Source organism: Patagioenas fasciata, chromosome 11 (assembly GCF_037038585.1).
Source record: "Patagioenas fasciata isolate bPatFas1 chromosome 11, bPatFas1.hap1, whole genome shotgun sequence".
NCBI lineage: Eukaryota > Metazoa > Chordata > Aves > Columbiformes > Columbidae > Patagioenas > Patagioenas fasciata.
In genome coordinates, this window is record NC_092530.1 from 17350765 (window position 1) to 17638063 (window position 287299).

The 287299-nt window shown below is 43.6% G+C and overlaps 5 protein-coding genes and 1 long non-coding RNA gene across 10 annotated transcripts; 5 read left to right on the plus strand and 1 right to left on the minus strand.

Moving 5' to 3' along the window:
- Positions 1-10165: 10165 nt before the first annotated feature.
- Positions 10166-50682, plus strand: MTM1 (myotubularin 1). 3 transcript variants are annotated; one of them, XM_065846435.2, is made up of 16 exons: positions 10166-10248; positions 12279-12433; positions 22155-22226; positions 23192-23264; positions 24767-24861; positions 25844-25954; positions 26859-26960; positions 33913-33996; positions 35234-35383; positions 37144-37332; positions 41391-41576; positions 42597-42803; positions 43559-43651; positions 44468-44581; positions 44936-45112; positions 47505-50682. In XM_065846435.2, exons 3-16 carry the CDS (start codon positions 22164-22166, stop codon positions 47670-47672), a joined length of 1812 nt encoding a protein of 603 aa, XP_065702507.1. In that variant the 5' UTR covers positions 10166-10248; positions 12279-12433; positions 22155-22163; the 3' UTR covers positions 47673-50682. The 3 variants fall into 3 exon arrangements, with proteins under 3 accessions (XP_065702507.1, XP_065702508.1, XP_065702509.1); XM_065846436.2 differs by having other exon boundaries at positions 47508-50682; XM_065846437.2 differs by lacking the exons at positions 10166-10248; positions 12279-12433 and having other exon boundaries at positions 22208-22226; positions 24747-24861.
- Positions 50683-50859: 177 nt separating this feature from the next.
- Positions 50860-88286, plus strand: MTMR1 (myotubularin related protein 1). Of its 3 annotated transcripts, none has more exons than XM_065846327.2 (16): positions 50860-51106; positions 53880-53985; positions 56551-56574; positions 59913-59988; positions 60872-60966; positions 61194-61301; positions 61700-61801; positions 62513-62596; positions 63207-63356; positions 64118-64306; positions 64763-64948; positions 67944-68150; positions 68971-69063; positions 74687-74800; positions 75962-76138; positions 87016-88286. In XM_065846327.2, the coding sequence occupies exons 1-16, from the start codon at positions 50979-50981 to the stop codon at positions 87178-87180; spliced, it is 2004 nt and encodes a 667-aa protein (XP_065702399.1). In that variant the 5' UTR covers positions 50860-50978; the 3' UTR covers positions 87181-88286. The 3 variants fall into 3 exon arrangements, with proteins under 3 accessions (XP_065702399.1, XP_065702398.1, XP_065702400.1); XM_065846326.2 differs by lacking the exon at positions 56551-56574 and adding an exon at positions 58491-58541; XM_065846328.2 differs by lacking the exon at positions 56551-56574.
- A 3759-nt stretch (positions 88287-92045) lies between these two features.
- On the minus strand, positions 92046-124046 carry CD99L2 (CD99 molecule like 2). Its single transcript, XM_065846171.2, has 11 exons — positions 123781-124046; positions 107269-107334; positions 105290-105328; positions 103753-103848; positions 103345-103425; positions 102287-102379; positions 100195-100260; positions 99119-99154; positions 98921-99040; positions 96283-96348; positions 92046-95841 (listed from the first exon to the last, which is right to left on the minus strand). The coding sequence occupies exons 1-11, from the start codon at positions 123836-123838 to the stop codon at positions 95777-95779; spliced, it is 786 nt and encodes a 261-aa protein (XP_065702243.1). The 5' UTR covers positions 123839-124046; the 3' UTR covers positions 92046-95776.
- Positions 124047-143049: 19003 nt separating this feature from the next.
- On the plus strand, positions 143050-159475 carry LOC139828895 (uncharacterized). Its single transcript, XR_011740952.1, has 4 exons — positions 143050-143080; positions 144863-144945; positions 158017-158331; positions 158762-159475. It is a non-coding gene; the product is annotated as an uncharacterized lncRNA (long non-coding RNA).
- A 2384-nt stretch (positions 159476-161859) lies between these two features.
- Positions 161860-168346, plus strand: HMGB3 (high mobility group box 3). Its single transcript, XM_065846444.2, has 5 exons — positions 161860-162008; positions 164754-164910; positions 165432-165571; positions 166121-166295; positions 166854-168346. Exons 1-5 carry the CDS (start codon positions 161860-161862, stop codon positions 166995-166997), a joined length of 765 nt encoding a protein of 254 aa, XP_065702516.1. The 3' UTR covers positions 166998-168346.
- A 24657-nt stretch (positions 168347-193003) lies between these two features.
- On the plus strand, positions 193004-237985 carry GPR50 (G protein-coupled receptor 50). The gene is given in 4 exon segments (XM_065846494.2): positions 193004-193067; positions 193070-193163; positions 193165-193511; positions 233359-237985. Coding segments are annotated over 4 exon segments (1371 nt in total). The 3' UTR covers positions 234225-237985.
- The last annotated feature ends 49314 nt before the right edge of the window (positions 237986-287299 follow it).

A 287299-nucleotide genomic window follows, 5' to 3' on the forward strand; every position in this document is an offset into this window, starting at 1 on the left:
CCTGTGTTCCTTTCCTCTTCTCAGCCCGTAAATTATTATTCTCTTTCACCTGTTCTCTGGCTACACTATTTGCCTAAGTGGTTCCCATTAAGACACCCCCCCCCCGCCCCCTTTGAGCCTCACAATCTTTAATAAATATATGTATTTTCCTGTGCCCTTTCAGGATAGTTGATGATGTCCGTTAGCAGTGGGGGACTGTGAGGCACAAAAGGCTCAGGGCTTGAATCCCAAAGATATTTAAGCACCTAATGAGGCAGGCAGACACCAGTCAGATATTTCAAATGTAGTTAAGCAGGACTGGCAGCCATGTCTCACAGGCAGTGTATTGTATTACTGTCAGTTGCTGTGCACAAGTTTGGACTTTGTTTCACAGATCTGGGAGGATAAGCTGGTTGTTTCTGTATGGCCTGTTGTGGGCAGAATGGGACAATGAGTCAGGCCCTTTGGTGTCTTAATTTTCCAACCTCAAGAGCCAGTTGGCTCATCCTAGCCAGGGAGAGCATGCAGCCAGGCAGGTAGGCAGAGGAGGATGAGCCATGGATTTCACCTGTCTTCTGGGCAAGGTCTTTACTTTACTCAGCACCTTGTTCCCAGCTCTGGGACATGGCACACCTCGCCCTGACAGAGGGGCTGGGGTCATGGTGAAAACCTGAGTGGGTCACTATTCTAGACCAATATCCCTCCCAACAAACTCTTTGAAAGTGCCACTGGTGCATCATGAAGAGCAGGTGCAGTCCTGCTTCTGCTTCAAACCTTCAGATGTCTACTCTGTGAAGGTGTTCTGACTTATAACCTGTGTTTGAAATCAGGTAGTAGCATCCCATGGTGAACCACGCTAATGCAGCGAGTACCCAGACAGCTAGCAGGGGAGAGAGGACCTGTGGGGATCGGGCAGCAGAAAAGGGGCAGATCTGAGTTCTGATCCATCTCCAGAGGAAGTAGGATGATGGACACACATTCAGATGGGGAGCAGTCTGTGTGGGCTGGGGAGCGGTGCTGCTCTGGGTAGCACAGTGCAGCATCACCGAGGTAATACCAGGCTGGATGCAGTTGTGATGCCAAAGCAGGACTGCTATGAATGCAGCATCACCTGGGGCCAACCTGGAATGAAGGATGGAGGGAGAGGAAGGAAGAGAGGGTGGACAAATGCACTGGAGATAGATTTTACAGCTAGGAATTCACTTGTGGCCTTAAACGACCCCTCTGCACAGCGATGACCTTTCCTCAAATCCTGTCGCATGGTCACCTCCCTGAGAGCCTGTGCTCAGGTCAGAACACACAGAAATATAATGATGACTCCTTGTTAGGGAGAGCTGGGAGCATGGTTGGTGGGTCTGCACAGCCGATTTGCCATAGGATACTCCTTTGCTGCCTTGCAGAGCCCTTTCCTTCTTCTGCTGAGGGTTCTAGCCCAGTGGTGTGCTCATCACTGAAAATCAGAGGCTGCTAGTGTCCCAGCCGAGTTCTGCACCTCAGCTTACCTACCCATAAAACTGAAATAGCCCCTCTTCCACAGAGATAGTTTGAGGGGCAATTGGTTAACACTGATAAAGTGCTTTGAGCAGCTAGGACTGTCAAAGTGCCAAGTAGTATTATTAGTCCCATGTCTCTGCTTTACTGTGTCAACGAGATCCAAGAGTGTCCTGGAACCGTAGCAGCCGCCTGCAGCACCCACTCCCCATGCAGCACGGGCCCCACAAAGCAGATGAGCCTACAGCTGCCCTTGCCAGGCCAGAAGCAGCAGTTCCCGCTGCCTGTGGCCAGTGACAGAGTATCCAAAGAAAAATTTAAACTAAATACTTGTAAATGCTTAGCTGCAACAGGCTGAGGTTTGCTGCTTGAGTGACTGAGAACCCAGTCCCTTGCTGAAAAGGGAAGTGAGTTTTTACACTGATGAATTTCAGGGCATGCTCTGAACCTACCTGGAAAATTAGTGTTTTGTTGGTGTCTCACAGTTTGTGTGCATTTGTAGTTATTTGCAGACACTCGGAGACCGAGTTCGTGCTGTTCAGCTACACAAGCACTCCAGGAGGATATCCGCTCTTGGATTCCAATTCAGCTTCAATGTGCTACTTAACCAGTTTTGCCCCCGAACAGTGGAAACAATTTCTTATAGATCTGGTATTTATAGTCATTCTGACTTTTTAACTAAGGTATGCTTTTTTGGGGTTTGTTTGTTGGTTGTTTTTTTCCATTTTTTTTTTAATATATCTCCTCACACAATTGTACATTTCCTTTATTTTCTTCGCACAGTCCTGCATACACATGATGACAATCTGTGGACTGCCATGTCTGGCTGTAAAGAATGGATGATGGGAATCTGAGGTTTTAAGAGGTGAACTGGTGAGTATTTGGATACTCACCCCTTTCTCTCTGGCTGTTTACTCTGTCCAAGTTAATTATCTTAAGACCGCAAGTGTATTTTGCGTTTGGTACTGTTAACCAGCAGTTCAAAATCATCTAGTTGGGGGGTGCCCAGGTACAGACAGAAATGACTGCATCAGACTCATTCTCATAGGAAACTTCCTAGAAGTGAGTTGTGATATAAATACATCATTCAACATAGAGGAGCGCAACATTATTTACTAGAGATAGCAAAGAAAGGCCATTGAATCTCGGAATGGTTACCAGTGTGTCAGCTAGAAAACATACCCACATTTCCAGCTGCTATGCCAAAAGCACGTTAAGCCATGTGTACATCTACCATCACAGATGCACGCTTTTCCAGTACTCTCTAACCCACAGGGATATGCAACTGCTTCACCATCTTACCCGCAGTTTCATCTTGCAGACATCTCCATGACTGACTGGCTTAGAAGCTCAAATGCCTGACACCTCTTGAGCTTCTTATGGATGGTTAATGTACCCAAGACTGTAGCAAGACATCATCTGCAACTGTGCTTGGCCTGGCGTGAAATCAGGCAGGGAAGCTCTTTTCATCGTCTTGCACCTTGAGGTATGATTCCAGAATAATGTTTTCATTTTAATTGTCTGTCAGTAGGTAATTTTATTCCTGGTGTCAGCATTCACAATAAGCATGAAAAGAGTTTTGCCTCTGGCTGTGGCAGTAATGATAGCTGTAGTACGTCTTGTCCACATCCTCGAACTTAAACTGTGAGCTATTCTAGAGAGTAAACATATTCTTTGTGCATTTTATGCAGTGCCCAACACAATGAGGCCCTGGTCTCTAGACGCTACCATAATACTACTAATAAATAATAACTCAACACTGAGATTAACACTGCCACACAGAGACTTTCTGATTTGGTACATTAACTTCTTATTCTTTTCATGCTGTGAATGTAAGCTGTAGCTGGAGATACAAAGTACTGTGAAGATTACTGTAAGTACTCTGATCTTCTGAACCCTGAACGGAGGTCGCTGTTGTATAATAAATTGCATTAAAATATAAATGAAAAGAAATCATGTACAATTTTTCCAGCAAGAATTATTCACAAGAAGCTTCATGGAAGAAATTACTACATTAGCTCCAATAAAAGCCATTATTTCTTTCAGGTGGCTGCTTGAAGCTTTGCTAATTATCTGAAGAAACCTGTATCAGCATCTGATATGATATTCAGGGCTTCCAAGGACCCCACTTGTCTCAGCGATCTTGCAGAGCTGATAGGGGTTTTATTTCACTCATTAGATCAACTGAAGAAATTCTGCTTCATAATGAAATTATTTTCTCCTAGTCACCAGAGTGCAAAGATGAGCCAGGCTAGTTAATCCACAGCAGCATGGCTCTTTCAGTTGCACAGGAACGATCCTGGGTCCCCTGGAGTTAAGAGGAAAACCTTCACTGGCTGCTGCAGCAAAGACTCCTGCTAACACCATGAATGCCAATTGTTTTTAACCATCTAAGCCAATAAATGGCTATTTTCTGAACAGTGTTAAAGAAAACTGCATCTGAAACCAAGTTTTTCTTCTCCCCACCATGACATATGTAGGCAAATTGGCTACGGTGGTATGTTTTCTTTTTTGTTATAAAGAATAACAAGATTAGATCCATTATCCCGACAAAAAATAGTCAGGGGAAATTTGAATAAAACCAAAATCAAAAGAAACCCAAAAGAAACCATATTCTCAACTTGTCTAGCTATGCACTGGCAGCCTCTGCTGACACATGCTTGAATCCAGCCTGAACTTCATCACCAGCACCTGGGAATTCAGACTTTCTTCTGAACTAATGGATCAGCTGGGCTTTAGAGAGAGAATTCAGAAAAGCTCTGGTGGGTAGCAGTGCCCAGAACAGTTTGCCAAAACTCACTGGTTTCCTATCCTGTGTAAGTAGTCACTTCTGTTGACAATATGACACCAAATACTATCATGGAAATCAAGCAAAAATTTGTTTCTAAAGAGGAAAGAGGAAGGGCTTTCCCAGTGCTGATCTTTCTGCAGGCTCTCTGGCTGGTTCTGGGACCTCGGGATTCTTCAGTGTTCAGCAGCTACAGTCTGCTGCCTGAAGCTTGTCTGAATTTTAAAACTACCTCCTCTTTGTTGGGGGAATGACAGCTGAGAGGGGCTATGCTGTGTTTGCTGTGCTTTCAAAAAACACAAATATTCCACTATGAGTAGTAAATGCTGGTGAAAATGTTTCCCTTCCTGCCCCATCAGCTGCCCTGACTCTTGCACTGTAAAACAAAGCATATTTCTGAATAAGGCATGTGTTAAATCTGTTCTGTCAGCCCATCTCTGTTGCACTTATTGGCATGATTAAAATAACTCCTGCATGCTGAATTTTAAGTGATTCAGACACTACTGTAGTTTAAGTTGTGCATGTGTGGACCTTGACAATAGAAGGAGGGTGTTGGGGGGTCCATCTCATACAGTTTTTTTTATGTGGATAAAACTGTTTGATGCCAACATGCTATGCTTTTACGAGGTATTTTAACTTTAACCACTTCCCTACCACTGCCCTGTGACACTAGAGTTCTTTCAGGATTTGAATGAAAATTGAACCCTTCAGAGAACTTCAGAGCACAGAGCAAAAGCAAAACACTTAATAGGTGTTCATTTTTAAGGTCCTTCTATTTTATGAGCTGTATTTACACATTTAACAGGTAACTTTCTATTGCAATTTACATGTAAGTGTACTAGAAGCTTATTCCTTTGTGTGCTATTTAATTTAAGAGGATTTTCTTCTATTTCTCTTAGTATGGGGTATTGTTCTGATGGTACTAAAAATTATTCCACTAACAGTTCTGGTAATTCAGTGGATATTACCAGCTTCCATTTGTTTGTTTCTTTTCATCCAAATTAACTCCAGTTCTCTTGAAACCTTTTCCATACTATGCAAATTAGGTACAGTACATGTGAGAATGAGTCTGCCTTCCTGTGAAATGCAGCTATTTCTCAAATAAAACATACTAACTACTTCTAAAATTTGCATGGAGAATATAATGGATTTTTTTCATATCTAACTACAGAATCAGCAAGTACCTGATATTAATTTTCTCTGTCTTTTAAGACAAAGAATCAGCATCTAATAGGAGGTGTCTGTCTACTACTCACAGCAGATGTGTGTGTGTGTATATATACACGTATACATATATGTATATATGTATACGTATGTTTCATTTGCCATGTGCCAGGTTTTGGTGACAGCAGTGCTATGCATGCAAAACCTAGGTATTTGAAAGGTAGCATCTGTCTGATTTCACAGCAACAAGTATGTACATTCAGTCAGTGTTTCTGAAAATTGTTCCCAAAATACAGTTGCCATTTCCAGCCCTTGGGAGCTGCAGGATCCAAAAATACAACAAGCCTCTTGTATAACTCACCTTATTGCTATTGCGAGTCAAGCAGCAAGGGGCAGATTCTTTTTTAGGGTGCTCTAGGTGTTTTATTTGGTAACATGTTACTTGATAAAGAAATGATTGGGCTAATTGAGGGAAAAGCTAGATAGAAATAGGTTAAAGAGGTCTTAAAGTACAGCTTAACGAATTAAATCTGGCAGTCTCTATTTAGCAGAGACAAAAATAAACATCAAGTTAGCAAACAAAGGACAATAACAGGAAACAAAGGGTGTAAGTGGCACAGTGCTAGAAAAGCAAGAATCACTGATGTACCATATCTTTTCTAATATCTGACTCATTAAAGTAAAAAAAAAAAAGTCCACAAGTGAAAATACAGACATACCTATGTATGTATGATATGTTTAACACCACATTGTCTTTCCATTTGTCACAACAGCAACTATAACCAAGTGAAAATTGTTGCACAGTCTATGGACATAAATCACCTTTAACTTGACCTATGGCCTTGATTTAAAGATACAGACTCCCCACCTCCACTTAGTTTTGCCTCCCATACTCTCCAGAATAGCAGGAAAACAAGTTATTATTGTTATCAGGTATGGTTATGTTCCCAAAATGCGCTTTGTTGTCTTCAATCTCATAATACTTAGGTTCCCCCTGGCATCTTGGTTCCACGTGTGTATTTATTATTTGCATTACTGTAGTGCTACAAGACCCCATCATGGATCAGGACCAACATGAAGGATAGTCCTGCCTTGAGGACTTTACAAAGTATGAAATGAGAGAACTGAGGAATACTGGCAGGAGAGGCAGCATAAAGAAAAGTGACACTGTATTATAGACATTGCAGGAAAGAAAAGTTTTGAGGAGAGTTTTAAAGAAAAATAATCTGTAACTTCTGGACTGTTTATAGAATCCTTGGAAATAAAAGGCTGCCAAAAGCATGCACAAAAGAAGCTGTTTAAATGTATTACAAGTGGGCTAAGAAAGCTGGTGTTGCGAGCTGTCTGAAGCTGCAATTAGATCTCGGTGGTGAATGGAAATGGCAAGTGAGGTGGAGACAGGCTATGGAGGCCTTTCAAAGTAAAGACCTATAGGTAAGGATCGACATGATAGAGCAGGCTGAGCCAGCACAGGGATGAAAAGAGAGATATAACATGGTGAAAATGACAGATTGAGAAAAATGGTCTTCGTAGAAGCTTTCTCAATAAATATGAGCAAGGCAAGGTTATATTTTCCAAGGCCAGAGGGAAGGATGTTGCAGTAATTGAGATTTGAGAAGATGGGAGTTTTAGTGATATGGACAGACTTAGATACGGTCTGAACATAAAGGAATAAGGAAAGGTCTGACTCAAAGATAATTACACAGAGGCAGATAATAGTGTAATAGATAAAGTAGAGAGTACTTGTGGGAGAAGAGACGCTATTTTAACTACACTGAGCTTAAAATGACATTAGGCTTGTCAATTAACCAGTTTCTATCCAGATGGTCCAGGGATTGGAGGCTGGAGTGTTTGTGTACTGTCTGGGATGATTACGACCCAGGCACCATATGCTGCAATACCAAAGAACAAGGACCAGGCTCAGAAATACCGAAACAGCCTAAACATCCCAGAGCCCCACTCGTACATACAACTTTAATAACATATGCTCTTGCAGATCCAAATAGCCATCAGGTGAATCATCGGTCAGGTGAATCAAAGCACACTTCTTCCAGTTCACATCATCTTCAGGCATCTGACCATGCAGGGGTGGGACTGGCGGGGCAGGAGGAGGTAAAGTCCCACTGAACAGTCGAAAGAAGGTAACAGAGACACAAGCTGAGAGCTTAGTTAGGAACACATGCCAGTCTGCAGTGAAAAATCTGTGCAGAAATCATTGTTTGAACTCTGGCTGTAGCACACTCGGTCCGAGGATAAAATGTAGAGTGACTAGACGAGTGATCCTAGGTTAATATCTGCTGGAAGGTGGAAGGCATGTAAGAAGTCCCTCAAAAATGTGCCAGTAGGTGGGTTAGAAACGTAGGAGGAAAAAAAGGCAGAGGACAGAGTCACCAAAGGGTGGAGAGTATTTCATGTGACACGTGAGGGTGGAATAGTAGTTGTGATCATTAAAGGTCATATGAGCAAGAGGCTGTTTGAGAATTTGTCTTTTTAAAGAAATGCAAGGGGCATAAGCCAGGTTGGAAAAGATCTAGGACAAAATTGATGGAAAGAAATTTGTGAGAGCATTTTTAGTGATCTGAGACATGAAGTGTCAGAAATTAGTAACGCAAAAAAAAAAATCTTTCTAGTTTTCATTATGTCAGAGAAAAGCTTTAAAATGTGATCTGAATCAAACCTTGAATGAATGATCAGATAAAAAGGATCCTCTGTGTGTAAACACACACATCGATGTAGAACAATAAATGTATACCTGTAGGTATAAATAGGTATATAAACCAATATATTGATTTATGATTTACAGTTGGATGTACCACACTGAATCAAGAAAACCAAGTCTCCAAAATCTCATCAGTGATTTTTCTAACTAGTTTTTACTGAAAGGATGAAGTCAGAAGCAAAGGCATATTGTTCTGGAAGACAGACAAGTTTGCCCGCACGATGGAGGTGAACTAACATTTCGTCTCCCCTTGCTCACTGCTTGCTTCTGCTGCTTATTAATGTAAAACACGCAGTTTCATCATGCTTATTGTAGAAAAATATTTTTTTCTCCAGATGCAATTTTCCCATCATAAGAGGCACCAGCCCAATTCCCTTGCATCTTTTGGTTTTGATTTTCCAAAGTTTTTGGAATTCTGAGTGTAAACCATTGATAGTGAAGGAGTCACTTAAAAGTAATGAATAAAATTAATTTTAAAATTATTATCTTGTGGCCCCTTCTGAAAGCAGATGTTGTCTGGTACAAACGCATGGTTCATCTCAAAGCACCTTTAGCTCAGTCAGCTCTTCAGAAGGTGTAACTATTTGTTCATACACAATGAACAACTGGCAAAATCAAACTGGAGAAAGACTTTTTGAGGAAGATATGAAACAGCAGAGGCGATGGTTCTCAGTTTGATACTTGCAAACTGACAGGTGATGATCTTCCTCCCAAAGGAGATGGTGCCGGCACTGCACCGGTGTGAGGTGGGCACTGCTGGAGCTGCGAGATCTGAGTTAGACAAAATATGAAGTTCCTAATTGCTTGGGATCATGAAAGAACCCAAGGTTACTTTTATTTTTTATTATTTTCTTTATTGGTTTTTCTTTGATCAGCTCCTCTGTGGCATCCAGTCCTGAGAGCAGGGACAGGCACCACTGACAGGGAACAAGTCAGGGCCATCCGCACCACCAGAGAAGCTGGACGCAGTTGTTCTAGAACTCAAAATACATTTTATAACATCAAAAATGTTTTATAATACACAAATCCTCTTTTCCTGAGTGCATATAGAATCAGACAGCAAAGAGTTTTTTCCGAATCACCACCTTGCCCTCAAGATGTACACAGCTGCTCTTGGTGTGGCAGAAACGCGCCATTTTATAAAGCTGTTACAGTTGTTATTTTGTTTGGTTTTGTTTGTTGGGTTTTGTGTGTGTGTGTTTTGGTGTTTCTGTTGGGTTTGTTTTGGTTGTTGTTGTTTTTTTTTTTTAAACTTACATTAATAATCCTCCTGGCATCTGCATTGCCAATGATTTTATTTACTAGGTTTTTTTGTAGTCAATAAGCACCCGGAAGGTTTGGGCTGCTGGCATATCACAGAATCCCAGAATGTCAGGGACTGGAAGGGACCTCGAAAGCTCATCCAGTCCAATCCCCCTGCCAGAGCAGGAACGCCCAGCTGAGGTTCCACAGGAAGGTGTCCAGGCGGGTTTGAATGTCTGCAGAGAAGGAGACTCCACAACCTCCCTGGGCAGCCTGGGCCTGGCTCTGGCACCCTCACTGAGAAGAAGTTTCTTCTCAAATTTAAGTGGAACCTCTTGTGTTCCAGTTTGAAGCCATTACCCCCTCTCCTACCACTGGTTGTCACCGAGAAGAGCCTCGCTCCATCCTCCTGACACTCACCCTTTATATATTGATAAACATTCATAAGGTCACCCCTTAGTCTCTTCTTCTCCAAGCTAAAGAGCCCCAGCTCCCTCAGCCTTTCCTCGTAAGGGAGATGCTCCACTCCCTTAATCGTATTTCTAATCATTAATGGCCACTGATTGATCATTGCTGTGCTTTAGACTGGACGCATGTCCCGCGTTTTCTTCCCCTTCTCCTCCTTTTTCCCGGCTGTTTCATTTAGGAAGGCTCAGGCTGCCCCGGGAAGGTGCCGGACTACAGCTCCCGGCGTGCCCCGCGGACTACAGCTCCCGGCGTGCCCGGCGGACTACAGCTCCCGGCGTGCTCCGGGGAGCGCTCCCGCGGGGCGGGGCGGGCGCCGGCGGGTCACGTGATCGGGCGCGGTGGGCCCGCGCGGGCGGGGAGCGCTCGGCGCCGCATTCGGGCCCGCGGCGGCGTCGCGGTGAGTGTCGGTGGGGCCGGGCTGGGCAGCGGGGCTACCCTGGCGGGCTCCACTCCTGTCCTCGCACCTCCGGCCTCTCCCCACCCCAGGGATCCTTTCCTCCCGTCCACCCCCTGCCCGCTGTGCCCAGGCAGGGGCTACTGCCGGCCCGGGCCTTCCCTCCGGCCCAGCCCCTCAGGGCACGGCCGCTCTCGCGTCTCCCGTCGCTGCCTCTTCACCTCCCGGGTAGTCCAGGGGTTCTGCTGTGAGGACCCCTCCTGCTGCTGTGGGAGCCCCATGCCGGAGTCACCCGTGGCCGCAAGCGGCTGTGGGACTCACTGCCCGGGCCGTTTGTTGCTGTTCGGCCCCGGCTTCCCCGGGCTCCGGCCCCGGTGTGCTGGATCAGCCTGAAAGCGGCACGGCCCAGCGTCACGGCTTAGCAAAGACACCTCTGAGCTGTGACTTTCACCTTTCCTGAGAAAATAAATTCTCTCCGGTGATATGAAAATATTCGGAGTGCTCTTTATTCGCTTTCAGATTTTTAAACCCTTTCTGACTGGCTTAAATTTTGTTCTGAAGCGTGTGGCTTGTTTCAATGTTCACGGCTGAAAAGCTGAAACCTTCCATTTCGGAGTAAATGTTTTTAGTTGATTTAGAACAAGAAGTGACTCTTGAAGATGATAGATTGTTTCTGCTTGATGTTCTTTGTGCTATGGCAGTCGAAAAGTATAACTGCTACTTTGTTTGAGCCATAGTTTGTTTTCTGCTGTACGTGTAATTAAAAGCATAAGAAGGGTGTTAGCTTTTTTGCTTTTCACAGAAAGCACCGTTTTTCTTGATACTATTGAAAGCGTCATAGGCAAAATCAGTTTTAAAACTGTGAAGGTACAAGTGTTTTGCAGTTGGCCTGTAGATTTACTTGTCGTGGTAGGTACTAACCAAAACTATATATGTTTAAAAAGTGTCCTGACTCTAGTGCATAATACCCGTTTTGGTGCAGTATTGTGCTCATTGCGCCCTATTAGTCGTATATTTGTTTATCATTAACCAGATTTGGAGCACAGGTATCTCATGGTAAAGGATTAGCAATGTGCAAAACCAGAACCTCTTTCCTGCTATAGTTTCTTTTTAATGTTAATTTGTAGTTTGAGTGGTTAAAAAAGTTAGGTTGTACAGTTATTAACAAAGCTGGTAAGTGCAATGAACCTTAACACACAGAACTTTGCAGGCTGTATGTAGCTTAATTTGTAGCAAGTGTCACAAGAGATGCAATATAGAGGAGTTTTCAATAAAATGCAGAATTTCCCCTTTTTGCAATGTTTATTCTTCTATGCTTGGTCAGAAGGAAACTTCCAAATGAAGCACTTGCCAAATAGATGAGTGTGTAGCATCGCTGAGCTTGAACAAACTCTAATGTGTTCCTGATATGTAGAGTCACAGTGTTAACTAACAACAGTTAATTTAGAATGCAGGACTAATTTAATCAGAAGTAGCTGAAAATCTTTAATATTGTGTGTGTTCTTTTAAAGGAGACAACATACTAATTTTTCTAAGAACTTGAATTGGGTTAAAATAAGTTTTGCTTCGTGGTCTATTCCTTCTGACTTCGCCAAGTTACATAGCAGCTTTCATATAAAAGTCATTCCTAAATTTATGTGGGAAAAGAAGCTAATTGCAGTATTTTTTGGGAAGGGATGAGAGAGGAAGTGCTCAACTTGTGCAGAAAGATGCCCAAGTATGTGTGGGGACCATAAGCATGGTTAAAAGTCTGTGTAAGGTCATTAGAAACATTTCAAAACTGTATCTTAAAGTTTTAGAAGAGAAAGTTCTTCTTAGTTCCAACTACTTGATGCCGAACCTTCTGACACAAGATAAAACATAAAAAGAACTAGTACTCATTGTTTCCTTTCTCTAGAATGTTTTTACTAGCAACTGTTCTGGGGTTTTACTTCCTTTCTGAAGTTGTTTGTGGTTTTTTTTTCCTAAGTAATGTGAATTGAAATGTTCTGGCAGTGCTAACAATGTCTTCCTACCTGTTCCATTCTTGTCAGGAGCCAGCTACAGCACAAAAGTAAAATCTTGTTTGAACATTGAAGGAATGAACACAGTTGTCCTCTCATCTCACACTGAAGTGGGGTGTCTCTATATTTTCTACAACTGAAATGACTTATTAAACCTGGAGGCTTCTGAGCAAGAGAAAACAAAAGTAAGTGTTTTCAAGTAGACGGGGTTATGCTTTGGTGTAAGATGGGATGTGTGTTTTTCAGCAAAAATTGAAATAGTTGGTGTACAACCTCTTTACTGGGTTGTTGCATATAATGAATGAAAAGGCTGTGTGCCAGAGATTCTGTGTGGTGTGACTGGACCCGTTAATGCATAACATACATAGGCAGATGTGGAATGCAGAAGTAACTTTCTGTGCCCAGCAAAGTACTTGCCTGTTACTTGAAGCAGAGCACACCCAAAATTATGATGCTGCCTCATGACTGACTTAGGCAGGATAGTCCCGATCTCCCTCTTCTTACAGATTGAAGCAAAGAATGATTTGTGAATGACTTCTTCGTAGTCCCTAGTCTACTTCTTTTTAAACAGAGAAAAACTCAGAATGGTACTTTCTCCATGGTATTATGTGTATTCAAGGAAGCAACCCATGTAGTGGAAGAAGGAACTAAACACAGCGGATGAAAGAGGTCTGATGCATCAGTTGTACATGTTCTCAAAGGGACGTTGGAGGAAAGCCTGAGTAGAGGATGTTATTTTAGCTGTTACAGTGTCTTTTTTTTTAAAATATATGGTATATCATTATGTAACAGATGGGATTTCCATTTCTCTTGTGGAATCATCAGCTAAATCTTTAGCAATAGAACTGCAGTGGCCTAAGGGGATATCTTTCGAGAAGAATGAACAGAGAGCAACTGAAGGCTTTCTTAATAGAAAACTTGGAAGCTGTATTTGCTATCCCATAGGCTTTCCTGTCAACCGCATCAGCTTTTGACAATGTGGGAGGTATACGTTCCCTGAAGGGGATGCAGAGTGGAGAAAATAGACTGGGTGGGTTTAGAAAGCCACAGATCAGCCTTCAGGCATAGGTTTCCTACAGATGTAATGCTGATTCTAAAGGTAATGTGACAAATGGTTCCTAAAAAACCCCACTCACTTCTGTCATACCACCTAATCTGGCTAAATTTATCAACTACTTGCTGTACAGGGCTACATGCATAGAGGGAAACCTAGTACTTTCTTTGATGCACTTGCATGACTGAACTTGCACTTTGGAACTCAGTTACCAGAGCAAATATTAAGAAAAAGTCAGGAAAAAATAAAACATCACAAGAGAAAGATATTATGCATAGAATAAACACAAGGAGAGGCAATAAGTGAATACAAGTAGTCAGAAATAATTGTCAGCATAAGTTACAAGGAACAGACCTCTGACAATTGCTAGAAAACAGGCCTTAGCAAATAATTGCTTTTGTTAACACTGAAGTAGGGCTACTTTTCCTTGTTACTGTGACATAAAGCACAAGAAATATTTAACTAACAGATCAGAATTCATCAGCAGATAAGTTTCTTAGTAGGACATGTACCATCACAGATGCTGTATAATCTCTCTTTGTGAGAGAGCTTGCAATTCTCTTACAAGAAAGCTTGGCAGGATAAAAGCTAGGGGATATCACCCTAAGCTACATTTTCAATGTAATTTGAGAGGAAAAAGCAATTGGGTTGATAATTAGAAAAAGCAATGTTACAAACTTCAGGTCTTGTTGGAAGTTGTGATTTACTTTGAAAATAGGATGAATAGGATGGGAGTCAAATTCTATGAGAAGACAGTAAAAAAAAAAGAAATAAAACAACCTTCAAATGGAGACAGGAGAAATATCAATTAAGTCAGAACTGAAGTTTTTTTACTGCCTCTAGCTATTATTTACCCAGTCCATGGCTTCCATGCAAAGCTACAAGATTTTTTGTTTTTTAATAAAAATATACACAGAAGTGCATAGGATCTGATGGCACTGAGAAGATATTTGCCATACTTTCTGCCAGGCTGTTGCTACTTCTTACCATTTGTAGGACTTAGGTGTCAGGCTACTATTTTTTGTTAGTGTAAGGTCTTCCTTCAGATGTCTTCAAAACTACCTGACATAGGGAACCTATGAAATAGGAGCAGGCAGGCAGCTGGTGCACTTCTAATTTGTTTGCTGAATTAGCAGTCACTTCACTGTTGTGAACTTTTGTTCATTTGCGCTTGTTCATATTGAGTCCTTTGGGGACAGTGACTTGCTCTTTCAAATACAGGGCACATCAGGGAATAAGAGAATACTTTTTCTAGGGAAGGAAGCATTTCTGAATCTTCACAATCAAATTCAGCAGTCTGTGTTGAGTTGTACAGATTGCTGTTCACAGCAGAGAACTTGCAACATGAGGGATTCTGGAGTGCAATTTTCTTAAAGACAGGGAGCCTGGGGGAGAATTGACGTTTAGCAAACAGGTAGCTTTTTTTAATGCATTACTGAAGAATTTGATTGACTTAGAAACTTCAATGCAGAAGGGCAAGTCCTAGCATGCATTCTGCATGCACAGTGTCCCATTGAGGCTTGCACTGCTGGCATGCTTTTAGTGTTCCCTTTATAGCTTGAATTGAGAAGGCTTTTAAAGAGACTTGAAAACTCATATGATTTCCCTGGAAAATGTAGGTTTAGTAAGTACATGCCAATGGGGAATATGATTTAGACATTAAAGGAGAAGACCCACTAGTGGCATTATCCAGTCTCAGACCAGTAGAATCATGAGGATCCACTTGAGGAAACATAAGGGCTGCAGACTCCAGTACGAAGAGGTTACACTTGGAAGGATTTTACACCCTGTGACTGTGATGGTAAAGACGAAATAGGAGATTCCATGATCTAGCAGTCCATGTTGACTCCAAAGATCCACTCTGGAATAAGTACAGGTAGAAGCTTATGACTTGATACACAAAGGTGGTTTGTTGGTGTACATCGTAGTTATGATTTGCCCTTGAATGCTCATGGTAAGAAATCATAAATGCTCTCTTAAGTGGTTTAGCTGAGCCTCTTCCAGTTTAAATGATACTTAAGTCTCACAGGTAGGTCAGTTTTCGTTTCTTTCTGTTTGCCATCAGCTGCATAACAAGGGACATGTAATTTCTACTGGCCACAAGTAAATACATGTGACTGTGATATCTGAGTTGGCATTGCTCTAACTGTGTTTTTATGTTAGTACTGTATGACTCTTGAATGTTAAAATCTGTTTTTTAGTTAAGTAGTCTAAATATATCAGGTCAGTGAGCATGGACAACATGATTAAAAACCAAACAACAAACCCTGCATTGGTATCTTTCACTGTTGCACAAAGTGTTTTTGAGGTTTTTTTTTAATTTCCTTTGGAAATAAATATAAGCAAGTACTTTGATGGTCTGGATTTTCTCTGTGTTTTATTTTTTTAACTTTCCGTTGCAAACTGGAATGTTCTGCCTTATGCTACTTAGTTTTTGTAGCTTTGTTAAACTTTGTAGAGTTCTGCTACCTCATTTTGTTTCCATTATTAAGCATAGTTCCTTTGTGATAAAATATAACTGATTAAATGAATGAAAGAGATGTAATTATTTCTATCTTGATTGATTGGTTGTGACACTTTGGCCTCACCATGTTTCCTTTTGTTTGATTGGTGCTATTTGGTTAGGGACAACTGGTGACTGGAAAACTGCCTTCATTGCTATAGCTCTTTCTCGTGACTTGTTTTGGGTCTCTGTATATGTTTTATTAACCTTAATGAGGTGAATGACTACTCTTGACTTGATTAGATTAAATCCTCATTTACTAGTGTTAAAGATGCTGATGATTATTTTGGTGACTCTCTGATAACTTAGGTGCTGTTGTTGGCTTGCCTGCTGCTTTTCATATTTTTTCCTAAGGATTTATGTTCCTTTCTTCTTAATACTTAGAATGAAATATTTTTTTTCTTCTCCCTTCCTGGTTGTTGTAGCTTAACTTTTTAACTGTCTTAGTGAGAAATTCCCAGAGTTCTGCTCTATTCCGTATGTGGTTTCTGAAACCCTGTATATTATGTGTTTTCTGTGCAGTTGTGCTGCTGACAGATGTGGTTTTGTTTTTAGGACTTTGTATTTTATGCTTTTAATTTTATTATGGAAAACAGAAGGCAGTGTATTCATACTGGCTCTGTAGGTATTTATTGTACCAAATAAAACTCTACAATCTTTGTGTAACCTTGTCGTTATAAATCTGCTTTTTCATTTTTTGCATCTTCTGTGTAAATGAGGATGCAAGTAGCTTTTTCTGTATACCTGCAGTAACTCACATTTATCTCTCAAGCACAGTGAAAAATTGTTTACTAACATAATGCTATTTTTCTCCTCTTTGAAATAATTCCTTAAGTGGTATCAGGTCTAACTATGAAAATAACTTCATTTTCATCTAGACTGGCAGATGCCTTGCAGATTTAAATGACTTACCCAATGCCCTGACTGCTTTCAAGTGTCATATAATTGTCCAATTGTAACTGTAACTCTTCTTAGAAGTGCTCTAACTGTTTTCTGTATTACTATGACAGCAAGTGAAGTGACTTAGTCAGTTTTGTAACTATATTTTTAGAAGAGGCCTTGGAGATGCACAGAGTTTTGTATTTTTGTACAAATCATTATCTGGAGCAGGACTATGAGAACTTTAGTGTTATCCTGTGCCACGGTTATTGATGTGTGACAAAAATCAGAATGCTGCTAGAAAATGTTCAGTTGAACTTGTAGTTGCTTGTTTTTAGTATATGGATAAATCTGATTCTGGTAAAAGCAAATAATTCTCATGCTTAACCAGTTGCCCTTGTATTATTTTATGTGTGTACACACAGGCGCACCCCCCAGAACTGTGTCAACTGTAATAATATGTCACTAATGTCTTTGCATCGTGTTTGCCTCGTACTCAGTATATTCTGCGAATGTCTTCTGTGTATGGTAATTTAACAGTTTAATTTGCTCGCTCTTTCCAGATTAACATATTGAACATTAGAGACTATACATAGTTAAAAACTTTATTTTATATTAAGTTGTTGTCAAAATTGCTCTTGCTCCGAATGATTGATATAGGGATGAATTTGAAAGTGTTGTTTGTTTGTTTGTTTTTTTCTTCCAAAAGTTTTATTCCGGTGATGGAGGGTCAAAAATATTTAAAACCTGTAAAGAGGTGCTCACAACTTGCTTGATGCAGTTGACTTGATCTCAGATGTTTGTGGTAGTAATCCTCTGACACATGCAGATTACCTTGTGTTTGGGCACAAACTAGTTCTTTATATGTGTAAAGATTTTAGCTCGATACAAGCATGACTCACACACTAGTTACAAATTATTTGATGTGATTCTGGTATGAAGATGAAGCCCTAAAAGGACCAGCAAGATGTTGAATGAGCTTTAACTTGTTCTTGGATCATAAAAGATGAAAATTAGATTCACCAGGCAGTTGTCAATCTAAATGTGGCTTATGAGTCTTGGTGGCCTTTCCAAGCTGCGGTGCATGCAGACTTTAGCCTGTTGGGCAGTGAAAAACCTTGAGGAAGGAGTAACTGGTCATTTCAGGTTTCTTAATCTTCAAAAGCTTATTTACATGTTTTAAAGTTTATTTACACTTTCTGTGTGGGTATATGCTTGTGTTTGTCAAGGTGTATTCATAAAAAGCAGATAGAATCCTTGAATTGACTTCTAAAACTTGGCTTTCTGTGCCTACCCTTTCAAATGTTTTTGTGCCTCCATTCCCATGAATCCTAGGAAGCACAAGTATAAATATAATCTTCAATGAAAATACAGATCCCAAGTAGTTTAATTGTTATTGTAAGATCTTTGGAGCCTACGTTTCTTGGTAGTGTTACTATATTAAGTTCTGGTAACTTTAACAAAGCTTTGTTTATTAGTTCAAGTTAAATCCAGTAAAATTGCTTTGTCTTCTTCCTATTCTAGATTCGGGGAAGAATGTTCAACTGTTTGTAACTGCAGAATATCATAAACAAAGTTGTCTGATTTGTTTTAAATTTGCAGAGTAATTGTACTTTTGTTCAGCTGCTGACAAGGGTGAGGTTTGTATGGTTTTCAATTTTTGTGCAAGTCTAGAAGTATATTTGAGATATTGGGGAATAAAATGTGTGTGCAGTGGAAAATTACTTGCAAGGTTTTTTTCCCTGTGTGGAAGGACTACTGCTGCTCCATGATAATGAGAAAGTTGTTGCTATTTTAAGACTATGATGAAGTATGCTTTTGAATTGTTCATGGCAATATTATTTTGGGAGGCTGCCAGAAGCTGCTTCTACAATTTGACAGAAAAAGAAATTATTTTATAAAATTAAATATTTCATGTTCATTTAAAATGTTTTTAAAAACTTGTTTGCTCTTTTGATGTAGAGGAATCCAGTTCTTTAAGGGTGTGTCTGTGTTCGGTGGGTACTTTTAAATGAGAACTTAATCTTGTCTGTTGCCTGAAATCACAGATGCATAGAGTAAATTGGGTTAGAAGGGACTTCAGGAGGTCTCTAATTCAACCCCTTGCTCAAAGCTTTATTTAGTTGGCTCTTAAAAACCTCTGAGATGGAGACTGCAACCTCGCTGGGCCCTGTTTTCACTGCCTGAGTGCCCTTATGGTGCAGGAGCACCCAGGTGTTGGGTTTTTTTCCTTAAATCTTGATGAAATCAAGTTCATTTCAGTTTCTGTTGCATCTTGTCTTCTCACTGCTTTGAGGACCCTGGTTTCAGTAACCACCTCGGAGGTGCTGGTGGCCCTGCTGAAGCTGTCTCTTCTCCAGGCTGAATGATTCGAGCTCCTTCAGCCTCATGTTACAGGGCAGGTGCTCCAGGTCCTGGTCCTCTGGTGTGACTCTCTGCTGAACTCACAGCAGTTGATCAATGCCTGCCTTGTACTGACGTTCAAAAGTGGAAGCTGTTCTGAATGATGTCTAATGGGTGTTCTATAATGTGAAGTTTAATTACCTGACTGTAGCTTACCTGCAGAAATCAGGGAAATGGGGGGGATTATAAATGTGCTTATTAATATTTGTGTGTTTAAAGTATGATTTGATTTCAAAGCAAAGTTTAGATAGCATTAAAAGAATTCTTCTGCTTATATACTGATGAAATAACTTGCATTCATTTTAGTTAAAATATTTGATGGATTTAAAAAAATCTGATGGATAATGCCTTACCTTCCATACATATTTATTCAACTTAATTATCTCTGAATAAGAATAATATGCACCGTTAATGTGCTGGAAATAAAACAGAGTAGTTGGTTGTAATTCTATAATGAAATATTGTATAGAAATAAAATCAGTGAGTGAAGTGATTCTCACTGTAAAATATGTTTAAAGAAATCAGTCTCATGGAGAGTTGGGGGAATTTTACACAAAGTAAACTTACATCCACAGAAACACATACGCACAGACATCTCCTTTGGCTGGAGTGTCCTGGTGGGGTGGCAGCGTGGAGGGGAGGTTTATAATAACTCACCTTATGTGGTACTGTAGTTCAGCCGAAACTCAGCGAATGTGCAGTAAGGGAAGAAAGAATACAGAAAGCAGAGGAGGAAATGAAAGGCTTTAAAAACTCTTCGTACTGCTCCTTGTATGAGCAGCAGAAGGACGTTTGCTACAGTTGGAGGTGGCACCGACAGGCGTGAGGAACCTCTGAAGTAGCTTTTACTCTGCTGGGCGTAGGCAGTGGGAGCAATGCCGGGATGAGCACCTGGGACCCTGCGCAGGCTCTGCTGGCTTCTGCTGACGCTTGTCCTGGGGCAGGTGGTGGAGTAGCTGTGGTTGCAAGATCTGCGGCTGACTTGGGTGTGCCTTTGCCTGCTGCAGGCAGAAGTTCCACTTTGCAGTGCAGATCCATTCAGGGTTGTCACATCTTTTACGAGTCGCTTGTCTGGGGCTTGTTTATGCTCACTTGTCTCTCTCACGGTTGGTGCAGCCTTAATTTAAATTTATGTGAGCTCTAGTTGAAACCACTTTCTATGCCAGCATAGGAAAACTGGGGCTGTTGTGCCTTTGTCTCTTTGTTTCACATGGTATTTCTCACTTAAAATACGAACAAAAATAATTTCATATGGAAAACATTTTAAAACAAGCTTCTGAGTCAGTATACCTTTTACCTTTATAAATATCTCTCTATTAGAAAAATTAAGCTTCTGTAAATTGAAGGAAGTCACCTGAATGAATATTAGATGTTCACAAGTTAGCATAGCAATATAGAAAAACTTAAATCTACCTTAAGTTTTATATTACATAAGATATTACAAGGAAGGGAAAACTGTGAAAATATCTTAATCTTCTACATTTTATAGACAAAAATGAGTCTCTAGTGTTGCAACAGTTTTTTTGTGGAAGACAGTTTGAAAGAACAGTGATTTAATGTTGATTGCTAATAGCTTTTCATTTAAATTGTTGGAGTTGCACTAAAATTAGTTCAGGACCCCTCTGTTTCAGTGTTTGGAGAAAACTGAGACTGCTGGAGACTGAGAAAGGAAGCGATACCTCCCTGGGACAGGGTTACATGAGGCATTTTTCATTTTTCAACTGAAAGTGGGTTCCTATATATATATATGTGTTGTTTTTTTTTTTTTTCCTGGAAGGGTGTGATTCTTATATTGATAAACTGTATCACTGAATATTGCTATTTTAAACAGTGTCAGCTTCCCTGTGGTTTTTTTATGAGATACAGAAGACCTGGGCACCATGAGGCAGTAATAAACCTGTAAAACTGAAGGCTGTGGTTTTCCACCTTCTTCCTGTACAGACAAAGTCCTGTATTGTTATAGTAACTTCAGAGCTTTTTGGATCTCGCAGTTAATTCTGTCACTGTCATGTGTGAGGTGTCACCGTGAGCCCACTGTCACGCAGGGGCCAAGTTCTCGCGGTGCAGAGATTTGTGCAGGCATTTTCAGCATTGAGAAGGGAAAGTGTGTATGTAAGGCTACAATGTTTGATTTATGGGATAGAAACAACCACTGTGTGGTCTGTAATCACTTCCCCCTGCCCCAAACAAACAAACAAAACCTCTCCAAGACTGCAGTAGGATGTCAAAGCAGCTTGATGAGGGGCGGGTGAGTAGGGAAAGGGAAGTAGAATTTGTTACAAAGTTACTGTTTGCAGTAGCTTCAAGTATGAGCATTTTCCCAGTATTTGTTCTGGAGATCTCTTGTGTGATGTCAGGAAATACTAAGAAGGTGAATCGTGTATCATGTGATTCTGTCTTCAATCAGTACCATTTAAAAGCAAATACAACCATTTTCTTTTAAACATGTCAAGGCTATTGAGACCAGAAGGCTGGACACTCCCCCTTCTGGTGTGCTCACTGAAGTTTCATTTTAAGAAATGGGGGGTTGTTTTTAAATGCAGAAGTACTGTGGAACTCCTGCTTTTTCCCTCTCTCCTTTTTAAAATTCTTTTTTAAACTTCTTGAAACACATGAGTGTATTGACATGCTTGTGATTTCAAGAGCCTGCAATCATTTTACAGTTTGTTCCTGTTTTCCTAAATGAAGTCTTATGCAAATGCTCCAAGCAGGTTGCGTGTCATAGTATGTGTATCCTGTCACTTAAAACAAGCACTCTAATGTTTGTTTGCTGAACTAATAATAGTATTCAAACAACTGGATTCCAAAACGCAGCTTGAGTCAGAGTATTCCTTATAATAAGAACCAATCCCAGAGGTAGTAATGAATTTCTTGGTAGATTTGGATGCTTTTAAATAGTACCTTCAATTACAAGGCATTATGTAATTTTTAAAATTAATGGTACCTTGCAAAACATTCTTGGAAGGTCTTGGTGTCTACCTGTGGACTTCCAAAGTCTAAATCTCTCCTGTAAATAGGATGTAGTCCAGGAGGAAGTGTAAGTCTCCAATTTGTGCTTTCTCATCAGATACCCGGTATGGCTTCATCATCAGCACCTAAATATAATTCAAACTACTTGGACAGTTCCCCAGGTAAAAGGGTGAGTGTAACTTTTTTCATGTTTTTTACGTCAGAGGTCCCAGAGATCATTATCTTCCATATTTGGGTAGAAAAAGGAGTATTTTTATCAATTTTTTCTTGCATGTATATACTGAGTTGATTTCAATATCTTTCAGAGTGAACAGGTGAAATATTCTCTGTACCACAAGTTATAAGAGCCTCATCCAAATCAGTTCTAATACACTTATTCTTGTCCTTGCTTTCTACATCACAATAATCTGTGGCATTCTTGAAGATTTTTGGCCCTTTGATGCTGCAGAAAGATTCTGTGCTGCGGTTGATAAGTTATATCTACTTACGTGTGGTTTGCCCAGTTTTAAAATGTTCATGTGTTGTGGGCAATACATTGAAGCAATCTAAAAAGCTCTGCTTTTTTGATGCTGTGTGCCTGAGGAAAATGTAACCTGTGCGCAAGAAAAGAGAAACTAAGGTTTTATTCAGCTTTTTAAACAGTTCTTCAAAACCAGTGATTATTTTCTATTAATCATTCTTAAAAACTACTGAAAGTGGGTAAGTCACAAATTAGTATATTATGTGTAATAGTTGTGAGCACATTAAGTGATTTCATCTGATTTGTTCTTCCAAGCCCAGTAGAGCTGGAAAATTAAATGCACACATTTTTCAGAGAGCTTACAGTATAGAAATTTATTTCCAATTTAATGCAAATATAGTTAACTGTTTTATTTAGAAGGAGAAAGACTTAAACATACTTATGTTTCAAGTCTGTTCAACCTTTAAATGTTGAAGAGCGGGAGTTTAGGATAGGGGAGTGTGCTCCTGGTTTGGTTCAGTCTGACAATTTCTACTGTGGAAAAACCTGTTCTTTCCCATGAAGTAATTACCTTTAAGATTTTGGTTGTTTTGTTGTTTTTTTTTTTTTTTAATCTGGAACTTGAAGTAATTGTAAATAAAATGTGATGTGCTGTTGTACTTATCATTCTTTAGACTCTAAAAGATGGAACTAACTGGGAACAAAATGAAGAAATACCTCGTCTGCCAGGAGAAACTAGAGTTACAGGTATGGAGCTGTATAGCTGCCTAATGTAGTGTATGTTTAGGAATCTGGCATATACATGTATCTTGCTGGATTGTTTAACAATTTGGATCGGTTTGGACTGGGGGCAGGGTAGGTCATGCTGAAATGTCAATTTTTCATGTAATGGTGATAGGGACTTTTTATCACTTAGCACTAATAACTTTTTAAGTCTTTAAAATCTTGGTTTCCACACATGGTAGATCCTCCAATACAAAGAATTGCAAGTGAAGATGTGTCATAATTGTATTTACAGACTAAGTAGCATGTGTCTAGTAACCAGAGCCCCTCCAAGCTTTCCAAAGCCAAGAGAATTCTACATGCAATCCACTAGGTATTGATACCTTGTGCAGCAGTGTGGAACCTTAGCCCCAGCTGTGACTACCCTAACTACGATCTTACGCTTCCTTGACACAACACGGCATGCACGTAGCCACTATGCACTACTATGCCTTTACATACAGGAGTGCTGTAGCATAAGAAAGACAAATGTGTTGTGTACAGTGCTTTCTTACTTGATGGAAGCTCTTTCCGCTCATGGAAGTTTGTGTTGAGGTATCAGAATGAACTTCATTTGTGAAGCTTCTCCTGCCCCTCTGCCTGAGGGTTTATTAGGTGGGTTTGTTTTGAGGTTGGCTGAGGTGAAACCAAAATGGTGATGCAGAGGAAGCACGCATCTTTTTAATGAGTAAAGTTGTGGGGAAGGCATGACGGAGAGGGTGTGGGACTAAGATGAATGTTTGATATGATTGTTATGAAAATTGCCTGTGCTTTGAGGCAGCAGGCTGGAAGGCAGGTGCTTGTTGTGGAAGGCAGATAAATAGAATGAGGGAAAGAAATGAGTGGAAAGGGAGAAACAGGTGATTTATAGTGCTTCACTTAAGTCTTCAATGGCATTGCTTCAGTTAAACCTCTCTCTTTTGAGTAGTGCGTGTTAGTACTAGTTTTGCAACTGTCCTTGCTGAAACAGTGCTGATGGGCCTGCTGTATTTGATTGCCTTAAATTGAAATGCAATGTTTGTCTTTGGGATGGTGAGTTCCCTGAACACTTTACAACTTGAACTATGTACTTCAGTGCAGTATTGGTTACAGAGCATCAAAAGATGTAATGGTATCAACAGAAGGAATGTATTTGTTCTGGGACAGTGAATAGACTGGTTCAGTAATCACAGAGGACTTAAATCTACTTGCTGTTGTATGTCCTGCCCTCTTCCACATAGTGCCAAGAAAGAGAAGAACACAAATTAATTAGGAAGGCTACTGAAATCTGCTTATTTAATTTGAGCAAGTTTAATATATGAAACTTTCACATTTTCTTAACAATTCAGGTGGACAAAATTCAAATGTATTACTTTTCAAATTATTTCATCTCTTATGCTGGCTCTTATGAGTGCAGCTCTCTTTATTTTACTGCTACTTAACTATGCTGTCCTTAGCTCTGATTTTTTTCTTTTTGCAATCTTTAAGAAATGCTGCATTTCTTACAGACAAGGATGTTATTTATATGTGTCCATTTAATGGCCCTGTTAAAGGAAGAGTGTACATCACAAACTACAGGCTGTACCTAAGAAGTGTGGAAAATGTGAGTAATATGCCACAATTACTTCCGTGGGATGAGTTGGCTTTAAACTCCTTTCCCTTCACCCCCATGGTCTTTGATTTATTTTGTGGACAGTTCATTTGTTTTAGTTTTGACACATGTACACTTGTGGAATTGCATGGGAGGCTTTTTACTTGAAATGATCTGTAATATTTGCAAGAGCCATATCTTAGTTGTGTAATGACTAAATAGTAATTGCCTTTGTGCTACGAGAAATCTGTATAAAAATGTAAGTTCTTTAAAGTCTTGTAGAAGTGTCATTTTTGTCAGTTAAATGTACAGTTTAATCACACTGAACTGATGCTTTTATCTTATGTCTCTTGAAATTTTTTTGATAGTTGCTCTCTTTACACGTATTCTGTGATAGATCAAGGGCAGCAGCTAATGATGTGCAATAGTTCTTAAAATGGCTATCAGTAAAGCAAGATTTTTGTTTGACCTTGCAGTTGGAAAAGAAAAATACTTAGATCACTGGAACTTCACATGGGTGGGGAGAGTAGTAGTGTGTTTGATAAACAGCAACATGAAATGTGCTTGTTATCTGTTTTATAAATAATTTTTAAATAAGGTTTTAGGACTGCTGAACTGAGGTTTTTCTGATTGCAACTAACTCTACTAGTAATCTCTTATTCATTTTATTCTACTTTATTCTGCATGTCACTAAAGCAGTGTTGGCAAGCAGAGAGAATCGGAAGTGTGTAGCTGAAGGTGTTGCCACCTTTTTTTGCCTGCATACTGTATTAGGGATGAGGTATTTTTGTTGCATGTTAAATTGGATGTTGTTTAAGACTGTAGAGTAGAGACTTCATAACGTGTTGGGAAGGGAGACTCAATCAAACACAGAAACACACTTTTGCTTCCTGTATGTATTTCATGTCTGCTCTATATTCTAGAATGTATAGGAATGTTTTGCTTGAGTCTTCTTTTTGGATCAATCCTTTCCTTACTGAAACTTTCCTTGCAGGATCCAGTTGTGATATTGAATGTTCCGTTGGGTGTAATTTCAAGGATTGAAAAAATGGGAGGAGCTTCAAGCAGAGGAGAGAACTCTTATGGATTAGATATAACCTGTAAAGTAAGACTTTCCAGTAATTCAATAGGAAATGAAATCTAGAGGTTCCTTTTCTCAGTGCTTACCTATTTATAGGAATGAAAAAGCACGTGTTCCTCAGAGAGGAATTTAAAAAGAAGTTTTTGGAACTAGACAAGGAGGCACTTTTTGTATAAAGGGCTATTTATCTGTCTTCTCTGCATGTGAGGAGAAGGATTGGTCTTCCTTTCTGAATCACTAATTGACAGGAGGTCTTGCACAGTAGTCCTGGTTTAGGGCATTATTCCTGCTTTGCTTCATTATATCATTCATTCTAAAAGTAATTGTTTATAATCCTAAACTCTTTGAAGAACACTTCAAACGGGTTTTGTAAGCTGTAAAGGCAGTGAAAAGCTTATGCAACAGCTATCCCTATTTCCTTAGTCTCACCAAAAAATTATGTTGCCATGAAAAAATATGGTCATAGGGGAGTTCCCAGTGGATAATTCAGGATCCTTTATTTGACTCATTAATGAAGTATTCTTAGTAGTTAATGCACAATTTGCTTATTGTTGAGGTTGGTGATAGCTGGGGACAATATAGTCTAGACAGATGACTGGCAAATTTTCATTTTGAAAACATAGATCAACTCCTGCAAAGATTCAATAGTAACCCATGAGACTTTTTAGTGAATCAGATACAGTCATTTTTGATGGCATAATGCCAAAGCAGTGTTTGCACCACACAGAATGTGATACTGCTTTAGTTGTAGAATTCTTATGCTCTGTTCTATTTTATGGGATAAAAAATAAAACTGAACATTCAGAATGGTTTGAGGTATGTTGCAAGCAGATTCTGAATCATGTTTAGTGGATAATATAGCATTTGTACATCAAATAAAAGTATCTTACAACTTTGGTTCTCTTAAAAGATAATACCTTTGTTTTAGGATATGAGAAATTTACGGTTTGCATTAAAACAAGAAGGGCACAGTAGAAGAGATATATTTGAAGTCCTCACGAAATATGCTTTTCCCCAGTCACATAACTTGGTAAGTTACACAATTTTTACTATTGAGTCATCTTAATGCAGAATTCTTACCAATTAACTTCAACTGTTGGACCTACTAATGGACTTCCATGGCTTTTTAAAAAGAATAACCACAGAATCCGTTAACTAAAGAGAATTAATGTTTTTATTTTGTACTTTTTCAACACTTATATCTATGTATCTGTAAAATTGTGAATGCTATATGCTATATTGAGGTAAACTACTGAGCACGTCTGATCCATACAGATTCCGTTGTTTAAAGACTGCAAGTTATCTTCCTTAATTAGGAAATACAGCAGTATGTTCCTTACTTGATTTCTTGAAAATGTTAAACTATCGGGCAGTCTCCAAGGCAATGATAATATGAATCACCAGGAGTTTTACTTTGGGAAAAGAAGACAACACTTGTTTTATTGATGAAACTGATGACAAATATAACATCTAGTACAGTAATTAATTTACACACATTTATTTCAAGTTAAAAAAACATCTTATGGAAGGAGTTGAGTGACAATGATGTTAACTAACATTATCTTCTGTTTCTTTGCCAAAATCTGTGTACTGTGATCATTTTGACATATCTTCAGTAAATGCTTTATTTTGTCTTTTGTAAAATTCAATTTATGTTTTGTCGGGGTGTTTTAATTTAGGCTGATTGTATCGCAAGTTGTGGGAGGGTTCTGCTGTGAATTTTTAAGAACTTTATTCAGGCAATTCTTGAGTATAAGAGGCTGCAGCAAGAATTTTATTTCCTTCTCTGATACATGTCAATCAATCTGTAAACATTTAATTCTTCAAAACTTTTTTGCAGAAATTTTGCATTCTGTATGCAAACAGTAATGGAATGAAAGCATAAGGAAAAATAAATGCTTTTGCTTAGAATATTTTGTGGTGTTGATGAATAGGTCTTAAGAAATGAAACTGAGATTTCTACATTTGGGTGAGTGTGAGGAGTTTTACAAAGAAAACTTGTAGAAGAAAATGTATCTCTAACTCTACTGCTGGCATTTTATGCACCTTACAATAGAGAATGATTGAAAGCATAACAGTAAATATGGGCTTCAGATGGGATTTTGAAAGGATGATGGAAAAGAGAGAGAAAACTCCATATAGAAATATTGAATTATAGAGAACTTTAGGTCAAAAGGGTCTTCTGGATATCATCTGGTCCAGGCTTCTGTTGCAAATAGGCCTTTAGGTTATCCAGGGCATGTTCAAGCCTAGTCTTGAATATTTCCTGCAAGGTAGATTCTATTGTGTCTCTGCGCAATCTCCTCCAGTATTTAATCATCTTCATGATGATATTTTTTTTCCTTACATTGAGGACTTGTGTAGATTTGCACGTAGTGAATGTTGACAAATTAAGCACAAACTGACTTAGGAGAGTCCATTGTGAGATTTTTGTTTGTTTGTTTTTGTGGTGTCCAATCCTACTACAGGGTTTGGGATGGCACATGATGGGATATGGACTTGTATTACATTTTGCCATTCAAAAAGACCTGGTGTTCTTGTCTAGTGATGGCAGTGAGTGATGTGTGGAGTCATGCACTTCCTGCTCTATTCATTGCACCTGTTGAAGCCAGTAAAGCCCATCATTACATGACCTGACCTATTTTTGAATGTAGCTTGCCAGTAAAAGTTACACTCAATACCAAAAGGTTCAGCCAAGGCAGAGGTAATTTTGCCTTCAGATTCAGTAAAGCACAAAACTGGACAATATAGTGACGATATGGAGAATGGCCATACTTTCTGTCTCTTAGCTGTGTCTGGTGCAGGGTGTAACCATTAGACGTTGTGGTTACTTTTGAGGGAAACATAGTGAGCTTGTTACATCAGGAAATTACACCTGTCCTTATTTTCTCATGTCGCAATGTGGATGAGCCCTTACCTTTAAAATGACCTCAGCAAGCGTGTGGTATTTTTGGTGTGCTTTCACGGTATTTCAGCAAGCAGTTTAAATGGATCCTGCCAAAGGTGGGTGTTTCTGCCTGGTTGTTCATTCCTGCCTTGGTTTTCCCTGCATGAGTTTGAGGCTGATGATGAACCAGATAGGGAACTGAAAGGGACTTTAGCTAAGCACAGAGGAAAAACAAAAGCCTTACCCTGACTAATTTCCTCAGTCTTGTTAGCCCAGTGTGAGGATGGACTTGGGGTGTCTATGGGTGGATGTGCTTGAGGAGGAATGACGGGACTGCCGCTTTCCGTGGCTGGTTTAGAACAAGGTTTCACTGTCTGAATATCACAGTGTGCGCAGGCTGTGCACGCATGCCTGCTGCTTCGGACACAAGCTAATGCTCTGGTCATGCAGCCAGCTCAATCAGGGAGATCTTTCATAACGAATGTGCTGTGTCTTCACGTGGCAGCTGGGTGAAGATGTCAGTCCTCTGCTACTCAGATGCTGAATGCTTGCTTTTCTCTGGTCTCTTCCTCTCTACTTTCCAGCTATGTGGCTGATTATTCCTCTTATTCCAAACATACAGTGATATAATCACCATGTAAGACAAAGCACCTCACTTATCTAGCACAAAATATTCTGTTTTCTGAGTTAGTCTTGTGCAACTTCTAACAATTTGAGAAGACCTGGTTTGAAATCAGTGTGCACCAGAACTAGTGCAGGAGAGGGCATGTGAGTGGAACAGCGAGCAAGTAGGAGATAAAAGGGAGGGATATCCTATTTTTAGCAGTGTTAAACTGGTAATTTTGCTCAGACCACCTTGTGGAACTGCATCCCTGATCTTCAGCTGGTTCAGCAGCGCTGATGCTTGTGCAGCTCTGCAGTGGAAAGAAGGCATCATCAGGACAATAAAGGTCTAAACTTTTACCGTCCTGATTTTTATCTGTGTTTTTATATTTCGTGTCAGATTTTTATCTGTAGTGGAACCATATCCTTAGAGCTGATCCTAAGCAAGAACTTTTGGAGATGCCATGTTGCCATTTCCTTCATGCTATACCATTCTTGGACAAATGGACAGTAAATACAGTCCAAAACATTATTTCTGAGTGAAGCGTACTTACTGTTTTCAAGCTTTTTCTCAATCACCATGCCAAGAGCAGTGTTCGAGAGCCTCTAATAAATCACAGGTCTGTTTGCAATTGTTCAGCAGTGTCTCAGCATTGTACTGTGTGCTTGCTTCCAGAAGCTAATTCCTGTCTCTCTCCAGTTTGAGCATAGGTTGGGTTCACATCTCCTTGAATCAATACATTATGTAATGTAAATCTGGTAGCTCACCTGACTGACAGCTTGGTTGATACGGAACAAACAGCTGCTATCCATAGGCCTCTCTTGTGTTTGGAAATTTGTGCTAATTGAAAGAAAATAATTGCTGAAAGTGTTTTTTTTTTAAAGTTAAAAAAAGTCAAAGAACCCCTCCAAACACCTCAAAACCAAACCAAACAACAACAACAAAAAAACAACAGACCCACAAAATTAAATGTTTGAAAGTGCCTCACAAAAGATGAAATGTATTTAGTCTCTGTAGCTTAGTTTCTGCATAGCGGCTGCTTCACTTCCTGCTCTTATCTTGAAACTACACATCATTTCACATAATTTTAATAAGATTATTTGCCCACATAATACCTGCATGATACACATTTATTTCTAACCATGATAGCTCTGTTGGAACGCCAGTTTTGATGAGAGACACTGGTAGTCATGCTGTCTGACTTTGATCTCTTCCACTCCTGACGTAGCTGCTTATTCTGGTGGTAATTTAAAATATGAGACTCGGATTATGCTATTGGATCTACAAAGATTATTTTAGATGGCAGCGAGGTCTGGCATAGGTGCTGGTTCATGGCACACTCGAATTTGCAAAAATATCTTGACTTGAGGCTTTTTTTCTGAATGACTTAACATCAGTCTCAGTGCAATAATGGCATAAGGTTACCATATTTGCAACTTATCAGAAGTGAATTGTGTTAATACTACAATGACTGATAGGTTTTAGATGAATGGCTAAGACATAACTGGCTCTGTAGTAATGGCGTATTAAAGGCGAGGATAATGACATCTTTATTTTTGAACACACTGAGAAACTGCCAGCCTTTTCACTGAGTAAAAGCTTAGTGATTTACGATGTATGAAAAGCACAAACCAGGAAGTTAGAAATAGAGAAAACAATTGACTTTCTTTGCATATGTTTAACACTTTTTTGTTTTAGTTTTGCTACTTTCTTATTTTGTAATGCATGAAGATTGGCTGAGTATTTAGTGATTAGTATACATGTTATATACTTATGTGCAAGTAGAACATGTACTTTTGTACTATGATTCCATAAATAGAGTAAATATATAACTGTAAACAGACTGCTTGCCGAACGGTATTGTCAGATTGCAGCTGCTCTCTCCTCTGTCTTGCAGAACTACATTGTTTTGTGAGCAACCAGTGTATCACCTTTTTGTGAGCAAAATGGTAATGATAAATTGAATGTTGAAGGCAAGCACTTAATCTGTAGGAGGACTGAAAAAGAGACTCTATGTGTTGAAATTGTCGGTTAGCACCTGCAAGGAAGTAAACAGAATTAAGCTGGGTTATTTAGGATGAAAGTGGAAATATGTGGGTCCTTAGAGCAGATGTGAAACTTGCCTAAGTTATAACAAACCCTTCTGGGGTCTACGTACATATTTATTGCATTGATTTGTTGACTATAATAGGGTTTGTTAATTAGGAGCATCAGAACAATCCAAGTTCCAGTTTGACAAAAAATGTTATTCAATAGAAATTACTTCACATTGCTCATTATCACATCTTATTTCTAATAAACAAAAGTAATGTACAAATGTGTGCTAAATATGGCTTGTACTGACACAAGCAAGAAAATACAATTGTATCCAAACATATCTCTTATGTTTGCTTAGGTATGTGATTCTTAGTATTAATATGATTCTAAATGGGAGTTGCTTGTTACACTGAAGTTAAACTGTAATTTAAAATTAAATAGAGCTGTATGAAATGAGCTTAAATGGATGCAGAGTGTTTTAAATGCACATTCTCCTACTCTGACTCTTCTGCTGTGTTATGCTGGAAATTGTGGGGGGATACAAATTCTACTTTCATCTGATGAGCTGTTTAAGTGGAGGTGAATGTACAAAAATCTTAAAGTGAGAAATTACTTTAAACTGTATATTGTTGAATGGAACTGTGCTACAGTTGTCAGAGTGGAAAAGGAAGCATTTTTACTCTTTGAAACTGCTGTATATATTGCTTTGTATATTTTGTTGTGAGAGATGGGCATAAAGTAGGGTGGGGGTGTTGCTGTATTTCAGACTCTAGCACTTAACCTGGGCTAAAGTTCAGGCCACCTTCACAAAATAGTTCAAGACTTGGTCTTTCTGGTCTCAAGTGAAAGACCTTTGGGGGTGATGGGGAGGGGGATTCAGATCTTTAATCTCTTTTGTACAATAAGCAAGACTTTCAGTGGTAACCAGATTAGCTGCACAGTCTGTACACAATGTCCTCATATAAGTGTGTGTATATAAACTTTTGTTATAATTTACTCAACTTCGCAGAAGAAAAATAGTTTTTAGGACTTGCTCTAAAACACTGATTTAATTTTAAATTTCAGTTTCTAAATTAGTGGGATAAAGTATCTTGTGAAAGCAGTAACGTCCTTTTAAAATATTTGTTGATTTGAAATACGTGAGGAAAAAACTCCTCCTTTTGGAGGGATTCAGTTTTGTGTTTTGATTGTAGATGTTTACTGTTTAAACCATTGTAACATTAGACTGAACAGAATTGTCTTGATCGGTTCGGATCTGCCCTCCTAAGATGTCGAGCAGCCTGCACATCACCTCACCTCTGTACACGTAACCACGGCACCTTAGAACCACGTCTATTTTTTTTCTTGCTTCTGAGGTTTTCTGCATTTCTGGTTCATTCAGGTCTACACCTGTGCAAATGATGTAGATTTGGGATGTTCAGTTTAGCATTCAAGTTCTTCTTTGAATAGCTGTGAGACTTTCAACTTTGTTACAAATGAGCGATGATGGGCTCTGGAATGCTTTCTGCTCTGGCTGCTGCTGCTGCTCAGCTCACTTGGGACAACACATTCTCTTGCCTTTTTTTTTTTTTAAACAATTTAGTTTCATGCTCTAGTTGGCATCTGAAGAATTTGTAAGCCACCAAAATAAATTTTCTCAATGAAGGAGATAGTTAAAATAAACTTTACTTTTACTTTCATCCTAAACTGTAAAAACAGACCAAGAAAAAAAGGGTTCAGTTAGGTAACACAGCCCTCTTGGAGTTGGTTGAAAAGAGAAGGAAAAACAAGCTAAAAGGTACGAAGAAGTTGTCAGGATCCTGGGTGAGGATGTTGTATAAATGAGTCTTGAGAGTGAGCAACAAAGCAAGAGAAAAGTAGATAGTGTAACTGACTAGCAACATTTTGTTTCATTTTCAGTGGCAACTTTTAAATTTTGATGGAGTTTTACAGTAAACTGGGTTTCTGTTAGTAAGGATCAACTGGGGAGGGCTTGCAGAAAGAAGGCTGCTTCCTAATGGCAATTAATAGTAATTGAAGTCTTTCTACATTTTCAATTTTTAGCGTGTAACATTTTATGTAGTAATCACCTATGAAAGACATTTTGGTAAGAAGACAGTAGTTTATTTGGTGAGGATGTGAAATATGGGCAATAATACTGATATAAACTATTTTAAAACATTTCAACCTCCTGACAGTTTAAAAAAAGTTTAAGCTTTGTAATTTTTATTATTTTGACACTTTTTAAACTATTTTCACATTTTCATTATTTCATTAGCAGATCTATATTGTTTGATACTTCTTGCTATTTGCTTTGCAGTCTTGTAAATATGAAATTTAAATGGAAAGAATGGGCTGGCATGGAAAAGTCAGTCCGATTTTGTGGTGGGAATTAGAGTGTAACTGATGATGAGCCCTCATACTTACCGCTTTCAGTCAGAGTTCAGTATAATAAGCTGCTTTTACATCCTACAGCTTTTTTTTGCGTTTGCAAATGAAGAAAAGTTTTCTGAAAATGGATGGATGGTGTACAACCCCATGTCGGAATACAGGAGACAAGTGAGTTATTGAAGCTGCAGTTGCCTGGTGCTTTCGTATCTGACAGCTTACATGGAAGAATTATTGTTTGTGCATTTCTGTTACCAGCTCTTTTGTGGAGGGAGCTGAGAATGGGAGAAGGTGCAAACAGAACTTGGAAAAAAAGTAGAGAAATAAAACACTGGAATCTTAGAAAAAAAAAAAAGGAGTGTCACAGGAAGGTAGCCTTTGCTCTTTGAAGGAAGTTATTGATACCTCTCACAATGTGCCACTCAAGTGAGGAAGGGGTGGGGACAACGTGCCAAATATGTAACTACAGCACCCTAAATATAGATTTGATTTAGTCTACTTTTTCCTGAAGTGAAGGGAAAAACAAAACAAAACATTCTAGAAACAATGTTGCTTCATAGAAGATACTTATATGTCTGTCAATATTCTGCCTTGGTCTTAGGTGATTTTGGAAAAATGTCAATGAAAGAGGATGTTATATTTAATTTTAAAATGTGTTTTAGACGATTTTTTTTTACTTTAAATATGACTTTTAAAAAAAAGAAAGGCAAACAATAGGGACTTCCTTGGATTTTTTTTTTCCTCTCTTTAGTTTTTTGGTTAAAGGTTTAGAGGCCTAAGACCCAAAAAAGGTGAAATAGAAACACCTACACAAACGTCGCTGTGCATGTGCAGAGGGCTTATCAGTCTTTCTGAATTTCCTGCTGCTATTTATGAAATGCCTTACTAAGCAGACTACAACTAAAAGTTGTTGTTTCTCAATAAGAAAGCTGCTTTGAATCTTATTTTTAACCTGAAGGTAGTACTGGCTACAGAGAAGAAAGGTTGGAATGAGCTTCCCCTCTCACCCCCCATCTTCTCAGCACGATAGTCTCTTTTCAGCAGGCAAAATGGAAAGGCAGAGCTTTGAGGGAGGAGAGAAGGCAATTTTCTTTCCTCAATCCCACAGTTAAAGCAATACATATACTACTTTCAATCATTCCTTTGAAACTCATTGTAAAAATAGAATTGTGTATGTAAGAATATATGAGACAGCTATGCACTTGTTTGAGGCTGTGAATCCATCAGCAACGAGCTGTGTTCTATGGCCTTGTAATCTTTTTTTTCTTCTATTGTTTTGAAACAGTACTGTAGTTAGATTAAATTGGTAGGTTGTTGCCACCATGTGGCCGTAATATAATGTAAAATTCAATAGCAGAATTATTTGTACAGCTGAAAATAGATTGAAAAACTTTGTGTTACGTTTTAGGGACTGCCTAATGAACGGTGGCGAGTAACCTTTATTAATGAACATTATGGACTGTGTGACACATATCCATCGCTCTTAGTAGTACCATATAATGCAACAGATGATGATCTCAAGAAAGTTGCTGCCTTTAGGTCCCGAAATAGAATCCCGGTGAGTATTATGTGATGAAAGTTACCATATTGTGTAGCTAGTTTTAAGTATGCATACAAACAACTTTTTGCTGAACACAGAGGCTGCTTTTTCTGGAAATGGTTACAGCAAGACAGATTTGATTGGCTGGGGGCTATTGCTGCTTGGAACCAGTGTCTTGGCCAAGCCACGTTTCCGTTTTCCCCCCACAATCATCACCCGTTCCAACTTTGTTGGTTTTAACTTGACTTTTCTGGTAACAACTGCCAGCATTGCAGATTCCCTTTTCTTAACGAAGAATGAGCCTTAGCCTACCATCTGTACTAGTGTGTTGACTATTGTTGGATGTACGCAAAAAGCGATCGCAAATGTTATCCTCCTGTATGCAAACTGCATGGCATTTAAGCATAGTTCCAATGGTCCTTTTTAGTACTTTCATTTGGGCTGAAGAATTTAAGATAAATCGCTTTGACTTTTGGGGTATATTTCTGTAACTAAAATTCTTTGAGGTAAGAGAATTTTTATGTATCAGCTCTTTACAGCACTATAGAAAATATTAATTTATATCACAATACAATCTGTTTTAACTAATATTTCAATTTGGAAAACTTGGAAGATGTGCTAGATTCTCAGCCAGTATCAGAAAGCTGCCTTGAATCTCAGTTAATTTCAAACAGATGTGAAATCAATATGATAAATATTTATTAGATAAAGTATTTACTGACAGGCTAGGCCTATAATTATTGATGTAGTCTATATATGCACATGTATATGTATAATATATAATGTGTATGATATATATGTTAAATATATAGTGTGCATATAATTCTTATAACCCCGCAGTTTTTTCTCTGTCATATCAAAATTCATGACAGCGCTTTTGTATGCCTGCGCAGTCATTTCCTTGTTAATAGTAATTTTGTTCTTGTCAGGAAACAACTAATCATACTTACCCCCACACACACTGTCAGGTCTTGTTTCTATATACACAACTAAGGGTTGTGTTTCAGGAGTGAATACTTCCTGAGGATTATTTTTTTAAACTCCGATGTTGTTTTGCTCTGTAGCTCATAACTTTCAGACTGGGTGAGAATACTGTTTCGTAATATTCTTCAATGATGAAGGTGGAGTTTTTGCCTGCTTCTCGGGATACTTATCTTTAATCTCTTGCACTGCACTCTGTTCCCTGGGCAGCTCTGTATCTCTTGTTTGTGACAAGTCCCCTCTGGCTCGGAAGAGGAACAAAGGCAGCGTGCACTCTGCTCCAGTGCCGCCTCTTTGTAAAGAGGGCTGAGGAACAAAATGTACTTTAAAGAGAATGGGAAGCATTCAGGGTACTGCAGAACGGTGCAATTTCCCTTCCTTATCCGAAAAAAGGAAAAAGTTGTTCTTGTAGAATTGGAGCATCTTAATCACTGTTTCTACAATGAATTCATTCTTCTGAATTGTTTCTTAGTTTCAACTTGAATTGCAATGTTTGTGTCCAGTTTGCTTTTCAGAATTATTTGTGCAACCTAAGACTTGTAGGAAGATACTAAAATATATTGTATTATATAGGTAAGTATAATTTCAGTAAGAGTTAAATATGTAAGAGAATGAACTCTTTTTAAATATTATTACTACTAAATTTTATGAGACTAAAGTGGAAGCAGTTGAGATGTCTGGGAATTTTATTTTGAAGAAATAAAATTAAAAGTGTTGATTTTCATACGATCTACTTTAAAGAACTTTAAAATTTTTAATAATGTGTTTCTTCTGATATGTTTTTGACATGTGACTAGGTTCTGTCATGGATTCATCCAGAGACTCAAGCTGTTATTATGCGCTGCAGTCAACCCCTCGTTGGAATGAGTGGCAAGCGGAATAAAGATGATGAAAGATATCTTGATATCATCAGGGAGGCTAATGGGCAAATCTCAAAACTGACCATCTATGATGCTAGGCCCAGTGTCAATGCAGTTGCAAACAAGGTAAACAGATGCTTAATAATCTTATTTATGAAGGGGGAAGGGGAGGAGACTTAGTTTGAATTTTTCTCTGAGCAGGTTTTTGAGAACAGCAGTAATATCAATGTAGATAAATTTACATAAACAAATACTGAGTCTTAAGGCCATGAAGGCACTTGAGTGCCTAAAGTAGGTCATAAGCAGGGTTTCAGGACCATATGTGAATTTCCAGACACGTTCTACCCTGTCTGTTATCAGTGAAGCACAGAACTTAGAGTGGGACTGAAATCAGATATGACTACACTCTCCACTGGGAGGTAGATGTGGGTTGAGCTGTGGAACACGCCTTCTGTTGGAATGATGTGCCGCTTCTGTGCAAGCTACAGCTCTGCTTTGTATCCTCTGGAAAAATTCTGTCCTGGAAAGGCTGTGTGCATAAAGCCAAGCCCATTGATCAGCATCCTTTGGTTCTTCCTAACTAACCATTATGTGAACCACTTCAGACCTATCCAGGCATCCAGCAAATAAAGAGAAAATGACAACAGAGTGCAACCCCCCAAATTAACTTATTAGAGCAGTATGGGTATGATCTTGGATACCTAGATATCTGTTCTTCCCTAGGTGCCTGTAGGTGGTAAGTGCAGTAACTGAGGTAACGTTTCCATCTGACAAACTGACCATTTCTTTGCTAATCTGCAATTAAAGCTGAAATGGGATCAGATCATAGAACAGCCCAGGTTGGAAGGGATCTCAAAAGATCATCTGGTCCAACCTTCCAAGAAGAAAAGGTGTCCCTGTACCTTGATTTCCCCTCTGCCACCCCCTCAACTCTGGTGGCAATCAGGTTTTTCAGGTGTCCACATTTGTATGAAAAGCCTGGTTAAGCAGAAGCAGCGAAGGACACAAGTTTAATGCATTCTTCAAAGTAGTATGTACCAAGCTGAGTCCCTCAGTGTCTGGGATAGTCCCTTGGCCTCTGAACTTAAAGCGCAGATGAAGTGAAGTGGGTGCTCTTCAGTACTTACATTCCCAGCAAAGAGCATGATACAGGAGCTCAAGAGCGTTTGAGATCTTAATGAAACGATGAGTGTGCTTATCTGCCAGAGGAGGAATTCTAGCTTCTGAATAGTGTTTTGGCGCGAAAATGAACACTAATTTACTGGAATGAGTCCTCTTCGATGTTTGTGCTGAAAGGAATACAAAATGATAAAACTTGTTTGTCTCTACGAGGTTTATGTGTAACAACTGTTAAGTTGTTTCAGAGTTTGAGAGGGACAATAATGTTAGTGTTTTGCTCTGTGCAATTTAAATGCACACATCTGTACCTTTAAAACCTTCTTCTTTCTAATAGAGAGTATTTATTAAGCAAGAAATGAGGCTTTTTAAAAAATTTTGTATAGCACACATTCTTTCAGAGACTGAAAGGGCTATTTGGCTAAGTTTTAATCTGATGGTTTGTATTTTGAGAGTGTGTCTCAATTGCTTGCATTTTATTCTATAAATTGCGTTATCTTTTGAACACTGAATTTTTACAGGTGAACAGAACATGTAATCTTTCTGTTTGCTTTGTGGAAGGAATGTCAATTCATACATTAACTTAAATTTTTCCCCAGTTTTTGGACGAACTCAGTCCTTTAGCCCATTTGTTTCAAAGATGTATTATGGCCAAACTTTATACACACATAATTCTTACTGAAGTATGAAGCACAGTTTTCAGCTTTTTAAAATGGTTGAGAGAGGTTCTCCTCCCCCTCTACTCTGCCCTGGTGAGACCACATCCGGAATAGTGTCCGGTTCTGGGCCCCTCAGTTCCAGAAGGACAGGGAACTGCTGGAGAGGGTCCAGCACAGAGCAGTGAAGATGATGGAGTGGAGCATCTCCCGTATGAGGAAAGGCTGAGGGAGCTGGAGCTCTTTAACTTGGAGGAGACTGAGGGGTGACCTCATTAATGTTTATAAATATGTAAAGGGCAAGTGTCACAAGGATGGAGCCAGGCTCTTCTCAGTGACAACCAGTTAGAAGACAAGGGGCAGTTGGTACAAGCTGGAACACAAGAGGTTCCACTTAAATGTGAGAAAAAACTTATTCCCAGTGAGGGTGACAGAACACTGGAACAGCCTGCTTAGGGGGATTGTGGAGTCTCCTTCCTGTGTAACCTCATCTGGGTGTTCCTGCTCCAGCAGGGGGATTGGACTGGATGGTCTTTTGAGGTCCCTTCCAATCCCTAACATCCTGTGATTCTGTGATTTCACACATGTTTTAATTAACACCTGCTGTGTCTGAATATGAAATACTCAATCATAGCAGCAAAAGCAGTAGGGCGCATTTCTGGGTCTGAGGAACAGTGACGTACAGAGTACAGGCCAGTGTTGATCAGCAGTGAAAAAAACTTTCTTGAACAACTGAAGATTAGTATAAGCAAAATCTCGGGCTACACTATTTGTGCATTCCTGTGTTCTTTGTGCGTAGGTCAAGACCACATAGTCAGTAGGAGTTGCAGCAGCCTGATGCTAAAATTACAATCATTCCTCACCAAGACTTCGTAACACTCAAAGGAAAGAAAAAAATGCAGTTGTTATTTCTTTCAGTTTCAGAGCCTGGCAGCTCTGAGAATACCCTCACATCCGAAGAAGACGACAGAGCATAGAATAGGGAAGCTGTGCTACTGTACAGACATGTAGGTGGTACCAGTGGGGAAAGGCTGTCCTGTACTTCAGGTTGGAGTCTGAAATGTAGGTGGTGGCTGTAAGGGCCTATAGAGGCATCCCTTCCAACTTGGGACATTCTATGATTTATTTATCGCAATTCATGGCATGGCATGTTTTTGCTGTCTGCAGGAAATGCCGTGATTTTGCAGCTGTCTTTGGGAAACCTCATCAGTGGTACTGTGTCCTAAAATAAGTGTGGTTTTTCTGCTTCCTTTTGTGACCAGGCACATCCTCTGCTGTGGTGGAGATTAAATGTTTTGAGAGAGCAGCAGTAGCATAGACTTTCTACTTATGTGCCTCTTTAATTTCTTAGTGATCTAAATACGTTTAGCCTTCAGCAACTAGTTTACTACTTAGAGACAGAATCTAAGATCCTTGAACTTAGTTCTTAAATGAAACATAGCTAGTTCTTAATCGTACTCTTATATTTAATTTTACTTGGCCAAACATTTTATAGTTTTTATCTACTTCAATAGTAGTTCAATTTTAGTAGTAAAAAACCAGGCAATTTAAACACAGGCAATTTTTTTTTTTTTGGTAGCCAGTTTACACTGATAAACCTGAGATTTGCTCTCTTTGGAATCAGTGGTATAAAGAAACAGGCAAATCCTTTTGACTGAATTTCTTTCTAATCAGTACCGAAATGATGAGTTGACCAGTTTTATTCCCTGGAAGCGGTGATCTAATATGTTATGAGTAATTATTCTTATGTATGATGTACTTTACATTTGAATTTATCCTTACTAATTTGTCTGGGAAGTAAGTTGATTTCTTTTGTATTCAAAATCATGAGTTTGTTGCATTCTTGGTGGGAAAAATGAACATAAATGGAGTAAAAAATATTGACATTGTAATGTCGGTTGGTCAAGGAAAAGCTGTTTCACCATGAATCTCAAAAGTAATGAGGAAAGTACAGACGTCTTTTTCGTCTCAAAGCAGTCTGAGTCCTGACTGACGTGCTGCTGTCCCTTACCTGGCTAGTTCAATCCTATTTGAAGGTCTCCAGGCCCAACAGTACAAACAACCTTTCAGTGTTCATCTAAAATGAGTAATTTTCCCTTTTAGGGTTGCTCCCTTGGAGGTTTGAAAGGAACTAGGCTAGCTGGAGCAACTTGAATGTCTTTCTGGCCATGAGCTACATGCTTAACACACTTTGTCCTTCTGGACAAAGGAAAGCCCCCGAGTATTCCCCTCCAGCATTTGCCCCTCCAAAGCCTGTATCTGAGACTGATGTTTGAAACAAGCATCTGAAATTATGCATTGCCCATCTACAAAATAGAGTATAAATGACATTCAGTCCCTTCTTGCTCTGCTGAAAAGATACTGCAACAATGTGTATGTGACTAAAGTTAATTTTAGATCTCTTGTCTGTAGGCAACAGGGGGAGGATATGAAAGTGAAGATGCGTATCCCAATGCAGAACTTTTCTTCTTGGATATTCATAATATTCATGTCATGCGGGAATCTTTGAAGAAGTTGAAGGACATAGTTTATCCTAATGTGGAAGAATCACACTGGTTGTCAAGTCTGGAATCAACCCATTGGTTAGAACATATAAAGGTAACCTTTTGCTCTTTGAAAACAACGTATGTCCAAATCTGTTGTATCAGACTTGCTTTCTTTGCTGAACTTTGAGATAGTCCTGATAGGGAACACACGGAACTGCTTGGACTACAAAACCACCATCACAGAGTGTTTGTTTTCTGCCAGCTAGACTTAGAGTCTGTTATGAGATACCATTATTAAGCAACAGTAGGTGAAATTCAGCATTTATTGTCTGCATAGAGTCAAATGTCAGTCTTTAATAGAGGAATGTATTGTTAGTCTGATTTTCTTTACATGTGTGAGAACAGATTTATTTTGGTTCCTAGCAATACAGAACTACAGATAACTGTCCTTGTGAAGGACTGGTAATAACTTGTCAGTATGTATGTGACTGGTTTGTGAATGATGGTTTTGTAAATAAATCTTGTAAACTTATTTGTAAATTTTGTAATTTTCATCTTGCACCACAAATAAAACGTATAAAATAGAAATTCACTAGTTTTCTTACTAGTTGACCTTTGAACGTTTTGCCTCAAGTACAGCTGTGCAAAAGTATTTAGAGTATTATATAATGAGATCCTGCTTAATAAATTTTCATTTGAAGTTAATATTTGCAAAATAAGCATATTAGAACGGTACAAGTTCCTTTTTTTCAACAACTGAGATCTTTCAGCAGTTTAGTTCAAAGAAAGGAGCCAAATGAAATACAGAATTTTTAGAGGGTAAATCCTCTCTTTCTTTAAAAAAGAAGCTTACATTCTTCGATTTATCCAGGTTACTGTTCTCTACCCCATTTTTTAAGAATTTGTTGTGAGATGAATTAGATCTTACTAAGGGATTAGGGAACCAATCTGTTTCTCTATTTTTATACAAGAAAACAGAAAATTCTATTCCAATTAACTACACGGTGCTCTTCAGGTCTTTTAATGGAAACAGTATCAATTCAGATACTGTGTAGATACAAGGAAGTCAATTTCTTTTTGTTAGAACGGTAAGACTAATCTTCTGTGTTTGGTGTCTGTTCCTCTTTGCTAGCTTGTCTTGACAGGAGCTATTCAGGTGGCAGACAAGGTGTCGTCAGGAAGGAGCTCGGTGGTGGTTCACTGCAGCGATGGCTGGGACCGCACGGCGCAGCTGACGTCGCTGGCCATGCTGATGCTCGACAGCTACTACAGAACTGTTGAAGGCTTTGAAGTTCTGGTGCAAAAAGAGTGGATAAGCTTTGGCCACAAATTTGCATCGGTAAGAATTAGAAGATAATCACAAGGACCGTGCAAGCTTAACATTCTAAAAAGCTTCCACGGTTTGAGGATTATTTTGAAATTCTGATTTTTAAACATTTCCAGGTAAATCTGAGTAGAGCTTTTGTTTTCAGACCTGTTTGGTCAATATGTGTTGTGTTGTTCTTTCTCTGAGAACTCATTTTGTCCTTTACACCCTTTTAAAAACACATAGTTACTAGGGTTACTGTTGTTATTGAACAAAGAAAGTGAGAAGGCAGAAAAATCATGTCCTCCCAAACTTTTCAGAAGATCAAATAAGACTGGGACATGAGACGACTCCTCCAATCTCTCTTTGGACTATTTTGAATGTCATGAGAGACAGATGAGTGAGTCCAGCCAGTGTCTTTTAAGTGGCTTCCCACATGTTCTAAACTTGTCATGACATCTCTCGAGAGGCTCTCACTGGTACTGCTGACTCTAGTTCTGTTCAGTTGTCTTTTGGGTACTTAGAAGATTAGATAGAAATTGTCTATCACAAGTCCTTAATATACTGCTGTGTATAATGCAAAGTCAAGGGTGTTTGTGTTAGGAAAGTTCTCAGAGTCTTGGTGGAACATCTCTTAAATTTGACAGCTAATCACTAATTTTTAAATCATAAGGACAGGTTGCTCTATTACAGAAGCATTAGTATTCTAGTGCAAAATAAGAAACAACATCTATTGGCCATAAAAGAGACAGTTTTGGTTAACAGGAGGCTGTATTGCTTCATTTCAGAGAATAGGCCACGGTGATAAAAATCATGCTGATGCAGACAGATCGCCCATCTTTCTCCAGTTTATTGACTGTGTGTGGCAGATGTCTAAACAGGTATGATATATCATTCTTTTGAAGCTAATGTTGTAAAGTGATTCTGAATTAAAAAAACTAGATTTAAAAAAGAAAAAGTATTTGAAGAGGTCAGCTTCCACTTCTGCTCTGACACTGTTTTTATTTAAACCATACCATCTATCTGCCCTGTTTCTGAAAGTGCTGCACAAGCTGGAGTTATGTTGTTCAGTGTGATGTTGGCTGAGCGTGCAGGGCAGGTGTGTCTCAGGTATGAGCTTCTCAGAAGCAGAGTGAGATAGGTGACCCAGCAGAATGTATTTGCACAATTGCATCCATCTTAACAGGGTCGTTTCACCATTTCTGTGAAGCTGTCCCTTGATTTTTGTCAAAGCCTGAAAAAAAGGAAGCTTGGGAACTGTTGAGTGCTGTGATTCAAATGCTGTATTTTCAATAAGTATGAAACTAAGCAGCAAACTTAGTCTGTTTAGGGCCAAGGATTAAGGGCTAAACCCTTATTTTTCTGTGTGGTGCTGCACTATAAAAAGTACACAATGGATACTTAATTCTGTCTTGCTAGCAAAAATGTAACTGTAACCATTCTGTATCTTATTCTTCTTTTTATAAACTAAAGGCAGTTAGGACAGTTTGAGAAGAGTTCAGTGACTAGTTTGAGGAAGCTGAGCACCTCATCATCTGAATACTTACTCTGCTGTAAAGTATATGAAAGTATTAGCTTAAAAATAATCGTAGGTGTACTCAGGCTTCTAAATGCTGCCTTTAGACTCTTAACCAGGGCATGTTCATCCCTCCCTGCTTTTATGATGTAAAGAACAAATTTGTCTTTTCTGTTGTTAGTTTCCTACGGCCTTTGAATTCAATGAGCAGTTCTTGATTACAATCCTGGATCACTTGTACAGCTGCCGGTTTGGTACATTCTTGTACAACAGTGAGTTTCTTAGAGAAAAAGAGGTTAGTCAAATCACTGGTGGGTTGATTGTATTGCTGTCTTGACTATAGATGATTACAGAAAGTTTTGGTTGTATTGTATTTATTTATATTTCTTGTATGACAGTGGTTTTGAACTGGCTTTGTTCTCATTATAAAATAGTTGTATCGTAAATTCCTTGGGTTTTGTAGCTTAAAGACTATGCAGTCATTAAAATACTTGTCAAGCACTGGTTTTAGAATATTTCTAATGCAGTAACTTATTATACTTCCAAGAAAACCAGAAGTATATTAATAGTAGAATCCAACCTTAGCTTCTCTGATGGATTTCCTAATTTTGTGCAAATATTTACTGTTCTTATTTCAATTTCATTTTAGAAAGTGACTGAGAAAACATTGTCTTTGTGGTCTTTGATAAACAGTGAAAAATCTAAATACACCAATCCTTTTTATACTAAAGAGCTAAATCGAGCGCTCTATCCAGTAGCCAGCATGCGCCATTTAGAGCTCTGGGTCAATTACTACATCAGGTGGAACCCAAGAATTCGGCAACAAGTAAGTGAATTCTCTATACTGTACAAAATGCTTTTAGACTTCAGAAATAGGATTTTGTGTCATAACTGACTTGTAGAATAGTATCTGTAATCTGTTCAGGTTTTTAATATATTTGTAAAGATGGAGAAAAAAGGTAAAAAGGAAAATTTTGGTTTCTTTTTTTTTTTTCCCTATTCTTTTTTTTTTTTTTCTCAGCTCTTCTCAGCACTCTGAACTTATTTCCCTGCTTAGCATCAAGTCATCCTCAAGCTCTTGCTAGCCTCTCTTCCTGGATACCGGATGGGGGAAGCATTTTTAAGGGGCTTTGATGCTACTAAGGGGTGCATGACAATGCTTAGAAATAGGGCTTAGTGATCCCTGAAGAGTTAAGACATTAGCATCACAAACACCCTTAGTTGCATTTGCTCAGTCTTTCTCCTTTTTCTTAGAGGGTGTATTAAGTCTTTTACAAATTAAAACGACCTATTTGGTCTTTTCTCTTTCAAAACTGCTATCTGTATTGATGGTTTATGGTAAGAATTTTTTTAATGTAACTTTGATGACCCAACGTTGTTTACACTGTATGACCATTAGATGAAAGGTGTGATTGAAAAGTATACATGTGGATGAGATTGAAAATCCAGAAAAGCTTTCATCAAATTACACATAGTTTAGTTCTGTGCTTTTAATGTTTAATATATGGAACCTCAGTGCTTGTTACAATCTTGCTAGAAATCTCAGCGATGTGGCATGTAAAGATAGTGTGCAGAGACTTATTTGTCCTTCTTACCAAGCTGTGGAGTTTTGAACAGGGAAAGGCAGAGGTGCAATTTCTTTGACAGAAGCAGTTTTCACAATCCAGCCCCTGGAATGAATCGGGCATTTTCAAGCAATGCGCTTCCTTTCCCACAGCTGTGCTCCTGTATTATTTACAATACCAGAGAGGCTGAAACCAGACAGTTTGCTATATTTTCTTACAAGTTTGTTGCCAGTTTTTACTTGAAGTTCTAGTTTTAGAGTTTTTGTTGCATCCTGTGAAAGATGAGGGCATTTTGCAAAAGGTGAATCCGAAGATTTCTTTTAGAAAGGATTACAGGGCATGCAAATTAGCTGTAAATGTACTTAAAATGCGCTTTGCCGTTATTCAGGAAAGGCTTTTGGCAGGAGTTTATTATTAGAAATGCAAACCAATGTGATAATCTTCTATGCTGCTGCTACTGGTCCCTCATTTTCACCATTTTTCCATTAAAAAAAAAAAGCAACTTTTTTTACTACACATGAAATTAAGCTTCATCTTGACTTTAGCAGCTGAATAGTGGACATATGTATGGCCCGAACCAGTTTTTTGGTGACCTTTCTGAGTGCCATTACTCAGAAGCATGTTCCACATCAGACTTCAGTCTAGTGAAAAGTCTGGCCTGTCACTTGCAACATCATTAACCCTACACCTCTAATCATCGTAGTAACTACACTCAGTCATTGATCAAACTTCCACAGCTGCTTCAACATTCATCACTATCCTCATCTGGGGTGTGTAGTGGGTGGTGCACATAAGAGTGCTGGTTCAGCTGGTTTTAAACGCCTCACCAGTTCATATTTGTTCCTGAAACTGTACTAGTAGCTTTTAATTACAGGCAGTTAACTGTGAAGCAGCAGCAGCAACTTTTTGACAAGTAAACACAGCTGAAGGGAACTTTAGATTCTGTATCTGCCTTGGATACTTGTAATACTCCTTTTCTATTTGTTTTATTACTCTGTCTGAAAAAGGAAGCTAAGCTTAAAATGGAAACAATTAAGATGCTCTTTCTGTGAAAAGCTAGGGCAATTGATTTGAAATGCATTCAAGTTTACTTACAGAATTCGCTAATAACATTTTGCATTTATTTCACTTGTTTATTTACACAGAATTACAAATTTACTATTAAAAACTGAAGTAAATATAATCACTAAGGGAAGTTATTTAATCTGAAGGCATGTATTTCATCTTAATCTGAATGGTGTGGCTAGAATAGTCAGTCTGGCTATACACTGTTTTTAGGGAAGATGAGACATCTGACCTCTGAAGTCTGTCCGAAGCTTTTATCTTATTGATTTATTATAAGATTTTAAAGTATTCACACCTATATTCCACACAATATTAGACAATAAGAAAATAAAATCCATATGCTTCAGGGAGTGCTGGCTGATTTTATTGAGATAGGAGGAACTGTTTTGTATAAAGATTTTCCTTGGATGAGAAAAAGTGGAGGGCAGAAGGCTCTTGCATTATGGAAGTAAATATTTCTGTGTAGCTACAACTTGTTACGTATGTTGGAAACTACAAATACTGAGTAATGCCAGGAAAACACAAATATAGCAGCCTGTGTAAAGTAGTTGGACTGAAGTGATAAGACTAATATAGATCTCTTTCTAGCAGCCAAATCCAGTGGAGCAGCGTTACATGGAGCTCCTTGCACTACGTGATGATTACATGAGGAGACTTGAAGAGCTGCAGATCACAAATAATTCTAAGATATCAAATTCATCAACCTCATCAGCATCTCCCTCACAAATGATGTCCCACGTACAAACACATTTTTGAAGAAAATGTTGGCTTCATTCTATGCTGTGACAGCAAGCGGTGCTTAACATAGATCTATAGTATAGAGACAAATATTTTAATGCCTTACATTAGACTGTCCTAACACAAATTATTTTAGGTTTTCTTCATCTGAGGAGGACTTCAAAAGAAACAAAACCAACTCTTCAATTACGTGCCTTTCGGAACCTGTGGACTGGGAACATTATTAATCAACTTCTAGTTATGGAGGGCTCTAAGAGGTATTTTGGAAAGTGTGGTACAATTGAAATTAAATCAATTTATTGTTTTCATAGGAATGCTTTAATTTATTACATTCTAGGACATGTTCCTGTAAGCAAATTTGTGCTCAGTCTTACATGTCTTGAATAAACACATGAATGGCAACAGGAATATTCACGTTCTGTAAAATTAGGTATGTGTATATTCCTGCTAGGAATATATTTATGGAGTTCATGAGATAAAAATAAATTCTATTGTAAGATTTCAGAGAGAAGTGTTGAAATTTTCTGGTTACATGAGAATTACGGATTTTACTTTTTTGAAATACAAATATGGAAGGGATTTCATAAATATGTTTCTAATTAAAAAATTCAAATTGCTCAGTAGGTATCAAAATAAAAGATTTTTTTTTGTAAATCGATTTTTTTTAAACAAGTAAGAATTGTACTGGATTCTGAGAAGTCCTGTTTTGACTAACTGTCTAGCACTAAAGTATATTACAAATTATCACTGTTGGCAGTATTGGTTCTTTGGATTAATACAGAATAAAATGGTTCTAAACAAGATTTATATAATTAAAAACAAACTCACAGAGACATTGCTTAAATATCCAGCAATAGCCATAGTATTAAAGCTTGTGTTTGTCTTCTAAAAGTTAATGTGCCTATTTAAAGGAGCTTTTATACCAAAGTAGGCAAAAATTTTCAGTTACGAATACTGTTGAAAACTTGTACATTTATAGCTTACTGTTTAATTTAACTTTTGTTCAACAAATTTATTGTAAGTATTTAAGGGACTTCAGTATACAAGATTTGCATATAGTGTGTGCACTTGGAGTAAACCTCACAATGAATTCTAGTTTCAAGCCTTCATTTCAGAGGCTTCTTGTAAACCTTCAATTTGTTCCTTTCAGGTGTTTTTTAAATAGCTGCAAGCACTTCTTAGGACAACACAAAACTTGCTACTTGATATTTAATTACAATTTTGCATTTTCTCAGAAGTTCAATGATATTCGGGCAATCCAGGAGATACTGCAATTCAGATCTGTAGAGGGCTGTAATATTATTTTAAGTGAGATGTTTTCATGCTTGAGGCTTCTGTCATTGTAAATTATTGTACATGTGATGAGTTTTGAGCTGCAAGATATAATAGGATTATATATAAATTAAGTTTTGTGTACGTATATATAATATAGTTTATTAGAAATTCCACAAGTTTATAAAGTGTAAATATTTTGCATATGAAAACTAAAGCTATAGTTCCATAAAGTCAAATTTTAGAGGACATCTGAATATTTTGAGAACAGTATTTTTTTGAAGGAATAAAAGTGTACCACCTCTTGTTTTAATTCAGTATATACACTGAATTGCACTATTTTTTTCCAGGGAAGCTCAGAGCCTACGGTATATATGTTCTAAATACATATGATTTTTATTACTTATTTTTGTCCTCTAGATTTCATTTCCACGTCAATGTTGTTCAGTGTATGTTTCCAAAATAACAACATTGTCCCAAAATATTGACTTGCTAAGGTAAATAAGATGCATTACATCAGATAAATGAAGAAGGATACTTGATTCTCATGGTATACTTTATGTTTTGACAGCTATGCACACTCTGGTTCATTTGCCTTCTACTTATTTGTCGTTTATAAAAAAAGCTATTTTTATTAGAGTATTTAAAGTTTCTGTATTTGAGTTGAACATGTTGGTGACATCTCTGAGCAGTGTAGAGAAGTTCAGAAATTGTAATAGTTTTTACTGTGTAAACACTACATGATAACCTGTTGCATTTGAGAAAGTGTAATAGAGTGAGAAGGACCTTTTTGCACTTCATTACATATATAATACCATTCTTTGTATTACTGGTTCAGTCGGATTTCAGTCTTTGAAGCTCTCTAACATAGCTCTGTGTGGGCTTGGATTTTTTTTCAAGTTAACAGATTAGATACTTGTTTTAATTCTATTTTTACATGACAATATTAGGCAAACGTAGAGCTGTTCTTAATCCAGTGATTTCTGGAAAATACTACTTTAAAATTGTTGTGCGGGTAAGCATACAAACTGATCAATGTTAACAAAACGTTTCTCCTTTCGCCTTCACTGTGTTGATGCCTCTTGTGCTCTGGGCAGGTGCAGCAGCTGCCCTGGTCACCCTGGTGTGTGACCTCTTGTACCTGTCATGGCCAAGAACCAGCCTGGGGAAGCTTTTGAGGTGGTGAAGGGGAGAGTCCCAGGTGCCGAGTGCCTTTTTCAGGAGCGGTGGAACAGTAGGGCTGGGATCTGAACACCAACAGCGCTAAGCGCCCTATATCCCATACAAAATATCCATAATTTCCACTATTTTAGTTTTTTTCCTTTCTGTATTCTTACTTTTACGGACCCCGGAAGATAACCTGGTTCTTGTGCTGGGCTTCAATTACTTATTTAGAAAGTTTATTTGTTGAATGCCTTCTTTATTTGCTTATGCCTTATCCGCCCCAGCATCACTGTTATGGGTATACTTTAGAGATGATGTGTGTTCTACCTCCTTTTGATGTGTCCTTAAACTCTGCCTTGAGTTCAGTTTTTCTGTCTCGCAGTGAGCATTCAGTGTCATGCTTGAGAGAGTGGGTTTTTGTAACTGACCAGCGCTCTCGGGTTATCACAGCTTCGGCCCCGCTCTTTAGGTAACGCAGAGTGGAGCGGGGCGTTATTTGCCAAGCGACTTCGGGGTGGGGGAGGGAGAGCTTAACATCCGTCTGCCGTGTATTTATGTGAAGGGGGAAAATAATAAAGATGTCAGTTTTAAACTCTTTGCCTCTGACAGCCGTTTCCGCGGCCGGTCGCTCTCTCCCAGCCGCGGGGCTGGCCCGGGCCGGGGGTGCGGGGGTGTCTGAGGCCCCGCGGCCGCTGTCCCCTCGGCGCGGGGCGGTGGCGGCCGGGCCTTCCCCCGCCGCGCGGGGCCGCTGCCCGCCCTCCCGGCGGCGCGGAGGCCTGTGGGTAAGCCCCGCCGCCAGGTGACAGCTCTCGGCCGTTGCCGGGGCCCGGGCCCGGCCGGGGAGACGCCGCGGAGGGGCGGGAGTCCGCCATCCCGGCGGCCGGAAACATGGAGCGGGCGGCGGCGGCCGGGCCGGCGGTGGAGGGCGGCGGCGTGGGCCGGCGAGCCGTGCGGGCGGGGGGCGCCGCGGCGGCGGGGGCAGGGTCGCGGCAGGCCAGCACCGAGACGCTGGACAGGTGAGCGGAGCCCGCGGCGGGAGATGGGGCCGCGCTTCCCGCGCTTGGGGCGGGCGCCGCGGCCTGCGCTGCCCGCGGGGCCGGGAGGCGGTGGCGGGCGAGCCGCGGAGCGCGGAACCCGGCCTGGGGCGGCCTCCCCGCCCGGTGCCCCGAAACCGGCTGGGGAACGGAAGCGGTGCGGCCGGCGGGAGGCGCGGAGCCCGGCCAGCCCCGGGGACTGCGAGCCGGGCTCTGCTTTTGTGTCACCGCGGAGATTGTCCCCGGCCGGGGAACTGCCCGTTGTCAAAGTTTCCTGCCCGCGGTTGTGTGTTTATCGTCATTCGCGTCACCCTCTGTGCGCAGGCTGAGGCTGCCGGCAGGATTTTGGCCGGGTTTTTCTTTGGCGGGGGGGGGGGGCACAGTGCATAGTTTCTGATCTTTGCAAACTCCGCTGAGGCCGTTACCAGATTTTAAATCTTTATTCCCTATTTATTTTTTTCGTGCGAGTGTGTTTCATCCGCAGAGGTGTCACAGTCCCCAAGCAGCGCGGTGTCCCCCCGGTGTCAGTTGGTCTCCAGGTGTGTGCGGTGCCTTCATGTCTGGTGGCAGGTGCTGGGCTGGCTGCAGGTTAGCGGGCGTCACCGGGGCCAGGTGTCACCACACCGAGTTCAGCAGGTGCTGGCAGAGCGATTCCTTCCTTTACAAGTTTCCAGCTGCAGGCAGCCTGCAGGGTTGATTTTGAAAAACCTTAAACAAGGAATAGGAACTAACTTAAATCCCACCCAAATGAAAACAAACAAACAAAACCCCAACACCTTAAAAAAGACTTTTTAAAGATTGGTGCCAGGTTCCCGTCCCCTTGTTCTCTTTTCTGTTAGGAGAAACGCAGAGTTTTGCATCGTTCTAGCGCAGGTGGAAATCAAATATCCTCCTTCTGTCACCGAAACTTACATCTTAGTGCACTTTCTTATCTTAGTTTTCATCTCTCTTCACCTGGTCTTGTTCTACTCTGGAAAACTTATAATGTCTGTTTGTCAGTTATAATGTCTGTTGTACCAGGCTACGCTAATGTGCCTGGCCTCAGATGAGACTGAATGAAAAGGCGCGTACTGGGATGTGTCCCACTTGGCTGGCGGTGATAAGTCGTGTCGGTATGGTCAGCGTCCTGTGGTGCCATCCTGAGACACTGCCTGCAGGAGGTGGACCTGCTTCCACATGCATTTTCCTGCTGCTCTTAACTTTGTTGATGTGATTCCTGGTGAAGATAAACCATAGAAAAATAAATCATTTTCTTAATTAACAAGTAAATGCTTATTCTGAGGAAAACAGAAAAAAAAAAAAGAAAAAAAGATCAAAAAAAGAACAAAAAACCAAAAACATAGGCAAAGGCTAAAGGGATGCACTAGAAATTAAGAGATGTGAGAGAAGGAGAAATATACGAGATCAGAAGGGCATTATTGTGGGGTTTAGCTCTTGCACTCCTTTGCACAACTTAAGTGACAAGTTTGAGTGAATCTGGACTCGAGGTCTGCACTAACCTGAGGATTATCTTCGTTGTTTAAGCAGAAATATAACAGATGTGCATTAGTTGCAAAACAACATTTTGCGATGTAGTGCTGTGTAGAATTTTGAAGGTGGGGAGGAAGCTACTAAAATTTATTGGAGAAGTTCTGAAAGAGCTTTCATTTCAGGTATGAAGTTGTTGCATGCAGCTTCACCTTGTATCTACTTATCCTAGCAGTCTTAATGTAAGAAAAGACCTCTAGTTAAGTAGCAATTGGTCACCTAATGCCATTGTCCCACCCTCTTAATGTCCGGGTGTGGTGCACTGGTTGGTACAGGGTACGCGTATGCAGTTAGCCACTTCAGTGTCACGGAATACACACAGAATCTAAAGCTAGTTTATGAATGACTACTAAAAAATGAATTAATATTTTCTTTCTGTGTTTGGCTTCTGAATAAGCATTAAATCTGTAGAACAGCCCAACTAAACTGTTTGAAGAACTGACATTTATCTAAGGAATCAACTGAGGTGCCCAGGGAACGGTTCCCTCTGGCATTCCCTGTTTTTCTTCAGATACTGGTGTGTTTTGAGGCAGACCCAGTGCACCTCAAAGCCGGTCATTGCTTCTCACTCCCAACACCGTGTTATTTGTGAGCAGCACTAGTTCAGGTGAAAATGCTACATCTGGGATTTAGTGCGATTCTGCTGTTCAGATGCTTGTTTTTTAGGGTTCCTATGAACACCTTACCCTGCAGAATTCCTAACTGTGGTGTGGGAAGGACCATCTTGAAGATTACTCAGAGATTATTTTACGAATAAGAAAAAAAAAATCAGCTAAGTAGAAGTTACCATTTAGAAAACATGTACTTTCTATGTTTAATATCAATATAAAATACAATACTAGTGGAGTTTAAATTTTAAATACTAGCATAGAGTAATTCAGTTTTGAGGATTTACTGAATAATCAGGAAATAATAATAAGGAGAGTGTAAGGAGTTTCCTGTTACTTGACCAAATTCATTCCATGGCTGCTTTCAGGAAAAAAAGGGCCCTAGGGCCCTAACTGACTTTTAACCTACTGATAGCTCTACATCTCTGATAAGATCTAGTAAAATTATTTTCCCTAATTTGATCAACGAAATAGTTGTCTTCTACTCACAAAGCAAGCTGATTTTTATGATGTTACTGATCGTATATGGTCTTGTTTTTTGGATGTGCTCAGCTGCTCTGCTATCCTCAATGTACATTGTGAATCACTGCTAAATAATTTGAAATGTTCTGGTTTTGTAGCCCAACTGGATCCCATGTGGAATGGTGTAAACAGCTGATAGCTGCAACCATTTCTAGCCAGATTTCAGGGTCTGTCCCATCAGAAGGTGTGTCCAGAGACTACAGGGTAAGTGCCTTGAAAAATGCATTGATTTGTTTAAGATGATAAAAGAGTGAATGATCAGGGAAGTCCTTGCTACCTTGATTATCAGGTGGTAAGTACTTAAGTGATAGCTGAATGTTTCAGAACTGGAAATATCTCATCATGCGTAGGAGTCTTTTGAATCTGCTTTGTGTTTTCCTCTATGTTTGGAATAGTGACATTGAAGTCTAGTGAATAAAAATTAAGAGAGAGGTGAAAGAAAAATGAAAAGTCAATGTTTTGAATAACATGCCAAAAGTGAGTTATCTTTTCTTTATATTATCACATCAAAAAAATTGCAAAGTAGATTAATAGTTACATGTTGGAATTTTTTCTAGTGTGTGTCATTCGGAGTACAAAATTTGGGCTCCCCAGATTTCACAAAAAATAGATGTGTATGTCTTTGTTACCATGCAAAGAACATAAATGACTATCATTTTTCATGGGGTTTCATCAGAGATAGAGAATTTGATATAAAACAAACAATCACCTTTTTCATTCCCTTCCAGCAACGTTTTTGTTACTAAAGTAGTGCTTGCACATTATGGTTTACCTAATGGGTTCCAATATGCTTTTATACCCCTGTTCTTTCATGCTTATTTGCGATTTCCTATATGCAGCCAGCCAACTGAGCTATCAAGAGCGGAGCAGGTTTCCTTCTCTTACAAACTGACACAAATCACTTGGGTTTCACGTCCCTTTAAGGAACACAGGCAGCTGCTCTCTAGATCCATTTTTCTTCCTAGATTTAAAACAGCTTCATGGTCTTCATGCAAAGTGACCACATGAAATTTTGTCTTTTTTTGGTTCTAACTAGATTTTAAATTATTTCCTGACATGCTCTGTGATTAAAAGGTTTGTTTTCCAGAAACAGCGTATTTTAGATTTTGTGACAGCAGATCAGGTTCAGCCCAAGTCTGAAGATGAATCCACAAAATGTTTTTGACGGTACTCTGCTTAAAAATTCACCTCACAGGGTTCCCGAGTTCCACACTATTGGCACAGTCAGCAGCTTATACTCATAAAAAAGTGTTGCTCTTCCACACTATGGCAGGAGAATTGCAAATGCTTACTTCAGGTCAAGGCTAACATCTTTGATAAAACATTGTGGGAAGCCTTGCATTACAGCTGTCGATGTTCTATTTGCCCTGTAGATCAAGGACTTAATTTTAGTGAAATTCAAGCTTGTAAGCTTGGTGTTCTGTTTATCTCTGAGGTAGAATGCATTCCTCTGGAATAAAGAGCACTTTTTAATTCTAAATAACCTCCTTCTCTACTCCGAACTCATCTTGGATATTAATTAACAGAAATAAGTCTTTTTAAGGCCCATTTAAAATTCTACATAATTCTCTGTTTCTTAAAAATGAAAGAAAAACAAATAAATATGCCTGGCAGTATTCAGAATTTTGTGTATAAATTCTTTTTTGACATCAGTGCGTTGCTGTGTTTCGAAAACCCATATTGGTGTATAACATAATGGAAGTTTTTATTCTAGAATATCCTTAGTTACGTTCAGGACCACTAAGAGGCTGCGTTTATTCCTTACTACTATGGAATTCACATGTAAAAAGATAATGCCCATTTATAACTCAGTTTTCCTTTGAGACATCTCTCTCTTTTGATGCATGCTGATCAGTTTTCTGGGCCTTAATTACCTTTGGTTACCTGGAATTGCTGCAATTAGAGGCTGTCTTACAACAGCTCAGAAACTTCAGGTAGGGCCAGTGGTTTGTGTTTGCTTTTGGAACTGGTCAGGCAGCTCTGTTGCTTTCTGCTGCATTTACCAGGAACTCTCTGGTTTTTAATTTCTTTCATGCTTTTTTTTTTTTTTTTTAATGTTTCAATCAATATATTTGCAAAAACAGGTGAATATATGAATTCCTGTATCATGTTACTTGGTGTAATTTACCAGAATGTAATTTAGGGGAGGATGAAACCAGATGGAAGCAAAGGGGCTGCAGATGAAATGTGGAGCACTGAGCAAGCTCCCGCTCGCCAAACCCGACAGCGACGTGATCTCACTCTGAACTCAGCTGTGTCTTTGACATACTCTCTGCCTCAAGAGTACTCCAAATGAGGGGTTCATACAAATGAAAATTTCTTAGGTTATATTAACCGAATACAGACACCTTCAGAAATAAGATGAGTTGTCGCTATCCTTGTTTTTCCATTGGAATCTAAAAAGATACAGTGGTTATGCTGTTATTGCAGGCTTGTTGTCTTCCACCTAGAAGGATTACCAGGCTCTTTCTTCTCTTTTCACAATAACACATTGTAACTGGATAAAAGGGTGATTAGGAATGAATGTTTCAAAAGAGCTTGGCATTTGTTACACCACTAAAATGAAGTGGCAAGATTGTTTTTAGACCAAAACTACTCTGCAAATGATTGCTACTAGATCTGCATAGTTTTGTTCTTTCACAATCTGGCTATAATTAAAATGTTTGGTAGTAGAGTTCTTCTGAAAAATCTGATGAAGTAAGATATAATATCTTTAACAAATCAGATCTGTATGTTTTGTTGGATAACATTTTATATTTTAACTAACAGGTGTACAGGAGGCCTGTTATACGGGTAAGATTACCTTTGGCTAGCAGTCCAACGGCCTCCTACCTGTTTGTCTTTTGTGCTGTGTGAGATCTCGGTGTGTCAAGTGTTCTTTTTTACTTCATTAATGGTTTTTATGAACAAGTCAGACCATTTTGCTATGCAGTGCAACAGCTTCTTTGCCATAGAAATGCTTTATATATGTTACAATGTTTTCGTGAGCAATAAAAGTCAACGTGTAAGAGAGCAGTATTTTAAAATTATGTTACAAATGTGCAATACTAACTTCAGTTTTATCGCATTAATTTTGACAAAATGGATGCTTGCAACTGAGGCTTACATGCTTTGGACTACAGAGTACTGTATTAGCAGCTCTAACGTGTTATCTATGCTAAAGAATATTCGTGGTAAAAGCATCACGTCTTTGTCTATCCTATTTAAATATGATACCAATTCATGCTTGCCTTTGTACATTTTACATTAATTGTTACCACCCTGTCGTAGGATTGAAAGTTATGTTTGAAGTTAGACACTAATGCAATGACCTGCATCTTTTTAATAATAATTTTGAGACTAAGTCTTACCCGTTGTTCATTGGAGATATAAAAAGAGCATGCCTTGTTTTCTTGTCCCTCTCTTGTAGTAACATTTATGGAGTGAGAAATGATCTGGATAGTGTTGTGACATTGTTCGTGAAATGTGCCCAACAGTTTTATTCAAACAAAGACCTCTTGTTCAGTCTCAAACCAAGAGATGAAGCCTGAATGATTTATTTTTCTCATCCGGTGTTTACATATTTGAAAATGATGTGTTTAGTCCAATCATACAAATTCACAAGTTGATTTTTTTTTTTAATAGAAATAATAGTTCCGGGTTGAGTAATGAAAATTGATTGTTTTTGTTCAGTTATTCATTGTTCCTTGGGAAGGCTTTGATCTTTCAATGATCTGCTGTGCTTGTCTCCTCAGTTTTTCTTTTTTGAGGGTTCTGTAGAAATGCTGTACAAAGAAAAATTGACTTTAGCAAACATTTGTAAATTTGGATTGAAGCTGATTTTAAAGTCTATCAAGTGAGGTCTTTGCATGTGAACTGGGAATAATAGACTGTCATGAACACAACTTTGCTCCAGTTAATAAAAAAAGAAGGCAGAAGAACAATTTTGTCTGAAAGTATTAAAACAATTACTTCATATGACCCCATGACATTTGTCCTTCTTTCTGAAGCATGCAGGGACCTTATGTTTATTAAAGAGATTTAATTAATATTCAGGAGTCACTGCCAATATGATGTGAAAGTAAATTAACATGAAAATGTGAATTATTTGCATGTTTTGCTATTCGGGGTAATTTTAGGTTCCATAAAGTTACTGACTAGGTTCCCAGCAACAACACAGAAGTTACTGGAAAAATACATGAAACAAAAAAGCTGAAAAGTTAAATTAAAAACATGTTTACACACTAAAGCATTTTTTAAATTGTCTAGATACTTCTATTTGATGTTGACCTCTTTCTTCCTTGAAAGATTGCATGAATTTCCCCCTAATGCTACCATTGCAAGCTGTACTCAATTTCTTCTCTTGATAAGCATGTGGCATACTTTTAATTCATTTTCTTCACTATAAGGTTGTTTGTCTTAAAAAGACAGTGCATACTTTTATGTTCTTATCTACCAGCACTGACTTTCTCATGAAGAAGGGAGTAAATTTTTCATTTTGTGTTGTGCCAAATAACATTAAAAGGATAGTGCTAATAGCTTGGATTCCCTTTTGTGAAAGCAGTTTGTGCCAGGAGTGGACGATTTTGACTAGCTAAACTGGAGTTAAAGTATATGCTGTCTTTTTAAAGAAAGAAAGAAACAAGAAAAGATTCTGTCCTTTCACCTGTTGTCTGCATGTTTTTTCCTGTTACTTCTCTCTTGCCCTACTGCTGCCTCATGCAAAGCAGGAGATTCAGGATGGACACAATGGCTTTCATTCTGAAGCAGAACCTGATCAGGTGGCAAGTTTTACTCATCTTTCATTCATTAACTGTGTAGCAAGGTACTATATATTAGTACTTGTACGGTACATAGAAATCTTATATTTCTCATGTAAGAGAATCCATAGAAAGAATTTAGTGTGTTAACTGGTTATTTTCTAGGTAGGTTTTTTGTGTAGTGTAATGTAGTCTAAAATGTAATACTGCAGGTAAGCCCCTATCTGACAGAGCACATCTTGCTTTGGAAGTATTGGCTAATTCTCTACACATGATCTTCTTTTCTGATTGGGTGCTAAATATAAAGTTCTGTTAGTTTCCAAGAAAATCTAAAGCCAGAGATCAATTTAAATATCTTCAGGAATTATTGATTAGTGAGGGCAGAAAGATTCTACAAATTATCTGTATTTGGATCAGAGCTGTAATACAAGGGAAGAGTTATTTCTTTACTGCAACATAGCTCATTATATTTATTCTCACTTCAGGATGTAAAAAGTTGAAACCTTAATGTCTCATGATGTTGACCCAAGAGAGGTCACTTTCTCACGTGGTCCTTAAAAGTACCTCAAACACTTCTATTCTTAACTAAAATCCTAAGTACATTTGCAATCTTAGCTGCCAACAAAGGACCCAAAGGACTGATCTTGTATCATTCAGGAATGAAGCCATTTGACTAAGTGAAAATGTATGGAACTAGTCCTTATTATAAAATTGGTAATTGTTCTTCTGTATTTCATTATTACTTCATTCTTAATCTGACCTTCTGGATCCAAAATTCTTATAATGGACCTCTTCCATAACCTGTGGCACTCAGTACAGTATTGATTGAAATAGGACATTGTGGAGTGTTTCTGACTTCTCGCTATCAAATATACAAAGTTAAAATGTTAAATAAATAAAGCTTCTGCCATATAATTCTCTCAGATGAAAGTACTCAAATATTAAATAAACAACTTTAAGAGTATAAACAAATCATATGAGCTTTAAAGTGTTCTCAAGTAGATAAAATACCCCAAATAATACCTGCACTTAGCAAAAGACTAACAAATTATTAATCACAAATTTGGGCTGATATTGTTCATGTTTTTGTATGCTATATGTAGCTAGCATGTGAAACTAATTGTTGCATAAATGCTTTATTACTAATATGTTACTAACTTGTATGTCTGTGTAATATTTACAATACCAATTTTGAAGGAGAGGGGTTGTTGTGTTTTGTTTGGTTTGGTTTGGGTTTTTTTACTATGGTACTGTTTAATACAGTTGTGCCTTGTAAAAAAGATGCACTTTTTGCGTTCCAGTAATCTGATAGTAAAAGCACTTTGCATTAAAATGTATCGATGTAGTACAGATGGAAAGTGAGATTTACTCATGGTTTTGGATTTCTGCCAGGCACTGCGGGATGGAAACAAACTAGCACAGATGGAAGAGGCTCCACTTTTTCCTGGAGAATCAATCAAAGTTATTGGTAAACCTACTATTGAGTACTGCAGTGAATACTGTTAAATCACTGGTTTATTTATTTAAAAACAGAATATTATTTCATTTAGAATTTTCTTATTTTAATTTAATGCCACTTTAGATTACTCAATTTGATGTGAATTTCTTTTGTCTTTTAAATCCAAATGTAGGAAGGAGAAATCAGTTCCAGAGGATGACTTGCTCCATATAGATAAATCATTATTTTTCTAGAGTTAGTTTGTTCCATGTAGGTGTATGTGTTGTATTTTTGCTTGAGGATGCCAAGGATTATGTCTCAGATTCAAAAGCTTCGAAATTGTGATAGTAAAGAAGATGACATGGACAACTTCGTTTCCAGTTCTTAATGGGTGTTATTTCTCTTTGGCCTGTAAGGGCAAGCTGTGCGTTAGCAGTACAGTGCTTGGCTAGAAAAGAGTACAAACTCTTTCAAACAAAAGTGAAAATGAAGATATGGGCATTTCCTTGGAGGTCAGTTGCGTGCACATCAGAGATTGCCTGTTTGGATGCAGTCTGGGGTGAGGTGGGTGCTCTACACCCTGGGGCAGGGAGCGGAGCCGCTGCAGCTGCAAACGGCCCCGGGTGCTCCTGCAGCCCCTGAGCTGCCCCCGCATCCCCTGAGCTGCCCCCAGCCCCGCTTACTCCATAGTTGCTGAGCAGCAGCAGGACTGGGGAATTCGATTGTTTTCATTGTTGAGATACAGATGGCTCTTTCAGTCCTGGCAGTATTAGAAAAGCAGGCTTTCCTGTAGAGGTTTAGCGTCAAAATCTTGCAGAACTGCAACAATAGTGCTGTTTTAAAATAGAAATAGATTTTTATGGAACAAATGTCTGTAATAGTAAAACAAAGCTTTAATTGCTCTGTTTTCCAGCTAAAGATGTTATGTATATCTGTCCATTTATGGGAGCAGTCAGTGGTACACTAACAGTGACGGACTTCAGAATGTATATCAAAAGTGTTGAAAGGGTAAGACTTCACTATCTGTCTGCATATTGTTTTGGGTAGGAAACTGAAATTTACTGAAGTAGATTTCAGAAAGTGACAAATTTGGTGTAAGTGAAGCATGATGTTCCACAGCAGTCTGTTAAATAGGAATTATATAATAGTTGACTCTGATGAAACATACATGAGTAATTTTAGTTTATGTTCCTCTTAATGTGACGGAATTCATTTGTTTTATACACAAATTTCAGGATCCACCTTTTGTTGTTGATGTTCCCCTTGGAGTCATAAGTAGAGTTGAAAAAATTGGAGTACAGAGCCATGGAGAGAACTCGTGTGGTATAGAAATAGTTTGCAAGGTATGGCGTGATAGATATTTATTCGTATTATTTTAATTTCATTTTTTCTATAAGAGGAATCTGCATGCACGTGTGCTGGTTTTCTGTCTGCTCAGTTCCCTGTATTTGAACCCAGCTTCATTTAGATAATGTATTTCAGTTCCTCTTATGATACTTGCAGTCTCAAACACTTCTGCCTTTTGTCCCAACAGTTAATTCAAAGGACTATTTTTATGATATCTACAGCTCAGATGATGAACCTAGTCATGCAATACGAACACTTACAGAACTCTGTTCTAATGTGGGTTAGATATGTCAGTGACTTGGTGCTACAAATACGCCTTCAATCAAATTTCTTACAACTGTTTGTTTTGTTTTAATTCATGATAGAGTGAAATAATGTAACTTATTTTTGACAGGATATGAGAAATTTGCGGCTGGCCTATAAACAGGAAGAGCAGAACAGACTGGAAATTTTTGAAAACCTGGTAACACGTGCATTTCCTGTGTCTAATGGGCTGGTAAGTCTTAAGATGTAGAGGAGGCTGTCACTGGCTCTTTTCTTTTTGGAAAGTGTAGGTGGGGAAGTACAAGGGCTGTATAACAAACATAGAAATGTTGATTCTTAAAATCTGTTCCAGAATGGGCAAGCTACTCTGGCCCAATTTCCTTTTTGCATTAATTCATAGAACATTATACTCTGTCCTGCTATCGCTGAAGTTAGTTTATCTGTACATAACCCTTGAGATCTAGATTTGCTTAATGTTGCAGATTAAAAATATGTATGAATCGACTCATTTTCTGCAGTAGATAATTTGGCCTAAAAGTTCTGCCCTAAACAAGAAATAGGTGCAATTAGTCTTGTTATTAGTTAGCTGCAGAATGCTACTTAATTTGCATCTGTGGGTAAGTAATTGGTTGGGAAGTAGGAGACCAATTTTCTCATCCCGGCTTTGCCACTGATGTGTTGTATGATCACAGACACGTAACTTCTACTCTCTCTGTTTCCTATCTTGATTTTGTCAATTATATAGCATGTACTTGGAGGAGGAAACTGTCTTTCATTTTCTTTGTAGCACAGGGTTGTCCAGTTTTGACTGAAGCTTTCACGTCTGCTGTTAGAGAGTTTTAGAAGTGTTACATTTAAAATATTATGAAGTTTACTCCTCTGGAAATTATCGTGCATACAGCCCATCAGACAGTAATTTATGCTTTTGCTGTGTTTTCTTTAGCCTCTTTTTGCATTCAGCTATAAAGAAAAGTTTGCTGTTAATGGCTGGAAAGTGTATGATCCAATTGCAGAATATAAGAGGCAGGTAAGTTATATAAGTGCTTCGTGTATTACGTTTTTCTTCATCTCCCCCAGAGCCATTTAAACAAGAAAAAAATACTCAAGAAAACCCAAAATTTTCAGCTCAAGCTACATACAGAGTCTATCTAGATCTCATGTTTAGATAATAAAATGCAAGTGACCTGACTTTGAGAGTCAAGTTGGTCTGTATTAAGATGTGTTCTTAAATCCACATTTTCCAAGTGCTGTTTCTAGAAAATGTAGACTTTATAAAAATTTGATTTTGAATAAGCGATATTAAACAGAAAAGTCAATGTTGTTTGTCATGGTAAGCTTACAGTTTCCTAGTGGCAAAAATATTTTTATTTCACTATACGAACAATCACTTTTTATCTGAGTGAGCAGTCTCTTTGAACGGTTGTCCTGCATATCAGTTTTAAAAATAAGAAATAGGAAAGACTTTCAGTGTTTTGGTTTAAGATTTATTATGAAGACCTAAAGCTTATAGCTTATTTAAAAGAAAAATGTAGACACTTTTTTTTAAAGTAGGTAGCATATAAAACTTTTCGTTGCCCCGAACTGAGATATATAAAGGTCTAACCTGAAAAATACAAACATGTTTTGCTTTCATACAGGGCTTGCCCAATGAGAGCTGGAAAATATCCAAAATTAACAGCTCTTATGAGCTTTGTGACACATATCCTGCTGTTCTTGTTGTGCCAACCAGCGTAAAGGATGATGACCTCTCAAAAGTGGCAGCTTTTAGAGCAAAAGGCAGAGTTCCAGTAAGTGAAACTTCTACAAGGAGATATAAGTGCTCTACAAATTTGTAGCTTATAAGAAATTATCAGGGTTCTTTTAGGCTTTGTTTTTTGTTTTTTGTTTTTTTTTTTAATAGCAGTGGGCTGGCTTCCTTCCTAAAAGTGGGGAGCAAAGAAAGAAGAATTAGACTTGATGGGTTTAGAGCTGAAGAGAGTAGCTCAAATGTGATTATTGTGCCAGTAATAATTTTTATTTGGAGTTAACACTTCTAAGCCACAGTAATATCTGATGCTAATTCACATATTAGCTTGTGTTCTGATTTGGTGTGGAATGTGTTACAGCCAGTGGCGGGGTTTTTCTGAGAACAGACAAATTTTGCAGGTAGCACAAGAACCCCTTCAAATATGGTAGAAGGTGACAATTTTCATGCTATAGATCTGCTTAGCAAGGTAGTGTGCAGGTCCATAGACTTCCATGTGGAAGCAGCTTTTCTTCCTCTATTGTTCTTTTTTTTCCCCCCTAATTAGTAAGAGGGAGTAGCAGGCTTAGTTTTTATTAGAAATAAAATCTAAGATGTTTAGAATCACTTTGTATTTCAAGCTCATATTTGAGATGAGCAGTACTAGTGTGCTGTCAATATTGGTTTCCATCAGTTTGTCCTTAAATTTGTGTTTCTGATTCGCTGGGAAATTATGCCACATAGTCAGTGTGACTGCCTAATTTCACTCTGGTCTGCTGCTTCTATATTAGTATAGCAAACTAAAATGATTTTGTTTTATTCCAGGTCTTATCCTGGATTCATCCTGAGAGCCAAGCAACAATAACTCGATGCAGTCAGCCATCAGTAGGCCCAAATGATAAGCGTTGCAAAGAAGATGAAAAATATTTGCAGACGATTATGGATGCCAATGCTCAGTCACATAAACTTATTATCTTTGATGCCAGACAGAATAGTGTTGCAGATACAAACAAGGTAGGTTGGTATCATAACCAGCATTAGCAGTTCTATCTTTATGAGAAGGCTGAAAATTGAGTAAGAGATGAGGATGAGGAGAACTTGGTGTTGAAAAGTGATAAAAAAGGCTCTCTAAAAAGGACACAGGAAGGAAGGTAAGTTGCTTGTAGCATTCTGGAAAGCCCAGCAGGAATTGAAGGCAGCATGAAGACACAGCAGAGAAATGATGCAGTAAAGCCCACAGAAGACCAAAGGTTTCAGTAGTAAAAAGAGGAAGGTGTATGGGTGTATTGTCAAGTGTAGCCTAAAATAAATACCCTAGTGCTTCTTAGGAAAACAAAAGCCAAAATACGTTGTTATGAGTATTAAAATAATCCTTTATCTCAGAAAATCCTGAAATGTGACTCTCTCAACCTTATACTGAAGTCCTGTACATGTTCTTTACTTTATCTGTTTTTACTTTTTGAATGACAGGCAAAAGGTGGAGGATATGAAAGTGAAAGTGCCTACCCAAATGCAGAGCTGGTCTTTCTGGAAATTCATAATATACATGTAATGAGAGAATCCCTGCGTAAACTTAAAGAAATAGTTTATCCTACTATTGATGAGACTCGGTGGTTATCAAATGTGGACTCCACACATTGGCTGGAATATATAAGGGTAAAATACTTTTGATGTGAAATATCACTTTTTTTTAAACCATGTTTTTAACTTACATTTCTGAAAATATTACAAAAATCATGTCTAGATTCAAGCCTGTTGCTTTGATCAGGATAATTATGTAAAAAAGCTTTATTTTTAATGGTCACTTAGAATATAGCATTTTAAACATTCCATAATAACTTTGTATTTCCAGTTTTATGTATGGTAGGTAATGAGTTAATTCCTAATAGCACAGTATCGTATTTAGTGTTGGATAATGTTTTATTTTATTGAGAGGGAATATTTGTGAGCAGTCCAGGGTTATCCTTGCTTTTTGGAAGAATGCCCTGGGAACTTCAGATAATATTTGAACAACTGCCAAAAGGACTTGACTGTGAATTCTGCAGTCTTTCTCATCCTTCCCTCCTTCAATGCAATGTTAGTGTCCATGTGTCAGGCACCTACATTTTCATGGGTTGTTTATAGTCAGTGCTCTACTGGGTTATAATCTGCTCTATTATTTAATACAACATTAAAATAAATCACTACCATTCTCAGTTTTAACAGTCTGTTTCACTAACCTTTGAAAAGCTTTTAGAACACATTATTTCATTACCACATTAATTCCCCTGTTTATGATGAATGAGAATGGAGTGGAATTTGTGTTATTAGCAACTGGCTCAAATGTCACTCATGCAAAACATATTTGGGACTGTTCATTAGTTTTACTCTTCTATTAACTGGTGCTTGCTAACTGCTGCAGGAGAACCAGTAGAGGGAGCAAACACTTCAGAATTAAACAAATTTAATGATCTTTTGGGAACAGTTTAATTTTTGTATTCTCTTGAAGCTGTACTATTTCAAACAGCTTTGAGAATTGAGTATCTGGAAACCTTCTCTTATCACCTTTCCAGGGCTCAAGTGGTGGCAGGAATGGACCTCGATACCACTGCTGCTCGGATGACAATAGCATAACAATTTGAAATTTCACTTAAATTATTTTAAAGAGTTGACACGTGTAACATTCTTCATTAATCTGTCCCATAAGTGATACTTCACGTTATGGTATTGATGGCTCAAACTGCAGTCTGATTTCTTAGAAGCTGACATTAGTGTGTTAACGGTGTTGATATCATCTTGTGTATTTATCCGAGAATTGCTTGCCTTCCTGTTTGATTTGACTTGTAATAGCGATCAAGAAATCCACAGCTTTACTCTAACACATCTTCTGTTTTCTGGGCTCAGATCAGTGTGTCTGTGTCCCAGTTTAATGCGATGCATTACTGGAAGTTCACCTTCCTGGCCCTGGGCACCTACAGCACTTTGAATCTGGTCCAGGAGTGTCTGGGGAAGCACCAATAGTGTCTCTCTGTGTGTGTAGAGACAGTAGTAATGCAGGAGTAGAGTCACTTGGTGCTTTTTGCACATGCAGGATGTTTCCTTCTGCCCTCCAGGGTACTTTCTGTCTTTCAGGGTAGAACTTGTGCTATTAATTTTAAACCATTCTCATTTTCTAAACCAATCCAAAGCCAGCTATTCATTAGGAGTCTTAACTGAAATATTGTGGTTTGCTAAGTTTTGAAACATCTATAAAGAATAATAATAGTTTGTGGAGGAAACTGTTTTCTAAAGGATTTTGTCCAAAGTAGATTAAAATGCTTCACCTACTCCACAGATATTTACTGAATTAATAGTTACTCTGGTTTCTGTTTCCCATTCTCTGCCTATTGCCTGTATCTCTTATATCCTTTTAGGTTTGGCTGTATTCTTTCAAAGGCATCTGTGTTCTCTTAAGGACAATTTAGAGCAAACTATGGCATACCTATATGTTATATAGATTAGTTTTCTGCCTTTATTGAAGACCAAACTTTAAATATTTGCACCTTTTTTAGTACAGTAGAACTTTGTAACTGAAGTAATTGACAATTAACTAGCTCAGATCATAAGCTCTGTTCTCCCATAGATGCATTTGTGTGGTTTCTTGATATTTCCATCCTGGCATCCTTCAGTTTTACCATAAAAGATACGATCAGTGAAAGATAATCTATGAAAATTGTCTCTAAAGCGTGGTTCTTGAAAAAGCTTTGAAGACTGATCTTGTCAACAGCTTCTGCAGGGGATGCTGTCTTTCCTGCTTCCCAGAAGATGTTTTTGCATGCCTGGGAAGGGAAAAATGCAAGTATTTTGCGAGATTCCACTTTCTGATGTTGGAATGCAGAATAGGAATTTCTCTGTTATCCTGTTCTAGTGGTTGGCTTTTTCCACATATTTTTCAGTGTCATGATAGGTCATGTTACAGAGACAAATCTTCACAGCAGACAGATTATCCAGGATTTTAAGAAACTACAGAGCAGCAGAAGAGAACAAGAGAGAGTATTTTTGTGAGGGAGAATAACAAATTCACACAGGTGATCTGAGCCCTGTGTCATCTCCATCCTTGGCTCTCCAGCGCGCTTCTGAATCCACGCTGCTCATGGCTTCGGTATAATGTGGACTTCATGCACCAACAGCTCAGCACAGGCTCTCAGCGAGGCAGCGCTGGATTTGTTTGGATTGTATTTTTATTCAGATTAGCTGGATAGTTTGTCCCTTTCTTTAAACTTAGTAGTTGAGAACTGAAAGCTGGGGAAGAAAGAGTGATTGATTACTGTGAAAATGAACTTTAAAAACATCGAATTCAGTTTTTTGAATAAGTTAATGTGTCTTTTCATAATGATGCAGAATTTCAGATTAAATTTAGAGAAGGATTCCCAGGGTCTTTGGCTACATGCTACAAATAAAGGAGAACTGGTAAGAATTCCCTCCTGAACAACAGAGTGCACACAGTTTTTGTACCTCTAGGAGTAGGCATACCACTATCTGGAGAGCTCCGATTTAAAACAATGTTGTCCAGATGATTATGTAATTAATCTTAAATTTTAAAGTATATTAACCTGAAGAGTATAAAAATTATAACTTTTTTATAGTGTTTTGATTACTATTTAATATGCATGTTGATTTTTGTTTATTAAAGATGCTTCTCGCTGGAGCAGTAAGAATTGCGGATAAAATTGAATCTGGTAAAACATCTGTAGTGGTACATTGCAGTGATGGCTGGGATCGAACTGCACAGCTTACTGCGCTGGCTATGCTTATGCTGGACAGCTATTACAGAACTATCAAGGGGTTTGAAGTTCTTATAGAAAAAGAGTGGATAAGTTTTGGACACCGATTTGCAATGGTAAGCTGAAAGATTTAGTGTGCAGTTTGTCACCTGCAGGGCTTTTCTTTTCAATAGCATGTTTTGTCACTGTACTCCGCTGCATTTTAGTTATCATCTCTGGTGTCCTTCTTCTAATGGTGGGAGTGTGTCAGAGAATTGTGACCTGTTCATTTTTAACAGGAAATCTGTATGTGAGGTATAATATAAAGTAAATAAGAATTAAGTGGCTTCAACATAATAGTTAAAAAAATCACGTTTTTTTATGAGTAAGAGAGCTTGTAACACATTGCTTCATCTTTAGCAATCTTATGAATGGAGAAACAAGGAAAACAAAGTGTCTAGAAGGTAAAATTGCTGGAGCCATTACTCCAGTTTAAGGATGAAGTGTTTATTTAACACATGGGCTAGTGGGGAATTAGGACATAAATTATTATGACATTTTGTGGGCTCTGAATCTAAGATGGTTTAGGAGAAATCACATGTAGTTATGGCAGGTGGATATGGTATAACTGTTGTTTCAGTACAGTCTTAGTAAATACCTACCAGTTTGACCCATTGGTATAATAGAAATAAGTGGCTGTGCAGTGAAAGATGGGGAAACAACTGGCACAGCTTTGACCAAGTGTCTTTCTAGCTCTACTCAGTAGCAAAGGCATGTCCATAAATGAATATTGGGATGCATTTTTAGTAGTTGAAAAATACAGGTTAGCATTATGGAAGATTTGCTTGTCTTGTTCACCATTGGAACATGTTTAAGAGTTACTCAGCTTTGAAGTGTTGTGATGGTACTGCAAATACACACACTAGACTGAAACGCAAAACTTGTTTTGACTTTCAGCGAGTAGGACATGGAGATGATGATCATGCTGATGCAGACAGATCTCCCATCTTCCTTCAGTTCATCGACTGTGTTTGGCAAATGACAAAGCAGGTAAAATTCTTAAGAATGTATTTCTATGAGGTCTCAGTCTTTACCTTGGAAATGTAATTCACGTAGGAGAACACATTCCTTTGTAGAGCAGTAGCGTGTTTCCCTGAAGCTGGTCGTGCTATGGCTGCACCATGCGAACATAGGGAAGCTTTTTGCTCCTAGTAAGATACAAGGAGCTAGAGTGGAAGTATTGACTTGAACCCAAAATACTAGGAGTCCTTTTTGTTTAAAATAGGCTTTAAAAGGATCTTCTGATTATGTAAATGAGGATTATTGATGAGATAAATTATTTATATTGCGTATGCACTGGTGGAGTAAATGTTTGTATGGATATATATTGTCCTTAAGAAACAGCAAAAATCCAGGCTGACTTTTGAACGGAGGGGAGGAGACGGTTCTTCTATATATGTTTTGAATGTGAAATGTAAGTTAATGTTGGCATCATTATGCATACAGGATGGCATTTCTAACATACAAGCCTATTCTCAGACAAGTTTTCCTACTTCCAACACTGTTTTTACCTCAGAATCAGGGGAGATCTTTGAAACCAGTGATATTTAAGATATCAAAATATCAAAGTTCTCATTTCTTTTCAGAATATGTGAAATTATAGAACGGCTTTAGCCTTCGTTTTGCTTATTTGTACCTCCATGAGCATCAGTTTTTCTGAGTTTTTATGTTGCTGTTCTTTAATGAGGTTACTGAAGTAGGTGGTCCACATGAAGGCTTTATTTTCAAGTAAATTAGAAGTGCTTGACTCTTTCTTTTCTTTTTCCTTCTCCTTCTCCTTCTCCTTCTCCTTCTCCTTCTCCTTCTCCTTCTCCTTCTCCTTTTCCTTCTCCTTCTCCTTCTCCTTCTCCTTCTCCTTCTCCTTCTCCTTCTCCTTCTCCTTCTCCTTCTCCTTCTCCTTCTCCTTCTCCTTTTCCTTTTTTTTTTCTTCTTGAAGCCTAGCAGAGATCTGTGCTTTTATGGTAAAAGCTATTATACTGAATGAAGTCTACATAGTATCTGATCTGTTCTGAAGAGAGAAGGGTAACTGTCCGCTTCCTATGAAGTCAGCACTCCCAGATCTCTTACCTTAGTCTTCTTGTTCTGAACATGGTTCTTAAAAACTCACATCATAGTTTCCAAAACTTGTAATACTTGTCCAGAGTCTCTTGAAGACTTTCTGTGTATCTGTATTTCAGCATTAATGTGCTGTTTAGTATGGCTGGAGAAAATAAATGAAACCTTTTGCCCCTCTCTCGGAGGACAGCTAATGACAATAGCAAAGAGAAGCAGTTCTGAACACCTGATAGGAACAAAAGTCCTCTGGGGAGATCCTTAATTGAGAGCAGCTTCTTCTGTTTTTGTGATCTGTCTTGCTGCCTCCTATTTCTTGCTATAAACAGTTTAGTTCCTTCTAGTTCAAAAAAAAAGGGGGATTTGGGGCGAGGAGGAGTCTGTGAAACGTTTTGCCAGTGCCACATGTGTTCAAAACTTGGACCAGAAACTGTTCTGAAATTCAGGAACAGCAGCAGCATTGAAAAATCATTAATGTTACAGCAGGGCAAAAAATTGAAAACATTCTTGGAGAGTTTTTGCCCACTTATTTTTATTTTTTAGTCAACTTCAACACCTAGAGAATAGATGTTAAGATTGTGATAACCTTGACATGGACCTATGAAAACCAGGATTCTACTTTGTCCTAGTGTATATCACTTGCTCATAAAACATTGCTAGTTTCATGCTTTAGAATCTATGGTAAACATATATGAAATGTTCCAAAGCTCAGATAAATGTCGATGACTGCGGGAGGGTGTAAGGGCTTGGGTTTGGGCATGGGCTTAGAGCAAGGAAATTTTCTCTTCCAGGCTTTGAGAATTGCATTCTTAAAACAGGTGACTTAATACAGTGAGAGAATCTCTAATTTCCCACTAAGATGCAAATTTCCGGATACCTTCAGACAATGAAACTTAATCCTTAACAGCCTCATATTTTCCCTTGTGTTTTATGATCTTCATGACACAGCAATACAGTAAGAGAGAACTTGAGAGGAGTACATTCATATCAGATTTTAATAAAAAACATATGGTGAAATGTTTTCCCTGCTCTGTTAGTAAATTCTGGTGATTTTGAATAGCAGATATCAAATTGGAAAGGCCACATGTCATCTGATTAAGTACTGTTCCCCTCTTAAAAATGAAACAAAACTAAAATTAGCAAGTAGCATTGCAGCTGAAATAGTAGTTCTCCCTTTCATGCACGGTGCCCACATAGGACGAAGGTGTGTTTAAAACTGGTAGAAAGTTGCACCCTGTTTGTTACCAGGTATCATCCTTTGCCACAGGTACGTTCCTCACTAGATGCAGTAGTGTAGTCTGTTATCACAGTATCACAGTATGTTTGGGATTGGAAGGGACCTCAAAAGATCATCCAGTCCAATCCCCCCGTCGGAGCAGGAACGCCTAGGTGAGGTCGCACAGGAAGGTGTCCAGGTGGGTTTTGAATGTCTCCAGGGAAGGAGACTCCACAACCTCCCTGGGTAGCCTGGTCCACTGTCTGTCACCCTCATTGAGAAGAAGTTTTTTCTCAAATTTAAGTGGAACCTCTTGTGTTCCAGCTTGATCCCATTACCCCTTGTCCTATCATTGTTTGCCACTGAGAAGAACCTGGCTCCATCCTCGTGGCACTCACCCTTTATATATTTATAAACATTAATAAGGTCACTCCACAGTCTCCTCTTCTCCAAACTAAAGACACCCAGCTCCCTCAGCCTTTCTTCATAAGGGAGGTGCTCTACTCCCTTAATCATCTTTGTTGCCCTACGCTGGGCCCTCTCCAGCAGTTCCCTGTCCTTCTTGAACTGAGGGGCCCAGAACTGGACACAATATCCCAGATGGGGTCTCACCAGGGCAGAGTAGAGGGGAAGGAGGACCTTTCTCGATTTACTGACCACCCCCCTTGTAATACACCCCAGGATGCCATTGGCCTTCCTGGCCACAAGGGCACAGTGCTGGCTCATGGTCATCCTGCTATGATATCTAGTGTTCACTTAACCCAATTCAGTCCGATTCCACAATCATAAGAACTATTCTGCAAAGCTGATTAAAAAGCAAGTTTATTTTCTGTGTCATCTATCATCAGACTTTTGCACAAGATAATTCTTCTTTTTTAAATAGCTCCTTTACAAAAACGCCCAACAACTCCTGCAGCATCAAGTGGGAGATTTTAATGACCCATGTGTTCTCTCACAATTAGTGGATTTGACAAGAAGTAAATTTTCATTTGGGGAATTTTTCCACCTGAATCTTCAAACAGACGCTAATGGGCTTGGAACTACAGATGAAAGCATTTTTAGGTCAGTGATTTTTCAGAAGTGGTAATAGAAGCTTTACAGTCTTGATATATCAGCTCCAACAGTTCAACTCTTGTATCCAAAGACAGCGTTTCAATAAAATGCAATCACTTATTAATAAATTAGTTGGAGTGCAACCACTGATGTATGGAATTTTGAATATGCTTCACTGGATTGGAATAGCAGCCATGTCGGCATCCATCTGATTACTGTGGGCGCGTCACAACACAGAACCCGAATGTGACAATGCTCATTAAGTGCTTTCAGTTAAACAGGGTCCCTTTAGGAGAAGCTTTGTCTTCAAAGTTATTTTGAAATATCATTTTGATCCTTTGCAAATTATTTTTGCTCTCTGTATCTGATTGCTGCTTTGGGCTGGACGCAGGAGATTGAGGTCTGAGAGCTACTGAATTTTCTCCTAACTCAGTTTGACGCACCTGCTTATCAAGTTCTGTTCATCCTTTTACAAAATCGTAGCTGTGTTGTTAACATCATCATATTGTAATTGAGTTTTGGCTTGATTTCCTAGAGAGAAGAAAGTGCTGTAAGTGATAACTTTCGAACATGACTGAAAAAGATAATTTGATAATCTTAAATTCCTGTATGTTTTGTGAAAACATATGGATAGGTGATTGGAAACAAACCAGTGATTTGAGAGGGAAGCCCCAGTGCATAATCTGTAGCAGAGTCACACGCATTTTGTGAGCCATGATATTGATAATTTCTCTTCTCAAAATTTTCAGTTGAAATTTGGTATATCTTAGCTTGAGAAGTCTTGGAAAGAGAATGTTTTTGCAATGTTTGACTTAAATTTGTCTTCTTTTAAAAGAACATTGCTTAAAACATAGATCTTTCTGCATTTAATACAAGCACACCTATTGTGTATTATTCATCTCTCTATATTCAACATGAATAAACATTTGCCCTTCATAAATCACAGATGACACTGAAGAGGAGTTTCTGGATCAGCTAGTTCAGCCGCAGTCCCAATTGCTGTGTTATTCCTCCTAGCTATGCTTGTCGTGTCTTTTTTCTATTTGAAGTAGCTCTGGAGTCACTCATGCCAAGGTGTTTGGTATTCTTCAGTGGCACATGACAGAAACCAGTCTACTGCTTTCTTCAGATCTGAAATATTGACTAGAGATTCCTCCTTATAGCAGGAAATTCTTATGAACCTGTAACTTTGCATTTTAGACTTCAGTAAAGATTTACTCCTTCAGTGGGAATGGACAAAAATTGTTTCATTTATCCTGAAAATTAGTCTCTTATTCTTTTTCATGGGAATGAGATAAATGCTACTTCTTAAGTTTTCCGTTAGTCTTCTGATTTGTGTTTTTCTTCTACATGTTTTTAATTCCATATCTGTGTTTGAGACCCTTGTCATACTGAATGCAAAGTTATTTTGACACATCAAACAGTTGCCATATGCAGTTCTATCATAAAATTTGATTGAAGACAGACCTTTTCCATCTGAAGAGGTAGCAACCCATGCAGTTTGCATTAATTTCTTCTTTCATGATTTTTAGAGCACTACAGATTAAGATAGATATTAAAGATTTTGAGTGTTTGCAAATTTCTAACTCTGTTTCATAGAATGTATCAGGTAACTTCTGCTTACAAATAAAGTACCTGGTGGTGCTCAGTGGAATAACAGGTCTTTCATTTCAGATGTACAGGATTTACCTTCCAATATAAAAGAAGAGGGATTAAAGGCTTATTGTACAAAGCTGATGGTAAATTAAAGGGGTGAAACTGACTGAAGTAACTTACTTGGTTAGAAAGTAAAAGAAACATTTTAAATATATGTTAAGCACATTGTACATGCAGTAGTCTTTATTATCCAATCCATTGCATGTTAGAATAGGAAAGAGAACTCCTCAATATCATCATCATATATTTTTTCCCCAAAATGATTTATTGTCCTGTAACAAGAGAGATGAAGCATATGTCGAGGACAGTTTGGGGTGTGTTATAATAGAATACTTTTAGAGCCCCTTAAAATGAAATGCTTTGTGTCACCAGTTTCACATTAGCTAATGTTTCTACGTTTGTATTCTAGTATAGTTGCATAATGAATGTAAGGTTTGTCTCTGACGAGTATTTATAAAGAAGTAAGCAGGTAAAATTGATTATTCCAATGGGAGGTACTGAGATTGGGAATTTTCCTGAAAATGATCACTAAATAAGAAAAAAAATCTTATCTGATTATTTCTTATGTTTGAGTTTCTTCATTTCTACACTGCTTTAAAAAAAGTTTATAGTAATTTTACCAATTTTTTATTTCAGTTTCCTGCAGCGTTTGAATTCAACGAGTTATTTTTGATCACCATTCTGGATCATCTTTACAGTTGTCTCTTTGGGACATTCTTATGCAACTGTGAAAAAGAGAGGTTAAAAGAGGTAAATAGCGTAATACACTATTGTATTTGTTCAGCGGGTTGAGGGTATTCGAAAGTCCTCTTTCAGATATTTGTAGCCAGCATATAAAATTTTAAATAATCATTATCAAATTATAATAGCATTTATTGTGCTGTTCACTTAACAGCATGATTAGATGGAACTTATGGTTGAAAAGTACAGAAATGTAAAATAACTAAATAAATGAAGTTAGGGCTCAATGAAGTTGTTTGTTAATATTCCAAGTACACTGTTCCTTACTTTTGGCTTTGTTGGTTTTAATACTTTATATTTTTTTAAAGAAAATAACAATTCCTTGCCATATTTAGCTTTGCTTTTTTTTGTTTGTTTGTTTGTCTCTACCGCTTCTGAAAGGAGAAAGTTGCATATAAATACCACAAGATGGAGCTGAATAACATGTTCTCAACAAATGCAGGGTTCCCAGACAGCTTTCTTTCATTAATGAATAGTCAGATGCAATTCGCAATAAAGAAATGTAATTTAAGACACAGTAATAGTAGAAACACATGCTTTACAACACTGAAGGAGTGTAAAATTGCAAGATGAATCTGATGTAAATTCAGATTTCCAGTCTTCAATCTAACCATGATTATGCTGATTACATTTAGAATAATACAACTTTCAGAAGTGCAAATAAAGATAAAATAGGCATTTTAAAACATAATACCAATTGATAGGAGCAAATAGTGTGAGTGGGAGAACTGAATAATTATTTTTCACAGGTGTTGGTTTGGATCTTCCAAACTGTATATCTCTTCACTGGTTTTCTTGGCAAAGCTAATTCAATTTTATTTTTGTAGTTGGCCAGCGTGTAACCATATATTTAAGTAGCTTTCACTATTGCTGTAAGTTACAAGCCGTAGAGCTTTCTTTAGCTCAGCTAGACCTTAGTGTCTTTGAAAGCAGCATGCCTGAATCTCCTTTCTCAGCTAACCTCAGACCACAATAAGTGTTCGAAAGTTTTGCTGAAGTTTTAAGAGTGTTTAGTGATCAGCTACTGGAAGTGTTCTTGAAGTGCTTGCAGTTTTCTCGTAGATAAGGTAATGTGACAGGTAAAATTACTGATATGTAGATATTAACTTTATATTTTAAGGTTTTGCGATCCACATAATTTATTATTATTATTTTTTCTTCTCCAATCAGGAGATAAGCACAAAGACTGTATCGCTGTGGTCCTACATAAACAGCCAGTTAGATGAGTTCACAAATCCTTTCTACGTAAACTATGAAAACCATGTGCTGTATCCTGTTGCCAGTCTGAACCATTTGGAACTATGGGTGAACTACTATGTTCGATGGAACCCAAGGATGCGGCCTCAGGTATGAGCTTTCATGTGGTTTTTATATTTTAGTGAAGAGCACAGAGATTTAAAAAAAAAATAATAGTTTTCATAGTGTTGAATGCAGCATTTAATTTCAGAAGTGCTCATCTCTTGCACGTATTTCAGCTGATAGGAAAAAGGTGATTTTCTCGAAGAAGATGTGGGATGTGTAAACTTGGTAAAATACGTTTTCATTAAAGTCACCAGTAGAAAAGGGAGTTACAGTATCACGTTATTGGCTTAGAAAGGTAACAGATTAGCAGTCTTTGTTGTCAGGAAATTACTTTTATAACACTTTGTAACACTTTTAAATACTTTTATTGTCTTCACCTTCTTGCAGACTTAGTGTACCTTTGTTTTTAATAATGTTTTACCTTTTACCAGCAGCGATAGAAAATATAGCAGCAGTTCCTGAAAGAATCTCGGACCAAGTACTGCCTCATTTTGTAGGGTCTCTAAACTCATCACACATATGCTTGTTTTCAATTGGCCTTTACGGTTTAAAGCTGGCGTGCTAAACATTAAACACTCCCTATATACATGCTCATTGATTCATCCAGTTTTTGTTCTTATAAGTAATGTCTGCTATTCAGAAAAATCTGAATTTCTTCAGACAGATACTCTACATGCTCTCATGCTTAGAATTCTGAAGAAGGAACATTCAGTTTGTGTCACAACTGTAATATATCTGAGGCAGCTACACCATCTCTTTATTGAGGTAACATTCCAAGGTACCCCCAAGCATATTATGATAAATTACCTGTGTTAAGTGACTGCTCAAAAGCTGCTTTCATCTTCTAGCAGTTAGAATCAGATGTGAGTGTCAAATTTATTAGACATCCACAAGTCAGAGGCGGTTGTCAAAGGTGGTGTTCTAAGGTAGGTTTCAAGGACAGTGCACTGGTAGAAGTCCAGGCATATGAGAAATACTTTTTAAGGTCCTGGAAAAGCCTGGATTGCTTTCATGCTCACTGATATGTTTCGTCTGAGCTGCCTTGTTTCCTTTGCTGTTTGTATTTTTAGTTGGTGTAGTCCTATGACTGTTAGGTACCTGTTGGGTGTTAGCATGTGTTAAAACTGGAAAGAAAGTGTATTTTAATCTTTATGGTTTTGAAGTAAAATTGTCAACTGCTTTTTAGCAAAATATCATCTTTCCCTTATCCTATTTGCTGAAAAACATTTGTGTGGTTTATGCATATTTTAGGATAATCAACCCACAGCAATGTCAGTTTATTACTTGTATTTAATTGAGATCTGTAGGCCCTGAAAGTGAGCAGGCTTGTTAAACACACCTGAAAGCTATCCCAGTCCAAAAGAGGTGAGGGTGGGGAAGAGATGACATAATGAGAAAGTATCAGAACTGTCACATATTCAATGGCAGGCTCTGCTTGCTGCCTCTCTGTTGGGGAGTGCTCTGGCACAGCTGAATCAGTGATCTTCAGTGGTCTTTGAGAACAGATCCTCAAATCAGCAGGCTGAGGGAAAAAAATTTGATGATCCTGGTAAATGCCTTAACTTTACTACCACCTTCTTTTTTTGAAGAACTAATACAACTGTATTGACTTTTTAGATCTACCACATTAGCTTTGTCTTGTGGAGATACATCACTCCTTTCCTCTTGTGTCTGGCCTGCATTTATGTGAGATTTGTGACAAATATTCAGAAATTTGCTGCAGATATTACAGTTATTTCTTGCAGGATTGTGTTTTCTAATCTAATTGTGAAAGCACAAACTCATGCAAACAAGTAAATAACAGTCTTTGTAATCACAATATACAGTCTGCTTTCTTCTGTATTAGCATTGTCTAGTTTCACACTCTGTTAGCTGATTGAGTAGCGTTCAGGCCCTTTCAGAAACAGCAAAAAGACAATCACTATTGCAACACCCAGCAGGTCTTCACTTATCTTCAGTGAAAAATTTCTTAAAAAATCAGTCGATTTATTAAAAGAACAGATATCTCAGCCTGCTGAGAAAAGGTGTTTTTGTTGAATAAATTTTAATGTGGTTAGTTTGTTTTTCAACTAGAATAAGAGCAAGTTAAATATTTAATGTTAACGAAGAGCTCTCTGATGAACAGCAATTCAAGGCAACTTCATGTTCTCTTTTATCAGCTGCAAAAACTTCCTCAGGAAATGACAAAATGTTTATTGTTTTCTAGGAGCTCACCATAAAGGAGAAATGCCCAATTACATGAGTTTAAGGGAAGATAAAGAATAGTCCTTTAATATAATCAGAATGGGTGTTTGATACCCATTATCAACCATCTTTATGTTACAGGAGAGGTAACTCACAACAGCAAAAGGGCAGTTTTTTGACTGAGGCAATATTTTAGGTTTTCTAATTTCAGCTTTATTAATCAGTGAGGCCTGAATTTTTAAATGGACTGAGAGAAGTTAATCATTGCACTTCATTGACTTTTCTATTGGAAATTAGCATACATCTCCTTTCATTTTTTAAAATTTGAAAATTACTGAATCCTAACTGGAGATAAGTATTTATTTTTGCTTTGTTGTGCTCTGCCTTCAAATATCTGTGTCTCATCAGAGCTCGTAACAGTACAGTAAGGTCTGATCATATTCGTCATTGCATTAGGACATAGAGTTCAGAGTTATTATGTTCTGTAAAAAAAAGACTGCTTATAATGATATATCTTCAGTTCTACCTGAGTTTTGTGGAAGGCTGAATTGATGGTTTCTAGGGTGTTCATTTGCATCAAGAGCCTTGTTTTAGAATTACAGCTGTATTGCAATAGGTGCTGTGCAATTAGGTGACTCATGGTCTCCTTCCACAGGGTTCAAAGCTTAAGTGTCTGAGAAGTCAATAACATGGCAAATTCAGGGTTAAATGTGGGTGTTTCTTGTAGATTCCCTCTTCACTAAACTGTGCTTCAACAAGGTCATTCAAATTCTTAAGTAAAATAAAATGTTCCTTGATTTCAGTTTGGAGGTGTTACATCATTATTGACTTCTTGTCCCAAGAAAATTAGATAGATTTTAGTCCTGTCTTATTTGAGTTCATTGACTGAGAAGAGGTGTCAGGAAAAGGAATTGCCTTGTGGATCAGATAGCTGAGTGTTGCCCTAGCTGAGGAGATTCCATCCCTGCACTTACCGCAGTTTCTTGTGAGACAAAGCAAGTTTCTTACACTACCTGATAGTTTTTCTCTATCTGGGCGACAAAGTCAAGATTTCCAGAGTCTGATTTACTGCAGGTAACTTACATCTGCAGATAAAACTCTCAGCATTCAATTGATAAGGAATAAAATACAGACTAACTGCTTATCCTGTGTGCTGAAAATGTCTGTAGTTATGTAAGGGGAACAAAAAAGATTGGTATCCTGTAATGAACACAGCATCAGAACACGCACAGAAACTGAGAAACTATTACTGTACAGATATTCTTCATTTGAGGGAGTTTCCACTTATTTTGAAGAGCAAGTATGCAAAGCATGCTCTATCAGATGTCTAAATCTAAATGGGCTGTAGGCTTTAACAAGCAATGGCATCAGCTCTAGCATGTAGAGTTTCCTGAGTCTGGAAATCTGTGCAGTTGTTTGCAAAAATCTCTGTTCCAATTCCCACATGATAGGATTCATAATTTCTGTTTGCTAGTCATTGCTTTTCATGAAGGCTTCACGGTTTCGCCTGGTTTCCCAGGAGCATACCCCTACAATAAGTGTGGAAGTATTGATTATTATTGAAAACAGCTGTTTTCATCCTTTGAGATTGCCTTTTTCTATGAGTATACTGTTAACTAGGTTTCAAAAGCAAGTCTGTCAGGGTTCCAGCTCTTCATAAAGAGGAACAAAAAGCTGAAGTGAAAGATATTGTTGTCTTTCCAATGCACAGAGTAGGTTTTTGAAAAAGTGACAAGACAAGCAATGAATTTAAAATAACCATTTTCCTCTGCAGCCTTTCTTCCCTGTTGCTAAAATAAAACAGATAAAGTATACTCACTGGGCAAGACAAAATGCATTCACTGTTGAACAATTTTCATGTGAATGACTGTCCTTGAGCTAGTACAGTAATACACAGTAGATATCCATCCAATTAAGACTTGGCCGTACTGTAAGTGAGTAGCTATTATCATTTCTTTTATACCTATCCTTGTGTTGACAAATTTTGCTATCCAAAAGCACTCCAGAATCCTGAAGGATTACTTAGGAATGCAAACCTGAAAATCAATGCTGAAAGTGAACTGCAGTGATTCTGTGAAGAGGAAGGTTTGAATTTTTTAGGAAATGAAGCTGTCTTATGTCTAGATTTTTTAATGTGTTGTAGTATGTATATTGTATAACATAATCGTAGTTTCTGTGTGGGTATAACTAAAAAAACCACAACCAGCTTTGTCTTTCCTCAAGTCCTCATCCAGCAGGAATAATTGATTATAACTCTGAAGTGGTGTGTTCTGAGAGTTACAGTACAGCAGGTTCTGTTTTCAATACACACGTGGCTCATTCAGTTTAAAAAATGGTCTCATATCAGTGATATTTGAAGCAATAAAGAATGTTTATTTAGTAGTGTTTTAAGTACTTTTCAGCTCATTACAGGCAATAGGTACCTTATCTTTAAAGTGTAGGGAAAGTATCTGCTTTTGAATGAAATAGGCAGCAAAGGTGGCTAATCGGGAAAATAAAGCCCCAGGCATTTCAACTGATTAATTTGCAGGAACCTACAATTGTTCTGTCTGAGTGAAGAACACTACTTGGCTCACCCGATTTCGCAGCGTTTTACTGTTTGTTATTGGTTGGTGAGGGGGTTTCAAATACTTCAAGTGTCAGTAGCCGTGGGAGAATGATATCAGGTCTTTGAGAGGAAAGAGGCTGCTCATACCAGAGAGAAGAAATTCTCTGGAGAGACAGGGAATATTATGGATAAGGAAGGGAAGTGAAAAGAAGCAAGTAGCAGGGAAGAAGTGCAAGAGCAGAAAGTAGATATAGAAGGTGAATAGACTGGGGAGAGGGTGCAGATCTGAAGTTTAATCATGGGTTGATGCAGAAAAGCTGGACTGGAAACTTAGAAGTATGTTGAGATGGGCAAAAATGCGAATTGTTGAAAGGCTAGAAAAACCTGAGAACTTCAATAAATGAAATCTTCCTGATTAGTTGATTTTTAAAAAATATGTATTTACCAAAAAAATAGTTCCTAACGATGACTCGATCGGAGAGGAGTAATGGAACAAAAATAGGGATTTGAATGGGAAAGGACTACAAAACTTGGTGAGAGCTTAAAACCAAACAAAAAGGTGCTAAGTAAGTGGCTGGAAAAAGTTGATTATGGAGGGGAGAATGGAACAACATGCAGTCTCAGTCATATTGTTCTTAGTTTCTGAGTCAATATTACAATAGCAACTAAAAGGAAACAAACAAAAAACACTAAAAAAATCTTCTTGAGGTGTTGCAGGCAAATTCTTCTCCAGCTTTTACAGCACCAGGTTTTTGGTTAATGCCTGGGGGGAAGATCAAACTTCCCAAGGGTCCACTCCTTAGTGCTGCTGGCAAACTCCTTTACTCTTGTGCCTGCTTGGGTTGTATTGCTGGCTGTATAGATGTAAGTGCCAGTTTTGTTTTGGATTGATCAACATCTAATCTGGTTTTAGTAAATTTTATGTGATTAGATAAATCTAATCTATGTCTTATAAATAGTTATATGACATAATTTTTAATTAGGTTAGCACACCAAAATCTGTTAAAATCTTGCATATTCGCCTTCGTGTTTCTGGTTTATTTTTTACTGGAGTATTTTTTTTTAATAACAGGAATTAAATTTATTGTTTTTCAGCACATTGAGGTAGTAATTTGAATACCGTGTGTAAAACATCCTGAGGACCTACTGAAAAATGGCCCAGCCAGTTTTCCAGTGGGCTGCAGAAGCGGGTCCTTGATTTCCCCTGGAGTAGGGGCAGAAAGGCTGGGACCCGGCTGCAGGGGCTGCCTGTTGCTTAGCAGCATCGCTGCGGCAACGCGCGGGGAAGCTGGTGTTACAAAGGAGAGGATGCACACTCTTCTGAAAATCTATATTGATACACCGGAGCACAGCAGCAAAAAATAACTTGAGTGTGACGGGTTGGTGGGTCCAGAGTTGTCTTTTGAGCTTCCACTCTTTATTTAAGAGGCAGGATGAGGGAGTAGGAAACAGTACATCTGCTGTCAGACTCCCAATAAATTCATCTCAGTCAAATCAATTATATGATTTCTTAAGAAGACTGTAATAACAGCTTGCCAAGGAGACACTACTTGTGCTCTGCAAGTATACACTTCTAGGGTTAAAGTGGTAACAAGATCTTTTAATAAACAACCATCTCCAAACTTCTTGTTCCTTACAGAATCACACTTCAACTTCCTTTTATTCTAAACAGTGGCAAAGCAAAAGAGAACCTCGTTCACAGCAAGCCATTACAGGTGTCATTGTGAAGGTTGTTGGACCTATTCCTTGCTGAAAGGAGCTTTATTTGAGAGAGGAATCACATGCTGGAATAGAATGTTGTGGAGTGACAAAAATGGAGATAGTTGTCTGTAAGAATTTGCACAGGATGGTATGAGGAAACACTGGCAGCAACAAGTCTTTAGGAAACATGGAAATGAAATAAACTTATTTTTCTTTCATTCTTTTCAAGGCTTTGAACATGCTTCATCCTCTTTCTCCTCCTTCCAAGATACCAGGAAGCTGCATAATTCCAGTTCTATTTGGTTGTCTTAATGGTTTCATTAAAAAAAAAAAATATATGTGACTTGAGATCGAGGCTTTGTTTTTGGCATTTTCTCCCTTTTTTCCCCTCTAGCACCATTGTCTCTCTTTTCATTTTTTTTTTACATTTATATTTGCTACTTTTCTCAAAAAGGGGAAGTTATATTAGAAGAATTTAAGACATCAGGGGAAGCGCAGCTCTGAATGGCATGCTGCTTTTCAGATGTTTGTATAAGAACTTGTTTAATACTTTTTATATCTTTCAGCTACCTATACTGCCTTTTTCTTACCACATGAGTACATAATTCTAACATGGATGTTTGTCAATAAATGAGTTACTGTCAGCTGCTTGAAAGCACTCAGGAAGTGCAAAAGATTTCTCTAGACTGAATTTGACATGTTATTTCAAGAAATTAAAGTACCTATCAGAAGTTTAGTGAGTGAAATCTCATTTTGGACTTCATTGTCTTACATCAATGACGCTGTGTCAGATGGCAAGCAACAAGGATCTTTTCCTGGGAAACCCTTGACATTAGAAAACCATTCCTGTTAACACTACCGTATGAAATAGTGTGATGGTGTTTATGCAGAACTGTCTTGCAGTGTTAATATCTAACATGCACTTATTAAGAGATGGCCAACATTTTAAAGGTGACCCCCATTTTTTTCTTCCTTTATAAGACCCTACTCTGCCTTGCCTACAGCTTTACCAGACTCTAATGATCTCTACTGAGTAACCAAGTGTATGTCTGACTGAATTGTTTCTTAAAACTTCATCTGAGAAGGCTCAGTTGCTTATGAGAATGTGACTAAGAAAAATGTTTTCCCATATGAAAATATCGGTATTATAGACTTCTTTGTTGGGGGAAGAGTACGTTTTTCTGTAAATATTCCATCTCTAGGGCAAATGTGAGATTTCAGTAAGAGAGATTACGTTTCAGAAATGTGCCTCCTTATATCCTGGAAGAAATTCATCCAATTTTGAAGCCTGAGGCTGGAACAACCTCCGAGAGTTCTCAAGGACTGAGAATAGATGAGAGTAAAAGGACTGAGAGATGGATTTGATACACAATCTGAGGGAGTTGTGACGACCTGGGAATAGGAACTAAGAGTGAATAATGCTCCAGGAGCTGGAGGTCTTTGCTTTCTGTTCAGTCCATGGAATACAATCTGAGAATTAGGCTGGAGGGGGCCTGGCTGCAGATAAAGAAGAATTGCCCCATGTGTGAGGGAGCAGGTTGCTGCTCTGCAGAAATTAAGTTTCTCCTGCCTTTACCACAAGATTCCTCTGTTGTAAGGGAGATAACTGGAGCAGAATGGTCACCATGTGCTCCTTATTTACTGGGTGTCCTGCTTGGTACCCATAAGGCCAAACTGAAGAATTCTGAAGTTCTCTGTTAAACCAGTCTGAGATCCAAGATATGCAAAATTAGGAGGTGCTTGCTTCAGATCCTTGTCTGTAAAAGTGGAGTGTTAGTGCTCCCATACCTCATCAGGGTGCTGCAGAAATAAATCCGTTTCTTGACATGAGATGAAAGTACAGAAAAGGAAACCTAAGCATTTTAAGTTCAGAAGAATGAATAAAGGATGGGGTCAGACACTGCAAAGAAAACTAAATATTGCATAACTGCTCACTAATTGAGTAGCATCAAACTGCGCTGAATAAATGGTTAATACAAGGGGGAAGCTAGTATTTTTTTATTTAGCCAACTATTTTATACAGATGTTCAGAAAGGCTGAAGTAAGTTTGGAAATGCAGCCTTCATTCTGACACCTCTTTTGGGGGTATAATTTTGCAACCTTAATGTTGTAGAGTTTTTTGTGTGACTTCAATATAGACAGACTTTTAAAATGTCATTATTGTTGTTTAGCTAATTTATTTAAAGATAGTCCTGTTCTTTGAGATGGATGCGTGGGGAGAACAGCGCTTCGTGTCAAAGTTTGAGCACGTGTTGAATTGTGTTCTGGGGGAATGCTGAGGAACGCTCGAGCTGTGCAGCCACACTTCTCCTCCCTGAAGCACTTTACACGGCAGGGCAAGTTCTGCAGTGGCCTTTGTGTAGTGGATCCTGAAAGGATTTGTAGTGCTTTCCCCAAAAGCCAGTTGTATGAAATTGCTTTTTAGGAGTGTTTGAGCACCGTGCAGTGGAACACACTGGCTGATGCCCGTGTGAAAGGTGTCTAAGAGAAATTGGCCTGTTAAGTTGAATCATGATGAAGCTGTGCAGAAATCAGGTGTAAAAATCTCCCGTGACCCAGGGCTTGCGTGACTAATGGTACCAATGGTAAATCACTCTGTTACAGACCTAAGTGTTCTAGGAAAATGTCTTCATAGAGGAGAAATCTGAAGTGGGAGTGTATGAGGAAGGGATCTTTTACTTGAGGAAAGGAAAAAAAAAAGGTGGAAAGGGGGCACTAATTGAAATGTGAATTTTCTGTAGTGTGTATTACAGGATCTTGGACAAAATTCATCACCAGCCTCATTTTTGCCATGGTTTTAGGTGTATACATTTTCTGTAGACCACCTCAGAAAAATGCAATTTGTCTTCTGGAGGGTGTGCTTGTGTTTGATTAGTGAAGGAGGCTGCTGTCTGTAGGCTTGCAGCCTCATGCGCTAAAGAATTTGTACGGTGGATGCAGGAGAAAATTGCAGGAGAGAAGGAATTAATTGCATAGCAAAGGCAGGACTCGGGGGTTATTGGGAGCCTGGTGGTGGGCAACGATTGTTCTGCTGAAGACTCAAAAAGTTATGCGTTTGAAATTGCTGTAGATGGCATGCTGGATGAACTGATGACTCCCAGGGTACTGGGAGCAGCACTTTGTGAATACGCTGAAGTTTCTGTTCATGGGCTAAGCCACAAACAAGAAAAAAGTATATGGCCAAAAAGATGTTGACCTAAACCAGACTGATACTATTTTATTAAGTTAGAAGTCAAGTTAGAAATGAAATGGTATTTTCCTGTTTCAGAAACATGAGTGTTAGATCTTGAAAATGTCAAAATCCAATGCATGGATTTTTGATTATTTTTTTTTAAAGCCTGGATTCACGAAACCCTAAGTTGTGACTGAGTTATGTGTTGATGGCAAGAAGATAAACCCTTTCTGGTTTTTGATACATTTTTCACACAGCACCCTGTGAGAATGTCATGCTCAGGTGTGCATCCTCGCCTTGTAATCACTTTTAAGCAGTAGGACGCAATGGTGAGTGAATGCAGTTCCCCATAGCCTGGCATTCTGGAACCCCAGGGTATAAATTACTTACAACATCCAGCAATCCAGAAGCTTCCCATCGCTGCATTTCCCTGTGATTGTTTTGCCAGCCCAGTTAAATTATTTTCCTATCTTGCTCTGTGCAAAAGCTGTAAGCAATTAGAGTTTATACAGGATAAAATAAATTAAAAGCAATTTATGGTCCAACTTTTTTGGCCTTTCTGTGGCATTTGGAAGAAGGGGAATTCTCTTTGTGCTGATCTGAGATAACAGATCCAGCTGCAAAAATCAGTATGGCTTGTATCTTCCTTTGGCCATGACATAGTTGAGTGTTCCAGATGAGTGTGAAAAATGCCGAGACATCTGATGCGGAGAGGTGCATCTCTAATGCTTTTCGGGCACTGTCAGGTGTAGAGGCAGGAACCTGATCCACTTCTACAAAAGGTTTATCAGAGTGTGGCTCTGGGAGGTCCATTACAAGCACAGTTCACTTGGCTGCTGCACTTTTCTCCCTGGCAAGCTGGAAGGGGTCAGACTCTTGGAAAGATGCCTGGTTAGAAGAGTAACAAGATGCTCTGTATGGAGCCAGCTTCGTGAACTCTGCTCTCTTTACAAAATCAGTTCTGTCCCAGCAGGCAGGGGAAAGTTCCTGGGAAAGGCATTTTAAGTTCAACTGAAAGTGGTATTGAAAAGGTATACAGGTATATTTATTGGAATATGTTTGGCATCCCATCAAGACTATTTGCTGATAGTCTTTTCAATAGGTTTCCTGCCAACTGTGGTGTCAGAAAGGGACAGTTTGCTGAAATGTTTCATTTCAAATGACTAAAAAAATTACTTTCCCTAAATATTGATGTACTGAAATTCATAGATGTTGGATTCATTGTGTTACTGAAGGAAACAGTGGAAGCATTGCTTGAGAAGAGATAATAACTCAGTATGAGAGTCAAAGTAAGCCTTTTCTTTCTTCACCTGACAGGTTCCAATCCATCAAAATCTGAAAGATCTGCTCGCCATCCGGACAGAGCTTCAGAAGAAGGTTGAAGATTTGCAGCGGGAAGCTGCTACACGATCCATTTCTTCCTCCTCTGATAGAGGTTCATCCCCTTCCCATTCAGCCACACCAGTGCACACCTCTGTGTGATGTGTAACAAAAGCCATGTGAAAAAATATGTGTCAGGTAATACAGAGAGGAGGGTGAAATGCTTTTCCCGTCACAAAGGATTCTGAGTGACTTGTAATTGCTATGATCTACATGCCTTACTCTGTGTCTGATATTATCATGATAAGGCCAAAAAGAGCTTCAATAGATGTGATGTATTTTCTTGTTGGCAGTTCCCACATGTGTTTTGACATCTCTAGCTAAATCACCAATTGTGAAATTAAACTTTGTTTTGAGCGACTAACAATTTAACCATCCTGAAAAGGAATCCATCTGCCAAGCAGACAGAAAAATGCCTCTCATACTGCCTAGGGTACCCTGCCTGGTTGAGAGAATCAGTCTAAACGCCACATGATGCTTATACAGAACACAGAATGTTTTTTCTGAATGGGAGCTCCTTATTTCACTCAATATTTTGGGTTTTTTTTTTTTGCTAGAGCAATTTATTTTTTTAGGTGATTAATGCACTTGGAAGTAGATTTTAAAATAAATGTTTTCCAGTGTAGTCAGTTTTACATGTTGACTAAATATGCCATTAAAAGTGGATGGAGTTAAGCTGGATTTATCAAGTATACAACACTGACTTGTATGATGTAATATATTTGGTAAAGCATGTATTTTAGGTTTTTTAATGCCTTTTGTACAAGTTGAAATAAAGTCTTTTGACTGTTTAGCTTATTGTTCACTTTCAGCCTCCTGAGCAAGGGGTAAACTTACTCATGTCAAAGTCTTGTACAAAGTAAAAGTTTGTTTTCTAGCAAATGGTAATATTTGGGTTTGGAATGCCACCCAGCTGTGTAAATTGTATAGTCTGTATAGCTCCACATTTTGTTAAGCGCGTTTTATTTTGAAGTGTACACACAAAATGCAAAGCTGTGTCCATTTATATACATGTGTATGTGATGGTAAACATACGCATACTCCTGTGGTTTTAAGCGGTAAGTTCAGAAAATGGATCCTGCCTGTCCAAACTCTTTGAAGACCTTAACTCATAATGACTTTGTTTGACAAAGTTTTTGAATAATATGATCTTAATTGGTTTTCTTGAAATAAAGCCTCTTGGGTTTTTGTTTTTCTTTTTTTTTAAATTGCTGCTAGCATCTTTTTCTGTAAAGTGGATGATTTAATGGTGTTTTCATATAAAATATATATTCCCAACTGTCTTTCATCCTCCCCCCCCTCAAATATTCATATCTGAGAGATTTACTTACTGTAACATCCAGTCTTTAAAAAAAAAATTATTCAGTGGCCTTCTTAGAAGTCCCAGAAATGGTGCATGCTGACAGTTTTCCCTGGATTGTGTTCCTTGCTGTGTTTCATAAGAATCTGGTTCTTCTCCTTAGGACACTTAAATCCTGCAGCTCTGCTTTTTGACTTGTGCTTGTATTGCTCCAAGTTCTGCTGGTGGGAATTAAACCCTGTGCTTAAGAGCCAATTGATTCTATACACTGATTCTGGTTTTTACTGTCTGTGCTGGTTTGACTGAAAATGGGTTAATTTTTCTTTGTGCAGTTAGAAAACTTTCTTTTTCATAGCTACCATGGTCATTATTTGGACTTAGTTTGGGAACAAGAAGATAACACCCCAGCACAGAGTTAGTGTTTTTAATTACTCTGGTCTGAGAGCCAAGGACACTCTGAGCGCTCTGCCCACAGGTGTGAGGCATCGAGGAAGGGGGCACGGATGGGGCAGAGCTTGACTGACATCCAGACTGATCAATAAGAGTATTCCAGCCTGTTAGCATCATGCTCCAGATTTAAGAGTGGGGGCTTCCAGTTGGCTCTTCTGCTTCTTCTCTTCTTGCTCGCTCTGGGGCGCAGCCGGGCGAGTTTCAGTCGGGACGTTTAGCCCGGCGTTTTGCCCTTTTGCAGAGGCCTCTGGGCTTTTCTGCCTTTTTCCTCCTTTCTCTCTCCGGGATCAGCTTTAGGACCAGGTGTGGCTTTGCTGGGACTGGCTGCTCAGTTGTGGACAGAGCTCATGAGGAATTGCCTTGAGTATCTTTTATTTCTATTTTATATACATATATATATATATATATATATATATATTTACTAGTAGTGTATTAGTGGTTTTTTATTAAACTGTCTTCATCTCAATCCAAGTTTCTCCCTTCCCTTTTGATTCTCTCCCCTATTGGGGGGGTGAGGGTGGGGGTGAGCGAGCAGCTATCGTGGTTGTATTGCCAGCTTGGGTTAAACCACGACACTGTGAGCATTCATTTATTACTGTGCATTTGTTCTCAATCTGTGATGGCACTTTCTTGTTTCTCTGCACTGACAGATGTAGCGTATAGCTAATGAGTCGGGTGAGCTGATGTGCCGTACCCAGGCTCACACGTTCACTGTGCAGCGCAGGGTATCTCAGCATGTCCTTTTTATTACAGTGAATGCTTTTGATAATAGATACTCACCTACAAGCACAAAGTTGAGGGAGGCTTGCAATGTTGCATCTCTTAATCAACCTTAGACTTTTTATAAAACGGCAAAAGATGTTTTGCTGTGAAAATGGTTCTGCTGAACAGTATGCCAGCAGGGAATTTTACATTGCCAAAATATGTTGAGCTGCTAGTGAGTTAAACTCTTCCATACTCTAGATTTCCTTGACATTTTAACTGTATATTAAAGTAAAACAGATTATCTCTAAAATGCAGTGCTAAAGAAAATCTTTTGAAGTTTTCTTCTATTGCTGCTAATAATCACAGCATTTTCTCTATAATTATTGTAAAAGCGATGACTGGATTAGCTTGGGCATTCTGAGATTTTTAAAGCTTGGATGGATTCCTAAAGCTGAAATCTAAGAATTCAGTTTTGTATAGAAGAATACCAGTTATTTCAAGGGACTGGCTGGTTATCCACAAGTTTCACTATGGCTTAGTGAGTCTGCTGATCTGAAGGGAGAGCCCTGGGGAAGGGTCCTGCTGTGGTGTGTGTGGCACAGTGGATGTTTCCGTATGTACAGAGCATGGAAATTTTCAAAGGTATGAGATAGCGCGTATATGCTAATTACAAGCATAGTTTTATAGTGAAGAGGTGACTGTCTTTGTACCTATATCTGACTCCTTTTATTTTTAATAAGGCAGTACTGAACTGGTTGAGGAAAGAACAGAACCCTGTTCCCTGTCTGATGCACCTTGAACAGAGCTATTAACTTCTGATTCAAAAGCTGGACCTTTTTTCGCTTTTGTTTTTGGTTTTGACTCTGGTGAGTATAAAGAGAATGTGCAAAGGCAGCGAGCAGTTAAGTTTGACCTGTAGGATTTTCTTGTCGTCCTAGAATGGGCTAAAGCTTTTGTAACCAACTGAAACATTATTTGATTGTAAAGTAAGTTAAAATGAACCATCAGCATCAGACACTTTGCCATTTTAGTCCTGTTTCAGAGCTGAAATACACTTTTTAATCCCTTGTAGATAAAAGTAATCTTTTTGTCATTCCACTAAAATGAAAGGCGGCTTTTAAAGCTGGTAAACACTCCTATCTGCTTGGTTTTGTTCCCTGCGTAGGCAGCTTTCCTCTCAAGGAGTTAAAGCTTTAAACAAGAAGTGTTTATTTTTTTCTCTTATTTTCCGAGAAAAGCTGTATTAAGTCATGTGTGTTATGTTTTATGGCTGGTTCTCTAAAAGCTGGAAATATGGGATCAACGACTCCCATTCATTGAGCCCCACGGTAAAGGACAAAGTAAAACTGGGCAATTCAGAGCATTCCCCATGTGAAGCGTTTATGTTAAAAAAGGAAAAACAAGTGTCCGTTTGCTGAGAGATCACATCTGCTGAACCAACTGGTTATCAAAGATCTTTTTACTGTGAGATCTTGTACACTTGGGAAGAAAGAGTTTTATTTCTATAACAAGTATGAGTGAGAATTAGCTAGTTTGAAATATAAACCAGCTTTTTTTCTGACTGTGACACTAAGCACTGCATCATTATACAAAAGTCAAAAGCTTAGTTCGCACTGCATGGGAGATTCATCTACTGGACATGAAATTAAAACAAAACAAACCTGCAGGAAACCCAGGGCAGCAAAAAGGACCAAAATCCAGCTGTGCCGAGTGCAGGACACGGGGCACTGCCCAGAGTTCAGCTGCTGGGGAACCAGGAGAGCATCTGCATGTATGTGTGCGCGTACTGCATTTTTATCGTTAAATTAAAGCCTTAATAATTACATCTGTTTTCTCACAAGGTCCAATTTGTTTTTGGTTTTGTGTGGGTTTGTTTGGGTTCTTTTTGTTCGTTTGGTTTGTTGTGGGTTTGTTTTGTTTTGTTGTTCTGTGGTGGCTTTTGGTTTTGTTTGGTTTTAGTTTGGTTTGGTTTTGTTTTTTTGTTTTTTAAGTGAAGTCCTTAGTGTAGTTATAGAGGAGGTTACGTACAAAGCTGGTGAGGGGCCTGGAGCACAAGTCTGATGAGGAGCTGTTGAGGGACCTGGAGCTGTTCAGCCTGGAGAACAGGAGGCTGAGGGGAGACCCTATCACTGTCTACAACTGCCTGAGAGGAGGTTGTAGCATGGAGGGGGTTGGTCTCTTCTCCCAAGTAACAAGCGATAGGACAAGAAGAAATGGCCTCAAGTTGCAGCAGGGGAGGTGCAGATTGGATATTAGGAAAAAATTATTCCCGGAAAAGGGTTGTCAGGCACTGGAACAGGCTGCCCAGGGCAGTGGTGGAGTCACCATCCCTGGAGGGGTTTAAAAGACATGGAGGTGAGGTTCTTAGGGATATGGGTTAGTGGTGGACTTGGCAGTGCTGGGTTAATAGTTGGTCTTTTCCAAACTAAATGATTCTGTAATTCTATTATTTGCAGTTTACTTCCAACATGGAAAAACAAAGAAACAAACAAAAAGCCCCACAAAAATCAAATTTGTTTCTTACTAGTCAATTTGTTTTATTTGGTGTTTTCCTATGGTAGTCAAATTCTGTTTTTTAACCCCATGATCCTTACATGCACATTAGCAAAACGAATATTATATTTTCATAGCATAACACTCAACTTTTATTTGGTATAGCTTGCTTCTGCATCAGCAAACAATATGCCTTGCTTTTAAGTAAGGACTTCACTCAAAACAAAGGATTCTCTAATTTCACAATACTGTTTTTCCTGAACTTCATTTATTTCTGAACTTCCTTTGTTGCAGAAGCAATTTTTTAAAGCCTTAGCCTGTCAACTCATCTTACTTTTTCAGAATTTGAAATGGTATTATAGACTAATTCCATTTTATCACGACAAATGAGTAGTTAGGCATGACAATATAGCACTTGTAAGGGTTCCTCAGTGGGGCTGCATGACAATGACTGAATTATAGTGCCAAAATATCTGAAATTCATGTCAGAGTATTCTCAGCTGAGAATCTAAAACAAACTACTGCAGTATTGCCAAAGGAAAATGCAAGTAATTAATAGAATAAACAACAGGAAAAGAGCTAGTGAAATTCTTTCAGTTCTCTGTTTCTCTGTAATTGAGAAGCCTTTTCTGAATAATTTTATTAAAAATAGCTTTAGTTAAGCTGAAGAAGTGAGGTGTGATAAGAAAAAGGGCTCGTAGCACAGGGCAGCTGTATATATAGGTTTTGGACTCATGTTTTATGGCCTTTTTTATAAAGGATGAGAAAGTTCATACCATGTATGCAGAAGCTAAGTACAGGATTTTTAAAAATTCCATAGCCAGATTTAAAGACAACAGATAGTAATCAAGTAATAGATACTAGTTAGAGAGATCAGTGCTGGGTCAGTTAGTTCAGAACCTGGATCATTACTAAGAAAAGACACAGGAATCCTCTCAGTTGCTGTAACACCCACAATATAGATGATGCACAAACTCCCTGTTTCTCAGAGACTGGTCTGACAGCTCAGATGGAGGAGACAGACTGCAATAAAAAAAAGCAATTTGAGCCTATGTAGACATTTGGCACATTGAGACTTTGACTTTTGTCCAGTTTTGAAGAGAAGACTAAGTTTAATTTCTTTACTGCAGTATTTGTCAGTATTTTCCTATTTGAAATCCTAGAGAAAAAAAGATCTTGAATTCTGTTACTGTAAATTTTTGAGAAAGTGCTCCTTTCACTGTGCATTTATGGTTTTCCACATACCTAGAAATCACACTAAGGCATTACGTATTCACCAAAATCATAGGAAAGGCCTTGAGGAAAGGAGCAATTTCTGAGTTCTAAAAGCTGGGTGGTTTTTTTTCAGTGAAACAGCTTTTTTTTGTTTGTTTTCTTTTCCAAACTGCAGTATTTGTGAATTAAGACACCTATTTCTCCTGTGTTCTAGTGTAAGGGTTTCCCAAAGGAGGGGCAGGTGCTACATTCTCTAAGCAATGCTGGACACTCCATTGCACTGGACATTCCATTGCACTGGACACTCCATTGCACTGGACACTCCATTGCACCGTCCATGAGACAAACGGGGGCAGGGTAAGAGAAATCCAATAAAAACGATGATCTCCAGCTCCAGAAAACATGGTCCTTGGCAACACAACTGGAACTGCCATCAGGTGATCTAACCCAGGAAAACGGCTCCTCGTGTTCATCGATGCCATGTTGTGACACCTCCTCCACAGTAAGTTTCTGAGAAGATTTTTCATGCTACAGCTTTCAAATGTGTTTGGCTAGGAAAGAAAAACAGGCGACGGCGTTTGGGAACGGAGACACACAAGCTCAGCCGCGTGGCTTCGTCGGCATCTGAGCTGCTGCACGTGATGATCGGAATCCTGCAGACCTCGCTTCCTCCATCAAAAGCAAACACAGACTGCATCCCATCTCTTATTTCTTCTGCTTCCTGTCTCTGAGCAGCTAAAAATTAAATATTTTCTTTTCTAATCAAAACACATTCATAAAACAAAGTTCATAGCAGTACTGTTGTAGCCTAAGCGTTCTGGATAAACGTGAGGCACCATATATCCCTAGAACTCATCTCCTTCATCAAACACTGTAGCTGTAGTGCTAGTGTAAGGCTTCAAAAACACAAGTGTCAAAAAGAGCATAAAGAATTGTGCAGCTATTGCAAAATACTTAACCATGTTACTAAGCAATATCCTTTCAAATGGAGCTGTTAGGCAGCAATGCTCTCAGGCTGCTTCACCTCCTGGCAAGGCTGTGTCTACCTGAAAGCTGTGAATTTGGTACACCAAACTGAAAGGCTTATTTTTTTTTTAATATACTTTCACAAAATATGAGATTCGCAAAACAGTACAAAATGCACACATTTCAGGTTTATATATAAATAGTGAGTACCTCTTACGCCATGTAAAGTGAATTTTCTTTCACCTGAGAGCACGCTTTTTAAGCCCTCGTTGATTAGGACAAATGTAATGGAAAGTGGCAGTATCCACATTTTAGCAGTGACAAGAAAAGGACTGGGGAGGGATAAAGAATATGAACATAAATTATTGCACGATAGCGAAGGTCAGGTCTTGATACCAGTACCGGGGCGTTGAACTGGGCTGTGTGAGCACCGTGTCCTGCTGAGCCTGATGCTTCCCAGAAAGCTGCAGGAACCTGGCGTGGGACAGTGCTGGAGGACCCGTCCTCTCAGGAGATTCTGCCATCTTTCAAGGTTAGTTGGTGACACAAAGATGAAGCTTTAGATCCTTTTTCTGCCTCAGGTGCCACGCAGTGCTCTCAATAGTTGCATTCATGATAAAAGGAGAAGGTGCGGGGACTGCACCTTGCTAAGCTTGGCTTCTCTTGTGGTAGAGAGTGTTACAGGTATTAATGGATACATACTTGATTTTCTTTCTGGTTAAATCTGTAATTTGTTCTAGTGTGAATGAGATCTGACCCTGTCCTTGAAAGCATCCAAACACACAGTTTTCTTTTCAGTGACAACGTAGATATCCCATGTCACACGGACAGACTGTATCACTCGGCAGCTTCAGCTCCGTTCTTGTCTCTAGCATAGCCAAGCATCCAAATGGTATTTGCTAAAAGTAAACACTGCACACACTGCTGTGACCTGTATTTATCACTTGGCATGAAAATCAGGTCTTCTTATGTGGTTAGAAGCCCAGTGCTGTGTGGTGGTGAAGGATCCTCAACTCCTGGCTTCGGAGCAGGGAGTCGCCTGCGTCAGCCCCGGGACCAACCCACAGGCACTTCAGTTTTGGGTGTAGCTACACTAAGGCCCACAATCTACCCTCAGGAAATGTGCAGTTTTCATCACCGCCATTGGATGTGACATTCCCATAGCTGATGGCAGAAGTTGGCTGGAGGTGCTTTAGAAAGGGCTGTGACCGGTTTGCTTTGGATCGCTATTTACAGGCACTTTGCTGTCCTCATACCTGTCAGCTCTGCTGCTCCTTGAAAAAGATCTCGTCCCTTAATTGAAAACTGACCATTAGTGACGCACCTGCTGTTGGTTTGCATACAACTGGACAACAAACCTACAAATGTTACTTAAATGTAAACATATACCTCTTTACAAAAAAATACACACATACCACCACTCTAACCCTAAAGCCTAGAGCATTAAGAAGCCAGTTCAATCCTAAGTATACGTTAAATAGCTTTGGAGTAAAATTAAACAAAAAGCTAAATTACAAGCATGTAAGATCTTCATTTGCTGCTGATTCTTTTCTAGCCCCAGGTCATGATTTACATCTTCGCACTGTCTTGTTTTGGTGGTTCTGCTGACTGTGTTTCCAGTACTGAATATTTAACTAGGGAGAAAGAAAAAAAAACACATTAGTACAACAGCACACAACTGAAGCAGAGCACAAGCAATGGGTACCCGGCACTGGTTGGTTGTATGTGACATTGGAAGAGCATTTGCAGCAGCCTTGGTTATCTGCCACTGAAAGGAGGACCATGCTTTTCTTGTATAAGACACTCTTGATGGCTGAAAACATGAAAGCTAAATATTAACTGCCGGCGTTTGAAGCATGAGCTCCTTGGTCCATTACCACGGCTTTCTTTTTTGTGCAATAAAGGAGGAAAAACACTGTGGTGGGTGTTTCACAAAAAGCTGCAGCATCACCTAAGTGGTGTCTTCATAAAAGAGGCACGGAAACTCAGTACAGCACGAGGGACTTAAGAACGTCCTTCAGTAAAGCTGCTTTTGTGGCCAGACACAGGCAGGGTAAGGAATGCAAGGTTCTCACCTTGGGGTTCCTCGCTTACGACAGCTTCCATGTTTTCTCCTTTCACATATTCCGTGTTAAGTCCCTCTGAGAAGCAATGATAAAGACAGTGAGATGGGAGAGTAGAAAGTAAAATTTGCTTTGATGCCTTAAAAACTCTGGAAACGGGCCTATCTGCTGTAAAAGTTAAGACGCCTTTTTTGCAACCCCCTCTGCATTAACAGCAGTATAGAAACATCAGTAAACCATAAACAGTGCTGAGAAAGCATTGCTGGATTTTAAAGTGACTGCAGAGGCTTGCCTAGAGGGCACAGCTTCTAGCAGCAGCCCTTTCTTCTGAGTCTCTTGCTTCATCTTTATCACGCGAGGCAGCCGGGCTCATTACTGTGCTCAGGCGCTCAGCTAGAAGTGCAGGGAGCAGGTACATCTTTGGGACGGGACTGCTGTGCAGTGGGGGTGTGCCTCAGCGTGGATGGATGGGTTTGTTCTCATTAAATCTAAGTTATGCAGAGCTGCAAGAAGCAGTTTAGAGCAGGGCCGCGGTGATGAAGCAGGATCCCAGTGGGGTGTCAAATCGCGAATAAGTCACTTATTTAAATGCAAAGAGGTTTCCAGTGTTTGCGACAAGTGCAGCCCAGGCTGAGGGGCAAGGCTGGGCGCTGCCAGGCCGGCGGGTGGCTGCACGGTGGCAGCAAGGGGCACTGCAAGGGAGCGGGCTGGCACCGCTAGCCCTGGCCCAGCCCAGAGCTGCAGAAAATTGAGTGAAGAGTGTCTAGGGTGCGCCATGTACCTCAGCCGGCCCCTACAGCTCCTCTAAAGAACTCTGCGGAGAGAGGCAGAGGTGGGAGCGCTGTCCTGTTGCATTCCAACAGGGAGGGAGCAGGGAAGGGGAGGGGGCCATGCTGGTTTGCAAAGGAAGGCTGAGGTAATCCACTCTGCAGCCACACAACACACATTTCTTAGGCATCTGAACTTGTTTACACATCTAAATGCAGTGAGAAGTGTGGCAGGGACTTCTCTATGCCTCACCACCAGGCTTTGACGGGCTAATTTGTACCTCACGGGGAAGCAGGCAGGGAACGGTGCCATGGCCGAGGCCAAGCAGCACAACCTCATGCAGCAATGGGGCAACTGCTGCCCCCAGGGTGTGGGAGCGAACAAAAGTTTCTGCAACTGGCTAAAACAACTCCATAAACCCCCACGCCAGCACAGACACTGCAGGCTCAGCGCAGGCTCAGGGCAGAGGGACCCGAGAGGCTGAGCAGCAGCCGAGGACAGGGCTAGTGAGTGGGAGATGCGGTGTAAGAAGAGAAGTGGGCTAAAGATGTGCGCATGCTTTAGTGGGAACAGCAAATGCTCGTCGGAAGAGACTCAAAAACGAGCAATGGATCTGCAGCCTCACCACAGAAGGATGGCTGGGCAAGGAGAAACGCTGAGCCTGTTCCTCTGTACTTCGAGCAAGTGGTCACCACACACCACCACTGCCTCCCCCAGGACATGTGTTTTGCTGGGATAACACCAAATGCAATTTATGTTTTTCAATAAAAAGCCACTTTTGCAGTGGCTGACGGCTCTTAGATTTCTGTCATGCATTGCAATGCATCTAAGGCCTGACATTAGCCCAGCATGCCACGTCTGATGGCTTAAATTAATCCTCCTTTATAATTAACTTTAATTTCCTGCAGCCTTTCTGGGGCTTTGTGTGTCTCAGCTTCCCCCTCATCAAAGCCTTTACTCTTTTTTTTTTTTAATTATTTATTCTTGCCAAAATATCATTTAAGTGGGGGAATATACAAGGGTGTTTCATTCCATCACATTCATTTGACTTTTCCTGCTGATCTAATTTACCAAGATGCTCCTGCTTGTTTCAAGCAGAACTGGGAAAATAGCATGATTTCAGCAGAAATTTCCAGCCATGAACACCCTTCCCCCAGAGCAAAGGAGACTTGCAGGAGATTTCATTTGATTAATTTGGAAAGAGCTTTTTCCAGCTGTTTGCAACCACCCCAAAATGGGTTGCAGGAGCTCACCATGGCCAGTCCAGTGCCATGGGGTGAGATTGTTGGGACACCTCCTGCAACACTTACATCAAGCAACTTTAGGGGGCAGCTCATGCAAAAGGCACTTTTTAGGAATAGGAACCTTTGCTGCTTAATTTGCACTTAATTGCAGCGATTGCTGCACACCTGCAGAAGGGTGGGCTGGGCTGTACCACTCATGGATGTCAGAGCTGCAGACACTTGCTGTGCTTCCTTCGCTGCTGCCTGGTGAGTTTTTGCCTCTTGCTGAGAATTTAGGGGTTTGGTTTTGTTTGGTTGGTTTGGGGTGGGATGTGTTTTTACATATTTACCCTGTCTGGTGTTGGTTTGGTCTTTGGCTGCGATGGTCAGTGGGTGCATGTGGGGGGCTGTGCGCGGCCTCGGGGGTGGCAGCAGGTCCTGGGGCTGTTGCTGCTGAGGGTTCCTGCTTATGCAATGCCTGATGGGACCAGGGGGCTCAATGGCCCACGGCTGGGGCAGCTCTGCCAGGTCTGAGTCACTGGATGCCTGACACCCCTTCTTGTCTCCAGGCTGGAAAATGGCAGCAGGGTTCAGGGGACAAATAGGTGGGTGCTTGCTCTGTACCCCCAAGGTGCTTGTGCAGAGGAGGGAACACTTACGCTGGATGCTGAAGCAGAACTTCTTCTGCTGGTAGGAGATGTAGCTGGTGACGGCCCCGATGAGCGCCATGGCCAGGCCGCTGGCGATGCCGGCGATTGTCCCCGTCTCTGCCACTCCACCTGTGGGGTGCAGGGAGTGGGTGCTGTGCAGGGGGGCACCTGCCCCACCCATCCCACCGCTGCCCCAGCAGTACCTACCTCCACCATAGTCATCGTTGCTGCTGCCCCCAGAACCTGCAAGAGAAACCAGCCTGCCAGTGGCCCCTCTGCTCCCCGCCGTGCCGGGCAGGGGAGGGGTGGCAGGGCAGCCCCAGGGTGCACGTCCCCTTGGGGTGCTGTGTCCCTGCTCCCCACACCTCTGCCTGGCTGCCAGGGTGGTTCCTCATTGCTTCTTGGAGCAGTCTGAAGCTGCTCCGCTGTCCCACCATGTGTGCTCGGGGGGAGCCTCTGCAGGGGACACCTCTGCCTGCAGACAGCGAACCTCATCCCCACCTTGCCACCGCTCCCGGTGTAAAGAGTGGGTAAATGAAATGTTGTTGGATAGTCAGACGGCACGCTTGTGCCATCACAGGGAGGTGACTGGTTAAGCTCCGTAATGTCAGGGAATCTTCACTTGGCTTGAAGTCTATTTTAAAATCACTTTCCCTGGAGAAACTGGGCTGTGAGGAGAAGCCGCTTCTGCTGGAAGCTGCAGTCCTTACCGAGCCACTTACATGCTGAATTTATGGAAGCAGGTCAGCATTGTATTAATGCCTCTGATGTGGTTTGTCCTTGGCACAGAGATTCATTAAATGTTGATTGGGCTTGTGGTGTTCATCTCTTGCTTGGCTGCTTTTAATATTTAATGCTGTGGATCCTTGTGAATGTGCAGGCTTATCAGATTGTTGCTGATTTTCCTCCTTGTTTCAACCATCGATGGTTGTGTGGCAGAAAGCAAATGAAGGCTTATCCCCCCTCATGGCACGGGGTGGGGCATATCTGCTTTTGAGATGGATGGGGAGATGTGGGTCCCATCAGCCCTGGTGGCAGCTGGAGCTGCAGAGCCTCCAGGAGATCAAAAATAAGCAATTCCAACCGCTGGCACAAGGTATAACCATGGAGGCCAAAAACTGTGTTCCCCTGGCCCCACGGCTGAGACCCCTTTTCCCCACATGCACGCCCTGTCGAGAAGGCAAGCGCTGTTCTGCACAGGGTGGTTTGTAGACTTTGGCTGGTATGGTGAATATCGCCCAAGATGGAACTGCTAAAGCAAACGCACGTAGGCCACCGCTTACCTTTCTTCTTGTCTGGGCTGTAGTCACCGCCGTCCACAATGCCGGCCAGGTCATCATCTGAAAATGCTTTAAAAATAACAAGAACAGAATGTGGTTGGCACCCAGAAGCAGGTGTGGGCACGCTGGGAAAGGCCACGGGCTTCATGTGTGCTCAGTGGCAATGGGGGGACTTGTTCTCTCAACCTGCATAAAACCAAAGTCACCCAGAAAAGCACTGAAGCCGCCTTCCTGGGAGGGCAAATGCAGAGCTGCCTAGAAAACAACACAACAGGAAGGAAAAATAGTGCGTACCTTGCTTGGGATGAGAGGGATCCCCAAAACTGAGCATGTTTGGATGGGCAGGGCTTGGAAATGGGACTTTTGGGGGATTCTGGGCAGGGGTCACCTGTGAGCATCACGCACCCAGGATGGGACCGGCCTCCTGCAAACTCCCACTCCTGGGGAAATTCTTCTCTGTCGGGCAGATGGAAGCTGCTCTATTTGAGTATTTTCTATTTTGAAGAGCTGTGTGGGGCTTTCTGTGCAGCAGGGCCTAGAGCAGGGGTCTGCACACCCATTTAAACCAGCGGCTCCCAATCAGCTGGCTACTCTGCCCTCAGCGAGAACAGGCACCAGTTAATAAGCAGTTCTGCTTCTCTCCCAATTACCAGCTATTAACAAAATGTTTAACTACAACTTATTTTAAGCTCACAGAAGAGGTAATAATTGACTTTAAGGCTAGCCTGAAAGAAATACCCCTGAATCAAAGTTTAAATATATTTTTTTAACTGAAATGACTGACATATTTACGAGTTCATGACAAGTTCTGGGGGCTCAGCCTCAGCTGGAGGAGCAGGAGAGTGGAAGAAGCGCCAGCCTGGCCCGGGTCCCGCGGGCAGGTAGAGGAGTCTCCTTCCCGGAAGAACTGAGCACCAGCACATCTTGGTACAGGCAAAAAAGTTCTCTCAGACACGGTTGTAGTGGGAACGTTTAATTCATGCAGGACAAGCGCAGAGAAACACAGTCTGGGAACCAGCAGCTGAATGAGTGGAGCTGTTGAACCCCTCGGTTCTGGTCCCAGAGGGAGCCTGGGGGTGCAGCAAGAAGTGTGATGGGAGGAGACTCAACACTGAGCCAGGCCAGCAAAAGGCTCCTTCTCTGATGCTGTGCCTTGGGAAGGGTTACCTTTGCCCTAATAGCCTGGAAGAGACTGCCTTATGCACTAGATTACCACAAAAAACAGATTTATGGGCTTAGTAATGAGTGTAAAAAAAGGAAAAAAACAACAAAAAACTACTATGCCAGAACCTGGAGAGGTCCCAGGCAATCCAGGGTGCAGCACTGCGAGGGAATGCATGTGCTGGTTTGTGACCAGTGCCACGTTCCAGTAGCTCAACGCCTCAACCTTTCCTGCAGGAGTCTGAAACCTGAACAAGCCCGCGGTATCAAAGTGCAGACAAGTCACCTAGTTAATACAATCTAATAAAATATCTGACTATTCATTACATGTGTGAGCAGGGTATATGGCCATCTCGACATCAATAAACTAGCCGTGCAAAGTCTGTTTTCTAGCTCAAGTGCTCAAGGGAACAATCCTTGTAGACAAATGATTCATTCACCAGAGTATTTTAGAGATGAAAAAAAATCTCCCAGCCCATAGCGTATGTTATGCCAGGACTTAAGCCTGCCCTAAATGTATGTCTTGGCAATGACCACGAACCCCAACAGCACATGCCCTCGGTTAAATAGCTGTCAGGTACAGGGACGGGGGGGAACTTAAAACAATCACTGCAGTTTAATGGGTCAGAAGAGACTCTGGGAAAGCAACCCGCAGACAGGCAGCGTGTCGTCAGGCAGAGCCCCTCTCTGCCGAGGACCCTCCCTCCCCTCGGTGCCTGAGGAAGGGGCTGCGCTGCCTGCGCGGGCAGGGCGGGGGTGCTGGCTGCAGGCAGCGGCTGTGGGCAAGGCAGCGCCTCTGCTTCTCCTCACCCCGTCACCCACCAGGAATGGTGTCTGAGAGCCTGTTCCCAAGAGGGGATGGGAGACAGCGAGGATCTGCCACAGGTCCCAAGGGACAGTGTAGCAAGTGGGATGGAGAGGGAGGTTGACGTACCTTCACCTGGCCTTATGTCTGGTCTCCCACCATCTTTCCTATCATTCTTATCATCAAAGGCATCAGCCAAGTCCAAATCCCCAGGATACTTTGCTGTAAAACAACATGGGGGGTTAGCAGTACTGGCCACAGGCTGGGGATCTCAGCACTTAATCAGTTAATCAAGGAAATGCTCAGCTTTGGCAGGGAAAAGTGCTAGTGAAAGAGATGAAGCCCCTGACGCAAGTATCTCCTGGTTTCGCTATACGGCATCATGGCAGATCTTCCAAACCCATCCCATTCTGCGCACCTGTGCTGCTGTGGGGAGAAACGCCGTGTTCCTCTGTGGAACAGCTTCATGCTGTGGCTCGAGTGCTGGGCAATCGGGCGAATCAAGTCAGGTAGAAAAGGTCAGAGCCAAACAGGCGCTCCCAAGGACCCAGCCAGCAGAGGGGACAGAGGCGGCTGTGCCGTATTGCCATGCTGGCTGGAGTGGCCAGTGGTTTGATCGCTTGGTGTTATTTTCCTCCATGAACCCCCCCGTTGATACCCTGAGCAGCCTGGCTCTGACAGAGTAACTATTGCCTTTGCCAAAAGGAGGCTAAAACCATGGCATGGAGCCAACCTGAGCTCCTCAGCCCTCCCACCAGCTTGCACCCTAGTTTATTACAATCCAAAATTGTTTGTTTTGTTTGTTTTGTGGGGTTTTTTTAAGTGTCAGAGTGCCTTTTGCCAAAACTGCTGGAGCAGGGAGCAAAGTGCCCAGCTGACAGCATGCCCTGAGCCTGTGGGACAGTGTGCTGGTGAACCCCGGCACAGCTGGGCTGTGTGCTGTGCTGGGGAGGACAGCAAGCCCACAGCCTGAAAACAGGCAGAGGAATGCAAAACGGTCCAGGAGCCACCAAGACCTCCAGGGGTCTTTTTTTATTTTCCCCCGGTGTCTCATGTCAACAAGCAAACTAGAAGCTGGAAGTACCAGGCGAGGGGCAGCAACACTGTCACTGTGTATCCTGAAGCATTTGGATGTGCTGGCAGCAGAGCCAGGACAAAGCCGGGGGGGCTGGGGAGAACATGCTCACCTGGGTTAGGCTTGCGGGGGGCCCTCGTAGTTTTTGGCTGCTTGGTTGTGGTGGTGTGGATGACATCCCAAAAGCTGTTGTCTGAAGGGAGGGGAAAAAAATGAGAGCAACATGAGGTTACCCTCTGAAACATGCATTTGGACGAGCATGGGAAGGGGATCCCCTCCCCACAGGGAGACTGGGGCTGCGCTGGGGTGGTTCAGTGCTCTGGTCCATCCACAGCTTCGGCTGCCCCTGCCCCTCGGTGCCCTGGAGATGCTCAAGCCCTTGGTTTGTCTACACCCAGTTCCAGCCTCCTGGCTGCCAGGATGGCTCCCTGTTACTTTGGGGAGTGTTTTCCCCCATCTGGAGCCCCAAAGGTGAGTACGCTCGCACCCCCCACCCCAGGCGCAGGGAGCTCTGCGGTACCTGGCTTCCCCGGCCTGGGGAAGGGCTTCGGAGTGGGCTTGGCTGGTTTGGTGGTGGTCTCCAGAGGGGGGTCAAAGTAATCAGCCAGATCAAAGCCTGTTGCAGGAGAGAAAGGATCGTTAAAACCCCCATTGTTTGGTGGGGATGGTGTGAGGCTTTGGGCACACATCACTTGTGGGTGCTGTACCAGTGATGTTGAACCATTGTTGGGGGTCAATGGCACCTGCGTTGGCACAGAGCTGCAGAGGGCATCCAGCTGCTCCCCTGCTCAATCACAACCGTATCACAGAGCCTTCAGATCACCTTGGCCATCACTTAACCCTCCCCATCCGAGCTGTGGCTGCCACCCACTCCTAGCCCCAGTGACCTCAAAACAATGTGTTTTGTGGGGGAGACCTGTCGCTGTCCTGCAGCACCTCCCAACAGATGGTGCAGATGAGAAGGTGCTGTGGGGACTGAGCTGGTGGTTGGAACCCATCTGCTCCCTGCACGGCTGCCTGTGAGTGACCCTGGGCTGAGCAGACGGGGCGAGGACACAGGAACCCACTGCAGGAGACCCTGGGTGAAATAACTCATCCAAAAAGCACTCCGCAGGGAAGAAAAAACTCACCAAGACAAAGCCTCAGACTCAGCATGTGTCCATTTCCCGGGGAAAATTTATTGGATCGAATGGGCTCTCGTTCGGGCTGTGATCCAAATGCTGAAGCCCTGCACGTGCTTCAGACACTTGGCTTTTCTTGTCCCTAGCAAAGACCACAGCGGCCAAGGAGCTGGACAGTCAGATTTGCTCAAATTTGTGCCAAGATCTTTATGCAAGGGCAAGAGGGTTCACTTCCGAGCACTCCCCTGCTGCAGTTTATTTTAGGCTCCTCTCGCAGGGTTGAGCAACCCTCGGCTCTTGTGACCATGCTATATTTAAGTAGGTATGTTTGGCCAGAACTGAGCCAGAGGAGCTGCTGGCAATGAAACCTGGGTGAATTTAAGGGAGCTGCCTCAGCTGGGGCAGATGCTGTGGAGCCAGCCAGCACATCTGACAGGCACAAGCAGCTGGAGGGATGTTTTCACCTGGATGGGGAAATGTCACCAGGCTGTGCTTTTCCATGGGGGTTGGGGATATCTTGGAGTAAAAGAAGGAAGGAAAATATCCTTTGGGGTCCCTCCTGGAAGAACAGCTAGCATGTGCTGTGCTGGCAGAAACAAAAGCCCTTGTATGGCTGAGCAGTGATTTGTGTCTTTTCCGTTGGGATACTACAAAAAGTGTGTGAAATTCAGCCTTGGCCATAAATGCTCCAATGCCACTTGTCTTCAGCAAGGACAGAAATATCAATATTGCATTTACTTTGGCCATATGGGAGGAGTGCACATATGCACACCAGCACCAGCTTTCCCACGGGCAAGTGAAGGTGTTCCAAAGCCCCTGCTAAGGCTGCAGCACCCACCAGCACAGGCGCAGCCCACAGCGGGGTTCGCATGGTTTAAACACCCACGGGAAGCAAACCCCATGCTGTACCTAAAAGACACACACACAAGGTCTCACCTGTCCCACCTGCTGGCTTTCTGGGTCCCTTGGGAGTGGCTGTGACAAAACATGGAGGAAAATGTTAGTTGTGGGCATCACTGAAAATGTCTCACTTGTGCTTTGAGAATAAATAGCAAAGATTTCACCATGAGCTTTATAGCTGACCATCTCTGGTCTGTGTTTGTCAACTTGGAGCCCAGAGCCACGAAACACCCGTGCACGCAGCATGTGGCCCCAGGAGAGGAGCTGCCCGTGCAGGAGGGTGAGCGGCAGCAGCATCGGGCAGGATCTGGCTCCGTGCAGGCAGTGTCCCACCGGGCGGAAAGCTGACTGCTGTAATAAACTGCTCTGAATTCAGACTCCCAGAGACAGCAGCAAACAGAGCAAGGACAGATGCTGTACAGAACAGCATGGAAAACAACAGCAAGCTGCCAATATTTTGTTGTTCCCTGCCCGGTTGGCTAGTTAAACAACAGATAATTTCCAGGGCTGCCTTATATATGGGAGGTTTCCCATCAGCTGGAGGAATTTTGGTGATACCTCAGTGCTCAGATTCCAGCTCCCCCAGCTGTTCCTGGGCTAAAACAAGCTCCAGTCAGCCTTCAGGGGGATTGAGTTGGTTTGTGTTTTGTTTTGTTTTCCCTTGTAAACCACTATCTATTAATAGTGGCTAGCATTGCCGCATATATGAATAAATTATGAGCAGGAGTTGTAGCTGCTCTATTCCCATTAATTTCCATTTGCGCCTCTGAATACTGGAGTACTTCTGCTGGGCTCTATTTCCAGTGTGCCGCTACAGTTTATGTGACCCGACATCAGACCCTTCGTTTGCTTTTATTCCGGGACTGATGTGATGAAGTCCAAGGCGGGACACAGCAGCCAGGGGAGGCTGAGGGACAGCGCTGTCACCTCCCCCTGCTCTCACAGCTGGGACTCCAGCCTGGGGAAACGCTGCTTTCCCTCTGCAGGAGGTGGCTGTTCGGCATTTCTAACCAGGTGTCTCCACGTACCATATAAAAGGGCTTGCAAAATCCTAGATGAGACCACTCAGGCCTGTGACCAAGCCTGATATCCCTATCCCCCTCCTGCTGAACCCGGCGTGCTGCAGGAGAGATGCACGGAGCATCCAGACTCCACTCCATGTAAACTCCAACATAACACAGCACAAGTATCTGTGTGTTGTTAAGACTATGAAGTGAGAGGTTTCAAAACTTTTTTTAGCTTTCATTTAAACAGTTGTGGGTGTATTTTGTGTGATTACAGGGGCCAGCATCACTTGCAGAGTGCCCCCCACTACCACCCAGCCAGGCACTGGGTCTGGGGATGGTCACCATGACCCACACGAGGAGGGATGGGCAGCAAGGGGTCCTGGATGCTGGGGTTTGCAGCTCCACCACAGCACCTCTGTGGCCGGGCAGTGACAGGGAGAGGCGATGTGTCCAGCGGCAGACCCGGCTTGGGCTCAGCCCTCAGCGCTGGGAACAGGCATGCCATGTGCCCCTGGGAGGGAGATGAGCCTCCTTCCATCAGCTGCTGTGCTGGCGGTTGGATTAGCTCTTTTGGGTGTAAAATGAGAGCTGTGCTGCCCTGCCTGGCCAGGCTCCGCGGGTTGCCTTCCCCAGGTGGAGAAGGAGAGCGGTTAGTGCATCATCCTCCAGGCAAACAGGGGCATGTTTGATAGCAGGTGTTACTATGACAGGCAAGGAAGCCAAAAAGACATGGTCAGTGCTGCTGCTACATCAAAGCACTGGTGTGCCTCTGAGGTTTGGCCACAGAAATCAAAAAGCAAAGGGCACAAGGTCAGAAACCAGCTTCTCCAGGACTATCCCCAGTCCCACCGGTTGGCAAGCCCAGGCACTGCATCTCCCCAGGCACACAATGAGGTGCACCGTATCCTCCACCACCCTCCCACCAGCATCAGATCGCAAAAGAACAATCGCATCCACTAAAATCTATTTGTTTTCTCCTCTTTAAAAGAATAAATAAACGTGACTTACGTCGCTTGGTGGTGAGGTCATACAAGGCATCTTCTAGATTGAAGTCATCTGTGTCATCCCCATGACCTGGAGACAAAGAATCAGCACTGGTTGTACTCATTCTGCACAAAGTCAACCGCCTTTAACTACAGCACAGCCAGACTTGTTTTCTCAAATTGCTTTGGTTTTTAGAGGGCTTTCCGCTTTTTTCTGAACCTGACCTACCGTCAGTGATGAGGAAGACATCAGCCTTCTCCAAATGCTGTGACTGTTAAATTGCAGAGCAGTCATCTCTGGATTTTCCATTTGTCTGCCCTAATGGATGCGGTATAAAAACACATGCTATGCTTAAATTTGTCAAGGAGAGCCTACCAATTCATCTCTCAAGCTGCCAATCATCTGTGGCTGTGCTCATGATTACATGTTTGCTAAACACCATGAAAACATTGGGACAGCACAGACAAATCCAGTGAAAAACAAAAAAGCCCTGCGCACCTTTTCCTTGCAAGAGCCTTCCAACATCAAAGGGTTTGTATGAAAATGCTGCTGCTGGCTGTCAAGCACAGTTTAGCATTTCAGAGACCGCCTGCATCGTTCCGCTTTGATAATGCAAACCAGGACCAAACCCCCATCCCAGGGATACACCTGACAGGCACAGGCAGATTTTTTGTTAGAGATGCCTCACCACAACTCCAGTCACTTTATAATATCCCAGGGATAACTTGGTGCTACACCATGTTCTCCTGCGATAGGGCCAGTTAATCCTTCCTTTCTCTGTCTTTTTTTTTGCATGGCGTTAATTACTGTTGACTTACCCTAGTTCTGAATGTGTTTGTCTTGATAAATTCACGCTTTTACATCTCAGAGCATGCTGAGTAATTAATATCCTTTGGGTTTGCTAAGTACTGCAGCACTGCAAGAAAACATTAAAATGGCTTTCCTCTTATTCCGACTGCTAAATGGATTTAGCTATTGCCACCTGAGCTCCAGCATGCTTCATGAATAAATTCAAAGCTTTACTGACAAGGGCAATAACAACAGGAAGGCACCAGTCCATCAGAAAGCAGGTATCAGCATTTCAGTGAAAAACTTCTACCAAGAGTGGTCACTAAGTACTGCAACACCTCCAGCTCCGGTTCCACTTACTCACACATCACCTCTCGTTTCATTTGCTGTCTATTTAAACGTACACTCAGCAAACCCAAGGGTGATTTAAATGCGGGATCTGTGGCTGGAAAGTTGCTATGGGCTGCTCTCTCCTGGCAAACCACTCGGTGTTAAGCTGCTGCTTGGGGGTGTGTAAGTAATAGATGTCCCAGCCCAGGGCTGCGTTTCTGATCGAGATGAAGGATGCCAATGCTTCCCGTGCGAGCCCGGATGAACAGCTGGCCACGGGCGATGTCCTGTTGCAGGTGGAGCCCAGTTCCCTCGCTTGCACGGGGTGTTGCTGAACCACCAGCACATCCCTGCTGAGACCCCACAAGCTCATTAGTGCAGTGGCTGAACATCCCAAGCTTGCAACTCTGGTAATTTTATGCAGGTTCCCTTTCCCAGCATGGCTTTTTCCCCAGCCTTTACTGGGTTTTCAGGAATCTCAGGGGCTCTGTCATTCTTGTCTTTCTATTTTAAACACTGTTTAAAAAAAGGTGGAAAGGGGAGACCACAGTGTGTCTCTGGTGGGATGAGAATCACTACAAACCTGTCTGGGGGAAATGCACTGTTGCTGTGTCTGATTTTGGTTCCCCCGCCTCCGCAGCAGGCAGGGTGAGGTGGCAGCGGGGATGTGGTGGTGGCATCAAGACTGGCATTGGTATGCCAGGAGCCATCTCCTCTCTACCCCCGCTCCCCCTGCTCTCTTTGATTAAATACACGTTAAGGGTGTTGATTTGCTGCATGCCAGCTCCGCTGACAGCACATCCTCCCTGTGCTCTGCCTTGGACGTAGGAGCCCAAATCCCAAGTGAGGGGGAGCGGGTGGCCCCAGGGATGTGTGCAGCTCACTGCACCTCTGCTGAACAGCTGTGGGGGTCATGGGGCTGCATGGAGACGTCCCCCTCAGTGAGGCCATGGGTCCTGCAGGTATTGTGAGTGCCTCAAAAAATGGGTTCCCCCCTGCCTGGCTTTGGGGGGCTCACCGGACTCGCTGGCTGAGCAGCCTTTATACTTCCCTGGGTTTGGTGACAGGTCCCCTCGGCATCTCTCCCCGCAGGATGGGAGGAAGGTGCTGCTTCCAGAATCAGCCTCCCCAAAGCCAGCTGGCACACCAACGGGTCTCGAGGCATGAAAGGTGCTCAGGGCATCCCATCCTTGCAGGGCTGATGTAAACCAGCAGCTGCTAATGTGTCCTGAGCTGCTGCTGTGTCCCAGAGATCGCCCTGCCGGGGAGAGCCACCCGTGGGGCTCGGGTAAAGGTTAGGAAAGTGTCGACACACTGAAATCACCTGGTTAAACTTTCCTCAGGAGCTGTGGTGCTTGGCATAGCCCATTTCCCAGGGCTTTCCCACCGCTGCCCACAGCAAACCGAGATCCTTTTCCAGGGCAATTTAAACCTAGGAATCCCCTGGCATTGGCAAGGATTAATAATAGATTGCCAGTTAATTGAAGCTGACAACATCTTTATTTCATGCAAAGGGTGTTATAGAGACATATTATACCTTTTATGGATCAATGACCAAGCACTCCTGCCAAAGGCACGCAAACTTGCCTGCTTGCTCCGGCAGACAAGAGCTGAATGCTTCCTTCCGCATTCTTTTTTTCAGTTCCTAAGCAGTAACAAGCCTGGCACTTCAAGCCAGATGCTTAAAATCCACCCAGCACTTGGTATGCATGTTTACCTTGCAAACACAGCTTTTCGGGAGGCAGCGCTGCTGCTCCCTGCACTGTCTCATGCAAATCCCTTTGCTCCTGAGGCCCTGGTCCCACCCTGCAATTGCTGGAGGAGTGGGCTCCTGGGCTTCCAGAACTCATCCTCTGATGGGATTCCAAGCGCAGCACACAGTATTTTTATATTAAGGGTTTATACTCTCCGGGAGAAGCTGAGGCACATGCCTACGTACTACAGCTCACAAGCATCCCGCTGTGATTGCGGAGGTGTGTGTCTGTGATGCATGCTCAGCGGTCAAGGTCCTGCAAACCCCCGACATTTCAGCTCCCCCGTAGGATGTACCTGCACTGCCAGCAGCCTGGTATGGGACTATAAAACCACTGATACGCGAAATCATCCTCCACTGACTGCTCGGTGTCAGGGAGCAGTACAGGATCTTTGCTGGCGTTGATGACTATTTTGTTGGGTTTTTTTCTCTACCGTTGCATTGGGTCCTTGGCAGGACTCTTGTCTCTGGCTGCTGGGAGCAAAGGCACGTCCCCAAGGACAGCTGGGACGAGAGGGGAGCCCTGCACACTGCTGGCTGGGGAGCAGTCGTACCAGCCCTGGAGCATCTGTGGGGCTGCAGGTCTACGGTAAGGGGAAAATAGGCAAACAAATCATGTTTTCCATATTTTTCTTCCATATGGTAATAAAAAGAAACCGAGCTGGGACACTGCATGGTGCCCAACGTGAATCCCCCAATGCCAGAGCATGGAGATGGGGGGACCCCAAGGCTGCAGCCACGCTGGGTGGAGGCTGTAAAACAGAGGTGTGAGCTACGGCCGAGCTGGCACCGCAAGCTCCCTCGTGTCTCACCGAGTCCCCCCTGCTTTGCTGAGGGTATTTTTAATCAGAGCTAGCTGCTCTTTGAAGGTAGAACGGTTTTGTGCCTTAATGTATTCTTTCCTCATTATTTTCTGTAGTAGGCAGCTCAAACACACAATTGTACTCGTCAGCTTTTTAGTTTTTACAATTATATATATATTCTAATTAAGCCCCACTGTTTGACAAAGCTTGAATTACAGTATCATAATTCACACCCAGTATATTGCGAGGCCGTCTGCAGCACTCGGAACGAGGTGTATTCCATTTTTAGTGCCAGCCCACGGATCTCTTTGTGCAATATATATGTGTTTAGCTTCCCTGGGAATTGAGAGCTCACGACGGTATGAGATTGACAGCCTGGGAGATTACGGGAGAATGCAAAGCAGGTACAAGGGCAGCGGAAAGTAATTCAAACTGCCTGACTTTAATGCATCTACCTTAGGAGTGACGCAGCAGGCAGCGAGTGGGAGAGCAGGGAGAAAGCACGTGCTGAGGTAACCGAAAGCACCAGGGTCTCCCCAGCGACCAACCTCATCTTTTTGGCTCTGAGTTACAGTGTTGGCACAGGCAGGCGGTTCCCTGTGCAGGGCACCCACAGCCATGCTGGCACCTCTGGGCAGGGCGCTGGGGATGGAGGGTTTTCGGGTGCAGTGTCACGCTGCCCGCGCTGGGCTGCATCCTCGCAGTGGTGTTTCCCACTGTGTCAGGAGAGATACAGCCTCAAAGGTCTGCAGGGAGCAAACAGCTGCTCTGTGGGCACAGGGCTGGTCTGCTGCAGCTGAGGTGCCGCCAGGGGTCCCCAGGGACCTCCCCTGAAGCACGGAATGGCACATCAATCCCAGTTGGAACAGTGACTCTGGTCAGCACAGACCAGAGCTTCAGACTTGCTGAAGCCCCAGCCGCCTGCCAAACACATGGTAAAGTTACTTTTAAGCGCCAAGTCACTTGCAAATCTTGAGTTCGTGATGACTGCTAAGACCAAGGCACAGTCCTGTGTGCACAGGGAGAGCAGAGCTCTTTGGAGCTGGGGCATTGCAGATGTTCTCTGGGAGCAGCTCTGGCGGGCCAGGCGGGTAAGGACAGTTTGGAGCAGACAGACTTCTCTCCAGAGACGTGCCCAGGCTGTTCCCCGAACACAGACCGCCTCCTCAAGTCAGCTCTGCTTTGCAAGGCAGACTCTGAACTTCCTCTGGGCCGTCGTCCCTGCACGAACACGGCGGTGGCAGCCGGCCGGGGCGAGGGTAGGCAGGATGGCAGCAGGTTGGTGGCTGATGCAGGGGCACACGGCCCTGGTCTGGGCACCGGCACTGAGAGCGGTGGGACACAGCCCCCACCTGGGGTGGCCCCTGCGCCTCGCAGGGGACGAAGCAACACTGCCATCCTCATCCTACATTCCCAGCGAAACATTTTGATTTCCAGAAGTACTAATCAAAATCACTCTTGATTATGGCAAAAACAACCTCTGCGGATTTTTTTTTTCTTATGCAATTAACAAGGGTATATGGTAATTCCAAGCAATCTTGCTCTTGAGATTAAAGGCAAGCCTGCCAGGAAGCACATGAATAAAGCTTTAAGATGAGAATTTGCATAATGAAGACTTTCTCTTTTGTGGAGGGGCTAATGGTGGTTATGTATGAAACTTATTAACAGAAATGCCTAAAAGCCGGGCACAGCAGTGCGGACAGGATGGGCAGTGCAGCCCTGGTGCGAGCAGTGCTGTCTGCAGCTCTGGGCAACGCACCATGTTTGCGTTTTTAATCCACAAGAAAATTCCGCATTTTAAGCCACAGGAAAATCCTGTCTTTCTGTGCACTGTGGCAGCTGGATGAGAAGTAGATGTCTGTTGCAATTTGATTGCAAGGATTACTAGGAATAATTTAAATTATTCGGTGGCAGCATCTGATATGCTCAGCACCCAGTGAGAGTGATGGAGGTAGCAAGGAGAACATGACCAGCAAAACCAGCCTGGGTCTGGTGGGCTCCAGACTCCTTCTCAGCAGACACCCATTAGCACCGGGATCTGCGACCAGGCCAGAAAGGCCACTGTCCCGATGAGCAGGAGAAGGCAAGTCCTTGCTGGAAGCTGCCCCCACAAGGCGCTGCACGCTGGAGGGATGCTGGTATCCATCCACCTGGCATCACACCATGGGCTGCCCAAAGGTCCCAACACATCTTCTCCCCACCTCAGGTGGAAGACAGTCCTCCAGGTTGCTCCCAAAGCACCCGAAGCAGTGCTGTCCCGCACACCCTGCGGTGTCCCATGTCCCCAGGGAGCAGCTGGTGGCTCAGCCTCTGCCACCACACTGGGAGCCACTGGCAGGTTTGCAGAGACCAGGCACTAAACACAGCCGGGAGGAGTTTCTCATCCACTGCCATCTTGTGCAGTCTTTCTCATTCCTTCACTGCAAGATTTAAAACCCCAGAGGAAACACGTTTGTTTCCTCTTTGTCAACAGCCACACCTGGTAACTGGCCCAGTAAACACCGGGAGCACCTGCATGGAGCCTGCAAGGAAACCTTGAAAGCTGAGGGCTGAGGACAGGGGCTGGCCTCTTCCTCCCGAGTCTTCTCATGTGAGAAGAGCCCCTGCTCCAGACCTGTTCACAGGAGGATGAGCTTTGCCACCAGGCTGCTCTTCCCCCAGCACTGCCTTTCTTGGAGCAATGGCAGCTCCAACCACCAGACCCACCAGCTTCTACCACCAAACCCACCAGTCTCCATGACCAAACACCCCTAAATCCAGAGGTGTTTCTTCATGCTAAATTCTCATCCCAACTTTCTCCTTCTTCACAACATTTCTCTTTCACCTGCTTTGATTCTCACTGACTCAAACCAGTGGGGAATACCGTATTTCCATGTTTCATTTAAAAAAATGAGATGATGAGATGAGATATTAATGCAGTGGCTCTGTCCTAGCCAGTTGATTTTTCTTTTCAAACCAGCAGGAGGTTGCCAGTTTGAGGATGTAGGAGCATGGCAAAGGGGTCTTTCTCCACACACTTCTGGACTGAGATGTGAAGGAGCAAATTTGCTGTTGTAGGAAAACACAGGGGTTTTGCATGTTTCACTTCTCTGCCAGTGTCAGTACATCACCATGTTAAAGCTGCAAGCTGGAGGGGGCTGCAAGCACCAGCTGGCTCAGCTAGAGATGTCCTAATCCTGGGGTGACGCACAGAGCACCCCTGGGCAGCCACACAACATCTGTTTTGGGGGGGTTCCAGCCCAGGACTGCAAGTGTGCAAGGCTGGGAGGGGGAAGTGAGGGGCCCACGTCACATGTCACATTGCATCAGATGCTGCCATGCAATGTGACAGAAGTCAGTGTCACAGCAGCGAGGCCATGGAGGAGCCCCAGTGCCCAGGGGACCGTCCTGCCCCTGCAGGGTGGCAGGGTGGCGACTGCAGCCCCAGTGCTTGCAGCACAGCCAAGGGTCCCTCTGTATCCTTCATCCTGTGTTCCCACCCCAGCCTGTGGCTACAACCCCAAGGAGGAGTGTGACTGCACAGCTCCAGGAACTACACCACCCTCAGCAGCAGCCTCAGTGCAGGGACCGCCAAGGGCTTGATCTGCTGAATGAAAGCGTCTGGTCCCAGGGAGGCTGCAAAGTCCCAGGCTGGGCTGGAGCCCTCAGGAGACCTGAAGGTCGCCAACCCGGTTGTGTGCCCCAGGCTCCCCAAAAGCATTGGTCAGAGCAGTACCCCCCACCACGGACAGATGAACACCTCCAGGTGCCGGCAGCAACAGCTCAGAGTGAAAAGCAAAGACCCATCAAGGGCAGCGCTACTGGAGCTAGAAAAGGCTTCATATTGGTTTTTTTCACAGGATGCACTAGACCAGCAGCCATTCATGGGGTCTGCCCTATCTCTGGCTCCAAAGCATCATCCTCTCCCTGACCCCACGAGAAACAAACATTTCGCCATGTCTTCTTCCACCCCTGCATGGTCAGAAAGCAGGTAGCCTTGTTCTGGCATCACAAGATGCCAATCAAAATGGTTTTCTTCAGTATCAGCACTCAAAGCTTTCAAGGTTTCCAAGGCTCTCTGATGCCTCTATGCATGGAGTGGGTGACATTTCCTAAGCTACTTTTAATAAGACAATCGTTCTTTGAAGCTTGTGTCAAAGAGGTCTCTGCTGCAGCATTGCCAAAAGCTGCTTTCAATTAGTCCCAGATCAATTGCATCAGGAACAAAAGGCTGGAAGGTTTTGAGCACAAGTATTTAAGGTTCCTCCCTTTCTGGGGTGTGCTTGAGATCAGCTGTACCTGTGATGAGGATACTAGCCTGTCTCAGCCCTCCTGGGTGTTCTGCTGCTGAGCCTACAAGGAAAATCTCTGACCCTCTCTGTGACTTTGGAAAAATGCTCCAGGTAGCGCTCAGTAATTTGAAGGCGCATCTGATGGGAAAAAGAGCTCTTTCTTATTTTCACTCTTTTGCTGTTTGTTTTTGTATATGTGTGTATATATATATATATATATTTTTTTTTTTTTTTTAAAGCAAGGACAATTTATTATACCTATGGGGGAAAGGATGTGTATGACATCATTTTTTTTTTTTATTTCCAGACCCCAACCACTTTGCAAGTGGCAGACGGGAAATTAGCACTGATCCCACTGCACAGGTTAAGGAACAGCTAACGATGACTTTCTCAGGTCACGGAAGAACCAATAATGTCATCCAGAACTCGGGTTTGTCATGCCCCAGCATGCAGGGATCTGCTGGAGAACTGGATTACTGGTCCTGCAGCAAGGGAAGGGAAGGGGAGACACGAGGTGCTGTGACCCTGTTGCTGAGCAGGAACTGGGCTGGTTTCCTGCAGCAGAGGGCAGACAGCCCCGTGCGGTGATGCTGGGAGCGAGCCCTGCCAGGGAAAGGCAGGAGTGGGAGGTAGGATCCCAGCTGGAACCACTTCTGGGGCAGCCTCAGCACTGCCTGTGTCCAGCTGTGCTGCCCCTGCCCTTTGCTCAGCATCAGCAGGCGCAGGGTGGGAAACACAGTCTCCAACTCAATTGCTTCGTGATCCCTAGTGAAGGTGAAAAAACACTGCAAGTTCCTTTTTCCTCCTACGGCTGTGGATGCAGGACTGAAAATGAGGGTGCTTTCATGTTTTCCTGCATGCAGTCCGCCCAGAAACATTACAAGGCGCATTCACAATAGCCACTTGATTTCCGCTTCTGCATTAAGTAATGACTACGAATTTGCCCAGGGCCAAAGACGCCTGTTTATCAACAAGACAACAAATTGTGGCATGAAAGCATTTTGTTCATAAGCCAGCGCGAAACAACAGATAATAAAACCAGTGATGCAGAAGCCCAAAGAAAACTGAAGCAGGAGATTAAATGCTTATCACCTGATTCCCGATGGAGAGAGATTGCTCTCATCAGATAAAGATCAAGAGAAGATGCTGTAGTTAAAAGTAGGTAAATAGGGAATTACACGGTAAAAATGCTGGTTCATCACTTGGGGTGCGCTGCTCCTGTTGTACTGTGCTACTTAAAATCGGAAGCACAGCAGCACTGGAAATGAAGACTTGGGTGATGCCGACAGATGGAGCGAGGCCCTGGGAGCCCCCTCCTCTGGCTGAAGGCATTCGTCTGTCCCTGTCACCACAGCCTGCAATGCAGGGCCACTGCTGCGGTGCAGCCCCTGTAACTGCCTGCTTGCCTTTCCACAGCACCTCACCCTGCAAATACTGGCTATTTGGATCAGGGTGGGGAGTTGTTTAGGATCCAGCCCCTCCTGCTCGCTGTCTGCACCCTCCTCACATCGGCTGCGCTGGGATGCACAGGGCTCACCCGGCTTTGGGCGAGGTGGCTCTGCTGCTCCCTGGAGCATCGCAGACCCAGGACTGCTACGTCCTGCTGTGGGAAGGGGCTTCCAGTACGGAGAACAACAGGGAGGCAGGTGCTGCATTTTGGGTAGATGGTGCAGGAACTGGGGGTAATCGTTAACCATTGATCATGGTCAGTCTGGTGGCCACACCACCACCACTTTTGGCTCGCCCACGGCAAAGGAAGCTGTGCCATATCCTTTGGCTTTTGTACCGTCTCGTTTTCAATAAGGTAGGTTTGGCTCCTTGCTTTGACAGAGGAGTTTGGAGAAGCCCCCTGGGAAGCAGTTTGGGGTGTGCATCCCCCCTGCTGCTGTCCAGCACAGCCTCACACGTTTCCCCTGTTATGTGGGTGGGAAAGGTCTACTGAAATACTTCTGCCAGGGGGAAAAGTGTTTCTGTTAAGACAACAACAATTTATCAGGACAAATTCTGAAAGTTCTTGTTATAGAAATTAGCTTTATTTAAAAAATAATTTCATTACTATAAGTTAAAATGTCATTTTTAAGTCATGAAAGACAGCTGTTAAATCCTGAGATAAAAACTTCTAGATGGTAGTGCACAGCTACCTGGTTTTGCCTCCCATCACTAGGGCAACAGGTGCCTTAAAAACAGAGCACCGTTTGCTATTGATGTGGCATGCAATAATTTAAACACAAAAATAGGAGCACGCTAAGTTCAGAGAGAAATCCACCAACAGGTACCTCGTGCTCTCCAACCCTACTTGGGGAAGAAACAGCATCAACGTTTACAAAACCAACAGTTTGTCAACTGTCACTTTAATTCAAGCGTTATGGCTCTGAGATTTCCTCTGCAAAAGTATTTAAATCAGTCACTCACTTAAGACCATTGTTACAAAAAAAGACGGGATATGCCTTTTTTTCTTTTCAAACGTACGCTTTAACCTCACTTTAAAATGCTCTGTTTTCTGTATGAGGCCAAAGACACATATTGGGATCAGTGTGCACTTTTGAAAACACATGCGAGCTCAAAGCTTAGTGCTGTTGTATGGATTTTTGGAAATAATGAATTCTGGTTTCCTGGCAAATAATTACAAACTGCATGGCACCCGCTCAGTGTCTCCTGACAGTGCGTGAGACAGTCTGTCACCAGCAGCAGTAGCTGATGCCCAGTGAGTGGGGCCAGGCTGAACACCCACACCTAGGTTAGAAACCAGCCTGGTTCAGGGTCAGTAAAGCTGGGCTTTGCCTGGGGGAGAAGGGGATGCTCAGGGCCGGCTGCACATGTCACCTTGGACGGTTTGGCTTTGAGGGGCTGCAACCACTTCAGCCTGGAGTTGTGATGACATCAGGTTGTATGGGGATTTATCCGGTCAAAAGAACTTCCAGGGTGGGAAAATGTGCTGGGCAAGGGGAAGGTTTGCCAATTCTTGGTCTTTCTACCTCTTCATGGCACAAGATTGTAAGTATATTTGGGCTTTGTAGCGGAAATTATGCAAGTCTCTGAGAAGAATGCTTTGTACCAGAGGGCAGGATGGGACCTGGGGAGGTTTTGGCTCAAAATGACATAGATGCAGCCTGGAATTAGCTTTGCTCAGATTGTGTTGTCTGGGAAGATGAATCAAGTCTCGCAATAGCAAGGACACCTGAATGGAGGTGGCTGGTCACCAGAGAGACGTGTTCCACCAAGCTGCTTGCTTTCATCCTGTATCAGTCATATAGAGTTCTGATACAGAGATAGAGATTTTCCCTAAGCTCCTACTCCAAAAGCAGGTTTGTCAGCAGACAATGCTCTATGGTCACAGATTAATGTGCTGTTTGAAATCTTATCTCGTATCTAAGGTCCCTTCTGCAGCACAAGCACCTCTTTCATCACCCACAGCTGCAGCTGGAACACTCTTCTGCTTGTTTAGCTCTTGCATCCCAGAGCACACAATGCAGTTACCCCAAAACACCCAAGCATGAACTTGTCTTTCTGAAGCGGGATTTCAATACAATTCCTCCAACTTTGACAAGTTCTTCCTATCCAGATTTCTTTGTGCATGGTCAAAGAGAGCGTTTCAAAGGGCAAGGAAAATGCTGAGCAATTCTCTCTTCCCAGATCCTTGTTTGCTGGAAACAGTCCCGTGCCAACCCCTCACCTGCAGAGCCCTCCAACAGCCCAACAACGCTGTTTGCAGCATCCCTCCTCCCTGTCTGAGCTGCCACCACCAAATTCTTGCCAATGCCTCTGGTTTTTTTCTTTCTTTGGCTTTTCTACACATACATGCCCTGCCAGCACTGAATCCCTACAGCAGACCTGGCCCGCTCCTTCCTTGAAGACGCTGCTCATGTGGCTTAGAATCTTGGGGAAGAGGAGCTTGCACTCAGCATCAGCTTTCTGCCTGTGCCCCAGCACTCCCGCTGCAGTAGTCTTCTGTGTTTTTCCAGACAATATTGGAAAGCAATGAAAAAGGATTTTGGAGTGACTACAAGACAGTTCTGTAAATATGTATTAGCATTAACTTTATCCACATCGCACAAGTGGGGTGAGCTTTCAGAAGACCAAAACCAAACCTGACCCTGTGCTGTTCAACTGAAATTCCTACAAGTGTACAGAAAGCATTTGCCTCTCGCTTTGCAGCAGCTAACGGGATTATATTTGGGCTCTGTTTTCTTCTCAAAAGCACTGTTCACTCGGCAGATATGTTCTTGTCTTCACATCTCAAATCACAGCCAGTGACTCCAGCATCTGGATCCCCAACTTTGAAGTTTCCTTTTCTAAAAGTCCTTTCATGTTCTGTGTTTTGATATGCCACATTCATCTTCTCCCATTTTCCTCTATTCTAGTTCTTCCACCAGTTGTGAATTATATCAGTCAATCAGATTACAAAAGAATTATCGCAAAGGTTTTCTCTTAGCCATCAGAGCTATGTAGTTTATTAAACATATGTTTTGTTATTAGAGTGGTTTCAGAAGCACTGTGTAATAAAACCCCAGGTTTTCCTTTAGTTAATTGTCAAGTCAATGCCTTAAACCTCCAGGAAATATTTTTCCAAGGAGAAACAAATTTGGTTTTAAACTGAGCAGTCCTAAACGTTTATTCTAGTCAACACCGGAGATCAATAGACTCTGTTTTATGTGCTTTAAGGGCTCAAATGGTTGTAAGGAAAAAATTACATCTTTGTAGAGGGCAAAAAACCCAAGAGTTAAGCAGCCATTTCCAAGCACAGATATTTCTAGGCTGGTAGAGGAAGTTACAAACTACAAACAGAAGCATGGAACTTAATTTTTTACAAAGCTCTGTACATAAATATATGGGTATGGCACATTTAATTAATGCGTATTTGTTCCAAGATCAGAGATAAGTGGTAAGAAAACCAATTTATCTTCTCCCGCTTTGTCATAAAGACACTATCAAAGTAAAGATTATTCTTTAAACATATTACTATGACTCACTGCTGATACCTAGTAATTGTAAATTCAACAACATAACGATGTATTATAACTATAATTTTTAGCGCAGGTAAATGCTTTGCTCAACGCTGCCATCTCCTTCACTTCCACCAGCAATCCCAAACCAAGGCTTTAGCTTCTACTCCAAGTAATTCCTCCCTGCAGCTCTCCTGGCACAACCGTGATGAGCAACCCTGGCAAGTGATGGGCGAAGAGCCAGCGGGTGACCTGGTGCCAGCGCTGCCTCTTGTGCCAGCTGTGTCCACCACTGCCTGCTGCAAAACAGAGCCTGGGCACCTGGAAGAACATCTGGAAAAGAGCTGGCTCCTTTCTGCTTTCTTTGCGCTCTCCGTTGGGCACCACTGTGCGGAGACTGTGCAGAGGAGCTGCCTGCAGTGACTGCAGCCATCTGTGCAACAGTTATAAATAGCTAATTATACTGTCTAATATTACTTTCACATATAAGTAATTATTGTAATTGCTGGTGGGATATTGTAGTCACACTTGAGAGAAAAGGTGATCTGTGAGACGCCGCCTATTAAGACAAAGGATGACAACATGAAGAGTCGCCTGTCACTGCTGATACTGTAACTCTGGAGGACATGCCCAAATATTCTCATTGCCAGTTTGTAATCAAGCTTTTCTCGCAGAACATAAAGCATAAAATCTGGATATGCCTCTTCTGCCTGGCCTGTAAAGGTAACCTCGTGCTCCCTGCAAGAACACTGATCTCATATGTCAAATTTGCCATCTTTCCAGGAAAACACACCAGTGCCTTTCTGTCTGGCTTACCACAGGAGTGAAGACAGGAGAGAGGAAAAAAGTAGAAAGGTCCTTGTTTGACTGTTTTGCTCCTCATTTTGCACAAACAGAGGGCTAACCTCGGATGACTCAAACTTAACTACATTCTGGAAAGGCCATAGACCCGCAGATTTAAAACATCATGCAACGCACTAGCATAGGGAATGCTTGACTATGGCTGCAGTGAAAAGGTTCCGCAGGGCATGTGGTTTCCTCCACTGCCTCAAAATCCCCGACGGGGACACGGCAGCACGGCTGTGGCCGATAGCACACGGGGTGCTGAAGCACAGTCACGTATGAAGGGAAATGCACTGGAATTTGACCAAAGAGAAATGCAAAACCTACCATATTTTTTCAATTAAAAAGCGGTTTTGTTCCCAATTTATTGGGCAGCCACAGCTGAGCTGCACATTATTCTTCTGTCAATGGTGGATCCGGACCTCAGCTGCAGAAGTCAGGTTATGTACCAACTTTGTCTAGTTTGCCATCTTTGGTTCCTGGTAATTTGTAAACCTTGCAAGAGACTGAGCTGTCTGCAATACACCATTGGCAGTGCTCGAAAGACTGTTTCAGAACAAGAAGCGAAAAAAAAAAAAAGCCAGCCAATAGAGGCAATGAAGAAATCTGATTTCTGTTGCTGCTGGGCAAGGAAGCCCTGCCTCCGAAAGCCACCTCCTCACCACCACCTGCTGTTTTCCTGTGGGCACGGGATGATGGGGGGAGGCCACCCTGGTACCCGGGGCACCAATTCGGTGCTCAGGTGGGGAAGGCCTCTCCAAGCCTCTGTCAGGGCACTGCAAAGCTGCTCCAAAAGGTCTGGGAGAGCGATAGAGGGAGGAGCAGGAACCCACCCATGGGTCAGGAGAGCCACCACCGAAATACCAAAACACTGAAGGATGAACCTGAGGCCACACAGAAAGGCTGAAGCCGCACACCAGGTACCTCATCTCTATGCATCCAGTATTAGCAGGGCTCTGAGCACAACAGGCTGCAAGTGCAGAGCCCGCTTACCTTTACGTAGTTATTTCCATGGAGAGACAATTTAAAGCAGCTCAGACAGAGCTGAACTTAATGTTGTTCAATTACCTGTGAAGCCTTGCACTGGTGGGAATGATTTATGAATGTTTCAGTGAAATTCATTTTGATACAAACACAGCCAGGGATATTTAAGAGCTGGACCCTGCAACCCAGCACTCCAAAATGAACCAGAACAGCATTTTTCTCTGCCCACATTGCGAACAACACAGAATGCAAATAGCTTTACAGCTGACTAAACTGTTATTTTTTTTAATTTCAATCTAAAATCAGGACTTTGTGCGCAGTCTCTTAGCTCAGCCTGTCAAGCTGATATCCACCAACTAAAAATGTAGAAGCTAAACTGGTGAACATAGGCAACTCTGTACCATGCTGTTAGTCTTCCAGGTGCACAAGCAGGTAAGTACCTAGTGCAAACCGAGGCTAATTCCAGGCTGACTCATGGTAAATCTAATCCCACCCAACAGAAAATGCTCCAGGCCCAGTTCACTCTTCATTTTGATGCAAATACCCTCTAAGCAATCCATGTTTGACAAGTGCCTCAGAGCTAACAGCAGATTTTTTTAGAAAAACTTTCCCAAGGCCTTTTACATAATTCCTGTCTATTTCTCCTATACAACCTTTAAGAGGACTTCTTTTTTTCTATTCAAACAAACACACAGCTTTTAAAGAGCATCTTTTTTAAAAGGAAACAAACAAAGAGTTGTGGTAAACTTTGCATTGATTTTAAATCCTGCCCTCCCTGCCCCCAAAAAACATGGGTTTTTTGTTTGTTGGGTTTTTTTTTTTGTTGTTGTTGTTGTTTTTTTTTTCCCTGTCTTCATAGTTCCTGTCCAACTGGGACCGATTTCTCAGCTAAACTATTCTGATCTGCAGAAATAGTATTGGGACTGAAAAAGAGTGAGAATACAACCAGCAGCCCGAGAAATATGGGGAACACCGAGGATCATCTAATCCCAAGAGCTCAGTAAGCAGACAGAAAACCAAACTCTTTTCATGACAGCCCTGTGACTCCCTCTGTTTTGGATTATTCGAGACACAGGCTGCTACAGAGCTTTATACCTGCAGTACTGCACTATTTTCTTTAAACACCGTTGTGACACTTTCTCACAAAGAGGTATACGCTGCATTCTGAGACGCTTTAATCACCGGTATTGTCAACTAATGACAGGTTAGAGCCATCACCTCCGTCAGATACCTGTGCAGGAGCACCCCCAGCCGCCGGGCGGGGGGAGAAGGGAGAGGCGCTACCGGGGGACGGTAAGAGCCCAGGTGTGGGGGGCCCGGGGGAAAGAAGGGGTGACTCGCTAGCGGCTTTGGCCGGGCCGGGCCTTGGTGCACAGGCTGGCGTCCCGCCATCCGCTGCAGTGTCGGGGTGCTCTGCGCAGGGTGGGGCCCCGGGGGGTACAGGGCCCCCTAAGGGCGATCCCCCGGGCGGTGCAGCCTCCTGGGGGCCCCTGCTAGGGATCCTCCTCGGGGGTGCATCACCCCAGCCCCGTGAGCCCCCCCGGGGAAAGGCCGCATGCTACCCGGGGATGCATCCAACCCGGGGAGCCCGCACAGCGACAGGGGGCCCCACAACCTCTGCGGCATCTCCCTTCGGGGATGCATCCTGCGGGGTGACCCCGGTAGGACGCAGTGGGGGTTCCGCCGTGCCTGGGCCGGGCCCGGCACCGCGATCATGCGCAAAACGCTCCGCAACCCCCCCCCCGCCGCCGCGCCCCGCGGGACCCCCCGGGGCCGCCCCCTCCCGCTGCCCCCTGGTGCCAGTGGCCGGACCCCCCTACCTGCGCCCAGCAGCGCGGCCAAGGCGAGGAGCAGCCCCAGGAGGCGCCGGCCGGCCATGTCGCGGCGGGGCTGCGCGTCTGTCGCGGGCACGGCCGCCTCCCTCCGTCGGGGCGGGGCGGGCGCACGGCACCGCCTCCCGCCCCCGCCCGACTGCGCTCTCGCCCGGCCCCGCTCCCCCGGTAGGGTGGGGGCGCGCCCGGCAAGCGGCGGAGTTCCGGAGGGATCTGCGCCCAGAGGGAGCTGCGGTCCCCGGGGGGTTGTTGAACTCCGTCACCGGAGGCTGCCGCGCTTGGCGGCTCCGTGCCCTGCCCGCCTCTTGCTGTCGCGGTGTTCTCCTGCAGGGCGTGTGCTCTGCCTGCCTCTTGGGCTCAGTCCTGTATTTACTCGCTGAAGCGGGGAGAATCCGCTCTGCAAATGGCGATGAGGCGGTGCGCAGGAATCCTGTGCGGGGCTTTGGGTTGCTGCTGCCTGGATGGGATGCGCTGTAGCGATGGGCGAAGCGAGGAAGGCCCGGCGGGCAGAACCCCCGGAAACTGTTGGAGCTGTGTGTGCCAGTGGGCAGGATCCCCGGGAACTGTTGGAGTTGTGTGTGCCGGTGGGCAGGATCCCCGGGAAATGTTGGAGCTGTGTGTGCCGGTGGGCACGACCCCCGGGAATTGTGGGAGCCGTGTGTGTCGGACTCCGGGGGTTGTTGGAACCGCGTGTGCCGGCGGGGAGGCAGCAGTGGTGCCGAGATGGGGCGATGGTGCCCGGTGTGGGTGCTCTGTCCCGCTCCCGCGATAGGGCTCCGCGGAAGTGTAGGGGAGGCAGCTGCTGCAATTTCATTCTTTAATGCCGAGTATTTAATGCGGAGGTTACGGAGCCACAGAAATGTTGGCTGGAAGCGACCTCTGGAGGTCTCTAGTCCAAACGCCCCCTCGGAGCGGGACCCACGGGCAGCAGGTCACACCAGCCATGGCTTTGGGAGTTGAAAACCTGCAGGGATGGAGGCACCCCCAGCTCTCTGGGTGACCTACAGCAGTGCTGCCCAGTGCTGTCCAGTGAAGGAGATTCTCCTGGGCCTAATCTGACCCTCCCTAACCACTTCTTTGGCCACCCACCCCCGTTGTGTTGTCTGCCACTGACAAGAAGAGTTTGGCTCTGTCGTCTTAATAACAGCCCTTACGTAGCTTTAAGCTGCAATGAATCTGCCCTCGGGCAACTCCTTGCCAAAGCAAACAAGCTGCCCCTTGTAGTTCACGTGTACCAAGGTGCTGTACCCTCTTCTCTACATCTCTTTTAAATGGGGGGAGGAAATTGTTAACAATACAGTAAATAACTACTTTGTTGATATTCATACATTGTTTCACTACAGAAAAGGGCGTGAGGATGCAGCCTACGTTTGGGAAGAATTCCTAAAGCCTTAGTGTGGACTGAAAGCCTGAAGAAGAGTCTGGGTTGTCCTAATCCCATCTCACCCTACAGCAGTTGGGAGGTACCGCTGTGCCTCGGCGGCTCCAGCCGAGTGTCGGGACTGTGCTTTTTGTCCTTGGTGGAAACATTGCTTGAAAAGATAGTGAGCAAACAGACCTTGGAGGAGTTACAGAAGTGCTCGGGTGGGAGGCTGTGGTGTGATAGCAGGGGAAGGGATGCTCTACTGCTGATTTTCATCTGTGGCCACACAGAAGATTGCAGGCTCCATGGCTCCCAGTGTCTTGCCTTCCACAAACCTTCTGGGGAGCGGATTTAGTAAGTTCTGCACACTCGTACCGTGTCACTGGAGCTGTAGATGCTTATATACTGTGCAATTCCCTCTGCTACTGCAGCAACTAACGGCAGTAACAGGGATCCAGGTTTACAGAAAAGTTAAACTTGGAGAAGATGCAGTTCAGCTGCTATACAAAGCTGTCCGTGCATTCACGATATTGCCTCATTTCCTTTTTATATGGAGGGAAATTCAGGATTTCAGTCCTGTTCGAGTCAAACTAAAGGAAACCAGCAGGACAACGTTTGTACCTTCCCAGTCTGGTTCCCCAATAACCTCTCCATCAGCTATTTGCATTTCAATGGCTTTCCAAGCCTCTGGTAATTGTTGGGGGAGGAGGCGGGTAAAAAGGCTATTATATTAGAGTTAGATCAGCTTTAGCAAGCCTGAAGGCATGAGAGCGCATCGCAGCTGCTGATGCAACCCATGACAGTATATTGTTTGCCGCTCCGTGCGAGCCCGGGGCGCGCACCAATGCTTGTGAGTTGATTCATAGTTACAAAGAAATGTATGAATGTAGCATGTAATTGGCAGGAGGGCAGCAGCGCTGTGCTCTGAAGCTGAAGGGAAACGGGGCGGTAGGAACCGGGAATCCATGCTGGAACCATTCGTCTGGCCAAACCCCTCGACACCCGAGGGTGCCGTCCCTGGCCGGCTGTGCCCGGCCAGCGCTTGGGGCTGTGTGCGACGGGCACCAGTTGTGCCTTTAAGGGAGGCTGAGGCAGCTGGAGAGCCTGGGGACTGGCCAGCAAGTGACTCAGCACCGCCTGACCTGTGCCCAGGAGCCCGGGCTATTCTGGGTTGGGCTGTGTTGAGGGCAGGCAGCCGAGATTTAAGCACTTCCAGTTGCTCCGCAGGGGATGTGCCCGTGCCGGGGCTGCAGCCTCGCACACGTTATGTTGTCCAGGATCGCGGTGCCGTTGTCCATTTGGATCGCTTTGCTCCAAGCTCGAGGCGCCTACGACCTTTTTATATTCTTCTCTTGAGCTAGGTTAAAGCTGTAATCTTTAAACAGCAGAATAAACCGCCATCAGAGAAACTTTCAGTGGGAAAATATACTTGCTTCCCATTATATTTTAACAGGTATCATGCTTAACTCTTCTTGCTGCCTTTGAAAAATCTGCTCCCTGGGCTTAACACACTTTTGACTACCTGAACAAAAATATGTTTAAAGAGAAGGGAAAACGCTGATCAGGAAGGGTAATGCTGGGCCAGACAAAAATCTGATTTAGAATCTTTTTCTTCCTGAATCTATTAAAACAATTTAGCAGGCTCAGAACATGTAATCCGTTAGATCTCAGAGCCCCTTGCAGGCACTAATCAATTACCCTTGATAAGTGATGGACACATAAAAAGCATCAATTTAGCTGCTGCTGAAGTGCTGCTGTTTTGAAAGCAGAATGAGCTGTCATGTAGCAACACATAGCCTTGCCAAACAGTTGTCTGTGATGGAAAATGAAAATACTATACACAATCTAAAATGAGCAATTTAAGAGGCTGAATTACATTTCCACCTGTGTCCACCTCTTTCCTGCAGTATTGTTGTTTTATGGCCCCGTTTCCAAATATAACAATTATTTTTTAAGTTTAAAAAAATTGCTATTTTGAAGACCTTTTAATTTCCTTTATGAAGCTGGAGCCCATCTGGTCAAATTTTACAAATACCTTGTTTTCTAATGTCTTGGTTCCTTTAAAAAAACAACAAAAAAAGCAAGCAGTAGTATGAGATGGCAACCTACAAGCAGCCCTCAGCCTGCACCACTCCAGCCGCCCTCTGCTTAAAGGACTCGGAGATATTCCAGTCTCCTCCGTCACAGCTGCATCACCGTCAAGAAGGCAGGAGCGGGTTTTCCCGGGCAATGGGCTGGTGGGTCGCCGTGCTGCCGGCCCTGGTCCTGTGCCAGACCTGAGATCTGTCAGATTGCCCTCCTTCAACTCCAGCAGCTGAGCTGAGGGAAGCTGCTGGGGGTCCTCGGATCCTCCCCAGCCCGCAGCGTGCTGTGGCTCATGTGAAAGTCACGGCTGAGTAGAGCTCCCCGTAAACAGACTTGCTCTGCTTCTCACCGCCCGCCAAGTGCCAAGTACTACTCGCTGTAACCAGCTTCCCAGAGAGCCTCCAGTCTGGTTCTTTGCAGAACGGATGCATTGGGGGATATTTGTACAAGCTAATTTAAAGCATGTCATTTCTCTGCCTAAATTAGATGTCTAGACTCCTGCTATAATCAAAGGTGAGAGGCAGGTTCCTAATTACAGCGCTATGAATCACACCCTAAAAGATCCCTTGTCTGTATGGGCAGTGTGAGCACCTTTCATAGCTGCTTAAAATGGGTCTCAATATTCCCTGTTGTGTGCTGGGTCTGCCACCGCTGCTGCAAACAAGTGCAGAGCCCCCTCCCCTTGTGTAGATCAAATGCTTTAGCTGCACTCTTAAAGGAAAAATGTTAGTAGTACTCAGATGGAAATTAACTGGAGAGTGCATTTATTTTTGGCCAGTCCTCCGGGAGCACCTGCCAAGCATTACCTCTCATTTCAAGCCTGACTGTTCCTGCTGAGAAAGTCTGATGGAGCTTCGAGTCTGGGTCAAGGTGAGTGCCTGGCTCTTCATCAGCTGTCTGTGCCATTTAAAAGAGGAAAGAAAGCTAAGCAGCAGATTGGGTGTGAGGAGTGGTGTGCTCCTGCTGGAGAGTGCAGGAATGAGAAGAAACAGGACTGCTTGGGTATGGTTTATGTGCTGATTAAATGCACCTGCCGGTCCCCAAGCATCAGTGTACAGTTTTAGAATAAAAATATTGAATCGTAAATTAAATACAGAAAATTAATTCTGGCCTTGTCTACTCTGGGACAATAGCCAATTGCTTAAAACAATGCTTAAGTACACCTCTTTGAAACCAGAGTAATTGACACAAGTCATAGTGCCTGTGTGAAATGTTTCCAAGAGGCGTTAAAACCATTGCGCGAACACCCTCAAGTGTTGGCCATGGGGACCTCCATATCAGGTGGACCAGGCTCTCCCCTTTCGCAGGATCATGACCGGAGTGTGCACAGGGATGTCCTATGCTGGGTGCCTGGAGGTTCCCGGTGCCAAACAGGAGCCGGCGTGGCCAGGCTGCCCCCTCTCCCGCTTCCCAGCATCACATTGCTGGGAGCGCACTGGTGCAGCACTGGGCACTGTGCTGCTCTTCTGGCGGCAGGACTTGGGGGAAGAGACATTCGGGACTTTGTTTTCTCAGAATAACTGTGGTCTCAAATGCAAAGACACTGGGGCATTGGGGTCAATTCACATCTTTCACAAACACATTAGAAACTTACACTTGTTCTCTGGATTCCTGAAAAGCAGAAAAACCTGGTGTTTTCATTTAAAAAAAATTTCCACCAGGGATAGAAATTTCTGGCTGAGAATCCAAGGCCTGAACCCAAAGAAAACATGTCTCATGAAGCAGTGTAACTGCTCTGGCCAAGGTTTTCGGTTTTTTTCTCAGCTTACTCCAGAAGTCTGCAGAATCCAAAGGGGCTCCAGAGTGTAAGGTGACATTCAGTGGATCAATGAACAGCTGTAAAAGAGCTTTCCTGCCTTTCCCAGCAGTTAATAACTTCCTTGCACAGAACTTAATTTTTTCAGAAAGACCTCATGTGTTTCTTGGCTGACTGAAGACTGGCAAGGAATGTTCATGGTTACGAATGGGGAGGTTTTCTTTTTTTAACGGAAATAAAAAAGCAAGCCCTCAAACAAACAAACTTGCTTTCACCAAAATCTTTGTGCCTGTAGCTGAGAGTGTGCAATATTGGCTGAAATAGTAAAATGCTACATAAAGCAGCCTTATTCAGACTGAGAAGCGTGGAAATTTGAGTGCAGAACAGGTAATGTCAAGCAATCAAGGTGTCTGCTTGGATTTTTTTCCTTGCACCGGACAGGTGTGGTCAGTCTGGCTGGGTTAGTACAATGGTGGGGTGGGCAGTGGCAAAGAGCAGCTGTGACTCAGGGCTGGTACTGCTTGGGAGGAAAGTGGGTTTGTTGCCAAATCCTGGATGCTGTGCCTTGGAGAAAGGAGATGACTGTATCTTCTTGGCTCCTGAACCCAAGGGAGACTTTTAGCACAGCTAAATTGTACATGTCCCTTGGGAAGGGTTTTGAGGCCAAAACCACCAAGAAACCCAGACTCTTTCATCTAAATACAGTCCTAGGAAACTACCGTGTTCTCAATCTACTATGCATTGTCTTGTACAATGTTAGCCCTCTTCTGTAAATAAGGTTTTGCTTGTTTACTCATCATTCCACCTGTAATGGAAAAGTTTCATCGGGTGTAATGGAAGTTAGGTACAAAAAAGGAAACTAACACTTATAAATCCAAAAGGTTTGGGATTGTTCTTAAGTAACTGTGTGTCTGTTATTTTTTCTTTACCATGACATAAAAATTTGCAGTTGGGCAGTGATTTTGTACAATTGTTACAGGTTCAAAACCCTGTTGAAAAGTGCTCATGTGTCTGGTAGTTCCTCTGTGCCTCTCCTGTAAATGTGAGAGTTAAAAACCCCAAATGCTGGGGATGGACAAATTCTCCTGAGACCAGTGCACAGTTGTTTCCTTGTTGGGGCTGTTCAGGCTTACTACAGGCTGATAATCTCTACCACATCAGCTGGATAGATATGAATTTGGTGTTTTTAGCTCAATATTATGGGGCTAATTTTCTTTTTATCAAACCCTGGGGACACATATTAAGTGCTATAATGTGTGACTTAAAAATAGGAAAAATCTATACAATTTAGGCCCTTTTTCTATGTTTTTTTGTTGTGCTCTGCTCCCAGCTCTCAGACTGGTCTCTACTGCATGGAGTATGTGACCCGGCTCCTACTGACAGGCATCATAACACGAGTCAGTGTGGAAGGGTTCACTCAGTGCACCCTTAACTGGGATTATTTACCTACAACTGCAGTTGTTCCTCCTGCTGATGCCACAGAGTGGATCTCCAGGTGTAGCAAAACTCCAGGGCTAGCAGAAAGGAGAGCTGATGGGTGTTTAACTGCTGACTTAATGAACAGAAAAAGGTCTGACACTATTTTGACACATGCTTGAAGTGATTGCATTTTACGCTTGTAAGGCTTTGAATTTTTTTTCCTCAGTTTTAGCTCTTTTCCTTTCCCTGTTACTGTTGCTGTGATCGTAATGCTTTCCTTCCCCTCTTCACTCTGCCCGTCACCTCCTATATTCTTTAATGTCTTCCCAATTTTGGGGGAATTTAACAGCCTTGTTTCATCCAGTCCCGGTGTGCGTTCCAGCGGGATGTGTGCAGCAGTAACGAGCCCGCTCAGATGCCGAGAGCAAACGCTCTCCAGCAGCATGGGCTGACATGCCGGGCAGCTGATGGCAAAGTATAAACCCTACCCAGAGCAAAGGCAGAGTAGACTCTCCGCTAGCACGGGTGTAGGCAGGAAGCATGTGAGTGCATCGATGTATTCAGGTTTACTGCAATTTGACTGAAATTTTGTCCTCTGCTTGTCAGTCCAGATGCTCTGGTCAGGCACAGAGAGGAACTATCTCTGTGTTAAAGATCTTACTATAAAAATAGACTCTTGTTGCTTGACCATAGTGTAACAACCAGCTTTCATGCCCAGACAGAATTCCAACCAAAGTGAAAGGTTTTATTTCCACTGAGAAATTAGTAAGTGCTGCAGATTTTGCAATATTATCAACATTAAATGACAGTCTGGACTGTATTTTCTCTGCTGTGTTTCTCTGAAACACTTAGGGGTGACTACAAGTGTAAGTCTCTGTAACTCTTTCATTTTGCTCATTTGATTGCTGAATTGCTGTCTGCTCAGTTAATTAATTTCTCCTGCTGTGCTCTGGTCTTTCACACAACACCAGGGACCAAAAAAAAAGTCTTTGAGAGTGAGACAATGTAGTGCAAATCCACAAAAGTTGTTAGAGTGACCTGGGGGAGGTGAGAGGTTCTGAAAGTTGGTTTTGTTGTATAGAAATGGTTTTCCTGTAAAACACAAGTGCATGTGCCACTGCGGAGTCAGCTGTCAGAGACACTAAACAGTAAGGAGTTTGGTTGACCCATTTGGAAACCCATTATGAAATTCTGTGATAATTCACTGTAAACAAGTTCTTAAGTGATGGGGAAGCTGTTTCTTTCCCATTTAAATCTGTCAGACCTTTTTACTGCTGGGGTGAGGGTTGTGCTGTCTCCTGCAGCTCTGCTTCGGGAGCTCAGCCGGCATTTTAGACTCTGTTGCTGTTCCTGCCACGGTCAGGCCATGAGCTGTTCCTAGGTGAATTGCACTGATGATAATTAAATTTTCACTCCCCCATCCTGAGCCAACTGCAGGAGTGTAAATATTGTTACTGCTGTTTTACAGGTGAGGCGAAGACTGGTGGGGAGAAGTGGGATTTGCCGTATCTGTGCTGTGAACTGAGCGACTTGCAATGATGGGGCAGCCTGGGAGAGGCAGGAGAGAGACCCCATGGGTTATCACCGCTCCAGGAGAGGCTGGGGGACCCCAAAATGCCACCTGCCTGGCTCTATGCAGAACAACACCAGCTTCAACTCCCATGTGTTTAAGCTGCTGCATTGGTCTGCTGGAGCTGAGGCTGCACGCATCTGGAGGCCAGGCTGGTGGGGCTCTCATGCCGCTGTTGCCAGGTGTTAGAGCCACCACTCACCATGGTTCTTCCCTTCTGAGTGTCTCTCCACAGCCTGGGTCAGTGCTTGGCCCCTTGCTGCTGGTTCTATAAAGACTATACAATGGTGCATGTCATCTGGGGTGTTTCTGTGTGTTGTGACTCCGTGGGAAAGCTCAGTGCTGGGAGCTCCTGGCTTCCAGATGCAGCGTCTGCCATCCCCGCTCCTCCCGGCGGAGCCAACGCTGTCCCTGGTGGGAGTGTTTGCTACATCAAAGCTCTGGTTTGTGCTGTGAGCGGATGATTTCTCTGGTATATTTACACTTGTAAAGGAAGATTTTTTTTTCCCCCCATGTAAATATCACAGCACTTCTGTTGCTTCTGTGCTGGCCCATCTGTGCACCATTTTTACTTGTACTGACTCATGTTCACAGAGTAGTAAGAACCGTCTCTAAGGTTTTTAATTTCTGCATTAGAGTAGGCCTATTTTGCTTTCCCAGTTAGCTCCTAGGCAGTTGAGTGCTGGGTTTTCTCTTTTCTTAATGATGTCTCTGGACTCTATTGGGTAGGTGTAGACTCTAATGAAGTAGTTTGCATTTTTTTCATTCAGATTTTTCAAAACTTCCCTTCCTGTGTTTCTGGAGTTTATTCTCTGTAGTGAGATGTTTGTTCTGCCTGTTTTCTGCATGACCAGAAGTCACTGGATGTGCACCGCTTCTGAAAGTGGGTACAATATATTTAATCTGTCATAAGGTTTCAAGTTCAGATATTACAGAAGAAGGAAACGTTAGGTTAAGGTTGTTCACACAGATCGTGTTCAGGCCTGTTGAGTTGTGCCGTGCTCTTTTTAATGAGTAATTACATACCCATTTTCTCCCCCTTCTACCAGAGTAGACAGCAGCTGTTTACTGAACAACTCTTGAATATTTTGCCTTGTCTTTGCTGCTCCATGTGCACCTAAAGTCATCTTCATTGTCTGCAGGTCAGACCTTGCTCTGGAGATAGGCTGATCACAGGCTCCTTTTAGCAGCTGCCTCCCTGGTGTTCACTGAGGTGTAGTGTCTGTACCCTCGCTCAGCTTGAGCTGTCTCCCAGCTCTCTTCTGGCCTGGTACCAAAGAGCACATTTGCAATGAAAGCCCCATCAAACCCTGCAGGAGCATCCTCTGTCACGGTCGGAAGCTGCATGTGCTGCCTCACCAGAATGTCTGGCACAGTGGAGCACCGAGCTTGCTCAGCACTGAAGATAGTCCAAGTAGCTGCTGGATCTCTGCTGCATGTGTGTTAAGAGCAAACATATGAAAATATATATATTAGGCTGAAAACAGCCAGATTATGATCCTTTTTTCCCCCTGAGAATATGAAAAGACGTGTTTTGCAGCAGTCGAGTCTGCCCGTATTCCACGGTACTGCTTTCAGAAGCATGGAGACATGAGAGCATTTCAGTAAATGATAAAAAGGTCCTTTTAACAGGGGCAAGAGAGAGTCTTTTTCCTTGAACATGTTCTTCAGAAGGACTTGAGCCACTTCAGCTGAAATGAAAAAGTTTAGCCTGAAACCAAACACAGCTGGAGAAATTTTCAGCCCAAACAATTTATTATAGATGAAGTTATGAGCCACCAAAACTGGAGTTATACAATAGTCAACCATAATTACAGTGGTGCTTTCAACTCTGTCTGTAACTTTGGCACACGTGTCAATGTAAGTTCTTGGGTCAGTCTCTCAGGAAAAGCTTTCTTGCAGAGCTGTATAGAAACCCCAGCTTGCTGATTTGAGGGGATGGAGCAAGCGTTTAACATCAGAAATAATTTGCTTCTGAAAGATGAATTAACTGACGATTTTCAGAGCAGTGTCTTGTTTGTGTTTAGTGTTTACCCAGGGTCAGGTTTAGCTGGGCTATTACGTTTCTGTTGCCCATGGAAGGAAGGGTGTAATGAAGAGGAAGCCTCCTGCAATGGAGATCGGCTCAGACACGAGGAGGCTGGGATGGCAGAGATTCATGGGGCTGCATCCCATCTGCAATATCTTCACCTGAGCAAGGCTTTCCTTGGAAACTGGAAGGTAACCTCACAATGATGGAGACTGTCTGTTGTAACACCAGTTGCTTGTCACCAGGGAGAACACAGCAAGACTGCAAGTGTGTCCAGGGTGAACAGTGCCACATGGAGATGTTCAAGCCACACACAATCACAGGCAAGCATTTCAGAAGCTTGCATGTGGGGGAATATTCTCGCCTCCATCGGGTGCTAAATTGAGCTGCATGTGAGCCCTCTCAGCAGCAGAGGTAGTACTGACAAACAGTCATCTTTGGTGATGAAAGGAGCACAGGTGAGAGGAAATTTTGTGGGAGGAGATCCTGCTCTGAATTTCTTGTGGAAACCGTAATTATGTGATTCAGTGAAGAGAAGTGTGAGGGTTTCCAGTGTGAGCTATAAAAAACACTTAGGGAAGCAGCCTGCAGATGAGGCTGTTCATTCAGACCTTATCTACTCATGTGGGAGTGTGGAAATCTTAGCACTCCTCCTTATCTCTTCTCCCCCGGGAGATCAGTGGTGAGAGAGTCTGACCTCTCGCTTACCGTTTCAAATCAAACCCGGTGTAATAGTGGCTTTGGCCATGCAGTACCTCAATCACTTAATGAAATAATCTTGTTCCCTGCCCTTGTGGGTAGAAATATGTCTTGCCAAAATACCACTTAAGTGATACCTGGAGAATAGTTGTATTAGAGCTATGGCAGAAATGTCCTCCCTTGCTCCAGGTTTTCCCTACAGGTGCAGAGCTTGGGATGTTTGAGGTGGTTGAATTTTGTCCCCCTGCTTCAGGGAAGCTCCTGTTTAGTATATGAAGAGGATCCCTGTTTCTGTGCTTGCTCCTGGGCTTTTGCAGATTTAAATGAACTTTAAATCAACATTGATTCAAAGCATTCAGCACAAGGAGATCCCGGATGTGGAGCGGATGTTCTCCGAAAGCAAGGGTGCCTTGGTACCAGCACAGGAGTGTCCACACAAAGAGCTCTCAGCCAGAGCAGGCCCAGAATCTGTTTTGCTTTCTCACACTTGGAACTGTTATATTTTAAAGGATATCAAGCAGCAAATGTGGCAAAGGGGAAAAATTGTTACAGACTGTATTTGGCTGAAAACCAGCAAAGATAAAATACCATACGTTCTGTGCAATGAGCTCCTACATAAATGATTCATTCACTGGAACACAGCTGGGGTCAACACCTTCTGTCTGAATAGACCAAAGTTATGCAAATATTTTTGTGTGGATTTTCTCAAACAAAAACCCAAAACAATATATTCTGTTCCAATAAAAAGCTCTTTATCTATGTAACTTTTAAGAATCAAAATCCCACAAGAACAGTGTCACTATGTTATACACATATATACAGCAGCTGAATAGCTAGAAAATGACAAGCTATGCCCTTGAGATGCAAACTCTGAAAAGATTGCTTGTTTTCCTCTGTATTGCCAGCCAAGTCTGTTCTATAAATTGTGTATGGTGGAGATCACACTATTTCAAAATATCAAATTGCTAATTAAAGAAACTACTCAAGGAAACTTTCCAGTAGAACAATATATGCAGTGGGATAATAGTAGTCACTATTTCTTTAATGAGTTTCTTTCCTAACCAGAATTTCTTACAATACATTCAGTGCAGCCATTCAGTTAGATTATTATGAATCACATGTGTATTATTTCTGATTTGGTATTAACATAGAAACTTCTGATGAACCATAGTATTACAAAAACAGGTCTAGTGTATAGAATGGCAATAGCATTCTTGCAGATAAAAGCATGGAAATGAAGGTCTTTATGCAGCAATGCAATTTAATGTGTTAGTTTTGAGGCTTAATTTGTAAAGGTGCTGAGAAACTACACATCCAGTTGTAGCCAGGAAGAGTGGGGTGTCTCTGGATGGTCAGATATGTTGATCCACCGCATGAGCATTGCTCTGCAGTGCAGCATTGCATTCTGTAAAATCTGAAACAGCAGGTCATGGGAGAGAAAAATCTTTCTTGGTGGGTGTTCTCATAACATGGTTGGTTGAGTTGGATATTTTCTTAAATACTTATATTTTGCTATAGTGAAGTGATTTAACAATGTCATCCAAGGGATGGTGTGTACAAGCCCTCATGGGTAGGTTAAGTCAAGCAAAAAGTAGTTTAGTTGTGTAGCAGAGAGAATAATGGAGAACCAAAGAGGTCTCTTAAATCCCTTCTTCCCTGTTCAGTGAGAGGATGGTGATGAAACTATTTCCTTCAGGTTCTGAATAGGAGTTGACATAATGAGTTGGATTTCCAAAAGTATTCCAAGAAGGTGGACAGCTTTTTTGGTGGCTTGTTGGTGGTAACTAGGTGCCTCATTTGGCATTCTTGAAAATACTTCATTCCTGCTTAAGAGGTTTTCTAGTGTCTATTTCATTTTCTCTGGTGGACAAGAATGACTTCTTGATCTTGGGTTTTGCATTCCCAAATAGCCATTCATCATATTCCCCTCAAGCAAAGAGAGAAACCAACCATTTAAAGCAAAGAACGCAAAAGCTTCCTAAGAATAAAGGTAAGGCTCTTCTTCCTCATGTGTTTGGAGTGATTACCAGGCATTAGATAAGTAGCCCTTGATGAGTCCTTGGTTTGAATCATATTATCTCACCAGACGCTTAGCCAGAGGCCTGTGGAATGACTGTTCTTCAGCTACGTTAAAAATCTCTCCTGTAGCCTCTGGTGCTTGGAATGATGTAGCCTCTTTATCATCGGACTTGATGATAACAGCAGTGTTTGAATAATGGTTCTTCCATAGCTGGTCCTCACCCTAGCACTGGTTACCGTGACTCTTCTGCATTTCCTTGCTCTGACTGACTCCCATTCCTTTCCAAATAAGAACTGAAACAAACCCCATGGGAATAAGTCCCTTGGAGGAGGACAGCAGCTTGACTTGGCCGTTATCTGAAGACAGTGGAGTGAAAGCCTTCAGGTGGGGGATCAGCAGTTAATTGTGGTACGTTCTACACCAACTTGTAATAGAAGGATTAGAGAATTTAAATACGTGAGCTAATAAGGTTCTCTGTCCATTTTGGCCAGCAGAACTGGGCCAGAGTGCTGTTTCCTCTGTGTTGGTTGTAGATGGGTCAGTGTGCTAGGAAATCAATTTGTCGTTAAATATCAGTAGGACAATGCTCTGGTCAGGCTACATGTGCCATTGCTTTCTTGGCATCTAAGCTTCCCTTGGATGTTTGTCATGAGAGTTAGTGACCTGATGAGCTATTTCCAAATATGACCTGTGGCATATGACTGAGATCAGGGAATATGGATCAACTTAATTCCCATGTGTCTAGAGCACCTTGTCAAATACTGAGAAAAATACTGGAGAGTCTAACAGGTCAGACTTCACTCATCAGGTCCAGACTTGGCTCATTTGTCTATAATGTCTAACAGGAAAGTAAAAGTCTCAGTCCAATCACCACTGTCCTCAGCACCTCCAAAACCTGGGTTCGATGTGGATTCTGCCTTCTAGTCAGTGTTTTAAGAAGCAAATAAATGTTGATGGAGGGCCTCCTTCATTCCAGGAAGAAGTCAGGAAAGGAAGATGGGAAGGATCAAAGACCAGCATGCGTTCCCACCCTCATCAGAACCATCTTTGGATAGCTTCTCTCAGTGGGTAAGGCATCATGTTGGAGCTGAGAGTTACTGGTCTGGGAAGCTGTTGACACCTGAGTGGCGGAAAGCATAGAGAGAAGAAGATGGTGAAGGGCAGCAAGTGACCTCATCATTGACCATGGACCCCTTTGTTTTCCTTTGTTTGGTGACAGGTGTTCCCGCACCACCTTAGATGCTGTCCCTGCTCTTGCCTTGCAGAGCATTGCTCTTTGCATCTTGGTGGATTTATTCTCCTCCTTATCAAATTTTAATTAAAACTCATTTCTCCCATCCCTTCCCCCTCTCCCAAATATAATCAACTGAAGAAAAATGAGCTGGTAAGTCATTGTTTTTACCACTTTGGCAGCAAACAAATGTTATGTCTGGCACACTGGGCACCATGTCAGAAAATGAATCAGCAGCTGTTGTGACAGAAGCTTTTTCCTGAATGGAGAAACAGAGACAAAAAGAAAACAGGCCAAGGAGAGGTTTCTGCAGTGGGCATTGCCAGCGCCTCACTGCCATGAGAAAAGTCTTTGCCCTTTGCTGGGGAAGGCAACTTGGCCACAGGTGGGACCTCCCCTCTCACCCCCAGCATGGGACTGGGAGCACCATTTTGTGACTGGGGTCAGCTGGGGGCTGCTGCCCGTGGCCGTGCCTGGGAGGGGAGCGGTGAGGCAGGGTGTCCCAGCACCTTGGTGGGGAGCTGGTGTTTTATGGACAGCAAGAGTGACCCACATCGCTGCAGGTCTTCCCGAAGGCTGTGCCTCAGACAGGTGGGTGGGGGGGCAGTTTTGCAGGCACATTGATCAAGAAACACTTGTTTGTCCTGGGACTGCACTATGGTGTGGTTTGCTTTGTGCCTGTCCGTGGAAAAAGGATGAATGATTTCTTTGTGTCTTGCCGGACTTGGATCCGTATTTAGTTGCTTTAAGTGGTAACCTTGCACATTTTATACATGCTGTGAGCTGCAAGATCCTGGAGGAAAAAGTGTTTTGTGGTTTATGGTGCTCCCAGATCATCCTCATCCTTTTTCTTTATCTAATGGCTAACTTCTCATAAGGACTTCATGTGCTTTGTGACCTTTAGCATCTACTGTTTCTTCTATGCCAAACATTTGAGGGCACATGAGAAGTGGTTTTGACAAATATTATGTACTTGTTTATACATTGCAAACTATTTCTACAGGAGCAACATTGAAGTTTTATTGGCTAAATAAATATTTCTGGGCTAAGTTAATACACGGAATAGATCTGGAGGTGTTACCGCGCTGGAGCAGGCATAAGGTTCAGCTGGAGAACAGCACCATACAACTGGGTGATGACCAAAACTGAGGCTTCAGCAGGTTTGTCTGACACAGAACCCCATACCTCCTTTGAAAGGGCTGCTTTTGCTAGGGTGTTTTTAACGGGTATAGCAGAGAATTGAGCCAGCAGAGCTGGTGACTTGCAACCTGAATAGCTTCAGTAAAGTCCAAAGGGACAGTGTGTGGTTGTGAGTCAGAGAAGAGGTTGTCCTGGGTTCCTGGAGACAAGTATCACAATATTTATAGCTCCTTTCATACCACATGGACAAGCAACGTGTTTGTCCTTTCCTTGTCCTTATAAATTCCCTCCTGACCTCTGCAAACCAGGGTGTGCTTTAATGCCTGCCCTGTCACATGCTACTGGTGACACAGGTCGGCGCAGAGGTTTGTTCCATGGCATGGCTGCAGGGGCTCTGGCTACCTCTGGTTTTCTCTTGCTAAGCGTACAGTGGTGCTGATTGCCCAACCCATGGCCTCACCATGCCAGAGATACCTCCTGACTTTGGTCAGGTTTTGCACGAGGTGGGATGGGTTGTTTTAGTTTAGTAGGACAGAATACAGTAATTATGGTAAGAATAAAGCTAGGGGTAGATCTGCGTGACTTTTGACTTTTTGTGTATGGACTGACAAAGTTTTCAGTGAAGTTGCATGATTCATATTTCCCTCTCAGCTCCCTTCGCTCCATGGCCAGCTCCTTCCTTCTGATCCAATAAATTGCTGGGTTCTCTGCACCATAGAAATCTGCAGTGACATGGAAGTCTTGGGCAGAAAGGACCTGCAACTCCATGGGTTTCTCAGCCAGAGGAGGAGAACGTAGTACTGACAGTCCAGCCCAACAGAGTCATGGAAAGGTGTTTCGACAGAGATTTGTTGTTCACTGACCAAAGCACTGATGTCACACCAGTCACAGCCTCAGACATACCAGTGGTCTGAGTCCTCAATGGAGTGGTTTATATAGGAAATCAAAAAGACAGCTGAGGAAGAGAAAGATTGCTCTAATAGGTGGGTGGTTACTTTTTCTTTAGTTGTTTTTGTTTTACAACTTTTATGTCTGGTGGATTTACACTCCATCAAGAGGAACCCATTAGACATCCCTTTCTAGGAACACTGCTTTTTATTACCTTATTATATAATTTATTTTCTCATCTTGATCTGGATCCTGCAAAGCCTTTCCATCATGTGTAGATGAAGTAGTGCTCTTGTGGCTACTGTGGCAGCAGCTCGAAGGACCCTGGCCCTGCTGGAGCAGGGACAGGACCCAGCGGCAGACCAATGTTGCCCCAAAGGCTTCTTTAGCTCCTGGGTGGCTTCATCCTGAGCTGCTGAAGTCATTGAGAGATGTCCCAGTCCTTCAAAGTAACCTGATGTGAATAATTTCTGAGCAGATTTTAGGTTAATTGTTTCTGTTTGCACATATGGAAGGGAGGAAACGATGTGCTGTTGGCGAGCATGTGCCATGCCTGCTGAGTGGGTGTGGAGGGATCTTTCCCAACCAACCTCATGCATATAGAAAGGATTTGGCCTGGCTCAAGGTCTGCATGCAGCTTGCTTTGTGGGCTTTAGTGAAGTCGCTCCTGATTTGCTCTGGGCTGCGATTATGTTAGAGGAAAGTGATAATTCTGGCTGAAGAATCAAAATAAAAGCTGGAGGAGGCAAAGGTGCAGTCAAATTTCAGGTCTGACCAGTCATCTGTGCAAGCCCCAGCTATCTCCTAGCCAACAGGCAGAGTCCATCTCCTTCAAACGCTTACTTCTGAGCTTGTTGTCTGTGCTGACAGCACTGGGTTCTCTTGCAACAGCACCCGCAGACACAGCTCTGCTGTTTTAAAGGCTTTCAGGATTAGGCCAGGGCTCCTGCACAGCTGCCATGCCTTGCCCCTCTTTTACATCCACTGAAAGATTTTTGAATGGACTTCAGAAGTCATTAGGAACCCAAATGTCGACATGCACTTGCAGAATGTCTCTGGTTAATGTTTTCCTACTGACGCTCTCCTTTGCTCCCCGCCTGCCAGAGTTTCCTGTGACCTATTTGAAATATCACTCTCCTAAGTGAAAATGTGCCTTTCTTTTTCAAACTTGCAAAACTCACAAAAATAAATAGCCTAATTTGGGCAGTTAATAGCCCTCTCCTGGGGCTCCTCTCAGCAACTAAGAGGCCTTTTAAATACAACATTTGTGACTGCGTCATTAAAGCTCTGCATGATCCAAGCAGGCTAAACCAAAAAGAAATGTCTTATTTGATCTAAGTTTTCATTTTTTTTTTTTTTTTTTAAATAGTGACACTAGAGACCCATTTATTTTTAATTACACAATTGCTTTATTAAAAGCCTAAATCCTGCAGTCCCTAGTCATTGCTCAGGCAAAACTGCTATCATTGAAGGAAGGACCTGTAGGAGTCAATCCTAAAAATAGGGCAGCTGACAAAGTCTGCCTTTCAAAATGGATTTGCTTTATTTTTGAAGGATTTTCCAAGTCAAAGAGAACTTGCCTCTGCTTTACTTTTCAGTTCTGCAGCAATTTGAAAGCTGAATGTAGGAAAGCAGTCACTCCAGAAAGCAAAACCAAGCTCAGTTTCCTTTTAGACTGGTTGTGCTGCCCTTTCCACCCTTAGACACCACCTTCTACGTAGCCGTGCTAGTATTTACTGGCACGGTGAGGTGAGGAAGCCCCAGTTCTGTCCAAACACATCTCTGAGCCTGACACAGCTTTACCCTGGTGGGCCATGAGCAGAGGTCTCCCTGACACCCACCCGCAGGATGACTTGCCCTGTGCCTAAATGAGCCCTGCAGATCCCCCAGGCTATCAGCCAGGTTGCTGGCCCCTAAACACCTGTCCTGTTCCCCTGCCAAGCACAGAACCTCCTGCAAACCCTCCCTGGCATGCGGTTTGTTCTGCTGGAGCAGCAGGTGAGCCCACCTCAAGCTGCAGGGAGAGTGACAGAGGACAGGGGCGATCCTGGGCCTTTGACCCCGTGCTAGTACACAGGCTGTGCTACCCAAACGCATTTCTGTCCTTGGACTCCATGTGAAGGGCCGGTCTCCTTGCTAGGTTAAGACGGTGCTGCTAGAAGTAGGAGAGGGAACGGGCTAGCCAGGCACATATACTGGATTATATTCCTGGACTAAATTCCAGAGCCTTCAATTTTATTATCTAATTACCCGAGCAAACTCATTAATCTTTATTTTTCACTCTTACCCGCAGACCCCATTTAAATCCAGCTCCGCTATGTGAAGTGTTGCCCAGGCAATCTCCACTGGGAAAAAGTCATGGTTTCTCAGCTTTATTCACTCAGACTGTGTTTTCTTACTGTAAAGGATGCATGGCAGAAATCCCAGCCCTGGTCAGTGGCAGAAATCTGTTAGGCTGTGCTGGGACAGAGATGGCTGCATTTTCACAGCCTACTATTCTGGGGAGCAAGAGAAAGAAAATAAACCTCTAATTTTATGTGAAGTTTGTGTAGCTAGATATAGCCTTCATCATCAGTGTGACAAAGCATCATTAGATTGCACACAGGGCTTTGTGGTGTGGCCCACTGCGCTCTGTAGCTTTATTACCGGGTACAAATGCCAAGAGTCGGTAAATAAAAACAACAGAGGGAAAAGCTGTCCCCAGAAGTTAATGAGATATCAGGAATGTATCCCTGGAAACTGGAGCCCATGAAGGCACCAATCCTGGCATCCCATCCTTTTCCTCTTCAGGTAAAAGCAGGAGCTTGGCCTTGCTTCTCTGTTCTTGAGTGCCCGTGGCTAACGCACAGCGTGAAACCTTCCAGCCACGCGTGCCGGGAAGGGCAGTGGTGTGCTGGACGCGAGCCCTCCTCTACATATGTTACTATCGTCTATATGTAATCCATGTACCATGCTGGGACAGAGGCTCCCTAATTAGCATAACCCTGCCCCTGGGAGGGGCTTGGCTTATAAATATATTGCTTTTTCTGTGCTCCTTGCCTTTATTTCCTAAGGGAATGCAGATACTGGCAGTGGGCATCCAGAGCAGGTAAATGGCTAAAAAGGGCTAAAGTAGGAAACTTCCTTTTAGATCTAGCAGTCTTTATGTTCACAGGCACTGGGGAGGGGGTGGAGGGAAGGGAGAGGTGGCAGATGCTGCAGAGCATGAGGCTGCTGTCTCGCCAGCTTGCTTTTATCTTCGAAAGAGGAGAGACGTGGGGGAGAAGCCCTCACAGTCTTTCTCCCTCAGAGGCCTCCTGCAGAAGAAGCCCTTCTGGTGCTGCTTTCCCAGCGCCGGCGTGCAGCCTGCTGGAGTTGAGGGGCTCTGTCTTGCAGGAGGCTGGGGCAGACACACAGATGCTTTGTGGAGTTCAGTCTGCCCTCCAGGCAACCGAGTGCTTCTGCTTCTCAGCAGACAGCATGGCCAGGACGAGTGCAAGCAGGAGCAGCCAGGGAGGAGTTGTGTTGTGTGCTGTGCAAGGAGCTTGAGAGCCAGAGCTGCTCAGCAGGGCAATGAAGTTGTGTTGCAACTTGTGGGTATGTGACAGGGAGGGTGCTCCATCCTGGCCTGCTCTGGCAGAGGAAATGCTCTGCAGAGAGGTGGTGGCACCTTCTGCAGGACAGACCTCCTTAATTCATGCTGAATAGCAAGCACGTGGAAAGGAGCCTCCCGGAGCACAGCACACGGAACCCCAGGACACGGAGCAGAAGGAGAAATGGAGATGGGAATGAGCAGTTGTAGGAAAAGCTGCTACAACTGGTGGTGGAGCTGCTGAACTCTGAGTGTGTCTGGTAAAACTGCCAAGCTCCCAGAACTGTATTGTTGTTCTCATTGTTGTTCTTGGAGGTTTCACTCAGGGATGCTTTCACACACGGCCACGATTCAGATCATTCTGCTCCTCTGGTGGCAGCATTACTTGTTGCTTTGCCTCTCTGCTTGCTGTTGTCTAGGCTTTCTCCAACCAGAGAGCAGCTGACCTTATCTTCCCAGATGTTTCCCATGATCTCACCCATTCTAGCTTTCATCCCTGACCACAAGCAACACTTGGAACAATTAACACCTTGTGCTCCTAATATCTTATGGTTTACAAAGCCGCTGGTTACTAGGGCAACAACTGCACTTTTTTTCTTGCAGTGTATTGACTGAAAATCAACATTTTATATTAAAGGAAAAGAAAAATAATATTCTCTCTAGCCACAGTGAGTTACAACACCATCTCTCCTGTAATCAAGATATTGCTGAATTATGGTGCTATAAACAAACACTTGTGATATAACCACAAACACTGTGGGACCTGTAACACATTGGTAGTATATTTCAAGTGACAAACTCATTTATTGTGGGGAGTGGAGGGAGAAAAACACCTTTCCAGAAGCCACTGCAAGGAATTACAGCAAAGAACGACCAGCGCTTAAGGATACAGAAGTAATTCTACAAACCTGAGCAGAATAAAGCACTTCAAAGTATGAAGAAGATCAGAGCAGTACCAGTAGCTCCGAAAGTGAGGACACAGGACTTGATGATTCTCTCCCTCCCACTGCCATAAATCAAGATTAATTCCATAGCACTATTGTGAGACTGGTGTAAGGGAGCAGCTCCCGCAGGCCAGGGAAGGGAGCCCACAGCTGTCCTGCAGGCTGGTGGGGAGGCTTCTTGGCTTGTAGGTGGGACTTGAGTAACAATCATGAATCATTAAGGTGCATAACTGTCTGAGGGATCAAAGTGCTCAGGGGCTCTAGACCTGAATCCAGCCCATGGCAGGTGCTGTGGAGGCAGAGAGCAGGCTGGGAGCTGCTTGCTGAAGAGGTTTTGTCTTTTGCTGTGTTCCAGGTGGCTGCTGGGTCACTTTGGTCAGTGGGACTGGAAGAGAGCTGCCGTTTGCTCCCCGCACGGTGTGCCAACCCTTGTGTTTGGTGAGTTTCAGATCTTGAGACTTCCTTGCCCAGACAGGGTGATTTTAGATGCTGTTTTATTATGCCAGGGTGTGCTAGTCTATTTTGGTAGTGGTCTGCTGCTCAAGTTGTTAAATGCATGTGAGCTGTCAGTAGTGACTCTTGTCTGTAACCAGGACTATGGATGGAGTGGGGGAAGCAAGGTGGGCTGGGCAGCTCTTCAGGAACTTGCCAGCCACATGCAAAAGGACATCTGTGCCATGCAGTGGTAACAGGAGATATTGCCCCTGACACCCCTTTAGTAACTCTACCCCTGGAAAAAAAAATGTATATAACCATTTATGTACATCTATGAATTTAAGGATGATGGAGCACTTGTGATCAGGAAGTACCTGTGCTTAAAGGTAATTGACTGTGTCTTATAACCCACGTATTTATACCAACATGTAGAGTATAAATAGGTTATCCAAAGCTTGCATGGGGCTTCTAGGCCTGACTTTGAAGCGAAAACACCTAAACATGTGATATGCAAGGTGACCTAGCTGACCTTGTGCGTGAGAATGATTAGGGTGCCATTGCTTCTGGAAGGCTGGATTTCCAAACACTGGTTCTCTGCCTTTAGTTTTAAGTGAGTTTGGGGTTGAGGGGAATAAGGCTCCAAGCAACCCCACCACAGAGTTTGCAAATGAGCACAAAAATGCGTTGAATGGGAGCTGTTCTGTTTACAGACTTCTGATGGTTTTGATAGCGGAGCTCAAAAGTTCCTTGAATAATAGGTCTGTGATTTCTTGCAGCCTGTAAGTGCTGAACTTCTTTGGATTTCAAAGCAAATAGATACATCTTAACAAAGACCACCTTGTGTCAGCTATCTTTAAAGTTATAGCACATAGATTAAAATAAAACCTGTGTACTTGTCCCTCCTGGGATACTGGGGAAGGGAAAAGCATTTTCAGAATTCTTTAAACTCATCCTAACAGTATTGAACCAATTATTTTGTTAAACCTGGGTTTGTTTTCTGCCTCGCAATGAGAACATTTGAAGTCTATCATCTCCACCATTTACGAGTTACCAGTATGCAAGTGTAAAATTTCCAATTGGAACATATGGTATCAGAGGGAACAAGGGGGAAATATCTGATTGCTCGTGCTCCCCAAACTCCAAGTCTATGCATTTAGTATTTTGCTCACAGTTCCTGCAGGGGGAAATAAAAGAAATCATCTCTGAGCTGAGACCAAGCACTGAACATTTCACCCTGAATAGGAATCTGTTTGAGAAACTTATAAGCAGCTGAACAGGGAATAGAATAGAAACTACATTTCAGTTTCTTCACTGGGGTTGCAACTATGGGCAGAACTTACCACCAGTAACAAAAACCCTCTGAACTTTCTTCTGTATGTTCTGATGCCTGGTTTGGGGATGAGCCTGAAGCCCATGAAAGATGAGTTTTCCCTATGAAGGGAGGAACTCTCAGTGACTGCACTGATAGTGGAACCGAACGTGTCACCTGCCTTGACTCAAGTGGCTCATGACCAGCTGTACCACTTGTTCAGAGGTTTGCCAGAGGTGTGAGGAGCCTCGTGCTGTGTGTGTGGTGTGCCTGGTGAATGAGAACATGCTGGCAACTGATACTCAGCTCACAGGGATGGCTGAGGTGTTGAAGGAGCCGTTGCTGGTGGGATAGTGGATGTACAGCATGGGCTTGCAGTCCTCCCTCCACCTGGAAAAGGATCACTGGGTGAAGTGTGACCAGAGACCCCTCACAGTTCCTGTTGCTGTCTCTGCTGAGTGACACCAAACGATTTGGAGAAAGAAGGACCCAAGGACTGGAATGTAATTTTCTGTCCTGAGGATTTATGCAGAACTAGATTTTGGTGTTTCTGTCGATCTGAGCATAAAGACACAGCAATGCTGCTCAGGCATGCTGCTCCTGCACCAGGGCCTTGCCTCCAGCCAGTGCACAGGCACAGAGAAAGGAGGAGGGAGGCCGGAGGCAAGTTGTTTTCCCCCCAAGTGATCGCCTTGTGGCCTCCCCAGTGAGGCTGGGCAGCTCAAGGGCTGCCAGCAGAGCTGTCTGTGCAGGCAGTGGGGCTGCTGTGACCTGATACAGAGACCTGGAAACATTCTCTACTTCTAAGCCCCGAGATGCTCGCAGACTGTGCAGGACATCTTGCTGGGCATACTGCCTAGATTAACCTCCACAACTATTTGGCACCAGTCTCAGTTTTACCATGCAATGGCATAAGCCCTTTGAGACCATCGGGCATCAGTAGCTATTAGGTGGTGAGTAGTCATGTTGCTCCTGTAAATGTCCCTTGCTGGCACTGCGAAACATGTGGCCTCCCTGTACCAGCACTGAGTCGAGTCATTCTTGCAGCAACCCATTTACCCCATTACAGAAAATGATTGTGCAGACCTTCCTTCTGGGTAGGGGAGCAAGTACCCCTTTCCTTTGCTTCCCTGCCCAGCAGAGGATGCAGCTGGGCTGTAGGATGCAAGAAACAGGCTTCTTGCTTTTCATCCTAGCAGAATAAGTGGGGACTGAGCCTGCATCCCTGAGAACTGATGTGACCAAATCATGAAAGAGGAGGCTTTCACTCTGCAGAATGGAGGGTTGTGTAGTGCCACGTGTACAACCAAATCTGTCCTTCCTGCCATTCAGATGGAAAGCAGCATGTTTTGGAGTAACTTCCCTGGGAGGGGGAGGAACAGATGTTTGAACCAGAAGCGTATGTGACAGTTGGAAGAGACAGTGTGGAAACGCACAGTTGAAAGGAGAAGTCTGATGGGAGTGTGATGACAGCAGCAGGACTCCAGTGACAAGGAGTGGGAAGGAGAACATGCAGGGAGGAGTGTTACTTCGAAAGCTGAGCAAAGTGCACAAGAAGATGTGTCAGGAAAAGGAAGAGAGGAAATGTGAGAGAAGAGACAGGCTTTGGGATCTGTCTGCAAGCATGTGTGACCTGTTGTCTGACAAATGGAGAAAGGAATGCCTTTTATTCCTCTGCCTCCTTCCACTGAGCTAACTAACTCTTCTTGTAGCCAGGCTAGCTGGCCAGCTCTGGTGGAGGCCGTGTGGTAGAGAGGCTGAGACTTTTCTTCTGCCCAGTGCATTTGCATAGCAACACAGTAGCCGTGTGCCTTGGCATTTCTGGAGACTGCAAAAGGAGGAGTAGCGCTGACAATCTCGTAACAGGCTTCCCCTCTGCAACCGTGCATTGATCGCAAGGGCAGGATGTGTGAGGAGAAAAAGAAGTGAGTGCGTATTCCTCCTGCAGCAGGGAGGGACCTCTCCAGCAGCGCCTTACCCTGGTGACATAAATCACAGCTCTGCAGTGTCCGGTTTTACCTTAGTTCAGCAGATGTGCAAGGCACACTGGGAGCATGCTGCTGGAGTGTAAAGCCCCTGACGTTCAAGATACTGTAAGCAGGGGGAGGGAGGGCTATAACTTCTCCCACTGAGGGATTTACGAGTGCCGTTTTTCAGACCCATTCCTGCATGCGGATTCACTACTGACCCCCAGTATGCCTTGAGAGATGCAGACTGGCCAGTTCTGCTTTGTGCCTCGTATTAGGAAGGGGAGAGTTTCTCTAAGTATGGGACAGGTCTTGAAATACATTGAGTGATCTGTCAGTGAGATGCCAGCCACATCTGGCTGTGCTGGCAGCTGTCACTGGATGTTGCATGGCTGGTGACTCTTTCCCCCTTCATAGAAACACCGACATTGATTTCTTGCCATGAAATCCCAACAAATTAGGGGAACAGACAAAATCTCCTGTGTGGGCATGCGAGGGGAAGAGCTGCACTGGGGTTAGGAAGGCAGGTCAGAGCGCCGTGTCAGACAGCTCTGGGGAGACAGGTCTTGGGCAGCAGCAGGGACCTGTGAGGGATATGGGCTGTTTAGGGTTGAGGTTTGTCCAGCAATGCACTTGTTTGTTTATTTATTTTAAAGAGGAAACAGATGGGGAGGAATGTGAGGGGAAAACAGGAGAGACTCATTCCTCTTTGTTAGGGTGCCTACTCTTGGCATCAATGATGCATCCCACACCAATGCAATGCATCCACTTGTGTGTATTCATTGTGCCAAGGTGGCTTCACCTAGAAGCACCAGGCACCTTGGTGTTTTCACCCAGGAGTAATGAACCTTGCAGCAGGATAGGGCTGAGTATCCTCCACATGCTTGGCTTTACATAGCAGAGTCACACCTTTCTTCCTGTTAACTTGCACAGGATCTTGGCCTTTGACTTCAGTAAGAGTTGGGATCAGACCCAAGGTGTATTTTCTAAAGTTACTTGTGCAGCTACTGAAACTAAAACCTCAGAAGTGAAGACCTGTCTTCCCTGCAGTCTAAATTCAAAACAACAGAGCGGCCTTCAGTCTCTGGAGATAGTTTAAAAACCTTCTCAAGGTCTGTGCTCCTTGTGGAAAAAATAATTCAGACGATACTTGTCACATCTGTCAGAGTTGCCAGCCTTTGTTCAATACGGTAAGGGCGCTGTGTACCAAATGAATCAGGGATTCAACTCCATTTCAACTCCATGTTACCTTGCACCCGGGAAATTTCCAATCCCTGAAAAGGTGTTGGGGTGTCACTGGGAAAGCAGGCTGCAGGAGACCATGGCTGACTTCTGCCTCAGCCTTGCCAGCCTGGATATGCAGAGAAGGTTTCATTAGGACCGGTGGCCTGAGTTCCTCTGGCTTTCGCTGCAGCGGTGCTCCTGGCAGACCCGAGCTGTATATCACCCGGCATTTTACACGTGCCTAGGAAAGGGGGCTGAATCCCCTTCCTGCACAGAGAGCTGACAGACTGGGGGCCAACACACAGCTCTCAGCATTTTTTATTTACTATAAACCTCTTAAATGAAGGCTGGGGGGTTTCTTTCATTTACCATGTTGCTGTATGGAACCAATAACTATAAATTTAAATGGAAGGCTGGTAGGAGCACACTTACCTTTAATATAATAATTGTGTGAGTGCCGCTGCCGAACTGCTATTAGGATTATTCAGACCTTCTCAGATTTCATTGTAAAACATTAGGCTGTGAGAGGTACTGTAAGGGTGTGATTATCCGAAGAGGGTAAATAGTAGTGAGAGTTGTCGGCCAGAATTACTACAATGCGGAAGAAATGCTGAGTAGCTGAGAGTAGAAGAATCTGAGGAGCGTAATCTGCTGTTGAGAAATACAGTGGTCTGTCCATTGAGAAATACAGTGGTCTGTGCGTGGAGAAAACCCACCTGGTTTCTATCTGGATCTGCATTGGCTTAACAGGTTTGTCTTAAATTGTCATTGAGCATAATGTGAATCCTCAGCTGAGCATCGGTGTTAGCCCCCGCACTACTCTGTGGAGATTGTGACAAGGTATACAAGTCACTCTGGCACTTGAGCTGTACTGCAGGGTGCTGCCAATGTGGCCACGCTGGCTTGGGGCAGTGGAGAATCACGCTCTTTCTCTGGTGGGATGGGCTGGTAAGGACCTGTCACGGGTCTGGCTGTGCTGGCAGAGGTCTGCTATAGCTGGAAGGGGCCATGGACTGCTGTGATGGTGGAAGAGGATGACATAGGTGACATAGAATCATAGAATCATTTCGGTTAGGAGAGACCCTCAGGATCATCAAGTCAAACCATAACTTAACCAAACTCTAGCACTAAACCATGTCCCTGAGAACCTCGTCTGAACACCTTTTAAACCCCTCCAGCAATGGTGCCTCCACCACTGCCCTGGGCAGCCTGTTCCAATGCCTGACAACCTTTTCCGTGAAGAATTTTTTCCTAATATCCAAGCTGAACCTTCCCTGGCCCAACTTGAAGCCATTTCCTCTTGTTCCATCACTTGCTACTTGGGAGAAGAGACCAACCCCTCCATGCTACAACCTCCTTTCAGGTAGTTGTAGGCAGTGATAAGGTCTCCCCTCAGCCTCCTGTTCTCCAGGCTGAACAGCCCCAGTTCCCTCAACCGCTACTCATAAGACTGGTGCTCCAGGCCCTTCACTGGCTTCCTCACCTCCTCTATAACTCTATCTAGTTCCTTAATGTCCTTCTTATGATGAGGGGCCCAAAATTGAACACAGTGTTCAAGGTGTGGCCTCACCAGTGCCAAGTACAGTGGCACAATCACTTCTCTAGTCCTGCTGGCCACACTGTTCCTGATACAAGCCAGGATACTGTTGGCCGTCTTGGCCACCTGGGCACACTGCTGGATCATGTTCAGCCGCTGTCAATCAATAACCCCAGATCCCTCTCTGCCAGGCAGCTTTCCAGCCCTCTTCCCTGAGCCCGTAGAGCTCCACTTGCTGCCCCTGCTGCAAATGCAGTCCCTGCTCCTTCTGAGCGGTGACAAACACTCCAGGTGTCTGGAGTTGACAGGACCAGGGACCCAGGATGGTGGAGTTCAGGCACTGGAGGTAACTGGTGACTGGAGAGTCACTGTTCTCCTGCTCTAAGCAGAGCCCAAGACCACACCGTGCTGGGAAAGGACGCAGTGCTGGGAGGGCACTCAGCTATCCTGCTTTAGGCACTGGCCATCTTACAGTGTCACCTCCGGAAGGACAAGGCATTTGCAATTTTTTCCAGGAGGCAGGAAGAAAAGAGCAATGCTGCATACACACTCCTCCGCTGCCTTGATTTTTCACCTGTGATTGAGATTTTAATTTTGCATCCCATATGATTTCCATGTTGTAACACACGCCTCTTGGCTGTCACTGCAACAATGCCTTTTCTTGGCAGGGAAGGCAAATCTGAAAGGAAGCTCTTGAGCACTCTACTGTGTGAGTTCCTCAAATGATGGCTGTGTTTCTCCCCCTCATTCCGCCCATTTTCAAATAATTTTCGTGTGGGAATAAATCTGAGCACGTAACAATCGTGTTCAGCATATGATAACCAGAGACAATTGTGTATATACAAGCAGCCACATGGAAAACAAATGAGTTGATGGAAAGACAGAAAGAGCACAAGACGACCTAGGGACCACAGTCACCATGTTCACAGTGAGATCAAATAACTTTGCCATTTCCATATAATTACACCTTTTTCCTAAGAAAATAGGATTCTAAAAACCATTTTTAGTTACTAAATTTTTATCTCATCAGTTTATTCAGTGGTGGGAAATAAATCATCTCCCACCAACCAGTATACTATGGGCCAATTAAGCAACAAAAAGTATAATTCTGTCCTGAATTTAATCTATGAAATTCCAGTGAATTCAGTGGGGTTTTGTAACTGGAGGTCAGGATTTGGACACTAGTTTATAAATTAAAGAACAACAAGGGCTGTGCAGGGTCTGAGCTATTTGGATATTTTTAAATGCCAGATATACTGGGCTGCTGCTGATATCCTGAAAATGTGCCGTCTCTGAGGATGCAGTGAAGACAGGTTGGCAGGTTTTTGATTTTTATTTTGTTTTAATCTTTTCAGTATGTTTGTCTTTTGTGATTGAAGCTGTTTTTCTTTGAAATGTGTCTGCTTTTAGCTGGGGAGAAGCACAAAACTGAGACATTTTGGGGAAATTTTATCAAACACCTTTGTCTTGATATGAGAACTTGTAATTAAAGAAAAAAAATTACTTCAGTGGAATCTTTGATAGGTATACAATCCACACCTTGATCTCAACAATGTCTTTTAAACCTGAAAAGGGTTAAGAAACATAAAATTGAAACAGTTGCAAATTTCTGGTGGGAAGTTCACCGTCACTTAATTATGAAGTGATTCTTAACGTTTGTATGTATACATATGTGTCTCTATAAAGAATATATGCACACATATGTTAGACACTTTTTAAAACAATTTCACTGTAAATATATTTTCTATTCACTCATTGTAATGTTCCTACAGTTCTATGCAAAACAGGGCTTAAATATGTTAACAAAGCAGATGTTTAATGAATGTAAAACAAGAAGAATTCAGGGGCACTTGGCAGAAATCTACACCCTTTATTATTAAATTTCCCTTTAAATAAATTGTTCCATCTACATCATCAACCTAAGCTGGATACCTACAACTCTCTTCTGCTTTTCAGTAATTTTAAGACATTTGTGGAAGTCCCAATTGTGCATTGCAACTCTCCCCTTCCTCTCCTTCATTGCTTCATCATCCTGTTGACTTCTTTATTTCCCTGCTGTCCTTCTGAGTGTAACACCTCCATGGTCTAGCAGTGGGATGGACCCTCATCTGCTTCAGTTTGTATTCCGGTGTCTTGGCTCAGATACATCCTCACCACTGGGCATTGCTTTGGAGTCACCTGGACTTGTGGTCTTTCACAAAATCTCAGACCCAGGCTCTGGTGGCTCAGGCTGTTTGGCTCATGCCAGCAGAGAGGGGTATGCAGGAGAACTGCCTGGCATGGACCCTGCTGTCCCAGTGAGGTTCATTGTCCATGGCTGTCTCCAGAACTTGAGGCAGTTACTTTAATAGTAGCTTGGTGTGTCTACAGGATCTGCTGTCATACCTTAATTACAGCGTAGCTGCATACAAAGCACGGTGACTGAAAATATTACTGCCTTCTTGATAGTTTAATTGGCGGCATTTAGTTAGTTGTGTATATTCTTTTTCAGTGGAATTAAATCTAGAATTATGGAACTGATCGTTTTTCCAAGAGCAGGGAGTCTCGAGCCTGCTGTCGCAGGAGAGCCTACCTGAGTCAGCCAACAGCTTCCAGTTGTTGGAGCTGCTGTTTGCTGGCTGTTGCTATGGTGAAGTGATAGCACCAAATTGATACCAAAAAGGAAATTATATTTTCTGAACATATTTGTGTGAAGAAAAAATGTATAGGAGACAGAGAGGTCATGGAGAGGGGGAAGCTTAAGGGACTTTGAGGGCTTACCTGAGCCAGTGTTTCTTGTTCCCCTTTAACTGAAGGTCCGCCTAACCCTTTGACGACAATCCAAGAATCATTTGGTGCAGTGTCACCCTGCTTTGTTTTGTTTTGTGTTGTTTTTTATAACCATTTAAATGTTCTCCTAAACTATAAATACTTAGAACTTCAATTTTCCTTTGCTTTTTGGGAGTCTATATGTATATGGGCGGTCTATTCATTTCCCAGCTTTACAGCCAGTTTTGGGACTCCTATGTCCCAGCAGTGTAGTGCTGGTCACAGCTTAAGAAAACTTGTTTCAGCTTCTGCCTTTGCAGGACCTATATTGTTTATGTATTTTCTGACCATTACATTTTTAGCTCTTTTAAAGCCCTCTTGTGCTAACAACATATTTCCTCATCAGGATGGAATAACCCAATGCTCTCCTTGTTTTCTTAAACCCAGACCTCCAACTTACCCAAGATGCCGGTGGAACTGCTGGTCTGCACAATGCCCTCCCGCAGCTGATCGTCCTGGCAGCCTGACCAGGCAGGGAGATACCGAGTGCTTGGTTCGCAGTTCTTGTGGAGAAAACTTACTCCTCCTTCTCTCTAGCCAGGGACTTTGTACATCGCTCCCCATCTCAGCAGTGACATGGGCATCTGGAGACAGGCAGCCTGTCTTTAAAAGTTAAAAACCATGGCCAGACCCAAAGCTACATTCAGAAACATGTTGTGAGATAGTGTAGAACCACAATTATGCTTCTTGAAGAACGTTCTCCTCTTTCATTCATTTGAACATGAGTGGTTTTCATGTATCCTCTTGTCTGTATGCTGTGCGCTGCCCTAGTCCTGTTTTGAAGCATGGACAGAGGCATGATGGCCAAACAGAAAAGGATACACACTCATGTGCAGATATTGCTGAGTGTGGGACAGGAGTATTCACGGTTTTGGAGACAGCTATTGGATGATCTGAAAGCAACTCTGACTACAGCAACACTTCAGGACTGTGAAATAAATATCCAATGGTAGCTTTCTTGCCCCAGTGCCAGCCCTTCTGATTGCTTCCGTTACTGTCACTTCAGTGGTGTCTGAACTACACCTTGGCTGTGTCATCACCAGCTTCTGTCTAATGTGGGGTCATGCCTCCCTTTCTATCTAGTCCTTTGCAGGACTGCTGTTGTGTTGTAATTGCATTGGATTCCTAATAGAGTTTCTAGGTCTGTTGTCACAGCGTGATTGCAAGAACTTGTGTTGCATTCAATGTGGCCTTGATTACTTGCCAATTAAAGTGCAAGGAAAACACTTATAATCTTCTCCTTTAAAATTACATCTAGATTCCATCCCCTCTGAAGGCTATGGGAAACTTGCAGACACTGTTTCCCGTTATCCTGTCTTCCTACTTCTAGTATAATATTTAGCTTGGTGGGGTAGGTAGAAAAATGCTTTTTTCTTTCTTCAGTACCTTTAATTTTTTGACTGTGGTTCTTTGCATGCAAAACGGAAGCAGAAATGCCCTTCTGCAGTTGAGTTTTGCTCATTTCTCATGTGCCAGGTTGCTTGCGGGTTACAAGGTTTGGGATGGTGCCTCTTTAAAAAGAAGATACGTGGAAGCAGATTGTCCTGTGGTAGCTGAGCATGGAAGGATGTGCCTGAAGAAAGTGTGCTGTGGAAGGAAGGATGTGTTAAAGAGGGAGCAGAGATGAGATGAAAATGAAAGGAGGCGGTATGCAGGGGACATGCATTTTCCAGGAGCCTGGCAGTGTAGGAGGTGCTGCCCGGTGCTGGCAGATCTCTTGGAGCAGGTGTGCAGGGGCGACCTCCTGCCTGCAACCCCCCAGCAGCTCAGCAGCGTGTGCTGGGAAAGAGCTGGGCCAAGGTGTGAAGGGGAGCAAAAACAGGAGGGAGAGAAGGGAGAGAAAGGGAAAAAAGAAAGCCGTGAGGAATATGGACAGCGTGACAAGAAGTGGAGGGAGCCCACCTGTGAAGATAACCATGAGTTTCTGTTGATCCTGTCTGTGGTTATACTGCAAGGAGGTTTTGAACTGCTACCTAATATGACTGTCAGTTACTTCAAGTTGCATTTCTCACCTCAGTCACAAGAAGTGCATTTGACAATAATTAATTTTGTGTGTGCAACTGGGAGTGTATCCTACTCCTGCACAGGTGCCAGCTTAATGGGATATGGCTACAGGAGATAACAGCCCGTGCCACCCCGTTAGGTGTTTTGAGGGGTCACCTGTTCATCTGGACTAATATTTTAATTGTTGCAACATTAGGTTTCCCATTGTTGAATTGGTATCAGATTAACCTCTGTCTCTCTGACCTTGCATGCTGGCAAGCTCCTTAAACAACATTGCTAATTTTATTTTCTACTTTCAGCATGTATTTAAGATGACTCTCTTTGTTTCATAGGCTAAATAAGAACTATATGCACTGGCTGAGATCCCAGTGAGCAATTATAAATATTTTACTATAGTTACAGGACTTGGAATTCAGCCTCAGGCCGTGGGCATCAGAGGTCCATGCGTGGAAATTCCACGTGTTGTAAGATTGGGAGGGTTTCATATGGAGGGATTCCTCCTCATGTTTACTGAAGCCAAGCTCTTGATTAAAAAAAAAAATATAATAATAAAAAGATCTTGTACTTGTAAATCAAAACTTCACAAACAGCTTTTGACTATACCAGTTAGAGAAGAGTTAATTGAGCCTCTTCATCTCTATTGCATGTTAACACAGAAGGTCAGTGATGGGAGAAGCTAGGTCCAAACTGCAGGCGTTTGAAACAGCCCCCTAACTAGACTAATGAGTATGCTGTTGAGATGAACAGGTCATTTAACACTTTTCATGTCGCTATTGTCCATCCAACCTTAAATGTCAACTCTGTCACTCTGATAGGCTGGTTCTGCTTAAAAAGGTTTCCTGGCTTTGTTAGATTCCTCGGAGGGATTTCCCCCCGCCCTTATTCCTAATTGCTGGCAGAACCCTACGGATGTATTTATATCAGCCTTTTCATTCGGGTCAAGTCTTCACTAGAGAGTTTTGCCAGTGGGTAAGGGTTGTGAAGAGATGTGATACAGACAGAAGTGGAAGCACCAAATGCAGTTGTAATTATACTGCTTAAAGTGCAGCTTATCGACTGTGATGGAATAACTGGCTTTGCTAAGGGCAGGATGGTTTCCTACTCTGCTGTGCGGAACGTGACGATGTGCTGGGGCTGCATGTGTCTGCACTAGGACCATCTCACAGAGCGCGTGTGCTGGACTTCAACTGTCCAGGAAACATCTGAGCCTGGTCAGCCCCAGCCTCGGGGAAGAGCTCTGAACGGGCCTGGTGGAAAGGACCTTCTGCTGATACCCGCCTTGCAGTAACCCCTCGTGGCGGAGGTGAGAGTCTGGTGTTGCTACTAGGACTTGAGCACCTCTTTACTGTACTGATGCTGGATGTCCAGGTTGCTTGAAAAAACATTTCACAGGAACCAAGTTGCGTTCCTGACGGAACTGAATATTTATCAGAAAAGTTTTACTCCGCTTCCTCACCCTGTGAACAGCCAGCATGTTTCTTCTTGGGAGACTTACATTTTTCCTGTGACCCACAGTGCTCTGTGGCCTAGAAGGCCTCAGAAAATTACTTAGGTCAGGAAGACAGCAGGCAGATGGTCTCGGGGTTTCCAGTGAAATTTCTTGACGCCCCCTGTACTCCTTGCCTTGAATAGACTCCCTAGTGTCATGACAAGAAGCACAACAGCATGGGCACTCCTAATTTAACCACACAGTCATGGGCTCAACACATTCCAAAGCTGGGAAAAGGGCAGAAGGACGGATGCTGTGTTGGTATCCGACACATCATTGCAGTTATTTGGCCCTGCAGACTTGGGTTTCTGATACCTGCATCAGCTCGTGGATAGAAAGGTGGAAACTTGGGTATCAGCACTACAAAATAAAGGCTAATGGGGTAAAATAGCACACCTCCAAGTGTTTATGCTGCAGACCAGAAGAACTTTTGTGGCTGTTTCCATTGATGCTGCTGAATCTGAGGCCAAGAATCTCCTCAAAAAGGAAACTGCTTTGGCAATGCACTGTGTAGTTGAGCTGCACCTCCAAGATGGGGACAAGGTAACTGTTTTATTCCTCCTGAAAATGATGATGTATGTTTGGGAAGCTTTTCAGACACACCAGTTTGTTTTGAGGATATCATTTCATTGAGTGCCCTAGTCATTTTTCTGTGACTGGTGTGCTTCTAATTCACTGAGGTGCTTTGAAATTTCAATGTGTGAATTCTTACTAGCCTCTTCCTACCTATTGATAGGTGATGCTACCTGTGATCAAGACAGCCAACACAACAAGCAAGGACACAACATCTATTCAAATCAACTGTTTGGCTGAAACCACCCGAAATGCTGAGCAAATGCCCAGTGAAACCAGAAAGAGGTCAAGTACAAGTTAAAGTCAGGCTAACTTTGTACATCAAAACAATTTGGACTCAGAATGGGAAGCTTGTTCAAGTTCTTGAGGACTAATCTTTTACACACAGTTGTCGCCGTCCAGGATGCCTCCGAGGGATTCATGGTCTCACCGATGGGAAGGAGATTAGCTGGATGAGCTGTGGAGCTGATCAGTGGTGGTGAGGATGCAGTTTTTACTAGACCCATGGTATGGTGTTCCACAAAGGTCAGGTATCACTCTGTTCATTTTCAGCACTTCTGATTTCTGAACAACTTAAATATTTGGTGGGCCTTATTTTGTTAGCCATCTGACACAACTGGAGCAGGACAGAGCTGTGAGAAGGCTGACCCCACCAAGTTGTCACTAGTGTTCAGATGAGACCTGGCGTTGGCTGAAGAATAAGTGAACTTACTCTAGACCTCAGGCAATTCTAGGGAGCAGAAGGCGGCATTTTATTTGCAACTGTGGCTGACCTTCCTGAATTTAAGGTGTATTTATGTAATCTGTTGATTTGTTCAAGGGCTCCTTGGTGGCTTCAGATTTTTTCACAGCAGCCTCCCTGTCCTATCATCTCTAGCTGAAAAAGAAATGTCATTCTGTCTTGGCAGGTAGTGACATGGCTTCAACTGGTTGCATCTCTGCTGCTTCCTGGACAGCACCAACATGATCTACATGGGCCAGAAGCCTTCAGTGTTTGGCAGCTCTAGCTGGGACGGGACTTCGCGGTCAATCTCCTCAGCAGCAAACTATTGCAAGTATCGGAAGCTGTCTGCTTGCTGTGGGACCCTGAACCAAATTTTATGCCTGGGTCTTTATGTTCAAGATTGCCTGGCCTGGGTCCCTGCTATGGGATGCAGGGTATGGTCAACAGTTGCTTAAAAATGTTGCAAGTGTTCGCAAAATGAATCCCACACGTAGCAATCATGGTGAGGGTCAGGTCAGAACTTTTCGGAGGGAAGGTACAGGACTATGCATTGAGCTCTCCTGGTATGGTTGCAAACTTTGCTGCCTTCTGTGCCAAGGGCCAGGCATCATGAAATTTCTTTTATAGCATAAATACACAGTAATCTGTAGCTTCCTGTAGCATAAATACACAATAATCTGTAATATTAAACCAAACCAAACCTAAAATTTGCCAAACCTGCACTTCTTAGGAGTATGTCCCTGCTCCTGGTTGTACCCTTCTGCACCCTCCTTTGCTTTGGCTCTGGTACTCACCTGGCCCCTTGGAATACTGGTATAGTCTACTAATCCAGCAGAAAAGTAACCCAGCTAAAAAGGAGGTTGAATTTGGGCTTCCTTTGTTTATTTTCTGTTAGGTTAGTGAGCTGCCTTGGCTCCCAGAGGGTTCAGGTGAAGGCCAGAGCTGGAGTGCAGGAGGCAGTAGGATTGCACGGCCTGGAAGAGGTTGTAGCAAAAGGTTAGATGTGCTCAGCCAACTTTCTAGGCTGTTTTCTTGGTGCACCACAAGAAAGTGCCCAGATTCAGGGGCCAGGTGCAATGTGCAGGGTAGAGGGCACTACTGGAGAATTTCTTTCAGCAGTGGCAATTCTGGAGGTGAGCAGAACCTTTTCCTATGTGGGTTATGTTCACCCGTTTGCTACTCAGCCCTCCACTGCTTTCAAAACCATGCTGTAAGTGCTAGGACAAAACCTTCAACCCAGCTGTCTCTCAGCTACCAAAATATCTCCTTTGCCCCTTGACCAGCTGTCAAAACTTTCCTGGCCTTCCTAGAACAAGCATCTTAGGGAATGTTTCCCTTGGCCTATGAGAAATAGGAGGGATGGTCTGGAGACAACTGTCAGGACTGCGCATTTGATGCCAGGCGCCTGTCCTAAGCAAGCCCATTCATCGGAGCTGCCACCCCTCACCTTCGCAATGCTTCCAGCTTGGTGTGTTCTGTGGGATGAGATTGTGGTTCAAGGAAGAAAGTGCTTCAGATCAAAAAGTTGTGTGACTCCAAAGCCAAGAAAAAAAGCCTTAATTATTCAACTAGTTTGAAACACTTTAAAGTATCTCTAAAAATAGGTGAGAGGGATGTTTGTCAGCTACAAAGAGATTATCCTGAAGTAGTATTGCTTGTATTATTTTATGATGATGCTACAGAATACGGTCCCTCAGGTAGCCTCATTAATGTTTATGAATGAACCCCTTGTTTTATGCTCTTGGTTTTAGAAGGCAGAAATAGGACAAGAAGCTAGTAAGGCTGGTTTTACCATGTATGCCTTGGAAAGCCCCAGGACACGGGTGTAAGGTCTCTATAAGCCTCAGTGGTTCTGTGTATGGATGGCAATTGGATTTGGGCGCTCGCTAGACCAGCTGAGAAGGTGTACCCATAGGGAGAAATCCAGGCAGGGCTTTGGCTGAAATCCTGGCTGAAATTCAGCATGCTTCCCAGCGGATCTGTGAGTGGATGTTGGCACTCCTCTATGTTTCATCACCCGTTTTGTTTCGATCTGTTCCAGCAAAGGCAACCCTATAGCCATAAGTGCTTCCACAAAGCAGTATCTGGTAAACCCCACTGTCTGTCAGCCCAGGGTGGAGTCTGCTTTTCACTATCTGTTCCTTAAAGAGGGCAACTGTTTCTTCTGGCTATCTTAAAAGAAGGGTGGCAGTTACACCCAGCCCATAACAGTATGTGGTGGTTTCTGAGTCTTACCACTCCAGCCTTAAAATAACAGTTCTTTTTTCTGAGCCAAGCAACAATTGTGGTCAGCCACTAATACCAGTTTAACCATTTGGCAGCTGCCCTATAGGGAAAGCTCTTTCAAGAAAGCCAAAGGAGCTCTTGTCCCTGTAGCCTCAGAGCCATGCTGGGTTGGTTTCAGTCAGAAGGGCATGTTTACAGACTTCCTTGTATACGATCAGCCTCTATAATAACAACCAAATTCTAGAAAGTTGTGGAAGTAGGTTAGAAATAGTAAACAAAGTTGTTTTGGTGTTTTATTTTATGAATGATTGGGTAAAACTCCCTGATCCCCCAGACAAGCACGCAGTTGCTTGCTCTGTAGTTCCTTTTCCATCCATCGTGTGATATGACTGTCAGTGGAGTTTATTTCGGGCTCGGTTCCCTTCCCTGTTACCCATAGTAGTAACCGGCTCCGCAAACAGTGCCGTTGGAATTGGAATCGAGCCCTTACGGCTTTAGGGCAGAAATTCGCAATAAAAGGCTATTGTAGGACGAGGTCCCACCCTCTCCCCCGGGATGCTGCCGGAGCTGTCCCTCGTCCCTTTGCTCCGCTTCCCGCGGCTCCCCTCGTCCCCCTGCTCTCGCAGCGGATCTCCTCTTCAACAGGGCACCAGCACGGCCAGTGTGCGGAGCCGGACCCCGCGTTGCCCGTCACCGCGGCTCTCCGCTGGGCAGCGCGGGGAGGCTGAGCACCGCACGTCGCGCAGCGACTCCGCAGCACGGCCCCGGTCCGTTCCACGGTGAACGGGGCAACCGGCTCTCCGGGCAGCCGCAACCACGTGGCGGGGCCGCGTCCCGGTCCGCAGCGCTCCCGCCAGCCGGGGTGGAGGTTCCGCGGGGCGCGCAGCGGCGCGAGCCCCCCTCGCGCCAACTTTTCTCCTCTTCTCCCCCCCACCCCGCCAAGGCGCGCGCCGCCAAACTCCTTTTCCCGGCGGGCGCTCGTTTTGAATGAATGACTTCACCCGCGCCGGCCAACCGCCGCGCGGCCCTGCTTAATATTCATGAGGCGCCGCGCCAATGAGCGGGCGAGGAGGTTGTTTTAAACGGCGGAGCCCCGCAGCCAATCAGGCCGCTCTCGTAGGCAGCCAACGCGAGGCTGAGCCGCGCCGAGCCCCGCGTCGTGCCCTGCGCTCCAGCTCCTGTCCACACTCCCGCGAACAATACAGGTACGTGCAGCCCCGCCGCAACTTTTCGGGGGGCGGCTGCCCCCTGCCCGCCCTGCTGCTGCCCCGCCCTGCCCCCGCGCCTTCACCCCTCTGCTCTACCTGCCCCGGGATTTTTTTTTTTTTGTTAATATTTTTTTTTTTTCTGTTTTCTGTTCCTTCCTCTGAGTTTTTTTATTTTTTTTTAATTAAAAAAAAAAATCGGGAAAATCACCCAAAACTTTCTTAGCCCCTCGCAAGGGTATCGGTGGTACTGGGGCAGATGCTGCGCGCAGCTGGCGGGGCGGCGGACAGCGGGCGAGGCGCAGCGTTTGCACCCCGTACTTTTCCCCTGCCCCACCGAGAGGTCCCCCCCGCCGCGGTGGGGCTACCTGTCCCCGGTGCAGCCCGGTTTCTCCCTGCCGGGCTCCCGTGCCGCCGAGAGTAATATGGCTGGTGCAGCAACTACACCGGGACTAACTCTTCTTCTCCCCCGCATGGGCAGGGATTTTTCTCTGCCGCCTCCTAATGTCGCACGGCAAAACGCGCGGCGCCCTCGGCTTTTATTTGCCCCCTTCCCCTGGGTGGGCTCGGTGGGTTGGCGGCGGTGGGAAAGTTGTTGGCCGTGCGCAATGCCGTGCCCGCTGTTTATTCTGCATTAATATGGCTGTCGCTTTAGCATCTGACAGGGATAAACCCTGCGCGCTGCGCCCGTCTGTCCCGGCGAAGCAGTTTTTTTCTCGCTGCTGCCGCCTCCAAACACCTCCGATCCTTTCGCCTCTGTTTCCGCTGCTCTTCCCCTACCCGAAAAGGTGTCTCTGGCAGGGCTGCGCCCGCGGCGGGGCCCTGTATCGCCTCTTCCCCGCGCCGTGCCGCCCGTGCTGTGGGCATTAATATGGCTGGCGCTGGAGAGCCCCGGCGAAGGGAAGAAAGACGTGTAAGCGGTATAGGGATGGGGAGGGGAGTCGCGGCGAGGAAAATCTCCTTCTCGACGCCCCGCAGGGGGCTCAAACCTTTCGCTTTCGCCCCGGCTTCTCTCTCCCCACCACCCTGTGCCCTCGGCCGGGCGCCTGGGGGCTGCCCTGGGGCTCTCTGCACTCTTTTTCTGGCGGCGCGGAGGAGCGTAGCGGCGGCGATAATGGCTGCACGGGAGCCTTTGTTAGAGAGCGCTGCGCTAGGCAGGGGCCGGGAGGGGGGGTGGGGGCGCCTCCCGCCCGCGCCCCGGCCCCGCCGCCCCCGCCGCCCGGCGGGGGGCTGAGCGGGGAGCCCCTTCTCGGCGGGGGCGGCGTTTTGGCGGGGACGGCGGCCGGGGGCGGCGGGCGCGGGGGGCCGAGCGCGGCGGAGGGGGAGCGAGGCTTTGTTCGGCGGCGCGGCGGCGGCGCTGGGAGAAGCCATCTTAGCGAGCGGGGCCGGCCCTGGGTGCGGAGCGCGGCCGCCGCCGCTGCTGCTCCTGCTGCCGCTCGCACCGTCCGCCCGGGGCCGGGCCGGCGCCCCTGGCCGCCGCCCGGCCCCCCGGCGCCCCCCGCCCGCCGGCTCTCCGCATTTCAGGGGCACTTTCTTTCATCAGGAGGCATTTCACAAAATGGAAGATGAATTATTGGTGTCTGGCGGAGCCGCCGCTGCCCCCTCCGCCCGCCGGCCCCGGCCCCGCCGCAGGTGCCCGCGCCCCGCGGAGCCCGGCGGCCGCGGTGACCTTGGGGGGGGAGAAGATGGCGGGAGGAGAGCGGAGCGGAGCCCGGGCCGGCCGCGGCGGGCCGCTCGCCCACAACTTTGGGAGCAAGTGGTGGCTCCGGCCCCGCTCCGCGCTCCGGTCTCGCCGCCCGGTCCCCGATGTCCGCGGGTTTTCCTCTCCCCTGCGCAGGGCTCTGGGGGGGAGCTCCGGCAGCGGCCGGGGCAGGAGAGGGCAGTTTAAAGCCACTTTTCCTGCTCTTTGGGGGTTAATAGGTGTAATTAAATATTAACGTTGTGCCAATAAAAATTAAATTTTAAAATGCCTAAGAAGCTGTAAATAGGAAGTATTGCTGCTTTTTTGTTTTGTTTTCTTTTGTTGAGGGGAAAAAAAAATACAGAAGAGGGGGAAAGAAATACAGCCCAAAAGTTAGCATCGTCCTCTCGGTGACTTGCTAATCACATCTTTGCACTGACCACTGTGCCTCTGAACATGTCACTTGGTGGAGCAAGAGCAAGTGTTCCTCACCTTGTGGAGCTCTGTGGGCCCTTTTATGTTTAAAACTGTCTGTTGTTTGCAGCCCTTCTGTGAAAGGTTATGTGCTTTTACTGGGGGGAAATAATCTGTCCTGCCTTTCTGCGTGGACAGCAGCTGCTAACATGAACTCCAGCTACTCCAGGGATAAGTCATAGCCTGGCACTGTGCATGCCACTCAAGCCCCAGCATGGTAGCCAACTAAAACAAATATTTTATGTTAGTTCATATATAACTCTTAATGGGCAGGAATATGTGTATTTAATAGCCTGTCTCCAGTCTTTGGGCATGATGTAAATATGTATCATTGTAAACCTTAAATCCGTGACCAGTTTCACTTGGCTCAAGTCTGCAACCCAAGTGTCAAGGAAGAATTATTTAAGTTTCTGTATTTGGGATGGTAAGAGGTATTGAGGGGGAGAAAGGAATGCGTTACTGATGGGACATCGCTTCAGGGCATGGTGGCATATACACATACAAATATATGCACAGCATGTGTGTATACACACCTATGTATATACATTCATGTATATATGCATTCACTTTTCCCCCCCTCTTTCCTACAGAGTCAAGATGGCTAAAGGTGATCCGAAGAAGCCCAAGGGCAAGATGTCTGCCTACGCGTTCTTTGTGCAGACATGCCGTGAGGAACATAAGAAAAAGAACCCAGAGGTTCCCGTCAACTTTGCAGAGTTTTCTAAGAAGTGCTCAGAGAGGTGGAAGGTACCTTAATTTGTGACTTCCCAAAGGGATACCTTCTTGTGGTATCTGCTAGGATGAGGTGTGTGTGTTGGAACATGAAGGGAGCCCGTGCTGTTTTGGTCGGCGTGCAGTTTTTGTCAAGGTCTCCTGGTTATTGAGCGGGTGCTGCTGGCTCCTGTAATGATTGTGAAGGCTTCAGCCCAGTGTATCTGCCCATTAGGTGCTTCCACTGCAGCCTGGCCTCCTTGCCTGTTCTTGAGCAGTGCCCTTCAGCAGCTGCATCCCTCCAGGCCTGTGTCCTCAAGAAGGACTCTGGCTGTATGTGTTTGTCCCATTTCTGTTGCTTCTCTCTCACTGAGTATGCCAGCTGTGGCTGCGGTCCTTGGTACGGGACCTTTGTTCCCAAGGTGGTCCAGCTGGAAAACAAACACATTCTGAAACTCCCCTGTTGAGTCAGTATGTGCTGGCTTATTAAAGTTTGCCAGCTATTGAACAGTTGGGTAATCACAGGTTTGGTGTGTTGTTTTTTGGGTTTTTTTTAGACCATGTCAAGCAAGGAGAAGGCTAAATTTGATGAAATGGCAAAGGCTGACAAGGTACGATATGATAGAGAAATGAAGGACTATGGACCAGCTAAGGGTGGCAAGAAGAAGAAGGACCCCAATGCCCCGAAACGACCACCGTAAGTAACTTTCAGGCATTAAATGAACAAGTATTTTGGTTTGTTTTTACGCCCTGTAACACAGCTGATAAGTTTCCATAAAAGAAGTAGATGGGGCATACTGTTGGTATAGCAGTATTGGTAATCATAGGTTACTGATACTGTCTTTTAAATCTTCTAGGCAGCTTGTAATTTTGATCCTGTAGAGTACTAACAGGAGCTGTCAGTACTTGGTACTGAGTTTAACTTGTGGTGATGGAAGACATGAAAGTGACTGGGTCACAGTGAGACTTGTGTATTTAAAATGGAATTGAGTGGTGGGAGGATAGACAACACTTTCTTAAAAACAGCATTCTGCTTAAAAACAGCTGCAGGCCTGGGCCTCAGTAAAATCAAAATCTTTTTAGGATTGTGGTTTTTTTGTGATTTATTTTTTTTAAGTTTAAAAAAAAGTATTTCTGTACAATGCGTGAGTGCATGTGTGGATGTTGTGGGTGAGGGACGGAGGAAGGGGATGCTCCCCCAATGCGCTGCTGTGATGCTGACTGTCCTCTGGTGCTTCTCCCCAAGGTCTGGCTTCTTCCTCTTCTGTTCAGAGTTCCGCCCCAAGATCAAGTCCACAAACCCTGGCATATCCATTGGGGATGTAGCAAAGAAACTAGGTGAAATGTGGAACAACCTCAGTGATGGTGAAAAGCAGCCTTACAATAATAAGGCAGCTAAGCTGAAGGAGAAGTACGAGAAGGTAAGGCTAGTTTGTTTTCACTTGTCTCTTCCGTACTGGCTCGTGTGTTGATGCGTTTCTGTAACATAGACCCAGCTAAGGTGGCCCCAGCGTCATGAGCTTCTCCAGCTTACAGACCTGTTCTCATTGCGCTGTATGCTACATACCCGAACTTTGTGTACGTTGGGATGGAATAGGTTAGAGAGCTGCAGGTGGATTCCAGCAAGGAGGGAGAGCTTCCCCTCAGTGCCGTGCAGCAGCAACTGCTCGTGTTGCCCCAGCGAAGGGTTTGCTATGCTGTTAAAGGAGCTTTGTCCTGTTAGCAGGAAACGTTTGAGAGGCTGGGTTCTCTTCTCCTCCTCAAATAAATAACTGAACACAGGGTTCAAGGCCTCCATCATCTGGAGGCAGATGCGTGTGCTGAGGTGTCTGCATCCCTGTGTGCTGGGGTGCTGCTGTGTCTCCTTTTGGGGATGCAGCTGTGGACAGCCAGTCCCTTTACATTAATGCCTGCTGCTGTACAAATGCTGTGTGTGTTTGCTGCTTAGAGCAAATTAAGACATCCCCTTGACTTTGCAGGATGTTGCAGACTACAAGTCTAAAGGAAAGTTTGATGGCGCAAAAGGAGCAGCAACCAAAGCTGCTCGGAAAAAGGTAGAGGAAGAAGACGAAGAGGAGGAGGAGGATGAAGAAGAGGAGGATGAAGATGATGATGATGAATAAAACTGTACAATACTTGTCTCCATGTGAATACCATAGAGTAGGGGAAACACCATAAATGAAGCACCTCTTATTTGAGATGGTGTCTTTTGCCCTTATTAGGCTTAATTAAAAAAAATTCGGATTCCGATCGCGTTGTAGTTTCTAAAAGTGCTCTAGAAATTTTAACTGGTTTACATGAAGTGGCCATGGGTGTAGTGAGCACCCTGAAACTGTATCAAAGTTGTACATATTTCCAAACATTTTTAAAATGAAAAGGCGCTCTAGTGTTCTCCTAACTCTGTGCACTTTGCTGTTGGTGTAACAAAGCATTTAAAAATGTTTCAAGCATTTTTTTAATTTGTAAGGTGGTGTTACTATATGGTTATTGGCTAGAAAATCCTGGGTTATAAACTGTACATATCTATAGTTTGTAAAAACTAGACAGATTCTTGTGGTACATGCTTAGAGTTATGATGCCTTAGAGGAGCTGTGATGACTTGGAAAGGCTGCACGTTCCCCGGGGTGCCATGGCCCAAAGCATGCACTGCGAGGGTAGATCTATTTACACTACAGTGGGCGTCCATTTAGCTTAAAGTTGTCTTTCTGTATATAGTGAAATAGCATTCTGCTGCCATTCTTAGTTGTGGAAGGGGGTTCAGCTGGCATGAGAAGTGTATGGATTTTTTTAGTTAAGTGCGGTAGTTTTTAAACTGAAACTGTAGACATCTCTTCATCGTCAACTAAGTGAAGAGCCAGTGCAGCAACTGAAGTTCAAAAACACTCTGTACTTAAATGAATTTGCAACGTTCTGTTTTTTTTGTATGTTTAGAATGCTGAAATGTTTTTGAAGCAAAATAAACAGTATTACATTTTTAAAACTGTTCTTGACAACACTCTAAATTTCTGGTTTAAAAGGATCTTAACAACAGCAAGAGGTTCATTTTGAAGTCTGTGGCATCCCTCAGGGCTGGTGACTTAGGAAACATTCTGACTCAAGGATTAAAAAATAAATAATAAACTAATAAATGGTGGCCAGCCAAAACTGGCTGAATTGAAAGAGATGGCTGCTCCAGCTAATATGCAATCGTAACTGTTTATGGCTGAGTGGCATAAGATGCTATGCAAGTTTGAACTTTATTACTTGAACTTGGGAGCCTAAATGAACATTCATGACGTAATTGTTTGTTTGTGTGTGTATATAGCAGCATTCAGAGATGCAGAGAAAGGTAGGTGGCTAGGAATGAGGCTGACACCATGGAATAAGTATAAAAGCATAGTTTGGATTTCTTTTTTCAGTTGTGTTGGGTAAATTTATAGCCCAAATGCATTGCTGTACATATTAAAATGTGCCTTTTTTGTCCTGTGTTAAACTGTTTCAGACTTGTGTTTTTTTTCTAGCATCTTAATTCATGGCAGAAGCCAGGTGCCTAGTCTAACTCCCTGCTCAAGTAGGAGTGTGGCGCAGGTATTCAGTCTGTGTCCTTTCTCTAATGATGCAAGTTTTAATAGCAATTGGGTGCTGTGAGGTGGGCTGGGGGGGCAGTGCAGGTGTCTCCCCTCTGGTGACCAGCTGGCTGCATTGCAGTTGTGTCCTCTTTCCAAATCCAAGCTGAGGATGTTTTGCAGCTCTTGAAAGGGAAAAACAATACCTGGTCTCTAGCTGGTGACTCTAACCTTATTTTTCCTTAGTGTGGAAGCTGCACAAACCGGGAGAACTATAGCACCGGTGTTTCCTTGGCAGCAAGGAGGAGATAGGGGTGTGAGAACACTTGCATTAATAGCAGGTCGAAGATGTGAGCTGCTGTGTGCAGCTGACTCGGAGGACAGGGTTAACTCATTAGTGTCAACCGTGGGTATGGGCTGCTGCCACCCCTTCTTTTGAGCCAACCTGCACTTTAATGAGGGCCAGGCTTCCAGGCAGTAACTATTTCTAATGTGGATAAAACTGCTTTGTTGCCTAATTGGATAGCGCATCTGGCTTCCCGTGACTTCTCAACAACCGTAGTAGCTTGGCAAAACAGTCTGATCTAGTGTTGAGGTGGACTAGGACTTTAAAGAAAAACTTGGTATTGGATGAAGCAAGCTCATAAACTTCTGTGAAATGTAGCAACATGTGGCAACTTTTTAAAGGCTAAGTTATTGTTGGATCACTCAGAAATAGTTTATAATTGTTTAGTTATGGCAATTCTTAGTGTCTTCAATGCACAAACAATAAAGTGTGAAATTTGCCCCCATGTTATGGGAAGTTGCATTTTAAAAGCCTCAATAAAGCTGCATCTGGAAAAGAAATAGGTACCTTTGTATTTGCTACCTTTCCCACACATCTTCTAATGCAAGGGGGAAGACTGGAGATTGCAGCTCATGGAAATTTGAGGAAGTGGTGGGCAGAAGAGAAGAACTATGGCATCATTTCAGGAGCTGTAGTGCTGTTTCTATTGTCTAGCTGGCAAAATCTCCCCTTAGCCACATATGGGAGTTAGTGTAGATCACTGCTGCGCAGATCGAGCTTGGCTTTGAATTAACTGCTAGTGAGCTGAGCTCCTATTGATAGTATTAGCAAATAAGAACTAGAGCTGACAACTCTTTGTCTTCATTATATTGGAAATCTATAGAGTTGCAGGGCTTGATTAAGGTCTTGGACCTTATGGTGTGCTACCTATTCCTGCTCTGCAAATTCCTAAAATATGGCATGCCCTGGGGATGCTGTTCAATACAATGCTGGTGCAGGATGCCAGGGACTCAATGAACATTGCAGATGTAGTGATATTTCTTCCTCCAGTGCTCTGCCATTGATAAACACCATAGTGTGAATGTGTATAAATATGACATGATTTTGACCCCCACCAGTAGTTTTTGTGTTCTGAGATGTCAGCTTGAATATTGGGAAGTGTTTAATTTCACCCAGCTCCATTTTTTTGATGAAACACCCTCCAAATGTTCTTCCTCTGCTTTGAAATGCTTGTGATGCTTCAGAGAAGACATCTCAGCTTGGGACTGCTGTACAGCTAAAACTTGTAGTTTGAATTTAGTCCCAAGCCAAGCAGAGTAAATATGTCTTTTATTAACTCTATTATATGTGGGGAAGGGTAATGAAAAAATAGATTTTGGGAAAGGGAGGGAAGGAATGAAGAGAGACTCTTCCTTGCATGAATTTGACAGCTGACTGTGAGACCCCTTATGTTCCCAAAACGTGATTTCTTGCATTCCCCCATCCCTGCTGAGGCAGGCTGTGAGGGCAAGGGGCTCAGTTAAGAAGGGACGGTGATAATACTGCAGCTGTTGAAGCCTGCTCGCTGCTGGGGTGACAGAGGATAGCTGGATTGGGTGGTGTGGTCCCTCTGGATGCCTAGAACAGTGGTAGCGATGCGAAAACTTTTGCTCAAAGGAAAGCATTTGCCAGTGCTGATGTGGGGCAGAGATGGGTAGAGGCAGGCAGGGTGCTGCCTGGTGGCACTGATGCCGTGCAGATCATTTCCCATGGTTGGTACCGTTTGATTTGCACTCGAGATTATATGTAGTCTTGAGAACACAGTTGCTACCAAAATGCACCACATCCCTCTGAAATCAAACCAACTGGGGAGCGATGGGATGAATGGGGCTGGTGAGCTGCCTCTGCTGAAAATGAGCCCAGCAGCCCATTAGCGTGACCCAGAGAGGCAGAGGAGTGATGCTCTCCTGCTGCTCTGTAGCCTATACATTTCTGAATTCAGTTGAAATGTGGTAAATATTTGGTGTGAGCTGAAAGTGAGCCCTGAGATTAGAGGGAGGCTGTGGGGGAGGGACTGCACTGGGAAAGCCTCACTGCTGGTGTGGGGTTAGCTCGCTGCAAGCAGTCACAACAAAAACCGTGCTGCAGGATGGTTTCCTACTGCTCGTGTTTGTGCCTTAATGCATCTGTGGGGAAGCACTGCATTAATTTTTCTGTAATAAAATTAATTAAAAATCTTAGTGCAAATGCATATTGAATCAATTAGCAGCGAAGGGCTGCAGCTCTAATAGAGGTCCAGAGGAAGGTGCCAGTCTGCTTTGGGGATCGTACTGGGGATACAGGCGGAGTCAAAACACCTCTCTTATCTGCTCCCTTTGAACGGCTGACTTTTATATAGTTTTATTCACTTTTAATAAGCCCTGCAGGAACAGCAGTGAGGTGCAAGGGCTTCATTTGGCTCTGGCTCAGGTGGTGGCAGGTGAACAGCTTTTTGCTCCCAGCCTCCGGCACAATCCTGGCAGCCACCTCGAGTTTGTTTTCCTTCTGCTCACTCAGGCTGTTGTTCCATGGGTGGAGAAACACCCCCCAAAGTAAGCTCTCTTCTGCTGAGGGTTTTGGGAAGCAGAGCTTGGACCAGGAGAAGTGGCAAGGATGGGACCTCTGTACTGGCTTTGCTGGGCTGAGAGCAGGACGCTGCATTTACGGCTGCGGGATTAACCTGCTGTTCGCTTTTTGACAAACCCCACACTCTGCCCTGTGAATGTGAGCCCAAGCTCACTTGCCTCTAAGAGATAATGGAAGGAACTGTGGCAAGTGACACATTTATTTCTTTCTGCTAGAGCTGCACCAGATTTTAATGCAATAAACTGAATTGCAAATTGCAGCTGTGCTGCAAAACAAAGTGTGCTGGAGACCCCATTACCAGCCAGTTGCCCTCTAAACATGTTTCAGCCTGCAGTGGAGAAGGGACTAAATAACCAGCATGCCTGACAGGGGGTTACGAGGTGTTTTCATCCCTTTTTGGCAGGCTGGGCTCTGGTGGGAGTGTTGCATGTGCCTGCCCATGCTTGGGCAACATTTGACAACCTGTGTTAAAAGTGCTCTGCAAACATCTCATCCTTCTGATAGGTCTGATACGTACATGCTAAAGTGGGATGTGGATGAGGGGTAGTTCCTTGCCTGTGCTAACAACCTTGATTGGAGTTGTCTGCTGCTAAGGGCTTTTCCCTGAGTGCCCTCCAGCACCTGAATCCCTAATTTAGGCAGGAGGAAACAGCCACAGCCCTGCTAGAGCTGCCAGCTGCATCTCCTGGGTGATGAGTACCTCCTTCTCTTGTTCCTGGATGTGGCATGGCCTCACAGAAACACTGACAAAGTAGCTAAAATAGGGTTAGTCTTCCTGCTAAGCTGGGCCAGAGAGAACAAGGGACCTGCCTGGGATGGGAGCCTGGGTGCTGTGGTGGGGTTAAGACCTTTAGAGGCTGGCATGCGTGAAAGCAAAGCCTTGTCTTGTTGAGGTTGAGAGACGGAACCACATTAATTGTGGTAAGGGAATGCCTGTCCTGTAACTGTGTCCCCCAACATGGGTGACTTCATGTCTCTGACTGAATCCAGCAGCCAGGAAAATCGCAGCTGGGAACTATGCCTTGCTGTGGGACTGTGTCTTTTTGATGGTGTTTGCCGTGTTGACTTTTGAGCCCCTGAAGCGCAGAATGCTGCTGCTCTGCCCCTATTCCCACCGCCTCGTCTCGCTTCTGTCGGGGTCCTCCCCGCGGAGCAGGAGCAGCCCCTCTGTGTGGTGTCACCTGCCTGTGCACGCTGCTGTGGCACAGTCTGTGTGAGGAGGGAGGCGCGTAGGATGCAACGAGTGATAGAGTTGCTTTTTCTTCCCGGCCCCCCTTGTTCTAAAGCTGCCTTAGGTATTTAAAGTCAGAAAAATGCTCTTTTTAAAAACATTACTCAAACATGGCCTGTCTTTGTTGTTGTAAGAATCTATTACTTGTGTTTTTAATTGGTTCTTTGTGAAACTTAAGATTTGCTTTATGTTAGTTTAGACAATTCATACATGTGGAAGGGTGAAGTGGTTTGAGGGATTCCTTCCCACAAATGCCTCTTGCCTGCTGCTAATTACTGTGTGATTGCTCTTTTACTATGGGTTACCTGGGATGTGCCTGTAATAATTCATGGTCTTGCAGAAGAGGTTCGAAAAGGGTGGGAGCAGCGGCCATTTGTTCTCCAGTTTTCTTAAATGTGTTGGTCAGGTTTTCTTCTCTTTAGAGCTCAGGCTGGGGATCTTCCCTGGGTTTGGCTTCTGGAACTGCTCAAGGTATTGCTATCTGCAGCTTCTGGCAAAGGTTGCTCCCCAGTAGCAGGGAGAGCAACAGGAAACATGTGCTGAGCCTTCTTGTTATTTCACTGCTTTGTATAGTAATCTAGTTTTTGCGAGCTACTGGGAGGTTTTTCAAACAAGCTCAAAGATCAAGGTGTCAGTAAAAGTCTTGAGGAGAACCTTATTTCACTTCCAGACAAACCCCTGGAATAAAAACCTGACTAAACAGCATTAAACTGTCTAATTAAACATCTTTCACTCCTCACTGTTGCTCGTGTTTCATTCCTTGGTGATTACCCACCAGAGAGAATTGCCTAGCAAAAAAACAAGCTAGACTAGACGTGGTATTTTGAACCTTGAGGGTGACTTGCAGAAGGTCTTCAATGGTTTTGGACATAAGAGGACTTGGCTTTGTTTTCTTCTGTTCCCCTTGTAGTGCTTTGTCTGGGCAGAAAGTGAAAGGGTCTCCCTTATGGGTTCAGCCCTTTGCCTTTCCCATTAACACATGATTTCACATCTGTGAGGAGCACCAAGAAACACTCCTGCAAACCCAGGGAGGATCACCCTTGATGCTCATGGTTTACTGGAAGGTGATATCTTAAAAACAGAACAACTTTTCAACAGTTGTTCAGGCTGATCTTTCCAAGTGTGAAGTGGAAAGCAGCCCCCAGACCCTACAAATAAATGTCTCAATGCTCATTTCCAGGTGCCATTTCACAGATCTTTTAGCTTTTAAAGACCCATTTCTTCACCTGTGTCATGTCTTCCTCTCCTGCTATCCTTGCTTCAGCTCTCCCTCTGCCCAGCTGTGGAGGGGGCAACAAGAGGAGGGGACACCCTGGCCATGGTCAGCAAATTGGACCCAACAGCTTATTCGAGGGGGTGTAACCTATTACCAAATGTTGAGAGCCGGCTGACCTGTCTTCCCACTAGATGTGTGCATTAAAGGAGATCTTCAGCTGGTGCGGGCTGTTGCTCTGTGCCAGCTTAGACCACTCACCAGTGCCGTTCCCCTGAGATTTTGTGCTCGTGATGGCATCGCGATGAGGGTGAGGGCTGTCACAATCCACGAACTGCTGCTGGCTGGGAGCATGCTGGATCGTCCGGTGCACATGGAGCTGAGTGGTCACCGTGGAGGTGGGAAAGGGGAGTGGGAGGGGTGTGGGGCTCCAGGTCTGCAGCAGACGGCATCCAGCCCACAGGGTCTCCCTCTGTGCTGGCCACCATATGGTGCTGTATTTCACAGCCGTCCCTGCGAGATAAGGTTCAGCAGCTCATATACATGAAAGGGAATGGGTCGTCTTCAAAATATTTGCTGTTGCTTGTGCCTCTTGTGGAGACGGTTATGGCCGATGAAATCTGTCAGCCTGTACCGCAGCCATGCTGGGTTTCTGTAGCGTGCTGCTTAGGCTGGGAACACCTTCTTGTGGTAGGGAACAGGAATTGGCTGCTGTGGGGTGACATAAGGTGTTAATTAATGTGTGGACAGAAAGTTCCTTCATAATGTATTATCATCCTGCTAAAGATGAGTTTCCTTCCCTTCAGAGGCGCTCTGGTAGGGTCTCTCCCACATTTACCCCTCCCAGGCTGTGCTGGGCTCTGGCTCTTGCAGGAGGTGTCGCACGGCTGCCCGGCCACAGCCTCTCCCAAAGCAGAGCTGCAAACCTTGTGAGCTGGAGCAGCATTGCCTCCGTCCCCACAGTGCAAGGGAAGCGAGAGCTGCCCTCCTGACACAGACATGGGTGCTCGGGCAGCCCCAGGAGAGGGTCTGTGGGGGCAGCCCACCCTGATGAGGGCTCGGGGTGCCCGTGGTGAGAGAGGGGATCCTGCCCTGGTTTGTTAGAAGCTGTCGTCTAAATATGGACATGATTATTTTTATTTATTTCTTTGCTTGCTCTGGAATCTTTGTGTTTTTTCCCTAAATCCTGGACAAAAATCAGTGGTGCCCTGTGTGCATGCGACATGGCTGCATACAAACTCCCTTTGTGACTTCTTTCTTTCACAGGGGAGAAACGCATTCAGGAAGAAGCAGGGCTCTGACAACAGGAATCAAGTGTTTCTAAATATGGACATCCCTTTTTGGACTAAAAAGTCTTTTTTGTACCATGCATATTTCCCCTGTTAATCATTTCCTTTTGTTCCTTGCAAACTTTGGTCCTCCAATGTTATAGAAGGAATTATAGCTGCTCTGTTTGTAAACTTTCCTTTATTATACATGAACTGGCTTCTATGTTAGACGAGTTTGTTGGATTTTCTTTTTAATGCGGTTGGAAGGGCCAGTGCACTGGTTACTCACCCTTGGCTTTTCCTTTTTTTTAAAAACCAGTCATATTTGGCCTCAGCCAATCTTGAAATATTGGGTATTTTACAGGCCATTGAGCTTTGCCTGGTCCTATTCACTGCTTTTGTGTCACACTAATTGGCTTGATAAAGAAGAGCCTGGGCTCTGTGAAGTGCTTCTCCTCCAAGGTGAAATGTGAGATGGTGGGGGGAAATATTCAGATGTTCACTAGCAGTTATGCTGCTGGATAATCTGAATGCATCAGAAATCAGCTAGAGCTCAGACAAAGTAGGGGATTAGGAGTCTGAGATGGGCGAGCGGGGCGGACATCTGGAAGCCTGCTGTTTAGCTTGTCTGCTGGGGTGGCTTGTGTCTTCATTATATGGGTTATTCACACCGAAAATGAACGGCGTGCTGGCATCGTGGTTGCTCTCTGTAGACGTTTTCTGAAATAACAATTTCTGTTGTTATTTACAGAGCACCCCACCCTCCCCAGCAGAGCTCTGTGCGTTCAATACGAACCCAGTCACCAGTGCAAGCAGCGCAGGAGGAGCTCACCCTCTGAAGATGTAGGGACACACTCGGGTTTTGCATGCTGTTGTTTGCACACCCCACTGCTGTCTGCCGCTTGGAGGTTTTGGGGAGAAATATTACATGTACTTGTGGCTGGTGTTATGCAGATGGTAGCTGCTCAGGCCATCCTTTGCGTGGTTCTCTGCGTTTTCAGGCAGGTGCAGTTCTGCAGAGTGCAACAGGAAAGCAAACATATGGGAGAGGAGAGAAACCAAACTTGGGACTTCTGAACCGTTCTTGTGTGCGGGCCGTGGTTCTTCCAAAGCTGAGCCCATTGTTACAGCCCAGAGCTGCTTCTGCCGCAGACAGCGCTGTCCTCCAGGGTCAGCTTCACCTCCTCAGTCCTGCTGTCCCTTACCCCGTCCTGCTGTGGGCATGAGGACGTGGCTCAGGGTGCAAAACTGTGGGTGGAGTGGGGACAGGCGCATGGTGTTTTTTTCAACTCATATTTCCTCATCGAATGAAAAATGCTTTTGCCTTTTTGAAAACACAATACTGGAGAAGGAATTCTAAATATGTTGTGAACAGAAATAGCCAAATAGTGATTTGTTTTGCTTTTGGTTTTGCCCAAAAAGTCGCTTCTTTACCAGCCCCTCAGCACGTGCTCTGTTTCTCCTCCTTCACCTCCCACACTTTGCTCTGCTCGTGTTTCCATCGCCTTCCCAGACAAACCTGCCTTGGCAGCTTCAATTTTGGCCACAGCTGTAACGTACCGAACCAACCTTACGGTGCTCCCACGGAATACCCACTGCTGCCTGGACAGCAGCAGCCTGCCTGTGGGTGGGGAGCACCGCATGGAGAGATTTGGGACAGGTGGAAAGGCTGAGGGAGCTGGGGCTCTTTAGCTTGGAGAAGAGGAGACTGAGGGGTGACCTTATTAATGTTTATAAACATATAAAGGGTGAGTGCCACGAGGATGGAGCCAGGCTCTTCTCGGTGGCAAACAATGATAGGACAAGGGGTAATGGGATCAAGCTGGAACACAAGAGGTTCCACTTAAATTTGAGAAAAAAACTTCTCAGTGAGGGTGACAGAGCCTGGACCAGGCTGCCCAGGGGGGTTGTGGAGTCTCCTTCCTTGGAGACATTCAAAACCCTCCTGGACATGTTCCTGTGCGACCTCACTTAGGCGTTCCTGTTCCAGCAGGGGGATTGGACTGGATGATCTTTTGAGGTCCCTTCCAATCCCAAACATACTGTGATACTGTGCCTTGTGCAGGTGGGATTCCCACTCTGCCTCATCTCTGACAAAGCTGAAGTGAAGCGATTTAGGGGAAGTTAAGGAGGGGACCTCCAGGTAATAAAATGTACACCCTAAAGCAGATACGAGAGCTTGGCAGTGCTTTGGATCATGCTTGGGATGATAAAAGCAAGGGAATTTTTAATTTAAAAAAAAAAAAATCAGTGCAGCAGAAGAGAGGCAGGTGCCAGAGCAGCAGAGACCTGAGCAGGGCATTCATAAATGGCGGTTGAAGAACACACATGCCAGTTGCTGCTGGACGTGATGCCCCTGTGAGTTAAAAGCTGGACTGAGGAGTGAGCCCAATGCAGCCATGCAGCAGCGTCCACCGAAAGCACTGACTCTGTGAAATGTGCCTGTGTTGTGTTAAAGATATGCAAAATTTAGGGAAAGCAAGCAAGCACCAACTTTCCATTTTTTGTGGACCACAGGCCTCTCAGTGCAGTACTGATGGCCAGCAGCTCCTGTTGTGCTACTTCATTTTTATAATTTATTTTGGGAAAACTGCTTTTTCTTTTCTGGGGGGACCTGATGGGAGAAGAACTGAATCCTGATGGATGTTGGCAGCCTTTTTGCTTTTTGAGTGCCTTTGTGCCCTAGTGGGGTTGAAACGTGGGGAGCTGCTGCTGGGAGCGATGCGCGAGCGCTGGGAGGTGCAGGGACGCACAGGTAAAGCGGCTCCTGTGCTCAGTGCCAGTGTACCTGAGAGCCCACATCTGGGTCTGTGTCAGCAGCTGTGTTTGGCTGGGGAGAACGAGAGGTGGAAAAGTGGTACAACTTCTCTAGGGTCACCTGTGGGCCCCCTGGATGCCAAACGTATGCAAGCTGCATATTAAATGCTCCTTTTCACTCAGGGCAGGAGGAGGAGTGCTTTTCTCCTGAACCATGAAGCCAGAAAAGCATTTCTGTGCTGTGGGTGGACTTCAGCTTATGAGGCTTGTGTGATTTCTTTCTCTTTTTTTTTTTTTCTTTTTTGAACAGACAAGGTGCAGTTCTTGCTCCATTTTAATGTCGTTTTTCAGAAGCACTGGCAGTGCAATGCATTGGAATTTCACCATGCTTTGGGAGACCCCAGGGCAAGGACAGGGCACGATGCAGCTCTCCACTGCCCTTCTGGGCTGCCAAAGCCCTTGTTACAAGGTAGAGGGGTCCAGGTTTGGGGGAGGCCTTGAGCACCCGGTCAGTCCTGGCAGCTTTTGCAGTGGATGCTCCTGCAATCGGGAGCCACTGGGAGTTTGCATTTCCCTTGTCCTCAGCCCTGAAGAAAGCCTAAAGCCTCAGTCAATAATAAGCTTATAAGACAGTAAATCTTGGTAATGAGAAAAACAGAAGACAGCATCTGCTCAACATGATGGTACTATGTATGGTCTGGTAAACAGCTACTGAAATGAGTTGCCCATTACTGCAGGGCTCACAGCTGAAAAGCCCCATTTCTCTGCAGGATCGGCAGATTTCACTGCCCCCAGCCCTCTGGACGGGCTGCTGGAATCCCGTTAAGGCTGAGCATAGGGAGAGGTGACCCATTGCCCCTGAGGGCTGGGTGCTTGCCCCCAGGCACAGCAGCCTCCACCACGAAACCAGTGGCAAGTTGCCATCATCCTGTATGTCTGGAGCCCGAGAGAGGCAGTGGAATAGGACCCCCACAGCAGTTGTGATCACTTCCTTGTCCTGTGTCCCCTGCGATGCCTCCTTGTAGTGGCCATGCTCAGAGATGTACATACATTGGAGGGTGCTCTGCAGCAAATGGGGTTTGGGGGTAAAAATGGGAAAACAGTTAATTTTCTATCATATTTTTAGAGGTACTGAAATGAGATGAGCTGATGGGCAACAGGCACCCGGGGATAAATGAGCTGTGCAGGGGGCAGCAGGAGGAGGAAGATGCTGGGTCCTCATCTGACATCCATTCAGGCAAACCTGGTGCCCATGGGGTGGGAGCTGGCAGCGGTCCCAGTCCCGCTCAAACTGCATGAAGCTGGGTCTGCAAAATGGGGAGGAGGAGGAGGGGCGAGTTCAGGGGACGGAATCTGCATATGGTGTGTAATGCTTTTATGAATTGGGTCTTTAATAATTTACATTACCAGTTTAATACTTTGAATACAAATTATCTTGCCCATATGCTGTGCTGACAAATATAAAAATGGAGTAATCAAAGCTGTAATAGCACTATAGCAAAAAGACATAAAATGCCACTAGAAGGCTTAGGATAAATTATTGCATGCACACACTAGCTCTATGGCTCCCTGGTGCCAAAGGATGCATTGCAATTTCTTCCTCAGACTTTGCATTTGGGCTTGAGGACTGGTGCAGTACCAGGAGTACTGCTTGAAACTCTGTGAGACGGGCAGCATTTAACAAAGAAGAGGAAAGAAAAAAGGCTCAGACCTGTTTCATAAACACTGCAATTTAAATTCTGCTCTGGCATTACAAGGGCTGCAAAGAAAATATAGCCCTCTTATTTGTAGGAAGCCCCCTTCTTCCTCCAGCTGGGTTATTTGCATGTATTATAAACTGCAGTGTTGGCTTGCCATCTTCAGGCAGCTGCCACACACTGCACAGCATCCCTGTGCATCCCTGTCCATCATTCCTGCGCTGGATGGAGGTGGGGGGTCCAGCCTGGGTGTCACCGGGATGCCCAAGGGAAGATGCTCGCTGCAGCCTGGCACTAGGTGACTCAGGCAATGGGCAGCATCAGCCCAGGGAAAACATGAGTTTCATCTCAACTCTCTTCATACCCCTCTAGTGCCCAAGCTCTGAGGGGCTGGAGGAGCTGGGAGAGGGTGAAATGGCCCCAGGCCCTTGGTACTCCCTCCTGGCCACCCTTGGGCTGTGGTTTAGGTGCGAGGGAACTATACGGGTGAGCCTTGGAGCTTGTGAATGCTGCAGGTGACTTAGTGGTTTGCTTTTAGCAGACTGGCATCTTTTGGTGCATGTGTGCTGGTATACTGGGCAGCCCAAAGGGCATGGGGCTGTGCAGTGAAATGGGCAGGTTTGCGGAGCAGAGATGCAAGTTGTGCTCACAGGGAAACACTGCTGTTTGTAGATGCCAGTGGACTGTGTGTTGTGGCTTGGGGCGAAGTCTCTGCTTCTAAATACCAGTCTGTTTATTGGTGCTGTATTGCAAAGACATTCCCCCTACAAGCTAGTCTTTCACAGAAAAAGCCATTTAAGGCTCACATTTGCATACACTGAATTTCTCGGCTATCAAGATTACTCCATGCTGTAATCCAGTTCTGTGCTTCTAATATGATCAGTGAAAAATGAGGCTTCTTCCTAAATAAATCATCAAAAATGGAGGGAATGGTGCTTTTCTGGAAGTTGTGAGGCTCTCGTAGTAGCAACATCTTTCCCAAAAGGCAGAGGAATCGGGGCAGGCTTGTTCTGCGCTGCTGCACTGCCTGAACTCACTGTCAATTGCCCTAAGACCCAAACCCCTTGCACACAAATGAGTTTTTCTTACCTTTGGCACTCCCAGGATCTGCTACTGGCTGTATCCCCAGGATGTGGTGCCAGTGGCTAGGGCGTACTGCACCCCAAGGACTAGGGTCACCCATCTTTGGCTCACCCATTAATGCCTGTAATGGTGCACACATGCGTCTCTGTTATGGGCTGAGGGGAGTGGGTGCCAATGTTTGGAATCCCATATCCTGGTGAGGTAGGGCACCCACTCCTGCCCACCCTGCCTGTCCCCATGCTCTTACCTTGCTCTGCTCCTCATGCACCCTAAACCCAGCTCCGTGCCCCCCTGCAGCCTGGTTTTGCCTCTGAACAGGGGGTTCTGAACGATCCTTGGGTGCTGCAGCCCTGCTCCACCCCCTGGTGTTAGGAAGCAGACATGTGGCAGACCAACCCCATTAATTTAGCCGGGCACACCATGGCTCCAAAACCCTTGGGGCAAAGAGGTACCCAGAGCCTCCCCTGCCTGGGGTGATAGGGGCTGCTGGGCCACCCCAGCAAAGGGACGTGTACAAACCGGCATGAGGAGGTGCAGGTGGGCATCCAGCCCCCACTGGAGGAACAACTCCTATTGCCACATCTTCTGGAGAATAATGGCCTAATTGATCCTTTTGCTCTGCAAATAAATTGGATGGATCAAGACCACAATGAGAAATACCCTCATACAGAGGGGGATTTTCAGCATAAAAGGCTTTATATGACTCGTAAACTATAACACTTATTTCTGCATGCGAGATAAATATTTCCCCCTCTGAATGTCTAAGCAATGCAATTTTGTTTGAAGCCTCCATTTGTTTAAGTTCGGAGGTGACAATAATTCACCTGTTTTCCTTTCCCGCAATTCCCCAAGGAATGGCGTAAGCCAAAATAGAGCAAACTCAGCTCTGGCTGTTTGTCACTTGTCAGTTCCCTCCCTCAAGTATGCTCGGATGAGCTTTGTCCTGGAGTTTACATTCGGGCACCTTCTGATCTCTAGCCGTTGGTAAATGGCCCCACATTTCCCTGTTTAGAGGAAGAAATACAGCACACCTGTATGCAGCCACTGCCAGGGCAGGCAGGGAAGAAAGACATAACTTAATTTAACTCCAGATAAATCATGATTTCACAGCCATCTGCCTGCTACAGGCAGTTGAGACTCCCATCTCCTTGGCACTGTAACAATACTTGTCACTCAGTGTCCCAAAGAGACGCACTCACGGCCAGAGATCACAGATGACTAAGAAGAAGCCTGGAGTTGTAAACACCATCAATCTGGAGAAAACAAAATCACCCAGGAGCCTGTGCTAGGTGAGGGTGCTCGAAGGCAGCACTTGCCCCTGCAGAGCATGGGATGTGCCCACTGGTTGTGTGGATCCCCAGCCTCAGACCTCCCCTGGGTCCACCACCAACCCAAAGGTCCAGCAAATCCAAGGAGGCAAAGTGCTGCCTCTCCTCTTCCCTGGGAGGGCTTGGGTCCCCGGCTTTTGCGAGGGCTGGCAGCCCCCGTGCAGCCCCCGTGCAGCCCCCAGCCTCTCTCAGGAGGGGGGACCCAGGCAGGGGTTGTCTGCTGGGGTGCTTCCTTAACTCACTGGCTGCTTCTGCCCTTTGAGGGAGATGAAAGAAGAGTGATCCTATTTTGGAGTTAGGTGCAGCTTCTGGGCACTTTCTGCTGGGAATTTTCACCCCCACCATGAAGCTGTTCAGCTCCTGCCAGGTGGACACAGAGCCCTGAATGTGGCCTTGTCACTGCTTAAAGGAGTTTTGTGTGAGAGCGATGGGTGGATGGGTGCTCAAAGCCTGGCTGTGCTGCCCTCCATGCGGAGCTGGCGGGGGTGCAACCAGCAGTCGTGCTGGGTGCCCCCTCATCTCCTACCACAGATGGGGGCTCTTTTGAGAGAAGTGTTTGAATTTAGTTCCTCATCCCGCAGGCAGAGACCCTCAGCATGGGCAGAAACCCCCTGGCCCGTGCTGGCACATCAGGTTTCGGAGAAGCCTCGCACTGCAGTATGGGCAGCTGTTTGCAGTGCGGCAGCCTTGCTTTGCTGTCCATCTCTTTTGATACCCCTGTGCCTTTCCTGGCTTTGGCAGAGTCACTTCAGATTTCATGTCATACCATCTGTAAATCAGAAGCAGGTGCCACTTCTCTTGTCCGCTGCTTGCCCACTCCCACCCAGGACACCCCCTCTCCATCCCACTCCCCCAGAAGCATCTAGTGCTGCTCCCTGGGTCCCTGCCCATCCTCAGGGACATGTCCGTGTCAAAGCCTAAACTCAATGCTAACATGCACAGGCAGTTTCTTTTTCTGTGTCTTTCTTTCTCTCTTTTAATTTTTTTAAAGAAACTGAATCTGAGGCTGCCATGTAGTGATGATGATATTATTGTTAGTAGTTATTTCTATTTCCATAGCTTCAAGAGGCAGAGAACAGAGTCCTGCTGGGTTAAATGCAGCACATGCTATAACAAAAAGACAGCCTGGGTGCGAAACAACTTGCAGTCTTCTTAATATAAGGAGTGTAAAATTAAGATTACTATAGCAACATCTTGCTAACATTGCATACAGATAGGATTTGTTGGTGTTGGTCTTAATATATATATGTGTGTGTGTCTATGTGTGTGTATATATATATATGTAACGTACATACAGAAACCCTAAATATCTCTGGCAACTTCTTCCATTGTTGAATTTATATTTAGTCTGAAGCCCACTCTCTGTATCTGAGATCTGTGTTGCTTCTTAAGATTTGCATCCAGTTTTCCTTCAGCAAGTCTTGCCTTCTCCTTTGTGCTCTTTTGTGCACGCTGTGTGCCAGGTCTGTGCCCCTTCTGCCTGGGGAGAGTGCTCTGCCCCTGGCCAGGAGCAGGGACAAATCCTGATGGGGAGGTGGTTCATTCCATCCATTGGGGCTTTTGTTTTAAATATATGCAACCCAATTAAATTTTATACCTGACTAAACATCTCCAAATCTGCTTTCTTCAGTCAGATTGTAGGAGAGTGTGGTGAAGCGGAGACGTGCAAATCCCTGTTTTCTCTTCCCATCTCTCTTCTCTCAAGTTGTTAATCTTTAAGTGAAATTTCATATGTTATGAACCACACCTCTCAATTCTCCTCCGTGACTGAATAAAACCTGGGCCCAGAAATGTTTGTGGGAAGCACAGAGCACTGCCAGTAGCCGAGGGAAAAGGCAGCAGGAGGATGGCTGCACCTACAGTTCAGCATCACTTAAATTCTCCAGGAAAATAGCAAAAATTCAAGCACAATTTTCACCTTGTTGCAGAGGTAAGTGGATGTACTGACGAATAAAAGTTTTAACGTCACCAGATCTGAGGAGCTATAGTTGCTTACCAGCCTACAATCAGGTAGGAGGAGAAAACCATGCCCATTTCTCTCGAGGAGCGGGAGCAACTTGCAGCTCATTTGTAACAGCTTCGAGGCTGTGGAGTTGAACATGCACAGTTGGAGGGCTGGTAGATTCGCTGTTTTGAGACCAGACTGTAATGGAGATCTGAGAACCAAAACTGAAAACATCTGCTGGCAGGTCTGGATGGAGGAGCTGGAAAGCAGCCTGGAGTTGCCAGCTGCAGATTTCTGGTGCCTCTGACTTAGCAGTATTAAATACAAGCTCTGCTTGTGGGGTCTAGAAGGAAAGCAAGGGGACTGGTAAGCAAACCCCACTTTCCAGTGGATCTGTGGGGAAGGCAGATGTGGAAAGGTGAAGAAGGGATCTGCATGACGTACAGAAGCTGACATATAGAAGCCAACATTTGAAGCCTACCAGGCTTCACAATGGCTTTTCTTCAGACAGCACTGCCCTATGAGCAGGAATCAATACTCTTTTGCAGAGTCTGCAAAAATGCTGGCAGGTATGAGTGTGCAGAGCTGATGTTGAGTAGGAGATTTCTGGATGGAGCTATTGAAGAGATGGGCAGGATGGAAGCAAGTGTTGGTGATGCTTCACATGTACGTTGGGTATTGATATAGGCCTTACAGTGATGAGCTGAAGATACCAGGACAGCTGAAGACCAGACCAGACAACAGAGAGTGGGTTGAAGACCAGTGAAAGTTCACAAACAACAGTGTGTTAGAGGGGAGAGCAAAGTGAACATGGTCAGGTGGGCACTCAGCTTGTTGGCTGCCAGCAGCAGGCAGAAAAGCCATCCCTTCGCTGAACCGGCCCCAGGCCTGGGCCAGCCTGCAGGCACAAGAGACATCACTACCTCCTTCCCAAAGAAAGGGATAAAGGCAGGTTCTGGGGGTCAGACGGGGCAGTGTGGGCTGTAAACCTGCTTGGGAGCTGCCAGCAAGGTCTGTAGGGCTGCAGAAACCACCTCTGAGACCCTTGGTTAAAATGCACACATGCTTTTGCATCCTCTTTTCTGGAATGGGAACCCATCAGGACAAGGGGCTGTTTATGATGCTCAGCTGAAATTTAACCACCCTGGACTTCCCTGTGCACAGGCAGTTGCTGTCAGCAGTGTGAGCACTGATGCTGAGTGCTGGGTAGAGGTTTGGTGTGAGACCTGGTCACTCACCCCTTAGAAATCCTGTGGGGTTCTGCAGGTGTGCTGGACTGTCCAGGGAAATCGGGGCTTTTGGGGGGAGTTCAGTGAGAGGGGGGGAAATAGTTTCTCTTTCCCCAAGGGGTGCCAACTTTCCCAGCTGTGGGATGCACACTGCTGATATGTACCAAAGCGATAGCCTGAGGAGAGGGAATCTCACCACTGGGGAAAAAACTGTGGCTTTGGAGTCAACTCACTGCAGCTCCTCTGTTCACCCTGGCTGCACCACTACTGCAGATGGCTGCACTTCTGCAGGGACAGGCAGGGGCCACGTGTCCCCCCTGGCTCCATGGTCCTGCCATGCCAGGCATGATCACCATCACCTCTACACTTCTTATTTCTCTTGACCTCTGTGTTTCCATCAGCCTTTTTAAGCAAGCCTGCCACCAAGGCCATAATTGGTTCCCATGTACTCCTATTTATGCTTTCACCCAGCAATTTGCACAAGCCTGTAGAGCTCTCTGCTCATAATTGACAGGAGAAGCAATCTGCTACACAAGAGGAAACATCTCTGCTGGCTGCTGGATCTGAGTGGGCTATTTCCCATAATGAGGATGAAGCAAAACAAGATCTCACCCGCAGCCACAGATGTAGCTGAGTCCCCATTACAGCAGGCACAGAGGTGACGCTTGGGTCATAATTAAGAGCTTAATATTTGGAGTAGAGCATATCGCACTGTCCTTCCTGCGCCACTGGCTTGTGACGAGGCAGTTAGTGCCAAGCGCTCCTGAAGCTTGTTGGAGTCACAGCTCTCACAAGTCAGGCTGCAGGAGGGGCTGCTCGAGAAAGGGAAATCTTCTTTTCTTTCTTAAGACTGTTATTTCTTCACTTGCAGAGGACAACTGTGGGGATTTCAGCCTTAGCATTGGAAAGCAGCTGCTAATGACAATGGAGTGATTTTGATGAGAGTGACATCAACTGTGAACGTCCCCACAGTGATGGTGTGGCTGGGTGTGTAACATGGGTGCCAGTGAGCTGGGTTGGCCGGAGCTCATGCCACCTCCATCTGGAAAAGCAGCTGGGACATAGTGCCGGGCAGCAGAGTGGGTGTGGGAAAAATTCTTGCAGGTGGGTGTGCATCCAGGTGAAGTGCAATGCAAACTGGGGCCGAGGAGGGAAGGAATATGTAGGAAGGAGATGCCAGAGCATCTTGGCACTTTCTTTCTCACGCAATTCTCCCCACGGCAAGGCCAGGTGCCTGGTGAGCAATGCTGAACATCTGAGATGTTGCACAAACTTTTGGGGTGTTGGAGAAAAGATCAACCCCCTCTGCTTGGGCAGCATCTGTGGAGTGGAGAGTTTTCTCTCCCTGCTCTTAGTAGGGAGCCAGTCTTAACTCCTTGTGAAGCGCTAACTAGCCCTTTTTATTGGGATTGAAACACAGCTAGAGGATAAGCCTAGGTCCCTCCTGGCCTGTCCCCCCCCAGCCATCCCCTAACTGGAACAGCCCCAGGCTTGGGGAGGACGAAGAAAGAAAGGGGAGAGAAAGGATGGTGAGAGGCTGCGAGAGCTGAACCAGGAAAACCAAGAGCGATGCAGCTGGCACCCCTGCGGGTGCTGAGCCAGGAGCTGCGGGATTCCTGTGCACATGGCGTGTCAGCACAGAAGGGATGGACTGGAAAGGGGCTGGCGAAAGGAGACCTGTAAGGAGCAGAGTGGGCTGGTTGTTGGTTTTCACTGGTAGAAAAAGGGACTGCAATACATTTCTATAGGAAAAACCTGAAGTACCTTTTTTATTTTTTTAATTTTTTTCTTCCTTCTTCTGCCACCCCAGAAGGTCTTGGTATAAGGAGGGAAGCCTTGACCACCCTTGTCTGAGCACACATTTAAATCATGAGGGTGGTATGAGGAAGATGAGCAGTCCTTCTTTTCCTTGAGTTAAAGGCAGATCTTTAGGACAACTAGTGCTGTTGTCAGGGGTGGACAAGGGGTGATCTGTCATGAACCAGCTTTCCTTTCTTTGCTTTTTTTTTTCTTTTTTTCAGATTCACTGCCTTGTTGACAAGCACAGATCTAGCAGTGCCTTGAGTAACTTACTTCTTGTTGGGCAACACAGGAGTTTCTTACTCAGATACTGAAGCACTTGAAATTCTTCAGGATTTGTTAGCCCTGAAATACATCGGTTGAATCTTCCTGGCTTAACAGGGTTAAAAGCTGTGGCCTTCCTCGTTTGTGTGTTGGCTGGTTTTTTGTTTTGCTTTTTGTTTCCCCCCCCAGTTCACCACATCAAACCCCACCACCCTGATCATTTCCATGTATTTCCTTCAGTGTGCCTGACACTTGAGCAGAGTCCTGTGCTACCCCTCAGCTGTCATCCAAGAATCCCCAGCAACCCACACAGCAACCGGGCTGCCTTTGCTGGGAGCAGGGCCTCTGATTTGGGATTTTTTTTAGTGGAATTCAGTAAGATCATTGAAAAACCCCACATTTCATCCCACTACCTTTAGACATGCAGCAAGACTGGCTCCAGCCTGGCACAGCACAGGAGGTTGCCCGATGTGGCTGGTGAGGGCTATCCCGATGCCCCAGCACAACGTGTCCCCAAGGTTGCAGAGCCTGAAGATGCTGCAGGGAAGAGCTTGTGTTTCTCCACACCTGTCGGAAGGGTTGGAGCTGTTTACTAGAAGAGGCTGCACGAATCCTATGCATAATTCAGCTACTGCCATACAAATCATCTCACTAGTAAAAGCCTTTCTGAAAAGTATGATTTGATTGCAACAAACTTTGACCTAAATGTACCACAGCCAACAGCCCCGTATGGTGGGTTTTAAACTTTTGCCGTCACTTCATTTTGAATCTAGGTCATCCCCCTTGCTTGTTTGTAACAAGGGTAATTCTGATTTCATTCATGTTGCATCCTGAAGTTTGAAATGGGGAAAAAATGGAAAATTTGAAACGGCAAGTCAACCTCAAAGTCATTCTTCTTAAATCCCATCTTGGAGCAAAGGAAGCAGTTAGATGCTGCATCCCAAGGCAACATTGATGGTGTCATTTAATGTTCAGGGGACGGAAGGAATACAAAGTTTTCCTTCTTTCCCTTTTGATTTTGATTTCAGAGTTAGGCAGTTGAGTTGAATGAACTGGCCTGTGTCCACGGCTTTTTGAGCGATTAACAAAAAAGTCTATTCTGGGCAAGTGAGTTGTATGCTCTGCGTGAGGCTGCTCCTTCAGCGACAAACAGGGAAAGTAGCTGAACACGAGTTTATTAGTTTGTCTGGAATTTCTATGCAAGCACGATGGCACAAATAGAACTGCCTTTTTGTTGATCTCTTCTATGATGGCAGCTCAGGGCAAGCTGCTGTATTCATCTATTTATTGCTGAAGCAACTAGTGCTTTTTTTCCCCAAGATTGGGGTGCCCTTACACTGTGCACAGTACAGCTGTTTTGCCTCTGCAGTAAATAGCTGCACAGTCAAAATAGACAAGAACTAAGTTTAGGAGAGAGGAACTATTGCTCTGTGTTTGGCTAGAGAGTTGCAAGTGGATAGTGGTGACTCCCCCTTTGGTGATGGTTTGGGAATAATTCTGCCTCCTAGTCAGACACTGAATTTAAGGGCAGAATTGAGACAGGGAGTGGGGGAGGAGATGTGTTGGTCCTTATTTTGAAGATAATGGCCATGACGCACAGTGGGACTAAATGGCTTATTTTAGCTGTGTTTGTCAGCTCAAGGAGTCTAAGACTATACCAAGGAATGAACCACTATTGTCTATCCAGACCAGAATCTTAAATAAGAAAAACCGACTGTGCTGGAAAGGCAGGTGCTGAAGCTCTCCAATGCTGAGCACCACGTCCTGGTAGTGTTAAACCACCACAAGGTCCTGGTTTTAATACAGGAGGCAGAAGAGACCTCTAAACTCTCATCTGGTCTGTGTGGGGTGGAGAGAACCTGCTCTGCCCATCACCAGGAGCAGCTTGGCAGGGCTCCCCTGTCCCGTCGAGGGCTTAACAGTGTGGGAGCAGCCCATGTAGCAAAGAAATTATCAGCCTTCTTTCTGCATCTGCTTACATGTCTCTCCCACAGGCCATTGCTTGAGTCAAAAGTGTCACTTGCTGAGAAATTATAACTTTTATTTCCTGTTGTTCTCATTGGAAATAATCATGAGTACTCAACCAGGCTGGTGGGGTGGGTAGGGGGGGATTCAGCTTCGTTCAGCACCTTTATGTTGTGCGTGTGGATTGCGGGAACAGAGCAAGTGCTCAGTGGGAAGGTGACTGAGTATTTCTGCTCAGGGAACTATGTGTTAGAAAAGACTTCAGGCTGCAAAATTGCCTTTGCAACTCACTGAAGTTACTTGCAGTGGGAAAACCACCCATCTGCCCGATGGTCCTGCCTGGTGTCTGCTTTCAAAGCAAACTTGCCTGCACCCTGTCTGCAACGGAGACATTCAGTGTAGAAGCTCAGGGGAAGGTTTCCTGGTGCTCTGGTTTTCTATGTTTCTCCTTCCTTCTCATGTGTCTTCCCTCCTTTGAAGCTGGACACCAAACCACCTTTGAATTAACTTGTCTTGGGATTCTGAATTTCCCAGCCTGGTATTCCTCATCTAGCACTAAGCTCCTGGTCCTGGGGGTGCTCAGGGGATAGCTAATTATTTTGGTGAGCACAAAGAATTCCTTAGGTCTGGCTAATGGAAACGGGTATGTCACAGTATCTAGGCAAGCTCAGTCAAAATAACAGGACAAATTTGCCTTAAATATGCCACATTCAGTATGGTAGTATTTGTGGAGAGCAACCATTATCTTTGCATATTTGACAAAAGTTAATTGACTCTTTGACAAAAATCAGTGTAGTTGAGTCTGTCCCTGTATAGCGGGGGCGGGGGAGGGAATCCTTCATTTATAAGCGATTCATTAAGTAGCATTAAAGCTGTCTCTGAAGACAAAATAATCTTTTTAAAGAGGACTCAAGGTACCGAGAAGGAAGATTAATGCCTCAGCTATTTTTCAATTATGCAAGCTTTCATTTACTATAGTATACCTGGATTAACTCTTACTAAGCTGTGTGTGTTGGTAGGTAGGATCAGGAAAGGTGGTTTCATGCCACTGGATGAGTCCTGTGCTCAGTGAGGGACAGCGATTCTCTGCTCATGGCTGTGGTGGTGGGTGGGAGCAGCATGGCAGGATGGTGCTGGGTGCTGCCCTTCTAAGCCTCACTGTTAGCAAAGCTATTGTGTTTTTGCAAAAGGAGTGTTTGAAAAGCATTGATGGTGCTTGAATATTTTGCACTGATTGCACTCTGCTTGGTCTTCCCATTTGTACACATGTATATACCCACCCTGGTGTACTTTGAGTACTGAAGAGCTCTGGTTTATGACCCTAATTCAGTTGCTTTGTCCTGTGATCACATTCATGGTCCTTGCACAATCAAATGAGCCTAAATTCTTCTAACAAACTGGGGATATTTTTATTTCAGTATGATTTATGTCAGAGGTTCCAGTAAAGCATAATTAAAAAGGTCTTATTGATACCTCTACCTTCATCTTTTTTCCTTGCCACTGCTTCCCAGAGTGCTAGCCTTTTCTTAATTGAAGCAGTGAAGAGTCCATTTAGCAGGAAGGTGGGAGGAAACAGCCTGAAAACCATTCATCTAAATCATTCCACCGATGAAAACAGTTGCTCACTACATCTATCATAATTTCTTCTCAGTGTCCTACGAGAGATTAGTTGCTATAACTATGCAGATACACATGTGCCTGGTAGAGCTACGCAGACCTCCCCATCTAGGGCAGTTGAACCAGGCCATGGAAAAAAACTGCTTTTTGCAGGTACAAATTATGCACCAAAAGAAGATACCAGATGAAAAACCGTTTTTCTTTTTATTTTTTTCTTTTTTCTTTTTTTCCCCCAGTTGCAGCAGTTTCATAAAATGTGATGCCCCCTCTACCTTGCAGTGCTGTGCTAGCAAGTTTTGTTAAGAACAAGTGAGGCCAAAATCCTCATTGAGCTGCTTTGTTGCTCCCATTGGTGCTCTTGTCCAGGACAGCACCAGCACAATCACCTTGGCTCTGCAGCTGGTGAAAGTCAGTGGGGTCCAGTAGAACTTGCGTTTATACTCTTCTGATTCTTCAGCAATCAGCTACCATTATCTGTCACTAGACAAAACCAGTTCCCTGCGGGACATCCCAGCTTGGCAGCCTCCGTGATGGAAAGGGCTGGAAGACAGCACTAGCAGGTTTGGTCCTAGCAGAAGATAATCGTTCTGGGTGCAGGTTTGCTGGGCTCCAGAAAGCCTCCAGAGCTGGGGGAGAAATGGCAGCACTGCACATATCTTTAAGCAAAGCATTTAGAAAAGCAGTGTTTCCTTGACTCCAAACACCATCTTCATTAGTTTCAAAACATGTTTCTACTAGCAAGTCCAAGACACCTGCATATAAAGTTCAGGTACGCTGAAGTCACATCCCAGTTTTCCACATGTGAAATGCATCTGAGAGCATCTTAAAAATGGTGCAAACTGGCGCTAGAGCAGAGCGGCCTAAAGGTGAAAGGTGCTGAAAGGATGCATTCATGTGAGCTGCCCCTGCACTGCAGGTAAGTCCTGAAAACAGACCAGCCGAAAATCTGTGAACAAAATTATTTGGCTTACACAGAGAAAATATTTGCAAAACTACGCAGAATTCAGTGCAGTGTGTCAACCAAGAAACCCAAAGAAACCAAACTTCAAGCCAAAATGCTGTCTTTGGCAATTTGAAAATGCATGATTTTTATAATAATCTTTTTTTTTTTTTTAAATTTGTTTCAAAACTGGTGCTCTTTGGTCATGGGGAAAGGCTAAAAAGCTGCTTAAAGCAGCTTGGCTTAGCAAAGGCCTGACTGCAGATGCAGATCCCATGCACCCAGCTGGGGCAGATCCTGTTGGCTGCTCATTTCAGCTGTGCCTCACTGCTGGTGCTGCTGGTGGGGAATGAACCATCAAAGCACTTGTTTTTAGCTTTGTTATTGACTCATTCAACTGGGCAGTTGTAAAACGCCCAGGTCAGGTTGTGACACAGCCTTTACGTTTGCTCCGGTACTTTGACCTGCACATGGAGAAGTGGCTTTGGACTGAAGCCAGAGCAGGTGTTACTCAGAGGTGAGGAGCCTCAGGCCACCCCTGCCCTCTCTTCTGCCCCCACCCAGGCCCCAGCACAGCACCATGACTGATCTCCATAGCCCACAAAACCTGTTTTCTGAGTTTATTTTCTAAATAAAGCAGAGAATTTATGTGGTTGCAGTGTTGCAGCTGCAATCTGACCACAGGGGCTTTGTCCCTTGCTTGTGCTGCTGTGGAATAAAGCACAAAAGGTGCCTGGAAGCCTCAGCTACAAGGCTGGGCTGCGGGAATGGGAATCTCTGCTGCACGACACTCCTGTGCTTGGGAAGCGTGTGAGTGAGCTGCTGATACTGAAGTTATCGCCGGGGCTTCTGCATTGCACACATTAGAACCAGTAAAAAGCATTAAAACAAAAGGAGATGTGTTTGTTCTGACATACTTGGTTGAAAAAGTTCTTGTGAGGAGGGGTGGCTGGCTGTGACCAGAAATGGGGGGCCTGGTGGCACGCTGGCCTTGGAGCCACGGGGCAGCGCTTGCCGTGGGACACCAAGGCAAAGAAAACCCTTGTGCGACGTGGAAAATAGGTAAAACTTCACCTTGTAATTTTTCCTTTCTTGGTACTCATGTTCGAGGGCAGAAGCTGTGTGAGTTTCCTCACCGGGGGATGAGGGTGCTGGTCACCCCGGCTGTCTCCCCGGCGACTTCTCTAAAGCACTGGTTCGTGCCGGCAGAGGTTGTACGAGCTGGAGTCGCTGCCCACGGCCTCTTCCTCGGACAAAACCGAAGTTTTTTGCCTTGGCCCGGTTTCCCCCTGGGCGCGGAGCTGCCGGCTGCAGCAGCTGCGCAGGAGGAAGTTACAGCGCGGGGGAGCTACGGCAGATGCAGGCGGCTCTCGGTGACCTGGGCGGCTTCTGCCGGCGGCGAATCCTGCACACGGGCTGCACCGGGGGGGCGCCGCTCCCCGGCCCAGTGCTCCCCATCGCCGCCGCGCGGTGGCGCCATCGGACCGGCGAGCGCTGCGGGTGCCCCGCACCGGGCAGCCCCCCCGCCCCGCCCCGGGCAGGGCGGTGGCACCGCCGGGGAGGGGGCGGCGTGCGCCCCCCGGGACGGGTACCGGGACGCGCTCCTCCCTGCGGCGCCGCGGTGCTGCCCGGGGGGCTGCCGTCGGGGCGGGAGGAGGAGGGGCCCCGGCGGCGGCGGGCAGAGGCGCGCATGGAGCGGCTGGGGAGCAACGGGAGCTGCCTGGGCTGCGGGCGGGACGGGGGTCCGTCGGCACGGACCGCCACCGCCCTGGCGGCCGTGCTCATCTTCACCATCGTGGTGGACGTACTGGGCAACGCGCTGGTCATCCTCTCGGTGCTGAGGAACAAGAAGCTCCGCAACGCCGGTGAGCGCGGGGCGGGCGCGGGGGGCGGCGCGGCCGCGCTGCCAACTTGCCGGCGGCGGGCGGGGCGGAGCGGCACCGCACCGTGCCTGGGGCTCCGCCGCCCCGGCCCCGCACAGCAGCTGTTCCGCGCTCCAAGCGGGGCAGGAGCCTGCGGGGTTGGTGGGTGACGGCTGCGGACAGGTTCACAGCCCCTCTCCGTAGCATAGGAGCGGTAAAGGGCGTTTCTGTCTCGGGAGCCCCGGGTGAAGGGGTGGTGAGTTGCCGGTGAGCCAGAGTAGCACCCGCTCGTCTCTTCTCTGCGGTGACCCGAGTTACTGTTGGGGTTCCCGACTCTGTGCGTCCCGTACCGCTGCCTCGGTCTTCCAACTTCTCGGAACTTCTGTCTCGCAGAGGCAGCTACAAATCGAGGAATCTGAACTCACGTCACGACTCAGGTAAAACCCGCATTCTTCGGCTAGAAATATGCTGGTCAAGAGCCAGGAGAGCAGGTGCTGATAAGGAAAACTCCAAGTGCCAGAGTCAGGTGCAAGGGAAGGCTGCTCATACTTTTAAGACCAGCCTAATTACAACGCTGACCACTTGCTTTTACATCCCGGCCTTGCATGTGTGTTAGTTTTTTCATCTTAAAGTTGTTGTGCTTTAGTTGACCAACAGAAAGCAGAGTAAAGATTTTCTATGTTTTTTCCGTGAGTAATTTGGAAGTCTGTTTTGGAGCCTTATGTATTGACCTTGATGATGAATTGATCTAGGAAAATTGTGAAGTTGATATTGATATTAACCATTTTTGAGAAGGCTGTATTTCTCGAGGGTGTAATTTTTCCTACCATCAAAGTCTTGTCATTGTAGCAAAGAAATAACACTGGATATAATTTGCTCTGTAAGGAGTGTCAAGTAGTCTGTGTAGTGTTGCTTAAAACATACTGTAGAGGATGTTTTGGTAAGGACTACACCACTTTCCACTATTACAGTGAAAGACATAAAATGACCTTTACTTTTATAGCTTGTTAAATGGCTTTAGTGAAATATCTGCAGTGTTTATAATATGCAAGGCAAAGTTGTAAGCGTTTTGGAGATTCCAATCTCTCTCAATCTCTCTTAGTCTTCTGTAAATATGGAGTAACTCAGCAGCCTTCAGTAAAAGTAGCTGGTGGGTCAGACTGATGGGACAACTTTCCCCAAGTGCCTCTAAGATTTGATTGATTTATTGATGATTGTACACAAATGGCTATTGGCTTGGGCAGGCACTGGATGCAGTGACCTCAACCAGTGAGTTCGAGATTTAACTGATACGTGAAACATGGCCCATACTATCCACAGTACACAAATATGTTGTGCTGGGCTTACAAGAATTTTGATATAGTTGGGAAAGGCATTTACCGTTCTCTTTAGCTTTGTTTTAAAATGTGAGCACTGTGAGCTCGTGATCAGTGGTTCAGGGAAAGAAAATTGAGACACCCTTCCCTTCTCCCAAAGATAACTAGTGATTTATGCTATCTGGCTGGTTGGGCAGCAAGCAGATTTGAAACTATTTAGCTGCTTTTATCACCTTTCAAATTGTTAATCACTGGAATGCATTTCATGACTGAAGACTGCCACCACTGTGAGCTGGATTAAAGTTCCTGTGAAAGTGAAAAAGAACAGCTTTCCCTTGAAGTGATCATAGAGATATTTTCCAAGTCACAATTCTTGTCAGTAACCTGTTGTCCGCTCTACATACAAGCTACTGGGATGTAAGAGTAGAAGCAACACAAGTGAAATCTTTGCTGACTTCCCTGTTTGAGGGGAGGTGTCTCTCATTGCACACAGAACTCGAGCGTGATTAGCAGGGGATTCAGTGATACGTTCTTAAAAGTGGTGGAAGGTGTCAAGAGGTCCATCCTGCTTTGTTGACCTGAGCATCATTCCTCATTTAGTCAACAGCCTAAACTAGGAACGCCTTTGTGTCACTAGAGGGGTTCAGCAGCGGGAAAGCAAGGCAGTCAGACTGATGCTGATGATCTGAATTTCAGTGAGGTCTAAAATGTCTAACCAGCATCTACCTGTTGTCATCTTGTTTTGCAGAAAAGATCAGGTATGTTTAGGATATTCAGATATCCTGCATCTGTCCATATTAGGAAGTAAAGGGGCTGTCTACCTCCCTGGATGCAGGACAAGAAGTCAGGAGTCTCGGCTCGGTTCATGCTCTTCCTGACACGTGAGCAGCACTGTGAATGAGGGGGGCTCAGCCAAAACACAGCAACCAGGTTGAAATCCTTTGGACAAAGAGTTTCTCTGCTCACGTTCAAACCTACCCTAAGCCAATCGGATAATTGAAAAGGACACCAGTTATGGATGTGCCAGCTCTTGCCAAATCCTGCAAGCACCAAGCCCTCTGTTTCTGGAGCAAGCTCCTAGGGAAGCTAGCAAGAGCCCAGCTGCAAGGTCATCCAGCTGGAGCTAAAACTGTCACCAGGATAAGCTGGATTCAGACTGGGATGTGGAACTGGCTATGGTGGGTGATCACTCTTGTGGGGACAAGGTTACCAGTCCGTCCCCCAGGACCTCTCTGCAGTTCTTGGCACATGTCAGTACCTCTTTGCTGCCTGTAGCTACAGTGGGCAGGTTAGAAAGGGTGAACCTTTTTGGCAGCTGAAAGCCTTCACAAACCTGGCCGCCCTGCTGCTCCTGCCACTGCTGGAGTTTAAAAGCGAAGGACCTGACCTCCAAAATTTTCCAGGAGAAATCACTCCACTCCACTTTGCCTCTGGGAAGGTGTAGCATAAGTCTGGTGGTTGTTGATTTGATCTGTGTTGTTATTGGGAGGTGCTCAGGGCACTAAGCACAGAGTAGGACCCACGCAGGAGATGAGTGAGCTGTGTGTTACGTGGCATGTGCAGGACCATGACCAGCCAAAGGCTGCTGGCCTGGCTAAGTCTACAGCCCTTTACCTGTGGGTCCTGCTAGCCTTACAAGTGTGAACATCTGCAGTGAAAAGAGACAATATTTTTCGATGAGTTAGCCTGCTCTTTGGGCAGAGGCTCTGGAAATACCCATCTCTAGCGCTCCTGAACTTGCTGCAAACTTAGGCACACAGCCTAAACATGCGTTTCCTGAAACCCCACATCTCCCACCAGTGCTACCTGGAGCTCTGCATTGCAAAGAGCCATTTCTGCCACCTCCTGGGTCCTTTTCCCTCGTGGAAATGTCTCTCTGGAGAGCCAAAACCTTATTGGGGGCGACAGCGCAGGTATAACTCTATTGAGGTTGCCGGGCTCAACTGGCTTTTAATCCCCTGTATATACACTATAGCATAGCGTTGGGGATTTTGACTGTCACGTTGGCCAAAATCAAGCGTCGCACACAAGCCTGCATGTATTATGTCAACACAGTTACCTTTGTCAGCCAAATGTGTGCTCTTAACAGCAGTACTAGATCAGTTTGACAAGCCCTCCGACCAGAAAGCTGTGTTGACTAGCAGTAATTGTGTTTCTGTCTCCAAATACTGGGACTGCAGGCAGGGTAAGAGCCGGCACTTCCCGGGTCAGGTCTATTGCCCTCTGAAAATATTGGCACGGTGCTAAGTTTTTGTTTGCTTGAGTAGGGTTTTTTATTTATTGTTCCAAGACCTCTGGAACTTCCTGACTGGCCTGGGACATGTTTCTGTTCGTTGTTTTATTTAAGAATCAGTGTCAGGGATTTGGCGAGCTCCTCTATACACTCTGATGTGCAGGTTTTCTAGTTACAGATGTGAGAAGTGGTTAGCAGGCACTGGTGGGTATCTTCCTAATTTGCTTCTGGAATTCAGAGAATTTTGTTGTAGTGGAGAAATAAATCATCTTTATCTGCAAAGGTAAAAATAAATCCTTATACTTTCTACATCTTCTATATCAGGATGATTTCACCATACTTTTTTAGCATCAAACCTATTTTATTGATGGATTCTTGCCCTTTTCCTGATATTTACTGCCATTAGTTTTGTGATCGTTCAGGTTTTTTTTATAAAAAGTGTTGACTTCCAGCTACTAATTTTATAGTGCATTTTCTATTTGTTACGTATCTTATTTATTTATTAATTTGGCTCCTGTCTTTAAAAAAAAATCTTATTTTAAACAAAATAACCTTTTTGAATATAATACTTTTTTTTTTTTTTTTTTTTTTTTGGGTGGTGGGGAAGGGAGGGCTCTACTAAATCATCTTTAAATATCTCCCAGTGGGCACCATCCTGTTTGCTTATATTTAGGTGTTTTCTCTCAGTTATTTTTGTGTCTGATTTTTTTCTAGTTTTGAGAAATTGACCTTTTGGAGATGTTCTGTTTCCTTATCTTAAATGCAGTTGAGAGCTGTGACTGTTTTTCTTCCAGCTTTTGCAGGATTTCCTTGTCCTAGAAGGCTATCTATCTATTATATGTAGGTGTGTTGAGATTTTTTTAAAAATTATTTGTTTTAGTATTTTTTAGCACCTCAAACCCTCTAGCATCTGCCACAAGCCTGAAATTACATCTTTTCTTTCTGTACATTGCGGGTAGATGCCTCAGGAGCTGCTCATCTGTTCCGCTGATTCATTTGTCTGTAGTGAACTCCCACTGGTGCTTCTGATTTACCCATCCCCTGCCCCTCTGAAATGTCAGGGGCTCTGCAGCAAGTGTCTTGGCTTTCTGGTGGGAAATGTGCTGTTTGTTGATGAAAGAGTTTGAAGGTTGCTGGGACTCTAGAGGACCCTGGAGCTGCATCCCCCTCCCTGTTCCTGAGTCCTCTAATGTGTAAGGGTGACACCCGGCACCCCATTGCTCTTCCGTGGGGATGGGTGCCTGTGACATCAAACAGCTGAGCTGCTGACAAGTGGTCTCGTTGCTTCTCGGCTGTTGGTGGGGAATAATCCATGCCAGTGTTTGCTTTTAGCTTCGTTATCAACTCACTCAACTGGACAGTGATGGATTTGCCATATGAAGCTGACTGGCAGAGATGCTCCCTGTGCCGTGGGAATGTTCACTGCAGCGACGGGGCTGCTTCAGAGAAGCCTGGCTGGGGCTTGACATGGTGGTTGCATGGGCTGTAAGGCTGGTGCAGAGCAGCTGCTGGTTGTGGTCTGTGTGTGAGCAGCAGGGTGTACCCCAGTGCGCCCCACAGGCTCTGGGAGTGGAGGAGCAGGCATGCTGGTGGGGATGTGTCAGTCGCTCCCTGTGTCCCTCTGCTGCAGCCCCTTGCCCCTGTGGCTCTGCAGGTGGGGGCTGGAGCGAGGGTACTGGCTGTGGGAGGTGGGAGGAGTGGGAGCGACAGCAGGGTAGAACCTGTGAGAAAATTAATTTGGATTAAGGTAAAGTGTGAGCTTTAAGTGTAATAGCAATGTGAAGTCAGAACAGTCCCAGCCTGTTTTTCCCCAGCAGGTGATTTGCACAGTGCGATACAGAGGAACGGAGCTTTGCTTGGTCTGTGCCACAGCTGTGGGGCACAGCCCCATGGCCAAGCTGATGTGGAGAGGTCTCTGACAGCATCACCTTCATGTGCTCCAGATTTAGTGGGGGTTCAGGTTGGGTTCCCACCCAGATGCTTGCACATCTCCCAGCGGTGCTCTGCCGGGCTCCTCCTGGGCTGCGGGAGCAGGAGGTGCCTGGAGTGCCGAGGAGGAGGCTCAGAGCTGCCATCCTGCTCGGAGCAACACACACCGCCCCGTGCTGTCCCACTCCTGTGCTGTGCTCCAGGAGCTCCAGGGGAAGCAGCAGCTCACTGGGGCGTGAGTGGTTCTGAAGCTTTTTTTGGAGTGCAGTAGCTTCAGAAATAGTTCTAAATTGGTCCTTCGTACAGCTTGATACAAGGTCCCAAGGGGATTCCATCCCCTCGACTCTGTGAGGTCAAAGCCACCATTTTTTTTTATTTCTATTTTTTCAGGACACGCCCACCCCCCTGCTCCTTACGATTAAAATACTGCTAGTTTCTTGCTGAGTAGTGCTCAGCATGCATTTCAGATACACTGGCAGTTTGACAGACAGATGGTATGTGGTCAAGTCAGTGATTGTATGACAAATACATGATTTGAGAGAAATTAATCAGGTTGCTGCTAGAAACAGTAATTATGGCATCTCTGAACTGAGGAATATTTGTCTTTGCAAAATATTCAACAAAAGTTTTGTTATGTGTTGGTGTAGGTCTCTATACAGTTATCCTCAAATTAGTTGAAACAAATTTCCTCTGATTAGGAAGATCTGAGTCTCGTACCTCACAAAATAACACCCTGCCCTCTCAGGAGGGCCACCCTATGGAACTCGGCACAAGAGTAAGCAAACTGTTCAGCCCGGTGCTGAGCTCCCTTTGTCCCTCTCTGAACTCCGAATGCTTCCAACCCCTTTAGCAAAGACTTTCTTTTTTTTTTTTTATTCCTTCCTTTTAGCCCCAAATGATATCACTGCCCCAGCACTTGATGTTCCTGGAAGATTTTGAGAGCCAAGTACTTGCTTAGATAATAGCAAATAATTAATTGCCTTGCAGACAGTCCTTCAACACAAGCTGGAACGTGTTTTGGGAACAGGGAAGGTGGGTATGTGTGGTCAAAGTAGTTGTTCCCTGTGTGACTTGTTGAGTGATTAAGTAAAAGGTCTAAAAAGACAACTGTCATGTGATGGCCTATAAATAAAATGGAAATTAATTCAGAGGTGGTTTTTGTTTGCTTTTTTTTTTTCTTCTTCTTGCATTTTCATGGCGTTTTGTTTGCTTTTCTTTCTCTGTGCAGGATGTTTAAACCTTTCGAAGCCTGTCCCACAGCAGAGAGCAGGGGTGGAGGAACAAACACAGGATCATCCTTTGAGCTGGTTGGCAAGCAGAAGGCTGTGCTACAGTCCTAGGACACCCTGTCCCTGATGGGAGAGGTCTGATGGGACTGCTCTTTGTGGAAGATGTAGAAAGAAACCTGTGGAATAGCTTTCTCATGCTTAACTATTCTCATTCCTGAAAGCTGGAGTGAGGACCAGTGAATCTCTGTCTTCTGAGACGGTCTACTTGATGTTTTCAGTTAAGAGACCTCAGATATTTCTTTGCTGAACAGTCCCTAGCATCATCTTCAGATGTGATGTTGGCAAATGCTGCAATGTCTATGGGGGACTCAGGTCCAGCAGCCCAGTGTCTGACCTGTGCAAAATCCCTGTTCTGTGACTTAGACACAATAGTTATGGGCCTGGGCTTGATCCTGGGTAGATTTCAGGCACAACTGAGCTGGACGCTGGAGCTGCTGTGTGTCACAGCTGTGGATCCAGGGCCAGCATGAAAGGGTCCAGGTAGAGATGGGTTCAGTGAGTCCTGGGGTAGGAGGATGCATGGAAGGTGAAGAAGGGGGAGGAGAAGTGGGAGTGCTGATGGAGTGTTCAGCATCTGGTCACAGGAGGTGGAGTGGTGGTAGGATGTGCCAACCACAGCCAAAGCGAACAAGGGCGGGTGGTAGGATACTCGGGTTATATGAACTGCACCTCTTCCCATCCCAGAGGGAAAGATGGGGAGAACTGGCAGCTCTGCCTGCTGTAGACATTTGTGTTTGATAGTAAGGGCAGGAACACTCTAGAGACCCTGATGTCTTCTGGGAGGGAACATAGCTGGCCCTGTGGGTGCCAAGCAGGCGCACAGCCTGCAGTTCCCATGAGCTCTACAAGCCATAAGTTAAATGGAGCCTAATGTATTTTGTCTTGCTCCTGGCCCTGTGTCTGGCCTTCACATCTCTGCTGTGAGTTTTATTTCTGCAGATATTGCAGCAGAAAGTGTAGCAAATTGAATCTTAATGGGGTGAGTGAAATCCACAGCAGAGTCACATTTGGATGCATCAGGAACTGGAGCCCTGGCCCATGCTTCTGGAGGGAAACGCTGCCCAACAGCCGGGTGGGAGGAAGCAGCCCCCCACTGTGCCCCACCATGGCCCCTGCCAGGCAGGGTCTGCCCATAGGAGACAGGGTGGGAGGCACAGGTCTCTGCTGTTGCTTTAGCTCTGTCCTACTTGTGGGGAGGTTCACAAATAGGGATTTAGGAAAAGGAAATATTCTCCAGGTGGTCCACGATTTTCCAATGACTTGTGCAGGGTGACCTCAGCGGCTTAAGCCAGTGTATGAACATGACACAGAAGTGTTTGTGGAGTGGGCAGAAGGTAGAGAAGAGGGAGTAAACATCTGGGGTCCCGGTCATGGGAATGGGTTTGGGCTCTGCTTTTAGGGTGGAACTGCTGGAGACCTGGAGGATATGATCTGTGCCCAGAACTGCTTCTTCTCTACCCACCCGATCCACCTACTTTTTCTCCTGTTTGTGTTTCTTGGCCAGTTTCAATGGCAGGAGCCATCCACATCTCGCTGTCCTCCTACTTTTTCTTACTGTTCTCCCACTACTTCTTTGGCCCAGAGTCCCATGTACAGGCTGCTGAAATGCTCCTGCCTGGCTTTTTTAGTGTTGTACATTTGCCCTCCCAATGTGTTCATCAGCACACAGCTTTGAGGCTTCCTTGGGCCAACAGAGTCCCTGGCTGAGGAGAGCAGAGTCACCAGCATCGGCAGGAGGGATCGAACTTGCCTGTATGATGAGAGAGGGAAGAGCTGTTGGGAACTGTTGTGAGGCACATGACAGAGGAGGGAAGGGTTGGGGACATTGGGAGAGGTGTGTGGGCCTCCTGCTTGTGTCCTGCAGGAAACAGTGAGGCAGGGATGGCAGCACGGTGGCACTTCCTGTTGGTTTCTGAGCCAAACCTAGTGTTGTTCTTGGCTGGTTCCTAGGAAAATGGATTATACTGTATTCAAAATATTCACTCCTGGATTTAATAATATTGCAAAAATAACTTAAATGTATTTCTTTCAGAACCTTATGGTATTCCATGGAAAAGCTGTCTGTTTATCTGCTGGTGTTGCCAAGCACATATTCCAAAGCCAATGCTCATGCAAGTCATTGCTCTTTTAAATAGAAGGGAGAACAATAGCCTGTGACTGTAGCTTTGGCCATGTGCTGTCTGAGGACAATGTCTGTGCACTGTACCTTTCACTACCTACAGCTTTTCACCAAAGTTTCATGGGCCATATCTCTCTGTTGACATTGCTAGAGAGGTGCCTTGGGGAGCAGAGCCAGGACTGAGCAGCTGGGTAGCCTTCCTCGACGACCGCACCTTTTCCAGGTTGATTTGTGCTTCAGTCTCTGCACCTATAGAGACTGTTCTTTAGTCTCTGCATGTCAAGGTCCCACCTCCTCATCTTTTATTTTGAGATGTTCCAGACCATTTTGGAAGTTGCCTCAGTTGTGGAGGAGCTGGGAAGGTGGTGGAGGTCTCTCGACACTGGCCTGCTGTCTTCTCTGTGGAGCTGACATGAGCCAGCCCGAAAGCAAACCCCAGCCCCTGCAATTGATTCCTCAGCCTTCCAGCACCCCAGGCCAAGCCTGTGGCTTTGGGGAGGAGATCAGACCTGAAATTCAGGAAGAGTCTGCCCAATGCTGCCATGGGCATAAGGTGGATTAACTTTATCTCAGACGTAGTAAACACCCCTTCCAGTGCTTGACACACAGACTAAAAGCAAGGCATGACAACACAAAGTATCCCTGCAAGAGGCTTCCAATAGCAGCTGGAGTAGTCTGGAGTTGGAAAAATGTTTATTGCTGCTTTTCTCTCACACTCTCTATTGTCCTCTCTAATGCTTCCCTCCCGCCTCTGCTCTCCTGACTCCTGGTGGAAGGCAGATCGTGCTCACATTGACAGTATCTGTCAATATCTGACTGCAAATATATCAGCCTCTTCTGAGGTTTGCACCATTGGTTTGTTTCAAATGGCCAGTATGATCTCAGCATCTCAATAAACAGCAGTGGCAAAGGTAAGATGAGTTAAAAGTTATCTGTCCCCTGCCTTCTGTCACTAGTTCTGCCTGTTGTCTTTCTGACCTTTCCAAAAATATTAGCACCATCTCTGGACTTTTCAATGCTTCGCTTTGCAGGGAGAAATTAAGCTAGAATAAAGTGTATTGTGCCCTTTTATGCAGAAGTAGATGTTGTCAAGTCAGAGATTGTATCTTGGCTTTTCCGAGGGAAGACTAGAAGTAAAAGAAACCTTTTCTACCAACCGAAGTTGTGAGTGTTCAGTCTGCAGCAAGCTCTGCCATTATGTCTTGGGTCTTAAGTCTTATACAGTCTTTCTACTAATCAAAACTGATTAGGCAAATCTAATTGGACTAAGTTGAAAGCTTGCTGACAGAAACCTTTAAGAGTAGGTGTATTTGACAGGCACTGAAATGATCAGATATTGCAGTACGGATTGCAGTGTACTCATGTTGTTCCTGACCAGCCAATTCTTAATGATCCGAGGCCTTCCCAGGGACTTCAGAGGGCTCGGCTTTTGGGATGACAGCTGCAGTGAACACATTCCCGGCCTCATCTAGATTAGCATCAAAAGGTGGGGTGATGCTGTCTGCCACCACCTAGCTAAATTCTTTTAAAAGGCAAGTCAAGATAGAGGATCTGGGAACTGACTTTAGGTGGGAAAACTAGTGTTTCCCATGCAAGGCAATGAAGGATTAAAACTGACTTGCCTTACCTAATTAGGACACTAATTAGCTAATGAGAGAAGCCTTCCCAGTGTAGCTGTACCATCAGAAGCCATTAATTAAAAGTCTTGTTAAATCCCAGGCTGGGCAAAGCCTTTGAGATTAGTGTGGAAACAAGAAATAACCACTGGATGAACACCAGCACTGTGTCCTTTAGCAGACATGCAGCCTTCTCCGTGGAGTCTTTAAAATAATAAATTTGCCTTGGAATAAATTATACAGATAGGAAAACAGAGTAGCGGGCAAGCAACAGACAGGACTTATAAGAAGCTAGGCTGTTTCAGTCTTCCTGTGGCAGTATCTGTTCTTCCTTACTGGTATTTCCACTGCATTTCTCTCATTTGTAATTTATTTTTTGAGACAAATTTCTCCCAGGAGAGGATGGATTTCTTCTGATTGATCGTTAGCTCTACAAAACCAGTCGAGACTGTTCTCATTGCTCTGATGAACCAGTCTTTCACATTCTTTCTTACTTTTGAAAGTGATTCTTTTTCCGATTTGCAACAAATGTGGAAAGTTACCCCCTTTTCCTTCCATGTGGAATGAAGACAAGTGATCAAACTCTGACAACTTTTTCCTGGAATGTGATTCTGCGTTGTAATCAACCCTTCTCTTTTCCTCTCCCCCATTTTTAAATGACTTTCAACTCCTAGCAATCAACGAAACTGTGCTATGAAGAGGTGACACAGATGGCAAATTGTGATCCAATTTTCCGGCTCTGTAGTGTCTATGACTCCTTGCAGAATCTTGTCCCGGGAGGGCGCTGTGGAGCGCCGTGCCCCTGCTGCCCTGCTCCCGCTGTGGGGACACGAGCGTGTCAGACCACTGCTCTCGCTGACTGGTGGGAGATGCTGCCTTGTAATGGACCCCCTTAAAGCAGATTTTACCCTATGGTTTAATATGCACGTGGGATTCTCAGTTAATGGGCAGGCACCTCTGTGTACATCTTGTTGGTGAGGTTTGCCTGTGAGGTTTTAATGGTTTGTACTCACAGAAGATAAAAGATGGCAGAGAGGTGGCTGGCATGAGCGTAAATTTGGTGTTAAGGGGAGTGTGCTTGTGCTGCAAAGTTGTTGTGCGTTGTGGTCCTGTGCTTGTTGCTGTATGGCTGTAGGACTGGGGTGATACCCCGACGTTGTGAGGGTCCTAACTGCAAAACTGGTGAGTTGTTGGGCCAGGTCCCTGACCACACGTTATTGCCTTTAGCTGTGGTAAACTCCCCCCCCCAAAAAAACCCCACAAACAAACAAACAAACAAAAAAACCCAAACCAAAACAAAACCAACAACACCAAAAACACACCAAAAAACCAACCAACCAACCAAACAACTGGGGTGGAAGGACACAGGATGTTAATTAAGAGGAATTGCTGAGCAGCTCTTTGTCTGGTTTAGATTTCTGCCATGGATGTCTAAGACAAGTTCATTTTGAGATAGAAAGCTGACTGGTAATTCTGCACCATGTCACCCAAGAAAAGAAATTCTTTTTTTAAAGAAGAAGAGACAGAGAAGTCAGTTCCTGCAAAGCATTAATTTTGTACACGTCCTTCCACACACCCTTGCTTCTCTAATTCTACTGAGACTGCCTTTTCACCAGGGAAACCAGGAAGGGAGGGGAGAGGTGTTGTGTCCAGGGCATCTAAATGTGTTTGTTTGCTGACTGCAGGACAGCACCTGGTACTGTATGGCACTTCTGTCTTTGGAATCCCAGCAGCCCTTTTTGTTCTGAAGGGTCTGTTCTAACTCTTGGACTTTCCTCAAAGTGGGGTCATCAGTGTGTGCCAAATCCTTTTAAACATAGTTGGGTGGGATTCAAATTGGCAGCCTGCTAAACACCATAAGTAACTGTTTGCGCAGCCACATTTGTTGTGCCACCCTGGCCACAATGCCGCCAGCAGAGCATAAATGTATTCCCCTTTGCGTTAGAGGAACAGATGGTTTCCTGTGGCTCTTGACCGTGACCACTGGTGTTTTAATTCTAATAATTCTAATAGCAGTGCAGTTAGGGTGGATGCTAGTCCCAGGACACATCCATCCCTGCTGTCTCACTTGCACTGGTTTTGCAGAACGGAGCCAGTCCTGGCCAGGCATGCTGCTGGAGGCTGCCAGCCACAGCGGTGCTGCGTGCAGGGCTGGCCGCCCTGCGGCCCCTGTGGAAGGCTGGAGCACTGACGTGTGAGCTGCCACAGCAATGGGCACTGCAGAGCTTGGCACATCGCTGTCGGGAACAAAAGGTGATGCGTGCAATGTGCATGATGTCACTGTATAAGGAGAGGAGAGTGGGAGGAAATCAGGGTGGATTCAGGAGAGAGAATGACCATCTCCCTTCTGGGCATTCTAGAGGTCAAAATGCTTGAACATCTCTGCTGTAATGGAAAGATAGATGCTTTACAATCATGCTAAAAAGATATTGCATAAAAGACTTCTGATTTGACACCTTTAGTCCTGACTGGTGCCAACTTTGAAGCAGGTGAGGTATCTGCTGGAGTGGCCTTCAAGTGGCACAGGAATGGCAATGGGAGAAACGGGAGTTTACCTGCAAAGCTGGTAAAATGACAGCCTGAAGCTGAAATGTCATTTCATTGCAAAAGAGATGAAAGTAGCTTTTGCTTGAATACAGTCCCTTTCTTATACCTCTGCCTGTGGTGTCTGTGGCTGTGTATTTGCCGAAGGTGGTTTTCAATTTCCTGATGTGGAGGGTGAGAATAGCTAGAAAGCTCTTGCGCTGGCTTTCTGAACAAGCTGTGAAAACAACTGGATGCTGTTGATATCCCTGGAGCCAAACTGGGCCTGGCAACTTTTATCCCTATCCCTCACACTTAAGAAAGTAAGAGAGAAGATGTGATTTCTTTAGCATGGTGACGAGCTGTGGACTGTAACAGGAGCACCCTTCCCAGGGAACTGCTGCTGGACTAATACATTTCAGACCCAACATGTGCTGCTCATGTGCTGCTTCATCTTGAGATTTAGAGCTGTGAGACCTGGAAGAAGCTAAGATGTGTTTGTATCCATTGCATCACCAGGTTTACTTTATTTCTGTCAGAAATGCCTAGTTTGCATTTTAACAGATGCATCAGGGACAGGGGTAACACTTCTCTGTCTTGAGTACTGCTGGTGGTAGGATGTGAGACCTATAGATCAGCTGTCTGTGGAGCTATAATTTCACCTGCATTTTGTTAGTTTTTCTGCATTGTTATTTCTTCCCCCTTTAAAATTATTTTGCTTGTACGTGCTTTTCCAAGCTGTGGAAAGCTCTTGGCATTCGAAACAACCTTCACCACAGAGAACACAATTCTTCTGCATTGTCTATCAGCAAGTGTTTTACAATTCATTATTCTAGCACCGCTTATGTTTTCAAACATTTATGGGTGGCTTAAATATATTAACTCTATGTACATGTACATTATGTACATGTCTGATAATGCATCAGATCTGTTCCTCAAGCCGCTTGTATTTAGCTGTCTTCTTCACAATTATGCTATATTAATTCTTTCAGTGATCAACAGTATCTGCCTAGAATTGTGTTGGGTGTATCTTGAAAAGTAAGAAGCCAGCTAAAATTCAAACCTGTACAAGACAATCTTGACATGAAACTTGAAGGGGTGTGAAGTTATACCTAAAAAGAGCATCTCTGTTTCAAAACCTGCTCTGTCATTTTCCCTTCCCTCAGAGCACTAAATAATCTGCATTAAAACAGTTTAGGCGAGCAACAAAACACATATATATGTAAGCAGCAAAAAGACAAAAATAGAGCAATATGAGTCCAAAATGATTTTGTGGAGCAGCTTGGAGTTTTCTAACTTAAGGTCTGTGTTCTGAATCATTCTGCAGAAAAGTAACTCTTTGTCCATGTGAATGGATTTGGGTAGGCTTTAAAAGGAAAGGGTGACGTGAAGCCTGTTGCTTGGGTGCTTGGGTTTGCCTTATGATGAGGACACTGTATTTTGAGGTCACCTCTACTGCATCCTCTCAGTCTCCCCTTTCTTGTGATGTTCCCTTGGAAGCAGCCAACACAGTTTCACACTGGGAAGCGATGTAAAGCCCATGAGCAGAGTGTCATGGCATGGAAAATATTTGCTCTCTTCTGCCAGTCATGTCTTTCATCTTCCTTAATCTCTGAACATCTCCATGCATAATCTCTCCTATCATTATAACCACACTGGAACAAAGAGTGTGATACCTCATAACTATTAATCTCTTTGCTTATATGACTTCCATTCTCTTTCACTTACATTAAAAAATGGATTTGTATTTCCTGTTGTCAGAAGTCAAGAATGCAGCATGTGTTTAAAAAACACACACAAGACTGAAACTTTTTCTATTTTTGGGGGGAAAAAAATCCCAACCATAAACTGTGTTCAAGACTTCTCAAGTATTTAAGGAACAGTAGTAACTGTTTTGAGGAATTAAGCTTCTGGAGTTTTATATGAGAACTACACAACCTTTTTAGGTAGTTGTGGAAAGGAAAGATAGGGTGTGTGTGTCCAGTTTGCAGTCCAGCTCTGGGATGTTGATTTTGCAGAGCTGTACCTGAGGAGGTTTAAGTGGCAGGAAAGGTGTAAGATCAGTGACTTTGCATTGTGTCCTTCCCTATCCCTCTGCTTATCCTGTGTGCTCAGGCTGTGGGCAGGGGCTGAGCCTGGCCTCCCAGAGCAGAGCCTGAGCTCCTGCTTTGCCTGGTTGCTTTTACACCAACATGAGTGGCCCATGCGCTTTGCCATCTTGCCAAAAGTTGTGACTTCTATTAAAAATAGTTGATTTATCAGTGACTCTTGCATCCCAGGGATTTCTATGAACAGCTTCCTTGAAGGCTGAAGGGACTGAACGGGGAGGCGTGTTTTACACTGTTGTCCTGAGAGAATGGAGATGAGCCTCCTCTGCTGGCAGACACAGCCAACCACCATGTCTGAGCTGAACAGCAGGCTTCTTGCATGCTAATTGATATCCAGATGTTTCCTTGAAATGTGTTGAGTAAAGAAAAAAAAGATTGCATCCATAGGATACCAAAACACCATCCTAGATCATGGCTTTATTTAATCCAGCTTTTGATTTAGATTCTATTTTTTAGCACCATTTGGAAAACTTCCCTGAACAATGTGCAGCAAAGACTATGGAAAGCTGAGCATTTTTTCACTCTACATACCCAGTCCCCTACAACCTCATTCCTTATCTAATTAGCAAAGCAAGATGACTAGATGGTAGCATTTTGTGCAAACTCATATATGCACCCCACTGTCTTACAGGGTTGCACAGACCAGGTTGTAAATCAGGCAATGTCTCTTAACTTCCACGTGCCTTCATCTCTTGCTCTGAATAGATAAAAGGAGTATAATAGGAGGCAGGTATGACTCATGCCAACTTTACACATACTTGTCTGTGATGCTACTTTTAGGAATGTTTCCTTCTCCAAAGAGCTAAATAAGAGCTGTCATCCTGAAAATGATGACCAAATAAGAAACTGCAACATGGAAATATTAGGAGAGGGAACAGCATGTGGCTCTTATAAAGGGCTGTAGCAACTGTGGAGACCAAAACAATTTGACTTGGTTTCTGGGGACAATTTTTAAAATGCAAAGGTGAAGTAACCCAAGAGGAGCTGGTTGCACAACTGTATCCATCACTGGTGGCATAGTCTCATTTTGCTTGGCATCCAACACCTTCAAGCCAAAATTTTAGGGGAGTTTCAGTAAGAAGAGTATGCTGTAATTACACAGTGGCCATTTCTTGTTAGAAGAGTATCTTGCCAAATTGTAAAGGCTTTTTTCTCTTCTTCCATGGCTACCTCTGTTTAAGACCTGCTTTGCAACAAAGTCAGTAAAGCCAGGCTTTTTTACTTTAGAAAGTGGAAGAAGTGCTGCAGGTTAATGAGCAAGGCTGGAGGTATTTTATTAACACCACCCTTGGGGAAGCCTTATTTTGATTTATTGGCAGAAATTTCACAATTTGGCAGTGCCATCTGGCAGACTTCCTCTTGCCTGGATATTAGGATCAGTCTGAGTAGAAAGCTTTGTTTGAATGTGAGCTTCAACACTGCACTTTCTTGAAATCCTAATGCACACATGTAAATGTTAAGAGTTTAAGATAAACCAGTAGTTACTGATCAATGTAGTTAGTGTTCTAATTCACATATCTGTTCTAAATAGAACTTTTCCAAAAGCTTCTGTCTAAATTTAAATGGACTGTTTATAGCAACCAGTCAGTAATACAATAAACTGAGCAAAATGTGCTGAACATATGAAACAAGCAGGGTTATTAAGTCATGAATAAATCGGTGGTTCAAATCAGCTTTCACTAACGATAGTGCCCATTTAAAGAAAATGTACCATGTAATTCAAAGTGTTTCAGAATTAATAATAATAATTACCTTCTTAATCACCAGGAGGCAATGTTTATTTCTCTTGCAGCCGAGGAAGCCTTAGCAATGCAGGATTTATATTTTTCTACATGTAAGCCTCTAATTTCTTTGTAGCAATCAGATCAGACACATGCCGTTGTATGGGATTATTCCCCTCTGCTGAATGGGGAAAGTCAGAGAAAGATTACAAATTTGGCCTCATATGTTGTTTTAGGAAGAGAACGGGTTTGACTCTTAATTTCTATTCTATGGGGAATTGCCATGTCCAAGTTTGGCTTTTCATATTTGGAATTGGAACAAAAAGTCAAAATTCCCTGCAGACGGAGGAAGGTTGATTCCAGCTTATCAAAACTCTTTGTTACTGCTGAAACGTGAAAACATGTAAATGTGCATATAAGGTAAAATTGAATATTTGCATAGAGATAAGTTGAGCTGAAGCATGTTTACCTATCAAGCTAATTCATTTAGTCATTTGCTACTGAACACTGTCTAAATATCAGCATGTTTACCATGATGATTTTGTGTTTTGGTGTAGCAAGGTTTTCTTTACTTGGTAGAGAACACTACCTTTGAAAACATGTGTTCCTAACAGCTCTGCACAGTTGAGATCATCTGTGCCCCTGAGCATTCAGCAGCCAGCTCTGCCAGGGGGTCACAATTCCTTAGACCTGGAGACAACCGTGCCCAGGGGTGCAGAACTCACCCATGGGAGCAGCGACCAGCTGGGGTTTGACAGGAATCACAAAGGTGACCATTTTAGCTTGGATAATGTCTTGTACAATTAATAAAAATAGGAGCATTCTATAAATTGTGGAGGGTTTACTTTAGACAAGAAGCGCATCTCATCTGGGTAACCAGGTTGTCTTCCAGTATGGGTGGCTTCTTCCAGCGGTTCTGCTGTGTGTCACCCGTGAGAGCCTCGTGCCCGATGTGGCTCTCACCCAGGCAGCGCAGTCATGGCTTTCTAGAGATCACTGAGATAACCAGGAAGTTAGGCTTAAATGATGCAGGCTTATCTCGGAGGAGACATGTAAAGATCTGTCAGACTTGCAGGTACACGTTTTCTGTGAACACATCCTAAAAATTTTCTTTCAAGTATGGGCTCCTATAGCATCAGCTCATGCCAGGCACAGCGTCTTCCCTCCCTGCCTGGCCCCAACCACTGCTTTTTGGCATGTTTTTATCTCCTGTTAGGTAACTTGTTAAGTGAAAGCTTTGTGCATCAACTGTCTTGTAAGGTTTATGAAGAGATTGACTGGGGTAGTGTTTAAAAATGAACTCTCTTATTAGAAAAGATGCTATGTTTTATTAATATTGCATATGACTCTGTGTGTACTGGGCTGTGCATCAGGGAGGAGAACACCCTTAAGACACATCATTTCCCTGTTGCCCAGTACACGTTTCCTTGAACTTTTCTGTGAGGCAGCTCCTTCTGGCAGCTCTTGGCAATGTGGCACAGGAGCAGATGACCCTCAGATCTGCTTTGGTGTGGCTGTTCTCATGCTGAGAGCATTCAGCAACCCTTTGGTCTCCATGAGGTATGAGAAAGTGTTACCTTAACAAACCTCTCTGGATTAATTCAATGTGGTAAAAATTGTTCTTGTTTACCTGGCTTTCTGAACACTTTTTGCTTCTACTAGCACTCAGAAAGTCCAAGACATTATTTGTGTAGAGAGCTGAAAACACAGGGAACTGAAGCAAAAGAAAAACAATCAAAGTGTAAGCTTTCTACAGCTTTTCCAAGACCCATGTATTGTGACTTCTTGTCTTAGCGCTCTATGTCACATCTGGGGAAGCCTGTTATTTATTGTATTGGAAATAACTATTTGAATTAATCCCTGTAGATATATACAAGTAAGTTCCAAATCAAGAGGGAGAATGTGAAGTTACTTTATGAGCAAGTACTTTCTGCAGTTTTTATTTTTTGTGGTGCTTGATGCCCTTTATCCTCACAAAACTTGGAAATAGGACAGTTCATGACTTGGAACAGGCTAAGGTGGAGTCTGAAGAATAGAAAAGCACAAGGAACAACTTCTTAACTCGCAGCGTTGCCTACAAACCCATGTTAGATACTTTCTTCAAAACCGTCTTACAAAGCAATGCTCCAGAAGCAGTGACACGGTTCACACCCAGTTCAGTACACCAGGATCAGCCCTATTGGGAATGTCCTATGTAGCAAAAAAAGGTGAAAGCGGTTTTACCCTTGAGACTTGTCAGTACCGAGAACGGGAGTACAAAGCGGGTGGGTTTGCCTACAGCATTATCAGGTGCCACCACACTTGCTGTTCCTTGTCCATTTCTGAAAAATAGAAGAAAGCACCTGGGGAGTGGGATAGAAATGGGAAGAGAGGAATGGTAAGGACATGAAGGATTCCTTTGACTGTGGGATGCAGATTTATGAGTCTCATAATAGGACTCATGTTTGCAAGTGTGTTTTTGCTTTTCCTAGTGAGAAGCAGTAGTCCAATCCTGTTCTGTTCAAGAGAAGGATCATTACACTCTCAGCATGGATACTATTTCCAATTTTCCACATCCTTTCAGTGCCTCAGCAGTCCCTGGTGAAGATAAAGTCTGTTTAGTTTAGTTTTGTTTTGTTTTTTCCAGATGAGGTTGTGTGGTGTCCTCCATTAAAGCCTCTGTGACTGCATATCTCTGGGAAATTAGTGCAGATAGGTAATCATTTGAATGATATCATGTGCCAGAGTCAAAATCTGTGTAATTATTTAAAAGACTGCATACCCTGTGAGCTATAGAGTTGAAGAAATTTGTGCCTTCTAACCTGGGCTTTATCTAACATCTAGTTTTGTCTTGGATATTATGTGAGTGATGAAATATATTTAACTTTAGGTCATTCAAGTTTCCAAAATACATCTCCAGAGTATTGGTAAATTCTGAATTTTATTTTGTACTATATTAGGGTTTGGAAGATTTCTTGGATGCATTTGTAATGAACATTAATCATAATCAGAGGCATGTAATCTTTTGGGGCTTTTGAATTTGTGTCTTCTCAATGTTTGTGTGACTGTTGCAGCAACTGCAAATATTGATGTAAACACAAGACCACATCCATGGAAAGAAATCCAGAAATTATCAGAAGACTTTGATGCACACTGAAGTATGGTGTCAGCAGAACCATTTCCTTCCTAATGTGTTTTCACTTTTCTTCATAATACAGGGAAGAGCCAGCTTTGCCTTCCTTTACAACAAAACTCCGTACATGGATAATAATCCCACTAAATACCACTATAATATTTTTAAACCATTTGCACCTTGCAGGAGAATGTATAAGGGGTGAAGGTAAATATTTAGAGAAGAAAAAGGTACTCTAATAGCCTGAAGCCAGTGGGTGTGTGGTATGGACGAATGACCAGGAACATGTTGTAGGATGCGCTGTGGTGAGGCAAGGCACAAAAGATCTGTCTCATCATGTGCCCAAAGGCTTTGGACCTGACACTTCAAAGTAACAGCAAACTTGGGTTTGTTTTCAGAGGGCTGGTTCCCACGCAGTCTCTAGCATGCTACCTTGGCTCGGGGCTGAATGAACAGTGTTTTCATTTCCAGCTTTGCCTATAGGGAAATGAAGTAGCATATGTTTTAAGACCTGCTACTTCTCCTTGCAGAGGTCACACCGATTCAGTGAGAACTGGCCTTGGCTTCCCATGACACAGCAGTCTGAGGGGAGAAAAACATGTGGATCCTGGCTTAAATGGATAATGTGAAATGCAGATGTGTCATTCTGCCTTGGCCTGATGTGTACAGGGGCAGGGCTGAGCCTTCTGCTGCTGCTGAGGTGAGTCTTGCATCCTTCCTTTAGAGTGTCCCAAGTGGAAAGCAAGCTGCACCTTTTGGGTCCCTGGAGTGAGTGTGCAGTGCCCTGACCCCCCGACTTCCCCAGTGTTCCCTCCATTATTGTTCCCTTCCTTACTCACAACACTATTGGTTTTGCTCTTCCTTTAGCCCAATCCTATATGCAAACAATGCTGAGAGAGTGAGAGAAATGGGAGAGGGTGGTGTTTTCCTTCTTTCAGCTCTGAATGCTGGAGCTGTCTCAGGAGGGTGGGAGCACCATGCTCCTTCTGTCATATCCATCACAGAATGAATTTGAGAATGGCTTCTGAATTTACAATGAACTAGCCACAGTTCTAAGTATCATCTTGCTCCTGATTTTTCTCTGTTAGTTGAACACAATGTCCTGTTAGACAGGGAATTGCCCTGCTGGCTCTGCAGCAGGAAGGCAGTATGGGAGGAAGGGACACTTTACTCCTCAGCTCCCATTGCTTTTTGTCTGTGGTTCCAGCCTGTGCAGTCACATCTGCAAGTACCGCAAGAGAATAGGAAATCCACTCAGTTGTGTTGCTGTAGGAGCACAGTACATCCTAGCAGTAGTGTTTTCCTCAGGCTTTTTCTCACTTTAAACCCTTATGTTGTCATCTTATTATTCTTGAACGTGTTTCCTCCTACCCTACTTTGTCTTCCAAGAATGAAAACTTTAAAAATAAACATTAAGGGTTTTACAGATAACTGCTTATTTTTGCTATATTTCCTGAAGACAAAGCTCAAAGATTGTAGAGGAAAGATACAACAAACTGCAGTTCTTCCTGAGAGGGCTTCCTTCTTGATGAAGCATTCTGGCTCCAGCCAATTCTTTACCCAAATTTTCTTTCTTGGCCTTAATTTCAGAATATAACCAGTTAATACTGGAAGAAAAATATGGCCTTCAGTTCTTATCTTGGGTTTTCCTCTGTAGGCTTTCAAACCTGTGAGATTCATGAGATGTTGGGATACAGGTGTTTATGTGGTTCCCTTCCAGGGAGCGGGCAATGACAGGACTTCACATCCTCAAATGAGCGCAAAATGGTAATGTATAAGAGTAGAAACCCTTGTTGGTGAAAAATGAAGTAGTCCATTTCCTAGATTAATTTTTAAAAAAACACTTTTTTTTTTTTGTTTTGGTGTTATATGAGGAAGAATAAAATAGTAGTTTTGACATCTTCAGAAAAGAAGGTTTCCTTGTAAAACTTTAGTGGAAAAAAACCCCAATCAACCAACCAAACAACACAACAACCAACCCTTCAGTTTTATCAAGAAAGTAAAAGAGCTTGAAATCACAGTGAAATATTCTGCCCCCATATTGTTCATTCAGAAATTTCTTCTTGGTTAATGGCAGTGAAAGTTACATTTTCTGAAGTACTGAAGAAAAAATTGTGTCACAGCAGGAGCCAAATACTCTTGTTTCAAACAAAAGGTAGTTTGTACAACCTGTGTAGTGGAGTGCGCTAAGCAGCCATAAAGTGTGCAAGAAAAGAGCAGTGAAACTCCAGATGCGATACTTAGATCCAGATCCAACAGGCAGTCTGCCTTCAGTGGCCTGATAAATTGTTCTTGATTTTGTGGAATAGGTTAATTTCATTTAGGGAAGGGAAGGCAAAAAGAGCAGGTTTTTTGGGGCACTGCCAAGTGAGAAGATTAAGTCAGCATCAAATCCATTAGTGAAATGATTTATCCATGTTGGCTAACAGCTTGTTCTTTTTTTTTCTTGGGTGAAAATTTAGGTAACCCCCAATCTTGCTGCTGTATTGCAGCATTATGTGGTGGTTACTCTGCTTAAAACTTTTTTTTCTTTTTTAAGCAGATTTAGTTTAGTTTTATTTTTTCATTGTGACTTTTTCCTTTTCTGCAAATGCATGGGACTTCATTTCTGGGAATATGAAATCCTAATCGTTGGAGGCTACTGCAGAACATGCCTGCAACCAAAAAAATTGCTTCTATTAATTGCACATATATATGTGTCCGTTATTATTCAGTGTCAGCTTTGAGCTTCCTTTCAAGAGACCTATTCCTGATCTCCGTGGTGGGCCTGCTTATAGTTGTCTCGCCAGTCTTTGTTTTCTTCATTTTAGTTTCCTACCAATTGGAACCTCATGGACAGAGGTTCTGGTATCAGTTGAAGTCCAAACACTGATGGACACTTTTTCCACCTTTGGTTTATTTATGTGCCTGTCTTTTCTGGATTCTTTGCTAATTTCCTTGTCTTGGATTTTGCAAGTTCCACCAAGAGACATGTCTGCTGACTATTATCCTTACCTTCATTGGTCTTGATGAAGCAGACAGGACTTCAGGTAAAAGTCTTGCTTTAGAGGAGACATCTGCTAATAAATCCTTGCCTGCGATGAGATATTCAGTTTTCCTCTTCTAGACTGAGACATGGAAGGAGAATTAGTTTGACTTTGAAGCCAGCAGCAAACTCTCGACAGTTTTCCTCGTCTTCAGCATCATTTGTAGAGAAGATGAGTGGCATGTTGAATATGAAAATGAAGCCAGTTTTCCCATAGGCTTGTTGGTGTCTGTAGTCTCCAAGGTATGCATCTTTGTTCTTGATGTTTTCCTGTCTCCTGAGGAGGAAGGTGACAGGCCTGTTTTATGTGATTCTGTGATTACCGGAATTGACTCGCTGGAAGCTGACATCATCGTAAATGCTGCCATTATCCCAAAGCAGCCTCTGCATGTATTTCAGGCAGTCGGAGAAACTTGTAGCATTTACCATAACAGTGATTCACAGTGCCCTGTCTTTCATAACTACCAGACCATCTGAGGACTGTGCAGAAAATGCTGCTAAAGAAACCCAAACAATAAACTGGAGTAAAGAGAATGAAAGTGTTCTTGTCAAAGAAGCTGTAGCTGCTCCTGGTGCAAAGGTTTATTTGCAGACACTTCAGTAGGTATCGCTTCCACAGAGCCACATCCCTTTTGAATCTCTGCCACACACGCTCTAATGTTCCTATACTTGGGCCCAAGGGACCGGGTCCTGCAGTCTGCTGTGCTGTGCATGTGTATCAGGAGACATAGGGGGCCTTTTGTTCTTTTGATGAAAATTTCACTGCTTTTGCTCTTAGTACTTCAATGTCCTTCACGTGTTCCTTCCCTGAGTAGATGCTGCAGTCATATCGCAACGCAGAGCTGCTGGTAGTTTTAGCTGCTTCGGTCTTCTTGGCTGTTACATAGTGCTATTGTTACATCCAGAGTTACAAGTTGTGATATTGTATACAGACAGCAAAGCTCTTTTTCTTGGCACATGAGCAACTGTTAAGTTTTGGGAAGCCAAGAGGGATGTGTGAGTTTTTTGTTAAGTGAAACCCGCTGGGAGATGCGCAAGCAGCAGGAGCCTGAAGGGGAATCCAAGGTTGGACCTCAGTTCCTGAGGCTGTGGTCTCTGGGAACAAGGAATTGGCTTTAGGCGCCAGTTAGAAAGAGCAAATTGTCTGCAGGCTGTGTGTGACCACCTCTATTCCAAAACAAGCCTAAATTAAACAAGCAACACTCATAGTTTACCCATGAGCTTCATCACTGCTTTCTCAGATGCTGACCTGCAGCTTCTACCCTGTTCCAGAGGACAATGGTGTCTTTGTTCTCATACAGTGTGATTTACAATGGACCTTTCCAATTATCCTCTAGAAATCAGCTGGTGAGGTTTCTCTGGAAGAGATCTTCAGGCGTTTTTCAAACTGACACAGGCTGCAAGCATGGAAGTGTTGACAGTCCAGGACCAGACCATGACCGTATTCAGTTGCGTCCAGCTTTGAGCATGAAAGATTTCCAAGTCAAGTGGAGGCCGAAGGACACTGCTGCATGCAGCAGTCCAAGTTAGGAGTTAGTCAAGTCCTCTTCTGATTCAGACTGCTATTGTTAGGAATCCCCAGTGATGTTTGTTAACCCAACTAACTCTGTTCTATTCCAGTGCCAACAGGTCCAGTTACAGCACCTCTAGCAGCCAAATGTGCTTCTGGTCCCATGGTGCGGTAACAGCTCCTTCTAGTGCGGTGGAAAGGGTGCTACCTGCTGAATTTACAGTTGTATGTACTGCAGTTCAGTATTTTTCTTCTAAACCCCTCCTGGTTTGGGGGATAGATGGGGATGCCAGGACAGGTAAATAGGGCTGTGCTTCTGCCCATTTCATCCCACTTCTTTTGGTTGTTCTTGCATCTTGCAGGCTTCTGAGACTGCTCTGCACAGGGCTGTTCAGTTTGGGAGAACTGCCCAAGGGCGAAAAGGTAGGCACGTCAGAAATATTTAATTTCTATTTCTATTCCGCCTTCTCTGAATGACATCTTTATACTTTTAAACATCAGTGAGTGCAAGGAAGACAGATCTTCTGCTGGCAGAGCAGGAAGCTGAAACACACAAAGGCAGTGGTTTGCTCAAGGCTACATGGCAATTAATTGGGAAAGTCCTTGCTTGAAACAAGAATGGGTTTCTTGTTTGTCCCTACAGTCAGTGCTCCAATATGAGAGTAGCTCTGACTAATCACATAAAGAATTACATAGTTCTATCACCCCCTGTCCTCTAAAGAAACAGAGAACAAAACCTGTCAGCACTGCACCCTCACACTGTGGGATAATCTGGGGTTAGATACTAAATTAATTTGGTTTTTCGAAGTTTAGCTTGGGTCTGATTGAAGCAGAATAATCCCATCCGCCGTGGAAATCAGCATCCTTCAGGCAAAACCTGTAGCTTGGCTTGCGGGGTACTCTTCAGTCTTGAGCATTTCTCAGTGGCTGTTGTAGTACCTCTACAAAATCAACTCCAGGTGTGACTTATGTAAGCCTTGTACACTCCTGTTACATCCTGGAAATCTCAGCAGACTTTGTATGTGAAACCGGTGCCCAATGGTGTAGAGAATTTGGGAGTGCTGATACTTGGGGGCAGGTGTGGCCTTGACCTCCCTGGGAAGACGGAAATGTGTGGTCTGGTCCAGGACCGCACTGGTATTGATGCTACAGACCCATCAGCATCCTCCACATTGAATGCTTGTGTGTTTTTAAGGATATTGTAACACCGAGTGAATAACAGTAAAATTCAGCCTGGTAAGGTTTATTATTTTAATATTGGAGGGTTCCAGCTGATAGCAGATTAACATATTCATGGAGTTTTAGGAAATGCTTGGGTATTAATGGTTACCGTTTAGTCTGAAATCTTTGCAACATTCTTGTGTTGTTTCTGCACTAATGACTCAGTTTGTCTTTATCAGAGGTTGAATTTCTTTACATGGTGTTTTGGGACTAAATATGAAAGGGTGGGAAATGGCCCTTAATTTTAACAAGTTTCCATTTGGTTTAACAGCTGTTGTGAGTTCTGTCTTGTCTTTTCAGCTGTATTTGCCACTTTGACGGTGTGTTTCTGGCTGTCAGAACTCTTACAGAGTTCTAATGAAGTGTGGCTTTTTTTTTCTTTTCCCCACAGCTGTCATTTGTCATTTGATATAAATCTGCCTTGTTACAGCTTTATTCCTGAATAAATGATAAAAGGACAGTTAGTATCAGCAGACAGTGCTGGCATCAGAGTTTTTGCTTTGCTGCTAGTGCAGAAGAAGCCATTACTCTCCTTTTAAAGGATGTGCTATGTAGCTGAATTTGGGAAAGACTTTGAGCTCTGGAGGGAACCAAAACTGACCTCCTCTTCTGCCCTTTGCTACTGCCTTGTCCTAATTAGCAGTTAAACTCCAAGCCTTGCTCTCCTGGTGCTGAGACACTGCCTTCCAGCAATTGCTCTGGGTTTATTTTTTCATTGTGGTGCAGTCGATACTGTGTGTTTCTCCACTGTGCTCCCACATGAAGGCTCTTATATCCTCTGAGTTAGCAGACATGGGCCCATGGTCCTTGGGGTGCATCTTCCCCAGCCTGGAGCCAGGGAGTCGGGACAGCCAGAACTAGATGTTGTGGGAGGCCGGGCAGGATGGGCCCCTGGGGAGGTTCTTGGGTGGTTCACGCTGGAGAGTTTGCTACGAGAGCTGGTCTCTGTTATTTTTTGTAAATCTGTTACTGAAGCTGCAAATCCTCATTCCTTCTAGCTCTGACATTACAAATACCTCCCTGGCTTCCTTAGAATATATGCAGATACTTGACTGAACTCTTTGAATCTGTTAAAAACTTCACGTGGTTGTGCAAGGGTGGCCCTGCCAGGCTGGAGATGACCTCCTTGCTCTCAGAGGTGTTTCTTGAGCTGCCTAAATGAATGTACAACCAACGCTGATGCTTTCACATGCCTGACAGGGAAATGCACACCATATGACACCGTGCTGCCAGCTCTGCCCAGAAAGCAGAGAGCGTTTGCTGGACTCCCCTCAGTTTCTCATTAATGTGCAAAGCTCTCATCTGTTTCCAGCAATGTGCCGAGCAAATTTTTTGACAGAATTTCCACAAATCTCTTTGCAGTGCACAGTGAGCTCGCCTCGGATCTCCCTGTCCTGTCTGTGTTTCTAACAGGTTGCTCTGGGTGCTCCCCATGAAGGAGATTGGCAGCTTGCTGTGAGTTTTTCTTGCTTACCATGGTACACTCGTGTTACGTTCCTGCTGAGAATTAGACATTGTCCTTTCTACCCCTGTCAAATCAAACCCCTCTCAGAAGGTATTTTAAATTATATGTGATACTGCAAATACACATAAGATTTCAGGATGAATGTATGACATCTGTGTTTGCACTTGGACACAAAGACTTCTCATTAGAAGCCTCTCTATTAAGCCCATGCTTCATTTCATCCTGATGTAGCTCCTGAAATATTCAGTTACTTTGGAGTTTGTAGATAAACAACAATACTTCACTGGGGAGGGATAACAACATGGCATTTCAGCAATTAAATTAAAAGTATCTGTGAATCCTACTAAGGAGTGGAAATGGAGGGTCACAAGTTGTTATGAAGAGACTGGGAGGCAGGAAGTAACATTTTATGCTTTATGAATGATGACTCTTTAAAAAAATGATGTTGTTAGAAAAAGTCTAAGAGCGGGGAAGAGGTGTTTTCAGAAATTGCTTAGAGTGAGTGAGGTTTTTCTCTTAAAAATTTAGGAGTCTTGACCATTCCTCTTGTCTTGAGAGAGCATGGCAAATGAAATGTGTTCTCTAAAGCTGACAGAAGTTCCAGCACTTCAGGAGCAAAAGGCAGTGTAAAAAGCTGTAGCTCTTTCTCTGTTTTGCCCCTGCCTGGGGGAAGGTTTTATGCTGACCTAAGGTGCTGTTATTAGTTTGTTCCTGAGCTTGCTCAACCAATGCATGTCTAAAACCTCTTCTTGTAGCAACAGGGGCAGAAGGCAGCTTGGTAAGGGCCGTGTCCATCTAGAAATGCTGCTTCTTGTCAGTAATTTTGGGGAGGAGATGCCATGCCTGAGGGGAATGGTCAACCGACCTCCCCAGGTCCCTTCCAGCTCGGCTGTCCCTGATGAGTTTCATAGTCAAACCCGTGGAAGTACAAACACTGAAAGGGGAAGCAAAGTCTCCCTTACCAACCCCTAACTGGCTTAAAAGGTCCACTCAGGGTTAGCATTTGAAGGGTTGCATGCAGCCCTTTCTGAGCCTCCCTGACCATAATGGCAGTCATAAGGCTCAAGTTACACATTACCGCTTTGAAATATCTTGGTATGGATGTTAAGTGGTTTCAGAGAGAAGAAATCTGTGTGATTTATTTCTTGCTGAGGAAAGTTCAATAGAGATAAAAAGGGAAAGGAGGAGGAAAGTTTAAGGCGATACTGAGAGTATCATCTTTTGATGGTGATTATGTAACTGAAAGTAGACCTGCCCTTAACACTACAGACAAGAAAGTAGGACTCGGGGGTATTTCAGGATTAGGCAGTTGAGCTAAGTACCTCAGAGTTTCTTTGGCTTACATGGATGGCCGTTTTTCTAGTATCTCTTATTCTTTCTGATGTTTTTAGCTGAAAGCAAAACTCTTGTGTGAGAGCAGAATACAGAGATGCTCTCGTGATGGAAGGTGTTGATGGCAGAGGTGTCTGCCAGCCTCGTCATCAATGATCCCCAAACACAAGATCTCCCTTTCACTGTGCGTATTGCTGCCTATAAGTAAGGCTATTTACTCAAGAAGTTCCTCCAGTAATTTAGGTGTCATAATCCCATGAAATCTTATTTTCCTTCAAGCCAGTTGGATATCAGCCAGCAGTAGACTCCCTATCAAGATCAGTGTTAGAGCACACCCATATGAACCATTTGTTCACATGGACTCCTATTGGACTGTGGACTTTACTGCAAAAATGTCTTCTCTGTTTTAATATACCCACATTGCACCTCAAATATGTTTCATAAGTCCTTAAGTTTCATAAGTCCTTAGGAAAAAAACAGAAGCAGATGCCTTCCACCAATACATTTGGGACTTCCTAGTCTGAGTTTTGCAGATTGATTGTTTCTTGTAGCTCATCCTGTATATAGCCTTGACAAGAATTCTGTAAACCATGTGGAATATCTGGAGTGAAGCTTTTGCTGTGTTCTGGGAATTACTGGTTTTGGATTTTTTTCTGGGAAAATTTAAAGAGTGCTTTAGGGCATGTCTTTTTTTTTTGGAGATATTTTTTCCAGTATCATTATTATTATTCTTATTAATCGACTTTGACGGTTTGCATTAGACTTTTGCTGATGCAATTGTATCAGAGTGCCTAAAGTGTTCCGAGGTGAAAGTAACTCTTCATTTTGAATGGGATTAGTAAATAGTTGTAAATGAACCAGGAGGTCCAGAGTAGATTTCCTTTCCAGTCTCCTACTTACATGCATTACTTCTCTCACAGTTCACATAGTTGTGACAAAGCCATCAAACCTTGGGTCTCTTTCTTTCCCCATTTGTAAGGTGAGGAATATTACTCCTCTTCCTGGCAGATTGTAAAGGCTGGATGAACAGTAATTCAGGTGGCTCAACCTTTTTCCTTGCCATGAGCCTGGATGGTGGGTTTGGAGGATGGACTACGCATAGGAATGTAAGTAGCTCTGAACAGATACACTGCTTTCCCGTCTCTCAAGGTACCATTTCTCTTCCAACCTCATCCTCCCTGCATGTGCCTGCTGTGGCAGTACCTGCTTCATTGCCAGGTCCAGTATGAGACCACAGGAGAGAAAAAAACATGGTCTGGAAGGAATTCTTATACTAAATCTACCCCATGGCTTTTTTTGTATAACCTGTTTTATAACATTGGCCATCAAATGTTCAAAAAACTATATATTAAAGTCATCAGAAGAAAAACAAATCAATAGCCGTGTGATGCCGTAAGGCATGCCAGGACCATGCTGGATCCTACAATGAGCCTATCATCTTGGAGATTAAGGGATCCCAATTCTATTTCTTTCTCTTAATTCTAGTGGCAACTGCTGTGCAGAAGCAGAATAAATATCCTACACCAATAATCACCCCACTACTGCACTAACACCCCAGCCTTCATTTATGTAACCTCTATTCAGTTTGGTGCCTAACTATCAGTCCCTTTGATTTCAGTGCTGGAAAGATGAGCAGAAAGGAGCTGGTTTGTTACATGATTGGTGAAAAGGCCATTTATAAGAAATCTGATATGTGTTCAGCACACTTCTGTTGACACCAGCATGTTCTGGCCCCTGCCCACGCTTCATGGTCAGCAAGGTCTTTGCTGGGCCAGTGAATTATTCACCCCAAACCCAAACTGGGGAGGGACTTTAGAAGGCCAGCTTTGGCTTAGGAAGGCATCCAGCCTTTGACCGATTAGATCCTGGGCTGTCAGGCTGCAATCTTGGTGCGTAAGACAGAAGATCCCAAGCGTGTTAAGTCCAGGGAATATTCAAGAGCGCCAAGATGAAAGATGGAGAGAAACAGGCCTGCTTTCTGTCCATCTCCTGCTAGCCATTTCTTCAGTCTTTTTACTCAATGCATTGTTTATAGCAAGAGGAGGAGGATGCTGTGTAATTACAGTGAGAACAGCTTTTACAGCTAGGGCAAATTAAATGCAGCTCCGTTACAGTAGACTGCAGTGTTCATTTGCCTGTCAGCAATTCTGCTTTTCCCCTGCAAGTTCTGCATCCTGCAGCTCTCTGCATGATGGCACTCTTTGCTGCGTCCCCCTTTCTTTGGGCTTTGACACCTGCTTGCAGGACAGTTTTTCATAATTAAGTAAACCTAAGATTTGTCCCATAATACTATAAGAAAAGTGCAGACTGGTAAAACTTCATTTTCATGCTTTTCAAGACACCTTGCAGAGGTAGCAGCTTGGCAAGCTCACTTGCACTGGGTTTGTTTGAGATTTGCCTTACCTATGTGAGATCAGATTCTGGTTCAAGGAGTGGCATTTGTTTACCCTCTCTGAAACAAACGACAAAGGAATTTCAGCTGAATAGTCTGGCACAGACTAATCTGTCTTGGCAGTGGAGAACAGGAATTCATGAAGTTTCTGAGGAGGCAAGATTTGTTGGGAAGGGAAACAACCCTCCTTAGACCAGCCCAGGATGACAAAAGTGGATAAGCTTCCTCTGGGCACACAAGCCCATCTCAGCACCCCTGAGCTGAGGACATGCAGAGCACAGCTTAGTGTGTGTACCAGCATAACTGTGCTGTTAACTCAAGCTTTTCTATTACTATTCCTCTAATTATTGATTTAGGCTTAGTTATTTCATGTTAATTGCTTTATTTAAAATCTAAAAACATCCTCTATCTTTATACAGCAACTGGCTTATTTTTATGTTAGTGTCTTGTTCTTGTTGCACAGAGTGCTAGAGGTGATACTGATGCCAGGATCAGTATGTGTTAGAGGTCTGTCCTGAGCTTCCAATAGAAAGTGAAGCTGGATTCGGGGCAGCCTTTTGTGTTGTGCTGCTCTGTGTCCAGACTGAGCTTTTTCTCTATGGTCTGAGCTCAACTTGCTCTCTCCTGAATTTAGGTACTGTACTTTGTTTCTCATTTGAATCTTTAAAAAGGATATTAGGGTGTATGTTGAATAAGGCATCTGAATTTGGTATTACAACATCTAATGCAGCCCAAAAGTGAACCTATGTGTGTGCACAACCAAGTGTTATAAAAATTACCTTTAAGTATTCATAGGAAAGCTGGCTGCTTTGAGTCTCCATCTTGGACAGTCCTCACCTCACACAACTTCTTCAGTTCATCCTAAGGCTTAACCAACAGACCAGCCACAGTCTGAGAACGTGTTGCCTGTAGCAGACTTGGACAAGATTTGGTCCAGAGTGAGCTAAAGGCTAAATGTCCTTCACTGATATAAACATTTTTGTGTGATGTTTTTTTTTTTAATAGCTTTGTCATTTCCATATATTATACAATTTGAAAGAGTTACAAGGTAAAAAAAAATTACTCCTAACTAGAAAGAACTGGGACTGGAGAGAGACCTATTCCTGGGCTTGCAGGGCTGGGAGGCCAAAAGAAGCTGTTAGCTGTCGCAGGGTAACATCTGCTCCTTGGAGTGGAGGTCCATGGGTGCAGTGACTGGTGCTGTCACTAAGGTTTAGTCAACAAGCCATGCTGGTGAAGCACAAGAAGGAGCAGAAGCCAGCTCTTGGGCTGGTTTGGCAGGGCTCATCAGGGCAGTCAGCTGTGATTTTTATCACTAAAATCAGCTGTGTGTTCATATCTGACTACACACTCTGCCTGTCAGCTGCCCAGGAATCGGTTGCTTACCCATAACTCCTTTCCAGGCCAGAAACACACTTCGACCAGCACCAGTAGCAAAAGAGCGTTATTAAGTCTATCAAGCCTGAGTTCACAGATTTCATTTTAGAATAGTAACAGATGGCAAATGGTGGCAGTACAGCTGCCAGGACCAGGAGAGGATGGATGCTGGTTTGTCGGTTCAATGCATGCTGGCAGTAATTCACATTTATGTTTATACAGAGCCTTTCCTGTTTCAGAGCACTTTACCAACCAGTTGATAAATAATGGGCTTGGAGTTAACGTGGGCTGATAGAGCTCGTCTCTGTGCTTGTGTGGCCAGTGTGTGAGGCTAAACATAACGGCATCAAACTGCACAAAATTAGGCAGCTTCTTAAAATCACATAGTACCACTCACCAGGGATCTTGTAGTCTTACAGGAGGCCATAAGTTTGATGACAGGAGGCTGGGGCACATAATTAGGAGTACTTTTTAGCACTTTTTTGGTATATATTAAGAGCCAGATAAAGACCTCCACTTATTCCTCCCCCATTACCAGCAGATCCAGTCACCATATCACATCCAGGAAAAATATCACACTAACTAGAACTAGGTTTAGAAATCCTGAAGAATTGCAGCATCGTAGTTTTCCCTCATGAGAAGGTACAGAGCTTTCACGAAAACACAGGAAGAAGTCATTAAAACGCACATAAATGAACAGAAAATAGTATTTTTGAATAGTTGCACATTGTTCTTGGTAGGTAAAACAAGGACTTTACATAGTTTCCCCTTTCTTTATAATATCTTCAGGTCATCCTTTTGTACATCTTAGCTGAGCAGGACATATTAGGATTAATGTGGAGTAATGGGTGAAAGCTTTCCAGTGTTTCTCTGGGATGGTCTAAAAACTTCATTATGTGTTTAAAATATCTGAAACTCAGACAATGGAGAAGTTGCTCTGCAGTGCTACCAAAAGAGAGCCAAACACTTTTTAAAGGTCCAGGAGAGGAGGTAATTAAACTCATTTTTATCCAGCTTAGAGTGCATATTCAGCTACCATCTGCCTCACACCAAGGGAAAAATTGCCTCCTTTACTTTATTTCCAGTGTAATGGTAAGTGATAAAAGGAAAGATATAAAATCATGCAAGCAGGGCTGGTCTCTAATTCCTGCCCATTTCCACAGACTTCTGAGCTCAGATACAACTTTGAATCTGATTTGCCTTAGCCAAATCAAAGTTATGAATCTCTGAGGTGTAAACACTGCAATTGATTGCCCTTTGCTGCATTCAATTAGAGCAGCTGAAGGCATGGCTCAAATATGTTTTTGACAGCAATACGATTAAAATGCCGTGACCTAAAAGTAAGTCTAAAATCCAGTAATCCAGTCCTCCGCCTAACAGTGTAAGCAACTCTTTAACTATCAACCAAAATAACATATGGCGCATAACAAAATAAATGTAATTGAAGTGCCGGGGAGCTGGTCCTTTCTACTTCAGTAAATACCATGAGGTTTTTCTCCTTCTACTGGAAGCAAGTCTTTTTCTCAGGTCCAGAGGGAAAGGCAGCTTCCATGCCACTGTGGCAATATACTGCTGAGGTGGCTGATGAAGCTTGCAGTCATGATGCCAAAGTGATGGTGATGTCTGATTATGGAAGGGCACAGGAGGAGCCTGAGAGTTCACTTTGCAAACTGCCTCCTGGTCTGCCCTGTAGTTTTATGCTTTTGTCTAGGACCTTCATGGTGTCCTTAAACTGGATATTTCCTTGTTCTTTAATCTTGCCTCCTAAGGATGCTGTGGGCTGGCAATACCTCCTGTCCTGTCTGTTCCTTACCCTCTATATCATTTTATGCAGTACAGTCAGAATTTGAGACCAGCTGGCAGCCTAACTGCAATGTCTGTTTAACTGCAGGAAACCACGCTTTATCCCCCTCTGAATCCTGATGGAGTAATGATAACAGATAATTGACTGAATGCTTTTTCATTTCTTATTTATTCATTTCTTTGAACAGACTCCCTAAATACACAAATAAAATCCTCAATTAAAATTTGTGGATTAATGAACTGAACAACAGATTTTTTTTTTTCCCCTGTTGCCTGGATTTCAGGAAGAGTTTCTCGGATTTTTCACTTGTGCTCCCTTGTGAAAGATTTTCAGTTGTCAGAATGGGTAAGTGCACTCTTGGCTGTTGTGTGGGCATATCAGATGCATCAGTGCTTATCAGAATGCTGAGAAGAGACAATAATTAACAGTCTGGGATTTCCCATGTGCCAATTTGTTGCTGCGTGTGTGGTGTTCGGAGTGCCGTGGAAGCCAAGAGCTTGCGTGGAGCATGACGTGGGTCATAGTCCCCTATAGAAGGATGATTCTTAATTCTTTTTGACAAGGCAAACACTATCTTCCCTGGAGTGATCCTTTAGAGTTTGTGTTGTAAGAAATGCTTGCCAGACTGAGGGCTGCAGGATCAGGATCCACCAACACCACAGTATTGTTACCCATCTACATTACAGCAGTATATGATCAATATGATTGCACACAGCCAATGGTATCTTTCTATTATAAAAAGAGCAACATTGGTCTGGAAGTGTTTTCTATGAACTGGCAGTTAGCTTGCAGAGCCAAGTGTGCACTTCACTCTGCAGACTGGAGTTTAGTGAAATACAAGCAAACACAGTGAGTGGCAGGTAAAAACAAACAAGAAAAGCAGGCTATCAAAGCTAATAGTCTTGTTGCAAGCCAAATAAAGCTTTTATGATTTTATCTTTTTGCTTCAGGCAAACAGTACATTTTGTTTCTGTTTTGCAGTGAGCATGAACTTTGGAAGTTTAAATAGAGAGTATTAGGTTATGGTAAGTGGTCATTGGAACCTTGCATTACGATCATGGCCTGTTAAATTGTTTACCAAACCTTATTTTATATATATATATCTCTGAGGTTGATCTGAGTCTTAATTCCAGTTTATGTCCTTGTAGACATGAGTCTGTTGAGTTTTTCATAAAACCTGAAAGGACTAACATAAAGTTTAAGATGCCTTTTATTATAAGCCGCAAATAGTGAGGTGTCACCACAAGCATACCAGTCACCCCAGTAAACTTTTAGCATTATGTCATTGTGTATCTTAGCACGTTTTTCTCACCACAGGTTTCTACACCTGCAGTTCTACAACTGTTAGTTATTCTGGCTGCAGCTGGACAGATGCCAGGATCTGATCTCACTGCTGGGAAGGGGTTGGCACAGCAGGGGGACTGGTCATGCAGTGACCCCCATGGCACTCACGTCCATCATGCTCATGGGTCAGCTTCTCACCTGCTGGGCTTGAGGCTCTTGGATGGAGTTGTCTTTAGCCTAAAATGCTGTGCTGGGCACTGGCTGTTTGGGAGCAACTCGGCTGCCTGCAAAGCAGCTGGCAGTAGGGGGCAACCTGGACAGCAGAGCCCTCACGCCCCCTCAGTCGGAGCTGGACCCTGCCAGCCAAGCAGAAGTTGATCCACAAAACTGTTTCTTTGCTTTGGTGCAACTGCTGTCTCTCAGGACATTTTAGTTTCAGCACTGAGTTTACAGGTAATAGTGTTAACTTCAGGCTGCACTGAGCATCTGTATCTTGTTAACCTGAAGCAAAACTTCAGTAATGTTTTAGCAAAGAATGTGAGTGTAAGAGAGCTTTATATGGATAGCAGAGAACAAGAGTTTTGAGTGATTGCTTTGGACATTTTGAGATGTAGAGAAATAGACAATTCTCAGAAAAATATTTTATGTACTTTCCTCTCCCCTCTCCACCTTTTAACCCTGCCTCTAGGTTCAGGATACATAAAACACAACCCATGTGTCCTAAAGCCCATGGCTGCTGTATGGGAACAGCAGGTAGAGGCTCGAACTCTGCAACTGGAGCTTCTGCAACGAGGGATTTCCAACAGCCCCTTGAGGCAGGCAGGGCCAATGACCCTGGACTTGTACAGTGATGCTCAGTTAGTCTCTGTAGAAGAATCATGTCCTTTTGTAGGAAAGTCAAGTGGAGTTTGGGCAGCCTGCCATTGAAGACCTTTATGTGTGTGGTTTATTGACTCACAGAACTCATTGTGGTATTTCCACATTTCCTAACACCAGGACTTGACAGTAAATCCTTAGATCACCTGTGTTGTTGGATAATCTGGACAAAATGAGAGACAGGGCCAGGGCACTGCTGGAATACAGGAGCAGGCTGTTGGCATGAGCAGAAACAGGATTTTAGCAGTCTGGGAGGGAGGAGAGGAGCTCAATGGCAGGAGTACTAGGGCAGAAGATGTTCTGGGATAAATTTCCTTTTGCATTACTTGTACATGTTTAAACTCCTCTCTGCTGGTGGGCATCAGGTTGTTTTGGTTTTTTTTTTCCAAACAGTTTGTGGATTACACTATGAACGGTGTATCATACCTCTATGATCTATTACTTTGTGTTGAATCTCTGCAATGTAAAAAGATTTAAAGTTTATTTGAAAAGGTGGCCAAGTCCTTATTACCAGTATGCTTGTGACAGACTTGCCTTTCTCCACCATTCTTACTTCCTCGTGTTTGACCCCATAACTGGGGGATAGAGCACAGCGGCACACAAACCAATTTGTACTAAGTAGAAGTTATAAACAGGACGGAAAATACAAAAGCTAATGAGGAAATATAGTCACATGCCAACAAAGAGAAAAAGATAGATTGGAAAATAGTGTCACAGAAGCAGATAATTTTAAATTTGAGTTAAAGTCCTGCTGGTATTATTTATGGGCAACACTCCTTTTTTTTATAGTGGAAAAATTTAAAAAAAAATACCGTAATGAGGATCATTGGCAGGAGACTGCTCTTTGCTTTCCCTAAAAGCCACACGTTAGATGTTTTCCCATTCTACAGTGGTTTTGGGAGTGAGGGTCTGATCTCATCCTACAGAGGACAAGGACATGAGCCTTTGGCCACAGGGCCCAGCACATGGTGGTCTAGCAAACCAGGGATTATGAGGCTGAAGCGGTGTTCCATTCAAGTTGTTCTTATTTCAGTAATTAGCCAGAAGCCAGGTCCCATTCTTTGAAGAGCATGTTCTATTTTGGAGCCATGCAATGTAGCCCCTCTTTTAATCCCTATATTTTTATTTAATACTTCTCCCAACTGTTGAAGTTAGTGAAGAAAGACTGACAGAGACTGCTCATTTCTCCCAGCAGCTGGTAGTGAAGTGAGGCTAATAATTTTCCATATGATTTTGGTAAGTTTTGGATTAAATCCACTGATGTGCTGCCTCAAATAGGGAATATCCAGCTTTGTTCTGCTTTTCCTGATTCAGAACTGGGTGTTGATTGTGGCTGTCTGTCCCCCCCAGCAAAGGCAGAGGTTTGCTCTCTGGCCACCCATGTATATCAATGTGTATCCCAGGGGGACAGGTCCAGCGGAGAGGGAGGGTTGTGGTCCCATCAGTGGAGTCTGTCTCCAGCACCCTCTGCAAGTCTCCTAAATTGGTTTGCTGATACATCTCTTCTTCCATTTTGCTGTCTTGAAAACTGTTTTGGAAAACCTTTCCAAAAGGAAATTCTGGTGCTCGGGAAACATTTTGCTTTTTCTTGAAGTGGCGTATTTTTGGTTGAAGGATTAAAAGCTTTGCTGCAGAAAAGAGCATTCCCTCTCTAGGGTGCCTGTGTGAGCACTAAGCCTGATCACAAGAGGTTCTGCCCTTGGCAGCAAGCATAGAGTTAATTATATAGGGACCAGATTCAGTGACTGCACTTTAAAAAACTCTAAGTAAGATATTAAATCAAGCAAAAGAACTGCACTGAGGCACAGCAGACACAGAAGTTGTGTGCTTTGGTAAACCTGTCCATGTGAAATCTCTCTCTAACAAGACTTCAGCATTTACATGACCTCTGCTAATATTTATTTTAAAATAACACTTTGTGTCAGCTGTCTCAGCTCCACACTGCCGTGGACTATTCTCAAGTCTGGACTGTTTTCCAGTCAGCATGAAGTGGACTCTGCTGCCTGATATGAACAGTCGACTTGTCCTTATAGTTTTTGTTGGCAACAAACATAGCAATGAGCCAACTTCAGTGGCAATGTGGCCATGATTTCTGCCAACCCTTGGGTGTATTTTTCGAATAGTGAAGCCAGTGAGCTAGCTGAACTGAGATGTCAGAGACTCCCTTCATGGATACTATGGAAAAAGACCTCTTTTTAGTGTTTTTCCAATATAATCTGGTAGACAGCAGGATATGAGGGTTTGAAGAGAAGGTGCAGGTGTGATCACTGGGCTGGGATGTTGCCTGTAACATGCATAGGTGTTTACACCTTAAATGCATTAAACAGCCTCTACTGGTACTCGAGTAATATTTTCCTTCCTGCCACTGCAGATATACCTGAAGGTAGTACAGTTAGGAAAAAATACTTCTTCTAGTGTGCTGTCCTCTAATTGCATTGTTGAGCTCCTCCTGAAATGACAATTTATTTAGTCATCAAAAAGCTGAATTTTGACAGATGTCCTTTTGAACATTATAGTTGGTCTTGTGGTCACACCAGTTCCCAAAAGACCTCAAGGTCCCTTCTTTAATGCACTCCTCTACTCTGGCTGGCAAATGGAACAGAGAAGGGGTTTTGCCTTCCTAACAGTACACCAGACTCATATAATGAGTAAGTGCTGTTAGGAAGTCACCGGCTGTGTGAGTCATTGGAGGGTGCTCCACACAGCGGGGTTGATGTGCCATTTTCAAATCCAGCAAGGCTTAAATTATTTCGTATTTGCACAGACTCTAAATTCTCTTCACTTTGGAGCCTAAACGGGCAACCTGCAACATGTGCTCCACAGAGGTGGCTGACAGCAGCTTATGAATCATATTCGCTGCCCAGGGCCAGACAGTGTAGGAGTGATTGACCTTCCATATTGCATTGGACAACTTTAATATGAAAGTAACAGGAAAACATACGAAATAAGATAAGCACATAAAGGCTGGCTGCACCATGCCTCCTGGAAGAGCACACACTCCATAGCGTAAGCACTGCCGAAATTCTGGTGAAAATATACCTATTCACATGCAAAAGACGAAAAAAGACATTTCCCATGCAACTGCTGTCAGTGCAATGAATAAACCACTGAAAACTTAACCTGACTGCCCCAATTCTTTGGCCCATGAGGGACAGAGCTTGTGTAGTGTTACTATGTGATGGTATAGAAGGATTATGTCCTGTATAGTATTTAAAGGAATTAAGTTCTCCACAGGACAGTGGATGCTAGGTGGCTGCCTTGTGACTACAGAGGTGCTGGCTGATTAACAAGGACAGCAAAATCCTTCTCTCTTACACAACTTAGAGGATTGCAGGAACCTGACCCAGAGCTATAGTTGGGTTTACGATTTAGAATTTTCCAATTTAGAATCTTCTAAGAAGGAACATGCAAGTTAATCATGGGTAGTTACTATCCATTACTGTCACTAGCAGAGCAAGTTCTTATTTTCTAGGGTTTCAGATTTCAACCGGAAGGTAGAGTGAAGCCTGTGAGAAGAGTTAGGCCTACAGAGGAGTTCTGAGTTGCAGGTCGTCTGGCCCTGTGCTAACCTCTCACAGTCTCTTCTCCTTTTTTGTAGGCAACATCTTTGTTGTGAGTTTGTCTGTCGCAGACCTCGTAGTTGCGGTTTACCCATACCCTCTGATCTTGAGCGCCATTTTCCATAATGGATGGACCATGGGAAATGTTCACTGCCAGATAAGTGGGTTCCTGATGGGCTTAAGTGTCATCGGGTCTATTTTCAACATCACGGCAATCGCAATCAACCGCTACTGCTACATCTGCCACAGTCTTCGGTACGATAAGCTTTTCAACCTGAAGAACACCTGCTGCTATCTCTGTGTGACCTGGGTACTCACAGTGGTGGCAATTGTGCCAAACTTCTTTGTTGGCTCCTTGCAGTATGACCCCCGGATTTACTCCTGCACCTTTGCCCAGACGGTGAGTACATCATACACCATCACAGTGGTGGTGGTTCACTTCATCGTCCCACTGTCCATAGTGACGTTTTGTTACCTAAGGATCTGGATTTTGGTGATTCAAGTCAAACACCGGGTGAGACAAGACTGCAAGCAGAAGCTCAGAGCAGCTGACATCCGGAATTTCTTGACTATGTTTGTGGTTTTTGTCCTTTTTGCTGTGTGCTGGGGACCGTTAAACTTTATTGGCCTTGCTGTTTCAATTAATCCTTCAAAAGTGCAGCCACACATTCCAGAATGGCTTTTTGTCCTGAGCTATTTTATGGCCTATTTTAACAGCTGCCTCAATGCTGTGATCTATGGGCTTCTTAACCAGAATTTCCGGAAGGAATACAAAAGGATCCTGCTGACACTCCGGACTCCCAGGATGCTCTTCATCGATGTGTCCAAGGGTGGAACAGAAGGGATGAAAAGCAAGCCATCCCCAGCCGTAACAAACAACAACCAAGCTGAAATACACTTATGAGTCAGAACAGTACTATTTATTTTGGATTACAGTAGTATATACGATATATAAAAGCCTTTCTGTGTGGGCATTTCACAGCTGGTGTTGCTGCCTGTTGTGCAAGGAAGGCGTCTGCTACCTTTCATGTTTAGCTTATCGCTGTGACATCAAGGCTTTGAGTAAGGATTTTCAGAATGGAAATGATTGATTTTTATCTTTTCTTTTTCCTATGCCATCTTTCACCACGTGCCTAATTAATTAGTTTGGTTGCTTTTGCCACATGCATGCCAATACCCTCTAAAAGGGAACTGTTCAGAGTGCATGGGGAAATGCAGCTATGCTTGAAATGCAGCCTTCAAGAGCCAGAAAAATTGCCATGTATTGCAATCAAAACTTTCTTCTCTCCCTCTGAATTTTAATTTTTTTAGCATTAATGTAACCCAAACTATAGCAAACAAAATGGAAACCGCATGAGTTTTTACCTTTTCACTTGGGTAACAGTATTAGCAGCAGGCATACATGTGGGCATGGTGACTTCCACCGGGTGTGAGTTCATTTTTCTTTTTCTTTTTGCTCAAGGTTTTGAAGCTAGCCTGGGCTAGATGTGAGGCAGGCAAAAGCCAGACTCGGTGAGTGTCTGATGCACTCATTTTAATTGAATGTCTACAGATATTAAGTACCCTTGCACTTTCCTTCCCAGACCAGAAGTAAGAGTATAACATATGACATAATGTAATTGCAGGAAGATACTTGGAGCCTGATTCTAATTTAGACAGTCTCCTGTCATGGCCAGCATTTATTCCAAATGTCTTTCAGAAGTCCGTGCTACATGAACGTCATAAAAAAAGATGAACATAGCAGAGTCCCATCTGTTTAATGCAGATGCTGGCTTTTAAGTTCCAGTAATATTTACACTTGCAGACAAAGGGAGAAGGGGAAGAAAGTGTTTTTTCCAAGCATCTCTCCTTTCGCCTACCATATAACATGAATTTAGTGGGGGTGAGGGGCAAGTGGATTATTTTATTTTATTTTATTTTATTTTATTTTATTTTATTTTATTTTATTTTATTTTATTTTATTTTATTTTATTTTATTTTATTTTATTTTATTTTATTTTATTTTATTTTATTCATATACAAACCTGTAATTAATTCGTGGAGTTGGGAAAGGAAAGCTACTTGAGCATATTCATGCATCAGTTTTCAGTTAAAACCTGAACTCTGTTATCTTTGCCATTGGAAATTATGTCCTGAAGTGCTGGGAAGGCCAATATGATGTTAGAAACAAGCACATGGGCAAAGATAAGACTTTTTCCTTAATGGAGGGATGGGGCGGGGTTGATGGCAGCTGTCTGTAAATATGACTTGTTCTTTTTTTCCTTAGCTCCATTGTGAATTCGTCTCCTTATGTTATTAAATGTGTGGATCCTTCTTTGAAACAGTCCCATAAAATCAACAGGTAAAACTCCCCTGGTGCAACTCTACCTTCAAGTGAGCAAACCTGGCCTGATGCTGGTGTACGGAGAGGCCCAGCGGGAGCTGTGCAATGGAGAGGAGCAGGTCTGAACCCCGTGGGTCCAATGAGACCAGCAGTCAGCCCTGCTCCTGGTCAGAGAGTGCATTCTTCTCTCTTTGATCATAGCCAAAGTAGGACTAGTTCCAGGGCTGAACCCTGAAACACTGAGAACCAGACTTTGCAATAGCACGTAGGTGCCTAGAGATAGAGGTATGTAGGATTTACCAAAACCCTGAACAGGCTAAGTGCCTAATACTTAGTGAAGTTAACAAGCCATTTGTGCATCGCTTGCTGAAAGCCACTTGTTGCCGAACATCCCTTCTGCTGATTTTTGTTGGGGGAAGTGGAGTTGAGAGAAATTAAGTGTCTTTATGAAGTGGACATGGTGCGTTGCTTCAGTGTGGGCTGTGGTGTGCCTGCTGCCATGTGCAGAAGGTTGCTGCAATGCAGGGGGGGGTCTCTGCACTTATAGGGCACCCTGGCACTTTATGAAGTTTCAAACTTGAACATCTCAGCCATTTCAGACAATTATTGTTTTAAAATGCACTGCAGCCAGCCTCCCATAATAGGAATCAAAATGAGTTCTGTTTTGGCCTCTTAATCTGCCTGAGCATGGCCAAATAAAGGTATCTTGACCCTCAGAAATAATGTGGTCCGTTTGCCTTCCAGCAAAACCAGTGTGGATGAATTCACACCATTCCATGTGAACAAAATCATTTTGAGTCAAACTTGGATAAGAAAAGCACTGAGTAATCCATAACTGCAGAGACTGTTTGTCCTGTCATGCCAAGGAGATGTCCTGTGTTCTGTGATTAGTCTTCAAAGCTGTTTGCAATTAGCCACAACAGTGTTAGAATCACGTTAACAAATATTTTTAAGCATCTAGCGCCAAGCCAAATATACTCCTTTAAGACAACCATGAAGAATCTTGTACAGATTTGCCAAATGTCTCAAATACCCCACAACTGGGGTTTTATCCTACAAATTCTTGTCTTGTTAACTGAATGTTCAGCAAAGGCAGTGTGGTGGGGTTTTTTTGTTTTTTTTCTTTAAGCTTGTATTTGCACTATTTCTTATTTCTTATTCAGGCTCAGCCAGCGAGCATTTGAACCAAACCAAGTAAGCCAAAGAGGTCCCGAACAGGCAAGCCATGGGAGTCTCTGCTAGCACCTGGTAGGAAGGGGAGCAGCAGGAACACGATAGGGCACATCCCCAGGACTCACAGAGAGTCACTGCTGGACCAGACTATGCAAAGTGAGAGGGGGATCTGCTTGTCTTCTGCTGCAAGGTCTTTGCAGGGGACAGACTGAGTACCTGCTGTGCTGGGGTGGGTGCTGAGCAGCACCCCACCCGTGCAGACCCTGCCAGCACCCCACAGGGTGGGGATGGGTCTGGAATGGGCTCCATGCACCTGACAGCATGGAAAGCTTGCCCTAGCATGACCTGTTCAGAAGTGCTTTGGGTGTCCCCGTGTAAGGAAGGGCTGACCAAGGCTGAGCTCAGAGCTGGGATGATTCAGCTGCTGCAGTCCTGCTGGAGCTGAGGTTTGCAATATGAAACACAAAAAGCAGGGAACGTGGCTTCAAAAAGAGAACACTGTGCCATTTCATAGCACCTTGATACAGAGACAGTGCTTAGGATAAGATTTTATACTGACTTATTTTAAAACTACCCAAGCAGCTCCTTATTTATATTAAGAAATGGTTAACAGGGTACAAATACTGTATTGTGTTAACATTTGTTTACAGAAAAAGAGAAGTGCATCTTAAACTTGGAATCCTGAGCAGTGTTAGGGTTTCCCTGTGGGAATCTAGCTTTAATCCCAATTTGAACTGTCAAGGAAATTCCACAGTTCAAAGCACACTCTGTCAATTCCACCTGTGGCATACCTACCCTTAAGTCTCAGAAATAACACTGATTTAAAAAAAAATGGTTTTAAATAATTTGCTCTGGATTTGACCTGGTGGTGTTGCATACCTAGTCTAGTTCCAAACTCAAAAATTGTTGTACTGAACATGAACTTATGGAGAGGCAGCGTTGCCGTGAAGGAAGATGAATCTCTTGCCACAAAGAAATACTTCTGGATGTTGCTAATTAATGTTATTTAATCTATTTAAGAAGAATGTAACCATTATATTTATATATATAAATATATATTGCATATGCTGTTTCCATTTTATCATTTGATTAAGAATCCTTCAGTATTCTTCCCTATTGCTATTTTTGTTTATAAAGTAGATTCATTCCCTTTGCCTGTTAAAACTGTAATAAATCTACCATTTGACTGCTTTTTGTTTTTTTTTTTTTCCACTTGCAGTTACTTTTTAATAAATATTTGGAACACTAGCTCGGGTTTTGTTGACTCCCAGAAAACAGATGGAATGGACAAATGTAATTGAGCTCAGGCATACATTAGCTGCCCAGCTCAGACCTGGAAGAGAATGACCTAGTGCGTCTGGGACACCTCCTTGGATTCATGTGTTTTCCTTCCAGCTGCCTTCGAGACAGCTGCCTGATGCATTATGTCCTTCTCATCGGCAAAGAAACTTTATCTGTATTGCCATCGGTCCGCTTGCTGTGTGTCCCTCTGAGGTCCTTTGTCTTTCTGGTGTTTATGTCATTCCATCGGGTGCTACAGAAGCAGAGATTGTGCCACATCCATTCCCTTGCCCTGCAAGCTGGGAGGGAGAGCAGCACAGCCACGCTGTGAACGGGAGGGCGTAGGAGCCAGGATGCTCGCCAGTCAGGGCATGAGGTTGGGTTGGCGGGGGTTTTGGGAACAGAGAGAGTCCCCCTGGGCTGGAGGCACAGGGAGGGCTGTCACACACTTGGTCTCCATCAAAGAGCTTTGTGAGAATGAGGACTGCTGTGTCCAAGGTGATTGTTGTGGGGTTTTTTTGTTTTCTTTTTGCTTTTCCCCATCTCTGTTTTGGAGCAGATTTTGCTGTATTCAGGCAGGTCTTCAGACAATAGGTTCTGTCCATAGGTTGCAACAGTTATATTTCCATGCTGGCTTGACTGGAGCTATTTTTTGGGGAGTCTCAGTGTCACTTCTGAAGCAAGGGGTGGCGGGAATATGGAGGGTGTTCCAGCAGTAACTGCAACTAGAGCTCTCTGTTTGATTTTTTTTACACAAAGTGCCTTGTTGCTGTTTCCTAACCAGATGTCATGTGCAATCATGGTGTTAATGTGAGATTTTCCCTTAAAACAAAAAATTGCTGAACAACCATGGAGCAGATGTGTTGAGTGAACAGGCACTGTTATTCAATGACACCCCAGAGCAGTACTGCTAGGTTTTTCTTGCTAATCCTTTCCAACAGGCACTGGACTTCATCAGCTGCTTCCACAGTGAAGCCTGCAATGCTCGGTGATGTGACACACTGAAAGCAGTGTTTAGGATAATTGCAGATCCCCAAATGTCTGTCTGAGTAGAGCTGCTACAAAATCCTTGCACGGACTCATACCTGCTATTTCCACCACATGGAACTGAATGAACCATCAGAAGTGAAGTAGTGTTATTTATTTACTTACTTGTAACAAAGTGTAGTAACTAGGAGATAAGATACAGCTATAAAAGACAAGAGATGCAATAATTCAACACCAATATAAAATCTTACGGTGACTATTTAGAAATCAATATTTGTCCTAATGTATTTACTTTGAAGCTTATAATTTATAACGTGAAACCAGTCAGTAAAGAACTGCTGCATATGTATTTGGAATTTTATTGGAAAAATGTAAATTACTAGGCCTAATGCAATATTTCTTACCATCAAAGCCCTGAGATAAGAAATGCAGAATGGGTTCTTGCAAGAACTCTGATAGAATATGCAAATTTTTTCATTGGTGATAAGAACCGTAAAATTTGTATCACTCGGGAACTACATTTGTGAGTGGAAGCTCCATAATATTGTTAACTGAATTTTAATTCTGCAATTGTTGTTTATAGTATCCACTATTCATATGCTATAAGTAATGCACTGTACAGCAGAGATAGAATTTACAGTACGGGGACTGGTGAGACTAAACCATGACAGATGTTTTGCTGAGGTGGGAGGGGGCCATCCTGCCCCAGCACCACGGGGTGCTGAGGGAGGTGAGCCTTGCTTTCTTGGTACTATGCTCTTTTTGCTGGAAAGTCAAAATGTGGTTTGGAAAGCAAATGGTGGCTGTAGAAAACCAAGGTTGCTCTGCTGGGGCAACTTATGGCTTTCCCTGTCCTGCTGGTAGTGATGCAGGAGTTAAGGCTACAACAAGGGGCACTTTTCACTGCAAAGCTTGTCCTTGTTGCTGCCCTGCATTGGCAGTGCCCACCACACAGCTTATCTCCATTTGTGGGTGTCTGGCCAGGCAGAGCTGCTGTGTTTGTCACTGTGTGAATGACACCAAGCCAAATACACCCAGCTCAGCCTGGGATGTGTGAGAAACAATAAATATTTAGGCAATGAGCCAGATTAAACCCAAGTTGAGTCAGTTATAACCAAGACATGCATGAAAGAGGTAGCAGGGCCAGAAGCAGCCCTGTCTGCAAACCTTGAGAGCAACTTCTTCCACATAGGACTCTCTCCTGCCGTGTCCCAAACCAGAAGTTCATTTCTTCTTTCTCTATTGCCACTTCTCTATCTTCCAAGTAATGTTAAGGACTCATCCATAAGAGCCCTGGTCAGCAGAACCTTGTCTGCAGGCCAACAAATAGGCTAGTGAAGGAAAAAGAGCTGCACCTTGGCCTGGAGCCCTTTGGGTTCCAGAATAGATACTATTTATACTGCTCTCCTCATTGTATACAAACATCTCTCTCTATATATATAGCCTGGGTTTTCCTAAAGGAATCAATAATAATTATAACTTACAAAGTACTGACTACAGAAAAGTTCTGATTTTTCTCCTTCATACATTGGAGCAGATGGAAAAATCAGCAGGTGCTGATAATGTTTGTCTGCCCTTGGGAAAACTTGTCACAGTTACCTGTTTATCTTGTTTATTTTGACATTTTACTGCCTGAATCTGTTCTTTAACGTAAAAGCACATGCAGGGTAGTTAGAGGTGAAGTCTTACAGATTCACTTGTACTTGAACAACTGAAAATCAATAAGGGACAAGGAACAAAGAAATATATCTTTTCTTGTGCATGCAGAAGAAGACTGGTATTTTTGTTTTTACTGAGGAAATATGAGGGAATGCAGGAGTTTGTGTTTTGTGTATTAGTGACTGGAGAGAGTAAAATGAGCTTTGCTTTAGCTGCCATGCACGTGCTTTTCCTTTGCTTTTTCAGTAGGTGATGGAAACCTCAGTTTATTCTTGGCATGTTCTTAGGGCTGCACAGAAAAATAATTTGGAGGTTGGTAGTACAGACACTGAAGAATTTCTGTGCTCAGTATGTTTAGAAAGTGAAGTTTATAGAAGATTAAAAACGAGGCAAGTCCTGCTGACTGGTCTGTATGAGTCCAGCTCTGCAGTGGGAATAGGCACCACTCAGTGCCTGTGTGGACCTGCCTCAGAAATGGGAATGCTTCTGCCCTGCTGATCCCATCTGTAGACTGGAATGATTTGGGCAAGCGTTATTCAAAGTAGGGAATAAAGAGTGTGTTTGTAACTGTGGGTCACTGGGCTGACAGACTGTGTTGTTCCAGGTGCCAGACCTCTCCCCCACTCTGTTCTCTGATGCTGAAATTTTGGAAAGCGAAGAATAGTTTTTGCTGCTCCTGCCCTAAGAAGCGGCATCTTGCAAGTTCTGATAGCTGGCTGTTTGCCTTGGAGCATGTTCATGTGTATTGTTGTTTGAGGAATTACTGCTAGATACAAATGACCTCTTTGAAATGGCATTGAGATAGGTTAGAACAGTGTAGTCTGTCATAATAGCAGGGATGGTAACTACACAGTCTCTCAATCTTCATGCTTTATGGAGTATGGTAATCAAGCTTTTGGGTAAGGAACGACTTGTACCTCTCTGGAACTGCCATCATCTGGGGTTGCAGCATGGAGTACTTATTGTAGGCTGAGATGGACACGGGATGGCCTTCTTGTAGCAATTTCTGTAGGTCTTTTCAGTTCTGAATACTTGTCTCTTGATTTGGTCATAACTCAGACATGTTCACTGCAAAGTCACATCAGAAATAATTCACCTTTGTTTGAGCCTTTGAAGTAAAATGAATTCCAAATGACTGTCTCAATTCTGAGCTTTTAGTTGAGAGGGGTATGGCTCACTGTTTAACAGAAATTAATATTAGCCATTAAACTATTTAGCTGCTAATTAAATGGACCGTTTCTATGTCATGTGTAAATCCATCTGTATTTTCACTTTGCAGACAGATAGAATTTCATTAAAGCACTTTAGTAACTGTGAAGGGATAGCAGCAGCTATCACTTCGGGGTATTTGGGGCTTAGTGAATTATATCACTGTCTTGTACTGATTACTAAATACTTTAATGATATGTCTAGTGAATTTTTTTGTTGTTTTGGCGGAGACATTAGGATGATAAATAGCTCAGCAGAGTAAATTACAGCCAAGCTCAGAGATGGTGCTTAAATCTTTAAGTCCATAGTTGCTGTAGCTATTACAAGGATATGTAAAAAGAGCTAGATAATTTTGTATACAAGTCTATTTGTCAAAATTCTTGCGTATCAAACACTGGTTTGAAATGCAGTTCCTTTATGTGATCAATGCAGAAAGGCTCCCTTTTCCTGGCCTGTCCTCATAGCTTTTTAGAATAGTCAGTAGCTGGCGCTGATTTGTTTTTCTGTGTCAACTTGATGAGTGGATGATGCCCAGTGGTTGAAGCAGGGGACTGAGCAGAGGTGACAAGTCAGGGGATATCGCCTCTGTTCTTGCCTCTTTCTCACTTGTTTTGTGCCTTTGAAATGAAGCATGCTGTCATTTTTTGCCTTTTTTTTTTTTGCGAAGATGTGCTTCTGTGTGTGTTGGTATGTGGGAAAGAGGGGGAGGAAAAAAAACAACAACCACTAAAAAGACACAGATGAGGTTCTTAGGGACATGGCTTAGTGGTGGACTTGGCAGTGGTGGGTTAACAGTTGGACTTGATGATCTTCAAGGTCTTCTCAAACCTAAATGATTCTAGCCCATGATTTTCCCCTGAATGTGGCGTATGAAAAGCAGGAATATGTGCACTTTGCTATTGATGCTTCGTGTGTGGGTTGGATGTGGGCTTGCTTGGGAGGATAATAGCTTGTCAGCAGTGGCTGTAACGATAGGGAGCCGTTATCCCAGCAAGACCCTTGGATGTCAAACACTGTGGCCAGAAACATCCTCAGGTACCCAAATGGGGTTGTGATCTGCTCAGCCTTGAAAGGAGTAGGATCGTTTTGTCTGTAGCAGAGCAAGTGTTGTGAGAACAGTCAAAAGTAGTGGGGGAAAAACAGACCAGATCTGCATGCCGTATTTAATTTGATTAGATGTGCAATTATCAATAACACATTAGAGTCCAGTCAAGCTAATTCATAATTTCCCTTGTGATATTTGTTGAGTTGTTTTAATGCAAACAGAGGACTGATTTTATTTTGGTTTATTGGATGTTCATACTAATGTGTACTGTTTAGTTCTTGTGTATGCAGGTGTTGTGTTACTTTAAATGAGACACTTCACTTGGTGAAAAAGATTAGCAGTAATAAAACTTTATCAGATTCGCTGCAATACTATTTGGCCATACTGACTAATTCTCCCTTTATTACTTGAGTCATGCAAATGTATTTGTGGATTAAACACTTATTGTAAGTGCAGTAGGGAGAAAACAGTAGGACTGACTTTTTTTTCTTTGTTTCCCAGTGAAGTTAACAAGATTAGTTGCACTGAAAGCTGTGGTTACACTAACGTAACGCTGGTGTAGTAGGAGGACTGGGCCAAATCCAGTATGATTTTTTCTTAATTGGTTAGAAATTAGGGCTGTTGGAGTTTTTCTAAATTATATTAATGGTAATAATAATGGAAGTGAGAAGTGATTTAATGATACAAGTATAAATAGATTTAAAAAAAAAAAAATCTTGGATTGCTCCAGGGGTTCATGTGCAGACAAAATTAACAATATCTGTGATGTCTGAGAGGACAAAGTAACATGTTCATCTGGCACGGGACTAGGAATTTAGCTGGAGCTGGCATGCAGAAGCAGCAGCCCTTTTACAAAAGCAATGCAGGAGTTGTAGTCTGTGTGAGGTTGGAGGTCAGTTTGTTTCACTATACTGATTCCTTCTCGTATTAAAAATTCACTCATGTACCCTACAAAACTACATCATGTCTGAATTGGATATCCTTAAGTCTAATGGATGACTGCATTTGGAGAGAGAAATCAGAGTTACTGCATTTTTATATATATACACGCATAGGTAATATTGTTACTGCTGGAGTCTTTCAATTTAAAGAAACGTAGCAGGTTGCTGTGTGAATGAGTGATACATGCATGTAGAAAATGTACATTTTAAGGTAGAGTGAAAGCCTGTCAAAGTGAGGCATAATAACTTGTGTTCTAGAAAAAATATTTTACCACTGGTTACAATTAGTTGTAAAATCACATCTACTGCTTCATTTCGTCAGCTAGACCAAGTCCCTTCTGCTTAGGATTCACTTGGGATGGATTTTGTGCAGACAGGACAGGACACATTAAGGGTAAATGTTTTGTAGACAAGTTCACAGCTATTGTGAAATTAAATATTCAATTATATTACATGCTAGGTTTCATTACTCAGAAAGATATCTAGAGCATTTGTAACCATCCTTTCCTAAATTATTTAACTGCATTTAGGACCATAGTCAGCTGTGTGAAATCCCACCTAAATCCCTGTGCCTGGTCTTTATTGGTGCCAGGTTCAGGCAAGCAGCTCATGTGGCAACTTCCTTGGGTCTTTGCCATATGCTTTACATACCTCCTTCTCTCCATTGCCCTGTCACTGGTGCATGGGTGATATCAGTGCTCAAATATGGTCCTAAAAGAATATATTCCCATTGAGTTAGGCAAGAATCCTGAGAAACATGGGCCTGCGTTAAGAGACCATCTCAGCACTGGGCTAGTCTGGGCATGGGGATCTTTGAGCATCTGCCTGGCTCCCACTGGACTGCCTCTGGCTCTAGCTGAGAAATCAGAATATTATTGTTATGCTGGTAAAGAATAATTAACATGATATTTCTTTCTGTAAACGGATGGGCAATCATTTCTTCATTTGACTTTTTTCTAATAACAAGCTGGTTAAATCAGCTGAAATGAAAGTATTACATTCCATAGCCTCTATTCTGTTGACAGTGGAGGGTATAAGCCCAAAGGGGAAAGTAACACCAATAAAGTCTGCAAAGCTGAAGATAAGCAGTGATTGCTCTGAGGGCTCCCTTGTCATGGGATCTGTGTACTCAGTCAGACCAGAGCTCTGCAGTCGCTTATACCAGGAACATCACCAACCTGGCTTGGGACTGATGCTTGGCCTGTGGGATGCACTTCTGCTACAGAGTCCTTTGCAGCACACAGCGCTGCTTGGGAAAGTCTGTGGAAGAGGCTTTGGTAGCCAGCCAAACCCTGGTCAGTGCTCATCCCATGTTTATTTTTAGGTCTTGTTTTGTCAGAGAAAAATATGCTTGGAGTCTAGTGACAGGAAATAGGGACTAGGGAATCAGAAGGAAAGACTGAAATGTGCCAGGGTTACTGCTCCGGGCTTTCCTCGTTTCTGCTTCTGTCCCACTGGCTGTACCTGGCCAGTTCGAGATTGAGGGGGCACTTGGAGCATCAGTGATGAAGTGTTTCAGTGTTGTGGGACTCAGCAAAACTGAGTGCAAGAGAAGTTAAGAAATACTAAGCAGGTATTCGCAGTGAGGAGGTGAAACAGTGCGTTATTGGTTACTTTTTAGGGTGAATCCATCTTAAAAAGAAGAGTCAAAAAGGCCCTTTTTATTATAACATTATTAAGACTTAACTTGGGCAAACTGCCATTATAGCAATTACTGTACTTTGGTGTTCTTAAGGCTGCCTATTAGATAGAGTTAAGAGGTGAAACCATTTGTTATTTCCTCTACTATCCAAATAATATAAATTATATGTCCTCTAACATTCAGTAAGGCTAGACTCTTCAAAGAGATCAGAAAAGCTCAATTATTCATGCTCTATATTAACATCAATATTTCATGGTGAAGGAGAACCATTTATGCAAGCCTGGTGAGGTTGTTAAGCCTTTCTTTTGTGCTGATTTAGGTAAAGTATTTAGCTCTGGAAACTGATAGCATGGGCTTGATTAATGTGAAATCATTCTGCACAGTTAGAGCTTTAGAACAAGATGATGGGACCTTGCCATACTCGATCCTCCTCATAGTGCAGATTTCTCTTGCAAATATGACACAGGACATGGAGATCTTGACATGTGATGCTCCTTCACGGTGGGAAGTCTTGCTGTTAACCTAGCAAGAAGCTGGAGCAGATCACATCCTGGGTGATGTTCAACTCAGCACCTCAGGTTTGGGGTATTTGTGCACACAACTATTAATAATGTAGATGCCCAGAGGGAAGCTTTACTGAAATACAGGTCACATAGCCCAGCAATGTTATTCAGAAGCCTTGCCTTGTTAATCTTCAGGGTCTAATCTTAGAGAGTCATGTGAGCTTATCTGACAAGTGGGGTGGAGGTGGTTGTTCTGACTGTTTGCAAAAGATGATTAATGGTCTCCATCTTGGCTCTGCTGTCTTCAGACTTATAAGCCTCTGTTTGAATTTGAGTTGCTTATTCTAGTTCTGGGGTGGAGATATTTAAAACCCTGGGGTAGCCTGAGTTCCTCTGTTGATGAGCACCATGGTCACACTAGATAAAGCGAGAGAGTGTTTCAGAAAAGGCAGGAGACATAAAACCTGGAAGTTTCTACATGAGCAGGGTCCATTCCCTCTGCTGAAGGGTGGGCTCTGGGATAAAATATTTCTTCATGGAAAGGGCTGTCAGGCATTGGAACAGGCTGCCCAGGGAAGTGGTTGAGTCACCGTCCCTGGAAATGTTAAGACACAGAGATGAGGTTCTTAGGGACATGGTTTAGTGCCAGCATTAGGTTAACAGTTGGATTCAGTGATCCTGAGGGTCTCTTCCAACCACAATGATTCTATGAATTAGGCAGAGAGCTTTCACTGAAGGAGTTGTAGTGGTTTAACCCTGCAGCGCCATTGCGTATGGCTTCCCTCTGGTCCTAACACAGTGTGACATTGAGGGGAGAGGTTGTGGCAGAAGACAAAGATGCACCCAAACACTCTGTCTTCCACTGAAAGACTCCAGCCTTTCTATGAACCCAAATGCTTTCATTTTTTGAGTTACCTTGCTTGTCTGCACTCTTCTTCGTGTTGTGTTAAGGGGAAAAAAAATTGCTTTTTGACTAATCTGATTCTGATCAGGTCACAGGTATTCAAAAACCAAAACTCAAACAAGACAAATCCACTTTCTGAAATCTCGCCTTCACAACATAGTTCAACTTTGATTTTGGTGATTTATTAGAGCAGCAGTGTTCACACTGCTGTAATCAAAGGCCAGTTGGTATTTCAATACAAGCCTCATTCTTCAATACAAGCCTCATTGAATTTAGCTGCAAGTCTCAGGCTCTGTTCCATTGCTGGTACTAATTGATGCCAGTTTTCTTTTGTGAATCGCGGACTGTTTGGATGTGTTTGTATATATACAAATGTACAGAATGCCTGTCTAAAGCATCATGTCACTGGCGTCTGTGGGAAGCACTGGGATCTCCTGTGAAGCATCTTAATTAGTTTTGCCTTTCGTGCTCACATCCTAAATTCTAGGCTTGAGTTATGTATTATACTTTTTATTCCCCCTTGTTTGTCAAAACAGAACTACTTCTTCAGAGCAGAACATAATGCAAATGTTAATTAAAACTGACAAGTCAAATTGATGTCACCTATTTCAATTGGAAGAATAAAAATGACTAAGAAAAATCCATTCTCCCGTTGCTGAAGTTGAGTGAAACTCGATTACTGCCATCTATGGTCACAGAATGAAGCCTCCTGTTCTGCTTTTGCTGCTTCTTCTGTCCTTTGACCTCAGCGAGCAGAGCTGTTGCCTGTAGGGAAAGGACAGCAATCTCATCCTCCTGGCTTGCTTTCAAAGCTGCTGTGCTACACTTGGCAAGAGATGGCTTGGAGGTGACCACTGGCAAATTGTCTTTGGCCAGATGTGACCCCACCAGCTGATCTCTCCAGATTGCACGTGTTGAGAGTGGTAGTCATCAGTTCTTCTCCTCCGAAGTGCTTGAAGGGTTGCTCAGAAGGAGCTCCTTGGTTTGAAGCTCGCAGTTTGTAACCTACATGAGTGTCGCACATGCCAGTGCAAGGCAGATGGGTGAAACCGGCCTCTTTCTGTTGCTGTTTGGTGAAGAAATGAAACAGGCGCTGCCCACAGAGTACTGGCTGTTGTCACAGCTGACAGGAGCGTGGGAGCCCTCTTTGTGCAGCGGGGAGTTTGGATGGCTGATAATTACTTCTTTCCCTCCCTCCCTGGGAGGCAGAAGGTGATGCAGGCACCTAATTATCACAAAAACTTAAGGAGTTTTTCAGTTTCAATCTGACTTTACTCCATCAGAGCCCTGCAGCATTTCCAGTGCAACCTGGTATTGTGCTGCTGGTGTACTTCTGCAAAATGGCCCAATAAAAAGTAAATGCCTACATTATTTGGTGAGGCACATTTAGTTGATGGTGAGACATACAGATGCTAAGAAGAAAATTATTTCCTGTGTGGATAGGCATGTGTGTTCAGTCCAACACTAGCATGCATCTACCTTTATAAATGTAAAGATACATTAGATACACTCTGATCATGTCTTAAAAGAACACTTGTGGTATGATTATTAATGCCTTGTATTCCCTTTCAGCCTGTGCGCACTGCTGATGACAACAATTAATATCACATTAAAACCAACTGACAAGAAACCTGTTTTGAGTAAGAGTGAAATCTCAACTGAAAGTTGTCATGACAGAAATTCTGTCCTTTCAGTATCATATGGGTTGGAGTTGGGGTAAGGGACGCAGTAGGGACTGGTTTCCTACATGTGACAGGAGGCTGGGATCTATCTGGCCTGAGCAAACACATGATGAATGGAGCTGTTGGTGGGGTTAATGGAGGGAGGTGCTGCTGTGTCAGAGGCAGCGCAGGCTGGGGCCTGGCTGGTTTTCTCACAAGCTGCTGGTCCCTGATGACAGCTGTGACCTCTGGGGAGATGGATACTTCCTCATCAAAACCACAATAATGCAAAATCTGAATGTTAATCACAGTAACGTCAGATTGCTGCAAGCATGTAGCTCTTCCTAGAGTTGCAGTGCATTTCTGGAGAATAACTAATAACTCAGCAAGGAGAGAGCAGCTTTAATGCAAAGACGGCTTCACAGCTGAGGGCAGCACAGGGTGCCTTTTAGATTCTGAGTGCTGGAATTAGTGTCTGGGCTTGGTTGGAACCACTGTTTTGTAGTGAGACAATTTTTTTCCAGTCTCTTACCCTATCATGGTAGTGCAATCGAGTTGACGAGTCGCACTAGGATGCAGACAGATATGTCCAAAGCTGCATTTGCTGAGTGCTTTATTCTGAATGAGTACTGGCAAGGATCCCGTGGGCTGTCACACAGCCAGCTAACAGCATGCTCCATGTGTATCTCAGCTTGCTAGTTTAAGCGGCCTCAGTAAATGTAACTGGAAAATACTCCTAAGACATACATAGGAGAAACTGTCCTTTATTCCATGGAATTGCAGATAAGAGCATTATTCCTTGGCTCAATTTCCTAATCTGTGAAATTCTGAATTATTGTAATTCCTGAAGACTGCATACAATTCCCGAAGACATACTTTCTGCTGAGAGAAGCTCAGCCCATCTACCATGACTCGTTTTTTTTTTCCCCACTCCAAAGAAGTACTGGCACCTTGGTTCATGTCTGGGTTAAGCAGGGAATCCATCTACCAGATGCAGAAAAGATCTGTTCTAACATCTGTCCAGCATTACCTGTGAGTCACACAAAGTACATGGAAACCACATGGCTTATTTAACTGCCTTGAGTGAAGTGCAGTTAAATTGGCAAAATACGTGTCTAGTTCTGCACTTCAGGTGATTTTCAAGGTTAATATTTTTGATGGTGTTGCATTTGATTGCTAAAGGTAGAGAAGCAAAGATTGACAGGTTATTAAAACAAAAAATCTTGCAGGTTTAGATAATTTGCAAGTAATACTGGAGGTCTGAGACTACTGAAATGCTGCTGGTTTAAACCATTGTTTTATAAACAGCTTTGCACATGTAACCCTGCTAATAACCAAGATACTAACATTTTTGTATAATGATGTCTTCTAAAGGGTGGGGGTGTGTAGTTATAATGTTATGCTGTTATTTTCTAACTACTGTTCAACTACCAATTTTACGATTCTCTCTTAGCATGAGCTACTGTTTTTCTTGCTCTCTGGTGTTTTTCTTGGCAGATATCTCAAGCTTTCATTCTGTAACAGCTCAAATCACACTTAAAGTAGGGTATTGTTAATAATACCACCAGGGATATGCCTTTCTGAAGGCAGATATTGGAAGTTCAATACTACAAGACACAAGCAGAGACCAGCAGTATTTGAACATAAAATCTGATGTCAGTTTAGATTATGGGTTTAGTGCTGATAATCTCTCCCAATTGTTAAATAAGGTGTTCCTGAGCATAGTTCTTCTTTTGCTTTAAATGAAGGAAGGGACAGAGTTGTCTGGAAATGCAGAGCTTAAACCTCTAAGGCTGGTTCATACATAGATTTTTGAAGTGAGAGGCATTTGAGATGTTATTTTTGCTCACCTCTACAAGTGCTACACAAGTGAAATCCCACTTTGCTATGTCAGGCTGCTTTAGCAACTGATGTTGGCAGCTGCTGAGGCCCTTAGTCCTACAGCAGAAGCTGTTGTAGTCTGAGAAACAGAACTTCTCTCCTGAGCTGTTCAGCACCCGGGTGCTCCTTCCACATGGTCTTCTGACCAGTTGAGCAATCATAACAGCTTGACCTCAGTTTGGTTTTTAAAGACTACTGGATCAAGACCAAGGGTGGGTTTTGTTTTGCCCTCCGAATGCCTGAATTACGTCAATGGCTTGGATTTAGCTGAAAACTTAGGAAGGAAATGGAGCAGCAGCAAGGAGGAAGGCAGTTGCAAAATAAAGATGTGACTGAGGGTCAGTGAGACATAAAAGTCAACATAACATTTTTGAGAAACACTATTAATGCTAGAAAGCTGTGTCTAAAGGAAAGCTACAATGAGCTATAATACTTAACCCCTGAATCACTCAGTAAAGGAGGACACTTAACTTTCACTTGCATACTGCACAACTGGTTCATGGACATTTGATTTAGAAGTGGTGGTTTAAGGACTGCCTTGTGCTCAAGTTGGGCTCAGCAGGGAAGGATCATGCACTAGTGATTCAAAAATGAGGTTAGTGCAATTAACAGTGACACATTTTGTTATTTTTTTTCCCCTTGGTTCTTCTATTATATGTAAGGTATTTAAACATCAGGAAGTGGCTTAGCTTTTCTTATGTAAATTTTGAGCACAGACATACATCTCTGTTGCAGGGGAGATAAATGTTATTTTGGCCAGCTTTGCATCTGAATGTTAAAAACATGTAAGACATTTCTTCATTGCCTGGAATTTTGCAGAACCGCTCTCTGCAGAGAACACGTGGTCTGTGCGGTAGAGACAGTGTGTGTAGAGCAGAATTTGTAATGCCAGTGCCTCACAGGGTATATTCATTGCATGCTTGCACCCAAGCTCCATATGTCAGACACGGGCTTGAATTACTTTGTCTGAAGAAAGAGTAAAAATTTTCCTCTTTCCTCTGAGACTGTGAAGAAGGAGGCTCAACAACTTGTACAAGGTCACCCACAAACTATTGAGGGCTGTGACCTGATCCATATAATGGAATTGTGTATCAGATGTAGGACCTAATTAAGTCTGACTCAGGAAATCTACATAAAGTGTTTTCCCCAGATGCTTCTGAACAAGTTGTGGGTTTCTTGGCTTGAGATGTTCCTGAGCAGTTTTTGGTTCAGTCAGGAGCATGACTTTGTCCATGAGTGAGAGAAGTCTTTTCTCCCTTTTTTCCCTTCAGTGATAGTTATGCTTTTGATTTGCATAACATGTTTAATTCTCAGGAAAGTCTTGAGGAGACCCTTTTCTGGGTGCTCTGAGGCTGGTGAATGCCTCTTCTCCCAGGTGTGGACCTGGCTTCATGGTGGTGGAGAAACCCATCTGAGAGCGCAGAGAAAGGCAGCTACTGGCTGTGTACATGGAAGGAGAGGCAGGCATTGTGCTGGCTTTCTCTCAAACAACTTCTCTGTGAAGTTTGCCCTGATCTCAGCCCAAAATAGCCAGGAACAAGCATAGGAGCAGAGCTGAACCCCTACTGAAGGCTCTTAACTGCTTGTGGTAGCTAATGGCACTGGTATGGCTGTGCCTGTTGGCCAACAGCATCCATAACCCCACCGCGTCAGGGGGTCTGCAGTTTGCAGAAGGAGAACTGAAGCGTGGAAAGCATGCAACAGCAAATAGCTGTGTCCTTGCTTCGGAATTTGTGGCACCCTAAATACTGGGCCAGCTGGCACAAGAGAGGCAGGGGGGTCGGGAGCTGGTGACACAGGGCAACTTGCAGCATGCACATCTCTTTAGGAAGAAATGACCATTCAAGGCCAAGGGAATAAGACATGGGATTACCAAATGTGCATGGGACAGGGTGTTCCTGTAGTTGTAAGGGCAGTTTGTTCTTTCGTGCTTGATTCTGCACCAGATAAAGCCTATCTGTAGGCTTTATTGCAGTGCTAGTAGGTGAATTTATTTTTCAGTAACTGTGTTCTCAGACAAACCTAGGGTTAACATCTCTGATGATCAGGATGCTATGGAGTTCCGTGCCCCACTGACTGTGCAATTAACCATGCAAAACTAATTAAAATGCAAATAGCAATGGAGGCTGTACAGGTGAAGAAATGCTGATGTGTGCCACTAGTAAGAGTGGACATATGAAGATTTTCTTCCTTTTCTTTCCTATTTGCTCTTCTTTACTTTCTGTATTTCCAAGGGCAGTCAACTAGAAATGAGGTATTGAAAAGATGTTTCACTCATATTTTTTTTTCCCCAGCATTTCATGTGCAATTCCCTGGAATTGGTTCACAGCACTGCAGGTGACAGATTAAGTCTCTAGAATGTATCAACTACACTTAAAAAAAATTATCTTCCCTGAGGAGATGAGGCTAATTCAGATTCTTTGAGTCTTAAGACTCAACTGAATGCACAAGCCCAGGTGTATTCATTATTTTCTAAAAACTCTTCTAATCTTCAGAAGGCAGAGTGTTCGGTAATTGCTGTTTGATGCAAAAATATTCCTGTTTCTCCCTCATTAGGGCTTACCTTTCCCATTTGCAAAAACCCAGGGCTGTAAACTCAGCTCTCACTTGAATGTGTTATTTGTGGAATAAATGGGAGGGAGGGCAGAGAGGGGAGAGGACGGACCTGGGGCAGCCCCTCAACTTGGTGTGCAGGTATGAGGCGGAGTGCGGTGCCCAGGGTGCTGCAACAGCACCCACAGGGTGTGGGTGGGCTCAGAGAATGGCAAAAATGAGGAAAAACAGCAAAATGACTATAATGAGCTGAAATTAGACAAGATGGCAGGAGGATGCCCAGACACCTCCTGTGCATGTTTGGTGGTTTGGGTGGGAAGTCCTTTCCTCTTGTAGATGCTGGGATGCTTTGTTGAGGAATTAGCTCAGTGCAGGGAGGGCTAACTGCTGGAGACCTCCATTGAGGTCAGCAAAACTGAGGTCTTGCGAAAGTTGTGCCTGGCTTTCCAAAACTGCCAGACAGGGATGAGAACCATGTGAGCCTGTTCCCCTTGTTTAGTAAGCCCATATCAAGGTTCTGGATAAGTAAATTGCTTCCATATGTCTATAAAGATGTTGAAATGACATGGAGTTTGTTTCCATCTGGGCTGCTGTGCCTGCCTGCACACAAGTAGTGTGGAAAGAATAACTTCTTTTTAATGCTGAAAATGGAACTTCATTGGAATAAAAAGTTGTCATGAAAGTTGCTCTTCCTCACTGCATCTTCATTCATTCCTCTGTTGCGTGACTGGAGAAGTGAGTCACCGGCACTTCCCATGTACCTGAAGCAGGAGCATCCAGGTGACAACATCTGATTATTTTCTTAAAAACCTTTTTCTCCTGCTGGTTTTCAGCAGGCAGAATGAAGGGTTTGTTTTGATATGGGGAAGATGTGTCAGGCACAGGCAGGGGGGCTTGTTTGCCCTCTAACATTTCTCACTGCATAGCAAATACCATCTTTTCCTGGGAGATGGTCCATGCCATCTGTTTTTTTTTTTTGGGAGAATCACTTGAGCTACATAGAGGGAAAATTGCCTTGAGCAGTTTCCATTTGGAAGGAAGCTTGATCAGGCAGTAGAAATGTGGGCTTCTGAACTTCTTTGGAGTGTAATTACATTCAGGACCAACTATGCTTAGTCTAGTAGCAGCGCACAAATTTTTGTGTTAAAGTCAGCTGAAACCCTTATTCTGTTGTACAACAAGGTATGTAAACAATGAAAAACAAGGAAATATTTGATCTTGCTTTTTTTTTCAGGAATTACTGCTTGTGTAAAACAGAAAAAACAAATCGCCACTACCAACAAAAAAAAAAAACAAACAACAACAAAAAACCAAAAACCAAAACTACTGGTGCCAGAGTATTGTGTAATTCCTAATTACCCTAGTCCATTTGTATTCTGTAAGTAGTTAATTGCAATTTATGGTAGTCCTGGTGGTAGGCTCTTGGTGTAATGCAGGCCTGGTTTGCCTTAGCTCACACAGGTGAAGTTGCATGAGCCATTTTTCAAGGCCTCCCATCCCCATCTTCCAGGGCTGTGGGTTTCCAGTGGCCGGCAGAAGGACACAGGCTGCAGAGTGGACGTGCTGGAGTAGGAGCTGGCACGGGATGACTGTGCAGAGCTGTGGGACAGTGGCCCTGCCTGGCCATCTGTTCTGGCTTGCAACGCATTGCCGTTGCAGGAAAGCACCCACTTTTGCTCCAGGTTCTGAAGAGCTCTGGTGGAGGATGGTTCTTGTCCAAAAGCATCCCGTTGTGTAAGCTGGATGAAGGTCTTGACGCAGCCTACCCTCTGTTCCTGAGATATTCTATGATTTTTCTTAAAGTAACAGTTAAAACAGCTGGTAATGGCACTGTGTCTGCATGTGCGTTTTCCTCAAGCCCTGCTAGATGACAGTTTGCTTTAGGGTGTTTTGTACATATTGGTTTGTTTTTAATATTCACCTTATGTAATACATTAGTTCAGAGCCACATGATGAAAAAGCTGGGAATCATGCAACCATAATCCACAATCAGTACTTTTTTAAAAATTTAAAAATAAAAATCGATTATTCATATTAATTGTACCCTATATGTCATGATTTGGTGCTCCTGTAACTTCCTTCTCAGCAGCAAGGCATTGCATTTTACTGTTTGGGTTAGAAGGGAATAATAAAATATTCTTTTTCACAGATAACTGGATCATATCATAAGACTGTCAGCAGTGACTTGTTTTACGGTTAACCTTACTGGAAGCTGCTGTTTCAAACAGTGGCATGAGTTACAGCAGCACAAGAACAAAGTGTGCTGAGGATGGAAAAAAATTATGGCACGTAAAATGCTTCTTGGAAATAATTTATTGATGTTGTGTAATCTCTCAGATAAAAATTAAATGTCTAAATAAAAAATAATTAAGCAATATATGCAAGTGATCATGAGATCTTAACCTTGTGTACTGATAACTCTTTTGTTATACAGCTGAAAGGCTCTGGAAAGTTTCATAAAGATAGTTTATGGTGATTATTAAAGTATCAGCCTTTGATACTTCCCTTGTGAATAGTAGGTGAATGAGAATGAAGTCACTTGCATCCAACATTTAAGGGCGTTCTCTATGCCGAGAAGGCTTCTTCCAGGCTTTTCTATATGTAAAGTTTTTGAATGAATGATTCATGGAAATGGTGTTGGTAACTCCAACATCAAACTTCTTCCCTTTGAATCTCTTTCCTGCTCAGTGCCCAGTATGCTGGGCAGGGGTTGTCCCCCTGAATGAGCTTTCAGGAACTTCTTTACATGGTCACAGTGAAAAGTGACTTGGGGATTTGAGTGTGATTCTGATTTCTTCCCATGTATTTAGCAACCTGATCTTTGACTTGGAGATCTGACTGTCCTGGTAGGGATTTTTCTGTGAGGCAGTACTAGCTTCTGCATGGGCGCTGTACCCAGCAAAGTCATCTGCCCTCCCTGGTGAGCATAAACTCTTTGGGTTAATGGCAAATGTTTTACATGAACTCAGCTGTTTTCCTCTGTGTGTCTCCTCAGGGTTTGCAAATTACCTTTCTCTGACGGATTCCACTGTGTTGTATCACATCCAGGCTGACATTTTGATTATGCATTATTCACATTGTTGAAGAAATTAACATTTGAAGCAGTCGAAGCTTTTCAGGATATTTTTCCCCAAATAACAATTTTGTCTTTTGAGTGCCAGCCAGATTCTCCATATGGCTAAAATGTACTAGAACAGAAGGACAATTAGCATGGCTTAATAAACTTTATGCATGGTTTGCTATTGCAATATCAGAAAGAAAACAAATGTAGCCACTAGTTCTCCTTGGAATAACTCTATTAAATTGCTGTTGTTTGAGATGAGCTTTTTTATGGCTTACGGCTGATATAATTTGCATTGTGATAGGTAAAGCACCCTTCTGTATGTTTAATGCCTTTGGATTTGACACAGGCCTGCTTGGGTCTTGCATAAATCTTCTTTCTTGGTGAGACGGGAAAAGCAATAAATTGAGTTCAGGTATGGAGCAGAAAACAATGGATCTGGGGGATATCGGGGCTCTATTTCAAACTGTGCCATGCAGCACAAGTGTTGATGATGACTTTTTTGCCTGATTTCAGCCTTTGTCTATTTGCTTTTCTTGGTGAAATGCTATGTTTTGACAGCCAACCCCAGCTGGCCACACAGACCAACTTTTCACTGTGTATTTTACCCAATCATGCAGTGTCCATAGGTACATTTGTGGTGATGCATTTGATCTTTCAGCAGGGGAAACTGCTGAGCATGCTGCCTAACAACTTCTGGTTTAGCATCTGTGTTTGGTATGTTTAGTACTGAGAACCAAAAAAAAAAAAAAATCCAGTTTCTCTGAATTTTGTTACTTATATGAGTTTTGCACGGTGAAGTCTGACACTCGCATCAAAGCTTGTTTTTTGCTTTTGTGCAGGAATGGTTTAGAGTCTGACAACTGCGTGTGTGTGCATGTGATCTGCAGGGCTCAGGATATCATGCCATATCAACGTCATGAAGGTGATGTGAGAGCAAGTGATAAATGATGCTCTGGGGACATCAGTGACTCCCCAGGCATGGCCTACCCATGGTGACAGTGTTCAGATCACACTCCGGTGGGAAAACCTGCTCTGCCCACTACAGTTGGCTTCTTGGATGATGCTGTGTGCAAGGTTATGCAGAAGGAGTGTCTAGCAGAGAGTCCCACAATGGGGCTGCTTGTGCCAGGTTTGGCACTCCCAAACCACCATTTAGCATTTGGCACTGAAGGAGGCTGAGCCTGGGCTTGTTTCCCCTCCAGAAATGGCAAACTGATCAGTTCCTGAGCTATTGTGCTGAGCCCAGCCAAAAGTGTGACTGAGAAATGTCCAGAAATTCTCATTGGAAATCATCCGATCCAAGGGAGGTTATAACATTGCCTTGTTCAACAGATCTCTATTGCTCTGTGCAGGTGTCTCCTTGTTACTGATGCAGCCCATCTTGCAGGTTTTCATGAAGGAGAGTGCCCATTAAAATGTGTTTTATGAGGCACTGGTTTGGAAGGACTTTGTTTTAATTAACTTTAAGGAGTTACGGTTGAAATGGTTCGCACAGCTCTTCCACAGTCTGATCTGAATCTCTCTGGATTCAGAGCACATCCATCCTTATGCCTTCAGAGCAGGAGTGAGTTCAGATTACTGATGTGCATAGGATGAAACTTTCTATTCTCCCATCATCATTATCATCATCATTTTACTCCTTTCTAGCAGAGTGACAGCACGGCTATAATTAGTATTGATTGTGCAAGGCAGCAGGAGTAATCAGGAAGGTGTTACACAGGAGGGCAGGCTGTGAATTTCTGCCCAAGTGTCTTACACCATTGCTGCTAGCAGTCTGTGGGTGCAACAGTATTTGTGTTTTAAGTGATGGGAGAGGGAAGGAAGGTAAATGCTGCTGGAAAGCAGTCTTCCCTGGGAATACCTTTTCATAGCATTTCGGTCGTAGGAGTTCACAGTTCTGCTCTGATGGGATGGGAGTCTCATGACTGCCACCTGCACCTCTGGCTTAGTAGTATTTCTCTGCCGATTTCTATTCTATTAAAAATACTCCAGGTAAGGGGGGGGGGAAATCAGTAAATACCTTAAGTATGTCTGTAAAGGTTTGTTACCTCACCATGGTGCACGCCTCTCCCCTGCTGGCTTTCTTGGTTAGGAGATCCTCACCTTTTCCATGCTCTGCCTGCTCACATCCCTTGCACTGTGAGATGTCTTGCAGTTTCTCCATGCAACATTTGTATTTTGCAGTTTCCTGCTGGATTTTGTGGATTCACTCCTGCTGCTGGTGTTGATTAAGAGAACTAACAACGGCAAAATATTTTCTTTTCCTGCAGCACAGTGTCTGTGCTTTACCACTTGCCCCTCTGCAGCTGACCCCACTCTTGTGAAAATACTGCTTTAGCATCAAAAAAGAGTGTTTGTGCCACATGGATAAACCTGTAGAGAGAGTACAATGCTCTCAAGCTCCGTCTCTGGGACTCAGCCTTAATGAACCCCTCTGGCTTCATGCAAAAGCGAAGGCGAAGCAGAGCTGTGAGTGTGAGAGACCCAGCCAGTAAAGCTCGTGGTGAGAGCAGCGTGCTGCTGCGGTCCTGGCGGTAATGCTGGTGTGAAATCTGCCTTCATGCTTTGGCATCGTTCCACAGAAGCTGTGGCATTGAATTGGCACTACTACAAAACGGGGCAAAGTGTGCTTGAATGCGTGTTGACCGCCTCTGTGAGCCACAAAGCTGCTTAACCGAAAGCAGACAAGATGAATGGCATGCCCAAACACAGTGCATAAATGATTGTATGGGAAGCTTAGTGCTCCCATGCCAGCACGTATAAATATTCATGTTTTATTCCATTAATCTGTTATTATGTGCAAGTGCTTAATCTTTCAAAGTTTACTCCTGCCAAAAGTCCTTGCTTGTGGAAACAGACTCACTGAAGGCAATCGGGTGACTGACATGACCAAAGGGCTGTGGGAGCTCTTGTAATTGTCTGATTTGCAGCAGCATTTCATTCGTAATTTCTGAACATGCAGAAACAAAACCCAAACAAATTGCCTCAACTGTTTTTTGAGAGAATTTACCACTGTAGTTTTCTTATTTCATGAGGACTGAATGAAACCACAGAGCTTTTCCCCAGGTGCTAATTATCTGTGTCCAGTTACTGTTATCAATGATTTAGCGAGGAAATTGTTGGGGGCACAACCAAGCTTACAGAGCAGGCGAGAGAACCAGCTCCAGGTGTCTTCTCCTTGCATCCAGCCTCCTGAGGCCAGGGAATGCAGAGGTAGAGCATGAGCGCACTGCCACCACCACAAAATATTTCACTTCCACGTATCCAGGAGATTGTAATCATTAAATATGCATTTAATCAAAGTGCATGTGAAATTTCATATTTATTTGCTGGGTGAGCAGGACAGATTGCTCTTACACTACAGCTTTATGTTTTAGTGCATTTTGTTTTATGGAAAACTGCAAAGCACACTGGACTGCAAAATGGACTATTCACTTGCAAAATGTCTTTTTGCTATCAAAACTGATTCCAATAATGAATACAATCACCCACTGCTATTGACAACCTTATTTTGCTTGTATTTCCAGGTTCTTTTATGCTTTCTCTTCTTTGACAAAAGCAAACACCCTAAAACTTTGAAATAATGGAGGTTGATGGTGCCTACAGCTTCTACTCCTCTGTTAAGAGCTGCAGAGAAATGACGTGCATGTTCCAGCAAGTGCTTCTCCTGGTGTGGCTGATGGATCCTGAGGCTGTGGGTGATGCTGTCCCCCAGCTCTATCTATGCCTAGTAAGGGAACAAGAACCAGACTTCTTGGTCCCTAGCAGAGGATTACTATCTTCTGCTGGTGTCAGTGCTTGAGTAGACTTCTCTTCACAATCCTGGGTATGGCATTTTGAACAGGACCTTGTCCAGCCATATTCCAAATTACAGCGTTGGAGCAGGAGTGGGGGTTACTGCCCATCAGCTGAGATGTAGCAGCCGACCATCTGTGCGCTCTTAGCTGACTGCAAATACATTCTTTGCTGAATTTGTGTAAACCCTGAGTTGTAAACAGAGGCACTGCAGTAAATACAGGCTGATGCCAGAGAGAAAAGGCATCAACGCTTTCCAACGTGGCTTTCACATTCACACCCCTCATCTGTACTGCTTCTGTGCCTTTTTATGCTTAAATTCTGGTGTTGAGTTTGGATCAATACAAATACGAATGCTGGTGCCAATTAAAACTCTCATTGGAGATAAAGGGTGTTGGCGGTTTTCCCGAAAGTGTCGTCCTCTCTGTTTTCATGGTTGTGTAGAGCTGCTGATTTCCCCATGATGAGTCATTGAAAGCATTTATAGAGGTAAGACAGGGATTTCATACCCCAAATATAGCCTCATGTCAGCCTGCACGGAGCAGCCACAGGAGCTGGTTGCTGAACGAGTAAATACAACTCGGAGCTGGTCCCAGCTCCTCTTGACTGATGGGGTTTGCAGAGAGGGAAACAGGGAATTACGGAGCAGGAAAAGAGTTGGCACGTGTGGGCTGGGACAACAGGACCTGAGATCACAACATGGTGAGATAAATTGCAAGTGCAGATGAATGTAGGCTGAAAACGTGTAGTGACTGCAGGAAGAAATGGGCAGAGAAGAGTGCTGCTTCACACACCCAAATGCAAATTCTGCTTGGCTAATTGGCTTTCTCAGCTGTTTGCAAAGAGTCTATGTATAATTTATAAAGGACTGAGTATGTCTGCCCTGAGAACATAATAGCTAATAACACTGAATATTCATAAATTCCACCAGCTAGTAGGGAGGCGAGACCATAAGTAGTTTTGACACAGTGGAGTGAACCACAACAATCTGTTTTTATTTGAACTAAAATATTCTATGGCACTTTGGGTCTTCAAAAAACATTTAGTTCTCTTTTTATACAGAATGTTTAAAGACTCTTTAGATACCAGCTTGAAATGGTTTGTAGTGATTAAAAGACATACTGTGGGTGTGTAGTGGGTGCCCTAGACACAGATATATCTTGCCAAAGCACAAAACATTACAGATTTTGCTGGCATAGCTTGGTATACCTTTATCTTCCCCCATAAGGTTTGAAGCTCCATTTTATTGAAGCATACTAGAAAATGGATGTTTCGGGAGGAATAAACAGTGGGTTACTGAAATGGTTTCAATTATGCAGAACAGCATTTACTTTAAGTCAAGATCTCAAGTTCTGGTGTGCAGAACCAATGCTGAAAAGATGCATGAAACTGGAAGCATGCTAGTTAGAAATGAACTCAACATTTTTAGGCTATGTGTTTGGAAAACCCAGATGTTTGAATCTCCACCGTTGATTATACTTAATTTTCAGGTCAAAATCCAGAAGTCGAAGGCAGTGATATCAGATGGTCCATAACTACAGTGAATGCTGTAATGTAAACAAGACTGTTACTTTTGAGACTGCAAGTTTTGGAACACCTACAACTTCATTAGGACTAGAGGCTAATCTTTAACTCAAAGATGTAGTCTCTGGCCCGCCCAGCAGCTGTTTCTGCATCTGTTGAAGTCAATAGGGAAGCATTCGATGCAGCTCATGAGAAGATAAATTCAGCACAGACCACAAATGGAGTGGACAATAAAGAAAGGAATAGAGATTCGAGAACAGCATAAAGACCATATCTATCTCTAGAAATTTGGTAACAATTCAGAAAGAGAGGGCTTTCTGCATGCCCAGACTTTGTGTATCTGCTCTGCACCTAGGTAATCTGGTGCCCTGTGTCTTGAAATAGTACACTCATGCCATGGATGTGACGCTGGCAAGGTTTTTGCCTTGATTCAGGAAGGTAGAAAAGCGGAAATTGATATTTAGGTGAGTTTTGTAATCCAAAATAGCCCTGCATGGCTTTCCCTCCATTTTCTTTTGCTCTTACGTTAATCCTGTCCAAAGCAGATTTCTGCCACTTGTGATGAGGCAAGTTTCTGGGGATGGAGTTTCTGCTGCTGCCCCTCATCTTGATTGACAGCGCTCTCACATTTCTGCAGTAGTAAAAAGATGGCTGTGGGTAACCTCAAATGCAGTTTCCCCCATTCCACACTCCTATAAAACACAAGGAAGAGCTGAAGTGTGGAGGCAGGCTCTGGTTTGTGGGTCCTGTGCCCAACACCCCTGTTTGTGGTAAATTAATGCAGGTGGCTGCATGAGCTAGTTCTGGAACAGAATGCGGAAGCTGCTTTGTTAAAGAAAAAACTCATCAGAGAGATTTATATGGTAGTAAAACATATTGCACTGCTACTAAAATGCACTGCATTTTAAGAGGAGAGCTTTAACAGCCTGTGTAGCATAGCGAAGCTGTTCATTTGATGTGCTTCCAAAGATGCTTGTGACATTTAAACACTGTAAAAGTGGAACTTATCAGATGTCTTGAGGAATGATCTTGAATTACCTAAGAAAAAGTCAATTTCATGAATGTCAAGGTTTGGTAGGCAAGACCCCTTGCAATGCACAGTTCTGCATGATTGCAATGGAGAGGGGGATATCTGAAATGAACAGCTTTGAAGGCCTTATTCTTGCATTTGAATAGCATGAACTGTCCTCCTAGGCCAGCTGCTTCCCCACAACAGGCCACCTCCCCTCATCATGTGTGAGGAGATTTTAAGTACCTTGGTCCCATCCGAACTGTGATGTTTCACACCTTGCAGCACACTCATATTTCTTGTAGCTGGATGTCTAGCAGGGCTTCATCAAAGGGCTCCCTTACAGTTATTGAAGTGTCATAAGTCCTTAGCTTGCAGGAACCATGGGGATCTTGATCACATGCTGTGGGAGCCAAAATTTGTGTAATCTGTCTCTCCTGCACTGAGTCATGGGAAGTGTTGTTCCAAGAACTTGCACTTATTGCAATTCAACTTCATAAAACATGTCTGTCTTCAATACAACCCCCAACCTTGAACTCTGAGTGTCTTGCAGGGTTGTGTGAGAAGGAATTTTACAAGTTCCTTTGGTTCACACACAGTGATCAGTATTTGTAAGCAGGCTGCTACACTCTGGGGCAAGAGCAGCTTTACCTGAGGGCACTTCGTATGAGTCTGAGCAGAATCAATCAAGCTGAATTTGGGCCTTGCGTGAAGTCCAGCTAAAATGCTGAATGTTTTTCTGTGTTGTGCATTTCTGTCTCTTCTGTTTCCTAGAGATTGTAATTCTCTAAATGCCATGAAGTCAGTGTTCGATAACATAATTTTACTCACTGTGTTTGTGGGACATGAAACATGTTGCCATGCAGTCATGAGAATGAATGTGGTTGTAGATTCTCTGATGCTTGATAAGATTTATGCATCACAGAGAAGATTACAAAGAAACTGAACTGTGTAGTTGAGAAGATGACTTTTACTTTAAGATCTCTTTGTGTCTTCACTTTCCAGTGTGTTAATCTGTTTTGAACAATAACCAGTCAGGACTGTACCAAAAATATCTTCAGTGAGGTGTGATCAGATTATCAGAGCATTAGGATGAGCTAGTATAAGATCAGTGAAATGCTCTTTTATGCTTAGTGGAGTTAAAGCAAAGTGCATAAATGAAGAGGGCAGGTCTACCTAGATCTTAGCAAAGGATAGTGTGTGCATGCTTCAGCATCCATGAGAAGTCTGCTCACCAGGGATTTAACACCCCAGATTCAATGCCTGGGGAATCTGAACTTTTTTGTATCTCATTGTATCTCCATCTTCCATGAGACCTTTTAGCTGGAGGTTGCCGTTAGCCCTGATGCACTTGGGTATCTGCTTATCACAAAGCAGAGGGCTATACCTTTGTGTTTCTGCATAGCACCAGCAACTGGAGCTGGAACAGGGACAGTGGGTACAGCAACAAAACCTGATGTCTTAGAATGTCGTGCTTAGGCCTCAGATTTAGCAAAACAGAAACAGTTGTTTACTGTGAACAAGCTGGTAATCTCACCTTGGGGAAGTGTTTATGCAAACATTGAGATCGTTCTGGGCTTGGTGAGACTGCGTGCAAAGCAGATCCATAAATGCTTCCTACAGCTGGAGATATTAATCATGAGCAATGCTTTAGCTGTGACTTGTTTTATGGATGGTTTAAAAAATAGGGAGTAATGACTTTGTGTCAAGTAATTTCCCAGTTTTCAGTACTTTTATGCACTATGAGATTTTTGTACCTTTCTCAGTGACGTTCAGACTTCGAAGATCTAACTCTCAAATTTCATGTGAAGATTTTTTGTTTTGATTTCTTCTGAAATTATGTAGCATTATTGTGAGAGGCTCTTAGACCCAGAACAAAGACCTTCTTTCATTACTTACTGACTGGTTATTGTTTATCTTCTTTACTTCAATGACTTGTACATCCATTTAGGCAAAATAAAAACAAATACAACTGCTCTCCTAACTTTGTAACCCAGGATTGAGATTTTGGGTTGCAAAAACAACAGGGGCTCTGGGAAAGTGTAGAATGCTTAAAAATAACAAACACTTAAGTTAACTGGAGAAAAGTAAATATTGATTTGTTATTGTATTTGTTAGTGAAACAGACTTGTGCCCTCTCTTTTCAAATTTATTGGCCTTTGACAGTTTGAGTCAAGAAAGACAAACTCTAAGGTGAAGAATCAGACAATGATTAGTGAGTGAAAAGCAGTTTATGTGAAATGAAACCAGGCTGAGCTTGCATTTCAAGGTAAACTCTCTTGCAATTTCATGCTCAGGAATTAGTTTACATCCAACTGCATAAGCCTGGGATTTTGAAGAAGAGAAAGAGGTGGGGTGAATGGGTACTTGTAATTTCTGGTATTGAGACTATACCTTAGAACCAGTTAGTGGAGCAACAAAATACTCCAGGGTTGAGATTTATCATCAAATGAGAGCATGGTTGGAAGGGGAAGTGAAGAGTTAGTTTCAACCCACCTTTTCCTCCTGCTCTGAGGTAGATGCAAACATATCATAAGAAGGCACACTAATAAAGACCCGGCCCATGATGAACCAAGAAGGCCCACGGGCCAGGTGAGCTGTCCTGCAGCCCACACATATTTGATCTGTTGTTGATCTGAGCCATAATTTGGGATAGAAAAGTGTGGGGTTGTGCTGGAGAAGAAATAATCGGGGGGCTGGAGGGATAGGCAGATGGGGTTGGCTTGGCCTTTGGAGAGCAGCAGTAGTGAAAGTGAGTAGCAGGAATGACACCTGGAGTGTCAGGTCTTTCCTTACACGGGGAGTCCCTCTAACACTGACAGATGCTCACAATCTGGGGATGGTTGATAGATATGTGTTCGCTCAAGAGAGATGATTTGGACAGGTCTTTATTTGATCAAAGCTAGTTTAAAAACCCAACCCCCTTTTTTGATAGCCTGTTTTCAGTTCCTCTTCCAAGCAATAGTCAGTTCCCAGCTGGCCCCATCTTTCCTAGCACTAGCTGTTACCTTGTGTGGTTCACTTTAAGAGAAGGAACACGGTGATTCATCACCAGTTAACTCAATACCTACTTGCATTTGTTTTGGCAATCCAAAGATCATCCCAAGTGTTTTATTGCGATGAGTTCAAAGTTGGGTTGGTAAAAGCCTCTTTAAGTCTTTCTGAGTTAGAATAAGCCCAAGGGAAATTTTTGAAGGCTGATGTACAACCTGGTTTTAGGTCACTTAAAGGAAAAGTAATCGGCAAGAATCAGATTTATGTCTCTGCCTTCCAGCAGTGAGAACTACCCAAGGCTTTCATTAATTCCTACTAGAGTTATCAATTTTTAGTAAACAACATCAAATCAGAAACTACTTTATGTTCATTTCTTGCTTTACATTTTGAAAGTGTGACAGAAGTGAGGCTGTAGGTAAAACATGAAAGGAAATCACCTGCTTATTTGACATCTTACCTACATAGATTTCCCCTGACTGGGGGGAATCCTCTACAAGGCTTAAAACTTTAATCTAAATTCATGCTAAAGCCATAACACTAACCTATGTGTACAGGACTATGGGTGATCTGAACGTTTTTATTACATTAGCTTTAATGGACTTTTCAAAGTCACCTTGAATTTAGTGCAGGAGAAAAAATTTGCCTGCTTGCTTTAGACTATCTGAAATCTATATGATGACTTTAACCAATTTAGAAATCATTTAGGCAGAACTGGCTGTAAAACAAGCTAGAAATGTCTGCATCCAGACAAACCCTAAAAGTCAATTTTATAGGCACATTTCTCTAAGCAGAAATTATCTATTCGGGAACAAACCCAAAAATGCACAAAACTTCTTTTTTTCCAATAGAAAAAATGAAACTATTCCTTAAACCAGTACTTTACTCTTCATGAGTTCTGCTGCCTTTTCATCCCTTCCGCTGTGACTGTTCCTCCCTGGCCAGAGCTGGGCAGTGGCAGCTCTTCTCTCCACCTTCACAGCTGAGCTCCCTTTCCCACTCAGGGCTGCCTCTGTCATCATGTGAAGTCTGGGAGACGGAACAGGTAATTACACAGGTATTTGCTCACATTAGCCCCTCTACATTGTTCTTGCTATGCAGAAACTGGAAGAGGGTGTTTTGAACTACTTAGTAAAGTATGTGACTGGGGGGAACAAAGCTCGATAACTCCTGCTTTTTGCACTGGTTTCCTGTCCCCTGTTGTTGTTGGCTCCAATGTGTGAGTGGTCACCACTTTGTTACTTCTTATTTTGCTTTTCTTAATCAATTTGCTTCCCTTCTGGCTGATTGACCACATCTGCCTCAGTGTTCTTCCAAAGAGATTATCTTCAGACTGCTCTTTGTTTGCTGTTACAAGGTCTCTGGGCTCTTGTGTCATGACAATCGTGCGGTGGTTGTCCCCAGCTGTGTGGGTTGTGCTACCAGGGCACTTCCACCTCGCACAAGAATGTCTGCTAACAGCACGCATGGCGGGTGTCTCTCTGCTGATAACATTGTGGTGTCCATCAAACTAGCATGAATTAGAAGGCTTTTTCGGTAAGGTTTTATTAATGCTCTTTGGTGAAGCTGTTGACCAAGGTTAGCACATTTTCTTTTTTTTTTTTTTTTCATTTGTGTGGTGGTGTTTTTTTGTTTTGGTTTGGTTTTTTGGTGTGGTTCTTTTTGTTTTCTCTGAGAGCACAGATAAGTCCTGTGTGATGCTGAAAGGCCCTGGGCTGCGTGAGCTCTGCTAAGAAAACACTTGGAGCTCTTGCTGACACCCCAGGCTGCCAGCTTCCTTCAGCCCCAAAGCCTGAGCAGGGTGCTGGTGGCCAAGGCTTTGAGAAAGAAAAACAAATGCAACAAGGTCTCATGAATCTTTTACATGCTCAGATGAAGTAAAACAGCTCAGATGGGAGAACCCAGAAAGCAGCAAACAAAGGGGGCCTGGGGGATGCTGCGCCCTGATGGATTATGCTCACTCAAACTAGTGCCTGAAAACAAACTTGGTGTTGGACCTTTATCCTGGGGTGCTTTGAGCCTTTAGACTTGAGGCATCTCAGCTGAAATACTTGTTTGATTTTTCTTTTTGAGCCTCATACTGTGCTTTAATTACTACCTTAGCTGGGGTTAAGCACATGTCTCATATTTGGACAAGAGAGGGAAAAGCATTCTGTTCATGAGTTTATTTTTCAGCCAGTCTAGTGCTGGCATAGTGATGGAAACACAGGCTGGGATGTGGGGGCAAATCACTGTGGTACCTGTTCCTGTAGCAAGAGCAGCCAAGGCCAGCCAAAACCAGTGTCAAAACTCAAAGCGGGAGTGCTGCAGAGTCCCTTCTCCACGGCTGGCATCGCTCATTCCTGCTCCGTGACCCCCAGTGTCCCCCAGCACTGGCAGGGTGTTGGGGAGTCTGTGCAGGGGGCAGGACTGGACTAACATTCAGGTGAAAACTGGCCTGCAGTAACAAATTGTTTTGATCCAAATCGGTCCTTCGATATTGCATTTCTCAGAGTGCAGGAGGGGAGGGTGGAAGCAGAGACGAACCAGCTCTTTCCTTTAAGTGGTGCTTTATGTCAGTTTACGCCTCTCATGAAATTACAGTGTAAGCACATAATGCAGCTGTGTGCGGGATGTGCCCTGTCTGCTGCCAGCACAGGACACAGATCAAGTAAATTCACAAGAAATGACATGTTTGAGAGGATTAGAGAGGCCTGTGGCAGCCTTCACAGGGCTGCTTCTAGTGCTCCAGTGCGTGCAGGGGCTGAAAATGCAACCTTTGATCCAGCGCTGATGGATTTGCTTGCTGCTTGTGAAATCTCCAAGTGCCTTGCTTGCTCATGGTGCTGGGAACCAGCAGCACGTGGCTGCTGGAGAGCTCGAGGGCTGACCTCTGCCTGTAACTGCAGAGAGCGGCCGGGAGAGCTACGGTGACAGCGTGTATGGCTGGAAGCAAAAAAATTAAGGGGAAATAAATATCTCTCATTACGTCCATTTATTGCCTACAAAAATGAACACAGCTTTTGATGACACGCTTGCATGTTAAACTGGGTACGCATATTTTCAAGGGTCATGTTTATATTTTAGGAAAACTTAGAGCAAGAGAAAGAAAAGGTTAAATTCCCTGAGTTCAAGAAAGCTGCCAGAGAACCGGGTTTGCTTGTTACGCACCCTGAGTTCTGTTTGGTTGTTCCTTTGTGTTTTGTTTGTTTGGTGTGGTGTTTTGTTGTTTTTTGTTTTAATTTATCATTTGAGTATGATTACAGTGCAGACCACAAATGCATAGGTCAAGGAGCTATCATCCTTCCACAAGAGGACTCTCTTCCCACCTTTAGCATGCTTTGTGTTAGACAAAAACTGCATTAGGCACCGTTTTGCTCGTAGCATGGAATAATTTGTTACTTTCTGGGAAATCGAAGAGTTTTTCTGCTGTGATGAAAGCCCATGACCTGGCTGTGTGCAGAAGAAGGGAGCAGTGCTCAGGAGCATGGCAGGTTCGTGTGAGCCCTTCCAAACAGATTCTCCTCTTTTATCATCCTGGTCTTGTGTGCTCTGACTCCAGTGAAGCTCCATGCAGCAGTCCAGCAGCTTTGCCCCAGCCCAGCTGCGCAGGGTCACTGCATCCAGCATGGGCAGCGGGGCAGAAGCAGCATCACGCTCTACTTTTCTTCCTTTGAAACACTTTATTTTAAAATTTCTTTTTAGTTCTTACCTTTTAGGCTCAAACTAACTGCAGCTTTGCCCTTGGATTAGAAAAGCTGCACTGTGTGCCTGCAGCTTTTACTGCCCTCCTCTCTTTTCTTCTCCTTGACCCCTTCTCAGAGGAGATCTGGCTCTCCCTGTTACACCACTACCAAGTGCCAGTGCTCTGGGGGTGACAGCCAGTAAAGAGTGTCCAGAGGGCTGTGCAGGCAATGAGAAAAGCCTGGCTGACTGCACAGGGCTCTGCACTTGGCTTGCAGCTGAAGCTCAGCTTTGCCCTGTTAACCTTGCCTTTGGCAGATCCGCTGCTGTCTCCTCCAGCAAAGCAGGGCTGGAGGAGCTGTGATGCTCCCCTCAGACATGCTATGGCTTCCCCTGTGCTCCTGGGAGAGGAGGGAAAATAGAGAAGGGGCCAGGCCATTTATTTTGCCCAAATGTTACTGCTCCTACTTTCTCTCCTCCTATTTTCATCTGGTACCTGTTTTTCTGGTAAAGATCAGTGTGGATGTTGGATGCTCTCAGAAGGATGTGGGCCCCAGCGTCTGCTGCAAATCAGTGTGGAGGCACTGGCACAGCCCCATTAGATTGTACTAACCAATCCTTTCCATGCAACTTTAAACAAAATTAATCAGTGAAATAATTGCAAATACTGCAAGTCAACAGTGACTTTCAACTTTTCCACCCCAATTTGTATTCAACTCCTGAATGAAATCTGCTGGACTGGATTGTGTCCAGATAGTGCTGTTATGGTGTTTTTACTTTTTAATTTGAATTACTTAAAAATGGTGCCCTGTTGCCTGAACCCAAATCTTTTGAAGTTACCATGGAAAATTTATTTTTTCAGCTTTTGGCAGCAGTATTTCCCATAGATGTTATTTTCTTTTCCTCCAAGTAAAGTCACTTTTATGACTCACAGAAAGTATCTGTAGCAAGATAGAAAACAAATACTGTCTATAGTCCCATGCGTAATTAACAAAAATTAATCAAGTGGATGGTTAGAATGTTTTTGTGCTCATTGCTGTGATTTTTTTTGTTTGTTTTGTTTTGTTGTTGTTGGTTATTGCTCTCGTTGTGTTTGGAAAACTGAAACAGTGAGATATCCACATCAAACTGGGTAAAACACAGATTGTGCAAGCAGCAGCATAACTCCAGCCTCATGGAGGCTTGGAGGTGCCCACTAACCCCACAAGAGCTGCTGGACATCCAGTTTATTTCACTTCATTTGCTGGTCTCTGAGCATGGGAGGATAATAAAATCAAGAGCAGTGAGGTCAGCATGTAGCAAGTGCAAGCAGGGGAGGAGCAGGGAGCAGCTGAGAAGTGGTGCAAAGTGCTCCAGCATCCACAGGTGAAACACCCTGGCCCCTGGGACAATCCTGCCCAGCATATGGAGAGCTGCTGAGGATCATCTGTGGGTTCTTCACTCATGGGGTGGTACTTGTTTTTCCTGCCAAAGTGGTCTCTAAAGGACACTACGATGGGGGAAAAGTATTTACATCAGAAGTGGAAGCAGACTCTGCTTTCCCAACACTGGAATATATTTAGGAACAGATAATTTCAATTATTTTTGCCCTCTAGTTCTTTGGTAAATAAATCATTGTGTGTATTATTGGATTTTTAGCCTGTTCTTTGAGGGAGACAGAGTATTTAGCAGATCTCAGTTTTAATGTAGGAGAGTCAATTCAGCTTAGAAGAATTCCCTTATGCCAAGTACAGCTGTGATGTTTAGTGTCTCCTGAGAAATTTGTTCAAGTAATTTCATTAGTAAAAGATTTCAGGGATAGCTGAGCCCAAGGAAATTAAAAAGGAAAAAAACACAAGAATGTACTGCTGTCTTAGTTTAGCACAATTTGTGTCCATTTTCTTAGTCATATTTTCATGTCTGAGGCCAGTTTTCAAATGGGAGGGGGACTGAGTTTCCCAGGGATGCCAAGCTAGTACATCCAGCTGCCAAAAAATGTTGGCGTCAGGCAGGCCAGGCCCAGTACCCCAAAATGACGTGGCTGCTAGCCAGCCACCTGCCTGCTTTTGAGCATCAGAGAAATATCTCATTAACGAGACAGATCTTTAAATTGGGTTAGTTAGTTGAGCAATAGGTGGTGGTTCCTGGTAGCCTCCTGGAGGAGAGGAAACCCCCCCAAGCCACTGGAGCTGGCTCCTCCCAGGGTCCCTGGAAGCAGCCTTTTTGGTGCAGCGTGTTGGGGGGCTGGGACCCTTGGCAGTGAAACAGCTGTACAGAGGTGGTCCATCATCAACAGCAGTAGCACTGCTGGGGTGTGGTGGGCTCAGGAGGATGGAGCACGCCCTGGGGCCAGGGGCTGCCACTCACACTGTGCCACCCGTGGCCAGTTGCAGCCAGCAAGGCAGGGATAAGGATAAGGAGCATGAAACAGGGGTGATAAAATATCAGTTATCGTCATTCAATGCAGAGTTAATAAAAAATGCGAACAGGTGATTTTTTCATCTTCCCTGCCATAAGAAAGGTTTTGCAGGCTCTCTTTGATACACCATATTTGGTGGTGAATTAAAAATGGAAATAATTTGCTGGGGCTCTGAAGGTGAATTATTTTCTTAATGTGTTACATCTCCTCTTTTAGTCGTGCTCTTCGCATCAGTGCTGCGTGCTGCTCAAGCGAGGCAGGCTTAGGAAATCCTGTGGCTGGAGGGTCATCTCAGATGTGATGTGTGGCACACTGACCTTGGGCAGGTGGCACCAATTTTGGGCTTTCGTGTATGCAACCTTTGGGCTGCTTCCTTTCCTTTTTTTAATTTGGGTCACTTTCACAGCTCTCTGTTCTTTGTATACAAAGACATTTTTGGAATTAAACTCATGAAATATTTTAGTGCTTTTTGTGTGTGTGGTTTTGTGTGTGTGTTTCTTTTTTTTTTTCTCTTTTTCTTGGTGATTAATAGACAAATATCACAAACATTTGAGCAAATAAATTCACCCCTCCTGCTTACTGTGCTCTGTAATCACCCAGAGGACTCATGCTGTTGCATTAATCTGTATGCAAGCAATCCAGTTGGCAATCTGTGCCAATAAAGGGATTTATCCTCTCACAGTACACAGAGACTATGTTCAGTCTTGCTGTCAGCACTAGGGTATGCCCCATTTAGTTGTTGTAAGACAGCAGGGGTTTTTCTCCTTGCTGACTTTAAAGTGATTTCTGTGACCTGAAGGGTGTGAGCGTGAGGAGGACTAAGGGCTTTTGAACTCGATCTGCACAGCATCTGTTTCTTAGTGCAGAAGAAATCTCGAACACCTACATGACACTAATAGCAACAAAAGCCCAACAGTCCTTCATGCCCCCCACACTAATCCTAAATTACAGTAGATATCTGCACTTGCTATGCTCTCATGCGGCTGTAGGAATGCAGCGAGGACCTGGGGTTTGTTATAGTGTGTGAATCTCTCAAGGTCAGGTCTCCAAACAAAAGTCCTGAATCTGAAGGTGATGCTCTCTGAAGAGCCCGGGTGGGCTGCAGGGTCACACCAGGTGTCTTACACCCTTCCTGCAGAACACAGCTGTGGCTTTTCAAAGGTGCTAAACTGCTATGCATGGACACCAGATGAGAAATGGGAATGCTCTTAGCTACTTTGATTTCTAAATCTTGCCAGAAGAGACTTAACTACTGGTTATGTGATAGCTGAAGTCTTTGCTTTGTGGTTTCCTTCCCTGTCCTGGAGTGAGAACCACCAGCAATTCCACAATGTTCTGGCCAGGCACTGCACGTCTCCGAGGGAGGGTGACAAACATATGCTGATTATTTTTGGTCCTTAAGGGATCAGCAGCAATTGCTCTTTCCTGGTCTAGCATGACAGACTGCCAGTTGAAATCACACCTGAGTTTGCACTGCTTCCTCATGGGGAATAGCAAATGAAGAGACCTCAGTTACTCTTCTGGCTTTATAACATCACTAAAATGTTTTGAATGAGGCACAAACCATAAATTAGAAGCAAATTCCACACAAAGCTCTGAGGCAGCAGGGTTTCTCATTCAGTGAAGCCTGTAAAGGGAGGAGGGGGCCGTGCAGACTATCATGTCTGACTGTGGTGTTCACCTTGTCCCTGTACAGTGTTGTTTTGCCTATTCAGGTAGACTGATAGCTGAAGGCAGGAAACTGGGAACAGGTATGAACGATATGTCTGAAAATGTGGTTCTCTTCTCAGACATGATCAGACTACTAGTAAGCCCTTTTTTATTACAGAGAGGATTATGTGTGTCTCAGACTTTTACCACAGATATGCTCATGCTACAAGTTATAAATATCCAATTCCCACCTTTTTTGCTGCAAACTTTGCTGGCTCAGTTGTGAATCCAGGATGCTGGGTCTTGGTTCTTTCTCCAATGTGAGGACAGTGTGGTTAATCTTGGGTGCCAAGCTCCTGCCCTCTCCTTCGTTCTGCCCAACTGTTTCCCATGCAGAATTGCTCTGTGGTGGGTTGCATGGGGGATGCACTGTGCAGGGTGTCAGATGTGTCTGTGGTTGGCGTGGGCTGTGTACCAGCCTCAGGCAGACCTCCAGAAAAAGGTGGCTTTATCCTCTCTTACTGTCCCCAGCCACACTTTCCTCACCTTGGCTTTTTTTATGCCAGCTATTAATGCAGCTCCAGGATGAATAATATCTCTTTTCAGCGTTAGTCCTGTACTTAAGGTCGTATTTTGGGTACATCGTATTCCTTGATAGCACATTAGCAACTATATTACATCAGAGGCCACAGGTCTCAGTTATGGTCACTGTTCTAAAGTTTGTATAGAGCTATAGGAAGAATTTCTCTCCTATAAGGTGGTTCATGTCTGAGTGCACAGGCAATGGAAGTGTAGAGGTAAAATGACAAAGTCAAGGTCATGCAGCAGGTATGGGGAAAGCTGGGATGAGAATTTGATCTTCTGGTCCCTTTGCATGTGCTTCCCTTCTCTTTTGATCTTGGTCTATTATACCTTGCTCTCACAGTTGCCTCTGCCACTCCCAAACTTAACTTTCTATTAGCTGGTTCCCCAGCCTGGCTTCAGTCACCCACTTCAGCCTTCCAGCTCTTTGTTTTTTTCCTCTTGGTCACAGATACATCAGGAGCCAGAGACTGTTTCTAAACAGTCAGTGGAAGACAACTGAGCAAAGCAAGTCTCACGTCAGCTGTCCTACCCTTGCTGTATGGAGAGGTCTGAACTGCTATGGCAAAACCGCTAGGCTAGAAGTTTCCAAAGGGGAGCAGATTTGAGACTGAACCTTCTTAGCTCTTGCTTCAAGCCATCTATGGTGACTTCTTGTCCAGCTTTGGGTTTAATTATTGCCTACATTTCAAAGTGTGAGCTCAACTGCTCAACCTGAATGCGAAGGGGTTCCTTCAGGTGCTGCAGTGTTTACTACTGAATTGATTCTCCTAGAAGCCCAGACCACATTTACCTACATGACATGAGTAAGGAGCCTCCCTTTCTAATACTGTGGCCAAAGATGTGGTTTCTGCTTTTTTGTCTGCCCTGGAAATGGAATTTTACCTGAAGTACAAACTTGAGCACAAACTATTCTATTTATCTATGCTTGCTAAACTGGTATTTAAGCTGTTGCAACTTTGCTTATAGTTATTCCAGGTTCTTCAATAGATTTAATGTATGACTTTCAGCTACCTTAAAGCATCGATTTAGGCATTAATCCACTGTAATTGTTACACTAAGGCCAGGTTAGGCTAGCTTAATATTTGGACAAAACCAGGAAAGTATCTCTATGCCCTCTGACAGACTCCAGGAGTAGATTGTGGGACTGATAAGTTTGCTGAGGTGTCTCAGCTCAGTAGGGTTAGGAGGACCATCTACCTAACATCTGTGTTATTGGGGGAAGCTTCTGTCAGTAGTGGACTTAGTACAGTGTGGAGTGATATTGTCTTGCAAATATAAATTTAATCCAGGTGATGTTTAAATGAAAATAGTTAAGTGCTTTTAAGAGATTGCAGTTATCATAATATTCTTAGAGTAATCAAGCTGGCTAGAAAGGGGGAAAGGGCTGTGCCTGAGAAGCGCAAGTCAAACTAGAGAGGGAGGACAGTGGTTTTTAAAAGCCATTTTCCTTTCAGCAGCTGAGCTGTGGAAGTCAACCCTCATGGGAGATTCTTGCAGAGATCTGTTATTCCATGTGATCTCACCTGTAACCATTTCAAATAATTTACAAGTTCAAACATCCCATCATACTCCATTGCGGGATTATTTGGTTCACAGATTCCTTGGTGTTAAAACATGACCAAACTGAGCAATGAGAACAAAATTTCTAGAATTTCCTTGGCAGATGCTGCAGCCCATGCAGGGACACTGTTCCACTGAGCTTATCACTCCTTTCTCAGTTTGACCTTTTAATCAAAATTACCACAAAGCCCTGAGGCTCCAGTTAGGACTGAGCCCTTCTGTGTATATAAACAATTTAAGAAAAATTAAATGCAAAGGTTAGCAAGAAGCTTTGAGAGACTTTGCTAAACAGGTGGTCATGTCATGATTTCTTATTTAATAAGCAGAACTAGTCTGGAAATCATCCAAGAGGCAAAGAGGTGTTGACATTCTCATTTTCGTTGTTGCATTTAAAGTTTTAACTGTTTCTGAGCGCTGTAAAATAGGATTGTGAGCTTTCTGAACATCAGTGATAGCACAGTGTTATTAAGCAGACTTTCTTTCCCAGCACCTCTCGGGGGTGAGTGCCTGTGCCTTCCCCATGGGAAACGGCTGAGGGAAGAGGTTCCCCAGGCACTATTAATTCAAGAACAGGAATGAAAGATCAAGGTCCTGAAGACACCTGGCAAAGCCAAGGAGCTCAAACCAGTTATCTAGGAAGAGGTTTGAAAGGAGAACTTGCTAGTACAGCCACCATATAAACCCAGAGCAGACAAACTGCCTCAGACAACTGCTTCATCACTGGAGTGGGGAGAGACATCTATTGAAAATAAAAAACATAACCCCAGAGAGACAAAGGCATTGCAAATGGCCTAAAGCTAAGACAGCAATTAACACAGCATTCATTTTATTTGTGCTTTTTTTTTTTTTTTTTCCTTTTTTCTTTTTCAAGCTCTACTGGGAAGAAAGACTTCTGGGGTCAGAATGAGGCACATATTTTCAGCAACATGCTCAGCAGAACGGATGCATAAATCCTATTAGCAGTAATGGAAATTGGTTGTCTAACCCAAGTAATTGAAATGTGTGCTGACTTTGCTCTCTTCCACAGCAGCAGCTCCGAATCCTGCCTCTTTGGTTGCTGTTGGTAAATAAAATGGGGTTTTTGAAAGCTGTAGTCTGTCGGGCAGCTCTGGCAGTCTGGGGGCATGTTCAGTTTTGTCCATCAGCCCTTGTGCAAATGAGAAGCAGCGGTGTTGGTTAGGACAGGCTCATTATTCCTGCTGTGCTGACATTCATGTGAGTAGCAAATATAATCATCATGGATCAAGAAATTACCATGAAAGTTGCAGTTCAGACATTTGGGTATTGCTGGGAAATGGCTTACCTTTTTTTTTTTTTTTCTAGTTTATAAACCTGGAAATTAGAGTCTAGTAGGAATATGTGTAGGACTTAGCACCCTTTGTCAGGGACTGGGACCTTACTGGACTGACTGCAGTAATGCACAGGTAAGAGGTGGCCTTCAGTCCACAAAACTTTCCCGAGTGAAATAAGTGAACTCAGATGGTGTAGAGCAGGAGATATGGAAAGAGAAGGTGATAGTGGTGAGCACTGTGATTTGTTAATTGGGTCGTCCTGCAGAAAAGGCTTTTTGCAAGAAAGGGTCTGAAGGGAGGGGGCAATGTGTTTGTTTTGTGGAAGTGCAGGAACAACTTCTCCCAAACACAAGGAATAGTAGGGGAGAAGGGGCAACTGCAATCATTAGAGGAGATCATTGTCATGGAGTGACATTCTGCAAAATCACGTAAGGCAAGATTATGTTTTCTAGTCTGGAAGGAAGTCAGTGCCAGCATGTCAGTGATACAGACATGAAGCAGCTATCTGGATGACAATTTTGGGGTGGATGGAGACAAAGTCTGTGCATTAGGTGAGATTATGCTGAAAGCGCTTCCAGGATTCAGGCACAGTTTAACCAGGAACTCAGGAAGAGCATAAAAAAGCAGATTATGATCAGTTAGAGGAGTGATGGTTCCAATGAGCCTTTATATCTTCAGACAAAAGGAAGTATCTAAGCAGGCTTGGCAAGGAGAGAGCCTATACAGCACTTTGACCTACAAGTCTCTAGGAAGAGAAGCCAGTCAGGTAATGCTCTATGAAAGTTTATCCGTTGACAGCACAACTGGGAGATGCAGATGAGTGTCCATTGCTCTGCAGAGGATTGGATCAAGTATCAAGTTATGTAGACATGACATCTTCATTTCAGATCTAATGTGAAATTGCAGCTTTGGCCTGGAGCTCACAGACCTCGTGAGGCTGCTGCTCCCTGCCAGCTGACTGGGGGTGTCTGTTCCTGTGTAAGTCTCCTTATCTCTGTGGGAAATCTAGAGTGACTTGCCTGAACTCAACTTGCAGTGTGAGATGGTTTATACTGGATGATGTTACTATCGCTTCCTGTGATTTATCAGTTAATGGTCTTTCAAATAACTTTGATCTACATTTATTTATCTATAGTGCTACTTTAGACCATAATATCCTGCAACACCAGGAGTGATAAAGTCACTCACTTAAGTGAAAACCCTTCCTGAGGCATGTTGAACCAACATGGTGACCTTATCAGTCAGTCAGCACTAATAATTTCACAGTTATCTTGATGGGACATTCAGTTATGCTATCTTAATTTTTTCATGCTTGTGTACCATTTAGCCTTTCTGTGATTTTGCTTGGGGTTCATGCAAGATTATGGATTCTTGGCCATCTGCTTATTCTGGCCATCTATTTATTTCTTTCCAGCCTTCTTTTGTCAGAAGTCAACACTAATGGATATTAATGGGTGTCAGGGGAAACAGAATAATAACTGATGCCTGTGGATATCTCTCTTCAGCCAAATTATTCTGCCGTGAGACCCAGAAATGATTAAGCGCAGTGAAACAGACTGTTAGCAAAGTCTTATCCTACAGACCCTTGTGCATGAGAGATCCTCTGAGGCTCATGAACTTCACAGCTGTCTCTTGATTTGGGGCATTAGAGATCAATGCCATTATCAGCTTTCGCTAGGCAGTTTTTCTAAGCTTTTACTTTTCTGGCAACACTAGTTTAACAACCTTATGACGGTGCTTGTGTTCCAAGTTTGACATTTATTTTGCATGATAGACTCCATGAGGATGAAAGTTATTTGTTCCCAGCAGCCTGTAGCTGAGTTTGGGAGATTCATAGACCATTAATTTCAGGGAAGACCTTGAGTCAGCTGATGGTTGAGGAGACAATTACTGATATTTGTTTGCCCACAACTTTACTTAAGCTGAGCTACTGGCATCAGATTTGACCATCATGAGGGACATCTCTGTGCTATTAAGGGCCCAGGACATAGTGGAAGAGATACCAGAAATGTACTACCTCCCTTCTGTAGGCTCCTGGTAAATGGCTGCTTTGGCCATACTGGTCAAGCTCTTCAAAAACCCCAGGCTAACCATGCAGTTACAGCTATAAATGTTGTAAAGCACAAGAACTAGATGTGCTGAAGAGGTAAATTAGTTATAGCTTGGCTCACCCCAAGTAGTCAAGACCTTCTGTGCTCTTAGCACTTGTGTTGTTTGGATAAAGCTGCATTGAGGGTAGAGAATGTGCAGTGACAGGGAATGGCGGAACCCAAAGGACTCTCTGTACTTTACTAAAAATAGTGTAGTTTAAAAAAAACCCCAAAACTTTTGCCGTTCTGCTAGGGGAATGATAGGACAACTTGCCCAAATGTATTTAAAATGTGTGCTTTGGGATGGCACTGTAAGGATAGAAGAGATGTTGTTTTCAGCTGTGGTAGATCTGGTATCAAAAAGAACACTTGGCATAAGTAATGTGAGATTCCTCCGCATCCCATGCATGTGATCAACCTTCAGAATAATTAACACTGATTGTTGGCTTTCTTATCCAGTGTGCTGCAAGGTGTGCATGAAATCTGGCAGTAGTGGTGAGAAACGCACAGGACCATGGAGAAAAAGCTGCAAGGCCCAAAGGCCATTGGCAATACTCACAGTGAAGGTACCTGGAGGATTTTGACTCCAGTCTCCTAAGCGAACCTACAGTACTTTCACTGGATATTTCAGCTGAATCATGGTGTGTCCTCTAGAAAAGCAGGTTTACTTCACAAAATCCAGTCTGATAGAACTCAAAAGGTTGTAAGAAGCTGAAGGAAATGCAGCAACAAGATGATCCCTTTGGACAGACAGATTAGGATGGGTATCTTGTTACGGAGAGGAAGAAGATGTGGAAACACCGATGAACTGGGGTTAAAAATAAAACCAGAAAACAGTTCTCAGCTAAATGAATACAGAGGAAAACAACTTGTGCAATTACTTTTCTTAATAAGGGACAGAACTGGAGGATGAGTATGATTTATAAATGGTGGTGTTGTGGGAGGAATTGTTTTGGTATTAATCGAGCACCAAAATTCAGAGCTAAGATCTAATGTAATTATTCTTTTCAGTACCTAGAACACCTTGGAGAGACTTGTCTCAATTTCTACGTTCATTTAATAATTTGCATAGCATAACACAAACTAGAGGTGTTTATGGAACCCTTGAATATAGTAAATCATAAAGCAGTACCAATTTATCTTCATTAAATTGAGATGAACTCTAGGTGCACAAGACTGAAGGGAACCAACATAATGCTTCTGGCACTGTCCTGTAGTGTTCTGATTTGAGCTGAAACATCTTAGTTAGCTGAAACACAGCCCTGAATGTTTCACAGGTCTGTAAGAGGGTTTTGTGCTCCCACTTCCCCCTGTGGCTTTCTATCTTAAACAAGGTTGAATTTCGGTACAGGGTACTAATTACACACAGTTTCTCTGCATGGTTAAGGAAATTGTCTATATATTCTTATGCATTAGGAGGAAGTTAATTGCATTTCCAATTGCTTCATTTCATCTTTCTTAAAGGATAAACACAATTCATTATGGTTCATGCCACAGAGTTAATCAGGATTTTTATGAATATGAACAAGATACCTTCTCAGTCACATGAGTAGAGGTGTCTCTCAAACTTATGGAAGAGTACAGGCGTGTTTTCAAAGCCTGAAATATAGAAGACACCATGAAAATATAATCCTTTGTGTCATCTTTTTTTAATCTGTCATTTTTGCCCTCTTCCTCAACTATAAAAAGAGAAAAGAAAATAACAGAACAGTTCTTCTTTCACAGTGAACGCTTGTCCCTAATGTATGCGTGACTGCTTATTCTTCCTTCTCCAACCTTATTCTTCTAACTTTTGGCATGTCCATGGTATGAATCCTGCCCAGATTTTAAATTCCTTTTCATTTCCAAAAGGGTGTGCAATTTGTATATTCTGCACTGACTAGCAGAGCTGCCCTCAGCTTGAGGGAGAGGTAGAATAAGGATGCAGTCTCAGCAAATCGCCATTGCTCTAAGGTGAGGTTACTTGTCCAAGTAAGGAGTTGAGGCGACTTGAAGCTGTTTGGTGCTCTAAGTACAGTGGAAAATTTTGGTGTCTTACTGAAACGGCACTGAGAGATATAAAGGCATGTTCATGAGTACTGTTATGTCTTTTTAAGCAGTGTCCTAGGTAGCTGCACATACGAATTATTTTGACTTTACTTCTCTACAGTCCTGCCTACACACTTAATTTGGTGCATTGCAAGTACGTGCTAACAGTACAATGTGAGAATCTTTGCAGGAATGATTTCTGAGCGCTGCAGCTTAATGGGGTGCCCAACATTAATTTTGTTATTAATTTTCCTGTAGAGAAGAGGCATTGCAGCAGGCAGGGTTTTACAGAAAACCTCCGACTTCCTGCAGACACAGTCACTTTTGGTGGATTCTCTACCTGAAGGTATAAAATAAGTTATGTACTGATATTTGCTTTCTGCATGGAGTAAATCTCTTGTTTTAATCAAATGCAGAGTTCTGAAAAAAAATCTGAATGTTTTCTAGTTAAGGTTGAGTATAAACTTTTCAGGAGTGCCTGAACAAAGATGCTGTGAATCTGATTTATGAAGGAGTTTAGCTGGTTAAAATGATGGAGGAATGGTTACTGGGAGTTACAAAAATGTGAAGGTATCTAATTCTCCTTGAAGTAACACTTGCTAGGATTTTTGTCTTTTCCTGTCATTCTCACTAACTGCTGCTCTGGACCTTGAGGCAATTAAATACTTTTTGCATAACCAACCCAAAGATACACAGGCATAGTTGCAAATTTAGCTAGATAGGCTGCTTTTCCTAAGAACAGCCTCCTACATCTTGTCTCAGTGTCAGTATTTGCTGAGACATGTTTCTAGTGAGCAGAGTTCACAGGTGTAGTTCTGCACTTTGCATAGCTTGAATGTTGCCCAGTTTCCTCCTGATTGTTTCTTTTGAGGCTCGATGGGTTTTGTTTTTTGCCCTGTGGGTGACCCCATTTGCCATGGGATATCTCTGCATAAAGACTTCATTGCAAAGCAAACTGCAATAGTTCCTACAGTGGTTTCTCACGCTAATATTACTTTCAATGCCCTTAAAAGCATTGATGTTTCAAGTAGATATTTTATATAGGTGTTTTGTATCACCTGACAGGAGTTGATTTAGCCTGCTAGATAGTACCTCATATTTAAAAGTTCTGATCTCCAGAATGCCGCTTACTAAGCAAGTGAGCAGAGGTGGAGAGCTGCTGGAGATAGTGAGGTGTATCCATGCCATCTACAGGTAGAAGAATGAAGCTGGGAATGTACAACTTTGACATCTCTCATGCTGTCCGGGTTTGCTCTCTCAGATCCTGTCATGGTGGCACTCAGGGAGAATGTGAAGGTGTTTCATGAGAAGGGAGTTGAGGGGGGAAAAAAGTCAGTGGAGCCCAACAGTTTGTCATGGAAGAGAAAACTTTTTAATTGGCTGTCGAACCATAATCTTGGAAACCTAAGGAAAAGAGGCATCAATCTTCCTTGGCTAGACAGCAACATGATTACTTCTGGGATAACATCAACAACTTGGAACTGCAGAAAGCTGATCTGTCCTGTTACAACAGAGGGGAAGAGGTAGGATGCACCTCCTCCCTTCATTTGTTCAAGCTGTGTTACATTTAGATTGTTTACAGCTGTTTTTTAATTAGCAGTGATTAAAACCTGTATCTCTATTTTGAAACTTTTACTTTGTCATGGCCTGTTCTTAGTTAAGGTCAAACTGGAGAGAACTGTCATCTTAACTGTTTTCTTTCCATGTTTCCTGCTGTTTTTGTGATTTCCTTTGTCTTAGCCTCATATATCCTTGCAAAACAGGGATGGAGTGATTGATAGGAAATGCTTTTAAATAGCTGTAGTTTAGCAGAAGAAAGATCATAAATTGTAAAAAAGAAAAAAAAAAAACAAAAACAAAAAAAACCAACCAACCACCACCAACAACAAAACCAACAAAACAAAACTTAAGAACAATTTGTTATCTGGAAAAAGCCTTGGAACCTGATCTGACTAGGGAAGAAAATAACTCCTTTTCCTTTTAAAAGCACTTTCCTACCCATTTGGTGGTCTTTGGAACCAATCAGCAGTCCTGAATGTCCTGTGGAGGGAGCTTATCTCCTGACCAACATCCAGAGCTCCTGACGTAGCATCTGAAGCAGTCATCCGTCTCATTTTGCGTGTAGAAGATGTAATACAGGAGCCTTCCTATGGGCCTGGTAAGGGGTAAATTCACTGTCCTGTGTTAGATGATTCTGTCCACCCTGAGGCAAACACTGTTTCCACTCTGCTTTCCAGCTCTGTGGTGTCATGAATTTTGTCCAGGATTTCTTGCCCCTGGAAGTACATGTCCAGGACAAGCTGTTGCTTCTTGGCAGAGCATTAAGCATCCCTCCTTACCCGCCTCTCTGGTCAGCTGCATCTCTTCATGGTGGCTCTAGCAAAGCCGTTGTGACTCGGATCACCTGCTGTGCTCTGAGAGGCACATCTTCAGGAGCCCCAGGTAAAATGTTAGTGCTGGATGAACCCATCCTGTGTGTCCTTCATGCTACACTTCCAGTTGTGAACTCAAACACTTTGCTGAGCAGTGAGGGCAGGTCAGGAAATGTCATAAGCAAGGGCAGTCCAGAGGCACTCTACCCTGCCTTGTTGTATGACAAAGGTTATGAGTAGAATTGTGTAAATAATTGGTTATTATTTTTGTTGATGGGTGACTAAACTGCCTGGAGTTATGAACACTGATAATTTTTTCTGTTCTTGCTGAAATGAAAACCCTCAAAAATTTACTTTGCATCAAATTAAGTGCTCTTGGTACCAGTGCCAGTAGTTTTAGTTGATCCAAAACTGTTGGGTTTAGCTTTGTTTTTTGTCACTCATTTTGCTCCAGGTAAACTAGAGCAGTTCTTTTTAACAGGGAAAATGCGAGCTGTTGAAAAATGTTGGACAGACTGGGTTATGGATGTAATGTGCAGTGATTGTATGTCATGATGAGATTTCTAGCCTTGTCATTCTGCCTGGAGGATAAAAAAAAGACTGTTTTCTGCTACTGGAAAGCAACTATGGATGACCATGGGCTCTGCTGTCTCCACTTTGGTTCTGCAATCTGTTCTTGGTTTTGGAGCATCTCTGCATTTTCCTGTGTAATGGCAAGGGCCATGGGAATGAAGTGCATGTTGTAAATGAGGTTAAGTGAAGGCACTGTGATTTACGATAACAGTATTGCCATCTTGTCTCAACTTCTTTGTGCAACTTATTCTAATGTCATCCAGTGTTATCTGGGAGGAGAAAGGGGACCTTAACTTACAGCTGAATTTATATTAATTGCATTTCCTTTTCACACGCCTGGACCAAACTTTTGCTAGCTGCTTTGCAGAAGCTTAGGGGAGGTAATCAACAATACCATGGCCCATTGTACACCAAATTTCAAACAATTTGTATGACATTTTCTGAATTAAAAATAATTAGTAGCATAAATGATCAAAGTAGTTTGTCAAAGGGCAAACATCTGTGCCGGCTGAAAAGCTTTGAAGACACCAGCCCATTAACACCCATTAAATGATGATACATGGGACTGTGCTAGAGAGCTGCCTTTGTGGGCGTTCTCCAGACAACTTGAGGTATGTTAATTTTCTCCCTGAAGTGCTGACAATCAGTTTAAAAGCCCTTGGGTGTACCTGGCATCTTTTATCCCCACCTGTTCTGCTTTTGGAAGCAAAACACCTTGTCTGGAGGATCCTACGTGTGCAAATGCTGTGTCCAAAGAGAGGGTGTGAGTGCATGGAAGGGTGTGTGAGCACCCTCTGCATGCGGTGACCCTGAGACTCTGTCTCATGAGGTTTGACAGGCAACTTCTGATTATTCAAGCACATCTTCATTTGTCGTCCCAGCTGCTGATGGAAAGATGAGGTGAATGGCTGGAGACAGCAACCATCAGTGACAGAGGGATTTAGCAGAAGACCTCAGGCAGACAGCTGGGTCTTGGTCCTGTGTTGTTTGCTGTTCACCCACAGACCAAATGTGAATTAATACAGACTCAAAAAGCTTATTCCCAGCCAGCGTGTGTGTAAAACAAGTACATTTAAGGTGGTATATGAGGAGTGTGATGTTGCACCAGGGGAGTGATTTAGCAAACAATTCTAGGCTTGTAAGAGATCTGGCAGCAAAGTGTGAGGACATGTTTCATCCTTGTGTGGCCTATGAAGATGAAAATCTCTGTGTATGTTGGCCAATGGCAACGTTTCCATAAAAACAAACAAGCAAAAAATGCCATATGAAAAGCAGGCTGTTTCATCACTTTCTTCAATACTCATATCCAAGTTTTTCCCATTCTGGGAAGTGCTTGCCCTTGCAACAACCCCTGCACTGGGCTACAGCATTTCTATAACCCCATTTTACTGCAGTGGAAGTGAATTGTGGAGAGCCTGCAGGACTCATCTGTGAGCATGTTCAGCTGTAGAAGAGAGATATCAGCCTTGGTGTTCAAAACCCAAGGCTAGTCCCGTAACCCTGGATCAATCTCCCTGCCTTTGTATTGATTTATGTGTAAGATTTCACATAAAATGTATACCATAAGTCATGCAGACACATTCTGCATTACAGAATTAACATGTGCAGAATAAGTGCTTACAATCTGGGTTTAAATGCACATTTCCATAAAACAGGGTCCATTGCATGGGTGCAAACAATTGTTTTCATGTCATATAAGGATATCTAAGATCCACCCTCCAAGTTAAAACATAGAACCTCTTTATGCTAGAGAGGGGCCATATGCAGCCTCTTCTGGAAAACTGGGATTTGTAGCCTTTGGGGCTAAAGGATCTAGTTACAAAAGGAGGGTCCTTGTCATCAGGCTGGAAGCTTGTCGGTAAATCAGCGGAGCAAGCTAACCTGACAACCAGATGCTTTCGTTTAAAGGTAAAAGTTGAACATGCAGTCTTCTGCTGAAGCCCAGTTGTGTCCTGTCCACAGCTGTTAGTCCTGCTCACTCAAATGACTGGAAATTAATTGCTCCTGACACACACCTCAGCTACTAGTAGGCTCAGCCAGCAAATGTCTGATGCAGAAACCAGTAGGAAAACAGAGTTTTAGTCTGAAAGCTCTAGGTATGTTATGCCATTAAGTAATTTCTATTCTAGCTGCTCAGCTCCTTCTTCTCGCTGCCTAAAAATTCCTACCAGTCCTTCAAATTTAAGCAAATTAAGCATACTCACTAAACTACTTGTTATTAATATCTCAGCACTATTTTCTAATTCCCAATTCATGCTTGGAACGCATTAAAACTGCTAATCCTTGACAAGGCAGGGAAATTTGATGCTAATTTATTGCTGTGCTCTTTTAAGAAACTTTAGATTTCTTGTCTATAAATTAAATTTAAACAGAGCCTTCAAGGTCCTTCTGAATTTAGAGAGTAGCGAGCAGAGATCTGTGTGCTGAAACTTCACATGTCCTTGAGCTTACAGTAGTAAGGAGGGGTTGCCTTGCTCTCCTAACGGGATGTATTTGTGCTTTGGCAGTCGTCTCTTAAGGTTGGCCATGCCAATGGCTTCTCCATCTCGCACCACTTGAGTTGTCTTGGTTCACTTTTAAGAGTGCTCAAACCCCTGCTCTTCCACTGAGCTTTTTTGTTCCTGTCCCGAGCTCAGGCGTTGCTCTGAACCGTAGGTGGTTTTTAATGAGCCATCCCAGATATGGGATGTCAGTGCTGAGCCTGGGAGAGGCTTTGTTGTTCTGCATGGAATTATTTTAGAGTCTTTGCACATTTTTCATTACCTCGAAGCCTTATTTCAATCTTAGTCCTGTATGTTTGTTAGCAACATACTCCTTTACTGAGGGAAGTTTATTATTTTCAGAGCATTGCCATTACACGGTAATTGTTGCTTTCCTTGGTTGTTATTTTCTTGCCTGAGAAGGAGTGAATGCTGAGGAGGCTCAGAAAAAGCCTGTTGTAGGAACCTGTGCTCTGTGCTTTCCTTGCGCTGAGCAGAGCTGCGTTTTTCTGTAACAAGGCTTTTCCAAACATGCAGATGTGAGGAGCAGCCTGTGCATCCAGACCAGGCTCGGAGGTCTCCTGGCTGCTGTGGAGGCTGCCACGTGAGGGGGCAGCTCGACTGGGCTTGGGTAGTCAAGCAATTAGAAATCTAGGAAAAGCAGGTGGCTAACAACAGCACATTGCTGTAGCATCAGCCACAGTCAAGCTCTGCATGGGCACTGAGGCACTAATACAAGGTTTCTTTGGGTGGCTTGGTTTCTTGTCCTACCGCTGTCTTTGAGGGTTTGATATTTCTGTCTTGCATTAGGCCAAAAGCTTCGACTTTAAGTGATTTCATCCCAACACTGCCTCCCCCATCCTGTCATCCCAGATATTTTTTTTTCAGAAATGCTTAAACAAAATGTTTTGTCAGTTTTAAAAACACCTCATAATTTGACAAATTAATTGAAATAAAACTTTCCCTGAAGAATATTTTTTAAAAGGCAATTATCACCTCGGATGTTTCTAGGAAATTGACAGCAAGTTTTATCAAAATCTGAATTACCTTGCCATTAAAAAATGTAACTGCAATTGAACCCCAACAAAACTTTCTGACAAACTGACCACAGTAACAGTGCTCTCATCAGCTCTGAAACATATC

Coding starts and splice junctions, on each gene's coding strand:
- MTMR1 (XM_065846326.2), top strand. CDS start 50,979: ATGGAGCGGGCGGCGGCGGCCGGGCCGGCGGTGGAGGGCGGCGGCGTG. Junction 58,542..59,912: donor CTGAAGCAGAACCTGATCAG/GTGGCAAGTTTT, acceptor GATTTCTGCCAG/GCACTGCGGGATGGAAACAA. Junction 76,139..87,015: donor ACCCAAGGATGCGGCCTCAG/GTATGAGCTTTC, acceptor TTCACCTGACAG/GTTCCAATCCATCAAAATCT.
- CD99L2 (XM_065846171.2), bottom strand. CDS start 123,838: ATGGCCGGCCGGCGCCTCCTGGGGCTGCTCCTCGCCTTGGCCGCGCTG. Junction 103,849..105,289: donor AAAGCCAGCAGGTGGGACAG/GTGAGACCTTGT, acceptor CTCCTGCAACAG/GCTTTGATCTGGCTGATTAC. Junction 103,426..103,752: donor CCCCAGGCCGGGGAAGCCAG/GTACCGCAGAGC, acceptor CCCTCCCTTCAG/ACAACAGCTTTTGGGATGTC.
- HMGB3 (XM_065846444.2), top strand. CDS start 161,860: ATGAGCGGGCGAGGAGGTTGTTTTAAACGGCGGAGCCCCGCAGCCAAT. Junction 164,911..165,431: donor AGTGCTCAGAGAGGTGGAAG/GTACCTTAATTT, acceptor GGTTTTTTTTAG/ACCATGTCAAGCAAGGAGAA. Junction 165,572..166,120: donor AATGCCCCGAAACGACCACC/GTAAGTAACTTT, acceptor CTTCTCCCCAAG/GTCTGGCTTCTTCCTCTTCT.
- MTM1 (XM_065846435.2), top strand. CDS start 22,164: ATGGCTTCATCATCAGCACCTAAATATAATTCAAACTACTTGGACAGT. Junction 23,265..24,766: donor AGGAGAAACTAGAGTTACAG/GTATGGAGCTGT, acceptor CATTTCTTACAG/ACAAGGATGTTATTTATATG. Junction 43,652..44,467: donor TGTGGCAGATGTCTAAACAG/GTATGATATATC, acceptor TTCTGTTGTTAG/TTTCCTACGGCCTTTGAATT.